This window comes from Pseudopodoces humilis, chromosome 10, assembly GCF_049639895.1.
Source record: "Pseudopodoces humilis isolate 2021_Gansu_Grassland_sample_001 chromosome 10, ASM4963989v1, whole genome shotgun sequence".
Classification (NCBI taxonomy): Eukaryota; Metazoa; Chordata; class Aves; order Passeriformes; family Paridae; genus Pseudopodoces; species Pseudopodoces humilis.
The window spans coordinates 14,707,773-14,996,130 of record NC_142209.1 but is presented as its reverse complement, the minus strand read 5'-3'; the positions used below and the strand labels follow the sequence as shown (position 1 = coordinate 14,996,130).

The window sequence follows — 288,358 nt, the reverse complement described above, 5'->3', positions numbered from 1 at the left end:
ATTAAAACATCCATTATGGAATAACAATTAAAACATGTTTTCTGGGGTCTGAAGCAATATGTGGATGCAGCAGTGCTGGATTCTTTTTCACTTCAGTGTTATTAGGAACTGTACTACCAGTAAAACTGATCTGAGTGACTTTGTGTAGAGGTTTATTCCTTTTGTTATGTACACCACTATTACACAGCTTGACCTAGTGTACTTGGGGCCTATTAAACTCTAAAGTTTAGATTTTTGGAGCTTGTATACAGGGTTATTTATATAATAATGTGACATTACTCAATAGTGACAAAACTACTTAAGGTAGTTTTTTGGGTTTGGGGTTTTTGAGGGGTTTGATGGGATTGGGGTAGGTTTTTTTTTTCTTTTTTTTTTTTTTTAAGTTTTTAAAATCTAGTGCTTTTTTATTTTGGAGAAAACTTGGTGATCGTTGTGGGTCCCTTCCAACCCAGAATATTCTGTGGTTCTGTAATTCTGTGAAGAGGAAGAAATGTGATCTGTGTATTTTCTGGTTAAGGGCCTGTGGTCTGCCTGGCTAACAGCCTTGGAGGTCAGTAATAACACTTCCTGGTAAAAGACTTAATGTTCTTTTCACACTACTGTTTGTTTTTCTGAATCCAGGATTTGCTTCCTTATGGAGGCAGGTTGCTTTCAAGAGGGATAGTGCAACTTGTATGAGGGTTATTAAACATAGGAAAAAGCATTTGTACTTGCACAGCTTATAAATCACTTATTCTAAAATTCTGAACGTGAGTTGTCTTAAAGAATCAGACATTTTCCAGTAATTTTTTAATCTTTTTTTGTGCACATGTTGATTTCCTAAATGTTAAATGCTTTGTTTAAAAATAGTGTTCTCTGTTGAGAATATTTTCATGGAATAAAAAAATCTTTTCATGGTCTAAGTATTTAGCTTCCCCATTTGTCTTCTGTTAAAATTAACAGGCAGACTTTCAGGATGAGGTCTGTAAACTCTTGTTCTGGTGGTAAAAACCTCTGCTGTGACTGTAGACAGGAGGAACAGATTGTGGTGTTGGTTTGTTGTCATCCTACTCCAATATTTTCAGTGCTCTAAGAACATCTCACTCCAGAAATGGGTGTACTGACAACAAGCACATGCAGCTCTGACTGTCATTCTTAAATATTTGTACCACATCTGAGGATAACCTTTAGTCACCAATTCTGTATATGACGAAGTGGGATTTGCTGCTAAGACTCTTTGTATAATAAACCGTTCACACTGATTTCCTATAAAAAGTGCTAACACCTTAGGCTTTGCCTTCATCCAAGGAAAAAGTACTTACCAAAGTGATTCATCTCAGTAACTGAAGCAAGTTTAATAGATACACCCACGTTTACTCATGTCTGAAAGCATTTTAATTATCTGGATTTTTTGTTCTGGCCATTTTACCATTCAGTCGTGGCAGTGTAGCTTTTGTGCAGGCTCCAGCAAAAGCTGAAATACTACAGATGCTGTCTTAAAAAATGGGGAAGTTGTCTCAACACATACCCAGACTAATTTTGTAGTTTCACAGGCACAGTGATGTTTGAGCCTTCTGGTTACAGATAAAGGATCATTTCTGCAATTTACAGTGTTTCTGTGATTTCTAAATATGCAAATTATTGTGCATAAAGATACACTTCACAATTCTATCTACAGTGTTTTCTACATTCATTAAAGGAATATTATACAACAAATTTTCTGCCATGTCAGGTAATTAATCTGTCATTTTATTTACACTATTTGCTTCATCTTAGTAAGATGCCAGTGCCCTTACTCCTTGGCATCATTTAAAACATTGCAACTTTTGGGGAAATAAAGGGATAACCTAAACTCTTTAAAGGGATCAGTAAATGACTTGGTGCCACAGTAAATAAATAATTTGTTAAGAAATCAGTAGTTTTAAAACAAGTGTGCATTGTGCAGTTAAAAGTTCTAAACACCTTGTGAAATGCAGGAAGTTTGTGCAGTATCAAATTACCAGAAGAATGCTAAGGTTATTTCAAGTATATCACTTAAATAGTGTTTCCAGAGTCTTATATACTTAATTGTTCCACCAGCTTCACTGGAGGAGGTTCCAGTTTTCGTGAAAGTGCAGTTAAGATCCGGCTGAATTTCTCGTATCTTTCACTTTGATTAACTTGTGCTCCTTTGCTGCCCCAGAGCAATCTCATTTGAAATTCTGTCTTGAAGATTTCACTCAGCTCTTCATCTGGCTGGAAACCTAGCAAGCAAAAAGAATCCCACAGTATCAGCACCAGGCAAATTATTTCATTCTGTAGAAATGGCTTTTAAACTGTCTTCTCTCCAAATAAGCTGTAGCGCACTGGGTTCTATTTGCACAATGATTTTAACAAGCTCTTGGAACAATGAAAATCCTTTCTGGCTTTGACATTGTAGTAATGGCTGATGGCTATGGCTCTAAGGACACTGGGATAGGCTAGCCTTGCTCAGTTCTAATGTCTAGAATTGTCATTATAGTCCGACCTTAAATATAATTACTAATGTATATATGCTGCCTGCAGAAATTACTGTATTTCTGCCCACTCCCTTAACTTTTCCACTGCAAGTTTATAAAAGTCACATTGTGTTAGCATGTTGCTGCTTTCTGGCCACATGTGGTCACAGTCTCAGTGCTGCAACTTGCACTGTTGTGAAGAATCTCAGGGTGGTATTTTAGTTGTAATAATCAGAGTAGGAATTCTGTAATGTACAGAAGACAGGAAGTTATCCTCAGTCTGTACTGTACTTCTGTTCAGTTGCCAGAAGGGTCAGCGTATTGAGTCATGAAGACTTTGAGTATTTTTAACAAAAATGCTTGCTGGAGAGCTGTAGTGATGAGTAATTTACTGTCTGCTTTTAAACAATATTAATGTTGTCCTCAGACTGAGTTTCCTGCAGGACATTTGCTACTCTCTCAGCTCCTCCCAAAGAGGAGAATGTCTCTCTCTGACACCTGGGGGCATTTGGGCAGGCACACAGCTGGTGTGGCAGTGCAGCAGTCTCTCCTACCTTGCAGCAGCCGCTCTGCTGTCAGGCGAAACGTCTCGGCGTGCTGGGTGAGCAGGCGAGCTGTGCCCAAGTGCCTGAGCATTATTTCACCGCTCTGGTCACTGCTTTCCCACAGCTCCATGCCTTCAAAAACAACAGCCTGGCGCTCCATCAAGGTAACAAGAGGCATCAGCAGTGGCACTGTTATGTTGTTCTGTGGAGCACTGATGGTTTCTGGAATAGAGTAACAATCATGTTACATTCAGACATTATTATTAACTATTAATTATTTTTTATAATTATTTAATTATTATTTAATTATTAATTATAATTAACTATTATTAATTATTATTATCATCAGACATTATTGTTAACTGAAGGTATTGTAACTGCAATGTTCTTTTTTAAGTTGGAAACTACTATGTGTCTTCAATCTTTCAAACGGAGCCTTCAAAAACCTTACCTTAAATATACCTGTCCTACCAGTTTCCCGTGGACTGGCAGGGGAAGAAGACCAACACAAATTGGTGTTGGAAAGCTGCGTTTGTTGCAGGGGAAACCTCTGCTGAATTACTAGACAGTGGCACAGAGATTTTAAACACATTTTTTTAAATACAGACCTTTTAAACATTTTCAAAATTGGTCATTCCAATAAAAATATCCATGATGCTAAAAAGTTTTCATTGTCTACCTGTTCTCTTGGAGAGATGTTCTGAGAAATTTTCTCTGCCTTCCATCCCTTTAGAAACTAGAGCTGCAGTCAATCTGGCACAGGGGCACCTAATGTGACCAGAATTACCTAACTCATTCTTTTTATTTGAGGATTCATCCTCTGATCTAATGGACAAAGCAAATAAGAAGCAAAATTTGCCTGAATTAATTCTGCTGTGAGGAGAGAGATTTTTTTTTTCTGTTTTTGTGGCAAGATGATGCAAATGTGTCAGTTTCTGCTCAACACAGAGGAAGCAGGGATATTGGAAGAATGTTATGTTCTGCAGGGATACAGGCATACAAACACATACTGATGTTTGGCTGGCAGACTTTGCTTCTATTCATAATCATATGGCATTATACAAGTTTACAGAAGCATTTTAACATACAATGTACAGCTATGGAAAGAGCAGCTGCCTCATCTCCCCACACAGGAAATCAGTAGGGGGAGGGTTAAAATGCCAAATAGAAACCAGTGTCACTCATACTCACTAGTCCACTCATCTTGTCCTTCATGCAAAGCTTTGCAAGATGGTTTCAGCTGTTTTTCATACATAATGGCAGTCTGGGTATAACAATGTCTTAGAGCCGTCCAGGTTTGTTCTAACCTACTGACCTGTTCATGCAAAATAGAGAATACCCATTATTGACTCCACAGCAGGAAAAGTACACTGTTAGTCACAGTCCTAGAATAGTCACGAAGACGAGTCTGATATTCTCTCTAGTCTTGAAGGAATTTCTCAAATTAAATTAAATAAGCCATCAAACAACTCCACATTTTGGAACATAAAGAGAAACAGATTCTACCTGTGGCATTTCCAGTGCTTTCATTATGGCAGAAAATCCATATAAATCCCCTAGTGTCTCCTTCAACTCCACAGCAACTTGGATGATCCTGTTTAATGTTGCTGCTCGATCTTCTACACTTCCTGTGCAACCCAAGATGTCAACAGCTATTCCTATTGCCATGGTATTGTGCCTGTAAGTGAAACAATTCATGTGACGAGTTGCAATTACTGAATTTACATGTGTTCAAAAATTAGTTCAGAGGTGTATTTTTATCTTGGCATGCCCAGCAAACTTAGTCTTACCAACGTCTGCACCAAAACCAATAATGACATATGGAATAAATACACACAAACTTCAAATTCTTTAATAAATTCTCCTGAGATACTGCTAACTATACAAAATTCTGTTCAAGCAGTGAATGAACCAACACTTCTGGAGAAATTGCCCCAATTCCCTTTGTCAACAGAATTCAACAGAATGACTAGGAAAAGACCTCCAAGATCATTGAATCCAACCCATGCCTTAACACCAAAAACTAGTCCTCCAAAGTCAAATCCTGTGACCCCCCCCCGCCTATATCTCAGCAATCAAACTATTGAAGTATGAGGAAGAAAATGAAGATCAGAACACCCTAAGTGTTCCCCTTACCTTGTGCAGAAGTTTTCAGAAAACTTTGTTGATAATTTTTTTGCTTCATTAGATCCTTTAGCCTCTTGCCACATGCAGAAGGGCACTACCATTCAGTCTCCTCCACACACACATGCTCAGATTATAGGTCCCTGAATTTTAGTTTCCTTGAACTTGTAAAGGAGAGCTGATGGCATTCAGCTGTTCTGAGGACCCTGCTTTCAACACCTTTCCCCTTTCCCTGCACTACAGGTGCCTTACGACCTTAAGGAATACTTTTCTAGTCAAAACGGATTTTGCATCTCAGTAAATCATCTGTACATGTGAATTCAGGAAACATGCAGGAGAGTATTGGAGGAAATGAGAACAGTGCAGCCATGCTTTGAGATTCTGGCCATCGGCCCTGGCAGTGAGGAACAGGAACATTTACCTCTCAATCAGGTCAAGGCGCAGCTGATGTCCATAAGGCAAGGTGATCAATTCAAGACCAGAGTTCCCTCCCATATTCCTCCTCATCTCTTCAGAAACTTCTATTATCCTTGCCACCTGTCAAGCACAAAAAACTCTGCATGAATTTTGAAACTAACATTTTTCAAAAAAACAAACCCCTCTAGCCACGGAGAAATCTTCCAGGTAAGTGCATGGCATACAGAGCTAGGTGAACAGCATGCAACATTATAATACAGGCGTCAAAGAAAAACGTCAACCTATGCATGTTCAGTGCCCTACACAAAAAAGCTAAGGAGATTTTTTTAAAATGATAGAGCCACCAGAAAACATAAAAGGTGTGACCAAAATGCTTTATCAAATTCCATCCTCTGCTTCCAGAAAGGGATTACTATGCAGGTTCCAGGAAATGTAGTGTGCTCTCAACCTGATCCTTGTCAGAGAGGAACTGCTCTTTGCCTTAAGGACATACACACTTGCTTTGCCTTTTTCCTTTCTAAAATAAAACTACTGCTCAGAACGTTTTTGGCTGCACCACAGGGCCCTAAACATGAATTAGGTTCATAAAAGTTCGTAAAGATGAATTGGGAAAAGGAAATTAAAGAAAAAGGACTAAGGAGGACACAATGTTGACTGCCTAATGAAGTCAGTGTGTGAAAGTTGACAACCTTACCAATTTGTCTTTGCTTTTTAAACAGATTGTATTAGCTACTGGTTATCTCAAAAACAATTATAATTGCTAATAATAAGCAAACCCACATTAATACAATGGTGTAAGATTATCTGCTGGTTTAAGGCCTGTATGTTGACATATTTACAAACCAATCTGCCTGCAATTTTCTGATACACCCATCAGCAGGCTTTTTTGGCTATGAAACTTTGAAAGCAATGTGGGCTGTACAACAAGCCACACCAGTACAAAACAGCACTGTAGAAAAACCTGTTTCACTTCTAGGGAAGCAGGAGTGATATGCATCCCCTGGAGACACTGATTGCTATTCCATCACAGGTATGCAAGTGGCAGACACCTCATCACCTACTACATGGGTGATTCTTTATTTGAAATGTCATTATTTAAGAGACAAAAGGAACTACTACTGATGACACAGAGGACATGTGAACCTTAGCCTGGGATCTCAGTACAAAGCATTCATTCTGGCCCAATTGACAGGCCAATCTCATTGCATCATGCAGTTCTTATCGGTGCAGTCTATGCAACAAGTTGCTAGTAAATGACAGGCACTGACTGGCTCAGCACTTGGAGGTGAACATCAAACAGACTGTTCTACCTGTCCCAGCTAGTTTCTGTTCCTGCTCCAAAATCCAAAAATCTGTTTCTGCAAAGCCCTCAAATGACTCTTAATTAATTCTAACAGGCTACTTGGTGCCTTAGCTCCATTGCAAAGTTTACAGTATTTAAAATAAGGAGTCTAATAATGAGATAATTGAATATTATATACATACATACATATATATAAACTCACTACTTCTCTAAGTCATGCATATCCTATGCCTTCAAGCAACATACTCTTTAACAATATATTAAAAATAATTTAGTTATTAAGTTGAAGGAAGGAAGGAAAAAGTGAATTTTGGAACTAAAATGTTGGTGAATGATGTTAATACTCTTGGAACCATAGTAAAGAAACCTCGATCTACCACTTCTGAGAAGAGTGAGCAGTTGTGGAGCCAAGTTCCTCTGAGTCACCTTGTCTGCATGAAGCCTCACTTAGCAGCAGCCAACAGTGCTACTGAGGAAAGAAAAAGCTGTGTTTGCTGTTGGCAGGCCCCCAGAGCCTGTCAGGACTCCTACTCCGCTGCTCCAGGGAACTGCCCCCTCCTCAGACCTTGAGTGTCTGTCAGTGCAGCAGCAGCAGCAGCAGAGTGCTTCTGCTGTGCTGCTTCTGGAGCATAACCACTTCCCTTCCTGTCTGCAATGGAGTTGCCCAGTAAGTAGCCATGTGTTTTGCTTCTCAAACTCTTCTTAAAAAGACTAAAACCAAAGCCCAACAAAGCTTGGGGGGGGGTTAGATACCCACCATACCATTTGGTTCCTGTAGCTGCTCTGCAGCAGGTACAGCACTCAGGCCAGGAAAGTCATGCAGATTTAAATGCAGTTACATTTCTTTCATTACACAAAGTCATCATCTCATTAGATGAGTCTCCTGTCTTTCTGATCCATTAGCTGATCTCCAAGCCCTGGCAGCTGACCAGAGTCTACAATGTGAAAAATAGTTCTTCGTGTATTTTACATCCTTTTAAGCAATTCCACTAGCACAGTTCTCTCACAGGAGAGAAAAGCACTGATAGCTATTTTCACACAGCACCTATCCAGCTGTAAGAGAGGAACTCAAAGATTAGAAGAGCAGCTGGTTTAAGTAGCTTAAATATATTTTGCTCCATTGAACATTGTATATAATGGCCATGTGGCAACCAGGTAGTGTCTGCCTGCACTTTGCCCTTAACGAGCTATTTCCTGTTGTGAGCAGTTTTCTCCACAGTGCTTTAGAGCATAGAGAGCTCTTCCTCCAATCCAAGAGAAAGGCTGAATCACAGGTATGCAGCAACTGATAGGACATTTAAAAGACATATGGAACTTTGAGAATTTGAGTCTAAAGTCAAGCATGATGAGAGACCTTTAGTCCAGAGTTTGTGAACATTCTTATTCTTCAAATGAAAAACAAACACCCTAAAAATTCCTGCAAGCAATACAAACATGCAAATCTACCCATTATCAAATCAGTTCTTTAAAAAGTCTGAACTGGTACAATATAAAATAAAACGTATTATCTTTTTTTTACCTTGCAGTCCATTCTAAGAATATGCTGTGCAATAATCTTTGGGTTATTGTTGGTGAAAAGCTCCTTAACTCTTCTTAACATGGTTGTTTCCAATGGCTTGTTTTCAGGAGGAAGTAGTTTGGATTCAAAATCGTTTGGTTTAAAACTAGACACTGTCTCATAAACAGGTGCAGAAAAGATGCTGTCTTCTTCAGCCATCTGAGTTGAAGCTTCTAAAGGATCTGCAGGGCTCATTGTAGGATCTTCATCAAGGATCAAATAGCTTGTTTCAGAGTTCCTGAATATTGCCCTCTCCTTTCGCATCAGATGTTCCACATAGCTGTTTTTCTGACACAAGTGTTGTTTTGCTGCTGTAGGATGTCTGTCAGGGTTTAGTTCACAATAGTGTCCTTCAGAGCTGTGGGAAGCCGAAGGAGAATCTGGGGGCTTCATCAGCGGTGCTTTGCTGGGTTTAGGTGGAGGCTTTGGACAGAGCTGACTGTCTGATCCTCTCAGAGCTTCCCCTAGCTGTGACTCTGAGGTGACTTTCTGAATAACTGTGGGGCTTAGAGATGGTTCACTGCCTGTTCTAAATGCAGGTGAGCTGGGACAGGAGTTTGCATCTGCTTCAGGTAATCGAGATGGATGTCTTGAACCTGCAGGGGAAAACAGTGTTTTAGAAGGCCAAAATTGCATACAATTCCTGGTGCCTGTGCCAGGGTTCATCTCCTAATGCTATTTCCTAAGGATAATGTCAGATCATGTCAATTATTTGCTGGCAAAATTGTATATTTTGAGGAATGACCTAGCCAGCAAATTCCATTCATTTGCTGATCCACCCAAAATCCCAAATACATGGAACAGCTGCACCATAGTATTATTCTGCGGTAATGCTGACAATAATTCCAGTCTCTCCTGCATACATAGGCTATCCTGTCAGAGCTGGATGGCCTCCATGGCTTGGAATAGGAGGTTTTTTTGTAACCTGATCTAGGCTATAAAAACAGTGACTTCCAGCTGCATCACATAAAAAGATGAGTCATTTCTGAGAAGGACAAGTTTGAGATGAAAGCAAAACTTCCCAAAGTCATGCCTAAACCTGAACTAAGGTATGGAAGGAATGAACTTCAGAAATGCGAATCTTTTTGTGAAACAGAGCTAGTTTGAAGAGCTGGGTCCATATACTTCTGTGTATTTATGCTTCATCCTGTACTCATTGCATATGCAAACCTTGGCATCTGATATGGGATTGTCCTGTGTCAGACATTCCCAATCTGCAATTCTCAGCACATTTGCTGTTATCTACAGCAAAGTGGCCAGTTGCATCGTACGGGTATTACTGCTCGATTACAGATATAAAATAAAAACTCCAAATTACAGGCAGTATGATAACAGGACTTGCTCAAAGGATCCTATGACAAAATGCACAGCAGAACTCTTCAGGCTGTTGTAGTACCAAAACAAAAGTATCTACAGGCCATTGATTGGAATAATCAATTCAACTACAGAGGGAGAGAAACATGCCTTATAAATGTCTGTACATTCCACGGTTAAAACACAGGAGCGCACTCTATCAAAATAGTCTCACTGTACAAGTACTTAATATTCTCTTTGTCATGAGAATTCTTCCTACACCAGATATGAAGAATTTTAACAGTATCGTATTCAAAATGAGCAGCCTTGGAAGTCAATACTAGTTTGTCTGCATGGGAAGTGATGCATTATTGCAAGCTTCCATATACAGGTGTGTTAGTATATGGAAACAATTGCTTAAACCTTCGAAGAATCTGAGAAATAAAATTCCCCAATCAGCAACTGTTCTGTGTTGTCACAACCTGGATCCCTTGCTTAGGATGATAGTGGCCATGGAACCAGACAGCAGAAAAAGGAACAAAAAGCAAAAGGGATGGAGGGTACAGAGATTGGGGGAGACTGAAGAACAGAACTGTGTACAAAAGCCATGGTAGTGTTTTTCTCCTAGTGAGGAACATTACCTCATCTGCATAGTTTACCCTGAGAAAAAGCAGTTACCCAAATTTCCATGAAACACCCCTTCTACTTAATATTTTGTCAGAAAGACATGAAAAGAACAGGTCTGTTCTTGTCAAGTACAATTGAGGAAAGGTATTACTATCAAAAAAGGTATTAATGCAAACCATAGCTGCCATTTTTTTGGTGTGTAAGCCTGCGGAGTTGTGTGCTAAGGTTCTCAATTAGCTGGTGCATTGTAAATAAAAATCCTGTTCCAGTGACTTTAAGAGAAGCAGTATGTTAACACAGCTTACAGTGGCCATTAAATTTAATGTATTTACAGTACTCAGAACATTCAGCAGTCTCACTTTGGTCTGAAGAGCAACAGACCACCTGGACACACACCAATTCTAAGCATGAAACTTCTAATTACAAAACATACCTATCAGCAGATAGCTCTCTGACTGGTGAGCCTTTAAAGGGAATCTTTTCTCCAGAACATGATCCAAACTAGATGGCTGGCTACCACTTTTTTCTTTGTTTCTAGGGTAGACAAAAATGCAAACAAAAACATATCAATATATGCAGCACTTAAAATATATATCTAACTGCCAGAATATATCATAACCAGTGCAAGGATCATTAGCTTTCCACTTGGGCAGCTTATGATAATAAAAGGTACTTCATTCATTCATAAACTGCTGTTGTAGTGGTAGTGAAATGGGCTATACCCAATGTCACCCTGCAGCATTTATGAAGGTATTTCCTTTCTAATGGAACATTTGATTTGGACACTGAAATTAGGATCCATTATCCCACACTCGGGAGTTTTTATTTCAGAAGTCAACTATGGAAAAACAGACTTCTCTGGAGCAGCAGCAAGATGTTATTTTAATCCTTTGTCTTACATGGCTCAAGATTTGCCAAGTCACTGCAGTGCTGTTGTGCTTCCAGAGTCCACATTTGCTCTCACTTTGTATATTTGCTGATCCTTTGCAAAAATCAGCAAATCCTCATGCCTAGTCTTCCATCTCAAATCAGAGTGACACCTCACATCACCTCCACTAGGATCTGATACACTTACTCCATTTCCTTCCATAAGGACAGCAAAATTAAGGTACCTCAAAAGATTTCCTCTGGGTATGCTCTGCTCCGGGGATTGCATGCCGGATATACCAAGACTCAGCCTTTTTGCAGTTTCCACTTTTCCTTCAGGGGTGTTTGGCTCTTTTTGCTGGACTGAAATTACACCATATTTTTCTTCTAGACACCTGAGAGGCACAGTCCTGTTGATAGGCTGAAAAATAATTGCTCCACTCTGCTTTGATATTGGTGTGCGATTCCCAACATAGTACCTAACTAAACCAGGGATAGTGTCAAAACTTTCCAGTTCAAACTGATACTGAACACGATAGTAGGCTTCATTGAGTCTTAGAACTGTTTTGTTGATTTTAAAATGCTGAGGGGTATTTTTCCACTGACTTGTAAGAACGAAGTTCCCAGGACTGGAGAGAGAATCCCTAATCAGAAAATCTCCATCTCTCTGAACTAGGCCTTCTGCCACCTTTGAGGAAAAAGAATTATACAAAAAATTACTTTCAGAATCAGAAAACAATACATTACAACAAAATATTCTTAAACACAGGAATTAATTTGGCTACTCTGGGAGGATACACAAAGCCACAAATACAAAGAAAAGCGTGAAGTGCGGTAGAAGAATGATGTCTGCTATTCTTAATTAAAAGCTCATCCCACAGCAAAGATCTGAAAGGGTTTCTTGGAAGGAACCAGCAGCCAGAAGCTGACCCACTTTTGCACGTGTGTTTCCTCTAGTTTGCCAATAGAAAATAAGGCATGAAGGGAAAGTAGTGACCCAGGAATTTAAGTTTAAAGTACCTGAATATAGAGTCACAATGAAGTTCAGAAGCCATTAACACAAGATCCTGGATTCTGCCCTTTCATTGTTGCCTTACATGACAGAAGCTTTCATTTTTTTTATTCTTTGTGAACGCTGCATGCAAATACTAGTGACTAGGAAAAGTCAGAGACACCTAGTTTTTTTGTTTTGAGTTAGTAGTTTCATATGACAAAAAGGACGCCAAGAGCAAAGTGCGGGGCAGCTGAGCCGGCCCTGCCCTGGGGCTGAGGGAGGCCCGCAGGGGGAGCTCCAGCGGCTCTGGAAGCTCCGATCCAACCTCAGCCTTACCGTGTTTGTAACTGCGTTTGATCGGATCTAAATTAAAGTGATTGAATTGATTTTGTTGCGTTTCTTTCCCCCCTCTCCCCCAAGTTCCAAGCACAAGAGAGAAAGTAAACAACATTTTAACTTTCGTTAAGAATACTGAACCAAATTAATGTCAGTGTTCTCTAAACAATACGTGATCACAGTATTCTTATACAAAGTTTAAATTCCATATCCAGATTTATACAGTGCACAAAAATCCTGAAATGTATCTATTTTCCACCAGGATCTGCCCTGAGTCCTTCCTTGGCCTCATTTTATGCCAAGCTGTGATATATACCACAGCTTTCATACAAATAGGCATTATGCTCCTACTAAATTAATCCAAATATCAGAGATGTGTGCAGCAGATCAGTGAAATTCTACTCCAAGCAGAAAAATAAGCAGAAAAGCTACAAGCACACTTGGCAATGCCAAGGCCACCTACCTGCCGAGGAATACGTCCGTGGTACCAGGCATGGCTACGCAAGTCTTCACTACTCAGCTGCAGTTCTTCCTCTAACTCCTTCTTCAGTTTTTCTGGGCTGTTGTCCATAACCTGCCTCTCCCTAGAAAACTGCAATAAAAGATTAAAAGCTTCAACTGTGCCAAGTTTAGTGATTAACATTTTACCTGGGTTATAACTTCCATCATATGACCTGCACTGGAATGCAGGTGCTGCTTTCAGCAGGCTGGCTTGGCTTTGCTCTCTAGATTGTATTTGCAAACCCCAGCATTCTGTGAGATAACATGTGATTGTTCTACACCGCATTGAATGGAGCAAAGTGTTCTGCCTGTACACCAAACTAATAATGACACACCTACAAAGTCACTTCTCTTACTTCCTCTTTCCAGTAAGAATTCTAGCTATATCCAAAAAAATGGAGCTGGACCCAAATGCCCTGCTCCAATATCCTTCCTCCTATTTAAAACTTATATTTTAAATTCAGATTCTTTCCCAGCAGTCCCCTTTGAACCCATCTAGCTAGGAACATTCCAAAAGTATCAAGACAGGCTAAGCTGGACATACTTAGTTGTTCAATATTTCTGTTGCCAAAGAACCAATTTGCCAAAGGAAAATTTCAGTCTTAAAGTGCTTACTCCTAATGGTCATGAAATCTGCTCATCCAAGATGTTCCTTTTCTAAAGGACAAAAGTTCTTGTTGCCCCTTAGCACAAATGGCATGAGTTTTGCTTGAAGATATCTCCATCATCACTATACAACTACTGTAAGATTTTCTGGAAAATTTCTTGTCTTCATCTCGTCTTGGAGAACAGCTTTCATGCTGGCCCACTCTGGCTCGCTAGTCCTTATGAATGCAGTGCTGCTCAGAGTGAGGTGCAGGATCTTCTCTGGAGTAGCCACGTTCTCTTTCACAAGCACTCAGAGGAGGGAAATACTTTGGACTTCCTTTCATTCTCCCAAGGGCTGGGACTCCAGCCCATCTTTGTTGTGCTGAAAGGTTTCAAAAGCCTGAGAACATGTTCTACACTGATCAAAGAATCAGAGTATAACCTCTCTTCAGAGAAAGACCATTAAAAAAAAAAAAAAAAAAAAAAGGATAAGGAGAGAGAGAGAGAGAGAGAGAGAGAGAGAGAGAGAGAGAGAGAGAGAGAGAGAGAGAGAGAGAGAGAGAGAGAGAGAGAGAGAGAGAGAGGGCCTCCAGTAAAATGCAGCATTTTCCTCCCATGTGTTATGGATTTTTTTCTTAGGTCTGGACATGAGACAAAGCTCACAGGTTCCTTTAATTGACACACTGATGAAAATAAGGAACACATGCATTATTTAAAAAATAACTGGGAAGGCTTGCCCACCAATTCCTGTTCTTTCCATAAACACTGCTCTCTCTAGCTTTTTCTTCTTCACAGTGAATACTCACAGCACTGAACCGTGGGAGCAGGTGGCACACATTTAACACTGCTTTTAACGAACCTCCCTGCAATTTCAGGCAGACTGAATTACAACACATTACCAGACAGCAGATTTTTGGTGGAATAATGCCAGAGGAGGCATCCTGCTGCCAAGGTAATTTAAACATGCTGGGAACCCAAAGAAATTCTGAGATAAATTCTCCTCTTCTCTCTGCTTTTCTCAGAGAAAACTAAGGCTTCTCTTAGACAAACACTAATAGCCAACATAGAAAGGCAGAGAATAAAAACAACCTGGTAAAGAATCACTTTTCACCTTAGTTTCCCTTCTGTGAACCAGAATAGGGTGTTATTTATCCATACAAGTCTGGTTCAAAATGGACAAGCACTTTCATCAAGGAGCAAATTCTTTGTGCTTTTGTACATTAAGGTTTTGCATCAACTCCTTCCAAGCTTTATAGAAGACTGCAGAAAGAAACCATGCCATAAAAAAAAAACCAAACCTTTACTGAATGTACAAGAAGTGACAGAAGAGGCTTGTTGACAACTGAAGTCCAAAAGCATATTGAAGTGTCAAAACATAAAGAAGGCCAAAAATGCCCCCTCCACGCCAAACCCTTGTGACCTATCAGATCAGCACAGGTGAAGGGCCTCTGGCACATGCCTACCACTTGTTATTTCCCAACTTAAATGGCTGGGAACCCATTTAAAGCTCACTGGCAACGATTCTAAAATTAACAGCCCTTTCACTGCCACGTCTTAGAGAATGATAGCAAGTATTATAGCACCTACACAAGCTGAAGGTAAAGAGCACACAAATTGAGCTGAGGCTTTTCAAAAGCACCTTTTCCCCTGACTGCACAAGGAAGTGGCTGGAGAACTTTTAAAATACTTCCTCCAGGGTAAACAAAAACATCCAGCTGCAATGGCGTAACAAGATCTTAAAGTCATAGCTGTGTGTTTTGCTGATCTTCTGAGAGGAACTACTACTTTAATGTGAATTTTATTTAGGGTTTCAAAAGAAGCTTTTGACTGAAAAGAGGTCTTAAAGGACCCAAAGCTGCTGCAGAAATTGTTACCATCTTTCCAAAAGCATCTCACTGTATCTCAGTGGTAGGCAGAGCTATTGAAAACAGAACAGACTATAGGATTCAAAGGCAGTAACTGAATTTGCTTAGGAGAGTTATACATTTATCCAACAAAAAGAACTATAGGTCTCTACCAAAGACCTATATAGGATGAAATGGACTAGTTTCATCCATGGTACTGAAATTAATTATCTTAAAAATACCAGGATGATCCACTTAGAGATACACATTAATTACAAATACAGCATAGAAACCTAGAATGTCTTCTGGTGGTTGAATGGATTTTTTATTACTCAAATGAAGTTAATGAGACACAAATTGAACTTGAACCACATCTTACAACACAGAAAAAAAAAAAAACAACAACATTTAAGGAATCCAAACCAATTAAATAGTGAACTTTCATAATTATTGGTTTGTTAAAAATCCTCTCTACCATGGTCTACCACATGGAATACATTCTCCGACTGCCAGAGAGGTCAGACATCTCCTGAGATGAAGCAAACATGCTTAAATAACCTTCATGCAACTCAGAACTTAGTGAAAGAGCTCCAGTGGCTAGCACAAATCCCAGGATACATAAGGGGAAAAATGCCTAGGTAAGCAAGTTTAGTAATAGCATGTCTTCCTGGACAGTTTTTTGTTCACTGAGACTGATTTCTTATAGAACCTACTAAAGGAGAATTATGACTGAGAATACAGACTGATGAACTGTCTGTAATCTCACCAGTCAATACCTTTCTATGCTAAACACTACACCCAAGGTCTCTGCTCTGCAAGAATCTCTGCATACACTGAACTTCACATCATGAAAGGCTCAAGAATCACTCCAGGCACAGCCAGTGCAAGCATGTGAGCCTGGAAATAAAGAAGAGGGTAGGCTTACAACACTATCAGCTATGCCAATAGGCCTTCTCTCAAAAGAAAGGTGACATTCCACATAGCATGATGCAGATGCTTCAGCCTCATTTCCCAGTGGCATCCAAAAGTTAATGGGCAACAATGGTAGGCTGCAAATTTGCGCTAACTTCATCCTGACAGATCTTCATTTAGCAGTATCTCCTTGTTTTATTTCTTTGCCTAAGACACTTTGTTGGCTCCTACTCAATGGCTGAATTTACATTTACAGCTAGATAGTGAAGTGGATGGTAAAAAGGAATTTTAAAATAATATAAGGAAAAATGAAAGACTTCCATGTATTTTGCAACAAAACATGGTTGAAGCAACACAGGGAAGCTTCCAGTTATACATGATGAGATCTTCAATAGTAACAACCCTGTCAGATATCCCTGGAATAAAAAGCAAATCAAGTCAGCAGAACTGTTTTCTAATACAAATGCTTTTCCTGGCCTACAAAGAACTCCCCATGTGTGCTTTCCAGAACTGTTTGTTCACATTTCACTTGCATTGTTTCCAGTCCTGGTGCTATTTTAAGATATTACTGCCATGCTGAGTTTTTGTGAACAGGTCCTTAAAATAAAAATACATAACTACCTAGCAATACAATATTGTTAGCCTCCATCAAAACCTCTCAATTCTACTTACATACATGATGGAAAACCTAGAGAGCCAAGACTTTGGAAGGAGGAAAAAAAATCAGTCAATAGTTATAAACTAAGAAACCCCTGGCAGTTTATTATATTTCACAAAGGATTTCCACTTCAGGACTATTAATCTAATAGCAAATTATGCTTACAGATGTAACAAGCTATCCTTAATGTTACATATTACTTTATTTTTTTTTCCAGGCAAATGTTAATCTAGTCTACAAAAACCTGGAAAATACCAAAGTTTAAAGAAATAAAACATCAAACTATGATCTCATTTAGGGCAAATTTGAAGAGGACTTGACCTACCTACCACAATATGCTGTGCCTCTGAAATTTCTGAATGTATTTTAATGGGACTTTCTCACAATAATCTGCTGCTTAAGCATCCATGAGGTTACTTTCATGTGAGTGTTTGGCACTGTCCAAAGGCAACTTGCTTTAGCAAACTTGTGTTAACCATTCTAGCGGAATTTATCACATTAGATTGTGCTGAATAATCTACTGTATGAGGTTGGTAGTAAACAAGAGAGAAGTCCCACAGTTATTTCTGTATTGTTATTAATTCATTCCTCTCTAATGTGATGATATGTTTGGTTTATGGTTTTGGCATTTTTGTTCAGTTGTGGGGTTTTTAATTTTTTTTTTTTTTTCCCTAAAACAATTTGAATTATGAGAGAAAGGCTTTTAATTTTAGACACTGGAAGTGGTCCAAAATCTGTCATGCTAGATCCCCTCATTTGGTTCAGGATAAAGCCAAAATTCACATAATCTCTGTATCCTTCTGGTAAAGAAAGTATTATTTATGCAAAGCACAGCCAAGGCCTGTTACAGGTACCAGACTAAAGGGGGCCACATTCCCATCCAATCTCAATTACTTCCTGGTGCTTTGCACAGCTCTGCCAGGTAACAGTTAAATGAGCCCAACAGGCAGCCTTGGACATACCTGATTTCCTGTTGCCTTGAAGGTTTCAGGAAAAAGAGAAAAAGAGAAGAGATGGTTATTAGGGATAAATGAGAACAGCTTTGTGAAAACTGAAGTGTGATCTAAGGAAGAAAGCCAAGTCCATACCTTTCCCAAAATTTTAGTACTTTGTTTAAAGTTTTAATAAATGTACTGAATCCATCTCAACCAAAGCTATTTAAGATTTCTCACAAATCCATCTTTTCTGCAACACTGGAGGCCTGCTATGTTTGCTTAAGTACACTATGAATGCTGAACTGTGACTGTCTGACTGGGTAAAATCACTAGGTCCTACAGAGCCTTCAAACAAATGAGGAGATGGGACATTTGTGATTAATGAAAAACTTAAATTTTGTGAGATTTACATAGCTTTTAGCCAAGGGGATAATTTAACAGAAAGACAATCAACAGAAAATAGAAGGGGATGCTGAGGCAAGAACAGGAAATACCAAGGGGGAAAACGAAGATATGAAACAAGAAAGAAGGGAGAACACAGACACCAAACATCAAAAACATCTGGAAAATTGAAGAAGAATGAAACTCCTCTAATTCCAAGCCGCTAGAGAGCAATCAATTTGTTCATACAGAAAATGAACATTTTAATCATGGATTCAAAGTTCCATTTCTGGATCAATATATAATTCACAGGCTGCAGAGATTCTTTCAGTCTTTAATCCTGTGCCCTCGTGATCCTAACCAGACTGCTTATCTGGCACTATGAATACAAGCACTTAAAAATATACAATTACATGAATTTATAAGATGCTTTAATGAATACAGTGTATATAATTTTACTTATAACTCTACTAACTGGCCACCAAACACAACATACTTGCACTGAGCATTTACATGCAGAACCAAATGTTCCAATATTGTTCTGAAACATTTTTGTCTTATTTTCTCCTGTACAGAAAAGCAGCATCATTGGTCAAGGCCTTACAAAACAAAAACACAGACAGTGATTTCTGAATTTTTATTTTTATTTTTTTGAGAAAGAATTAACAGGAAAAAGGGAATTCTAAACACAGGAATCCATTTTCTGATTAACTTGGAAACTGAACATAGCTGGTGCAATGTTCTTCACAGAGACAGCTTTCTCTAACCTACCAGAGGGCACAAAGTTCACACAGGACTATAGCAAGTGCTGTGTTAAGTAAGAGGAGGTACAGAATAGGTAATTTACTCAGAGAGATTAATACAGGAGAATGGCAATTTTGAAGCCACAAGATTTCTGCGTGCACTGGTGACAACTTTTGAGGTTAATGATGAAAAGATAACAAATTATCATGAAAACTTTCCCCATGACTGCAATGTCTCTTTAAAATCAGATGAACTCCAACATGTGCATGTTCTCACTCTGCTACTATGAACAACAAAAGTTGCCTGGCAGTCACAGAAAAGTGGCCAATTTTTTTCTGGTTTTGGCTGTCATAGAGTTAATTTCCTCTCAGTAGCTGGTACAGTGCAATGTTTTGGATTCAATGTTGATAATACTCTGATGTTTTGGTTGTTGCTAAGTCATGTTTATCCTAAGTTAAAGACTCTTTTTGTGTCTCATGCTGTGCCAGTGAGGAAGTGCACAAAAAGCTGTGAGGGAGCACAGCCATGACAGGTGACCTGAATTGGCCAAAGAGATATTCCACACCACAGAACATCATGCCCAGTATACACAATGGGGAATTACCTTGAAGCAGGGCTGATAGGAGTTCAGGGACAGGGTCTGACATCAGTCAGTGCGTGGTGAACAACTGTATTGTGCATCACTTGTGCTTTTTTCCTCTTTGTTACCATTATTCTTATTTACTAGTGTGATTACATTTTACTTCATTTCAATTAATAAACTGTTCTTCCATCAACCTAGAAGTTTTAGTTTTGATTCTCCTCTCTGTTCTCCCAGGGGCTGGGATGGGGTGGGTGAGTGGCTGCATGGTGTGTAGCTGCCAGATGGGCTCAAATCACGACAACTAATAAGCAAGATGCTTATTTAGAATGAGGGTACTAAAAAAAGTCTTTTAGCACAAAGACCAGTTTAATGTTAAGTGAAGGTAAAGGGAAAACTTTATTCTAGCGGATTCAATAACCATTTTCCACTACACCTCCACACTTAAAACAAATCCTTACATTTCTACGTAACCACATTCAGAGCTAGGAGAGTTTTGTTTCTGGAATACAGATCCTGAGAAATCCTGAGCTGAGTGTTAGTCAAATCATAATCAACCACTCAGTGACCCCAGGGATTTGCATTTCCAAATGTAAATGATGTTAGCAGTCACGTAGGGCTTTTTATTTAATTGGAGACATACCTAAAAAATAGATACTACAAAAAAGTTAAATGCATAAATACCTACTGAAGAATATTCACATTCCCATCAAAAAGAAGTCACTTACTGAGAACCAGTGGACCCTGTGCTATCTACATATTTATGACAGAAGATAATCAAACTTTTGCTGCAGTGTAACTATAAAATTACCATGGGAAACTGAAAAAAATTTTTGACTCATCCAAAAAAATTTTGACTCATCAAAACTCAAACTCAGCAACAAGCCAATGGGAAATCAAAGTTCGGGGAGTGAAAAAAAACTTCACATAATTTTGAGCAGTCAGTATTTTCACATCTTTTCCTCTCCAACAATAACAAATCTAACATTGAAAAGGCAGACTGATAATGCTGAGGGGTGATTACATGTAACTCACGTGTTATCAAATCCAACTGCCTCCATATATATGCTGAAACTGGATATATGAAGCCTGAGGATGCCAGTGAACAGATTTAGATCATCACACACTGAAGAAATATTAAGATCTACTATCTATAAAAAGTGTTTGCAATTCACCCAAGATAAGAGATGGCACTTGCAGTAAGTAGCTGCTTATAAAAGGCTTACACACATCACATTCACGGCATTAGTACATTACTCACTAATGTGCTACATCAATGTGCTGGAAGTTACAGACCTTGGCAGTCCTGATAACTGGAGTGGCTTTCCCCTTTTGCACAGCTTCAGCTGAGGGTGAATCATAGCAGAGAATTAAGAATGAAAATACTTGAACTTCAAGGCCCTTCCCTATCTGATCATGGCAACTATACTGACTAGTACTAAAAAACCCCTGTGTTGTGGCCAAGTGGATTTCATTCATTTAGACCTCTACAATTAAGGTACTCTTTATCACTGATTCAGTCTTAAATTCTTCTCTTCCAAAAAATGCAAATTTAAAGAAAAATATTTTGGCTTGTAAGTGGCACAAGTCACAATTTAGTATTTCATCTTCACTTATTTTTAAAACACAAACAGGAGCCCCTTTGCCTTGAAGTTTCTCTATTTCCCTCAATGTAAAAGCTGACCTTGGCAGTAAACAGCTATAAAAACCAAATAGGATCATTAAAGGTACTGACACATCATGACTGAATAATGAGTTGATCCAAGTTCAGATGTTCTGCACTGAGCATTACATTTTCTATTAATACATGGGAAAAAAACCCAAATATCTGGAGTTGAGACCTCAGTTTCACACACTGAAATTAACTGCCACAAAATAGGAGTGCTCAAGTGCTGTACTGCTTCCTGTGCTTTGGTGGGACACAACAAGGCATCTCTGAGCTTGGCCACATACTGCTTTCAATTCAGCTGGATAACATAAGGAATTCATCTCAATGCAGAAAAACATCTGAATCTCTCAGGGGTGGTTGAGAACCTAGCATGTTTATTTATGGATCAGTCTGGTATTGCATTACACTTTAAATTACTACTAAAACCAAGAATTAACTTCATCTAATTACACAAACTGATTTTGCTTTATTATTTTAAAAATTAAATAATAATAACAAAAAATAAAAACCCAATGACTTAATTTCATACGATCTTATTGTTCACACCATCCTTGGCCCTTTAGCATTTCACAGAATCCATACTATTGGGCCCCAAGGTTCAAGACATTACTTGATTTGACCACCAGCTATTTCTATACCTACAGCCACTTTCTCTTCAGCAAATGCACCCCAGTTCCCTACCACCCAAACTTCTTCAAATAGCAGTTAATCAGATTTAACTATTGCTAAATCTGCATACTGGAACACATGCATTCAAATCTATTTTAAATGCTGCAAATCTCTTTAAATAGAACATTATTTTTGAAAGACCCCCAACTGTAATTTGTTTCTACATAAAAGGTTTTATTTTTTACTCTCCATACAGCAAACACTATTAATGTTTCAGCTTCTCTAGAGACTTTATGGATTAGGCTAAATGGAAAGTTGCTATGACAACACCACCATTATTTTAGGTATTAGAAATTCATGCCAAGTTAAACAAAGGGCATATACATGGTCAAGAACATGTTTTCTCACTCTTCTGACAGCCAACAATAAACCCCCAATGTCATTTAAAAAGTTCTAGAACTGGAGAATTAAGCCTTGAAACTAGAATGAAAATCAATTACAACACAATAGAGCATATTTAGCTCTCTATTTTGTGATGATAATTGCTGACATCTGTCCCAGTCAGAAGAAGTCTATCTGATCAGAATCTCTTTTTCAGAGTGCCCAAAAGACTGAGCCCCACACCCCACTTTGAGAAATGGACAGTTATAAGGCTAAATCACTGAAGGTGAGAGAAGGGGATTGCTGTCCCCAGCTTTTAAGTGCCTCCACCAAAGTTTGAAAGCCATGGCCAGAAGGTAGCAATCTTCACATCCTTCCCTCACTTAAGTCCTCCATGGTATTAAAGAACAATTCACATGTTAAATAAAAAGATTTAAAAGTTTAAGTGTAACTCAGATTGTCAAAAGTAGTTACATGCCCCACATGACTACAATTCCAAAGTCACTTGGACACTTCTGTAAGTGTAACTCAAAATGATCATGAAGGCTTTTCCTGTACTTACATTGTATATGGTGCATTTTTGCATAAAGTAAATTATGTCCCTGCCCATGGCACGGGGCTTGAACAAGATGACCTTTAAAGATTCCTTCCAACCCAAACCTTCCTAGCAGTATATGACTTTTTGCATGTTACAATTAAAAAACATCTAAAATATAAGGACAAATCTAAAATGGTCTGAAGCATTTAAAAAACAGCTATGCTCCTGAGCACAATTGTCTGTGTTTTCCTTAAATAGGTGAAAAACATTAGGGAACCAAATGGTCTGATCAGTTAAATTCTGAAAACTTGAAAATTTGCTAAAATCCTCCTCACTAAGTCCCAAATCATAAAGTAAGTCCCTAAACATAAAGACAGCCAGCTTCAGGCTCATGAAACTGCAAGTTGCTTAAGCTCGTCTCTGAGACAATAGTGAATTGTAAAGGTGTTCTTTAAAAGAGAAACACTCTGTACTCAACCATGGTATGAAAACAAACACTTCTAAACAAAAACTGAAACCATTACTGACTAGCACACTATAGTTGAAAAAGAGAACCTACCTTGAATCTGATAATAGACTTACGATGATAAAAGCAGCAAAGTGCTGCAATCAGCATTTGAAAAACATTATAATCCTTCGGCATTTTCAGTTCTGCTGTCTGTGGTTCCTCAAGCCTGAAGATAAACAGTCACTACTAGCAGTGTTCTGAGGTTCAGCAAGCTCTTCAGTGTCACCACTGCCTACCAGTGCTGCTACACCCCCCTACTCACGTATCAGTCTGGGACACTTTCCACAGCTGAAGCTGATACCATCAATTCAGTGACCGCTGGCACACTGGCTTCCAGCATGCCATACAGAGAGTGCCAGAATCCTCATGTGATCTGTTTCACTCACCAGTGAAATCCTAGCTCCTCTATCTTGGTATCCCCTGGCTCAGAGATGCGTTTAAGGCATCAGCACAAGCCAAACTTCTCTTCTTGCTGAGTTACAATGCCTGTCTCCCAGTGCTAGTAAAGGCTTAATCAGTTGCTCCAGCTCAATCTTGCAACATCTCTGCCTGCATCATCAATTATACACACATAAAAGAAAAAAAAAAACAAGAAGAAAAACAGTGATTACTGTTTGACAACTGTAAGAACAAAGCTTCAGTAACCAAGCAAAATGAAAAATCTGTTTATTTTTAATTAGGAAGCTCAGGACACAGACAGTCCTTGGAAAAAAATAGCAAGAAACCACCCCTATAAACATTGTCATTGTCAGGTAACCAAGGTACCTTCCGCGTTTCAAACGCTCAGTGGACAGCTTTATCTTGGTGATAGTCCCATGGGATTGTGCAAACTGCTTGAGAAAGAAAGAACTGAATTAATGAACATGTCTGATTTAGCAAAGTAAAAGTAAGCATTCCAACAAAATAAAAAGCACCAATTTTATTTATGCCTGTGATTCCATTCTCTTCGACAGCACAGTCCCTAGCTTACTGACCAGTCAGGAAACTGTTCATCAGCAAAGAATCTCCCTGACACACCTCAAGGCTCTCAAGAACCAGGGCAAAAAAGAGGCAAACAACTTGGGTAATTATGCTAACTGTGAGAGACAAGACATCACCTCCATAGCAGCCTAATTAACAGAGTTGGTGAGAGGAAACCAAATGGACTGGATTGAGGGGTACAAGACAACCTGTAACACTTAAGAATGAGAAACTTTGAAGAGATCAATCAATTATTACTTGGGTGGTACAAAAAATACAGAAGTCACAGATATTCCAGATCTTGGTTTAGGAATAAATCAGTCACAATGAGTGGTTAAAATGAATCATTACTTGTCTTTCTCATTAGCAACAAGTATATTACATTAGCAGCACTGAGAAAAGACATAAAATGAGCACTGCCTTTCAAGGAAAATGGGAGGGAGTGCCTATCCGAAAAGAAGAGGAAGCCTCAGTGTTGGTAACACGGAAGTGTGGTGTGTAAAGTTCTCTTACCTATCTGACCACGGAAGGTTTGCAGGTACCCACCACCAGCTTATGCACCAAACCCACAATGCTCATAAAGACAGCCAGACTCCTTGGCCATGTGTAGATGATGTTATGCCAGAGACTCTGAGAAAAGGTAAACGATGTAGGAATAAAAGAACAGAATATTAAATGGACTGTAAAGTAATAAAGCTGGCAAGAAAAAAGATGTAAGATTGGCCAGAAAAGAAGCTGAAAATACTTTGAAGATGAAGTCCTGCTGAAGAGTACTTTATGACAAACTCAAACAACGAATGAGTAGATAATATAATAGGAATGTGAAAGTACCCTCCTTTTCTTTTTGCACTGTGTTACAGTGTATTTTAATTTACTTTGAGTTATTTTTCCACTTTGAGGAACTCCACAGGATTGCTTTAGCAGGTGGTGAGAGAAGAGAAGATTAGAAGATATCCTGCTAAACTTCAAACACAAAACCCTCAACTGTGATGCTTGTTTCTTGACTAAAATTTTCTTGTACTGTGGCAGGACATCTCATTAAGTACCATATTTTAAAAGAATATTAATCAAAAGTTCACATAATAACACCCTAATCCAATTTTAAAACTGGAGGGGCAGGAGGGAGGGATGATAAAAAGGGAAATGATATTGAAGACTGCACACATCAGGGTGGTTTTGCTTTACAATGCTGGCAAGACAATATCAGTATCACACACTTAAGGTTCCACTTGCAATACCATGAACAGAAACTATCAAGACAAGCAACGCAAACTACAATAGGTGACAAGAAGGGCTGTTAGGATGACTTAGCTATTTTGGCAGCAGAAGCAACTGATTTAGCCGTACAAAATAAGGTGACCACTTCTGTTCTGAAAAGAATTAGAAGTTCCAAATAGGAATCCTTTATGGGGCTGGAAAAAAAAAAAGACAGGAATACTATGACCTATCAATGTGTTAACCTACACTGAAATTTAAACAAAGGTTCCCATCCATCATCAAGAATAAAACCCCCCAGCTTTTCAAAAAAAGGAGGATTGGAGTGGCAAGTCTAATACAAATGGTAACTGCCAGATCCTTATTTCCTGTAATGAAGTAAAGAATCAAAGATTACGTTTGTTGAGAGAATGGCAGAAATAATGAACCTTAAAAACTAATACTTAAAACCAATACTGTACAATTTCATATAGCAGCTGCAGATGCTTTCTATCAACAGTATAACTGATAGGAAAGAGGATGCTTTATATAAATAGAAAACTTTAAATGTTTTAAAAATTAAACTAATGGGATTTTTCTTTTTATTAAGGTTAGTATGACTTCTGCCTAGATAGCTCAATGAATGGATAACAACCTTTGCAAGACACTGTTACAGCAATATGACAATTAGTATTACTGGAAGGAATCTCAAAGAGATGTGAGAAATCTCTGTGTGATAGTATGGTATGTCCTGATGGCTATCATGATTGAGGACAACCCTCAGGCTGCTCCAATTATGCTTCATACATAGGTAAGATTTACATTTTTAAATATTGACTCAGAGAAACAAAGGATTGCTTAGGCACGTTTTCACTCTTCTGGCCTTCAATTTTTTACTGGTACTTTGGGTTCTTGGATTCTGCACATGAGAAACAAACCTGTTTATTGTATCTCAGAAACATCAAATACAATCCTTCAGCTAAGTCATCTATTGATGTATTTTAAATGTTCTCCAGCACCAAAAGGTCAACCATCAGCTTTATTTCTTTGTTTTCAAAGATTCTTCCTAGAATCTTAAATTATCTGATAATCCCTTCATCTGTCTCTGTGGATGGCTGGCTAGATTATTTTTTATAACCAAGCTTAGTAAGAAAGGATTTTTACGTTCATCAGAATTGATGGCCACATGAGTTCAAGGACACTTGGAACATACATTCTGTGTTGAGCTCCTAATAGCCCATTAGGAAGAGAAATTAAGGAGTCTCTACTAACCTCATTGTTATTACAAAGCTTCTGAAGTGATACAGGATATTTTCATGGTCTAGTTTAAATTACCCAGTGTTCCCTGGACACACCTAAACTGTGCCCAGCCCACTCACAGCACATTGCATATGCAAGAGTTTGAGGTGTTCACACAGGATAGTGTGAACCTGCTCACAGGGAATCTTCTTAGGCTGTTTTAATTGTACAGGTCAAACAAGAAAAAAACAGGGATAATTTCTTTAGTAGAGGTCACTTTCTTTTTCTCTCATCACAAACAAAAAAGGCTTCAAGATTTTAAGTGGCTCAAGTAAAGCAACCACACTCCTTGAAAATATAAATGCTTGAACACTCACAAGCAGTCTGAAGTTTCCAAAATAGTCTCCTGAGCTACAAGAGGTTATTTTGAACCAAATACCAGTCACTGTCATGGAAATGCTCAGAATTCATACACAGAATTATTATGATTTGTGATTTCATATTAAAGAAAGAGAAACAATTTCAGACTAAATTAGATGGGGGAATTGTTGGCTTGCCACTTTGCTTTTCACTGCTCTACTCATTTAAGCATTCAAATCAGCCTAACAATATTCAGTGAAACACATGTAATGCTTTACATTTCACTGCACTAAATGGAAGTAAACAATGCAGGCAGGAAGCCAGCTGTAAATGAAAGCAGGCACGGTGCACTGTACAAGGGTCAAGAGCACAAATCTGATTAGATCCAGCCCCAAGCACTGCTGCTGAGTAAGTGACATCACATGGATATGTCCCCATTACATAGGGCATGACCTAACTATGGTCTGAGTGCCTATGGCTACAAAATGGCAACTCTGGGGTTGTAGTAAAGAACAATAGGAATATAATTTGAAAGAAAAAACCCAAATAAAATCAAGTAACTTACATCTTCATTTGAAACATTTTTCATTTAATACGTAAGAGTTTTTGCCATAACTAGTTATTTGCTATTTTTAATGAAATAAAAAGCAAGGAAACGTGACAACTGAGAAATAATTTGTCCATGCAAACATCTTGACAATGCCTACTCCAGTTAGTTTTAGCAGTAAGTCCTGCAGATATGGCACATCACCTCTAACAAAGCTCTAGGGGAAGATACCTCCAAATACAGGTAGTGCCCAACTTTACAGCTGAACACCTGTTAAAGTGTAGAATAAGCAGAAGAAAGGGGATAACACTGTTAGAAGGCTTACTTTTATCTGTTCCTAACTCAAATGTCTACAGGCACGTGAAGCCCTATCTCATGTCCTACTATTCCTGTCTCAATTCTTAACAGAACTGACTCTTCCATGTTCTCTCAGATAACCTCACTTCCTGCATGCTGTTGTTGGCACAGCTTCTGATCATAAACCAACAGACAGAGCTGCAGTTGTAATTACCCTTGTTTGCTTTGCAAGGTGTGGTGTGGGAGAGGTCAGAATAATTTCTTCCTCCTTTCTATCGTGGTTCCCTGAGGCAGACTCAGAAATATGCTTCAGTTGTACAGGAATAGTGAGAAAACAGAATTTGCATCTATTTAGTTTATACTGCTGCTTGAATAAATCTCCTTGAAAATCTGCCTCATATAAGAACCCAGGTCAGCAGGTACAAGAAATAAATGCCCAACCTGCTTATGAGCTTCCTACTAGGTCCTAATTTGCACTTTAAAACATCCAAATACCTGTGAGATTTATATGTTTTAGTTAAAAAAAAATCAAATTTTTTCAAAGTCATCTGGCTAGTAGGTCTGGCTTTCCTACTAGACACCTTCCTATTATGAATCCACCAGTAGGTTTAATTGATCCTACCAAAAACTAGCATGTTCTTGAGCTCCACCTACTGTCTGCCAATCCATGTAAAAACATGAAATAATTCTGTAATGTCCCACCTATTTTTCTTTCAATTTGTTCCTTGGATTGGGGGGAGGGAAATTATGAAAAGGCAAGAATTTCCTTTTTTTCCAAAATTAGTTCACAGTTTATGGGTAATACAATCTCCTCTTTGCTGCTGACGTAGCTGTCATTAGTCTAACTAGCTTTGCTGGTCAGCATACCAGAGTTGTCTTGCGTATAAAAACAAGGCATTAAGACAATTGTTAACTTTAGACTTCTGTTTTTGAAAGTCTCCCCAGTCCTGTCAGAGTAAAGGGTTTGTTTGTGTGAGATTTATACCAATTCTAAATATAATGGAAAGATGAAAAAATGTGTTACCTCTCCAGGGTAAACAGCCGCGTTTAAAATATCAGCTAATTATCTGATGAAACTCATGAATATCCTAAAATACTTCCCTGCAAAGGATGTATATTTTGGAGGTGCAGCACTCAAAAAGAAAACTTACAAGTCACTTGGTTCTGTCAGAGCTTGCCTTTTCAAGTCTTTCAATATTTTACTAACAAAAGGATTTGAGGACATGGAGGCAAATGACCTCTAGGTATTCTAGATAGCCAATGTAACATTATGCTCCATTATTTGTGTAGATGCTTATTTTCTATAAATAGCCAACATACAAAAATATCAGACCAACCTGCTCCTTTGACAGCACACATCAGTAGATGACATCCCAACTGAAATGTCCCAATGCTCTTCTGCTGCTCTCCCTGCAGGCTAAACTGTATCTCAGTGTGTCTCCAAAAAGAGGCAAGACAGACACTCACAATGTACCAGTCTTATTCTAATTATTATCTGTAAACACAAGTCTGAGAGATTAGGAGCTTTACCTTTCTAGGCTTTATCAGTAAGAGGACCCAAAATGCTTAAAAAAAAATTATCATCATCTGCTCTCCACACATTATATACACACTCCCCCTTGTGGCTCATGAGCTTATATACAGTGAAAGATCAACAGTAAGGTGTTGCATGGAGTTAAATAAAAATATTTTCATGTCCCTGACAGCTTTTGCTATTAGTCCATCTTCAAAACTATGAAAACTAAAAAACAGCCCCCGTTTTTCCCCCCTCTTTCTTTGAAAAGTAAATGCACATCACCATGTACCCATATTTGCTTTCTCTGACATTTTGACTTGGGTGTATTATCAAAAGGCCAGGTTGGATGGGGCCTTAAAAAACCTGGTCTAATGAAAAGTGCCCCTGCACAAGGCAGGGGAGTGTAACTAGGTATCTTTGAGGTCCCTGCCAACCCAAACCATTCTGTGGGAAGTGTCAGCATTTGAGAGCCACTGGGATTAGTATTTTGGAGAAAACAGGCCATTGTTTAAATCCAAGTTTCACAAGATCACCAAAGATAAAATAATACCCTGTTTTTTTTACCACAGGACTTCTATGCCATATTTTAGATTCAGACCTTTCCAGCTTATGTTTCTCATTTGTAAATAAGACCTGACAGTAGTTACTGATCCTCTAACAAAGGTATTGCTAAGACCAACTAAGCAGCTACTGCCACTAGTATTACTATTGGTGCAATTTCTAAGGAAATTTGAGCGAAGTAATTTTATAGTCAACTCAAAAATCAGTGCATGTAGTAGGTTTTGAGGACTCTAGACCAGACATTACTTGAGAGTTAATGAGTAATAACAGAAATAGAATACAAACATTAACTGGGTCAAACCCGTGGTAGGATAACATGTAAGATTAACCATTAACATGTGGAGAGAGGATGCTTGCTGCTCTAAGAATTATCAGCATTTTATATTTACTAAAGCACCCTCAGCATTACAGAAGATGCTCCCATAAGCAAAACACCCTAAACTCCATTTCAGCATCAGGAAAGGGGAAGGCACTCCTAAAAGACTTCATAATGAAGGCCAGAATAATCAGAAAACCACTATCCACTTGACTCAATTTACATAAGGATTATCATTCACAAAGAAAAAAATATTCCTCCTCACAGTACACTAACTCCCCTCACCCCTAACCCACAAAACCCCAAACCCTCAACCAACCAAAAGAACCCACAAACCCAACCAACTACAGAAAAACTCAGTTAACCAGGCCAGTCAGGGCCTGGGGGCTGGGAAAGAGCAAATAGCTCCTAACAGGAACAGGCTAAGGAAATATTCTAGGGAAGCATGAACTAGGACAGTAGACTGAAAGTGCATTGCCTTACAGAGCTGTAGAATCATACTTCATGCATAATTTATTGCAAACACCAGCTTACACTTTATTCATCACTTTGCAGCCAATACACTACAGAGCTGCTGACTCAACCTTATTTTGAGAGACCAGCCTGTTGGTCAAATGAAATTCAACATGAGAAAATACTGAAACTTGTGTGTTACATTCCACCACCAATTATGAATAACTGCATTATATCAAGTAAGATAAATTTTCTTTAACTCCAAATGAGCAAGGCAAGATTCTTACCATCATTTCAGGGAAATTAAATATTTGAGAACTGCTGAATTTCACCAATATATGTAACTCCTTCAGTATTTTTTTATTTTTTTCCTGGGCTGATGAAAACTTTTAGGAACAATTATCAAACATATTTAAAGAAATTGTTGACCCTTTTAAGTAGAGAAAAGGCAGACATTGTAAGAAATAAGCTAGTATAAGGCTGAAAAAAAAATTCTACTACTGGAAATTTTACTCTCACCAGAACAGGACTAAAAGACAAGATGCTTTGTCCAACTTATTGCAACAGCAGAAACTTATCCCACTGGAAAATCAAATATAGGTTATGAATAGAAGACAGAGGGATGAAACCAACCAAAAAACCCCACCAACAAAAACCCCTCTACATGCAAAATATCACGATTTAGGAAAACTTTTCCCACAATAACAATTAAAAGATCATTTGACTAATCTAGTTGGGGAGGTGGAGCAGATTGTTTTGGGATCATAAGGAATCTCTTTTGTTGGAAGTTTTGGAGAAATCAGAACGTTTTTTCTAACAATCTCGGGGACACCCTGACAAAAGAAAGTTCTCAAGTTCCCTCTCAAGGACCTACTTCTATAACTTAATGACAGGGAGGAGGGGAAAAATCTCCACCCCCTTCTGTGCCTCTTGAGAAAAAGCAACCAACTTCCAACAGTTAGGCTCCTATGAGAATTACAAAAAAATTATTATGAAACGTGATTTGAATAACCGTGACTCGATTAAAAATATCAAGTCAAGCGTTTCTTTTCCAGCAGAGGGCAGTGCACAACCAGCAACCATCCATCGAGAATCGAACCGAAGGTTTCATTGAGACCGAAAATTATGTGCATTTAATATTAGATAGGCTCTAACAAAAAATGTCTCAATTTCACAGCTTACATACAAGAGGCAACTGCTGTGGAATGATGTTTGTGAAGCTTCTGTTGCTGCTAAGCAGAGAAACATAAGAGGAAATGTCTCTGTCTCTAGCCTTACTGACATCACTGATGATCTTTGAGTTGGATGAGAAATCCGTAGTGACAGAGATGTGTAAAGTCCAAGCTGGCCACACGGGCATACTGCTTCTCTCCTCAGAAAAGCACATTACATCTGATAACTGCACCTTCTGTGATACTGTTATTCTTGCTGCAGTTGCAAAATGCGTGGAAAAGAAGTCCTTAAACCACCCTACAGATTCAAAGAGAACTTCCTGATCATGTGGTGCCTTAGTGTCAGGCATTCCTCCCAGCTCTGCTACTTAATGCTGTCAGACAACGCAGAAACCCAACAACCTTTCTGCTCACAAGCCCCAGCTCGCATCTCAACAGGCAAGTCTCTGCAGGAGTGTGATACACAGCATGAACCATGAACTGGAATACACTGGACTTGGCAAATTTTCCAGTGAGGTGGGGATTTCTCTAATATATTTCCATGTCTAAAAAAGGCAGCTCACAAGGAAATTTCATTGTCATCAGGAAAAATTGTTTTCCAAACTTGTCACACTGACACAGATTTTTTTCTAAATTCTCCTAAACTTACATACATACATATAAACTTTGCTATTGATCACACTCTTACCATAATATCTTCAGCCAGTAGAATGGTGAGAGTCAAAACACCCACACCTATATACTGGATTGGCAACCACAACATTACGAATCTGTGCAATTAACTATACAAACTGCATCAATAAATCTCATAACCTGAACTAAGTTCCCTGAAGTTGAATTAAACCCACAAAATATTGTCCTATCTTGCGAAGCTATAGATAATGATCAACACTCTGGAATGTCATCAGAATTTTATTTTCAGTCGCACCAACCAAGTCCATGATGAATGACAGTAATTTCTACGACACTTTGCTTTCTAACAAAATCAAAGAAGAGTAAAAATAGGGAGAAAAATTAACAGTGTGGGGCTGAGACAAACAAGAATCCTTCAGTAGAACTTCACAAGAAACTCTTTTTGTGCAGCTGTAACTTCCTTAAACAAGAAACAGTTTTTTCAAGTCTGAATCTAAATATAAACTTCCCTCATGACCATGCTGAGTGACAGTCATAAATTTTGAAATCTTTCCACTATTGGAATAAAATACAACTCCAAAATTTCAGGCCACAGTAATATTTATTAAGTCACTGCTGATATGTATTTTTATAATTATTAAGCACTATTTCCACAGGAAATGCTTGAAATGTTTACCTGAAAGGAGAAAACTTTTTTTTCTTTTCACCCTGATATAGATTCAATGATTACAGCACGGATTTCTATAAAAAAATCCTAAAGTATTTATAGTGAATAGGAATGGGACTAAAAGCTATCTTTAGTTCACATGAATTTGATCAAAATGACTCACAAAAAGTTCTCTGACACACTCTAATCTGCCAGCACTTGATTGTTTCTCCCTTGCTGCAGGAATCTATTCTGTGGATGGGCAGACTAAGGGTGTGGGAAGAACCTGCAGAGGCTACCAATGGATCTATTATTTGGTTCATAAAACTTGTAAAAATCTCACAGAATGTACAACGTGCTATTGTGTCCCTCAATCGCTTTCATGACTTGGGTAGCAGCCTGACTCAAAGCAGTCTGGCCTGTTTTCACTTCTACCATAAAAGGTTTTTTTTGAAAGAGCCATTTAACTGTGACCATGGTTTCAGCAGCACTGTGAATACAAAGGAAGAGTTGAAGCCATATGGACACTTCAGTATACTCAGGCTTCCAACAAATCAGTACATTTTTTTCTCCCTTACAACTTGCTTTTGTATAATTAGCTCTTTATATACTGATTGAACTAATGCATCAATATTCAAGATGTAGTGAACTACAACTTGTGAGCAATTTAAATAATTAGAAACCACAGTTCATCTATACAGAACATTCTCTCAAAAAAATTCTATAATCAGTATTTTCTGCCTTGTATCTTGAACAGAATAAAACAGCAGAAAACACCAATTTATTTTGCATTTCCTCTATTCAGAGTATTTCTGAATACAAGGATTTATTTATATTACTTTAAGTCATCATATTTCAGCAAGCAAAGGTTTGTTAAAAAGCAAAGTGCTACACTCAGCTTCAAAGTTTACCATCAGTCTATGTGCTTGTAGTTACTATAGCCACAAGAGACATGATGATGTTCTTCTCACTGTTAGCCAGCACACAACTAAAACCAGCACAATGAACCAGCACACTTCTCTGTGCCCAGGTCTTTTTGTAAAACTGCTTTTTAAACCTATCTTGTCTTAAAGGAGAGTAGGTATGACTGTGCAGCCTGATAAAGTGCATCAGTTATGAGAATAGCATCTATTTGAATCCATCAAAATAGCTACCTCCAACCAGCGTGTCAGGGACAACAGGACTGGGGCTGCTCCCTGGGGGACAGCAAGCCGAGAGCACAGGGTGGGCGATGTGCTCACAACAAGGCACAGTCCCACAGCACCCAGACCCAACCAAGGTGAGCAGGATGATGAGACCAACAGGTCCTATCACATTCCAGAGAGCCTCAGACAAGAGAGGTAACAGGCCAGGTATAAAGTCTGTCCTGGGCTTCCCACACAGCACTTGGAAGCAGGACCAGGGGCAGAAACACCCTCTGAACAACTGAGGCAGGGTCTGAAGGTGCAGCCTGATGCAGCCCTCACCCAGGGGGTGCGGGTGACGTGCGGCTGGCCAGGACATCTGAGAACAATTGGTTCCTTCCTGGCCCTGACACAGTACAAATTGCTTGGGCTGTTAACTCCTGGGTAGAACTGCCAGCAGCCAAACTGCCCTAACACAACTTAAATTTGTGCCACGTATTACTTCAAGATAACACAATTCTTTCAAGGCAAATTAATCCAAAGTCTCTCTTCTCTTTACAGCCTGAATAGCAATATGAGAGAAACAAGAATCAGTATCAAGACTTTTTACAATTAAAATGTACAATTAGCTCCAGTGTGAGTCTTATGTGTGAGTGATACCTCACACATGATTCATAATCAAGTTTATATGTGTTTTCAGTCAGTAAATCAACACTTCTCTGTTGAGAGACAATATTAACTATATTTTCCTGTGCACTAGAAATATAAAAGTACTACTCAGAACTTGCATATCCTGAATCAGCAAAATATGATTCCCAAAAGTGCTCTTGTTGTTTTTTCCCCTCTTCTCTTACTATCTCTTTTTCATTTTAAGGTATTTTTTAATCACTTAAGCAACATCTGTCAAAGCCTTCCTGCTAGCTCAAACTACGTACCCGTTATATACCAAAGAGACTTGTTGTCCTGGGGTGACTTTATGATACTGGTATCCCCAATCGTCTGGTTTATGTTATATATTAAGTTCTGCACCTTTAAGACTGGCTTTGGGAGCAAGAGAGGGGGAAGAAGAAGCGCGCAGTTTGTGTTAAGGAAAAACATCACTCCCACACATCCCGCTCCTGGACTGTGGTGTCTGCAGCACGGACAGACAGCGGGACAGAGCTTCTCTCTGGCTTTTAGTTAGTTTTAGCTAGCTGAGGCAGAGGAGTTCCCTGGACCTTTGTTTGGTTTTTTTTCCCAATTTTCTTGGATCTGTGCAAGCCTGCTCTGGACTGAACACCCAGCCAAACCCCGGGAGCTCACGCCTGTGGCCCACCGGGGCCTGGGCCTCGGCACTTTCCAGCGCCGGAGGGACTGATAAGAACCTGAGCAAGCCGAGCTACACCACATGAAAAGGACTTTTCTTCCTAGACTTGCCATCCCATCGAACAGCAAGAGGTTTTATTATTTAATATTACTCAATTTCTGTTAAATAAACAGCTTTTTCCACTTCTCTCTAAGGAATTTTTTTTCTTTTCCCGGACCAGTTAGTGGGGAGGGGCATTTCCCTGGGGAAATCCCCATTTGGAGTTTTCCTTCCTAATTTGCCCTAAACTAAGACACTTGTGCAAATGGCAATGGTGGTATTAAACATGCTGCAGAAATCTATTTTTTCAGCTTGAGAAAGTTAGTGTTTGGCAGTTTATACCTGCCACCATAATGTATTTGAGGATCTGGAAAATTTATCAACATTAATATAAAAAGTTACAGAAGACAATGAACACATACTTGCTCAAACTGAAGCCAACAAAGGGAGTCCAAGATCCTGTTGGTATGAATTCACTCACAACTTTTACAGTTAGAGTTAACTGATAAACAAAATACTGGTGAGAGACCTCTTTTATTTATGACTGATTGATTTCTGTGCAAGAACACATTTCTGGAATCAGTTTTATTAGCAATGCAGACTTTGACACACAAAAAATGTTTTGGGGAGTTATATTAATTAGAAAGCAATTTCTTCATATTTTTCAAAGTTGTAGTTTGAGATGTCTTGTCTAGAATGCCTGCTTTAACACCACTGAACTAGGATCCAAACTTGCAATTCACTAAAGGTAGGGATATAGACAGGAAAAACTGGAAAAGGAAGGGGAAGAGAAGGGACTGGTAACCCTTGTACTCTCCCTCATATGTTTCTTTTCCCCAGGCTTTCCTCCTCAACATCAAAGTTTTAATAACTAAGCTTAGCACCACTGCTACTGACAAGAGTCCAAGACAAGCTTCTACTAGAAAAGTTGAAAAAACCAGAAACCACATTTATAATTCAGAACTTGTTGCAACAAGACAAGACACACATATTGATGAATTGGCACATGATACCTCTGCCTTCTACTTAGTCACATTATTAAAACTCTAACAGCATACTCAGTACAGCACAGTGAGAGATACACAGTAAATTAAATACAGCAATTAACATGCCCACCACTTTGTTGCCTCTGGCATCCCCTCTTCCACAGTGCTCTTGAGAAGGATTTTGACCTTCTCTACCATATCCCAACTTCAGGCTGGGATTGAGGCCAGGGATCTCACAACACTGAACTACCTGTTCGGAGCAGAAATCCAGCAGCTGCTCTGAGAGTCTCCTCTGGCAGCCACTTTTCCAGCCATGTTTTGGACCAGAAGTTAATTTTTACCTGTAATTTTAGTAAGTATATGCTAGAACTGTAAACCTAATTTTGACATTTTTATTATATTTTCAGATGTGTTTCTTTACTTCCCCAGAAATCTATAAGCAAAAAATACAGCTTCTTTTAATCTGCTAACCAAAGCAAGAATTTAAGCAGTCACCACGTAACTGTAAAGAAGCCCCATATAAAAATGCAACCTACACCCAAAGTACAATGTCCACAAGTATTTCACTGAAGCTTTAAGAAACAATCTGATACGTAAGTTTAGTTGTACTAAAAGATAGACAGTTGCATTATTTACCTACAAATGACTGGAAATGCTCTGTCAGTGCTGGGTATAAACCAAATAAAATATTCTGAGGGTAAGAAACAGTACCTTACCTTAACGTATTCCAACGCAGGATCCAGAATATTCTGATCTCTGTAAGAAAATGGTACCAGACGAGAAGGACAGGTGGAAAAAAACAAATAAAAAAATGGTAAGTCCAAATATAACCTCATACTGAAGAGATGTGTTCATAGGAGCAATATGCTACTAGGTCACACTATAATTCTTGTTAAAAGTTGTGTGTTTGAGATAGATAGCCTATGCTATCTTATTTTAACAAATGTATAAACCACTGATTTCCTCTAGGACAGGTAGTAGAGCCAATAGTACTTAATTTAAGAAATAAAGTTGATGATACCATTTCAAGCAAATAAAAAAATCTTGACATTTCAACAGGTAGCTGAAATAATTACTTGCCACCTAAAATATTTGAAATAAATTTAAAAGAGAGCTCTCCCAATGGCTTTTGAATTTATTTCTTCACTTTTATATTTTCCCATTTAAGCTACTGCCTCTGATATCACTGGGAGAGCACTGCTTACAGGAAATAGAAAGTGCTACATTCACTTTATATATATACACAGAAGTTCTCAAAATAATCGTAATTTCAGCATCACAATTATTTGAACACCAGATAATCAAGTCATTGCCCTAATCTAAAAATAAAAATCTCATCATAGGTTTTCTAGGCAGACAGATGGCAAAGGGCACGGAAGCCTGAAGAGCCTTGCACTGTTACAACTCTTTCCATAAAATATATGTTTATTTTTATTTCAAAGCATTTTGTATATTTGTTTTTATTTGAGAACTATCAGGTTAACAGAGTTTGCAGTACATTATTGGATGTTTTCTACAGAACCTGGGATGACACACATGGTACTGCCCTCAACTATAAACATGTAACAGCACAATGAAAACCATGCAAACTTAAGAGAGGAAGCTGGCACTTGTTACAGCAATCAAGTTTGCCACATGGACAATAGATCTCTATAAATTTAGAAACAGGATCCTTTTTGGTGGAAGCGGTTGCAAAGATGTAACACTAGAAACCTAATAAGCAGCTTCAGAAATGCAGAATTTGGGTTACACTGGAATCAATCAATCCAGAAAACAGTCTCTGGATTCCCTGTGTTGTTTTGAATGTACCTGCATATCACCTGAAACTATGTTATTATTTTATACTCAATTTTTAATCCAGAATATACTCATGTTTTAATCCAGAATATCAGAATACTGAGCCTTCCCCATAGAACAATGATGCTCAACTGTTCAGGCTGTATCACGTGTTGCTGTTTCACATTATCTCAGTATTTATCAAGGGCCAAATTACATTCTCAACTGATGTTTAAAAGAATAAAAATCTGGAAAATTCAATGGAAATAGAATTTGGACCATTTGAAACTTTCTCCTATGCAATATACAAAGAAGGGTCAGTTTGATAATTGTATGAACATAAAGCATGTACAAGCATAGCAGAGAACACAGGGGTGAAGCACATAGGAAAAAAGAAAACAAAGCTTCTAAATAGATGTTTTTCTTCTCAACACTTTGCAATTTGACTGGGAAAAAAAAATCCCATTTTTAATCAGTTCAGCAAAGTCATTAAGCATGCCTGAATTCTTCTCACATTCAAATGATCTGTGGGAAGTTGTTCCAGTACCAAATGCTCCTAAAAAACTTTGCAGTTTAGTTTTTCATTTGCCTGTGGAATCTCTCAGGACAAAGGGTCTACCAGCACTGCATATGCAACACACTGTGAAAGAACAAACCTGCTTACTCTGTCAGCGAGCATGTCTTGTTATGGTCTGCACATACAACCTGCACTCCTGCAGGCCAGCCTTCCTACAGACTCCACTGTTCCCACCTTCTGCTACAAGGCAAATGATCTTTAGGACAGATCAAGCCAAAGCAAAATGAAAGAGGTAGAAAAGCTTTAAGACAAAACAGTAAAGCAGGACCTTCAGAAGAGAGCAGAGAAGTGACCTGCATTCCTTTCAGAATCCACATGACAAAAGTGCTTTAAAAATGTTTGGATTTGAGAAATGGATGGTGTAACAAGTATCTTCACAAGTACTGTAGTATTTTATCTGGTAAATTGACCCACAACAAAATAGACAACATAATCCTGCAATTCACCCTGAGTCATATAGAAAGATGTTTATGTTGGAGCGCTATTCATCTCAGATACCCGTCTCCAAGCTCTCCCCATCTTCCCTTGTTATCTAAGCCTTCATATTCATGCAAATTTTTTGAAGTTATTTTCAAGGAATGGTAACTTTTATTGATGTGTAGTAACTAATAGTAAAGATTAACTACTGCATTTTCCTGTCATTTGATTCCACCACAATACTATCACATTACATGCAGAAAACCAAATTAAGCAGTTAGCCCAAATAACTAAAAGGCAACCTAATAAAACTAACTCCTCAATCTCGACTCTCTGTTAGCAATGGTGATGTTTCTTTAGGCCATGTGCTCCTGGTGAAGAAAATCTGTATTGTCATGAAGTTCAGAAAAATATGGTATGTTTTTTTCTTTCCATTTTCCCTCTCAAAGAATCTAAATAAAAAATGATGAATCCACATTCTCATTTACTATATTAGAAGATCAGTAGAAAAAATATTAATACTTTCAAATGACTAACAGATCAGATGAAAGATAGCAGCAAGTTCTGCCATCTCTCAGAATCAGTTTAACTGAAGGCCTGTTTCATTAATACTAAATTCTTATAATTCATCAGATTTTATTAACTTTCAAATAATGCTAATGTTTGTCTTGATAAAAAGCTTGACTTTACAGCTGTATTCATTTGCACCTGTTTACCTACAACATTAATGTATTAGAGTCTGCACGTAAGTCATCCAGTCCTGTGTAAACTGAGGCGCACAGGTTGGATTTTATTATGCATTTTGGTTTCCTGATAATCATATAAGACCTGCTTCCAGTCCAAAAAAAAGCATATTTAATACAGAATGATGTCCCTGGAACAAAGAAGTTTTCAGAAGACCTCGTGCTGAGCTAAGTATGCACTAAGACACACTGTATTGGCTTCATGTTCTTTCCATATCCATTCTGCCACAGGCAGGAATTTACAAGGGGGATGCAAGCAGACTCCCACAACTGTTTTGGGTACTGCAATTGCTGCCACACCTCTTGCTATCACCTCACTTTGTGACAAAATCCCTTTCCAGCATGTTTTTACTCACAGGAACAAAAAAGAAGAAAAAAAAGCACCTGACTTGTTACATGTAATTAAGCCATTCTCCTGTGTAGTGTAAATCCTTTGTTGCCTCCTCCACACGCTCAAGGTCTGTGTGGAAATTGTGGAAGCATAAACACTCCTCCAGTAATTTTTGACCACTAAAAGAGAGCATTACAACCTTAGCCATCATGATTCTGACGCTTTTCCTAGCCAGAAACACATTCTCTCTAGAGACTGACATCTGACAACCCCTCTTTCAACGTTGGCTGATCTTGCAGACATACAACCATTTAATCTCTCCCTAGCAGTCCTTGGAAATTATCTCAATTTCTTCTCAATCCAGTTTCAAGATTTTTATCAAGATTCTTATGTGCTTTTTTTTTTCATGTATGGGTTTCTTGCTGATATGGCCAAGAAAATACACAGAGCTTGCAAACAAGCATGGAGCTTCAGCAACCCCAGAAAAAGATGAAGGCAAGAAAACAAAAAATGTGAAGTTGTTCTTTTGCTTCCCTCTTCTCCCTATAGCAACATTTGTTGCAAGAATGAAGGGTTTGGTGTCATACTGGTTGGCACTGACTGTCTATGAGCAAGCAGCGATACATTTGACCACTATGAGAAACAACACAGCTTCTCAGGAAATAGGAATTATCATGGTATGAGGACCCCTTTGAACTATAACTAGAGCTGAATGATATGAGAAAAAGGGATGGAATACAGCTGTTATTGGATGCTAGTTCTCCACTTCCCAATACCTCTAAACAGTAGTCAAACATGCGGGGAGTGTTAAAAGATTTTTAAAAAAAAATGCCCTTTTGAAGTTGTCACCATGAACAGTCACTGGCTAAAATGAAGGGGAAAAAAAAAAATCACTATAAGCAACCTGAATCATACTTCTGGTATGACAAACTAAATACTGTCATACTGCCAGTTTCAAATCCTGCATGGATTTGAAGACAATGAGCAACCAAACATGAAAACTGGGTAAAGGAAACTTTAATATCCTGGTAACTAGTCACTTCAAAAATATTTGATAAAATTCTTACATACTCACAATCAATGCTGGAATTGAAAAGCCAAATCCTGGCATTCAATCCCAACATCCATTATTCAGTAACTCAGATATCATCTGTTTTTCAGACTCTGAGGTTTGTCCAGTAGTCCTCTATAGGACTGCTTCAATAAAAAATCTTTAAGGCAGAGATGCTGTAACCTTTAGCTGTTTGATTCTATGAAAACTTCCACCTTTCTAACTTTGTACATTACCTCCTCTCATCACTGGTGCTATAAAATTTGTGCAGACCTTTACACACTAAGCCATATGAAGCATCTGCATTTTCCAGGCCCTTAGCATCCTCACAGAACCATCAGCTACAATTATATATTAGTTGTGATAACTTTAACAAAATTTAAGTGCAGACACAACAGTATTATCAAGTTGCTCAAATCCTTGCTATCATTCAACTCTCATATAAACACTCCTTCAGTGGTGGAAACTGCTGAGTGGCCCTGAGTCAGCTGTGTGCTACTTCACACTTTTATAACTGTGCCTGTGGGAAAAATATTGGGACACATTGCCAGTACTTGATGTATGAAAATACATTTGTCTCTTTATTTTAAAGTGACTTTTCCTGGGGATGTTTTGAAAAGCATCTCCTTTCTACCCCATTGAAAGAGAAATCATGCGAACTATCTTCTCAGTAGTTCCAACACCAATGGCGCCAATGCCAAATCTGAGTAAAGACGACAGAGGCTCAAAGGGAGCCCGAGACCCTCAAAATGTACCAAGCTGTTGCATGGCTGCTGACAGAACTGCTGTAAAACAACCAGATGGGATCTCATACCTTCTTCAGTTTGTGTCTTTGAAATCTCTCCATCTCTGTAGATTTTTTAAATACACACTACTTAAGTATGAAGGTACAAGTTGGAGCATGCTGGACATGGCATGTTTTAGTATATGTAACACAGACTGATTTTATTTGTACTGTGAACTAGAGTAAAAGATCCACTGATTTTACCCCCCAGCAGCTTCTGCTTCACACACGCACTTCTGCTACATTCCTAAGGGCATTCCACCCTTCTGCCTACAGCTGCACAGCACCATGGACATGACTCATTCAAACACCAGTGGAAAGAAGTGCTAACTGCTATGACTAACTGTGTGATGACCTGCAGTGCACACAAGAACAGCAGGGACTCCAGTAATTAAAACTCAAGAAGAGATGCAATGTACTTTTCCTTGAATTAAATAAACTCTCAACTTCTATTTGTTCAGAATGCCCCAGCAGTGATAATGTTTCAGCAATTTACTTTTACCACTTCAACCTTCATGCCTCCAACTTGCTCCAGTTTACCTATTGCAGCAGAAAAACCAACACAATTTTTTCTATTTTTTCCAGAAGAATTTCTTTTTCTGCACCACACACAGTACCAATCTCCACAACTTGTTCAAAATCTCAGACCAGACACCTCCATTCTTTTTCCTCTATTTTCCTTAACATTTAGGCCTACCAAAGCCAAAACTGTCCCTCAAAGCCCGTCTTAAATCTTCTATCCCAAGACCTATTCTATCGAAGTAGTGGTTGGGCAGCAAGATTATTGCTTATCCAAAACAGGCACTGTTAGTACATTCCCTGTTTATATATGTCCTGTTGCCTGTTGACTTGTATCTTCAGCTGGCAACTCTTTACAGTGAGTGTTTTAGTTGCTGCACAGTTATCCTGAATCCAGTGCCACAGAATTCTAAGTGTTCAAAATCAATATAACCTTACAAAATAAATATGCATATTCAAAAAAACATATTGACAAATGTTCAGTAGAATGACAATCTCCATTAATTAATCTGAAATGCATTTAATTCTAGGTACAATTTACTCACAAAGTATGTTTTTCACCTGGCTAATAAGTCTTTCAGGAATGTATATTTGGACTGAAGCATAGGAATGGTAATACATGGCTTTAATACTGAAGATGACAGTGGAAGTACAGTCCTCCCTGTCTATTCCCTTAGGCCACTTTAAAAAGCTCATCACATCAGATGCCTCTCTGCACTGGATATCACAAGTAAGCACTAGGAATACACTCCCCTACCTAACATTTAACTACTATTTAGAGCATAAAAGGGACAGAAAGGAAAACAAATGCTCGCCTGTGAACAGGAGGCAGGATAAGGCAGCAATTTAGCATTGGTACAACTGAATAGAGGACATAACACTTATGAAAGAGACCAGAAAACAGCAGAGCCAGGGAAGGGGCTTTGAGTGTGATGGAAGGAGTAATTCAAGAAACTTCCCACTACACATACAGTGCCCTCTGCTCAAAGAAGAAAGAGTCAGAAAAAGCAGAACTTTTCAGGAAGTTTTTGAAAAATAACACTGACCAATTTTCCTAGGGGCTTTCAGGGATTTGGGCTCGAGTTTACCTAGCAAGTTCTACATTAACAACAAGGTCATGATCCCACATTTAATTTCAAACAATAATACAACTGTGTTCATCCCATAAGTAACTTCAGTTCCTCTGCTCAGAAGCTGAAGGACTGTGGTTAATTCATCTCTAATTCTGGAGACATGGTCTCTCTTCTTGAGACATTTTGTCCTGTTTTCCTCATTTCCCTCTCTGAAGATTCCACATGGGAAGATTTCCAAAATCCCCATAAAAATCAAGAACTGAAGCATTGGTTCTGCAGGTCTATGTCCACCAAGCAAAGAAAGAGGATGTGAGCATCAAATGGGAACAAAGGGGTGAAGCAGAACTTCACAACAGAAGAATCTGAACCCAACAATGGACAGAGGGGCTAAAAAGAAAAGGTAGACTAGGCAAAACAAAAAACCCCGAGAGTTAAAGGATAAGAGGATTTGATACTGAACATAAGCAGATAACATTGGCTATTCTCTGCTTATCCAACACAGCATTCCTTCTACCACAAACAACTACCAGCTTTAGTGGGTAGCTCTGCTTCACCTCTGAGACAGCAGAGGTGTGCAGGTACACAAGTGAACAGGATACATCAAGAGAAAGAGTGGGAAAATCTGTGACAAAAAACATGAAGTGTTGGCAACATCCAAGCAATTCTTCCATTTGAAAAACCTGTGCATGGAAGAAGTCAATGAGATATTCACTAACCCCAGATTCAACACACTTGTGTTACTCTTAATTAAGAAATACAACCACATGAACAGTTTGGTTCAGGTTTTTTAAAAACAAAACTCATACTAAGAAGTAGTTTCAGACATTACACCAAAACCATAACTATTTTCACTTTCAAAATTTTATGCATTTATAAAACTTTCTCCCCACTTAATCCTAAAATTTAAAAGGCAACCATGGTATTGGTCTTCTTCCTGGTAATCTTGCAAATATTTCCATACTTGAAGAACTACACTGCATTTTATAAACCAAAAAAAAACCCAGTATTACTCACTTGACTCCCCACTGGAAACATATAAAATACTTATTTTACTTGATATATTAAAATCTTGATTAAAAATTATTTTTAATTTTTGAAGTGCACTTAATCATTAATATACACAGTATTAATATAAAAAAGTAGCAGAAATTAAAATTATCCAACAAATCATGTTTCAAAAATCACTAGTCAGAAAAAAATAAATGCTGTCTAAATACCTGATCCACCCCATTCTCCAAATCCAAAGAAGAGCAGAATTTGCAGCATCTGGAGAAGCAAAACAGGCTGCAAATTCTTACAGGGATAAAGAAAATCCCTGAATAGTGTTCTCCTCACCAAGTACAGCCTTGCCAACTCTTTTCCTTCGTAATTCAATTGTCAATTCAAGGACCTCAGCAGGTCTGATCTATTGTGGTAATACCACTAATAGAACAGGAAAAGTTTTGGGAACCCAGAATTCAGTCATTAATAGCTGTATACTTCAAGACTAACACCTTGCCAACTTCCAAACGTTCTGCCCTGCAAGGACAAGGGCAAGCACTGAAGTGAACAGTGAGCTTGCTCAGCTGATGGAGTTACTCTGTAAATGTCAGTGGTATTAGTCAAGGTTAAAATTGAACATGTTTTTATTTTTTCCTGGACAGTTATATGAGACAAGTATGTGAGGATCATCCAGCCAAACATGCAGAGCCTTGAAGATCAGAAATTCAGAAGAGAACATCCTAAACAAGCAGATAAACTAATCTACTCTACTCTCTGCTACAGCAGTACAAAGTCCAGTGCTAGATGAGAGCTCTTCATCTGAAACAGCTGACATAGAAAAACAAGAGGAAAAATAAGTCTGCTGACCAGTACTCGAAACAAGAGACTGAAGTCTGAGTATGTAGTCACACACACCATACTTTCAGAACTACAGAAAATAAGTGTATTCTTTGCTCCTCTATGTAGATAATTAGGGCCAGTCTATAAAATACACTTTAGTTTACAGGCTATCAAAAGATCACATTTTGACCTTTTGCAATAAGGTTCAATGAGCCCTTGAAGACATTAAGAGTTAACTGGTCTGCCCATTTCCTTAATGAAAGAATCAAGCAATTAAAAATATTTTCTTCCATGGCTCCCCACACCTTCCAGATTGAATTTTTCTAACTTGCTTGAAACCATGTCAAAAAACTACTGTATATGGACAGTTCACACCTGAGACCTTGGCAGTGTAAAAAAAAAGCTGCTATGCCTTGTCTACCTACAAAAATGTATTGTTTGTAGCCACACCAATGAAAAAAGTAGTGTTTTAAGTATCATCACAATCAGGACTTACAGCATAGCCAGGAATTTACTGGGCTTGAGAATAAAAAATTAAAACAGAAGCAAAGAAGAAAAGATTAAAATTTTAGTTCTGTAGTTACTACTCTACATTTCAAATTCATACACAGTTAAAACTAAAGCTTCAAAAACAGAGAAAAAAGAAAATCAAATTCTGACCAGCTGGTAGGTCAGAACCTCTCATGAATAGTGATAAAACAAAGCACCCAGCATACATTATTTAGAGAAATGCACAAAGTATTTTGATTCCAAGCCAATTTGAACAATACAACTCTACTGTTTATCAGTGACTCAATTTTTCAAATGTCTTTATAGAGTAAGAATGGAATTTGAACAAAAATTCAAAACAAAAACTTGCCTTTGCAAGTCCAAGCCAATAAAATAGCTACTGCAAAGAGAGATACTAAACAGAAATTAAACCAGCAGCTACTCACAAGCATCCTGTATAATGTGAAGCAGCCAGCGTAAATTAATGTCAACTTTGTTTTAAGGCTTTAATTAGCATGAAAACTTAGAGCGATCATTTCTGGCAGATGGTGTGCTTCAACACTTCCTAGGGTAGGCTCAGCAGAGGAAAGATAGTGAATAAATGCAAATGTGCCACCACACAGTATCTCCCAGAATATCCAAAGCTCTATTCTGCAGAATCCCATACTACACATACAGGGCAAAGGCAAAATGAACTCATTTTTCTTTCTTTCAAATACTGAATTTATCATACATGTATTTTTAGCAGTTAAGTAACTTTTCCAAAAAGTCTTAAGTGGACACTAAGGCTTTTGAAACACTAAGAGCTTTAAAAAAGGCATGTAACTCTACAAACTGCACAAAAAATTAATAAACTTATTTCTAAGAACTTTGTGTCTAGCTTTGATTTTATTGCTGTGCTAGACTGTCCATCCTAAAATTGACATTAAATTCTTTCAAAGCATCTTGCCCACCAACAGCATAAACTTTGTGGAAATCTAAATCCTATTTCTGATCTCTTAACAATTTCACACTGGAGCTGTTATTAAACTGAATTTCACTTAATTTTTGTCACACACCCTGTTTATTCCAACAGGAATACAGGCTATTTGCAGGCAATAGAGAAATTACCACTACTGAGAAATTAGTATCTTTTCTCTCCTTCACTGCTTTTTAACCGATTGTGAAGATCACATCTTTATTAGCCTGATTCACTGACAACACAATGTTGAACCCATCATACCACTTGCATTACATCTCTCCCTACAAAATAACCTTGGAACCTGTTTGACAGTGAGGTATCAAAGATACATTTCTTTCTCACAGTATTCTGTGATTCTTGCATCTTGCAACAGTATTAATTTCAACTCAAACCTCAAATGGAAAAAAAATCTTCAGAATATGCCTCATGCTCCTCTCTCTTTTTCTTTCCCTGGTGTGTGGTTTGGCTTACCAATAAAGCAACAACTGTTAGCACGAGAGGACAAGAGGAGATGGCCTCAAGTTGCACCAAGGGAGCTTTAGAATATTAGGAATACATTTATCAGGATTTTTTTCCCACCAAAAGGGTAGTAAAGCATTTTAAGAGAATGTCCAGAGAAGTGGTGGAGTTACCATCCCTGAAAGTGTTCAAAAAATGTTTGGATATGGCACCTGAGGACATAATTTAGTGGTGAATGTGGCAGTGATGAGTTTAGGAGCAGAAAACACTAGACCTGTCAGCTGACAGTTGAAGAAGCAAATGCTCTGCTCTCTTGCAATCACACTGCCTCAGAAACAGAGAGCATGGTATCAAAACTGGAATCTAGTTTTGCTTTGGGACATTTGCAAAAGTCTCCGTTCTATTCCATGTTTTTAACAACATCTCAGAAATTCCTTGCATCTCTACAATGAGATAATATGCAAGTATGTTTATATCAGTACCAGGCCCACAGAGATAACAACTGTATTAACCCAAGACTACCTGAGTACTGTTGACATCCAGCTGAAATGGTATAGATTGTCAAAACAGGCATTTGAAGCTGTTCGTATCACCACACTTAAACTCACTGTGGTAGTGATAATTCTGCATTGCTTTTAGGTCCTGTTTATATGAGGGACATTTGGCTGCATGAATAAAAAAGCACAAAAATGCCACAAGTCTACTAAACTGTAATGTCACTCACTAAGGACCATAATCATCCAAGTGCAGTGGAAATTCTGGGTGTACTGATGGCAGCCACAAGACACAGGCCAAAAAGGAAAAGCCACTGGTTCTAGCAAAAGATGAGAATTTGAACGATTTTCCTTTAAATAAAGGTATCATACTACAAGGCAGAGCTAAATAAATAAAGATAACCCATGGACCAGGTCAAAGAGAAATTACAATTAAGCTTTATTTACGTTTAATTATCAATGTCAGATAATAAAGAACATTACACACAAGCAGCTTTAGTTTTACATGCTAAAATGAGAATTCTCTTTTAAAAGTGAAGTTCTTCACGTTCAAGAGTGAATTATTTTTTAGCTAATAAAACTACCTTCCAAGGTAGTACCTTCCTCTAACTCTGGCCATTTAATTATTCCCAAGAGATTCTAAAACTCAGGTGTCAGCTTCCTCAAGAAAGAAAATCTTTTTTTTCCCCTGGAACTAACTAACTAGCAGAGATGTACATTTGCAAATCATGAAGAGAACACATTCTTATTGCATTGAAAACTGACAATATAATTTCTCCACATTACCAGAAAAATTTTAGAATCAGAAGAATTCCATTAGGGAATGACACAGTTCATTATGGTTTTCCTATTCTCACCACTTTGGCTTATTTTTTGTTTCACAAGGTAACACGATGCATATTTATATATTTAAAAGAGTATTGCTCACTTTGACTTGCTGAAATGCTATCATAGTTATGTTTTTTAAGTTAGAATTAATCAAATAATGACACAACTGAGCCACAGTTCAAAATACTCTTATCCATTTGCATATGAACATTGCAATCCTTATGACTATTAGCTCTGGCCCACTGGCATCAAACACAGCACTTGGTTTGAATAGTGCATCATGAAAATGTTTCATTAAAATGTATACTCACATGTTCAGTTTTTGTAAACAGCATTGTAGCAATGAAAGACTGATATACTCCTGAAGACAGAGTAATGTTACACTATTTCACAAATGCCTACACTGAAGTAAAAGGGCTTTTTAAAATAAACACTAATAAGGAAACATTGACTCCCCTATACTATTAGGCCCAGATAATTTCAATGTGAGTGTTAGCATTAGAATGCATACCTTAGCACATATGGAAAACTGTTTACCACAGGAAAATCAGACTTTCTCAATTTTCCTTTAAAGTAAACTAATGAAAAGTACAGCGTCATTGCAAGGAGATTCAAGAACTGATATATTTGATGACTGCCAAGTTGGTATTGTCTTCTGCTCTAACACAATTGTGCAGTCAGGTCATGCAGCAGAACATATTCATTGTAAAAATTAAAGAAACCAATTGTTAGAAGTTGTTACCATAGCGTTCAGAGTGTGTTTTAGCAAAGTAATTGAAAGATCAAACAGGAACAGCATTTGGTGCTGTGACTCAATAGACACAAATTCTATTCACAGGCTGCACTAACATCCTTTGAATCTCTTTATTAATTCAAAAGCATTATGTTTTCATTCTGACCAGGCAAACCTTCCTGACATTTTCCTCTCAAGCATTCTATTTTTCACACTAACTGGTTGTGCGCCAAAGTGTTCTTTGTAAGACAAGGTTATATTCATGAAACAAATTATTAGTAGGATTTGGTCTCTCAAGAAAATCATGTTTAGTAACTGCTCTTGAAAATTAAGATATAAAATACAACTTTAGTGTGTATCACCATATTCTTTTTACAGCAACACCCCAGGCTGCTGGCATTCTCTAAAAATATATAAATAAAAGAAGCAAATGATGTTTAAAAGCCAGTTCATGTAAACCGGTACATCTCAGAGATCAGTGACAGAGGAGTACTAAACCTACTCAGGTCCTTTCTTCTTTTAAAATGAATGGGGTATAGAGAAGAAAATCTTTTTGGGTGAGAAGAAAGCTTGATCCCATAAAGCACAAGAAAACCACTCTACACACACAATCTTACCTAACTAGAACTCTTCTTCACTCTCAAGACTTGAAAACCAAGAAATTGTAGTGGTGGACACAGAATGGTTGTAAATCCTAACTCAGAACTTATAATGTGGATATCTTTTCTCAGCCTTTAACTCCATCAGTCAAGCAAGCAAACATTCTCTCATTTCCATGTCTTTAACTGATCTACTGCTGTACACTGAATTTTTCTTGTGTTAGCTGTTCTTTTTTCCCCATTTTATAGAACTCAGTATCAAAACAAAAAAAAAGGACATTTACAAAATTGATTACTTTTTGGAAGAAATGAAATATCAATGCTGATAATACGTTCCAAAAAGAAAGGCTAGCTGTAAGAGTATAGGTCTTTCTCAAGAGTTATGCATATGTTAGCCACAAAGTCAGGCAGGAATAACAAATAGGGATAATTTGTCATTAGTTCAGTGTACATTGGGTTCCACTAAGTTTGCATGAAGAAGGCTTACATGTAGCTTGAGATTTGAGGGAACACCATTCCCCTTTTCCTCAGCCCCCCAGACATACTGCATTGACTACAAATCAAAACCAAGTTTGAACAGTTATGATGTCTTGTATAATACTGCTCTGTTACAACAATGCAAAGGCTCGTATCAAAGCAATTGATAACTTAAAGTAACTTAAAAAATTTTCCTCCATGGGACTAGTACACACAATATTATACCTTTTAAACATGCAGAGGCAAGACACAGTCATTAAAAATTATTTAGGTCTTCCATAGTAAACCTATGTAACCTATATATAACCTATAGTTATATAACCTCAGTTAGAGTAAACAGCTGTACATATGACTGGGCCTTTAGAGGCCTAGAAGAATATGTAATAATCCCTATGCAACTAACGTATGTAATTAAGGTTTTACAACATACCTGGCATGGAGTTTGCTGCTCTTTCCATTTTCTGGAGGGTACTCTTCTATAACATCCTGTACAAAAGGTGGCTGCTGCCGTGCTCTGGCGTAAGGCAACGTACCCACGTGGCTGAACATATCACAAGACCTAGAGGGAACTGTCCCCTTCTTCTTCCTGGGGAGAGTGCCATGGATAGAGATGCCTTGGAAAGAGTTTGAGCGATGCTCAACTGGTGAAGGTTTTGTGGTCAAAAGGTCCATGGAAGAAGCTAATGAAAACTGGTGGTTCACTGGGCCGTTTCTGGAAAGACTTGAAAATTTTCCAGCAGCTATCATTTTTGGTTCTGGAAAAACAAAAACAAGATTTCTTTATTTTTATTTTATTATTCTTTTAACAAAAACAAGATTCTGTATATCAATCATCAAAGTCCTTAAAGGAAATTAAGTAGTATGACTAACAAAGATACCTGAAACTGAACTTTTGCTTTGCATTGAGGCAGTCAGATATCTCAAGACCCAGTCACTCTGCTCCCAATGCACATCAAACACACATGTATATAACTTTATACATGTTAAAAGTCACAACAAAAAACAACCAGTTTGGACAAACATGCAAGAGCAGGCCCTGAACACTTCTCCATTTTTATCAACAAAGTTCCTCTTTTTTGCTTTTTCACATCCTCTGTAGACCCAGACGTCAATTTCGAATCACTGACAATACGCAAAGTTTTAAGAACATTTTGTCAAAAAATTAAGGACAGTACAGCGTGGTTTGGAAGAACTGTTTTTAAACCCAGTAGCTGGCACAGTATGAAGAAAAACCTGTTGCTAAGGAGTCTTGCTCAAGTAATAAATCTAGCAGATAACTGGTCACATATTTTTAACAGGCTGTAAACTAAACGGCTCTACCCAAGAGATAAGGGCAGGAACAGATTACTGGAATTCTCTCCTTCAGCATGCCCAGCCTGGTGGCTCAAATCGCTGTTGACACAGAGATTTGCATAGCTGTCAGTCTCTGGTACAATCAATTGCAGTCTGCTGTACAGTACAGGTTTTTCTGTTAGCATGAGCAAAAAGCTTTGCAAGAAAACACTTCAGGCTCATTAACAAATTACATTTCTGTTCCTCAAAAAATGCTGCCCTGTGCTCAGTTTATAGTGTTTATAGGGTTGTATTACAGAAGACATGCAGCCTTATCCTATGCGGATTGTGTTAGCCTGCAAAAGCCACTCTATGGAACATATCACCAGACCTAAAGGGCAAACAGTCCTGTATTATTTAACCTAGGTGTTAGTCAGGTGCTTCCCATAGAAACTGGAACAGCCACAGATGCTGCACAGATTGATATGAACTCAGAAAGCAGAAGCGCTTTTGGAAATAACAGTTATGGACACGGGGAATCTGTTCTGACCTCAGTCAAGTTCCATGCTGAAAAATAAGATGAGCACCCTGAAGGCCCAGCAGCCTGGAAATCAGCTGCTTACAGCTGTACAAGAATTACTCCTGTTTTGGGGAATGCACAGGTGTTGCAAGGAAAACAGAAGCGCCTCTCTAGTCCCACTCCCTTCTCCAGCCTTAGCATCATAGCTACAATCAAAATGTCCCTGCACTGAAGCTACTGTTACTTCTACTCAGAGGTTACCGTAACAGTCTTACTTGTACAGTAATGCTAAAGGTCATCTCAGAGTATGTAAAAATTCTGCTTTTTCCTGTCAGCTGCACTGCAGAGATTCACCAGCTGCATAAGGTTTTCAGACTTCAACAAAAAATTCCTTCCCAATTCTCCTGTATTGAAAGTCCTACCATAAATACTCAGTAATTTTTTTTTTTTTTTTTTACTCTTCAATTTGCCAAGCCTCTGTCAAGCACAGGTACTATGCACTATAGTAGAAAAGTCTCTGGAAATACCACTTCTACCTAGGGAGAATCTGTTCAACTCTGGTCACATCTCTCAATGAAAAGAGTAGAAAAGATTTGAGGTGTTAGCAAAGAACTGGAATTTTTTTGTCACTCAGATCCAAATAAAATACAAAATCCTAAAGAAACCAAAATACATTTTCACAAAAATTCTGCTCTAAATTATCACACTGATGTACAATACTAAATCATCTCTCCAGTTATAATGTGGTTAAAGGACACAGTTTTTGCTAGTTTTGGCAAGTATTAAAAATATCTCATAATTATTTTCACAATAATTGCTGTAAAGTCAGTTTTGCATTACAGTTGTTCTAAGTGAAAGAACTGGTCCACAGATAGGAAGATCAAAAATGCAAATAGTTACTATAAACCTGCAACCTCGTCTAGCTAAAGCAAACTGAGTGAGCTTGTTTCTTGTAAATTCAGCTTCTTTATTAGAACAGAATGACATAAATCACCTCCAACAACTGAAGGAAAAAATGGCTTCTTATAATTCACACAATCATTTGAAACTCAACTTTGTGTATTCGCTGTAGAAAAGCAAGAAACACCAATTGTGGAGTCTGAAAAACTGGAAGCTAGCTGGTTCATACTGTACAAATCTTGTTCTCCTTTCAAGGCCTGCTGAGAGTCTGTACTCAATTATTGTACTATCTCATTTGTTTATCTAAAATCCACCCCCTAACCTCTGAATTCCAACTGTTTTAGTTCAGGTTATCCAGTTAGAGAATTTTCCTTAGCCTTTCCTGCAAGGCTCCCATAGTTATGCTGAAATGGAACACAGGACATTACCTGCAAGCAGGTATCAAACTCAAGCCGTTATAAATGTAACCGTAGAAAGCTTTGGTTTAATACCTGATGAGTCCACAATAGGCTTACTGTGAGGAGAAATTGTCAACCACTTCATGTTTGAGAATCCACAAAGAAAGCTAAGAATTCCCTCTGCTAACCCAATCACTAGGTAATTCTTACAGCAACCCAGTAGGTTTTCAATACAACAGTCTGAGTTTTCAACAAATTAATGACTCCCTGATGCACAGCATTTTCCATTTCACCCCTACACCTAAGAAGCCCTTAAGAATCAAAACCAAACTCCCAGAGTTGACCTAATCATTGCTTCTTTTAAGTAGAACTCATATGACTTACAAATTTAATCTCTCACCCTCAAATTCATACCCAAGTACTGTTTTGACGAATCAAGGTAGAGTTCCACAGTTACTACAAAAACACCTACATTCAAGAACTTGCAATACACTTAGCCACAAGTATGTGTACAACTTTGATAATATTTCTAACAATCCTCCCTGCAAAATCTCTTTAAAAAAAACCCTCAGAAAATCCCAAACAAACAAAAAACCTCACAAAACAAAACCCAAACAAATAAAAAACCCAACCCAAACAAAAAACCCAAACATAACTGAGAACAACAGGTCTGCTAGCTTCCACCACACATTTATCTGCTTGTCCATGTGCTGCTGTACTATGAACTCTTCATAAATATTAACAGATAACTACAACAATCAGCTTGGTAACCAAAGTCCTGCCAAATTATCTATACAGTTTTCTTGTATTGAATGTAAACACTGGAAAGTGGGAGCCTCTTCAGCTGAAGATGCTGGAATGCCTCAAATACTTCAGTATATGATTCAAAGAATGTTTGACTTTACTAGATACAGAAATCCTGAAAATTTTACTCCCTAAGAGACAGTGTGCTTTGAGCATTGGCCATTATACAATCAACAATAGAAAAAGTAGAAATTGTAACAGAACAGTGGCTCAAAAAGAACTGAAATTTAACTGTACACATTCCTATTTGTCAAAATGCAGCAACTAACAAAATAACACTTTGGTAGTCATGCAAATTTCTCCTAACTAGGGGCAAACAAGATGGACTTGTGCCAATACAATGTTAAAAATGGCAAATGAATTTGTATTTATACATAGTGTGACACTTCTCTTTCTTCAGTTTTAAATTTAGAAGAATAGATGGGAACAGAATTGTCAGGAGTCACAGTATGAATTCAGAGAAATAGAAAGAATGAAAGGTTTCCAGGTAACTTCTGACATGTTCCATTTTTTTTTATGAAGGTGAGCAAATTCAAATGAAGAGGCCTCTAAAATCAACATGGCATTTAGGGTAACAGTATCAGATTGGACATAAAATGAAATATGTATCTGGTGGGTAAGTCCAAACAGCTGGGGTTTGGTCTCTTCATATCATTGATCAAAACAAAATAAACCACGAACAATGAAACAAATAACTTTCAGTTCCCTAAAACAACATACTAAATATTCTTCTGCTTGTTCCATCTTTGGGATGCAAATCCAAATTTTCTGGCTCAGCTTGTCCTCATGAAATCTTTCTGATGTTTACACAGTCTGAGGAAGTGTTCTAGTGCTTCATTCAAAATGGCACAGGTACAGGATTAAGTGTACACCACAACAAAACCAATGGCAGTGGCTTTTACTTTGTTGTTTCAATATATTGGAGGAAGAGAAGTGAGGGAAAGGGAAGTCTTCAGTTCAGCCCCAGAGATGCATGAACGGCATAGCAAACAGTCCAAGGCTGTATATGCTCATGCTAGTGGAAACCTCTTGAAACAGAAAAACAATTAAAGAATTCCAAATCAAACTCTCAAGCTATTTCAAAACTCAGAGTTATATCTGGGTATTAAAAGACCCACATTTCTCTCACTTATTGATCTGGCATTTGGGTGATTCTCATTCTCTTTCTTAGATCAAAATCCCTAGAGTTTATACCTGGTGTTGTACCACCAATCTTCAGTATTATATATGCTATGAAGCCAAGAGGGCTTGAATGTGGTTTAAGATATTCAGCTCAGTGTTCTCAGGTCTTTAAAAGACTGAGTCAACTTTTGTGAAAATTCTACTTACTATTGCCACATCCAATCTCCTCACAAATTCCTCCCACCCATCTCCCCTCCCTCCCTTGAAATCAGCAACAATTAATTTCAACAAGTGGAAGATCCATTATTCTCTTCTCCCTGACACTGGAATATTTGCAAGCACTATGCAGATATGCACAGAAAAAAAAAAAAAGTGAACATCCTTAATGGTGAAGAAAGTCAAGGTCAGAACAAAAAGGCAGATGAATTTCCCCAGATTTTTTAAAATTTTGTTTTGTATGTGTAATAAGAGAATAAGGGAAAAAGATAAAGCATGACTTTAAAAGCCTCTAAAGTTAATTTGTATCATAGGAATAAATACAATAAAAACTGTAGACATAAATTCAACGTGGATTTAATATTGACTCCCTAGAAGCAGTGTAGTATTCTTCATTATTTTAACAAAAAAAAAAAAAAAGACTTCTGCTCCCCAAAATGACTTAGAAGCAGCTTTCTGCAACCTCTATTTTCTGCTTCTGTTATGAGAAAGAAGCTACTGTATCAGTTTCTCTATAGCAAACAGGACTTTGAGAAGACTATTAAGGTTCAAGAACCTACAGCCTGTTATGACACAGAGACATAGACTGAGAAAGCATATGCAGTAGTTCAAAGGCTTTAAGCTACTATCAGAAAAAAACATGAGTCTGTCAAACATCAAACATCCCCACAAGATTAGTCAGGTCAGTGCTTCCAAAGGGTCCTGATGTGCTATCACAATGTTCATGCTCTCCTCTCATTTCATACATGCCACACAATTTCCACCCTCCCCCCATACATCCTTGTGCTGTAATCAGTCAGCTTATTTAAATTGTTATTTTTAGCTATTATTCTCATGCAACAAAAAACACAGAGACTGGGATAAATGATCTTTGAAATGCCTTTTTTTTTCAAGATGAGAGAAACAGATAAACCCATACTTCTCTTTGTTTATTTTCACATGTAGGATGCCTTCATATCTATAAAAAATGCCAAGAAAAAGTGATCATTGAAGATGATTCAATAATAAATACAGCTTTCTTCATTTGGCCATGAAATTATCTCTGAAATGTAAGTGCCCAATCTGTTAGCTCAGTAATCGTGAACAATATGAAGCCTTGACTTGAAATAAACCTTCTCTCCCCATTTTGCTGGCAGAAACAGAGAACTTTACCAAGGTTACAGTCAAATCTAAGTGTTTTTTAGCCAATGCTTCAAAAATATAACCTTTTGTTCCTTCTCTTGGTAAAGGAAGCAATTTATTTTGACTGCTCCTCTGTTCCCCCCCAAAAAAGATCAACCCATTTTAACTAAAAAACCTTTTCAGCATTACTATTTCGAACTAACTGCCTTTCAGAAATCACAAATTCGGACAGTAAGAAGTGCTTTTGCATACTTTCCTCTTCAAAAGACAAAGAGAAAAAAAGGACACAGCGTTTCTTTTCTCTCTAGTAGAGAAGTATCTCGGTATCTCGAATACACACCAGTGTTTTATACTTATTTAACCGATTTCCATGGGATCAATTCCCACAGAACCAAAGCACTTGGATCCAACGTCTCGGTGGTCACTGTCACAGCTATGGCATTTCTGTCAGCCCGCAGGCCAGCCCGGACCGGGGCAGGGCTCGCCAGGCTCCGGCGCCCCCTGCCCGAACGCGCTGTGGGGACACAGGGTCACCCGCACACACTCACACACAAAGCCAACTCTGCATTCTCTGCCCGAGAGGTTAGCGCTGTCCCCGCAGTTACCGGCTCTGATCACTGCTGCTTCTCTCCAGGCTTTCTGCGGATCGGCTGGAGCGTCTGTCCTGCCGAACTGATCTCCCGGCAGCGAGTCCCGCCCGTGCCCCTCTCTCGGGGCCGCGGAGCTGGAGCGGGCAGCCGGGCACTGGGAGCGCTGGCCGGAGGCCGGACCCGCAACAACAGCGGTCCGGAGCGCTGCCAGCAAATGAACCGGGACGTTCTCGGGAGAGCCCAAGGTCTGGCCGTGCCGCGGTAGGAGCCGGCGCGCAGCCAGCACCAGCCCGCCCCAAAGAAGCGCAATTCGCGATTACTTAAGGGTGACTCAACCGGAGCCTTCCACGAGCTCCTTATCGCTCGCTGCCCGCTCCGCCACAGCCCGGCCCCGCTTCCGTGCTCTCCCGGCCGCCACACGAGCCCCTGGCGGGCGCCCCTCACCTGGGGCGAGAGGCGGCTCCGGGCCCTGGGCAGCCCCCGGGCCCTGAGGCGGCTCCGGCCACACCCTCCGGGCCGCTCCGGCTGAGTCTCGCCGAGCCCCCGGCGCACCAGTCCCCCGCAGGCCGTGACCTCCCGATGCCCTTTTCCATAGGTTTAACAATTTGGCCTCCGTAATTTCGTCTCTCAAATTAGCACTACGGCAAAAGTTAGTAGTTTGCTAAACCCACCCTGTTCACGGACGATTCAGAGCCTGTCACGTACTTTACACGCACAGTTTACTTGCGTTGGTAGACGCCCCCCTCATCCTACCAAGTCGCGCGAAGTTATTTTTTCAACAGGTTGGTGGGATAAAACGCATTTTCTACAACAAAGGGTTAAATAGCTGTACAGAATCGGGAGCTACTAATAGAACAGATGGTCACTTACCCTTCTTTTGTAAAGTATACCTTCAAAACAATGAAATAATTATAGATGCAACCTTCATTTTCAACTAATTACCTCAAGCACCTTCAGCTGTAGCACTGACGTAGCCACAGGGCTTTTGCTTTAATACAAATCAAGGCACACTCAGTTGACTTTTAAAGCACTGGATCAGTTTAACAGTATTTGTCTCTTTCCCATTGGTTCAGTCTTTCTGGCTGCCCGGACAACATTTCTCTGATTTTTACACAGTTATTCCAGTGTTTTCAATTTCAATTTCCACTGTATCAGAATTCATAAGATTTAATTTTTCAAATCATTTTGCTGTTACTCTATTTGCATTAGCTTTCCAGAGGCAAATGCTTTTCTGCCTAACCAAATTTTTAGTTGATTCTGACATTAAATATTTGATTCCTACTAGTTGTATGGTGGTTCTATTTTGGGAGATCCTCTTCATGCAGTATTCTCTTTTCACTATAACATTCAATCCTTTCATTCTCCATTTTTACCCAGATTAGCTTTAATAAATTGCTTCTGGTATATCTACTTCAGAGCCTGACTACATAATAGCTGTGGTCCTAAGATATCTAAATGATAAATGCAATTAAGGATCAGATTATTTATGTTCCAGGACCTCTGCATATTATCAAACCAATAATCAAAAGTAAATGAAATTCTGGTGTTCTCACACTAAACAAATTAAACATCCAATAGTGACAGAAGCAGGATTAAAATTCCACATCATATCTTACCACAGTGACATCTCTGGGTACTGGATAGAATTAGGATATCTACCTCTCTACAGTTTGGCGTTTTATGCATTGTCCATTAAACTGAATTTTGCAATCTCAGCTATCTGAAATATCTCACAGCAACTGATTTTTTTTTTTTAATGAAGCAATTCAAAGTAGGAAAAACCACTGGGCCTTTATTTGAAGCGTAGTTAGAGTTTAATAAACATTTAGTTGATCAAGACAAGATCCTTTAGCCACCACGTAAGTTGCTGAAGTAGGTATTGCGAGATGAAAATTCTTGGGAAAGTCTAGGAATTTTCATAGATATGAGTAGAATCTTCACATAAGAAAGCTCAAGTAAGATGAAGTTTAGTGTAAAATAAGAGAGAAGAAAATAAAGGCAGAGAGTAGTGCTCCAATATTAAGTAAGGGACAGAGACAGAAGATTAGAAAATTGAATTTATCAAGTACACTAAGGTAAAGGAAGCTCACTGTAGCATTTCTCATAGCAACACTAGTTCCTTAGGGCAGGCATGAGCTGTAGGGAAGCATTATGAGTGTTGGTGTTGCCCTACACATTTTACAACAACTTCCAAAACAGAAAAGTTGAGGTAAATGTGAAAGACAACAGCTTTTGAAAAGATCCATTCACTGGTGCTGGAACATAAATCACTCTGTGGCATACTGACAGACAGACTTCTATATTTTTCTCTCCACAAATTACAAAAAATTATAGCATCCTATTGTCACTGAACAGAGCCTTGAATTTAAGATCTAAATTCAAACTAATTTCACATAAAACAAGACTTAAATGCACACCAAAACCTCACTCTGTTCTTTTGTCAGTTGTTTTTCCCTGAATGCGCTGTCATTTGAGCTACTGATAAACTAGGAAAACTACCAAATCCTGACTAGCTGATGGCACTCTTCATCTGTCTTGCTGGTTGTGAAAAGTATTGGGGATAGAGAAATGTTTCAGACCTAGTGACAGATTCCAGAACTTCACTGGCACAAGTAACAATCTGTGGAGATTTCCCATAGAAAATTCTACTCATAATCTTTCTTGAAAATACTTGAGAGAGGGAGGGAAGGGGAAAGGAACTGAAGAACACCAGGCTGTGATCTTATGTTGAACACCAAAATGCCTCACCAATATGTCCGGTGCAAGAAAAATGGCATTAGGGTGAGAATACAGAAAAAGGAGTTGAGATACTTGGGTTCCACATTCAGTTGTAGTATTCTGAGCCACCTACTTCCTGTATGACATAAACTAACATTTTTGTAGCATACATCACAGTGGTAGTTACTTTCCACAGGGAAGACTGTGTAGTACTCTATCAGCTTATCAGCTGGAAGATGCTACAGAAGTGCAAGCTATCATTTTCCTCATTGCATAAAGGAATACGTCTTGCTTCTCTATCTAAACTGCACATTCCACAGTTCAGATAAAAGACATTTCAAACTATGCCAAAAACTCTGATCTGTTAGCACGTAAGATGGTCTCTACTGGCTGATTCTAATCACTCGGAAAATTTTTGGGCACTGTAGTTACATAGGAAGTAGTGTCATGCTTGTCGTTTTTATATGACTAAGAACCAGAAGAGGGGCAGTAACTTCCTTAGTAGCATGCCTACGTGCTAAGTAAGGGGATTGTAGCTGGGCAGCCCTGCCTAAACTATGATTACTCTTACTTACATGAGTCATTACATTGTTTTCTTAAAGTTTTTTTTTGTCTTCAGGTGAAATTGAAAATTGGTCTTTGTCTTCATGTTTGATATTTTACACAACCCATCCTTGCACATATTTGATGCAAAGCTATTAAACACAATTTGTCTATAGGATGCAAGAAGGAAAATTCACAGGACTGCCTACAGTAGCTCCACTGGTTGTGAGTTACTCCAGATTAAATTAGATTAGATTCCTCATTGCAAAGCTTTTCTTGTTTTCATACTTTCTATCTACTTTGGAAATGAGTTCATGGAGCTGTGGGATAAAGTCTGGAAGCATTAATGTCCTGAAAGGAGCACAGCACCTCTGTCAAGTCCATGTAACAGCATTCCATGTTAAGCCGCCATACCCCTGAGCCATCTGTTTATCTATGTGGCGTCATCCTGCCTGTGTATCACCTTGCCACAGACAGCAGCACTGGAGCATTGTCCTTTGTGACACCAACCTGGGGAGGCTGAGAAAGCAACAGTGTGCTGGCCATTGCTGGCTACACATCACACATTGCTGGGGCCTTCCATGGCCACCCTTGACTTCTGCTTTCTGAAGGAGGGGAGTGTGTACAGGTGCATCTTTTCACTGAAAGAGACACCCAAAAAAGCAGCTAACTGAACAGATATGGGAGGAAGAACACAACTGGGACAGAGGTTCCAAGACCTGTGCTGCTATAGTTTGCATGCCTTAATTATGCCAAGAGTTGGCCTAAGAGTACTTGCCAGTTCTTGACATCACTTTCAAATGTGCTTGGCTTACAGAAACAGAGAAAACAATGGGACACGAAGTGGATTAATTGGAATTCTTCAATTTGTCCTTAAATGTCAGAATTCCAGTCTTCCTCAAATAACCAGGAGAAAACACATTTACCCCTAAAGCAGTGCTCTGCAGCTGCGGGGATAAAATGCAGGAGTAACTACACACAATGAGGACATGGCATGTGTGGATTGCTCACACGGCAGTTCTTGTAGATTCCCTGATAAACAAAAGTCAAAGCATGTTACTACTATAGACCAGTCTTAGAAGAAAAAGGACCCAAACAAACAAAATGCTACACTCGAGCCTCAGTTCCCACAGATGCCGTATAGAAAAAGAAACAATCATCGCTGTTGGCTAGGAGATTAAGTTTATTTGCTGGTAATTTTCAAGTTAGTCAAAGACATCAGGGCAAATAAAAATAACAATATGAATTGAAAAATGCTCCAGCACTTAGAATCTGACAATACTTAGTTTGAAAACTATGAGCTATGGCAACTCTGCTTTCTAATGTCCTCTCTGGCTGCCAACTGAAACTGGTAAGTTTAGTCAGCACATATCCAGACCGCCATAATAAAACTACCAACATGATCTCTTGCCATTTGATCTGTCTTAGGTCTGGAGACACAAAGTCCTTCAGAAACTGCCAAAGAGCTATCTGTTATGAGTTAGTGTTCAGAAACCTCTCAATCCCCAGCCTCAGAAGATATGTCTTGCAAGCAGACAAGTCCCATAGCTGATCATTCTGCAAACAATGTTGTAGCACAGCAAGAGATTTTGAAGAGCTATATAAACTTAGTCATTGTCAGGTATAATACAAGAAAACTATCATCTTGAACAAAAATATAATTAGTAATTAAAAAAATTATTAAAATAAATCACACAGATTCTGTGGCAGTAATACATTATGCCCCTTTCCACCTCTTTCAATGTGGAGCAATTTGTGCTGGCATTGCTTAGACAGACCTGTTTTAAAAGTTCAAAATACACTGGTAAAATGGCATTAAATTCAGTTTTCTTTTATTGAATAGTTTTGGTAGACTGGAAAGAAGCAGGGCAAGGTCTTATGTGTCTTATGGACGCTTTTTACCAGGGGGTCTATTTTCCTCTCTTTGCTTTTAGCAGTGGTAGAACTGTTATTAAGGATTTACGACTTCTTGGAAGTTTCTGTTTCTCCATGTTTCTGTAAAAAGTCTCAAATACAGAGGAATTACCAGCCTCTCTTTGCCTGTGACAGATGTTTTTCATTTTGAACATAACTGATGTAGAGGAAAGGATAAACAGAGGGCCAGAAAGCACCAGTAAGCAAATTTGGAACTTTCAGTCAATGAAATGGTACTGTCAGAGATGTTTGTTAACAACTCTGTAACAGCATTTACATTGCTGACTTTCTCAAACAGAGAAAGCAAAAAACTCCAAATCCTTGTGTCTCAGTGAGAGCAAAACAGACCACACAGGTAGCAATGCCACCTGTCATGCTGATCAAAGTGTTCAAAGCAGCTTCCTCTCCCTCTGTTGGCAAAGCTATGAGGATACTTTAGTATGAGGTTGGAATCTGACAGGTTGACACTACATACCACTGCCCCAAAGCACTCTGGCTGCATTTGCAATGTTTCTAAGAGCAGAAGCACCAGAATGTGTAGAAGGACTTTATCTGAGAGTTACAAAGGCAAGATATTTGTGGCTGACAATGCCAAAGCTGGTCATGGCTTTATGCTAACTATAATGGTCATCTAATAAAAACACAGACAGAATGCCTCAGTTATTTTACACCTTTTCTGAAGATGGACTTCTCTATTTATATTATCCAAAGCACTTCAGGCTCTGTAGTGCTTGCTCAGGTTTCTTCTTAATACCACACAACTTAGGCCTTCCATAAGATGACAAGAAATCACTTCATATTTAACTTCATACTACTGCAGCATGGCAAGAAATACCACATAGACAGAAACGGTTGTCTAAGCATTTAAATGCAAAATCTAAAAGCAGAATGTTATGGAATATTAATTTCATTCCATCTAATTTAGGTTTTGTGTATTATTTTATGTTTACCTACAATAAATTATGTCAATGCATATATTTTATTTAAATGCAGTAAGGCTGGCCTTCTTTGTATGATAAAAAAAATCATAATAGATCTAAACCTATATCCTATTAAAACTCTCTGCATAAGAAAATCTGTACAAGATAAAAAGAAAATATTCTTTATACCTTTTGTCTCTCAGAGTAAAACACTCCAAGATGTTAATGAAATCACACGAGGCCATAAAATGCTATTATTTGGAATTCATCTCAGTAAAAGAACTGGAAAAATTAAGTTCTAGCTCTTATGACACCTCCTTAAAAAATACTTAGCACTTAGCTTTCTCTATTTCTTTCCACTCATAACCAGTGATGTATAGATACATCACGAAGGCATGCAAATGTATGCAAATATTTTAACAGTCAAATGATACTAAGTTTTCAAATATAATGCTGTATTTAAATTCATGTCCGTAAAGGGAAAAAGGAAATATCTTCCATGTCTGGCAATACCCAAGGCCTTTTTTTTCATTGTCTCAAGACAGACATTTTCATTCATGTGGTTACATTTCCCTCTCCTTAGGTACCATTTCTACTGGACTGCTCACATCATGGTAGGTTTCCTCAACACATATGAAGCATGATTTATTCATTTACTATAGGTCATAAGAAATCATAATACAATCACAATCCTACAGACTGTAGCACACTATGAGATTAAATACGACAAACATAAACCAAAATTATTAAACAACACTGGTCCAATCCCATACAGCATGAACTCTGTATTTAGTTGTATTAGAGGATACTGAGAAAACCCCGATTCCTTCCAGAAGCACTACCCTACAAGTACTGGGATGTGGCTTTCAGGATGCGTCTTGAACTGATGATTGTTGCAGTACACAGTGCAATATGCCTCATGCTCAGGGAAAGAAGACCTGTTGAGTAATACAGGAGTCAAACTATACCTGATTTGTCACCAATTTTTGTCATACCACAAGAAGCTTCTTCTGGAGGAGGATATGTAATTTCCTGGCTTTTCTAAGATGCCACGCAAGTATTTCAAAAAGGTGCTGGATAGCCACTGAGAACATTCCTGAAAGCATAGCCCAGATTTTTTGCTTTTCTTAGAAGCGCTAGGACCCAATTTTTGGATGCATCTTGAGTCCACACTATGACAAGCCCAGGCATGTTGCAGGCCTCACCCTTACAATTTCCCTGGAAGAGAAAACAAAAGGTACATCCCAAAGGAGTCACAGCACATGATGAGTATGTGCTGGTGTAGATGGCAGGACATCAAGATCCAGAATATGCTATAGTGCATCTACTACATCTAAAGGCAAGCCAAGATATAGGCAAAAAGACTGTGGAATGAATATTTATGTCTCTTCACATTCATACCTTTTGAAATGTTTTGTTAGATTAAATCCTTAGAGGCTGAGAAAGTATTCTAGGAAAGCATCACTATGGATTGCTGTGCTCTTTCATGTTTTCACTCAAGAGCTACTTTGCCACTAGCTGATACTGGAGAAACTATTTGTTAGACTCTACATGGCCAGATGATCTTCTGTTCATAGAACAGGGGTAGGAAGTATGTTTAGAACTGGTAACGATTTTGCACTAAGGAAGAAAATCTTCAAAAACTGTAAACACGTTTCCACTTGTATACTTTGATTTGCAAGGAAATGAAAAGTAGTGATAAATAAATAATGATAAATAAATAAGCAAATACTGAAGATCATCAATATCTAGAGAAAGAAACAAATGCTTTCTTGAAATTTGTAGGGCTGCACACAAAAGAAGAGATTAAATATTCCACAACAACCATAGTTTTAGCTTTTAGACTTAAATTAATTCCACCAGCTGTCAGTGTTTGCTAAGAGATCTGTCAGGAAGTCAGCCATCCTGGTATAACTCTACAGTCAACAAAAAATATAGACACCTACAAAAAGTAGTGAACTGAATTATATGCTGAATTCATCTGTCTCTCCAATAGTAGAGGGAGCAGAGTCAGTTGCCTCCCACTTAACACCTTCAGCTGTGGTTTCAGTTTGGCAGTAGGGCTGTTTCAGCCACCAGGGCTCAGCTGTGCTGTGTCTTCCATGGCCATTCAGGCTCTTGGGAACATTTGTGCAGCTGAAGAGTGAATTGGCTTGGACACTTGATGTGGACGGAGAGAGGAGGAAAAAAAGGTTGTTTTTCATCTGGACATATTATTTCCCAATGGGTTCACCATGCAGCTGCAGGATAGTTTTACAGACAACTAAAGGAATGATAGAGAGATGGGGAAAAACAGCTAAGGAAAGATGAAAAGGATACAGGCTGCTTAGGGTGGCATTTTTGGAAACTCAGCTTCAATTAAAGTCAAGAGTCTATAGTACAGCAGCCTTTAAGTCTTCTGGTACAGATCAAAAATATCAGAGCCCCATTATTCAAATCAGTGATCCACGATTAAATTTATTCTGCTGGGCTGAAGAGGTGTAACAATTTTGAATATTTATTTTCCTACTGATTAGCTAATGCCACTCAAAAATCAGTTGTCCTACTCACTTCCCTATCACCGGCTACCATAAAGATGGCATAAAGGTATCAAGCCAGTGAACTTCGTATTGTGTACTCTTCCTAATTCAACAGATACGTGATCATGTGCACATGTTTCATCCAGCTCTAATGCGTTGCTGGGCATTATGTCAATGCACAGATCTTGGTATTAATTACTGTGGAAACACAGCCCAAGTAGCTAAACAGGATGAATCCAAATCTAATCCAAATGCACTAGACATGTCCTGTTCAAAGTAGTTTCAGAATCAAGAAAATGTTTTCACAAATATTCCCAAAATTTAATGTCACTTTCAACTCTGTGCAAATACTTACTTATTAAAGTGATTTATCACTTGAAGCACTCTGGAAACTGTTGAACCAGCACCAAATACAATGCTGTTGTTTAAAGCTCAAAATAACAGCAAACAGAGTAAGACAGCCTTTTCTCTGATACAGTAAGTACATTAGTAGGACATTAGCATTTATTTAATAGAATAGAGAATTTTAGTAGTTTTCTCTAAAGTCTGACTACAGTAAAGTTCAGTGCTGGAAAAGAAGCATTTCAGTGTAACTGATTAGCCGCTTTGCTCCTAGACACAGCATTCTATCAAAGACACAAAACAAATCCGTGTCATAACAGCCTGGAGACCAGATAACAACCATTAGTCCCCACTATGAAAACAAACCAGTCTGCACTCATGTATGACTGACTGAACTGATCTGTTTTCAGCCTTCCCAGAAATCCTTATTACAATAGGCAAAGCTAATGAGGATGCAAATATCCTGGTGTAAACAGAACTTGGAGATCAATGTGTCAGTATTTTTTTCAAGCTCATAATTAAATTATACATTTAATTGTCATTAGCCAAAATCCAACACTGAATGGAAACATTGCTCAAGATAAATGCCCATAAAAATATGAACCAGCACTAATTTTACTAGAGTTTAGCTTAAAGAGTTCTAGCAATTAACTGCCAAAAAAAAAAAAATAAAAAAAAAAAAATATATATATATATATATATATACATACACACACACACCATTTTAGAAATATTTTTTTTTAACTCAAATTCATATTCACTGAAGTCATCAGCAGTACATCAAGATTTGATGTTGGCTCAACATAACTGAAGCTGAGCAAACATGAGCCGGAACATTCTGGTGAGTTGAATGAAATGTTGCATAACCATCTACAAATCAATTTACCATGTCAATGACAGTTTGAAAAGTGTAGTTTTCCTCAGAAAAACAGTGCTACATTGATAACTGTAATACATTCCGCACTTCAGTACCTGAAAAGATTATGAAACACAGTCCTAATGTACATGAAAACAGATACCAGTTGAAACACATCCAGTTTCACTGCAATCATCAACTGAAATAATTTCCTAATCTTTTTACAGTAGCAGTTACAAAAATGTCATATTTACATCCATATTTTAAGACAGTTGAACCCATGAGCCATAGAAGTTGTGAAATTTTTAAATCAATATTGAACTTGTTGGAAAACATTGAGGAAATACAGTGACCTACTTGTATACCATCAGTTCTAGTTTCTTCTGAAAACTTCAGTAGCTAAACACGTTCTATGAATAATCAATTTCTACACATGGTGCAAAAGTCTTATCTTGACCAAGAGAATGTAGAAGCAGGACTGTTAGCCAAGTAACTAACTTAACTTGACATTAAACTTGTAAAAGCCTTTGGCAGTGATCTGAAGAATTACTGGACAGCATGCATAATACTTGTATCTCATTATCTTGTGAACGATTCTCAAAACACCCAGTACAAGAAGTCATAGTTGAATAACTTCTCACTATATCCTTCCACTCAGACTAGAATGTCTTACAGGGCTTGTTTCAACTCTCATGAATTTGAGTTGAATTTTGATACTGAGCTGATAAAAACAATGAATGATGCAGTGATTCACACCAAAGTCCCTAATGGAAAAGAAGGGTCAGAACTGTGCAAGTACGCATCTTCTCCTCAGTAGGGATGAGGTGGATGTACAGAAATTAGCTTGGTTTAGACCTTCTGATATGATCTTTCCAAATGAGGAAGATCTTAGTGACACAGACTTCCATCAATTATGATATGTTGACATTACTGTGTTTTGTTAAGATGAAGACTGTGAGAGCAATAGCAGCTGAAATAAAACTGAAAACTTTTCTGAATGACAACTTTTATAAAAGATTATTTTGTAAATCCATGCCAAAATATGAATGTTTGATTTTTGTTAAACCAATGTTTAAGAATTCCTCTTATTGTCTGTATAAAGTCCCCCAGTGATCTGCATTCAGACAAATATCCCAGGCTGAATCAGGGTATTTGTTTACCATCCTTTGTGACAGAGAAGCTTGGGTTGCCTTAGTTCATTCCTTAGTCTTTAGGAGACAACATAGAAATCTTACCTCTCTTTTGTTTTACCTCCTGAAGCAGCAGGATATTGGAAATGAGGTGTGTTCGGTGGCCTTGATTTTCAATTCCCAGTTTTCTAAGATCAACTTCTGTAAGATGGAATAAATCCTGTAGCAAATGCCAGAGTAAGGAAAAAATTATGCTATTAATACAGGAGAATCCAAGTGTCTTCCAAATATGTTTACTGTTTCTGGTACCGTAAATTACATAATACCAAATGATCATATTCAACAGCATATTCACATTTTATATGAAGCCCCTTTGTCATGATAAGGTATGTCATTGAAGGAACAAGGTATTTTTATTTAAAAATATTAATTCCTTGTCTCTCAATTTTTTTCCTCAAAATAAATCTGGTCAGCTTTGCTGGAGAATTTCTAATCCCCTTTGATTAAACAACTCCTTTGAGTAAAAATCCCTAAAAGTGCTATTATGCCAATTGCACTTAGTGAAGTAAGATAATCTCAGCATGAACTGATAGGAATAATGATTTTAGAAAGGAAGGTTTTGTATAATGAAGAGGATATTCACTGTAATAATAGACAACATGAGTTGTGACGCTGTTTTGAAGAACAAGAATTTCTATATCGTACATTTGAGTAATCAAACCTGAACTGTTTTCTCCTAATCCACTTTCTCCCTGAAAACTCATTACTATTTTACTTTCAAAATAAGCTGCTGAATAGCTCCAGATATTATTTATAAGGCAGTACAGAATTTCAATTTGATGTTGATTTATAAGGAGGTACAAAATTTCATTTGATGATGAAAACTTTCAGAGCAAATAGAAGACATATCCAAATATATTTCTTTATATTTTACTGTCCTTTACTGTATTTTCACTGTAAATAAGATAAAGAGAGGTACATAGAATGTACAGTATTTTATTACTAGCAAGTTATGTTACTGAAAGTGGCTTTTCTGTAATGGAGATTTGCAATTCAGACCCCAGAGCACAAAATGAGATTGATTCACTGTGTAAATAATAAGACCGCTGACACAGAAATTCTAGTGTGAACCACTGTTTCTGAAACTGTAATTTTAAAATCTTTCTTTCAAACAAAAACCACTTCAAAAGCCTGACATTATTTGCTTTAGACTAGTGCTCAAACTACAGAAAGCCTCAATTTCTTAAGTCGCTAGCTAACACTGCTTTAAAAGAAAAAAATGTTCTCACTGTTGGAGAATTTCAGTCATGCCTGAGAATATAATATTCGTTCTCAAATGATAACTCATATGTAACTAATGACATGAAAGTAGAGAGTTGTATAATTCTTACTTCTAATTTATTCCTTTCTAGGTTTGCCCAAATGCAAAAGTTGGTACTAATGTTGAATTCGCATTTCAGTAGAAAGGATTTTTCAGCTTTGGCAACAGTGACAGAGAGTCCCACTGCTTTTCTCAAAGACCCAACACACTTCTCCCAAATCCCAAAATCATCCTCCAAGAAAAACCAAAAAAGGAGTACAAATGCAATATGCCTGCTCTTCAAACTTCAGCAAAAAGTTTGTAAGAAGGAACACAACTAAGATTGCTGTTAATTCCAGTACCAAACAGCAGATGCTTCGGGTAACACAATGGAAACTTTTATAGACACATTTTGATTGGATTTTTTTAGTAGCTTGAAAGATCTTACTTAACATTTTCTCAAGAATTTTATTGAAAAAGGACAATTCTCACCTCTATACCATCATATTGTTGAAAGAGCGTGCAATATTCTGCAAGACCAAGCTGGGTCAGCCAGTTAGAAATGGGTAGATACTTCATTATCTACTCTTTCCCAATGCCTATGACTCTGAAAAACAAAACCAAATTACAAATAACATTGTTTAGGAATGGTAAACTGAACTCAGAAAACACTTCATAAATGCAAGTTTCACTATTATGGCCAAAGAGATTAACACTTTTTTTGGCTGCACAGTAAGAGCTAGTTATCTGTGCATTAAAATTTTTACCTTAAATTCACTGTTTCCTTGTAATCCTCATACAAGCAGGGAATGTTGATATAACAAACAAGCAAAACTGTATTTTGTCTAGCTCTTGCAGCTGAATTAATCTTTCAGAAGATGAATCAACAGAGTCACTTGGTACTGTAGTATCAATTAAAATATATTCAGTCTTTGTATTCCAAGAATGTTTGTCAATACCTCATTCAGTGATAATGTAATTCTTTTTATATGTGTGACACATGAAAAACGCATTAAATGAAGAGGAACAGAAAAAGGGGTTTGTTTTCTGTAAGAATATGAAGGGTGTGAATGAAACTGCATTCTCTGTAAGACAGTCAAAATGACTAAGATTCTGTGGTGAGTGTTTGTCCAAGGTGGGAGCATAGATAAAGTCAACCTGTTACAGAATATTTCTAAGGAAAAAAGCAACTGAAAGATTTTTATAGTTTGTTCTCATCATGTCATCTGAATTTGAGTTATCTGTAAAGTAAGATATTTTTCATTACTTTTTCTCCCAGTTGCTAAGATGAAATAAAAGATAGACATTAAGATGGACATATGATGGATATCAGAAGACAAAAGACATAAAATACTCTCCCGCTTCACTGTTCCATGTAAGCAGTTATGCAAGATCTGCACAGACAAATACTTAAGCTTCCAAGAATTGCGGCATTTATGAAGACATGTCTATGTGCAAGTTTGAGCATAGCCTAAATCAATTCAAGGATGCCCAATTCTAAATCTGTAACTTGTGATCTGAACATCTTTTTGTCAGAACACTGATGCGAGAAGCAGGAAATGCTCATGTTCAGACACCTAGTGCATGTAATCATATCTTTTTTGTTATTTTATTTTTAGTTTGAGATCTTTCTCTCATCTATACTTCAGAAGAAGTAGCTGCTCATTAGCTCTGGATAAACCAACTCTAATTATGACTTTTCAGCTACAAACCACATGTTCTAATACATCTGCCTACCCTGAACACACAAGAAGCTGCCCCAAAGATTTTTGTCCCAGAAGCTGTCCCAGATTTTTGGGATAGAACCACTAAGGCTACATGACTTGCTTCTATTTATTCAATCAGCAAAGAGTCGGTGTTGCTTTCTGTGAGATGGGGAAAGCAATTTAGTATTTTCATAATTCTTGGAACAGTAGAAAAGCTTTTATGTCTTTTTTTGTTTGTTTGTTTGTTTTAAATAAAAATTGTGAACCTAAAAATACTATTCTGCAGAAAGGTAAGCCACGGTAGCAGTATTATTTGTGTCAATGGACAAAACATTCCTAGAAATTTTTTAACAGTATTTCAGTTAGAACTGTAACTGTTAGTAATATACAAAATGTTTTGGACCAGACATTATGTTGGAAGCCTCTGTGAATTTTACCTCTGTGCTCAGCCTTGGAAAAAAGACAAAATGGTTGCACTTCAGAGACACATACACAGATACACCGCGGAAGTTTTAATTCTGGAACTTGTCACCTCATAGTATGTTAAAGAACAAACCTGCTTTTGCAAGATTTTTCAAATTTTCAAGTCATATCATGAAATCCCTCTATTTTCCATTGGAATACTGTATTATATTATTTGCTTTATTGCAGATTTTTTTTTATTGTGAAAATATTGCAGGCTATGGATGATAAGTATACATCTAAAGAACTGTGGCATTCCAGTAACTAAGAGTAACATTGACCAGAAAATCTCCACATTTAATTGACACACCACTAAAGAATTTCCTTGAGGAATGTTAAAGCCACAGAGAACATTCTTATGTGAGGCGAGGACAAGCTCAGCCACTGACATCCTTCATTTATGGCTCGTTTTAAACAGGTACTTTCAGATTTCAAGATGGTCAGCATGAAGGGCATATGATTCTCAGAGAGATAAAAGGAAAAAACACAACTAGTTGGCTAAAACAAATCAAACCATGGACAAATACCTCTTTTCTGGTTCATACATTTTAGAGACTTCATATTTGTTGTCATAAAGGGGCTTGTTTTCAAGTTTTCAAGTTTGTTTTCAAACTGTTTAACAACTTCACTAAGAATATATTTTTTAAGACTACAAATGTTATATTTAATTGTGAATACTTAGGATTCCATATTAGTGCATGACAATTAAAAACACCTACAGTAAACTCTAGAAAGTCATCACACTTATCATCCCAGAACAAAGAGAAATTCTGTACTAAACATGAAAGGAATCCCAGAATTTCCACAGAGCAACATTCTCTTTGACAACACAGTGATAAACAGTGGCTATCTAATCTTACTTGGCCAGCTGCATTTGCTCTGTTATTAATTTATACCAAAAAACCCGAAACCAACAAAGAAATGCAAACCAAAGTACCAATACCCCCTGTCACCCAAACCCCCATACTAAACAAAGTTCAAGCAGAGAATGTTGGTACCCTTGTATGACAAGATACTAAGAAATACAAGATGCAATGCTTTCAAATATACTGCAATTACACCTTTGAATGGGATTATTTATGGCACACTTTTACATGCTATTAAGTCTTTGCTAACACCTTGGTAAACTTATCCTTTTTGTTTTAATGAAAAATTTGTTCCTATAGCTGAAGGAGAAAAAAAATGTCCTTTCTCTCACAAGGTAACTAATTGCCTTTCTGATCTTTCTGCTAATGGTAATTCTGATGAATAAACCCAAATAACTCTTATTTAACCAATATTACACTGTTCATTGGATGCAGAGTACAGCCTAGTCGTCAAGCCTCAAGATATAGTCGTAGCCTGATCAAAGTTAAGAGTAAAATGAAATTGCAAAACAAATTGTAAAACCCACCAAATATATAATTATGAGATGTGGTTGTAGGCAGGGGGAGTTTCCTGTTATTCTACTTTTACACTATTTATTTTTATCTTTGAAAACAGGATGAACTTTTCCTTAAAGCAGGTAATGCCAACATTTTTTAAGATGTAAAATATGATTATGAACACACTGGCAAAGTGTATGGCAGATTTTGGGCAGATATTTTTTCCCTACTAGGGAAAGAAATGGGAGAAAAATAAAAATGACAGCATGTATTTCAGAGAGATACAAAAACTCTGTTATACTTATCTGTTCTAAACCCTGTCAGTTTCTGTACATCTAAGGACCTGAAAAAAGACATCATCATAGGTTTAGTCTGGTCACCAGATTTTTGGGATAGAACCACTAAGGCTACATGACTTGCTTCTATTTATTCAGTTAGACTTCTCTTATTACTTAATGAGCTCAAGAGTGAAGTTACTCTGGACTCCTTACATGGAAGGTCTTGCAGAACTATCCACATAATTTATACCATTTCAGGGGTTTTCACACAAAAATAAACAATTTAAATACCACCTAGCTTTGTATCATTCTATTTCTGAACATCACCTGTTCAGAGGTTTTTATGAAATCAAGTTAGTGCTAAAAAGTTACAAAATGAGTAATAATGGGAGACTCCTAGCATGGCTCTCTGATCTTCTGAGCTGAACTTTTACTTTCAGAGTGCTTTCCTGCATTCTCTCTTACAGTTGCAGTCATGCATATTTGGGCACACGTGATGCAAATGTACAAAGTAAGGTGTTTTATACATAGCTTTAAAATCCAATTGTTCACACTACAGTGCTTTACTAGATGGACAAGTCATTGCTTCTTTCCTCTATTACAGCATCCCAGAACCATTAAAAGGTGCTGTTGCTGATGTTGGCTTGTTATGCTGCAAACATAAGGTAAGTAATGTGCAATATCGGATTATTACTTCAGTTATGTCAAATTAGCATCACTGTCATTTTTGAAAAGTGTTTATGACAAAGGCACCATGATTGAATAACTACAAATCACTGTGGGATTATAGTAAATATTCCAGGCACAGTAATTCATGCTCCTTTTTCTGTCTCCCTTTGGGACTCAGTCAGTAATACGACAAGGATCAAGCTACATATCATAGTATAATCCTATCCCCAACAAAACTGCTCATGTGAGTCAGCAGAGCCAGCAATTTCATCTCATCTGGGAAGTCATTTCCCGTATTGTGCCTTTTCTACTTCAGCAAAATTGACTTGGATTGTACTTCCAAATTAAAACTAGCCTCCTGCTGGGACAAATAATTTATTAGTATAAATTATGGGATTTAAATTTATTAGTATAAATTAAATTATTATAACTTGTCCAAATAAGTTTTCTTCAGGTTTTTAATCACTTGAACTTGGCATGCTTTCCTGACTTGAATGAAAGGCCCATGAGTTTTATTTTCAGATTGATTCTGATGTACTGCCACTTCAGATGTACCTTTATCTTTTTCTGTCATCAACAAAATCAACAAACCCTCTAAATTTCAGCCTCAATAAACCTGACCTTCCCATGCAACATCACGTACACCTCAGGTCCTGTGTTGTGGCACTGAGTAATCACACTGACCAAAGGTCTGTCCCCTTTGCTGATCACAACTATTTGTGCTTAACTACGCAATTAATTCAGGAATGTTGTATTGAAATGCACTCAATGTTTGAGTGGTAGAAAGTTTCTGCCATTTGAGTGCTAGTTTCTGAATGCCGTAGAATGAACAACTAAAAAAACTGGAAGTGGTCATGAAGCTTGTGACATCACAGCTAAGGGATCTTACCACCATAATACAAAAAAACCTACCTCTTCTTTTGCAGAGCAGATCAAAATTCTGCTTCTCCTCTCTCTTCTCTAAACAATTTGCCAAGTGTAAGACCTGTTGTAAGTAGTACAGTTAATTTTTGAAAATACACAGATATACAATTTAAGACAGTAAATCTGTATATCAAAAAACAAATGTTTTGTAAAAGGAATACTAAAGGCAGAGTGGGAAATCCAGAAGGTATCAGGCAATGACCCCAAAGCTTGCTTCATCTCCACAGAAGTATTAAAATTTTAGTGAGAAAAGTAATCTCTGAGATTTATTTCTATGGTAATGGTAATCTGCCATAATTTCTATGACACTTGTTCTCGCTTACTGCCTTAAATAAATTTTGCAGTTAAGAAGTGGACACAGTTCTCCTAACCTAATAAAGGTATTGCACTTACAAAAGTCTCTTATAAAGCCAAGTCCATCTTTTCCCCTAGCAAAACGGGAAAGGCACCTGCAAGATGGGACAAGAGACAGAAGCATCAGAAATATCTGAAAAGCAATCCACCAGCAGAATCAAAGTGTCAGACACTGATCAAACAAATACTGACTGGTACTGCGCACTGGTTGCCAGAGAAAGCACTTATTGGGCCAAGGACTGTGGCTAAAAGGAGTTGGAAGCTAGGACCAAAAATTCCTTCTCCTCTTTATTCACAGGAACAGAGGTTGGTACACTGCACGTCAACTGGATGACATCACAAGTAAATGATCTCCATTCTTTTTTAAGATAGGAACAGTATGTAAAACCTTGAAATTTTTGTTAACTCTGCATGAAAAGCAATAAGAAGTGACAATTACTCATTGTGTAATAATTAGTACAATCAGATTCCAACTCTAGACTTACACGAAAAAACATCTTACAAGGGAAGAACTACCTAAGTAAGAAAGTTTCATAGATGGGAATGTCACCTATGTAGAAACCTCATGCACAGGGCATCAAGGGTGAAGAGGGAAAATGAAAGCATAAGAACATAATGTAAAAAAAGCCTTATGTTCTTACAGTGATAATGGTTTAACAAAATGAAACAAAGAAATAAAGTTATCATATTACCTCTGATAAATCCCTGTTATAACATGTCAAAAATACACAAGAAAAACACAAAAAAAGATGTGAGAGAGACCTGACCTGGTAGAGAAAATAACCCAGAAGAAGGGACTCTTATTTCAAGTGAACTTGGGTGTCTTCTTTCCTTCACTGTACATCTACAAAAACACTTGTACTGCTACAAAGCAGACAATAACAATGATCTGCTTATACAGCAAAAGTGAAAATCTGAGACATTAAGCGTCCAGTCAAATCCTGCTACAGATTATGGACTCCTCTGCCATCCAGAACAGAGTCTGCATGCAAACATAAACAAGTTAACGTATCCCAAACTGCAAAATAAAGCAAGTGATGCACAGATTTCCTTACTTTGGCCAACTGTGTTCTGGGAACAACTACAGTAAAAAGATTTGGTAATTCTCTAGGGAGTGCAGCACTCTAAGTCACTGTAGCTTTTTGATTCAGTGCAAAAATCAGCACCCTTGAACAGGAGAAATTATGAAGCTGCATGGAAAATTTCAGTCCTGGTTTGTAATACCCAAGAGGTTTAAAATCTGGGTTTTTTTGCTTTAGAACAATCTGAAAGTCTTTTAAGCATACTAAGTTGATGCATTCTCAATCAATCCCCTTCTCTCTTAATGAAATGACAGGCTTGATTAAGATCTCTATCTCTTTATTCCATGGGAGTCTATGCAGAAGCTGTATCACTGAGAAGTGACCGAAACACACATTTTACAAGAATCATATTTCAGGATTTGTTGAAAAGAGATGAGTACAGGAAAACAGTAGCAAAAACAAAGCAAAACTGTACCACCAAATATACCACTATCTTGCAACACTTCATTCACAAACAGATCAAAACAAGCACTTAAATTCAAGCACTGACTGTATTACATTGAATTTAAAATACAAATGAAAGACTGGCCTACCAAAACTTCTAAACCACTGTATTTTAAAGTCATAAACAGTATTTGCAATATAAGTGTTAACAAATAAATATATTTTAAAAAATCCTAAGACTGTGTACATATGAGATTTAACTTTTACTTTTCTTTCCTCTTTCTTGGAACTTCTAGGCAATTAATTTCAAGCTTTTCTCTGAACTGTGACTATTAAAGCATAGTTTAAAACTCTGAAAAACTAAAACACAGTTCTATGGAAAATTTGAAATTGAAAATGAATTGTAATGTCTAAGAAATAAATTTAATTTTTGCCATAAAGCAAATGACAAACTAGTTTGCTTGTAGGATACCATAAGCTGCAAGCTTTTCATACTTATATTGCTACCAATTAGCAATATTATTTATTAATACTATTAGTTTGTGTGCTACAAGCTAGGTAGACATAGGTGAACTTCATAGGTTGTTTATAGTTACATTGTGAACTATCACATTTTCATCAAATGAGTTAAATTAAAGCACAAGTCTGATAATCTTATAGGATAAGGATATGGTGACAACTCCTCCTAGTGGAAGCACATCTGACACCATAAAATTCAGAAACACAGATTTCCTAGGTATCATGCTCCGTTTTTACTGGTACTAGCTAGCTCTGCACTTTTTCTACCCTTTACTGAATTAAACTAGTCTCATCCAACTTCTCAGTACTATAGAAAAACATCTATGAACTTTTAAGGAAGGTGAAAATAATTTCACTTTAAAGCTTGATATAATACTATACATTAGTATAACATGGTTTCTACACATTGCTGAGAATTAGGTTTCAAATTAATCGAAAGCACTCTTTTACTGTAGGACTATGTGTCACCACCATCTCTTAAAACTGTGGGTGAGACTGATGTGATGCAAAGTAACTTACATTTATCGTGAACAATGAAGCTCTGCTGATTTACTGGTGCTGGGAATGCAGCTCGCAGTGTCTCCTTTTTGCTTCCTCTTTCACTCATACTTTGTTTCAACTGTGCCAGGAATGATTTCCATGTGAATGAATCCCCTACGCTAATCTGAATAGACTACTCTGTTCACCCAATTCCATCTCCAAGGCTCCGACTGTCACAGACATTACACATGCTGTTCAAGCCTCAACCTAGAGGAGTGGTTTTACCAGAATAGCTCAGAGCAGACAGAGCTACTTAGGAATATGCAGCATCACGTAACATGCTGAACAGACTATCAATACTCTTAATTCATTTATTTTAGTCCCTGATTTGCTTCATGTTTCCTTGTTCAAACTGTTTTAAGTCTGAAATATTCTGGGTGAAATTTTGAGAAATTGTGAAGGATGTAAGGGTACTGGATTCTTTGAAAAGAAACTATTAGCATAAATGTTGGAAGTCTAGACGCTGAAGGGGTACTTCTAACATGGATTTTTATATAATTTCAACATTTAGCAAATCTGTTGCACACTACAGAGAAACAAATACAAAACATTACTCAACTTGCATATGCTGTTCTGGCCAATGTTTATGTAAAGGTAAGTAGTCTACAAAGTACCAATCGGGAGTTAAATACATACTGACTCAGCAACTCAGCAACCACACAGCAGATTTTCATGCCAGACATCTCACAAAAAATACTACAGACATTAAGCTACTTTATGTCAGACTTCAAATCAAGTATTTTCAGTTGATGGGATGTCAGTACTTATCAACAGTAGCTTACAAGAAACAACTGAGACAGTGGTTCAAATTCTTTATGTACTGCTTATAGAAGGCATAGACTAACCACCCTTCATTTATTCTCCTTACATACAGGAGTCTAACTTTCTCCGTTTCATAACATCAACATATTTTTAATTATTGAGCCAAAGCTCTAAAACAGAAGCAGAGTTTTTCACACAATCTTATTCAAAGGGGAACATAATGTCACTCATGTCCTGCGTAGAAAATGGATAAATGAGTTTAAAAGATGGTCTATGCAGATAAAACAACAAATAAAATATTATTTAAAACAAAGACAGACACAACCAGGATTTCTGAAAGCTCTTACAGGATGAATTACTAAAAGCTGTGGTGGCATGCTGGGGTAGTAAATATACCTGTATACTTATGTTCTTACAACACATGTAAGAGCAAAAGTTTGTCTTAGGAAGAAATTTTTGGCCAATTCATGCAAATGTTCTTGCATTGCATGTGGAATGCAGATGTGGCACGAAGCTGCTCCACTAGTAAAAATTAGTTCAAAGAATTCTGAAAGTATCACTTTGCTCTTGCAAATCTTAACAATACTTGACCCAGTGGATGGGCAATTCCCTAATTCTGTCTCTACAACCAAATTAGTCATTGTACATTCTCCTGCCACTGGTCTAAAGTTAAAATGAATGTACCTTGTATGTTTTTTGATTCCCAAAAATGGCAAATGTTTGTGCTTAATGCAAGTGATATGACAGCAATCAGGTGACCAAGTATTAATGAACCTAGCACATCACCAGAAAAGACTAGTACAAATCTCCAAATACAAGCAACTTAGCAGATCTTTTGAAGGCTACAGCTAATTGTAACACTATTTATGTGATCAGACTCAAATGAATAAATACAACTAAGATAACCCAACACTTAAACAGAAAGTGCTGGTCACTACAGTGTAGTAAATCTTTCCTCTTTCTGTATGTGTGTGTGGTCTTCTGTAGCTATATGGGAGCTCATCCTACCTGCACCAGCAGCATGTTAGTTCAGTGCTGAAATTGAGCCAGTATTCAATGTTGAAAAGACTCCACAGCTGCTTCTCAGCTTGAACAGCCAGAGCCTATAATGCATCCAACAGTAACAGACTCTAAATACATATGCCATATAAACAGAAATCTGATTAAAGCTAGCATGCTAGGCTCTCTGTGGGGAGAGAGGATGAAGAAAAAAGGAGTTTACATCTGTGATTCTATGCTGAAATTTTACTGTGGACTGATCCAACTTCAACATTCTAATCCTGCTCCTTTCAATTCCTCAGCGAAATTGATCCAGAAGTTCCTCACTGCCATTGCATAAAGTCTACCATTTGTGTGGTCAGATGCTAAACTGGATACATGAAATGATCCTGTTTTGCTGAAAACATAAAATTGTGCCCATGCACCAGTGTGTATTTTTTTAAAAATGTGCAGATCCAGGACCACGGCCTGTCTCAAGTTCTATAACTACTAGTTACTGCAATGGGTTTCTGAATGTTTTATCATTTAATACAATTCCTCTTTAGCTCTTCTGCCCTTCAGAATAGGAAGGAAATAGTAGGAATGCCATATTTTTTTTAATAAGGCTGCTCACAGAACTTCTGAAAAAGCTCCACAATTTTTATTTTTTTTTTTAATATTCTTTTCATTTGACTTCTGGTCTTTGAAACTTTATGGTTAACTTGGATCTTTCAAGAAATTATACAAATGTGTGTTCTAGAAATAACACAGGTTTCTTTTGTAAAAGGCTGAGATATTTGCATGGCTAATTAAGTCTGGGATTTGAGTGCTGTCTAATCTACCAAAATTGACTTGTGATAAGAATCAAGCTGGCAGCAGAAATAACAACGAAATACATCACAGGTGCGTTTGCTAAATCATGACCAACAGAAAAATGCACTCTCAAGTTGTGCTTCATTCTGCACCCACATGGCAGTTTTTGCTACGTAACAAAAGGAAGGACTACGGTGGCACTTCTCACATATCCCAGTGCTAAATCAATCTTAGCTTAAGACACTAAATGTGTTTTGAGCAAGCCAAGCTGAATTTGCATTGAAATGGATTAGAACAAAAAGTTAATTTATCTAACTTTATTTAATTGGTTTCTTCTTTTCTGCAAGAGCTTAGTAGTCCTGAGTCTTTTCACTCTGCAATCTACCTTTGCTCTTGTGTATGTGTTCTTAGTGCTTGGCTGCTCTAAACTCTTGATCTGTGTAGTTAACAGATTAACAGGATTTGTCTTCTCCTTCCTACTCTTTACTGCAAGCCACAAAGTCATGCCTACATTTTCCTATCTACTTACGCACTCATTTTTGTTGACTTTTATTTTACAACAGAGTGAAAAGAACTGTTTAGGGGTTAGGAGCAGAACATAACATGCTAGTTGCTACCTCCAGATTGAAAAAACTGCATGATAAGCAATAACAAAAATTTAACTTTAGTTGTCAATTCGACACCTTCAGAAAGTAAAATCAGTTGCTGAATTTGTTTCTTTTTAATCAACTCATAATGAAAAAGGAAAAGAAAAATAGTGCATTTCCTGAAGATGATCAATAATCATAGAATCATTTGGTTGGAAAATACCTTTAAGATAGTCAAGATCAAATAAACAGGTTTATTAAAATAAACTGTTGTATTCAATGAGTATGATTCTGTAAGGCACTGGGCACAAAGCTGGAAAAAATGAGGTTTAATATAAATTCTGTTTTAATTTCAGATTGATGTTTTCTCTGTTTTCTAAATGGAATGTCCTTGTATACTTGGCAGTTAGGGCTAGAACTCACAATACTACGTAACTTGCACTGAGACAACTAGCAATAAAAAAAAGTATCACTAAAAGTTGGGCTAAAAATTGTAACATATAGGAAGCTGCTTTATGGAGAGCTCAGTCATAAAGGGCAAGATGGGTCATAACCTCACCAACTTTCTTAATAGGTCAATCTGTCTGTAAGAGTCAGACAGATCCTTTACTTACAAGTGATTCTATATGCAAAAAGCAGTAACTTGGTTTGTAGCATACCTTTGGACCCAAACAGCTAACAAGTTTAAATGTTAAAATACTTGGGTTCCAGTTGGAGAAAACACTAGTAGCAAGTCAGGAATATCTTTGAATCATCTGAGCTTACATGCAAAAATACTACCAGTCATATTTTTGTAAATGCAGGGCAAGTCTCATAAACAAAGAACTACTTCCTTTCCCTTTGAAGATACGGTATAGGCAGTGCCAGGAGTACTAGAGACAGATAAAAAGCACCACAGGTAGATAAAACAAAATGCTGAGCCAGTTTAAACTTGCAATGCCAATTCAAATATGTTCAGAATATTTTTGATTAATTTTGTGGTAGCAAGCTTAATTCCTTACCAAATCTGTCTACATACCAGTTTTATTGGTATTTCTGCAGATAGTGCAAAGGATTTCTTTCCAGTCCCTTCCTGTTTCCCTCCTGCTCTGTGAGGCAGTGTTACTGCATTCAAGCCATGAACCATCCTTAAATGGAGGCTGGATTCTACTGATTTCTCAGTCATCACCACTGAGCTTTCCTTACCTGCCGACTTCTGTTCTGCAGCATTTCTCATGACAAACTGGTACTGACACTGTGCTGTGCACTGACCCTCTTCCTCAGAAGCTGTCCAGCCTTGCCTCACCATATTCTGTAGCAATCTGCTCCAGTAACAGCACGAGTGCAGAGGTTGGATGATCCATACTGCTGCAGTGTAGGACACCTTCCAGTAGAACTTTGGCTCTCACTAACTTAGAGGATCTCAGCTGAGGTTCAGAGCAAAGCTGATTGCTTCAGCCAAGCCCTTAATTTGCAGCAGTATCTGAACACCTATTCAGTGTATAAGTGTATCTTAGTTTGGGTTAAAGTCCTAATACACTGCAGGTGAAGCACTGGGCTTCTACCTGTAGTATTTTGACTTTGGTTGTGTTGGCTGTAATCCTGCAATTACCAGATAAACTCATGACAAGTTTTAGAGTGTATCATGTGCAAACTGAAAGGAGAGCTTCAGTGCTTTTAAGCATTGGAGTTTAACTTACTAAACATTTCCTCTGACATCTGTCTGAAGCTCTATGTATTTGCATTAGATGAACAAAAGACAGGTCAGTTACAACTCTCTGCAGTGGTAACAGCAGCTCTGCCTTGAAATATTTCCCTTCATTTAATACCCCACCTATGTCAAAGACATTCTAAGTATTTACAGTACAAAAGTATATCTGCATGCAAGAGTAACACTGACTTGTACATCAGCAGTAGTATTCCCCATAATGGAACTAAGCCAGAACCAGTTCATCTCCTGTCCTGGAGGGCTTGCTCTATAGAAGGCTCTCCAAGTGAGGCTGCATTAGGCTTGCTGCAGGAAGAGGATCTGATCTCTCTTGGAACAGGAAGGTAAGCGATTTTCAAGACTGACAGCATTGTACTGTAAATCCTGCAGTTTATTAGCATAAGTACCTGTGTTAATTTTAAAAGCCTGATAAGCACTGATAAATCTAGAAATTTCATGAAGTGTACCAATCTGTAAAACAGTAGTCATTGTGCTAAAGTGTATAGTTCAGAGAGCTATATTAAAGTCTCACAAGTACTTTAAGCTACAATATAAAGGAATATTTCCATATGATACTTAACATTATATGGAAATTTCCGCTCTCAGTTCTAATGACAGGGCTGGGCATGGATGTACAGAACTTGTACCTGGAAAACAGTGGAACACCTGTCAAGAACACTAATTGATGGTCCCCAAACTTCATAAGTAAAGTAATATGATTAGTTTCCTAGACCATTTTTGCTAATTCTGATATTTTAAAATTTTATTGCAGTTTTTTTGAAGTCATTCTCTCTCTTGGTATAACTAAACTACTCTATTTTATCCTGCTCCTCAAGCTATCTTGTCTTTTATCTTTTCACTTTTCCTCTTACAATTTCATGTACTCCACTTCCAGAGAATCGTTCTAATAATATTTTCAAAAAGTAGGAAATAAGCGTGGTATTAATAAGAAAGACACAGACAGATAAATGTGAGACGCATTAAAGAGGAAGAAAAGAAGTAGCTAAAACCAGTCAGATGAAAAGACATCAAGAAAACTTTAAGCTGAAGTAGGTAGGGAGAGTAAAGAGAATAGAGAGCAGGAGTCTAACATAGACCAAAATAAATAGCTGAAAGTCTGCAGTAAAACATGATCAGAGAAAAAGCTGACACGTGAGAATGACTAACATTTTCCTTGTTTGTTTTTTTTCCCTACTGTTACATGAGCAATAATGCAATTTCACTAGTGGAAGAGTCTGTAAACATGCTAATAGCTCTAGAAGTAGATCAAGAGTTGCCTAGATAATAGGTTTCTATTTTCTAAATACATAATTTTTCTCCCCATTAATAAGAAGAATTCCATAGTTGAATTACATCAGTTGGTATGTTGTCTTCTGACTGAATTCCTGTAAAGTGATGCCGTCCTCAAGGCATTTTTTTTAATAGCTTTATTTTGGCAAGTCTTAAGGGAAAGTTAACAGCAGAGGTATGCAATTTGAAAAAAATTGTTAATATTCTGAGAAGTTGTGTGTAGGGTAAGAAAAAACCACTAATATTGGGGAATTGTAATTAAAAATCAAAAATTACCTTATAGTAAGTAATAATTTCCTTAACTTGGATATCAAGACAGATATATTAAATAATAGTATTTTTCTTTGTAAATGGTATCTGTCTGCATACAAAGTGAGTATTTTTTTTTGTAAAAAAAACCCTAAACAACAAATTCCCCTGCCTGAGTAAACCCAACCAAAACAATCCACAGTGCTTTTCAGTCTACTACACCAAACTGAAAAAAGAAAGTGTATGGAGGAAGTGAAATAAAATTACTCAAAATAGAGGTATTTTTTCTCATTCTAAGATATGTTTATGATGGAGAGCTTCAAAAGCACAAGGATATAATATCCTGTAAATCTTAGCTACTCTTCAAAACCATCACTAGGCTCTATAGCTGAGAAAATAGTTATGCAACAGGGAACTGCTACAGCAAGCTTAATGATGGGCGGATTAGAGTTGAAAGTGAGAGCACTAGACATCCTTTTCTAGCAAAATAGTTCAAATCCCAAATGAGACAGTAGGATAAATGAGCCGGAGGGCCTCCATTCATTCTCCAGCAAACAACACACTACAAAAGGTCCATACATTATGCCAGGAAAATACTCAGCAAGAATGAGAAGCCTTGGAAACAGAAATTCTTGACTAAGAGTCTGGCTGAAGGTCACTGCTCTAACACTGCACAGTTCATGTATTTGCATTTGATTTATTGATATGTAAAGGAATTTCTGAGTTGTTTATGCTCTTTTAGCTCTTGCAAATGATCCAATGATAGAGACAAATACTAATCTTTTCAAGTTTATAGGCTGATGGAAGGGGACTAAAAGAAATGTTTCACATAATTGAAGGAGCTACTAAAACTATATAGATAGTTTTGTAATTTCTATATAAAGGAAAACAGAATTAAAGTTTTCAGTTTCCACACTAGAACCTCGCTATAAATTAATAAGCCTACATCCAATTTGTTTGTTAAGATCTTGTTTAATGGTTTCAGAAAATTCCTGTTAGCTAATTAAACACTGTGAACTTTTACTGATTTGCTAACCCCCTCGTTGACTTTAAAAGAAACCTATGCTACATTGATTTTTTTAATTTTCATTATTCCATGATGCTTAAATCAAATGAGATTAGACACAGTTAAGAAAGCAGCACTAATCTGAAGACACTACTTCACCAAATAAAGTGTCAGGCCTTTCATTAAAAATATACAGAAAAGGCTCCAACAGTGACTAATTTTTTTTTTTTTTTCAGAAACCCTTTTATATGACAAAAAGAGTACTTATCCTGGCATCTAATTATAATTCAAATCATATAATCCACTGCAAAGGATTATGCAATCCTTGCACAATTTGTGTGTGCCATTTACTGCAGGAACCAATAATGCACTGAGATGTGGAACTTCAGTGCAACGAATCAAACACATGGGTGTTCTAACACTGGCACTGGTGATTGCAATCAGCTGCTGAGACACACTGAAAAAGCTATAGACATGAAATTAATGTCTGCTTTCAAGACGTTTAGACTTAGCAGTTTGCTGTTTGAACTCAGTGTACTACTGTGTGTGACCAAAGAGGAAGACACAAAGAAGCACTTGCTCTTTTATGAGCACTTGACTGAATGCATATCCACACAGCAGACATTCATTAATCTGATTCACCGTTACAATGATTGTAAACTGCTGAACGATTTTCCTGGACTCCAACCTGATAAATACTGTCTGAGAGTATTCTTTAGCCAGACACATGTATCTTTCTCTAGCTGGTGTACCCAACTCTAGAAATACAGTGTGGTGATTCAGCAGTAGGGACTGTAAGGTATGTCATGCTTCATCTTTTGAAAGCAAAACCCACCTACAAATATGTAATTCAGAGTATCTTATAATTCTGCCATCCAAGCAACAAAGGCACGACATCTCATCTCTTGAAATCAAATTTCTAAGCCCATAAAGTGCAACTGCCTCTATCAATAGTACCTGCACTTTGGCTCTTCTTGTGTTGCAGCACACTGGCTGCAAGACTTTGAGGAAATGAGCTTGAAGAGCAGGACACACATGGATCCTTAAAGCTTCAGCCCAGGCAAAACCATCACATAAAAAAGGGAACGGTTAAATTAATTGCATCATGAGGGTCTTGCCCATGGATGATTAATGCATTTCAAAGTTCTTCCTTAGCTGATAGCATGGCACATAGAAATAGAAACCAGACTCTGGCTCCTGCACATAGAACTAAAGCCATCACAAGCAAGTCAAGAACATGACATAAATTACATAAATTGCTGTTGTAGCTAAGTTTATTTGCATAGTGAAAAATCTTTCTTTGATGGTGCCAGCTGCTGGTGAGAAGAATGTGTTTGGTGTCATTGTAAGAACAGCTAGAAAGAGTAGTATTCTGATATTACAGTTATCACAGAGGTGAATGTGCAAACAAGAAATGGTTGGGAGAGATCAAAACAACCATGTTTAGAAATAGTATGTTATATATATAACACTATTTTTACCAGCATTTCGGCACCCTCTTGTGTTGACTGGTGCTCAGAGTTAAAATTCTGAGAAAAAATCCACTCTAACCTTACAAACTGTGAAGACATGCCTCATATAGATAAACAAAGAATCTTCCTATTCTAAAGCACAAAACTGTAAAGCACAAAGTCTTTTAAAACCAAGAAAAATTCTGAAGAACTATAACCCAATCCATGTAATTCAATAGCAAGAAACTTCTGTCCGAATATCAACAAAACCCTTGTGGTTTTGATAGTTTGGTGAAAGAGTTACTTCTTAAATGTCTCTTTAAATAATTTATTCTTAAAAGGTTCTTTGTTTTCAGTTATGTATTATCCTAACATTAATTTTTTTACTAAAGCAATGTTAAAATGAAACTCTCCTTTTGCTATGTATCATCCCTCACAAAGAAGTTGGTGCTTGTGCCATGACTGCAACATTTTTCCAAGAGCCAAAACAAGTACAGTCATGTGCACTGAGCTCTGAGCAGCGCTGCTGTGAAGGAGGAGAGCAGACATTACACTGCTGGGTATTACAGCTGCCGTTTTCCTAAGCCTTTTCTGCCATCCTCCAACAGCATTAGCTCACAGACATTTACATGCAAACTTGTCTATGTAGCACATTTCAAATCTTTTCAATACCTGTGATTGCATCTTTTTAATTGGTAGTAAAGCCAACATAAACCTATCAATTACAAAGCACAAATGTTTCTAATATATCCCTGTATTTTTCCTCAAGATTCTGCCTTATTTTTTTCAAAGTCAACTGAAAAGATATATGAAAATCAGACTAATTTTATCTTCCAAATAATTTAGATTGATAAATTCACAAAAAAATATAAAGCCAATTCATAACTCTGAAAAAATAAAATTGCCCTCAGCACAATGCAACATGAGAAGAAAGTTTCCTTGTATTAACTAACTTGCAAATGGTTGACATATAAAATTTTTGTAAAAAATATAGACCATCTAAATTCTTATAAACATTTCTCTCTCAAAGTATTACAACATTACAAAAAATATTTCAATCTAATTATCTTTGGATTTGACAATACACCTTCCTATTATATATTCACAGTTATTTTAATTCAGAATTTTTAAAATCACTACTAGCATACTGAGCAATAGCTGTCACAATTGAGATCCAAAATTAAAATCTTTCCAGATTTTAAACCCACAAAAACTTGATTTGGAAACATCTGCTGACACATGTAATTATTTGTTACTAACCACCAAGCACTGTTTCTAACAATAAGACTGTACAGGTTAATAAATAGATATACAACAGTTCTTACCATAGCAGGAGGCTATCACGGTCTACTGTGTGCTCTTAAAATGCAAGAGCTTCTTGACAAAAGACACACCTTGAGAAGTTCGGTGCCCAATCAGCAGTCAGACCTGCCCAGGAGACAGCAGCTGCTGAATCACAGTGACGATAATTGAGCAGTGAGGTTGGATCTTTTCCTCCCTAAATCAAGGAGAAATTGAATACCGTGTTGAGTAAACTTTTTCACACTTTAATTTTAATTATTATTTTTACTTTTCTACCAGGTGAAAAATGTACTATTTGCCAATGAGCCATTGTGAAATACAAAAATTCCTACTTTCAGCTGCCAGTTTTGCAGGCTTCTTCTTAAAAAAATATTTCTAATTAAAAATTATTTTTAAAAAGTTTACTTATAAACTGGAAGAAAGAAGAAAATCTAAATATCACCACTCCCCCCACCCTCAACAAAATTATTTAATTCATGTCAATGTAAAACTATGCATGTGCTTGAAACACGCTCCATCAGTCCCGAGTTCAACAGACTAACAGAGAGAGGTAAACTTATCTATTCCTGGCATCACATTATATTTTGTAATGCATTATTATTAGTAGTATTAGTATTGATAATAGTATAAGTATTTATTAGTTAGTATTGATAATACTATTAGTATTTATTAGTATCATTTAGTTATTATTGATATAGTATTAGTATTTATTATTAGAATTGATAACAGTGATGATGGTGATGATATGGAAGTTACTCAAAAGTGCCAGTTAGGATCACTCCCCATCCACCCAGGCTGTATATCTGCCCTGCAAACATTGGTGCTCTCAAAACCTAGGTGTCCAAGTGCATCACTTTGCAGCACTTTATCCAAGGACTGTTTCCTCCCGGGTACTGATGCTGGGCAGAAGATCCCGGTACTGAGGAATCAGTGATGGCCATAAGAGGCCCAGGCCAGTGCTGTGCTGATGCAGAGCCTGGCGGTCAGGCCGTGCTGTGTGACACATCTCCTGTGGCTGTAGGACACAGCCCGCAGGGAGCTCTCACTCCATACCGCTCATTATACTGACTGTGTGTCCTTGTCTTCATCTAAAAGTGCAGCAAACAGTTCTTAAGTGAACTGACTTTCTGTTTGTAGACATGAGAATTAGAATTGTTTTAAGAAAATCCTGTAAGAGTTCAAAAAACCAGAATGTCAGATGTCCCTTCCCTGGACAGGATCTGCCCAGTGTACTGAGCTCTGATTTGAGACCTGTTCAATACTACACAACTCAGCACTTGGAAGGAAACAAAACAACCAACATTACCCTTTTCCTTTACAATGTTAGCCACAACAAATGGTATTTTAAGCAATACTTTATAGTCTGTCTTCCTTACTGAGACCACAACAAACCCATATTTCATGATGCAAATCAACAGGTCACTAATTTGCTTTTAGATATAACCCAAAGGAAGTTAACATCAGGAGTGTTAAAATTCATAAGCTGAAAACTAATGATTCTGCTTTTATATAAGGATGTTAAACTGCATTGGTCTTGCAGGTGTAAATTCCCATGTCAGATGTATGTCACACAAGCTTTGCCAACACAGAGATAGCAAAACAATCTGAATTTCTGATTTTATTAAGGAGGAAATTAATACAGCCTGGGAAACTGATTTCATCATGTTCTACCATATTTTACCTGCACACTCACTCTAAACCCATTCTGCACTGCAGAAGTGAAGACCCTGAAAAAACAATCTCTACCCAAGACCAACCCCTTAAGTTTTATTAGCACCATCAACACTACTCTCATTCTCCATAATCCAGGTCTTTATGCTTCACCTTTTCACCTTCTTTTTTTTCACTTACACTCTCATATTTTCTAAGGATTCTAAAGTAACTTCTCTAGCAGAGTCCATTACTCCATTTTAACCCAGTGTAAAAGTTACTTGCTCAGCCTCCCTAGAGATCCAATTTCTCACGCTTTCACCAAATGCTATTTCACTCTCATTCTTATTAGTGACATAAAATACACTACTATCTCTATTAGATAACTGCTTTGCCATCAAACAAGATGCAAATCTTTCAGTCAAAAAGTACAAGGCCTCTATGTAACAAACACCAATTACACAGAAATTAATACCAAATACAAAAAGGGCCAATTTCCCTTCCAAATTACCTGGAAATAAGATTAGTCTTTGAAGGTAAATTAAGAAGACATCTTCCCCTTTTTAGACACACAAAGGAATATCTTGTCATCACAGCACTAAGAAAAGCAAGTGATAATTTTGTATCAAGTTAATGGAAAAATTGAAACCTGATTGAAATATCCCTGACCCTCTCTCTGGTATAAATGTCTACCCTAATCTCTGTAATTTTGGATGGGAGTTGTGATGGTATTTTTTTTGGCTCTTTATACTTTCCTAGATTCCAAACCTTAGTGATTGCAAACGTGGGTATTTACAAAATTAACTACAGTCATATATTACAATAACAACAACAAACAACAACAACAACAATACATTATCTCCATGGAGGGTGTGGCAAAAAAAAAGGGGTCTTGTTAGCAGATTCCTATGATTTCCAGATTTCCTGCTTGTTTCACTTCACTGCAGGAATGAGTGGTACCTATTAATAATTTGAATAAACCAAGATACACTTCTATAAAAGTATATTGCAATTCTGAACACAGGAAATTAATTTTTTGTGTTGTTAAGTCAATGCACTGCCTGCCAGCAGTTTGGAAATGAAAGTATACTCCCTACAAGAACAAAGGACATTCTTTTACTTCAATGCTAGAGTTGAAGAAAATTCACTGCTGATTTAGAGTGGCAGAGCTAACTCTGCACATTCATCACAAAGAAGCCTTTTGTCTGCTCTGTCTGCACAGAAGACTCTTTGATGTGCAGCTTTTTGTTTCTTCATACTGTAACTTCTGCTAGGCGATAAGTTGCATTAACTTCACTGACTGGTTTTATGAGACAAAAATTGGAAGGAGAATATGGAGCAAAGACTATGGAAGGATTAGCTATAAAAATCACATGCTAGTTCAATGTGCTTCCACTATGGCTGTTAAAAGAAATAAAAAGTTGTACTGATAGATTTCAAAATTGCAGAGTGCAAGCTCAGTGTTCTGCTTTTGGGCTTAGTGCGAGATTGTAACATGGCATTCACTTACACAGTATCTAAATGACTAACAAAACAAATTTACTGTGCTTACAGATACAAAGTTTCGGGTTTTTTTCACATTTGTCAGTCTTGAAACACTGATCAAACTAATATTCTGTATTAGAGCATACCAGTATAAGATGGAGCTGCCTAATTACACAGTAATTTTAACAAAGATTCTCAAGAACAAATTTTAATATACTTGGTGTATGAACTAACTTTGTTGTTTTCACTTTCATATATCTATTATCTTTAACACATGGTAAATTAAGTCTTCCAGCTGTAATATGAATTAACCAGACTTTTATTTGGCCAGTACAAGATGGTAAATCTGGGTCAAGTAATGACCAAATTAGTAGTCTAACTACATTACATAATCACACTCATTATACAATTTTATGGATGGAAAATAAGAAAAATAAGATTGGAGTAGAACTCCAGATAGTTAAATCAGAGCTGAGCTGGCTCTGCTAGGGACTGGCAGACATATTTGACCAAGTCACTAAACCATGAGTCAGTCTACCTACAACTGGAATTCTGCAATTGACCTTCTTTTATAAAACCATTTGACACCATCAAATTGAATTTTAGGTTAGAAATTACTAAGAAAGTAATAACCAAAGCATATATTTCAAGTAACTGCTATTCTGTTTCTAATGACATCTTAGTTTTCCAACTGTGCACAAACTTCAAAGTACTTCTGCTTTTTTCCATACTGCAATCAATTATGTACTGGCACTTAGGATAGGCCCCCATCTCCACTGCTTTCACAGAGGAAGAGTGAGATCCTCCCCTATCTTAAGGACACCATTCACCCTGTATCATTACTTCACTTTAGATTACAATAACCCTACCTCAGGCTGTCTTCTTTCCTATCCCAGCCTCTTCTGTTCACTGAAAGGATCTGGGCCCTTGTAACCTTCACCCTCAGCCCCACAGCTTCACTGTCCCTCCTGATACGTCCTTGGTGCCCACGCAGACTCAGCAAGGAGCAAAAGTCTAAGGACCAGACAAGCCTTGACAGTCTCTCTGCAGTATCCTGGATCCTGGCACTCAGCAAGCATCCCAAAACATCACATCAGCTTAGCAGATGAATGTTTCCATTCCCTACAGATGGGAATTTCCAGTACCTATCAGCTGTCTTTTACTCTTCTTGTTGATGTTTGGCAGAGGTTCAGCTGGCTCCAATGCCTCCCCCAACTGTCCTTGTTCATCCTCATCTTTTCCCAGGGCACTACATTTGTTCTGTAGATTGCACTTCTGCAGGCAGAGAAGGAGCCTTCTCTTCTTCTGCCAAAAGTAACAATGCTCTCAATCTGATTTCTGTTGATCTCTCCTTTTTTTCCCCAATGGTACAAAGCCTGCTGACCTCCTGTCATAGCTCCTTTTCCTCAGTTAACTGCTTAGCTCCAGTGCATCCCTGATCTACACCCTAGTAGCAATTATATCTGAAGAAAGCCCTGAGGTCTTATCTTTCTATAAAAATAAATTCAGACTTCTACCTATGTACAGGAGAATGCTCATTTTCACAAGAAGTCATTCTGATCTTTCTGTAACTTGTGAAATTGGAAGATGTTTCTTTCCCTTTTGGCAGATGGCATGCAGGGATACAAGAGGCCTAAGACAGCAGTGATGTCCTTTTAGTGACATCCTTTTGTTCAAAGGAGACAGAGAATTCACAGGTAACTCCTTTGTACTAGAGGTGCTTGATGATCTTCCTTGTCCACTGTGTGTATGAGCCAAGAGCTGCTGAACATCTTCTCTGCACAACTGTGCCTGTGCAGGCTCTGGTGCTCAGTCACACTTCCTTCACACTTGGAGTAAAAGAAAAGGAGTCAGAAAGGTGAAGAATGTGCTCAAACAGTTAAAAGGCTGTGGATACTAATTGAAGAGTTGTCAATTCCATAGAAATACCATGGAGCTAAAATTTTGCAGCTGGATATCACCCTACAAGAAAATGTGAATGGCTTGCCTCACCACGCTTCAGGACCAAGACAAAGCCAGAGTTAGAACTTGGGAATTCTGCCATCCAGTCCATTACTGCATGTTGCAGAATTACCTTAGCTACAAAAATCAAACTCATAAATTCTGATCCAGTTAAAGTGAATATTCAAGCAGATATAGCAAATTTACAATTAAACCATTAAAATACAATCCACATTTACTGTTTTGAAAATCCACAGAGGGGTAATTCTGCTGAAAATTTCCAGTATGGTAAAATTAGCATACATTTGAATAGATTTAGTAAAAAACTTGTTTGGGTCAGGAGAAGAGTGTATTTATAATTTGGGGGTAGATTTTCAGCCTCTTCAATATTTATAATTGCAATAGTGACAAAAGGGCACGATTTTGAAATAGAATTGTTTCTGTGATTACATCAGTCAGTATTACAGGGAATACTGAGTCAGTCACTCATAGTCATAACTGGGTGAAAAGCAAAATGTAATTAAGAATGAAAGCTTTTCATCCCATTAGAACATGCTTGGCAAGATCCTTCTAGAAAAGGCACTGACTACATACATCCAACCTTTGGGACACATCTAGCACCCAGTGATGATCCAAGCAGTGACAGGACTCTGTGACCCTACAATAACTTTTAGCTGTCAAGAAAAATAGTCCCCACAGTACTAATGCCACACTCTGAGAAATTTAAAGAGCAGCGAATCCCGTGATACTAACATCCCTCATCAAAGAGAAAAGAGTCTGCAACCTTTCTCTTTCTATCCCTAATCAGAAAAGGTATCATTCAATAGAGATGAAAAGCTTTTTTTCCTCTGAAAGAAAGGTAATAACAACACTTAAGGCCTGGATTTATTAACCAGGGATATCTTCAAAAGAAAGGTCAGCAAATGTTACCAGTTTTCTCTGTTAATGTGAGCATTGTGCCAACTCTAATGAACAATATGCTGTGCTGCAGAGGCAGAACAAATCAATGTTTCAAGATAATTTGGACAATACAACTGCTTCGTTCTTACAAAACAAAGAACCAAGCAACTGAGCTGAGGAAGCAACTGAGTAAGCAGGGGACAGAAGTCTGTCACCCAAGAGTGTTTAGTAACCCCATTCACAGGAGAAGGGAAAATGAGCTAAGTCAGCTGTGTAGGTTCTGTTACCTTTTGTCATTCACTTTTGAAAGATGTGATGTTACAAACAAAATACATAATAATAAAGAATTTCCAGAGGAAGTTTAATCTCAATTTTTTAATGTTACCTTGCAGATGACTGGCTTCCACAGCACCATAAAAAAGCATCTGCTGTCCATATTTTATAGAAAGGAAAAAGCATCAGGCTGCCCACAGTCACACAGCACAGTAGTTTCACAGCTGGAATAAAATTCCAGGTGTTTAGGATTAAATAACTAGGCCACAGATACACTTTGTCTCCTGAATGGCATAAGAGCAGCTGAGTTACAGTGCAGCAGTAAGCTGCAAAGGAACAACTGGACTGTAAATATTCAGTGGCTTAGTGTTAATTAAAAAAAAAAGCCTCAATGGTTACACCTAGACTTCAAAATGTAAGACAAGAACAAAATTTTGCACAGTCAACTTTGTCTTTGATAATTATTAACTCAAGGGTGTAGTCTTTAAGTCTGCTTTGGCTCTTAAGTAAAATGATAAACATTATTTAAAAAAAAAAACAAAAAAGGGGGCCTTTTTAAGAATAGAATTTTAAAATATAGTGGAAGACATCACTTTGGATATTTTTGAAGGGTGTTTGACACTAATCTTACGCATTTCTGAAAAAAAAAAAAAAAAGGATTAAAAAACCAGATCAAATTAACAACAGAAAACATTGAAACTGTCTTGAAACAGACTCCCAACTCTCTGTAAATCAGATGTACTCCACTTTTGGCCAGAGGCACTAGCTGGGACTTTTCCAAATGTTCTGTTGCAGTGCTCTGAGAGATGCCATATGACTGCTCAGGTTTGGCTATTTGACTACTAGGGAGCACTCCTGAAGTAAACGGCCTTGAAACACCTGATCTGTTAATAGTCCTACACAGAATTAACATTATAATCCCCTGTAGTGATGATTTGGCATAACAGATCATGTGTCCCCAATTCTTCAAAGGCACTACTCTTGGGAATTTCTCCTATCTACCCAAACAGATTTGAGAGGACAGAACATGCATTAGTCCAACAACAACCATAAGTAAGAGAATTGGAAGAGTTTCTTAACATCTTCCTGCTGGCAGCCTGACAAACAAATTCTCCAATACCCTGATAGTCACACGGCAATTACAGCCTTCACTGAGGAAAAGACAGAGATGCAGAACTATATACAATACAGAGAATTTATCTTCATGTTAAGAAAATAAATTAAAACAAAATGAAAATTATAAATTATCAAAAGAAGCCCTCCCTGAAAGAGTTCTTCCCGGTATCCTTAGACCTTGTGCATCCCAGCATTTTTTCCTGCCACTTTGAAGAATGTTTTCTCTTTCTGCACTACACAGGTGAATCATTAGAGCAGTAGGGTTGTAATAATCCTCCCACTGTAAATCCTACATTGTAAATGTACAGATGGTGCAAGGGTCCCATTTAGGTAATCTATGCATGAGAGCCTTCTCTAACTTCTTTCAACAAGAGTATTAATTACACTTGTTCTTAGAGAAAGGTGGTGGTACTCCCAACAAACCTCTGTAGAAGCCCTGCAAATTTGGAAACTGCTGTTTTAATTCATTTTAAAGCTCAAATCCTACCAAAAGTAATTGGATATATAGTACACACCACTACAGTACATCAATAGCAGTTCATGTTGAAACCCATGTTGTAAAACATCTCTCAAAGATCAATTTAATAAATAACATGTAGATGTTATAACATCTGTTTATATTTATAACATAAATAACATCTATTTTAATCAATAGAATACTCCTATATGATAATTTTTTTTGCCTGCCATTGATGCACTTCCTGACTTGTGTCAAGGTATTCCTACCTCAGTTTCTCCTCCCATTAAAAATTAGCAAAATGGCACATGGTTGAGCTCAGTAAAATTTCTTTGAGTGCCAGTAACTAAACTCAGCACAACTCTATTCCAAGTAACTTCTGCTCCGTGAAAAAAAAAACATAAAGTTGAAGAGAAGCTGAAATGAAAGCCAGCTTGCAACAGAAGTGGACTTCAGACAGTCCCAGAAGAGAGAAAGTCCAAAGGACTGATCTGGGTCCAGGCGCCAGCAGAGGTTAATCAGGTCGCTCGTTTTTGCCTATGACCACAGTTCCCGAGTTCATGACCCGTGAGCGGCCCTGCTTCTCATGCAGTAGCTCCATCTGCTGTCCAAATGCAACTGTGGACTTTGCATAGGGACTGCATTCACACAATAAAAATGCAAAACGACTTGAATATTTTGAAACATCTCTGGAAAAATTCCAAACGTTTTCCTAGTCAGTCATCCTGCATGAATGGAACCAGCCCTTTTTTAACTTTATAAACCAACTATCCACAACGAAAACATAAGAGGAAGTAACAATCATGTGAGTGTCAAATCTTCACTCTTACCGTCTCAGAACCAGGCTTGTGACAGAAAAGAATGGTTCTTCTCTGGTTCTTTACCATCTGCAGCTACTTAGTGCCATGCTGTCCAAAGGCGCCACACTACCAGATCACTTGGATGAGGCACCAACCCTCACTGCACCCCACAATGAGCGTGCCCAGGTGTCCACAAACTACAGGATGTTTACAGTGATTCTTAGTTACTGACAAGAGGTTTATTTGAATTGCACAAACATAAATTTAAGCTTATTATTCTGAAGATCAACTCAGTTCTTAAAAACAAGACTTCTGCTTCTTTTCTGCACTACAGGGCTTTGAGGAGTCAAATTTTCCAGACTTTGCATTCCTTTACCAGGAGCACTATGAAGAATTCTATCCATAGCAGAACAATTGTGGTAAGACCCAGAGCTTAGAAATTTGACCAGACCTGCTCTGAATCTTGTACAGCTTAGTGAATTTTGGTTTGTTTACAAATGTTCTGGCTCAACAACAGTCTGTTAGCTTGGGGGTTGTACCTCCAATTTGGTACTTGCTGTGCCTGCTGAATGCTTCCAGCAACCTCCTTTTCTGGGCAGCATTGCAGGAGCTATTCAGTCGTCAGGCAGCACAAGAGCTCTGGCTCACTGCTGGCCACAGGTGCAGCAGCTGGCTTGCCGGGAAACACAGGACACACTGCTGGAGTGCCTGAGTCACCTCGGTTATTCATTGCACTCGGTATCTCAGTCCTGGATGCAATACCTCGGGGATTGTGTCTCCAAGTTGTTTTACATGTGTGTGTGATTAGCTTCCTTGATCCTCAGATTTTAGGGTGTGCTTATTTACGTGCTATCCTCCACTCTTATGGATACCTGTAGTTTTAAATTATGATAAAGTGTAGCACGAAGTTTTATTGCACAGTCCTCACTGTCCAGAGCCCTGCGTGCCCTCCCTGAGCAGAAGGCCACACTCCACTTGCTCCACTTGCAATATACTGGAGGGCAAGGTTAAAGAAAGAATAACTGCATACTCCTGTCTCTAGGATTTCTATCCTAGTTTCTATTATGCCTATTTATGGTTTTAAAAAATAGTATTTCAGACTTTTTTCAGACTAGAATTACAACTTTTATGGAAAAATTCCCCTTTCTGAATCCACTGGGGAGGGCGGTGCTACTGAACATTTACAGACTTCTGGAGGAAGAGTTCCTCAATACAAGGCAATTGTGGATTATAATTATATCCCTCGAGCATAAGGATCAATACTGGAAACGTCAGAGTGGGATAACAACATTTTATACTGATCACCGATGAAGTCGGTCTTCCGTGAGAAACGAGGACGCAGGCCCGTGGCGAGCGCTGCACAGGAAGCTGTGGACTCCACCCGGGCCGTAGGCAGCGCCCAGGCAGCACACAGGGGCTGCCGCGAGGCTCGTTTGCGCATCCCGGTGTACGACTAGCCCTATTCATGCTGGATAAGAAAAATGAAACTGAAAAAAGGAGAAAAAAAAAGCCGAAGCATTCGCGGGTAACGCGTGACGGCATGCGCAGGCTCTATGGACGGTGGGCGAAGACTCCAACAGGTGGCTCCGTGGCGCAATGGATAGCGCATTGGACTTCTAGAGGGTTTGAAGGGATTCAAAGGTTCCGGGTTCGAGTCCCGGCGGAGTCGTGTGTTCTCTTTTCCTTTTTTTTTTTTTTTTTTTTTTTTTTTAGTTTTTATAAATTTCCCCGCCCCCTACTCCTTTTGGGCGGAAAGCTTTCCCCCGCGCTCTCCCGTCCCTTACCTCACCGCCGCAGGTATCCGGCCTGGCCCTTCTCCCGTCAGCGAGGCTCTCCGGGACCGCCTCCCGCAGTGCCTGGCGGTCTGGGGAGCGCTGGAAGCGTGCGGCACCAGCCGCCATCGACCGAACCTGCCGTGTCCGCTCGGCCCGGCGACACGAGGCTTCCTCACCGCCAGCGAGAAGGCAGAGCACGAGAAGGGCTCGGCTCTTCTTCTCCTCTGGGCCCCGCCGCCCTCAGGCAGCGGGAGAAAGGCTCAGTTCTCCTTTGCCCGGCCCCGACGCCCTCAGGAAGCGGGAGAAGGGCTCAGTTCTCCTTTGCCCGGCCCCGACGCCCTCAGGAAGCGGGAGAAGGGCTCAGTTCTCCTTTGCCCGGTCCCGCCGCCCTCAGGCAGCGGGAGAAGGGCTCTGCTCCCCTTTACCCGGCCCGAGCTCCGTCAGAGCGGTCAGAACCGACAGCCAGCCCCGTGGGGCCGCTACGCTTCCAGGACAGTCTGCAGAAAGTAATTTTACTTGAAAAACCAGGACTTTTTCTTTCCTGGAGGCACTTCAGTTAAGATGGGTCACCGTGATAAATTTCTGGTTACTTTTTAGTAATGAAACAAGCCCACAAACTGCAGCCGACAAAACACCGGAATCGACATCATCTTTTCTAACTTACCGACAGATTGAAGATGAAGAACCGTTTTAATTACAGCAATCAAATTAGGTGGTAAAACAAAACAACAGCAGCAATAAACAAACCAACTTGATTTTGCTCAGAATAGGATAAATTAATTCATTACTCCTGAATTATTAATTTGTGGAGTTTTCTTGATAAATTATTTTTAATTCTGCAGGTATAATTTCCAACTGTAATAACGCTTATTTAAAAGCAATAAAGGAAAATCTGAAAATGAAACACACCATCAGGCACATTTACCATCACAGTCAGTAAAGGCAGAATTACAAATTAGCACAAATATTTCTGCCATAAAAAGGAAATGCTACTTGTAATTGACAGGCAAAGCTTCACAGAAGTTTTTATGTGTTTTCAGAGAAATCTAATAACCACAGGCATTTGCATGGTGCATTTGGGTTTTAATCTCTCCAGCACCTTAAACTTTACGTCGATTTCAAAGCCCGTCTGTCAGTGCTTTAGTGTAAACTGGTGGCGAAGGAAAGGTGCTCTGTCCAGTGACTGTCTCCCAGAGGCTGAGGCACAGGCTCAGGCAAGGGTGACTGGCACAGCCGGCCAGCACAACCTGCAAGTGCCACCTGCAGCCCTGGGAACGGCCAGCACACCTTGGCCCGTCTGCACAGAACACTCGCTGGGCACAGTGTGGGACAAAACTGAAGGGATTAGAAGAATAAAAGGAAGGGAAAGGATATAGAACACAAACCAAATCCCTTTCTAGCTATGCTGCACATGAAGTAACTTCTGTAGCTATTGAGCAGCCTGAGCAACAGGCACGGAGATGCTGTTTGATGTGTAACACCACAGCCTGCATTTCTCTTTTGAAGGCTTTCAGGCTTGCATGCTGCTTCTCCAAAGCTGCACCTGAACACCTCAGGATGCAACAGGATGAAAACTACTGTGGTGCCTGGTTTTCTTCTCCATGTTCAGTATTAACTTTTTTGTGCTTCCATGTCTCAGCCTGCGAACATGACACCATAGTTGTTTTTACTGGCTTTTTTATAATTTACTGGAAATTGAGATACTAGCACAAGTATCATTGCATTAAAATAGCCTGTGCATACTAACTGAGACCTGGGGATAGGTGGTTCTACTTGTACTTGTTAAATATTTCCCAATGAATTCACTTTGACACCATTCATCTCCTGACAGTGAAGACTTTTGAAGGACTCTAGATTCCTGTCTGTTTTCGGTAGTAAAACATTATGGCCAACTACGGAATGATTAAAAAAAAAAAAAATCCCAAAGGATCTGAGGAAAAGTTATTTCAAGCTTCAGTTGGTGGTCAGTATCTACCACAATGCTCATTTCAGCACAACTAACTAATCCTTAAAAAATCTACTTCTCAGTAGAAAACTTGATGGTTAAACATTAGTCAAGAACATCATTTTAAGCAATTCTTGCTTAAGATTTGCAACCTTTAAAATTCAGAGCTCTTGTGGTAAGAAACCAATCAACCACTGCTCCTCTGATAGTGACTTCTACATCCTAATCCCCCAAGCCACCTAAGACAATGTAGTGCCAGTTTAATTTCTTCTATTATCCATCTTTTCTGCCACCTCAGAGCAGTAACTAAATTACACTAATTGTAACAGCAATAAAATGACCAGGTCATTGAAAACCAACCAAACACCACAGCAGTTCTGACAACCACAAACGGTCTTGACCTGTCACTGAGGGGGAACTGAGCTGATGACATCTCTGGCTCTACAGTGGCAGCAGGGACCTTCCAGACTCATTCCATTTGTTCACCTTGTTCCAGGTCAGCTAACAGACACAATCTGCACACCACACCCTAGATAATCGATGCCAATGTCATTTTCAAAATATCATTAGACAATTATCAAATGGTAGAAGTTAATAAAAGCAAAACATGACTGTTAAAATTTTACATATAAATATTACTTATATTATTTATTAAATAATATGCAGTTTGTATCTTAGAAATAATATATATATTATAATATATGCACACATAAATATGAAAGTATATGTGTAAGCACTAAATTCCAGGACATTCTCTATATTATTATGATCAGTGTTGAAATAAATCCTTCACAACCAAATGATTTTTCAATGCCTTCCATTACTTTTGGCCAGCAGGACCTCTGACTAGTCAGGGAAAATATATTCTGGCACACAATATGTGACAAGATGAATTACACAAAAAACTTTAAACTGAATTTACTAATTAATTGATGTGAAGTCTGAAACCTGAGAAGACCCCAATCTGTGAAACTGAATTTTGCACTCAAATGTAACAATATGCTTTCATATCATTATCTCTTTACATAAATATTAATTAAAATAAAAAGTAATTGAAAAATCTAAATTAATTTAAATTGAGATACCTGATAATTTTCTAAAGCTTCCTTGCAAATTCCTGTGGCAAGAATTTCCCTAAACCTCAATTTGTACGTGACCTGCAATCTTAAAAAAAAACAAACAAAACACCACAACCAAAGCATTCTGTAAGAAAGTTTTATAACAAGTAAGTTGTTCCAGCTTGGTATTTTTCTTCAATTCTTAATTGTGAAATTTCTTCTTCTTCCGATTCCTCTTCCCTGCTGCAAAAGCTGCTTTTTCACTCATGATCTCCTGATACTTCTTTTTATTATATCTGAACAAAATAGATAATTTACTTTTAAGCATGGCAAACCAAAGTTCAGGAAAAGATAACGTGGACAGTACTCTATGCACATTATTTGCCAAACTGAGTTTTCTCATGTTTTCTGAATCAGATTCTTTGATTTATACATTTATGTGTAAGTAAAGGAGAATCAACAGTTGGATCAATAATAAATGCAGGTAAATTTGCTTTGGAAGTAAATTCTATTGAATTTTGTAATTAATTTTGGTTTGGGTCTTCACTGCATATGCAGTCACATTTTGGACAGTCTGCTGAAACACCACTACTGCTCTTAAGGGGAAGACTCAACCATTTCAACAATACCATGAAGAAATTACACCTGCTTTTATAGTGCCTTCTCACCACACTCAAGATAATAAACCTTACTCTACTCCAGACAGAAAGCTAAGGTGAATACTAAACAGTGAGCAGGGTAATTACTGAATGTGAGCTGCTAGCTCCTCTAACACAGACTATTATGAACCTACACTGATGAGTATGACAGACACTGCACACTGAGCAGTGCTGAGGCTTTAAATGCAACAACAAAATCTGACAAATACCTGCACTAATGCTGAAGTATATTATTAAATCCCTTAATTAGCCACAACATAAATCAACTGATCAAATTTCAAATATATAGATTTTTAAAACTACTTTCTAATAAATACCTAATTTATCAGTCAAACCAGAAAACTACTTAAGAAACAGATGCAGCAACTTGCCTTCCCAACATTACAGTTAAGGTTACAAGTCTAACAAAATTAACTCTGTAATGCCAAATCACGCACTACTTCAAAGAAAAAAATTCATTATGTGAAAAGAGACATGCAGATTAACATCATGTAATAACCAATACCAAAATGGACCAACTAAATGATCTACTCCGAGAACTGCAAGCTATGCAGACATTAATTAATCCAATCATAATCTTACATAACTCTTCTAGCAGAGTTTTGACTCCCATGACAGGTGGCAGACTGATGTATTTATAAAATTAAATAATATCAACATTCACAGAATTACAGGCTGCTCTTTTTTATCCATTATGCCAAGAAAAAATAATCAGTCTTTAAGAGTGGCTGCCAACAGTGATGACCAAAGCTGGATAAAACCCTTTAAGGAAGACGAAATATACCTTATCTCAGTCTAATTATCCCCTTAGATAAAGGTTCCTTAGGCCTTCTAAATGGCAGTACTATGGAAGTGCTAACCACCCTACAAGCTGAATAAAACCAAAAAAGGCTACGGAGTTAAAAATACTCCTTTTTTTACACAGGATATTAAAATTACAAAACTACTTTAAAATACCTTCTGAACTCTGAATCTGCAAGCAGCTCTTCCACAATTGTTCTCTTCCTCTGTTTCTTAGGGATTCGACTGTGGTAAAAGTCTATGGGAGAATCAACTACAGTTCCAACCTAGGAAAGAAAAATGAAAATTCTTACTGTACATGAGCAACAAGATGTTGATTATTATGCCTTTTTTTTTTTTAAATCGCATCAATAAGTGCGAAGACACCTACACATGATCATGACAGCTGCTTAATAAAAGTGCAAAATACCAGAATCAGTAAGTCATGTTTTGTATGCAGAATCCCTTTTGGTCTCTTTGGGGAGTGCAGAGAAGAAAGCCTGAGCTTTAAGACTGTACAGTTTTCAATGCTGGACTGCTGTATCAATACTAATTCATAAATGAAATCCAGTTCTTAACTTTTAAACATTTTAAACATAAGGGAAAAGAAACGTTTATGACCACCTTAAACCTATTCCTGTCTCTCATTCTGGTGGTTTTGCTAGATGACTACACAGCAGCTAATTTAATACAAGGGCTTCATCCTGAAAATTATCACATTTTTTCAAACCAGCATGTCAGTCAGCTCTCATAGCTCAGGTTAGCAGTAAAGATATACACACAGTACATGTTTCATGCAGTGAAAATAAACTTGCATGGATCTAATTTTGTGTAACACTTCAGTCTATGTTTCTCTGATTTTAAAAACATACAACACCCTCCACCCTTCAGAGTCAAGTGGCATCGTTTTGAGAAATGAAAGCATTTCCTCAAGCATGCTAAATAGTCAAAGTTTCTGGAGGTCTATTTCTATAGCTTCTGTAGTAATTTATTGATGCAAACCATTTCAAAGCTGAGAGATACAAGCAGAAAAAATTTCAGCTTATAAGAAAGGTAGCTCTCTCCATTTAAACTATATCAGCTAGTAAAAAAATAAAAGCCTATTATTGTCTAAACACTTGCTTAAAAAGACCTGTACTCCAAAAAAGCAGCAAAAATCTAGTCATCCGAGGGTTCAAATATGGATTCAGTAAGATATTTGTTCACTTCTATGAGATCGGCCAAGGCTAAAAAAGTCAACAGCATATACACCTATGTAACACAAAGTTAAATAGTTGCAAACTCCAGCCAAGTAATCAAAACACTTTAATAATAAAGATAGGAAATTAAATAAACATAGAAGCTACCTACAAAATAGACATTATAAGGTATCCTTAAACAGCTGTTCAAAACTTCAGCAGTACAATGCCACCTTCTGCTGCTTCCTTACCTGGAAGTACTTGGGGAGACCATCTCTATCGTTCTTCTTATAGAAATGCTTAGGGTCCAAAGACGCTCTCATTTTCAGAACTTTAAGATCATTTTTCAGTTCACTTGTGATTTCTGGTGCTTTCATACCAAACCAGCCATCACCTGTTGTTTTCTCTCGCTCTGCCTAGGATGCAATACCATGAACAATGAATTTGCATTCAGTAACTAGGATGGGACAGAAGAGGGAACTCCTCCCTATACAAAAGACTAATAAAGCATTTAGAATGCAAATATCTACCCTTAAAATACGTATTTTATGACCACTGTTATAAAGGAGGTTACCAGCACTGCATCAATGACAGATTTGTACTGAACATATAACCATTCACTTCACTGGGCTACTGACTGAAAGGATAACTTTTCACAGGACAGCTCAAAGAAGACACTAAATTGGAATTCATCACTCCATTTCCAGTGAGGCCTGGATATGCACAGAGTCCCAGCATGCAGCTTTCTACCACAGCTTATTTTGTTATTTGAGGCATTACCAGCTCTTCACTTACCCTGCGCTGCTTCTTTAGCTGGTGAAGTGACTCCTTGTAGGGTGGGACACATTCCTTTCTTTCAAAGTCTGGAGTTATTACACTCTTCTGCAAGAGCTGTAAGAATTTTTTTGAACATCAGAGAACAACCTCACTGATACAAATTTTACTGCTTAACTGTATTTACAAAACCTACTGAAGGAATCATGCAAAATCTAAGCAAGCATTCCAATGCAATATACAAGCAATAAGGATCTTCAAAATAGAACACTGGACAACAGAAAGCAACTGACTTGTTCCAGAGGAAGCGAGACAGCAAATCCTCCGGAGTAAAGAGGACTATCATGGATGAGCCAAAAAAAAGAGTCAATAAAAATAACATATTCCCTTTACTTCAAAGGATGCTTTTGAAAAGAAACCTGCTAAGCCCATAATAGGGTATAGACTTATTTACTGAAATTCATTCCGGCTATGGACTAAATATCTTGTCAGCGGACCTTAAGCTTGTGTATCATTAGGCAAAACTCCAGTATAATAAAATCTGGTTTATTTTACAAGATGCTAGAATTTGCACTAGTTTTCAGTTTCTGAAAAGTCAGGTATATTTAAACTTTCACTATTAAAACTAAATATAAAACCACACTTTGGTCAAAAAAGAATGTAAGTTCTCAATGAGCCATGAAAAGGGTACTTCTTTAAAATCAAACAACCTTCTCCATTTAACAGCTTCATGTTACTGTAGTCACAGATAACTGAATAATTGTAAACACATTACCTGGTCCTTCTTCTCCTTCAGTGGTTTAATCACACTCAATCTAGACTTCTGATTTTTTGCATCAAAACTGATATATAAACCTCCAAGCTTCTTGATATTCAGACCAGGGTCTATGCTACTGGAAAGATGCAAACTAAAGGAGAAATAATTAATTATTAAAACATTGTAACATGCGCAGCCTAAACCTACTGTACTCTGAGGAAGATTAAAGAAAAAATATTTTTCTTATTCTTCACAATTAGATTCTGCAATGATTTTAAGTCTTGTTATCTAGATTATGTAATTTTGAAATGACAGGTGTGGGGAGATTCATGCCATTAAATGAAATAAGACTTATTATTAAAAAATTCCCGTGGAATCACTTCCACAAATCTTCCGTATTAACTCGAATGCTGGACTCTCAGATACTATTAGCTTCTGTATAATTGAATCCGTCAATTTTCTTAACCTTGCCAGAAGAACTCATGACCAGCATCCTTTTATACAAGCTTGCTAGCTAAAGAGAAAAAACATATCGGTGGTAAAAATACTGTAACTCTTAATAAGCAGTATGAAGAAAGTAGAATTCATTGAGGGAATGTTTAAGTCCCTGTCTGTATAACCATACTAGGAACAAAGTCATTAAACTTGGGTAAGAAAGTGATTGGATGATTGCACCCAGAGAGCCCCGATGGTTCTATCAAATTTCAGAGTTAGTCTTTCACAGCCAAAGGGATGTATCCACAAACAATGACAATGGCTGTTTTTGATGACAAGAATGTTTAAAAGCTCTAAAGTACAATGGAGAAAAGATGATAATATCTAAGGAGATACAACAGGTATTTACTGTAGCTTGAATGCTTATTAATACAAACTTCTAACAACTTTCTATCAAACTGTGACTGATATTGTACAATGCCTTCACACTGACTGCTTGGTTAAGTCTTCTTAGCTAAGACTTCTGGTCTACCAGAAGGTTTTAACTAGATTAAGATTTATCTATCCAACCTAAACAACTATTATACTTTAAACATAAGAAGGGATTTTAGCAGCAGCTGGAGTACAAGAATTCAAGAAGTATCACCCCACCTAAATTATTCTGATTCCATGCTAGGTTTCACCTGAAGTATCACCATCCACAGCACAGCAAGAACTGACACATAAAATTATATGCAACTTTAAAAAAAAAAAAAATTTAATCAGGCAATGTGTAAGGAATTTACTGGATCTTTTGTTATCTACATTCCAACTGGAAAAAAAAAAAAATAAAATGGTGACCTGAATAATCAATTCAGTCAGCCAGACCAGTTTAAAACAGTTTCACATAATTTTTTAAGCTGAACATGTACAAGGCCTCCAGATGCCAAAAAAAAAATTTCAGAGTTCTGTTACTAGTATATTTAAAACGGAAAAAAATCCCAAAACCTACATTTATGGACCTTATTCATATTTTATAATATGTGCAACACCATTTTCTGCAGCAACATGACATATGTGATGCGACTAGTCCCTTATTATTCTGCACTTAATGTGCATATTCTAATGTACATATGCTTAAATGAAATGCAGATTCTTTAGCTATTCCTAGCAAGATACTTACATGTCAACCTTACTTTTCAACATATCATCATCTTCATCTTTTTCATCTTCATCTATCAATTCCTCTTCATCCTCTTCCAAGTCTAATTCTTTATCTTTTTCATCTCCTTCATGCTTACTTTCATCACCACTGTCTTGGTCTACATCATCCAGATAATACTTTTGGCTGGAACTCATGCCAGGCTCAGTATCAATTACAAAAAGACCTTCAACATGCAGCGAACTGCTTTTTAAAGATTTTTTGAAGGAGGGAGTTCTCTCATCTGACTTTTTATAGCACAGATTCTTATTAACTGTATCTATGTCTGCCACATCACTATTTTCAGAGTCATCACTTTCACTCAGAAACAATGCAACAGAGTCATTATCACTACTTGGTTTTTTACTGCTGTGGGATACTACATATTCTTTTGTTTGGTTGTCACCACTGTCTGCACCAATTTCGCACATCCTGCTTTTATCAATGCTTTTAGTTGTGTGTGTAACAGCCATGTCCTTTGATGGGCTGCTCACTGCACTGGTTTGCTTACTGCTCCTTAATTTCTCATCACATGATGAAGACTGCTGTGCATCTGCCTCAGCGTCTGCTCTTTCACATTCTGCAATTTTTTTACTTTCATTTGGTGTTTCTTGTCCTTGGGATTCTAGAAATTTTTTGGGACTCATGCAGTCAGTCAAAGAAACAGCCACACGCTCTAACTTCCCCTCCCTCGCAAGTATTTTACTGTGATCTGCTTGTATTTGGCTACATATTGCTTCTGAATGGTCTGTCTCAACAGACTGTGTATTTTTTTTTTGTTTTTTCACAGGTGACTTAGCATTGCTTTGTTTTGTTTTTGTAAGACTGGATGTCACATCATTTAAAATCTCTTCTTTCATGTCTTCACTCTGGGGTGCATTAGCACATTTGGAAGCACATCTGCTTTTAGGTGGACTGGGTTCTGTGTTACTGTCAGTGAGGGTGGAAGCATCTTCTGTGTCACTGACAAGTTCTGCAGTAGGTCCAGAATCAGAAATTGTGGGCTCAGATTCAACAGTGTCCTCAAATAAATTCTCATCTTCTGAAACAAATCTATTTTTTTTCTCACTCTGCTTAGTATTTTCTGCATGTGACTTAATTTGCATGCTCCTAGTAATACGTTTGGTAGTGACAGATGGTTCCACATGAGAACTTAGACAACATGATACTGCATCAGAAGTATCTTCACTCTGGGCTTCACAAACGCTCTGTGGCTGCAATTTCTTTTTACTTTGTCCGCTCCTTGTACTTGTGGGAACATTAGGCATCTGGACACCAGAAACAGCAGAGGAACAAGACTCGGCTTCAGAGACATCATCTTCATCCAGAATCCTACTTAACTTATTTACAAAAGCTGTATTGTCTTTTTTCTTGTCAGCAGACTCTGGTTGATAAGGAATTACAATTTGTCGCCTTCGGGTTATTCTTACAAGTAAAGGTGTCTGGAGACCACACACAGAAGAGCAGTTTGATTCTGCTTCTGACACATCACCATCAACTTGTGGTTCAGCAACTGATTGTGCTGACTGAACAGCTCTGCTTTCATTCCCAGTGATCTGCATCTCTGAACTATCACTAACATCTGATTTAATTTCTGCATGTTCCAACTCTTCAAACTGAGATTCCTGAATCACCTCTGGCTTACGAACTGATTTAGTTCTTCTAGTCATCCTCCTAGTCACAGGAGTACTAATTTCAGCAGACCTCACCTAGAAAAGGAATAAAAAAAAGGTAAAAAGAATGCTCTAATATATAATATATCATGCTAAAACATATAATGCTATAAAAAATGCTCTAAAATATATATAATATATAATGCTAAAATATATAATGCTATAAAAATCACTGAGAATATTTTTAAACAAATCTACTCAAACTAACATCATATTACATGTCAATGTGTAGCCCTATCTATGTGGGACAAGTCTTAATAAACCATCACTTGCTTATCTCTCTACTGTATCTTGGTCAGGGCAGGAGAAGAAACACATACATCCTGTAAGAAATATAAACAAATATCTTCTAATTCTAAAAAGTTATGTGAAGTTGTCAGGAAAAGCAAATCCAGAAAAAATGTTCAGAAATACTAAAAATCTTCTATAGTCTTTGAACTTCATATATATATATATACATATATATATAGAGAGAGAGAGAGACATTTGAATCTATATATAAGACAACTATAAACCACTAAATACTATCAACTGTCAAAATATGCCCCAAAATGGTGTCCAAAATCAATTTTAGGTCTACGAACAAACTGCCCTCTCAGCAATCGCAAAACTAGGTATGATTATTTTAAGTGACAGAGAAATGCTGAAAGATCTGTCACGCAAAGAAAAATAAGCCTACCTTTAACCCCCAGCGCTAAATGGCCCAATGACCTCCGGCGGCTGCTCCATCCCGGAGGGCCGGCTGCGGCAGTGGCACGGCGAGCGGGCGCACAGACACCGCCCCTCCGGGCTCCGCGGCCGCGCTCCGACCCCGCGCTCCGTGCGGAGGCTGCCCCGCCCGCCCCGCTCCCGGCCCCGCTCACCTCCGCACCGCCATCGGGATCGCCATCGGGACCGCCGAGGCTGCTGCCGCCGCCTGCCCGGGCCCCCTGCTCCCGGCGCCGCGCCGCCCCCCGCCTGGTGTTCACCATGTTGCCGCCGCGCCGCAGCTTCCTCCCTGCCCGCCTTCCTTCCGGCCGCCCGCCCTTCCGGGCCCCGCGGAGGGAACGAGGTTCCGGGGCGGCCCCGCCCGCTCTGCCCGGCCCGGCCCGGCCCCGCGGGGCAGCGCGGTGCGTGCCAGGACGCGGAGGAATCGCCGGGTGCAGGCACTTGGGAAAGTGTAAAATGTGTGACAGTGTAAAATGCTGCACTAAAAAGCTTACGGTAATTTCAAATTTTAGTTAAACTTTCAAGTTTTTCATGGACGGAAATCCCCTCTCGCTCACCATGACGCAAACCAAACGAATGAGATAATGGCAACTTGATAAAGTGTTATGCTATTGGTGACTCTAGAAATACCAGGTAAGGTATTAAAAGGTAGTTTTCTACAGCAGGCAAACTATTAGCAGTTTACAGAAAGGAAATAAATCGTTGTTCCCATTAAGAGCAGCTTTTACATTGGTTTAGTACAGTTCCTGTTTTGTAGCATTTCAGTATAAAAAAATGAGCACACACACAAGTCTAATACCATACAGGATCAGCCAAATACAGAGAGAGCTTACAGGTAGAGGTTAAACCATAAGCACACAACACAGAGCTAGTAGGGAAGTTTAAAATTAAACCCATGTTACTTTGAACTCTGATATACACTGGTCCCACATTAAAAAGAAAACACTACATTTTTATTATGAGAAAAAAATCCAAACTTTTATTGATGCATTATTAGTTGCAATTCCCTGTGTCTCTCATTTATCAAAAGAACTGAAGAAGCCAAGAAAATTTCCAGCTATTTGCCACTACAAATATATTTGAGGACTAAGGTACCTTGAAAAACCTTCATTCAATTTAGTGGAATGGATTATAGGAAGCTGACACTCCAGACACTACCTACAAGCATTCAGATTCCACTTGCTGCCTACATAAAGAATTTGAAAGATGTCGGTGAAAATTCATTCCCTTACAATCCAAATCTCAAAAGTATGTACAACAAAGTTAATGACTACTACCAGTATGAGGCCATGCCCCTGTCTGAAATTGAAACGTAATTTACTATTTTAGAGACTCGGTATCAAAGTTCCTGCTAACTACAAGCTGAACTTTAGCTATCTACTTTGATTTAAAGGCCAAGGAAAGGAAAAGGCCTTTTTGATAGAAAGACTACATTAAACCAAAAGCCTTGCCTTAGCTGCAGCAATAACTCTGGGATTAAAAAACCAGTGCACTAAGCTGCTGTCAATCAGAAAGATATCTAACTTAAAGCTAAGCCTTGCTTCATTTTTCCTGAATGGCACTCAAGCAACAGGTTTTCTGAGCAACCACAAAATTAATTTTAGTGAAGAGCATCACCATTTACTGTCTATTCTACTTGGCTAATTGCTTGTGTAATTCACAAGTATCAAAGAAACAAGCCACAGTTGAGAAGGAGACAGGCACAATTCAGTTTTTGATTAACAGATTTCTTCATCGCTTGTTTTCAAATCTTATTTTAAATATTCACCATTAATAAATTTTCTATTTCAAACAGTAAAAATGCCATCACATTTGTGCGAACACTAAATGAAGCGTATTGAGGCACAAAGAAGCCAGAAGGAATTCAAGTAACAGTCAGAAAGTAATTTGGAAGATGCATTTTCTTCTAAATCATAGGGGTCCTTTCCACTCTATTATTTCCCCACAACTTAAACAGCTGACTTGCCTATATATACATATCAAGTAATAAGATACCAGCTTAATTTTTTGGGGGTATCGTATCATAAAAGATGACAATTTTCTATAAAAGCTAGTCCTTGAATGCTTGAAATGTGTACCCACCAGCTAAGTATGATTTAAGAGAAATTTGTTTTTTAAAAAACCAAAAATATATGTTTCTCCATAGTACCTAATGGCAGCTAAAATATAAGGATAATTTTTACAGTGAACTGGTCATAAAAAGAAAATTATTTCAAACTGTTACTCTATAGATAACTTTAATAAAAAAAGCCCCAAAATATTTGATATTTTGAATGAACCTATCAATAGTGAAGAAAGAAAAATAGTGTTAGAACACTACAGACACTCCTACTGACATCACACTGAATAATTACAACTTTTGGTAGTTCATTATAAATGCCGTAAAAATCTTTCTATGAAAAATGCAATGTTCCCCCATCCCAAAGAAATTTAAACAGCCTTTACAAAAAAAAAAAAAAAAAAGTGTTTTAAGATGAATTTCTTTTAGCTTGTACGATATAGCCTTTGGACTTGATAATTCCTCTGCTTTTAACAATGACTGAATACCGCAGAAGCCATAAAGGAATCCACTTGTTTGCTTTCACGTTCTGGATGCTTTCCTGGAGAACTTCTTGGAAACTTGCTTCACAAAGTAATTCTGAAGTTAAAAAGGGATATTTGTGCTTAAAACAATATAATGCAAACAGCTGCAAAAAACAACACTTAGTAAGAGAAGCCTCTTCCTACAGTCAAGATCTTAAATGGTACCACATGCACTTCACATCCACTCTTCCAGAAAGCATTTAGGGTAAAAGCAGCCAATATTACAAAGCAAGTCTCCAGGACTCTTTTTTGCAACACTGAGTGTGTCCCACAAAACTGAGACTCTGGAATATCAGATGGAGTTGATCAGCAGAGTCATTAGTGGGAGAAAATGAAATTTGAGAAGCTAGCTAGACAAACCAGAGGTGACTAAAGCATAGGGGTGAAATCAGCAAAGTACTGAGCATCCAGTTACCTCACCTCTGCAGTCACTGGAAACCCAACATTTATAGTATCTCCCATAACTGGCCTCATAATAACAATAAGCCCATAACTGGCCTCATAATAACAATAAGCCCAGAAAGCATTAAGAAAAATGGGCTTAAATACCACAAAGCAGAGAAAGAAGGCAAGTACAAATCCTCCTAGTTTCCGCTGGAATTTTCAACAAGGGAACAAGGTCTTTGGTAAGGAATGCTAACAAAAAATAGTCTCGATACTCTTCAGCTGACCATTACAGAAAAGTTAGGCTGAGCAAACAACATATAAAGGAATCACAACTTGTGCGGTTTTCTATCAAATCCTCTTCTCCTTAATTTCATGACTTTCAATGGATACTATTTATGAAAATGCAAGTTGCATTTGGAATTCAGAGGACATGGAAATTGTCAGATTGAATGGAGGTTCATCTTGCATGCGGCCACAGCAGTGATAAATCCTGCTCAGGCACTGACAAAATTTATTAGTTGTAACAGTGGTACTATGAAGTATATACTTGTAAGAAATGCTTCACATACTTTTTTCTCAGGGGTCAAGTGGAAAGAAAGGAGAAGGAAGGAAAAGTATCATCATTAACAACTTGTCATAAACAAGAATGTAGGGAAGGAATTAACTAAGTATTGTTTAAGACTTTATTATTCCAACAAGGTGTTAAGATGTCCAACACTCTTAAGGTGTTCTTAAGAGTGATGAAGATTGATGATGTTTGAGAGAAATGAATGTTATATCCCAATATATTGTAGAGAACTGGCAACTCAGTTCTACAGCTCAATGGAAAACCTCCAATTTTTTCATTCATTTAGCAAATGAATCACTGCATTAAAAAAGCAAAGAATTCGAAACTCTTTTTGTAATAATGTTATTTTAAAAGTCAAGACTGGAAGAATCCTACTTAAAGCATAGTAATTTTACAGATCTAATATTACCAAACTGTTCAAAAATCAACTGGCCATCAACATTTCTACCTATCTCACAAGTTCCAGGCAAGTACACTTTCATTTGTCATTTACTGGCCTTCAGCAAGACATTTAATTCCATATTTTGTAGAAATAAACATAGTACAAATTTCTCAGTAGGTTGTTCTTCTATTTACTTTATTTTCTCTGATTAGAAGTATTTCAAGAAATTATCCAAGGCTGCAAGATTGTTTCAAGAAGGGATGGGGGTAAGAGGAGGAAGCAACAGCAAAAGCTTAACAGAAATATTTTATAAAGGAGAGACTTTTAGAGTCCTTGGTTCAGGCTTCAAATATAACAAACTCTGAAGTTCAGGAAAAGATTATTCTTGATCTACTGAATAAATGCATTTAGAAGTCTTCTGTTAACTTAATTGGCAAAGTCTTACCTTTGGGGTCATTGTGAGTTAACAGCTGTATGTCACATTCTTTTGCAAATGCTGTAAGATCAGGTGGCATCACACAACAAGAAGCTAGGTTCACCTGATTACTACTTGGTTTCACCTGAGATTAACAAAATACTTTTATAAGAAAAAAAATACAAATGTACTTATATTAGCTGTTTCCTTCATGCCTTCTATTACAACAGAAATTTTGCTTTGAACAATTTGCCTTTGAGCATTGTTTTGAAGTCTTAGCAAGGCTAATTAATTCAGCATGATTAATTAATGTAGGCAGCTGCAACATCTGCAACTCCCTGCAGCACACAGCCCAAAACAGGATCTAACTTCAGGTGTTGCCGTAGCAAGATGAGTGCCAACCCACTACACTCTGGCTTTCTGTCTGCTGTGCTCCTGAAACAGCAGCAGCTTTATTCCCCCATCTCTAGTAAAAGCATTATGGGGATGTCAGGTTGAAAAAGACTTCCAATTTTAAAAAATCAAAAACTATTTTTTTTAGGGATATATTAATTTGAAATCTTCCGTGTCTTCTATCAAGTGCTTGAATCAGACCAAGTGCTTGAATCAGATCAAATGAAAAGGAATGCTCTTCCACTGATTTTCTCTCTTCTCACAAACTGCATTCATGATCACCATGCACGTGGTCGTTAAATCCTGCAATTGCCCTCTCTCAGTGTACATAAAACACAGAGTGTCACAAAGATGATCAGGTAACTGGAGCACATCTCCTATGGGAATCGGCTGAGAGAGTTGGGATTGTTCTGCCTGAAGAAAAGAAGGCTCCAGAGAGACCTAAAGAGTCCCTTCTGGTACCTTAAAGGGGCTACAAAAGAGCTGGAGAGGGATTTTTTGCAAGGGCATATGGTGTTAAGGGGAATCATTTTAGACTTACAAGGCAGGCTTAGTTTAGATATTAGGAAGAAATTCTTCACTGTGAGGGTGCTGAGACAAAGAAAAGTGCTGGATGGCTGCCCCATCCCTAGAAGTGTTCAAGGCCAGATTGGATAGGGCTTTCAGCAATGTGGTCCAGTGGAAAGCGTTCCTGCCCATCATGACAAGAGGCTTGGAATGAAATGACCTTCCAACCCATTTTATGGTGCTATGAATTAGTCACTCTGGACAACAAAGTATTGTGCCATTTCATTCAGAGCCTGTCTTGCTCTTTACATTTAAGCTTACCATTAAAACATAATTTTTCCAAGGGGAAATGCCTTTCTTTGTAACACAGCTTAAAGTAAAAACAGCTACATTTTTAGGGCCACTGGAATAAATCTGAAGGTTTAAGTGTACTGTTTGTACTCCTTAAACATAAAAGAATACAAAACTCAAACCTTCAGTACTTCAAAAAACCTGCTACTGAACAGACCTGTGTTTTCCAGCTGTCACTGGTCAGTACAAAAGAACACTGAACAAGCAACAGTCATATTTGAGCCCCCCCACCTTGAACATTATGACCATGCAGAAAATGTTGAAAATAACAGGGCTAATTAATATTTTGTATATAAACCCATTTATAACGAAGTTTGCAATAATGTGTCAGCCAACAAAGCAAGCAGTTACTCTGTCCTAAGAAAGGCTATGAGTAGGAAGTTGGTTCTCACCTGTGCCCACAGATACAGCTGCTCTAACAGCGTTTTATCTAGGTCAGAGGTACCTATGGCAACAATCTTTTTATTTTGAACTAGATTTTCAAGTTCTTTCCAATAAGGTTGCAAATATTCCAAGGACAGGTTAGTTCCATCTTCAACAGGAGGTGGGGCAATAATGACTGAGTCTAACTGAGCGACTCCGAGGGCAGAACACGCTGAGGAAAAAGAACAGAGACTGCAAAATCTTTTGTCAGACATGAACATAAACAGCATGACTCTTCAAATTTAGCAAAAGCCACACCTCCTGCTTCACTCTGCTCTCCATTCACCATTTGAAACTGAGTGTATATGCAGTCAAGAATAATAACACAGCCTTTTTAGCAAAGGTTCAAGCATACAGCTAAAAATTCTAGGTCTTAGGAAAGAAAACAGCAAAAACCAAAACCAACAGAAAATGAACAAAAGCATTAATCCTTTTCCTCCTTTTTAATGTTAGAAGGGTATTTTTCTCTGAAGACACTGATGACAAACTATTCTCTATCCCTTCACTCTGAATTTCTTTTAAAATTTGTAGCTTTCACTCTGAACTATAACTCAAGTATAGGACATGGATTAGGAAAAGTATTTGATATGTGTGAAGAGTTTGACTTAAAGCACACCAAATACAGAGACTTAATTTGTCAGAGAAAAGTGTAAGTCTTGGAGTCTCACTGAACTTTAGGAAAAATGCAAGTCATGAAGCCTCTTCAGCACAGCAAACGGAATAGAACTACCTAGCTAAATTAATTATTTTCTTCAAGAGGAGGAGTCTATTATTTGTATGTTTGACAAATGGTAGTAAAAATGAAAATAAACAAGCTATTAACTGGGCTATCAGTATAAAATAATGATATCTGAGCCTTTCTTCTTTGGTCACCCCTTAAGCCAAACAATCTTGCAAAACACTTAAGTTCATGGTTGCTCACAATTACTGCTACTTAAGGACAACACAACTTATATAGAGACATTGAATGACATTTTCAGTAAAACTTAGCTATTTCCTCAGCTACTTGCAGCATTTTTTAATTTCCTAAATAATCTCTGAAAGACTATGCAGTTAGTACCAAAGTTCATGATGTTAAATGCAACTAACAAGAACTGGCAAGCTGTTTCACTGCTATTAAAACATCACATGCTATTTACTTTTTAACAAGTTTTGTGTGAAAGAATAAAACTTGCTCCTGCTTGTAGCAAGGAATGAGATTTCACTATGTGGATCCAAGGTCATGGTGATCCAGTTAGTAAGTTTACTGACTGAATTATTGTTCAAATAGACTTGATTAACTAAGTCTCCCTTAATAGGAAAACAGGATATACTTGTGACAGTGACTAAATACACCTCTTAGAAATAATGTTAGAACTTTTTCCATCTAAGTTCTAGAGTAAAAAAGAAATTTTAACTTGAGTTTAAGTTCCAAACTTACCCAGGTCAACTGCATCTCTGATCGATGAAGAGTTTGATCCAACGACGAAAAGCTTTGCTAGTTTCAAACAAATTGGAATCAATAACTGAACAAGTTATTACTAATATACAGCCAGGTATTACTAATATACAGCCATTTACTTTTGCTATACACACTATTAATGGGTTTTTGGGTAAAATATTTTTAGAATATACACCAATTACCTAAAAAAATGCCCAACTTTTTGAAAGGTGACTGCCCAATAAAGACCCCATTCTCTTAAATTTCAATGTTGTTGTGCAGTCTCAGAATAAGAAATCATCCAGTCAGATGATGTAATAAGCTGTAAAGCATCAAGACACGAAGCAACAACAGTGACAACCTGTATAAAAACCCCAAATGTAATAGTACAAACAGACTTCTTCACAACTTACTGAGACTCAAAATGTACTAGTGTTAGTTTGGACTGCCTCCTTCAAGTTCATCATATTCAACCTGGAAAAATTATGCAAATAAATGTGCTTCCAATGCTATTTCTTAATTCCAGTATTATCTGTAATATTTTGCTTCAAAAATGTCAAAGATTCACAGAATACATTTAAAATATTTTCAGGTGATATAAGTTAAACTAGAAAAATGCCGAGCTGCTTTAAAATCTGAAATACTAATTCAAGACTTTCTTAGCCAATGTTTAGGAACAAGTGTGCAATAGTGTAATTTGATTCTGCAATTATAAAAGAAAGAAAAAAAAACCCATACATGAATATCCTATTAATGACTGCATTTGAAACCTTTCCATGCCACTGGATTTTTGACTATGTTCTTACCTGATACTTTCAACTCATCCCTTTCTTCAGGATTTATTTTTTCTATAGCTTGAGCTACAGTACATTCCAGAACCTCCAGTGTTTCCTGTAGTAAGTACATGAGACTTAGGAGCAACTCATCAAGAGGAGACAGTAAGCTCCTGAAGAATGTTTTTAAGTAATTAAAAAAAAGGAAAAAAAAGAAGAAAAAAGGAAAAAAAGAAAGGAAAAAAAAAAGAAAAAACTTACAGCAGTCAGAAACAAAAATAGTAGAAAAATGCAAAGACAGAAAGAAAGTAACCCAAGGCTTCTTGATCACCGAGGGGACGTCAAAATAATGAAGATATATGAAAGGCCCTATATGACCCTAATACAGAAAGTAAAAATTACTGATTAGAATTATGGGAACAAAATTCAGTAGTTCTAGTAGTTCTGATTTTACAACGTAGAAAGACTGCTGTGCCAATTCAAAGGATTTTGTTTTAAAAAAGCCTTGTGACCAGCTGAAAAGAACCCCATGAGAATTAGGAGGTTTGAGTGTTGGATGGGAACATCTTTGCATAAAAGTATTTTGTAATTTCAGTGAATCTTATGAAAAACCTACAGTGAAAATGCTGTAAAATACTGATTTAAGACAGTAATTATTTCGCCCCCTGACCTCATTAAGGATTAGGCTGACATCTCATGTCAGCTGGCACAAGGTGAATTCCTTAGTATTTACCTACATCAGACAGTATTATAGGCACACTCAACACTCTAAACACACAAAAATGCTTTGCTAATTTTTGCTGCACTACCAAAGGATTCTCAAGTTGGCCTTTGAGTTACTCCATACAGTCAGCATTTTAAACAAAACTTAATTTTTTAAAAAAATTATTAGATATCAATATAATTCATGAGACAATTTGGAATTACACAAGGTAACATGTTCTTTCAGTAAAACCTAGCTTACACTAAATAATCTACTTTAAATGGATAACTACACCAGACAGAGACAGGTGTTTTTGTTGTCTTCTTGAGCAATCATTAGTTCCTCCACAAATCATTCAGCAATAACTGCCTCACACACTTCAGTCTGGAATGTAGCAATGTGCAGCTGATGTCCCCATTATACAAGAACTGGGAAAAAACCTGAAGAAACTATCATATTTTAGGTTTATTGTTATTGTTTTGATTTTGGGTACCTTTTTTTTTTTTCCTGAAACATGCTACTATTTCACAGAGCAAATAATAAATTTAGTGGGGACCTATTACTGTTTAGCTGAATTTCAGAAGCAAAAGTGGAAGAGAAGCAGGCAAATGCACCAAGATCTTCATGTCAGATGTTCATGTATGTGGCTTTAAGACTTATGTGTAAGTCTTTAGCTCTTAAGGGAAAAAGCAATGCCACTTCTGCATTTTCAGAAATATTTCTGAGACAAAGATGCTTCAGAGCTCCCCTCCAAATGGGCTGGTCTTCAGCCATCTGTGATCTCCCTAGTTCAGAGAATTCTCCACTGAGTTTTAACAAGCACGTTAGCAAACTTCTATGGTACACAGATTTTATTTATTTTTTACTTGCCCCTATAATTAATTTAAAATTTTACAGACCACTGCTTTTATTTTCAGTAAGTGTCTTATCTGCCATTAACAGGAGTCTCTCTTTACATTGATATTTCTTAACCTCTCTGAAGTTACTAAACATTAATGAAAGAAGGGGAGTTAAGAAATATTCCTTCATGGTATCTGGAGCTGCAGATACTTTTACAGCAATTTAATAGTTACTGTAAATTTTAGAAGTGGAACCAACTACCTATTTCTCTGGTTTCACATGCAAGATGGATAAGATGCAAAACATCTCTCCTACCTGATTTTGGTCTTGGCCGATCTTTGAGCTCCACTCAGTCAGTGTTTTCTGGATGCAGTCCCGCACCTACAAAACATTTTATCACCTTGAAGTGTGGGTATGTTCCAGCCACACACAAACACAGAGATGTGTAGGAGAGACTGCACAGCTGAACTAACGACACCATCCCACGGAAGATTCTTCCTTCATAGCTTCTATCTGAAACTTGCTCAAGCTAGTTTATTTACATATTTTTCTCTCCTTTTTCATAGAGTTTTAGCAGTAATATAAGTACTGTACTTAAGTTATTTCTCAGACCAATGCCATCTTTAAAGGAAAACACAATGCTAAGCAAGCAAGAACCAGGACATCGGTTGTTTGGGGTTTTTGGGTTTGGGTTTTTTTGTGCAGAAATTCCTAAGTTACAAGGTAGTCAGACAAGAGCAGAAGTGCTGTGACACTGTAGAAATGAGACTCTACAATCTACAATCTAAATACTCATTCAATTAATTACTTCTCTTTTCAAGATGCATATAACCCTTCCCATTTACTGCCTACCTACTCCATTATGTCAAACCACTAATGCTTTTAAGTCCTTCATAACTGTAGGGGGAACCTACAGATCCTACCCCACACTTGCACTTTTCCTTCATCCACAGATGCAAAATAAACTTGACTAAGATTCTGATCATGGATTTTCTTGAACATAGTAAGACATAACTATTAAATCAGCTAACTAATTTTATACAGTGCTGCAGCTGTAGCAGTGCTGTAGCTTCCCTCTGATGTATCTCATGAGTTACATACAGGTACTGTCTGACTGCCACCTGTAGGAGCACTTCCACCAGCTGCTGCTTTACTTCACTTTCCACAGTGTATTTTATAACTGTGTACATGCCTACTTTGTGTACCATTAAACAACCATTTCCTATGACTCCCAACTCAGGGAGCTCTAATACCATGCACAAACTAGAATTCAACATCCTTGCCTGATATCAGACACAATACAGGAACAATTCTTTGTCAACACAAATACTATACATTCCTTCCATCTTTTAAAACAGCATAAAAACCCCCGACCCAAAAGGCAAGAATTGACACCTCCCCCAGTAAATAGCTAAGCATAATAATCCTTTAATAAAATAACTCTTTATCCTATTTTGATTCAATTTATGTCATTATGTTTTCCTTTCTGAGGACAGTACTAAATTTTTATATGTTTCTGCCTTGCAATTGTCACAGGACATATCTCCATTGCACTTCCTATGCACAGGCCTCTGACTCCAAAGCACACCACTCCCTTGCCCTCAGGCCATGTGGATACAGCAGTGTATTCCACTGCTTTGATCAGCTTTTCCAAACACAGCTGCATCCCCTAACACTGGGGCTCACAGTTTGCAAAATTTTAGCTTATATTCTGCTGCTGAGAACTGACTACACCAAATAGAGGAGTTAAAAGCTGATTGCAAATAATACCAATTATTTGCTTTTGGAAGTCCAGCAACTCAGGAAAGCCAGCAGATTCCTCTGTAAACAAGCAAATTTCAATACCTTAACTATTAGTTATACACATTGGGCACTCTTAACAGCCCTCCAGGAACTACCCACACAAGGGCACCCATCATGACACAGCGATGCCTTTGTTACAGAATCCAGCCCTATTTCACATAGATCACAGAATGTTTAATAAGCAACCAGACCAAATAAAACGTTATGACCACATGACAGCTAAACAACAGTATGATGAATTTTTTCTTCTTGTTACATCATCCCCCCGACAACTTTCTTCCACTTGTGCATGATTAATATGCAACCAACCAACTTCTAGGTTATCACTGGTGTCCCTACATAGCAATAATCAGCCAAACTCATAGCTTTTCTAATTATTAAGTGATCATTCTGAGATCACTGTGTCATGATGAAACAGCAAATACAGTGTTCTAAAGTTCAGTGCCATAGGATATCCAGACATTTTATGAGAACTGTTTTAAGTATTGACACATACCGCTAAGGGTAATACTTTTGAAGTGGTGGTTAAAAAGTTCTTTTTAACTTCTTAACAAAGAATGACAGCTCTACACTTCAAAGAAGACAACGGCTACTTTCCCCAAGACCTGTCACTACCAAGAAATTAAATTAACTTCACGTTAGAGAATTTTCATAATCTGTAATGCAAGCTCATACATATGCGTATTTTTATCTTACTAGAGAAGTATAAGGGATCCCTTTGCTATTACAGACAGCACTTAAATTTGTGTTTTAATCCTTCATTCCCGAGATCAGAAGGCTGGGATCGCTCCTTCTCAGGGCAAAGTGCTTCCGGGGACACGGGGGGCCCGACCTCCCACCACGGCAGAACACAAGAAACGGACGAAAACAAACAAGCACAACTCTGTTCTGCCATTCCCATCTCGGGCCTCCCGAGGGCACCGGCAAGCGGATCGCTGGGGAGCCAAAGCCCCTCCTCGCCGTGACGGGCACGGCGCCACTCCGTGCCCCGCCGGAACGAGTCCCGCTCCGGACGCCGCAGGGACCGCCCGGGAAGCGGTCCCCGGCGCTCTCTCAGCCAGCGCCCCGCCCGCGGCCCGGGCCAGGCCCCTCGGCCCGGGGCAAGTCTCCGCCGAGCTGCCCCGAAGAGAAGCCCGGGCCCGCCCCTCACCTCCTCGCCGGGGGTGGCCGGGCACTTCTTGCGCAGGCAGCCCCAGTTGAGCAGGTTGCCGGTCTGCAGGGTGAGCCTGCCGGCGCCCTCCAGCAGGGCGCGGGCGCCCTCCGTCCCCATGGCGCTGCTCAGGCAGTGGCCAGCAGGCTTTCCACGGCACCTACGGCCCCGGGCAGCACCGAGCGGGCCGTGACTCAGCACCGGCACCGGGGCGAGGGGCGGCGCGGGGCCAATGGGCGGCGGGGCGGGCCCGGCGCGGAGCGGAGCGCGCCCCGCCTCGCGCCGCCTCAGGGCGCTGAGCCGCAGCGGGCAAGCGCCCCCTGGCGGCCGCCGGGCTGCAGCACGCTGGGCGGGGCCGGGCTGAGGGGCGGGGCCGGGCTGGGGCGGGGCCTGGGGGAGGGGCGGGGCCGGGCTCCCGCTGCCGCCGAGCTCGGGGCGCGTCCCGCCGGGGCAGGGCCGGGTCCGTGTGTCTGTCCCGCCCCGAGGGGCGGTGGCCGCGGGACCCGGACCCGGCGTCGCTCCCAAAGAAGTACCCGAGGCACAGGTGGCGCTGCCCGGTGGTCGCGGCCGCGGTTCGGTAGCACCCTCCGAGCCGCGGCCGCTGTGCAGGCTCAGATAATGAGTGGGACCATCTGAATTGTGCTCATGACCCGTTCCATTAACAGGTAGCCGTTGACAGACAGCGAGCTAAAAGGCCCAGAAGAAGCATCCAAATGCTTATCCTTTCTGGCTGTGTTTGCACTTGGGTAACACAATGTCAGGGCAGCACTCCCGTTGTAAAATCACCTGGTTCCAGTGAAGACACTCCGGGTAAATCTTGAAGGGTTGTGGTTTGGGGATATTTTCTTTTTTAAGATGAGGCGGCTCCTGGAACACCACACTCTGACCACAATCCTTCTGTACTGAAGAGTTGGGGGGGGGGGGGTAGTTTTTTTTTTCCCCTGTAACTCCAGTTAAAGGGAACAGTGAGCCACAAATCCTAATTTTGCTGTCAGCTTGGGAATTTGAATTGTGTTTCTAACAGATTTTTCTTCCTCAAGCTGCATGTTGTGCTAATAGAGGGAACCAATTTGCATAACTTCTGTCAGTCTGAAGCACTGCCTGATTGCTTTCTGGTACAGAAGGTTAGTTTAAATGTTCTTTATATTTGTGATCTGATTAACTTTTCATGATGGGAAATGTTTTCATGATTCTATATGGTTACAGAGCATGTAGACATGAAATATACTGAAAGAAATGCCAGCCTATTTGGAAAAGCAGTAATTTTGTTTCCTTTTTCTTTAGCATAAAAATCCAGAATGTCTAACTTGGCCCAAATGTTAATTCTCCAGTCTTAGGGTTAGCTTGGGAAGCAGTGTATGCCTCCGTATTTGCCCATATTTGCACAAATAATGAATAATTTACTATTGGGGCTTTCTGATCAGATTTTCAGCTTTCCAGTAGAAAATCCAATAGAGGCCTTTTCTTTTGGTGAAATTTATTATTTGATATTTCATTTAAGTAGCCTTGATGGTTATAGATCTGTGCAAAAAGGTTAAACTTGGAGATAGCAGAAGGCTTTCAAACAGTACATAGTTTTATAGTACATAAATCTTTGTGTCTAATGGAAATTTATGGCAATGAAAAGGCAATGTTCCTTCGTAGCCTGGTAGATTTTGCTGATACTTAATTACCTTAGCTCTCAAAAAAAGATATCACGTAGTGAAGGCGGGGTGGAGGAAAAAAAGTGTCAGCTCTGTACTGCTTTATGCCATGCATGTGATCCTCAGCAGTGGCAGGAACACATCACAGACGAAGGGATCTCAGCAGAGTTCTGTTGTCAGTCCAGTCACCCCTGAAACACCAGGTAAACTATCAGAGCAAGAAAGGAGGATGTTTTCTAGTTCACGATCAGTTGCATTTTTGCAAGTTATCTCATTAAGACACTTCAGCTCTTAAAAAAAAAAATATTAATTTCCGGCAGTAATTCTCAAAGCGAAATAAATCACCCTTCCGAATGAAATGTCACTCCCAGCGGCTGGTGCATATTGCTCTTCTCTCGCAGTTTTTGAACACCGGGAGCTGCAGAACTTGGCGTGCGCGAGGTGCCGGCGGTCGGTCCCGCACTGCTGCGGCTGCCCGGGGCGCAGCAGCCGGCTCGGGGGGCAGCTCTGCCAGCAGCCGCCCACCGGCACGGCCGGGCAGCGGCCCCGGCCCCGGGCGGGGCGGGGGGTCCGGGCGCCGCCTGATTGGCCGCAGCGCGGGGCCCCGCGGAAGGTGCCGCGGGCGGCGGCGGGGGCGGCGCGGCGGGTGCCCGCAGGATGGGCGGCAGAGCCGGCTTCTTCGAGGTGGGTGCGGGCGGCAACGGGGGCGGGGGGCGTCCAAGGCGAGGAGAGCCCGGGCCAGGTCCCCAGCATCCTGCCGCCGGTGAACGGGGCTGCCCGGGATCCCGGCGGGCTCCTCTCTCTTCCCCCTCCATCTGCATTGAAGCACCGGGGAGCCGGAGCCATCCGCTCCCGAGTCGGCCGAGGGAAGTGACCGCCGCCGGAGCAGAGCAGAGGGGCCCGGGAGGGCACGCTGCTCCCCGGGGGTTTCCTTGGGGCGAGGGGGAAAAAGAGGATGCCGCCCGCCCCGTCCTCTCCTTTCCCGGGCACGTTCCCGTCGCCGTTCCGGATCCTCGCGTCCCCGGTGTTCCTCGGACGTGTTCCCGGAGAGCGGGGCCGGGGGAATCCCCGGGCTTCCCGGCGCGCTCTCGGCGGTCCGCGGGAGCGCCGGATCAATGCTCTGGGCTTCTTCTTCAGCCCTACAGAGAGAGCGAGAGCGAGGAATTTTCCCGGCACCTTCTGTCCCCAACTTCTCGGAAAACCCCGTCGCCAGGCGCTGCGCACTTCGCCGGCAGCCGTCCCGAGCAGCCTTCCGGCCCGCTGCAGGCGTGGCCGCGGGCGGCAGCATCCTTGGGTCGGCCCGGCCCGGCTCGGTTCGGCTGGGCTGGGCGGCAGGAGCCGGCGGGGCAGTTGGTGCCCTGGGCGAGAGGACGGCTCCCGGCGCGGCGCTCGCTGCCCGGCGGCTACGGGCGAGGGGCCTCCGCTAGTCCGGAGCGCCCGATCTCGAGCGGGGAACGAAAACCAGCCGGGCGGAGTTTAGTACAGTCAGCTCCTTGTGCTTACAGAAAGCGCAGAGTAACGTGCACCTGGGGAGCTTCAAGGGTAACATCGCATCCACTTACATAAACAGCCACACAGACTCTTGGCTAGAATTAGTTAGGCTGGGTAATACAAAAAATCTTAAGAGCGGCTTATATTTCAGAAACAGGTCTGTGCAAGCTGAATGACAGCAATCCTGAATGTGTTTCTGCAGGCTTATACTTTGGTTTCTCAATCACGATTTACCTAAAAAAAATGCACAGGCGGAGGAATGTCCCTCCCACCGTGCAAATTACAAAGCAGTTGTTATAACACAAATAGAATCCAAAGCCATCTGAAAACCATCTACTCCTTTAGGATTTTACCATGACCTAAAAGTTCAGATTTTACTTTTCAAAGCTATAAAAATGATCCAGATGTCACAATTCAGCAAAATAAACTGCTTATAGCTCTTTTGGGTGTGAGGTAGGCACCTGCACCATGCTTTTTCCTTAGCAGTGTTGACTTCCTAAAATTTTTTTGGGAAGAACAACCAGACTTGTACTGCCTCATGGATTTCTGCCAGTGAGGTAGAACTCAAACTGTTGTGAGATCCAAATACGGGAACAAGCACATGTGTAATACCATCCTGATTGCCTTCAGTCACTTCAGATTTGCTCTTCTGCCTCAGACTTATTTGAGCTCCTAAGGAGCACTAGCTAGTAGAAGATCTCACAAGCATGGACATCATTATTGTCACCTGATTTTGCAGATGGGGAAACACATGAAAGTTGAACGACCTGCTCAGTCTCACTAGGCAGGACAGTAGCAGGAGATCCGGGTCTTTTGAGTCCTAGATCAAGACCCTGTGTTTAAGCAACACTAATGCAAATTCAGCATGATTCATGAATTTACATGTCAATCTTGTATATCTTAGCCCTTTTCTTTTTATAGCAGATAATGGATGGAAACAGATTTGCCCAGCTCATCTAATATGTGAGCTGTCTCAGGGATAGGATGTGGACAAAGACTGCCTAAGTAGCACTAGCAGTGCAGTTGCCTATTGCTTTCTGCACTGTTCTCCCTGATTTCTGTTACAAATTCATTGACTTTGAATCCTGAATTGCATTTCCCCGCCTCACATTCAAAGCTGAGCTATGTAAAGAGGGAAGGTGAGAGTCCTTCTTGTCTCAGTAGTTCCTGGGGAGGGTGGGCAGAATCTCTACTGTTGTTATAAAATTTAGTGTTCCCTCCTTGAGGAACTGTATAAATTTGTACTTTCCCCTATACATTTATAAACCATTTACCCTTTACTGTTCTTCTATTGTGCTTCCTGATAAGAATCACAAATCACAATCACCAAACTGTCATGTTTACTTCAGGTGTTGGTATGTTTCTACTTTCACCTCATTTTTCTTATCACTAATAGCTCAGAAGAAGCTTCTCAAGGACAACTATAAATAAGTATGCATATACTTGAAAATACTGCACCTGATAATTTGAGGAGCTTCAACTCCAAGGGCTGAGATGTACGATAGAGACTTGTATCTAGATTAATTCTTTTAAGAGTGCTCATTTCTCTAAGTTGCATAGAGAACAACTCTTCTGACCTATTTGAGATTTGTTTCCATGATTATGATACTGTTTATCCAGTGTCTGTTTTCCTCCTTTCCATAGGAGGGATGCCTACGTGACACACTCAGATGTAAAAGTCTCCAGTAGAGCTCTGAAGTTAGGCTAATGAACTGCATCATTTCTTTTTACTTGACAGGTTTAGGTCTTCAAAAGCATTTCTTATAAAGAAAATAGTATGGTGTTCTGACTTCCTAGAGGAAAGATCCTTGAACAAATATATTCATACTGTATAAAATTAGTGTCAGAAGACCCACAGTTGTACTTTTGCTTCCTTAACTGGTTTGGATGGTAAGTGCATTTTGTGAGCAGTGATACCCAAAAATGTTTTGGAATCTTCACCCCGTGATGATTGATTGAACTGACATGTGCAGTACAGTCTAAAAGCAATAATGTACTGGCCCCCCTTGTTGGCATTTAAAGTTCCCTCCCTCTTCTGTCTGTGATGAAAACCCTCTGAGTGTAAGGGGGGTGGTGGCGTCTGGCTGGCTGGCAGGGCTGAGATGTCACAGCTCCTGTTACAAAGGCTTCTCCCTCTCAGAGCTGTGCTGTCTAAAGCCTTGTCAAGTAAGAGCACTGAGAGCAAGTGCTAAAATCATGACTGCAGAACATTTCAAGATGCTGTATCCTCCAAGAATTGCCGTAAGACAAGGCCACATATGAGATATTTGAACAGTCATTTAAAAGGACAACTGAAAATTGCCCTGCTGTTTGAAGACATCTGCTCTGTTTTCACAAGTAACACAAGATTATTATCACAGAAAGAGATGAGATGTCAGGACAAACATTATCCCTTACTCTTCTCTCACCACTTTTCCCCTCACTTCCCAACACTTCAACACTCAGTTGAAGTGCTTTACTTAGAGCAATTTGTCTTTTTTATCTGTGAAGCTTGAGAGAGAAACTTAATTTTGTGTAGGAGAAGATGATAGTAAAACATTAATTGGCAGGAAGTACCTGGAGCTACTCAAAATTTGAAGGCTACATTTGAAATGAAAAGTCTTACATTAGGAAAAAAAATGAGCTTCTTGAAGTATATTTTTTAAAAAATAATACCAGTTTTGTAAGTTCACCTGTCTGTACGAGGTCTCTAAAATTCCCAGGGTTTCCAGTCTTCCTGCCCTATCAAAAGACAGCAGACCCATCCTTGATGCTGCTAGGTAAAAAACAAAGAAAAAAACCAAAAAACCTCTTCAATTCCATGTCAAAAGCATACACTGTATGTACATTTTGACATCCCCACACCAAATTATGCACAGAGTAGTAATGAAACTAGAAATACTGAACTTTGATAATGCAAATCACAGTGCTGATACAAAGATATGACTGTGATTTAACAAAGAATTTGTATAACTCTTTGTCTACCTGAATATTGCTGTTGTAGAACATAACCACCATAAACTAAAACCCCAAAGCAGTGAATATTCTCTTGCACAAGGAAAAGTCTATGCAGTGGTGTTGAAAAACCTGGATGTCTACTTAGTGTTGAGTCAAAGCTGGCTCAGGTTCTCAGACGGAGGCACTCCAATGTGCTTCATAGTGACTGTGATACTCAGTGAATGATGTGACTTCTCAGTATGCCTGGGAAATTGGCAACATGCAGCTCTGTGTTAGCCAGCAAAAGCACTGAGTCAGTATTAACTGCTGGAGGTTCCTTTCCATCTTGTGTATCCTCCTGAAAGATCCCATAGTAGTAAAAGCTGGAAAGTTTTTGTAGATTTTCAAGAGCCAGAATTCAATGTGAAAGCCTTAACGACTTTTCCTTTCTTGAAAAAGAAATCAGCCTCCCACCCCAAATGAATAGACTTTCCTTTTCCTTCCTGACTGTTCTTATGCTGACTCATTTAATCTCTGTCAATTATATAAATGGATTTGTCTTTCTGAAGGATGAGCATTTGTAGCTCTACCTGTTATCATCCTTAGGCCCAGGTCCACAAAGCAACTTGGGCTTTGCAATGTGTTTGGGTTAGGCACTCAGCTCCAAGATCAGATAGGACAATTTGGTCAGGGTATCCAAGTTTGCTTCAACTCTTATCTCTTTACTGTGTGCTATCCCAAAAGGCATCTGCTGTAGTGAAATAATGAACAGAATTACAGTAGAAGGGAGCAGTGATAAAAGGAGCCCAGAGAGACAGAAATTCAGACTTTCTATTTGGTAGGAGCCCTTTTCACTGAAGCCCCCTCCTGCCTTTTCCTGCCTGTGGGAGAAATGGCAAATGACAAAAGACATTCCAAAGCAATTTTCCCATTTCCTGGCAGTGTGTCTAACTATTACATGTAAAGCATGAAGAACTAGATCATCTCCTTTGCTGACAGTTCAGTTTCATTCAGAAAGAATCTAAATGCTGTGTATTGTGCTGACCTTGGGATAAAGATGCTTACTGGATCAATATCCTCAGGGATTTAGATGAGAGCATGTCTAACTAGCAAATCAGAAACAGGTGGAAGAAATAAAAATGCAGTATGAGTATCAGCACAGGTCAAACACTGGTGCTCACTGGCTTGCAGAAGAGCAGAACTTAGGAAGCTGATGAATAAATACCTAGTGTATCTCTTGTGAACCTGTAAATGTTAGACATCTAAATTCTACAGAAGTGAAAATTCATTTTAGAAAACCCTTTGAGTATGGGCATCACTGTATCTCTTTATACACAGTGAAATAATGCAATATGGTTCTAGTCTCATGAAATGTGAGCCATTGCTTCAGAAGTAAGGATTTATTTAGCTGGACTGCTTAGAAAATAAGGTTCAGCACTCCACAGGTAAGAGGATGAAATTTTGCTTTGTGGTTGAACATTTGCCTTGGTTCTGGTTTGGAAATTTCTCATATAGCTTGTGACTAAGCTGTGAGACTCCCTGCCTCAAGACTGTTTACACAGGTTTAAAAGGCAAATGGATAAACTAGTTGAGGAAAGAAATCCATTAAAAGTTATTAAATACATCGGCAAGACTTCTGGTGCAGGAGAATCAAAATCACTGTGTCTGTCTCTTCCCTTTCCCTCAGTCACTACATTCTTGCCGTTTTATTATTTTTTCTGAGTTACCTGCTGTTTCAGAAAGAGCCAGTTCTAGATGGATCCTTAGGCCCATCCTCTGCAACAATTTGTACCTTAAGTGCAAGAGAAGCTTCAGAGTGAGAGTCAATTGTAAAGCAGCAGCACAAACAGAATTTTCAGTGTGAGTACACATACAGCAATCTCTCTTTGGCTTAAGTCAACTTGAAGAAAACTATTCTTGATATGCCCTAGTGTGAGATCACACTAAGGCATACTTCCTCCCCTCAGGAACAACACAGTCTACCAGAAAAGTCAAAGGAGGTAGAGAAAATGAATAATTCTATAGGAAAAATGCTTAGAAAGATTTAGTTAGGACTGTGGCAACCATTGGATTGGTTTTTTAGAGTTAAATTCAAATAAACTGATTTATGTAAGCATTCTAACAGCTCAGGGAGAATTCATTCTGCATTGCTCTTTCTCAGACTGGTTGGTTCCTATACTATGAAATAAACTTTTTTTTTTTTTTTTAACTGAATAATTTCAAAAGAAATCAATACAATATATGCTTACGTCAGGGCATATAAAATGTCACTCAAGTTTACTCAATCTGCTGATTATAAGTGGTTCCAAATTAAACTTCTAAGATGCACAGACATGATAAATGTGTCAGTATTACCATAATAATTATCACATCATTTTTTGAGATCTATTGATCCTTCAGCACTTCAGCTATGGCTTTAAACTTCAGGAATTCAAGCGACTATATTTTTGTAATCCTATTACAGAGACACTGCATCTTAAAAATTCTTTCTAAATACTTTGTTCAGCTGTTTTTCCTTTATGAAAACTTTCCTCTCTTTTATTTTACCTTTTTATTTTCTGAATAAAAATTTAACAGCTGAATGTACTTTTTTATGCTTATATTGTGTATTGATTATTCTTTGCCCTCAACCTGTTTGTGTTCTAAACATTAATAATCAAGATTTTTTTCTTTTACTAATGATTCTATCCATCTTTAATCCTTATGCAATAGAACCAATTTATCTTCTAAGCAAAGATACATATTTGTAGTCTTATGAAGGAGTTTTTAACATCCTGCACAAATCTGCCTATTGATTAAGTTCTACTCTAAGTAGTCTCAGAGAAGCTGTAGTTGAAAATGTCTTTAAAAATTCACCAAATAAGTGGACTGTAAGTCTTACTGCACTAATGCAGGCCAACAGTTGATGTCCTATTGTGCTAAATGCTTTGAAAACACAATGAAATTAAAGTTCTCTGAGCCAAACAATTTATGTTTAAAAGAGATGATACCTATCAGTAAGTGTTCCAAGAACAGATTGCTGGGTATCTAAAATCTGTTGCCAACCAATGCATTAACTGCCTTGGTTCTGTGCCTCAGGGCTGGAAACACTGTGTTCAGTGCTACAGTGCTTCATGAGATTGGCCAGGATGTTCAGGAACAACCATTTCTTGCTTTGGATCGGGCTTTTCTGTTCCTTGTGCAGGGAACATCTACACTGGAGGATGTTCTGATAAGTGTGAGAGGAGTGATAGAGGAAACAGTCACCTTACTTTCACTCTGTTGCTGCACAATTTGCTATGGACTGGAGTGGAATCTAAAGCTGTGTTCTGGCATCCATCTTTCTGAAAAGGGAAAGAATGTTTGATATTTGCTTAGATCTTGAAAGTAATTGAAAGTAAATTAAATGTTTGAAGTGGGAAAAAAAAAACCAACAAAAAAAAACATTGAGCAATTTAGGTTGCAGGAGCTGTGTGGAAATCATGCAGTCCAACTCCTGCTCAAAGCAGATACAGCCAGATCAGATGGCAATGGGTCTTGTGCATTCCAGTTTTAACTGTCTCCAAGAATAGAGATTCCACATCCTCTCTAAGCAACTTCTAATATTTGGCCTAGCTCATGGTGAAAAAAAATTTCCTTGTGTCTGGATTTTCTCCTATTGCATCCAGACACACATTCCCTCTGACCATTATCTCCATGCACCTCCGAGAAGAGTCTGGATCCATCATCTCTATAGGCTTCCTTTAGGTATTTGCATGGACCAGTATAGGCAAGTATGACAGTTTGAAAGAATTGTGCTGGAACAGAACCAAATAACAGTAAGTAACATCTTGGATGATTTATTTTTTTTGTTTTCTGCACAGATTCTAAAGGTTTACAGAGATTTCTGTACAGCCACTCCTATGAAAACCACAGACCAAAAGAAAAACTCTAAGTTTCAGTCTGGTCTTGTGCATAACAAGACCAGAAAAAGCCCAACTGAAATACCATAGGTGTCAGAAAGATATTTAAACTACTGTCATTGACCTGAAGAACATCTCTCTAATACAACCACTGAAGGCTATAGATTAAAACTTCCCCTGGAGGATTCTGACAAAAAATACAGATATTTGGGTTGGGTATGGAATGGGAAGGACACTACTGAAAGTGTAGGCACTGCTGCAGTCTGCAGAGCAGCCCAATCATATTATTGACAAAAAATCTTTGAGATACACCAAAGGTTTCAATAGTCCTTGTAGCAACTTGGCATCAGAAGGGACAAAAAGTGGTGTACAGCCCCCTCTCTGCCCTGTACTTGTTCTGTGGACTGCAAGTGTCAGAATGATTCACTGATTTCAATGACTCAGACTGATTGTCAGAATGATTTCAGTGGCTGACAATGATGTCAGTATTTCAAGAATAGTCTTCTGGGAAAGGAATCCACTTCATTTGCTTTCCCATAGAGATTTCACACAGACATTAAACCCGGAAATGTGTGTTATTTCAAGTATAAAAATCAAGGGAAAACATATGCGAACAATCCATCACATATGTGTTACATATCAGAAGAGAGGAGCAGTGCTTATCTTCCCCAGTGTCCCAGTTAGAGCTTACAATGCACAGGCAGAAAATATCATGGCATTAGTGTTCCTTGTGGAGATCAGATTTGATAGGTGTGACTGGAGCTGAAGCGCTCCATCTCTGCGCCAAAAGAAAAAGAGCCCTTTGAGACAAGTGAAGCAAGGAAATAAGATACTCCAACCAAATGATCTCTTCAAAGCAACCCTCTGAGAAAGATACTGGACCATGACTCCTATTTTTAGTGAGGAATCATATTGAAAGTCCAATGTTAATCTATTCTCTTGACCAGTTAATACCAAACATAATTAATGCTAGATGTTTATATAAAAACCCCAACAGCTGCAATGAGGTTTAGGGAGCTGCTGCAACTGGGCTTTGAAATGTCTGGGGACTTTTCTGCTTGGCTATTGATCAAAATCATAACATTTTGCCAAACTGCCTTTTGATCATGGAAATAAACTGTTCTTTCCTTTCCAGAGCTGTATCTAAACCACTGCTTGGAACATAAAATGCTAATATGTAGTTAATAAAACAGGTGATCTAAGAGGCAAGAGTAACACTAACTATTCCTATAACAAATGCTTAAGTGTTTGTGAAGCCCAGATATTTAGCAGCATTTGTTCATTATGTCCACCAATATTTTCCACCCTCCTTGCAATTAAAATATTCTGGGAACAATACACAATAATCTTCAAGCTTTCTGTACTAAGAATATTTGCTTATATATATATATATATATATATATATATATACATTTTTTTTTCTCAAACTCTTTCTGATTTTATGAATCATAGAAGTACTATTCCTTAGTGATTCTTGTGAAAATTCTCTACCTCTTACTTATTCCTCTTGTTCTAACAAGAAAATATCCAAGATCACTTTTTTGGTCAAAAACTTAGCTACTTCTGCTACTGAATATATCCAAGAAGACAATTCATTTGGCATTTTTTTCCAAGTTAAGTGCTTTTGGAACCTGGTGATTGAAGCTATCTCTTGAGAACATCAAGAAGTTTTTAAACTCAATTCACAGATCAGAGAAAAATGATGTCTCACTCTGAGAGTTATAATGATTATGAATTTGAGAATCAACTAAGATTTTACACATTATTGAGCCAATAATGATTAATTATCATTTTGTGTCCTTTCAGGTGGAAATCCTTGACTGGGAGACAAAGAAACAGCTATGCTTCCTAGATAAGGTAAAACAAAAATCTGCTTAAAATGCTAGGTGGCTTTGTTAGAAATTACTAACTTTTCTTAAGTAAATTTGGTGTTTATGAAGGATATTCCATCTCCTGGTAGCCTTTCCTTGCCCACTTGCAATGATTATGCAAACTTTATACTGACTACAGTGTCTTTTAACCCTTTTCCAGATGGAGGTTTTGAGCAAAAAGGAGAACTTCAGTTGCTTTACTAAGAGGGTGCCAGTTGTGTGGTACTCAGAAGCCATAAAATTGTCGCTGCTGTAGTACTTGGTCACTGCTAGAGAAGCTGCCTCTGAAACAGGCATCAAAAATTGTCCTGCCTTTTCCCTGTCAGTTCTCTGAATCCTTCATGCCAAGGCTAGACATCTGTAAGAAATAGTTACATTGTAGTCTTACACCTAGTAGTTGTCTTTCAAAATATGCATCTTATATGTACAATATTTTTGTTGCCTAGGTGGAACCAAATGCTACAATTAGAGAGATCAGATTGATGTTCCATAAATTATGTGAGTATAACTTCAGCAGCAGCAGCTATCACATCAGAATATCCAGTAAATAAATAGGAAAAATTACATAATTTGAAACACTGTATACACACACGTAATGCTGATAATCTCCACAAGAATGTGATCACAGTGAGATTTCGGTAAAATTATTTTATTCTGTCCTGATACAACTTTGTATTTTTTTCTGCTGCATAAATTATCACCTATATTAGTGTTAAATAAATGTTTATAAAAACCTGTAAATGAAGCTCATCTTGTTGTATTGTGTTCATTATAGTAGTGGATGATCTGAACTGAACATTGTGTATCACACAATTCTCTATGGTCTTACAGATCCCCGGTGGTACCCAGCAAGGCAGTCAATAAAACTTGATCCAAGTAAGTACTTGTGAGGTCTGCAGTAACAACTCTGAGCAGGGCCCTGGCATGAAAGGTGTACTTCAGGGTGTCAGCACTTAAGAATCTGTTTCCAGCTATGTTAATTAGCACTGTGAAGGCTGAAGAGAATCCAGAACAAATACAATTCTTTGGAAGTTCCACCCTGGTGCTTGGCAATTAACTCAGGAGTTTGCACATTGCTCCAATGCACTTTCTAACTACTGAGCACTGTTGCTTTCCAGAGAGACAGCACAGGTTCTAGATATTCACTGCCCTGAGCTGCAGTGAAATGATCTCCATCATGATGCTCAGCTGAGAGTATCAAAAAGGGCTGTAAGTTTGAGCTATCAATTCATATAATCCTCTGTTCTCAGGCAGGAATTGCAGTTCTTTAGAGGGAAGCTAATGCAGAACACATTGCTGTGCACATAGCAACTGCTGACAAAGCTGGTGACAGCTGGCTGACTTCATTAATACACTTGTAGGAATTGCTACTGGAAGCCTCTTACATGGCCTGAGTCCACAAAAGAAAAGTCTAGTTGCCAAACTGTGTTAATTCATCTTAGCTAAAATATAACACTTTCTTCCTTTGCTTTCATTAAGGATAGTTTTATTTAAACCTTAAAGTATGCTGGTGAAGATTTGCTCATTGTGTAAAATCTATCCATGGAAAACAGATGTATGTTTATCTTGTTTCCTTCTTTGAAGGTCTCCCTTGTCAGATTCCTCTATGAATTTATGTAGTGAGACTTGGCATGAGAAAATGCTGGCCTTCTGGAGATTCCTCCAAATCTAGGCATTGAAAGCTCAAGTACTGTGGGATGGTGCTAGCTAGGAATCACCTCCTAGCTAGTTGTTTGGGAAAAGAAAAGCAGTGAAAATTTCTGTAGGAGAGTTTTCCAAACACAGCTTATCCTATCTTCTGTTTGTCTGATGATGAGCAATGAGAAGAGCAGAAGAGAGGAGAGAGAGAGAGGTGCAGCTGACTAGGAGGTCAGTGAACTCTGATAAAGAGCACTGCTCCATCAACAAATTCTGCTGTTAGCAGTGATGAAAAAAGTCTGCTAGACTAGGCAGGACATAGAATTGAGAATTCTCTTGACTGTTTTGGTGTGAATAGAGGATCCAGGCTTATATGTGATTACAGGCATAAATAAAAATTAAGTGTAAATATTCTTGATCTGTTTAATGAGATTTCAATAAACCCACATCACATCAAGGAGTCTCATAGATAAAGCACCAAATAAAGCTAGTATGCTACCAAAGTGGACTTGAATGTCGCTAAGATGTAATTACTTCTTTCCTTCTCAGAAGGAAAGTCCCTGAGGGATGAAGAAATCCTGCAGCACCTCCCTGTTGGCACAACTGCTACCTTATACTTTAAAGATTTAGGGCCACAGATAGGATGGACTACGGTGAGCTCTGCTTCAAGTCTGAGCCATTTTAATGGCTAGTTTTCCATAGTTAATCCTTACATCACTTTTTGTTTCTCTCCAATATTTCTGCATGATGTCTGCTCTGATATGGGTGCAGGCAATGAATCCTCATTGCTTCAGTTCATTTAATCAGGGAAAGCAGTAACAGATTGAATGCCTATTTAGTTCCCTGGGAGAGCAGCAGTGGAAAACCTGCTGCAGGGTAGGTTGCCTCTACAGAACTAAAATGCAGGTTGTCAAATGGATGTCTATTGTAAAACCATTAGAAACTAAGTATGTAAATGCTTTTGGCAATCTGCTCTGCAGGACTGGTGTAACTCCTGACAAAAGATTATACTCCTATCAGTTTGTCCTGCAAAGAGGCATGGGAACAACTTCACATGTCATTACTTGAAGTGACTTCAGCAAGAAAATGTATAAAAGTACAATTAATTGCTGTCTGCACGTGACTGTGTCCCAGGAGGCCAGTGACAGGCTAATGACAGCTGATAATTTCTGCACTATTAGCAGCCATCCTCAAAGACCTTGCATATTTACTGTCTTAGCTCAAATGCAAATTTTATCACAACTCACTTGGCAGGCAACACAACACTGCTGTTTATGCAGCGAGGTGACCAAGGACCCTTCTAGCTCTCTAGAAGGTCCTTGCTGCACAGTATTACACCAGTTCTAATAAACAGCATGATGTCAAGTACCTCGTAATTTAAAGGCATATTTACCATTTATTAGCTATGAGACATTAATAAAACCTTGTGTTGATTACAAATAGCAAAGACAATGTTAATAGGAGGTAAAATAAAAAAGTCAAATATGTTCTGCAAGACTGAATGTTTACTTTGGATGCAATGTGGATAAATCAAGCAGCTATTACTCAATCCAAAAAACCAGGAAGACAGACAAAAACTTCTAATGCCAGTGTAGACTTCAAGACACATGTGCATTAATATACACCAAAATATCACAGTGCAGAGTAACACCAGGCTTCTACCATTTCACAAACATTTGCATTCTGCTCTCCCTGCCCTTCAAGCTACTTCATTCAAATATAAGCCAATAAATATTTAAGTATTATCAAATAGAAAAGATGAGCTTCTCATCTACAATCAAACCTGATCTTTGCATAGAGAAAATGCTGATCATAACAGAAGTCAATATCCCAACTTTTTTGAGTTATCAAAATAACTCTAAACACATTAGAGAACTGGGATTGTTTGGGTTTCTTTTTTTGTTTGCTTTCTTTTGTTGTTGGGTTTTTGTTTGTTTGTTTGTGACAGAAGTACAATCAATTTCCCTTCTTTCTCTGTAAGTGAGGTATGGACCTACCTTCCTCACTTATAGATGGGTAGAAAATTCAGCTGTTAATATTTGGTCCAAAGTTAAGTTCAATTTAAAGTGATGTTCCTAAGAAATACACAACTATCTGAAATGAAATGAAGTTAGATAATAGGTTCTCTGGTTTCCTCTCTTTTTTTTTCTTTCTTTTAATTTCCTTCTAGTATTCCAATTAAAGCTTGTTTGAACATAGAATGAAATTATTGTTTCCCAGGACAACTGCTGTGCTAACTGTTCACACAGATGGGGTCACTGTGAATACTTACGAGCTGTGTTTCCAGTTTAAACAAAATTCATTCAGTAGAAGCAGAACTCCTATTTCTCAAGATAAATTCTTCACCAAATTTCATTTTAAACCAAAATAAAGCAACAGCTTTTGAGTGCAAGAGAAGGGTGAGAGCTGCATAAATGTAACATGCATGCATATTTGTCATGATCTCTGGGCTTCCATTATTATCTTTTCATGCCCTTACTGTGTCTGCTGCACTGGTAATGGCTGTTTGAATGCAACTGAGGCAAATCATTGCAAAATATTTATGTGCATGGCTACCAGTTTCCTAGCCTGAGCCCAAACCTTCTATTCCCTCCCTACCTCTCTTAATGCCATCCTGGATGCGTGGAGGTTTTTATCCCACTGCATTAGTTATCACAAAGAAACCAAAGCAAAACCATCATCTAATTCAGCTGTCTAATTATTTTCTCTCTTTTTACAGGTATTTTTGATAGAATATACAGGTCCATTGTTCATCTATTTTCTGTTTTATTTCCGCATGACTTTTGTCTATGGACTGGATGAGAGGTTTACATCAAGTCCACACCCAGTAGTTAAGTAAGTCTGTTTGCAGGCTTGAGCAGTGTTTCTTGTAGTCTTATTCCAAATGTCTTGACACACTTGGTTTTTTAAGCACTCTTAAATACTTTTGTCTTGCTGTTTCTAGCTTGGCATGTATCTGCCATTCTTTCCACTACATCAAAAGGTTGATTGAAACAATATTTGTTCATCGGTTCTCCCGTGGGACTATGCCACTGAGGAATATTGTGAAGGTAAATTGTGTCAGAATCTATCCATAGCTGCCCTTACAAATCCAGCCTAGCCAGCCTAAGCTCTGCCTCTGCAACCACAGACATTTTGTGTGGCTTTTGTAGCAAATCTCACCCATAAAGCTGCAGTTCTTTCAGAAGATTTCTTAATGTCACTGTTGTATAACCCACATGCTGCCATACTGTTACTAATATTACAGAAGTGTCATTACTTTTTAGAATTTTAAACCTTCGGCATACCCTTCCTTTTCACTCAGCTAGGTCCTTGGGTGTGAATGTTTTACTAACGAGTTAACTTTCAAGGTAGTACAGGCAGGCACAATGGTGGGAGAACAACTTTTAAAAAAATAAATAAAAAAAACAATTTTTGTAACAGTCATTTTATATCTACTTTGTCCCTAAAATTCTCTTTGCTGTTAAGGAACTGTAAATTTACCTTTGATCCAGTGCAAAGCAGCTTAGTTGTTCTGCATTTTCTTCTCCACAGGAGCATTCCTAATGTCATCAGTGCTGCTGTGGCACAGAGCAGCTCTTGGGGTGCAGATTCTGTTTTCAGGGTGTCTGAGAAGTAGTACAGCTTATGCATGGTTATGCATAAGCAGTAGTTATTTTACAAATATTTGCAACAGAGAACACATTAGTAGTCAAAAGTACACCTTATTCTAATGAAGACAAGAGATTACCTACTGGAAAAGCATTTGGGAATTCTAACATTTGGGATTTAGAAGGTTCCTTGTAATTTGCACTGTGGCAGTGAGACTTGTAGCAACTGAAGCTTAGCTTTGTGGCTAACTCCTTACAGCTGTCCAGTGGCTCTGGTCTTTCAGGTGATAGCTTCATGCTTTCAGGAAAGGAGGGTCTATAGTGGAGCAGTGGCCCTCCAAAAGAATCCTCTCTAGAAATTTATTGTGCTTCCTGCAGCAAGAGTAGTTAAAAGGTTTGCAGATCTCATTCTTGACACAACAGATCTTGCAGATCTCTTGTTCTTGACACAACAGTAGCTATTGCATGCTAAACAGCAGATAAATGAGCAACTTTACCTTGAAAAAACAAGTGTGATCATTTTTTTTCTCACTGCCATCTAGGACAATTACTTGTTCCTTTCAGACCATACAAGCTGTTGCTGTTAAAATTTACATTTATACCAGTCATTCTGATCACTTCCTCTTTTTCATCTTCTCAAGTTGGTGGCACTTGCTTTCACCTGTAAAGCTGCTCACAGTTCTTATTCTACCTGCTTAGCAATGCTTGGTTTAATTTGCTTTTATAATTTCATTTGCCTTGGTGGTGTTACTCCAAAATTGTGCCAGTGCAAAAAAACATCACAACATCTTTTTTCTGTTTTTCCATCACATACAAGTGGTAGAAAAAACTTCTTGCTTTCAGGGTTTGATCACATACACAGCAGATGTAGATAGCTTATTTTCTAAGTGCAGTGGAATGCTATGTGTGCAGGAGACTTCAGTCTCAATAAGCAGAAATCTGAGATGGGAATTGATGAGAGATGTGATTTTCAACCTTTTCTCCCAAATGGAACTAGGAATAAATTATGCCCTACGATGCAGCCGCTTCACCAAGAGCAGAGCATACTAACACAGTATAATTTTTCTAAGATATGTGATTTTTCTAGGTATTGGAAAGGTAGAATACCTGATTTATCTGAACCTAGTGAACAACTCCTTAGGGTGAATAAGATAGGGATTAATACAAAAATTGTGTGCTGAGAAAGGAACTAACTGAAAGAAAGATAATTATGGTAGTACCAAAAAAGAAACAGTCAGTCCTTTAATAATAGGGAAGTATCAGTAGAATTCTTCAAATATTAGTCTCATGATTGGTCTTACATGGTCTTTCTTTACCCATGAACATTTTTGTGAGTAAAAAGAAGGGATATCATAAATTTTTAGAAAAAAATCTGGAGGAAAGAGAACATTAGATCTAAATAAATACTATTTAAACCAGAAGACAGTATAAGAAGAAAAACAGAAGGGTAGATTCTGGCAATGACAGAATTAATTAATAATAAACAGAGGCAAGATATGAAGAACTATGCATTGTCAACTGCAGTAGAGAAGACAAACGTACTCACCATAAGTTTGGAAACTTAGGAATAATTTATTTATGGGATCCCTGCAGTATCTGAATTTGACCCACAGCATTCTAAGAGATTGTTGTAAAGCTTTATTATTCAAGATTCACAGAAACTCTTTCTTCCTTCCAACTGAGTTTATAAAGTCTGTATGTTCCTATCTAGATTTCACTGGAGATGTTTGTATGAGCAATAAGGATTCAAGTGGCAGCTGGACATTTAAAAGTGTAACTGTTAAGGTGCTTAGCAGTGGTAGACCCCACTCATCCTAAAGCTCCTTTTCTTAAAACTGAGAAATACTCTTGCAGTAAATCATGTTCTTTGGCTGAATAGCATTTGTTCAGTTTAATTACAGCATGTATTGTTGGGGACTGAGCCATGATAATTAATTTAATTTTACTTCACTGAAATCCATTGCAATATGTTCCATTCTGTGCCAAGTCTTGAAGCTAGGAAAAGGTTTTTTTCTGAAGACGCCATTCCAAGATTACAAGAAACTGTTTCCACCTAAGTTTGTACAGCAGTCAGTAAATTGTAAGTGCCTGTTGAAGAAGCTAGTGTTAGGGAGAAAGCAGTAGTTTATGGATAGGACACTACCCATATTATCCCTCACTGGAATAATTTTTTTGGTTCTGCTGCATTTCCTGGGGGAAAATAAAGTCATCACAGGGAAGCTATTTATTTTTTCTGCTCATTCATCCCACCTGATTTGTAATTACTGGTTAATAGTTTACTCTTATCAGTTATCTCTTATACAATCTCAGAGCAAGGACATACTAAGTGCTCACAATTCAGCAAGCCCAAAAGGGTGTCTGAGGTCTCTGGGCACTGTTGTGTTCAATTAACCCTAAGAAGAAAGTGGAAATGCAACAGAATGTTTGGTACAGCTGCTTGCAGCAGATGAAGGGACACCAGCATTTTCAGAAAAATGCACCATCAGACACTGCAGTCAGCTAGTGCAGGTTGGAGACGCTGAGGTAATCACTTTTCCAGGGTATTATTGCTAGAAATGCAGTTCTGGTATATATAGGGGGAAAAGACTGCAAAATTCAAAGCAAAACAGAAAAGTTAAACCAGTCAGGACAGCAAAAAAATGCAGCCTTGGATGGGATTTTTGCCTGTGTGAGCAGGAAAGGAAATGGTGAAAGAGAAAGCAAAAACACCTAGAAATGTCTAAGGTATAGGAACCTATCTGGAAGTCCAAGAAAAAGAAAGGACCAGACAAAGAGGACCTTTACTAGAAAGAGTAAGAGGATCGAAGTTTTACTCAAAATTGAAAATAGGAAGGAAGGAAAGATAAGGCAAAGAAAAGAACAGAAGAAGTGGTGAAAGAAAAAGAGCTCAGTTGTGGTCTTGCTGAAGTCCAGGTGATGAACAAACATAGCCTGATACATCAAAAACTGAGGCACTAGGTTGGGTGAAAGAAGACTCAACTGATGAGAGGCAAATGTATGAATTGTTGATGAGGGTTAAAGTGTCCGCAAGGGAACAGCACCTAGAGGTTAGAGCACAGAGCAAGAAGAGGAAGGGACCAAGAAAGGGCCTCCCTCCCACCTATATATATATAAGGAGGGAGACAATAACATGTCACCAAAGCAGTAATGAGTGTCAGAAAAAACCCACAGGAGGCAGAGCCAAGGAGGCAAAATAAGAGGTAAAGATTGTCATTGTAAGTAGTTTTTTCATGGATGAAGCCTATGAACAAGCACCGAGATTGGTCAGGAATGAGTCAGTACGGCCATTAGTGACAGCTGTGTTATCAGAGCTTAGAGAGGGGAAACTGCATCGCAGAAACACAAGGACAGCAGAAAAAGGGACAAACTGGAGAAATAACAGTGAAAGTACATCAGGAAAGCACCAGGCAGGAAAAGTTAAAGCATGGGAAAGAAAAAAACTGATGGGGTGAAGGAGAAGAGGACAGGAGATTGGGCAAAATAATAAGCAGACAAGAGAGGACAGTACCCAAATCTGGTTTTACAGTCTCAGGGCTCAGCAAAACAAGTTTCTCTTTAACATACAGTCTGTATGCACTTCAACTTTGCCCAGTGGCTTGCCAGACAAGATAATTTTGTTTTAAGTCATATGATCATACTTTCTAAAACTGTTTATAAATTTAACAGCTCGAAGATATTTTAGAGGTAATCTTAACTCTACCAGCACCATTTCCTTTCTTATTTCCTGTTACCTGCTCCCACCTGCCACACTTAGTACTGCCATTTGTTGTTGTATTATCAGCAAGCTGAAGGATCCCAATTAATTGTTATCAACAGTCCTTGCAGTGAATATTGGCCTAAAATACTGTAGTAAAACAAAGAATAATTACTTATTTTTCAGAACTGCTTATATTACTGGGGATTTGCAGCTTGGCTTGCATATTACATCAATCATCCTCTTTACACTCCTCCTTGTAAGTAACAAAACAACCCTCAATGATGTAAGTATTTATGTATGTACTTGTGTACTAATGACATGCAAACTTTCTTTTTCTAATAGCTTATGGGAAAAAACAGATAAATTTTGCTGTGATCATGTTTCTGGTAGGTTTCTTGCTTTTTCTATAAAATGCTAAAATATCTTGCTTTATTTCTTCTGTCATGTAAGTGGAGGAGTGAGTAGGATAAGCAGATACTTAGAACTTGGACATTTGGGATGTACTACTAAAGCTGACCACTTGCATGCAAAACAGATAAATCCATCAGTTTGTAATGTGATTTTGTACACAAATTAATAGCTTGGTTTAGTGTCCATTCCAAGACTAGGATATTTATCTGCTGGGGTGATCTTCCATAATCTTTGTTTAAATCTGTGTTTAAAAGCCAGTAAGTTTGTTGTGTGAACTGTTTATTGAGTGCTGAGAATCACAACAGACCATAAATCTCAGAGAACTATCCAACTAAGGGAATATGTTGCTGATAATTTCCAGTGATAAAGTTTCATTTTGCTGAGCTTCAAAACCTGCTTACAGCTTTCTTTATGATTCAAAATTCTTCAGTCACTGTTCATTCTGACAATTCATTCTGAGATTTCATACATGCAGAAGCAAAGTCAGTGTAGCCAATAAATATGTACCATACAAAGACTTTTCCTATGAATGTGTAACTTACTTAGAACATCAGATGTTCACTTGCTTTGACAAACTAATTATCAGTGACTGCAGGATCCCAAAGCAGCTTCCCAGGATGAAATTCTGTGAGGTCATAATCTATTCATATTTTATAAAGAAACTCCACAACTGAAAGCACAGAGCTGGGAATAAAACTCAGGAGCTCTGACCACTAGTCATTTGCTGTAACAGATATGCACTGCAGACGCTGGAGACTGTCCATAATCATATAAATGGGTCATTTCAATACACTCTCTTCATTAGTGATTGGGGGAAGCTGTCTTTAAAACCAGTGAAGGAAGCTGGGTCAATTATATTCCATGATTCCTATCAATTATACTCTAGAGAAGAAAACTTACTTAGAGACCAAACTGTATCTTCCTTGGGATTTCAATAGCTTTTGAGAAACCAGGACTATGCAAATAATTTTGTGGATGTTTTTAAAGCCGTAAGAATGATCAAAAGATAAAGCAAGTAATTCCCAAGTTCACTTCTATCCCCTGTGGTTTATTTTGATTTCAAGGGGATTATGTAAGTAATAAATTTGATCTTTTGGACATGAAGTCCACATTTTCTGGAAAATATAAATATATAACAGAATATAATATGGTCTCATGTTTGATTTGTTTCATCCTTCTGTCAGCAGTCTTAGTTAAGGATATTTATTATGTTTATAATTATTTTCCTTTTCGTAAATATTTTAAAGAACCCCAGGAAATAACAAAAGGAAGAAAAACAAATAGAAGGGAAGAACACTTTTAACTTTGTCATACTTTTTCTTGCAGCTGTGTGAAGCTGGAAATTTTTCCATTCATGTTGCACTCAGTGACCTCCGGAGGAATGGTAAAAACTGCATGATCATTTTTCAGTTTTGTATGGCCGTTCAGTTCTCCTTCAGTTACTCTGCTTCAGGAAAGACCTGATCCTGGGGGGTGTTGATACTTGTCAGCTGACTGCTGTGGGAGCACAGGTTGCTCAGCACTGTAAAGATTGGATTCTAAGGGAAATGAGGCATTGCAAGGATTCTGATATCAGACTGTTGAAACACACATCCTATTTTTATCTTTATTGTTTCGGGCTGGGTTGTGCTGGGGGAGCAGTTACATTGGTTGTACTGCCAGTGCAAAAGGAAACAGTGCTGCTATAAGCTATGTTTGGTGAGCAAGGGAAAGTTCCCTCACAGGTATCCTCTTCCTCTTGTGAGTCCAGAGGACATCCTGTCTTCCCACATTCTGTTTGTCCCTCTGACAGTCATGAGACACAGAAGTAGACAGAGCTGGGTTGTCTTTACAGGAAACAATATATTTAGGAGTGTGAATATTTTGTGATTTGTTTTCTAATCTATAGGATCCAAAACCTGTAAGATCCCATATCCAACAAAGAATCCTTTCACATGGCTGTTTTTCTTTGTATCTTGCCCTAACTATACATATGAGGTATGTATTTTCAAACAAGATGTTCAGATTTCAGTTTCTCTGAATCTATTTTTGTTTCTTTTAGAATGTTTTACATGTAAGAAACCTCTGAAACTGTTCAGCTCAATACATTTCCCTTCCTTCCCTAAACCCCATGAAATCAGGTTGTGGACAAGAATTTGTCTGCTCTTCCTCCCCTCCCTTGGGTCAGTAGTGGTGTGAGTAACCTTGCACAGACAGCCCTAACCCTGGGCCAGTGCTCCCGTGTGGCTGTCAGACATGACATACACTGTAAAGCAGAGCAAATTCTGCAGCCAGGAACAGGAAAATTACCACTGAAAATGTGTTGCAATGAAGGGATGGAGGTGTCTGGTGGATTTATAACATAAGAGCCTAGAAATATCACTGCAGGCAGGAAGATAGTGGTCAGACAAATAAAATATATTGTGATAGAGAAAATAAGACAAAGTCTTCCCCGTTTTCTTAAGGTACACAATCACTTGTGGTGGTGGTGACTGCTTTAGAGATTTTAATCAGTTTATCATTTTATGCCCCTTAATCAGGAGCTAAACTTCTGACTGAGTTCAAAAGCAGATGAAGTCAGTGCAACTCAGTGTAACATTCATTCTTGCACAGAAGGACAGTGTCAGGTTTGAAATTCAGTGGAGATCAACAGATGTTAATGAGAACAGCATTGGGCCTTGGACATAGAAAGTTACTATTCCTAACGGTGATGGAGGTCTGATGAATACAAATTAGGCAGAGAAAGAGGAAGGACACTGTTTTAATGCTTAAAATTTTGTCATTGTAATAGCTGTGGAAGGAAATATGAAGGTTTTGTTTGTGATAATAAGGTACTGTTCACCTTTTTGGCTAAAGGTTATTAACAGGAGAAATTGATCTGGCTGACCTTGATTTTTTTATTTACCTATACTAGGACAAGGTTATTTTGATCAATAGAGAGATAAATGCAAATGCTGTCACCAGAAATATTTTAAATTTCCTTGGCCAAAACAGGTGGGGACCTGGATCAGTTTCACTATCATGACTCAGTGTGTTCCAGGTGAGTAATGTTTTGGTACTTCAATCTGAAGTGATGTCAGCAGCAAGAGTATGTTTTTAATCTGATTATGAAATGTATCTTTTTTCCCTTCCTTCCTTCCAGTGGGACTGTTCACCTTGCTTTGCTTCATTCAGATGACAATCTGGGCAAAGGATAAACATTGCACCTACTTACGAGAATTCAAGGATTATCCAAGTCATAGAATGCCAATTATTCCCTTTTTGTTGTAAGAAAAGAAGGCTCAATTTGAATATTGCACAGAACTTAAAGAAGAAAAACCTCATAAATGTCCTCCCAAATAAATGAATTAATTAAAAGGATTTTGGTGCATGTTGAATCTCCACTACTAAGGGAAATTGTATGCACTTGAAAGCTAGACTTCCTTACGTTCAAGAATTCTCAACTCAGAAGCACCTTAAAAAATAAGGCTTCATTGCACAGCTGCAAAAAAAGCCCCTGCAGTTCACTGTAACCTGCCTTAGATTTTTCTGTACTAGTCTGTTTAGGTTGATGGATCAGAGATCCTGAGAAGTCTGTGCTGAAAAGCAGCTCTAAATTTAGCAGTGGCATTCTGCAAGACAGAAGTACATTGGAACGAGGACACACCAGCTAGCTACAGAGCTCGGTTCAGCCAGCACGGCCAGCTGGCCTCAGGACAGTTGCATGATCTGCCTTCTTTGACTTGAAGAGAGTGTGCTGCCTGGAGGCAGGTGCTTTGTAACTGATAACATTACCAAAGAATATGAGTGGTTTCTGGAATAAAGAAATAGGCAATATCTCAAAAACCTGATCTGGGTCTAACCCCTAATTTGCCAAAAGAATCTGAAGTAAGAAGTACTTGTAGTATTTGTGAATGTAATATCCTGTGCTGGGTTTTTTTATTTGTTTTTGGTCTTCTTCATTAGTAAGTTGCATACTAGTAAATAAGATTCAGAAGCAATCTAACCTATGCCATATCTTTGATATCTGGTCTGTTTTGATATAATATCTCCTTATGATACTAATTGACCTTTAACCCAGAATTTTACATCAGGCTTATCTAAGTAGTTTTTAATACACTTTGTAAATACATGAAGTGACTGCTAGTCCTCAGAATGCTCTTCCTATTTTCAGAGCCAGGGAGAAAAATGAGCTTCATTTTGGACTTCCTGTGTTTTCTTTGTCACTGGATGTTCTGGACTTAGTTGGGTTTTTTGTAAATCTAGTTAAAAAAGGCTATTGAAATCTATCTGAATGACATTTTAAAGAAGCTATTTTAGAATATAAAGAGAATGCATAGATACTGTTTTGTTTCATAATTTATTTATCTATAATAGATGTATAGAAAGATTTTTGCAGCTATTTGTAAGGGTGAAATATGCAATAAATTCTATTTGAAAACCAGTTGAAATAATTATGGCAAAAAGAGAAGGCTACAGCTGATTGCTGAAGTTTCACAATATTTTGTACAGTACAAAGCAAGAGTGTCCTTATAAAAAAAAACAAACTACATCAATTGAAGAAAAATATCTTTCAAAGCAAAAATACATGACCCAGATTTTAATTCTGTATAACATATCTTAGAGAAGATTTCTTGGAAATTATTAGATCTGATAGATAACTGAAGCAATACATCATTATGAATTTGTTTTCAGTATTGTTTTTCCACTAGTTAAACTGTGAACCAGAAAAAAAGGGCTAAATGTCAAATGATTTCCCACTGAGTGCAGTGTGGAGTACAAGCAGGTTGAAATTTTCCTTCTGAGGAGGTAGAAAGTACATTCCCTATTCACACTTTACACCCACTTAATGTCCAGTCACAGGAAAGAAGAAAAATTTGGGCTTGTTTAGTAACAAAAAGATCTTTCCATGTCTCTACAAGAACACAAAACTTTTGGCAGATTTGAACATACTCTCTTTCTTTTTAATCTCCATTTTGACATTTGGCCTCTATTTGAGGCAACTTGAAGATGAGTATGAGATCATTTTAATTAATTTATTTTTAAAAGCAAGTTTCTTGTCTGGGTCTGAGCTCTGAATTAATTCTTTTCATTCTTGCTGAGACAACCGTCTGTTGACACTGGCAGCCTGGTGAGACAGTGAAGCAATCCCCCAGGCCCAGCCCCATCAGCCAGCACTGTTCTGACCTTGATAGTCCCGTGCACTCGGCATGACAGGAATGTGCTTCTAAGCTGGGCAATGCTCTCAGCCTTGGGACCTGTCTGCTGACTTGTAGCAGTGGACATAAGGGTTAAACAAGAAAAACCCGCCAGCCTGAAAGTACCAGAAAGAGAGTCCATCTTTGATGTTATTTATATGTCAACAAGGAGGAATGAGATTTCTTGTATCTTATAATGGACTTTATGTTAGAGGAAGATTTCATTCTATAGCAAGGACCTGCCTTTCCTTTGACAGTGTTAGCATGTAGTGTTACTGGTAGAGCAGTAGAAGTTGGCTGTTGCTAGGGCTGTTGTTGAGAGCACAGTGCTCAGAAAGGTGCAAAACAATCAGCGTAATACTGAGTGTGCGAACCTTTGTTTTACCCTTGCTCTGCTCTGGTATGGCACCTGTTTGCACCGTGCAAACACGAAGCCTGGAGGCTGCAGGAGCAGTCTATGCGACTGCAACTGGGGACACCCTGGCTTCTCGGCTGGCTCCAGCTGCACGCGGATGCAAAGGCATTTCCTCATCCTCCATCTGCTGTTTAGCAAAGTTCACAAAAACCTGTGTGAGGAAAGCAGAAAATGTCACCGTGTCTCCAACTGAGATGAGTTAGTGCTCTGCAGGAAGCAGACAGAAAGGGGAATCCACAGACATCAACTGAACTGAGACACTGCATTATCAGCTGGGATCATGAGTTCCTCCTTTATTTTGATAAACTTCCTCGTGACTTCCTTCCTTGCAACTTCCTTCCTTTGGATGTACTTGCTTGCAAGTAAAATCCTACTTTTTCTTAAGGAGGATATGGCTTCAGCCAGGTTTGCATGGTTTGCAGAGCATGAGTTTGGTTGTGATAGGAAAGAGGAGACAGAATATTTTAGTAGGAAGCTGAAAGGCAGCCAGGAATGCCTCTCTAGCAATCTCACCAAAAACAGCTTTGCACATGTGGACCCTTTGTTACTTAGGAAAGCAGACACAAGGGGCCAATACCCTCAAGCAAGTGGGTGTTTTCAAAACTCCCACTGGACTTCCCAGGTTTTGTGTGTCTAATTGCTTCTTGCAGTATCTTTGACACAACACAGTCCAAACCTCTTATTTAAAATAAAGTGCTATTCTCAGCTCAGTCTCATTCCAAATTGCTGACCTTGCTCAGACTGCTGCTCCTGAAGGAACGGGTTGTGTGAATTCTGTAATGTGGGAAACACTGTCTTACCAGCTTTCACATGGCACCTATTTACACAGGGAATAAGTTACTGGTTCATACTGATACACCTTCCTTGATGAGAGGACTGGGAATCTTGCCTCAGAAAGAGGTGTGAGATAATTCTCTAAACAATTTGGTCCTTTGCTTGTTTGGATACATCCCCATTATGCTGCCTAATTCTCACCAGACAGACTTTCTCATGGATGTTTTATTTTACTCACCTGATCTAATGTTGTTTGAGACACAGAATATTCTTCAATATGCAAATTTTCCTTATTGGAGATTATTAATCGAAAAATCTTAGCCAGAGAGGAAGAACAAATCTGATACTGCAGCATGTTGTAGTGTTTCTCTCGCTGTAAACTCCCTGGGAAGTTGATGCGTATGAATTTCTCAGCAGGAGCAGGATCTGGAGGCAGCCCAGACTTTGGAGCTTTGATTTTCAGAGTGACAATGTAGCCATCTCCAAACCTGGGCAAAGGACATGTGGATTTAGGAATTGGGTGAAGAGGTTGTTTCATCATTCAGGAAGGAAATTACTTTTTTTAAGCTATGAAAACAATAACAGTATCTGAAAGATATTGCACAAGATCCAGCTTTTTAGGAAGACCTGCATTTGCCCTGCAGAAGTGGTATGCAGCATAATAGAGTTGAAATGAGATCTGGTCAGACAGTCTAATATACAACACAGCTGCACCCAGAAATAGGTCTGGTTAAACGTTGAATTGCTTGTATTAAGAATAGTACATGTCACATACATGAAATTTTCCCATTAAAAACCACCATAAAAATATTCTACCTACTTGTATTTCAGCTCCTGAATTGTGCCTAGGCATTTGAAGGTACCTTGTACCATGATGGCTAAACGAGTACAGAGGGCTTCACATTCTTCCATGCTTTCAAAACAGAGAACAGATATTTGAGATAAAAGCTAACAGATGTACTTCAGCTGCTTTCAGATTCTGAGTTCTAACTGTTTTTACCTGTGTGAGGTTAGAACCACCGCTCGCCCATCTCTGAGCACACCAACGATAGAGTCCCACAGGAGGCGCCGGGACTGAGGGTCCATCCCAGTAGTCGGTTCATCCTATAAGGGGAATGTTAAGGCAATAAAATAGGTATAATTTATTTAGAACCAGGTCATTTTTTGGGCCACAGCATGTAATTGCTTCTTTACAGTAATCTGTGCCTTGAGAAAGCACATAGACCTTGAGAAGCATAGGAGTGAGTGGGTGCCAATGGAGTTCTTGGCACAAAGCAGTAAGGAAACAAGTGCATGGACTGTGGGTAAGAATACAGTGCTGCCTGCGTAGGGCACAGCTACAGGGAAGGGGGTGCCTTTTCTGGGCAAAAAGGAGCTCTCGCCAGGTCATCTTACTTGCATAAACATATAGGACATTGTTCAATCCAAGAAACCAGTGAAGTCACTCTGATTTATACCACCTAAGGATTTGATCCTACATAAACCAGCTAACCCAGCAAGTAAATAATAATAATAAATAAATAATAATAAACATATAAAATAAATAATAAAATAAAAAGATAATAAACAATAAAATAAAAAGAATAAATAAAATTCTGATAGAAAAAATTTCATTGAACATTGGGTCTTAAGAAATTATGAGAAAACATTTTATCTGACTGTTTACTACAGGCAGAATATATGTAAAGGCATATTAAATGGTACAAGGAACCAGCTACTAGAATGTATTAAAACACTTCTTCATAGGCTTTTGTAAAGTAAAAATGACTGTGTCTGAAACTCATAGACATACAAATTAAGGTAGTGAAATATAGTCTAAATAAAGAATTGCTGTAGTAATTTAATATAGAATTTCCTTTTAGATATGCAATTATCTGATCACTTCTTTTATCTGACAAGAACTACATTTCAGCATTTGTATAGTTTAGTATAAATTTGTATAATTTATTCCAAAGATATTAATGGCTGGAAAAGGTAGAGGGTATCTTCCTCTGTTTTGCTGGCTAAAGCAGCCAGGTGTATATGTTGGAAGATCATCTTTCACATCAGTGGCTACACTCTGACAAGAAAAGGCAGACTGAAACTAAACTACAGTTTAAATTCAGATTTTTCTGGATTATAGATTTCATCTCAACATATTCTGTTTTGAAGATCTTTCTTTTGTAACCACTTGGGGTCTGCTGGAAACATAGTTATGCATCCCAGACGATGCCTGAAATTAAGTCAAAATTACACTGAAATAGCTCTAAGTTGAGGGCAGAAAAGAGCTTGCAAAGATTTTGTAGCTCTTTAGCATGTAGTGCTATGAGATGTTGTATTGAACCACCCAGGGCTGCGTTTCCATGACACTTACCAGCAAGATGAGTGGTGGGCAGCCTATCAAGGCAATGGCAGTGGAGAGCTTGCGCTTGTTGCCACCACTGTAGGTCCCTGCCAGGTGGTCTGCGTACATAGGAAGTCCCAGCTTCTGGATGCCCCATTCAGCAACCTGTGAGAAAGACCATCTGTTTCACACAGCAGCTAATGCAGAACAGACAGGATTGCTGATGCACTTCTCTTCTGGTAGAACATGATGGTCCCCTGGGTTTTAGAACATTCATTTTAGAATTGGGCCAGGGAAGTACAAAATGTTTATGATGATGATGAGGGGCATTCTAATTACGTGAGAGAAAGCCATAAAGCAGCCTCAGCTGTAGACTTCTATCTGTGCAAGAATTCAATTTTCTTTTTTTTTCTGGAATCTTCTTCATGTTTTCTTTCCTATACATATACAACTTAAAAGGCAAAAGCAAAACAGCAAGCATTGCCATTCTGAGACACAGAAATCACATCTTTAGCCTTCCATTGTTTTTGCCACAATTTGCAAAGTACCATTTATGCCTGAGAACCTGCATTTGATAGTGTGGTCTTGTTACTCAACTGTCCAAATGAGAGGAAGCACTCCCAGGACTTCAATACACAGAATTAGAAGTCCCCTTTGGAAATTCCGGCCCTTGGCATGTTAAGAGCACAGTTAATTATCACAAATATCGCTGTAACTATCAAAAGCAAGACTACTTTACCCTCTTGATTTCTTCTGCTGGAACCCCCCGCAAGCGTGCATACAAATAGAGGTGTTCTCGTCCCGTGAGCAGGTCATCAATGGCATCAAACTGAGGGCAGTATCCCATGTTTTGATGGACATTAGAAATGTGGGTCAATATACTGGAGAAACAAAGAAAAGAGTTGTAGTTCTGTAACACTAGCTCTAAAACAGAGAAGAACAGTTTGAATAAAATCCTTATTTTCTGAGGCAACAACTTTTGTAAGATGAGAATTAATTCTTCCTGATGAAACATGCTATGATGATATCTGTCTGTACATAAGAGCAAGGAGTATATTGTTGTCTTAAGTCAGCTCAGTCCTGGTTAAGAGTGTAAGCCCATTTCCCCTCACCCATTTTCTTGTTGAAGTATAGACTAACTTGAGAGAATTTCTTTAAACAGCCAGTTGGGTTTATTATTTTTTGAAAACAGTGTTTATATCTAGAAGAAAAGAAGCTCAGAATATGGTCAGTAGCAGCAGACAGGCAGGACACAAGGCTAACACTTCAATGGTAGTAGGAAAAGTACAAAATCACAGAATGGGTGTGGTTGGAAGGTGGCTCTGGAGGTTATCTTGTCCACTGACCCTGCTTGGGCAGAGTCACCTGGAACAGGGTGCCCAGGACCATGCCCTGACAACAAAAAGTTATTGTTCAAATCACATCAATGGACAAAGAATTAAATCCAACTACACTTAACAAGCCAAGGCACACAATCTGGAAGTAAACCAACATAAGTGCATACCAGACCACACTGTAATAACTTATGACATTATGCCAGCACTGTGTAAACAAAGATGCTAAAAACAACCAGAGAAAGGTCCCAAAGCTCAGATCAAAATACCCTGTTGGATGGGTTATGTTATGTTTGGGAGCTCTTGCCACTGGGTATGATTGCCTCGTCCCACTGTTGGCACTACTACAACTTATCCACAGATTTTGCAAGTGTTAAAGGTATCAAATGCAATTGTGTGTTAGCTGTGATCTCAGCGCCATAGAGCTGCTGGATCATTGAGACTGTGATCTGGACAGTTCTATGCTGGTAAATGGACTGCCACAGAGGTTTTTGTAAGGCAGCTTGCTAACTTTTTAAAGTTACTTACCTATTGCCAGCCACTACAGCATCTCCAGATGTCACATCAGTATCTCCAGTCAGCATTTTGAATGTTGTTGTTTTGCCAGCGCCATTCACTCCCAAAAGGCCAAAGCACTAAATTGAAAAAATTATCATATTCTTTAATATTTCCAACTTGCAAATCAGTGGGGGCATAAAATCTGAACCGATCCATGGAATGTAATCCAGTGTTATTGAACAACCTACCTCTCCGGGACGGATGCCAACACAGAGTCTGTCCACTGCAGGCTTGTGTCGACCTGCATAAATCTATATTGATGGGGAGAGAAAAAAAAAAGTAAAATTCCTATTTCAAGACATCTACAGAAATGAAAATCATCTGAATTTTTGGTTTAGTTTAATGTTATTGGGATGAAGCAACTTTAGAACTGAGACAGGACTAAATATTTTTTTCATTCTTCCAAAATATTACCTTGGTCAGTTCTTGTAATTGTAAGATATCTGTTTTGTTTCCTCCATTCATAATTCTTTTTCTTTCTTCTGCAACATCTTCATCTTCATTAATAATAGGTGACATGTCAGTCTCAGCAAACCTGGAAAAGCCCAAGATACTGACTGAGTTGCCCTGGGTTCAGTCAGAATAACAGTGTGGAACAATGGCTATTCTGCTGCCAAAAATGTGACTGGTGGAAGCAGTGGGGTTGAAACTTCACAATGTGACATTGGCTGGAGTATTCCTGCTGTTGGGAGAAACCCTGACCTTTGAAGTTAATCTCTAGTTACTAAAAAGGGAGGAAATGGCTTGCTCAAAAGAACATGCTTTGTTGTGAAATGTCACTGATATGATAATAACCTGCCCCCTTTAGCCACAGCTTTCACTATTTGGCTACTCTTAGTTCCTAATAATGGTCTTTAGAAGTAAAAGTTTTGAGTAGATCTCTCTGCAAGACAGTATTTTTATAATTGCATCAATTAGTACTCTTGTCAATCTTGAATGACCCACTCACAGGTGGTAGGTAGCTGTTTTCATCAAGGGAGAGGCACATTTGTAAAGCAGAGAGGGGAAGTTTACACAATGTCCTGATTACAGCTGCCTGTGCCACAGACTAGAATTGCTATCCTGGGATGTCAGGCTAGTACCTCATGGTAGTAGCTAGTACCTAGCCTGACTGGTACTGAGTACACTACAGACTTTCCAGGTAATTTTATGATCTCACTATTACATTGTCTTAAAACTAAAAAAATTACATTAAAATCTAAATTCAAGAAAATGAATTCTTTAATAAAATATTCTTAAATCCTCTTAAGATAATGCAGATTTGTAAATGCTTTCTTGAATCAGGATATCAATAAGATAAGATCAGGTAAGTAAATAGAAAACAAAAAAAAGCTATAAATTTAGAGAAAAAATAAGAACAAGAAGATAAGGACATAGAGAATAACAAAGATAGTAATCCTTTTAATAAAGGAACATTAATAGAACTTTTAGACATACCATCTTGTGGAGCACAAACGGTGCTGCATAAAGAGATTCAGAAAGAAGAACACAACTCCTTGAAGAGCCATGGCAACTAGGTTCTTTCCAACGAAGTTCCACTGAAAGGGATCAGAAACATGCTCCTCACCTTTGGAGAAAGAGCACCAGAAAGAAAGATGAAATACCACTGAAAAAACCCACTACTCCTCAGAACAAAAAGCATAATCATAATGAATTACTGGACTTTATTTGCTCATGATCAGGCAATGGTTTTAATTTTCCAATCTTATAAAAATTCTTAACAAAATGCCTTCCAAGTTCAGCTGCTGCATGGGAGTAAAAATAATCTCTCTGAATATGCACTAATTCGGATATCATTATACAAAACTTGCATGGATAATGTGAAAAGACACATTTTCTGAATAAAAACAGATGGTTCTGCTGTATGATTATTCTTTTAATAAGTTGTCTGATACCAGAGACAGCCATATCCCAAGAGAATGCATTTGAAGAACAGTCACTTTAAATGTTAACTGAGGTATTCAAATGCAACAAAAATATAAATCTTCCTGTAATGATTTAAGGTCTTCCAAACAAATGATAAAAAGGCACCAGAGTCTGACACTGAACAAATGGGTTCATTTCCAATGCAGACTGCTGGTTAGGCTGCAGAGCTCTGGCAGCACGACCAGAAGCTGTGATTCCTTCAGAAAGGGTGAACTTTCATAGTCCTCATCCATCTGATGATGGAAGAGGTGAGAATTCCAGAAACATCTACTACTTCTCTGAGTTAATTCTTCTGAATATCTCATCCAAGGTCAGGACATGTGATGCTGCCATAACTTGTTTCTTATTGGCTTTACCTACCAAACCTCGCATATACTTCAGTCACAGCTTGGTTCATGGCCAAGTCGATGAGTCCACGGCCTAAGCAAAAATGTGGCAGGACAAGCAGCACATTTTTCAATGTTTTATTAAATTTCAGCAAAGACTGTAAGAAACAGAAACATAAGCTGTTTAAACCAGATCTGTTCAAGAAAACATAGCAACATAAATGAAAAGTTCATTGTGATATCAGAGAAACTGGATGTTCTGTGTTCTTAAAACAGAGAAAACAGAGTATTTATCAAGTTACACTCAAGCAATATAAAACAGAAACAGCAGAATCCTGGCATACACTGCATCAGATAAGGTGCTTGTGAAAAACTAGCAACAGGGAGAAAAATTAGTTTTTGTAATGAAGCATTTCCCTATGTAGCAGAGGTCATGTAATTCTGGTGGTAACATGTAAAGCTGCTATGGGGCTGTTTTGGATTTGCACTGAAAACAGGGTTGATAACACAACAGGGATATTTTAGCTATTTCTGAGCAGTACTTGCAGAGACAATGCCTTTTCTGTGCCTTACCTTACCCCCCTAGCAAGGAGCTGGGGGTGCACAAGGAATTGGGGAGGGACACAGCTGGGATGGATGGCCCCAGCTGACCCAAGGGACATCCCAGACCATATGGAGTCATGCTCAGCACATAAAGCTGGGAGAAGAAGCAAGAGGGGAATGTTCATAGTTACAGCACTTGTATTCCCAAGTCACCATTACGTGTGATGGAGCCCTGCTTTCCTGGAGATGGCTGAACACCTGCCTGCCTGTGGGAAGTGGTGAATGAATTCCTTGTGCATGCAGCTTTTGCTTTACCTATTAAAATGTCTTTATCTCAACCTATGAGTTTTCTCACTTTTAGTCTTCTGATTCTCTACCCCATTCCATGAGGTGGGGGAGTGGGGTCAGAGTGAGTGAGTGGCTGTGTGGTGCTTGGTTGACACAGAATTAAGCTATGACCATAGTCAGGGCTGCCACAATACTGAAAAGTGCTGGTGGCTGGGCATAATTACAGTGGATGTTGGTGCAATGTAGAGATGCCTGAAACAGTGTAAGTGCCAGCAGCAGTTGAACTGCACCAGCACCGAATCCAGAAAAGGGCCATCTTCCCTCTGGACATAGCATCTGCAACAGAGACGTGTTTTCAAAGGTAACCATGCTGTCCTGATGTCTCATAGACTGAATGGCACTAGACTGAACTCTGTGCTATCAAGAACCATAGCTGTGAATGCAGGAATAGCAGGGACAGAAAATATTGTCAAGTTGGCCCTTGAAAACATGAATTTAACGAAGATCTGTTTCTCCTTTGCAGCAAATAACAATGCTTGATCAGCACAGAGTACTTGAAAATGCCTCATAAGTAATGACAGCTAATTGGACTGCTATGAGATGGAGTGCCAAATGTAGTGGCCAGAGCTTCAACAACTGTGGAGGTGATAGCAGTAGTGCACACAAACCAATAGCATTTTGCAAAGTGATCTCTTAGCCTTCCTTAGAACTATTTTTGGTACTTGCTGTATTCCATCATCTTTCTGATGGTGTTAAATCATTTTCAGGCAATTCTCAAAATGCTGCTATAAGCAGAACACCTCCTCTAACACAATAACCGCCAGGAATAAGTTCCCACCAACTACATCTTCCCATAAAACACAAGCTGCAGAAGCAAGCACAAAGAGCCATGTCTAGACCTCCCCAGCTGTGAAAGTATGCAGAAGCTTGCTCCTAGGTCAGTGAAGAAGGGGCAGGAGGTGCTCCAGGCGCTGGAGCTGAGATTCCTCTGCAGTCCCTGGTACAGACCACGGTGAGGCAGCTGTGCCCCTGCAGCCCTTGGAGGTCCACAGGGATGCAGAGATCCACCTGCAACCCATGGAAGAGACCCATGCCAGAACAAGTGGATGCCTGAAAGGAGGCTGTGACCCCATGGGAAGTCCATGGAGAGAGGAGTCCATGCTGGAGCAGCCTATTCTTGAGGGATTGCACCCTGTGGAAGAGTGACCCATGCTGTAGCAATCTGGGGAGGACTGTTGCCTGTGGGATAGACTCATACTGCAGCAGTTTGCAGAGAACTGTGGCTCATGAGATGGCCTCGTGTTGGAGAAGTTCAAGGAGAGCTGTTAAAGGGACCCCACAGCGGAGGAGGGGAAGGGCTCCTCTCCCTAAGCAGTGGGAGAAACAACGAGTAATGAACTGACCATAATCCCCATTCTCTGTCTTCCTGACCGCTAGGGGAGGAGGTAGAACTGGGAAGGAGGAAAGGCTGGGGAGGTGTTTTTTTCAGTTTTTGTTTTATTTCTCATTATCCTGCTTTGATTTTTAAATAATAAATTCAAGTAATATCTCTAATATTTGCCCATGATGGTATTTGGTGACTGATCTCTCTCAGTCCCTAACTCATGAAGCCTTCATTATATTTTTCTCCCCTGTCCAGCTGTGGAGAGGAGTGAGAGAGAGGCTCTGAAGGATGCCTGGCATCCTGCAAAATTACAAAACATTACTTACCGGATTATTTTCAAATAATTCCAGGATGAATGTAATGGCACTGCTGTTGATTCCCACAAAGAGATTAATACAAGACAACGCAACATAAGCAGTGCTGGGGACACTGAAGAAAGAAGAAGCAGGGTACATCATGGGAATTACTGCCCATCTGCATGCAAGAAATAGAAAAACTTTGATAACTTCTCAGTATTCTCATGTTAGTTGGCCTAAAGAAAATGCAAAGTTAAGCTTTTTTCCCATCCCAAGTATAACAAAATAGTGTAACCAACCAGTAACCCACCACAGTATTTTCTCCCTGGTTACTACATAAGATTTTTTTCTGCTTATTCTTTTTTTTTCCAATGAAAATGCACTGCTAAAATTGAGAAAAATTAATGCTAGCAAGGTTGCTATCACCCCAGGTATCTTCGCACATTTCAGTGAGTTGCACAGCAAGAGGAAGAAACAAAGAAATGTTGAATGCTGAAAGATGCTTTAGTATTGACTGAATGTGGGAAATGAACAACCACTAAATTCCTACACAATGTGCAAGGAAGAAATCAGCAAACTGAACAAATATATTTTCCTGTACTGGTCACACTTAATGCTTGAAAGTGCAAGATAGGCAGTGACCAAAGAATCTCTTTTGTAGCATGTAGCCAGAGTACGTAAATATCCCACAGAAGAATCTTAACCTGTTTTGGACCCACCCAGGTCTATTCTTCAAAGCCCACTAAGTACGAAGCTCAGTGACATTAAACCACTTCCATGTGAAATACAGGGCCCACCTGCAGCAATAACCTTGAACACTCACCCATACAGGAGCAGCAAGGCAACGAGCACAGGGAGATTGTTGGGGGAGGCGTATGCTTTCTTGTTGAATCCAACAAAAATAGCCACAACCATCCCAGCACTCAGTGCATAATTCACCTGCCACAGCACAGGGGGAAGATCAATGTGTAAGACCTCAGAAGGGCTACAAACATATCCAGATCCTACACATCATTCCAAAAGGAATTTACATTGAGGAACATCAGAATTTGAGTTAAACTAGTCACACTGAATTTTTTTGATCAACAGGTCCCTAGCAATGCTCAACGTTTTTCTACCACATCTTTTATCAGACTGTTCATCAAAAATACAATATAGATTGTTGTTTCCTAGATTATGGTTTGTGAATCCATTATTTCATAGTCTGGCTTCCAGGCTTCCCACAAAAAGTGGCCATGGGTCTGCAAGGGAAGTGCAGCTTCTGGTGATGCAAACAAAGGCTGTGTAGGATGGAAGAGCTAGTCACCCCAGCCACACTCCTGGGAAGAGGCTAAAGTGAGTACGCTTGGCCACTGCTCAGTTTCTCTGTTCAGTACTAGTAGCACTACTCTACTGCAATGCACAGAATTCCCCACGCAGAATGGAAGGTAGCATTTCATGGAACTGCTAACACCACTTAATGCCTCGGCATTGTGCTGTCAAGGGCAATGGCCAAGCAGAATTCCTGTCGAGGAAGCTGCTGTGAACAGCAGGGAATGAGAACTCTGGGACTTGCTTCTTTTCCCTCATTTACTAAAATAATGCTTTGCTTTGTCTTCTCCTGAGAGAACACCTTCCAAATCCTGAAGAGTTTTTGGCTTTTCAAATATTGATTTTCTTTTCTTTTTAATTTTTTCAATTCCATGTTCGTACTTTTCCTATTGCATAATTCCTTGGCCACTTTTTCAGTTGTGAAGGCTTCACCAGAGAACCAGCCCTTGCTGTGCCTCAGCCAGACAAAGAATTTTCTCTTTTATGACAAGGTGGCTGGAGGGAAGCTGAGCCCTGTCTAAGAAAGTCTGCACCTGTGGTATAAATCTTTTTGGAAAAACAGTGACCATGATACAGTGACCTAAATGAATACGTCATTTTAGACACCCTGGAGTATTTTGTCAGGCTTAGATACTGCTCCAGCAGGCTGTGAATCTTCTCCACTTAGGTTTCTTGAATATCTTGAAATATATCTTGGGTCTTCTAGAGAGCAGGAGTGACTAGCACCAGGCAATGAGGCTTCCCCCTGCTGTGCTAAGTTGTACTTCATGATATATTTAGTTGTAAGGGCTAGAAATCCTAAGACTATAAAAAATACAGGTTCATTAGTTGACTGAGTTGTGCACCTGAATTAATTTCTATATCTGTAATTAGTTCAGAGACCAGATCCTTAACATCTCTGTCTCTGAGAAACATTTAAGAGAAATGAACGCTTTGCAATGCTTAGAATCATCTTCACTTGATTCACTGATTTGCCCTCAGTTCATGCACACCCAGGATAATCAGAGGCTGTCAATCAGACCAGCAGTTACTTACTATGTCCCACATGAAGTTAGTTAGCCAATAGGTAACAGGGCTCACACCACTGACAAACTGGAGATGTTTGGCTTTTGTTACACGTTCTTGGATCAGGTATAAAACAAAACTGGCTGGGATAAAGGACATGGCAAAAATCACACAGATGGCAACAACAGCATCCACTGAAGTGGTCAGTCTACAACAGAGCACAAGAAGGGACTGTGAGCAAGGGAAAGGATGCAATGCAACACTCTATTAGCATTTGGGGACTCTGGAGGGTGTTTTAAGATCTACAAGTATCAAGGCTGTTTTTAAGTAGGAGACTTCTCCAGTTTCAAAATGTGCTAGTGTATTATTCCAAGTTGTTTTGAGGACTGTAGCTAACAAATATGGCACCATTCTCTGATCTTTTACTTGCTTTATATATCTCAGTTTGACTGCCTTTCCTGTGTACAACATCTCAAACTAGACATTTAGGCACAATAGCCAAAGTGCTCTGGAAACAGGGAAAAGAGAAACTTAAAAAAGCAAGTTGGAGACAGTGAGATGAAGCACAGATTTTGCATCTGTGCTATAATGCAAAGTTTTCAGTTTAATTGAATTATGAAATTAATAGGAGAGTAGAAAATACTGTCTTTTTAGGGATGTCTTTTTCAAGAAATTATGACTTTCAGATTTGGGAATACACCAACCCTACAACATGCCACTGAAAATCTACCTGTATGCTGTCCTTAGCACCAAGAGAGCAGGCTGTCAACTACTTGAGCTGTAGTCAATTATGGGCAAATTCTCATTCCATTTTTTATTATGTGTTTTATTTCAGAAGTTAATGTGTTGGACTTGGAGCATGAACCAAAGTTTCAGAATCTTCATGCTTGGCAATCAACAGAAACATGCAATAACATATATCCAACAGTTATAGTTCCTTTGTGGGATGGGAATGAGCTCTCATGGGAATGTAACGAGACATAAATAGATTCTTGTTTAGAATAAAACTTCAGGGAAGGGCCCCCATATTCTGTCAGTTGAACTCTTTCTCCTCAGAGTGTGAGCATGCTGGAAGTTGCAAGTTGCCTGAAGAGGAGGGGGTAAAAGCCAGAAGCAGAGCACAAGCAGACTTACACAGTGACTTCAGAGAGTTGCTCCTTGGTGAGGTTCAGAGGATGGTTTATAGCAGTGATCCCATGTTCCTCAGGGTCTTGGCCAGTCCTCAGATTAGCTCTGAGGATTGCATTATTGGCTACATTGAGGAAACTAACCATAGCATGCCAGCCTTTATTGTTAAACCACACCTAAAAGAGTCAGAAACCACAGATTAAGTTGTCAGTTACTGTCTTCACTGAGCTACAGGAGACAATTTGGCTGCCTTTTATCTATTTTGGTGGGCATTGTCAGTAGGGGTGAATCCAGCACCAGGAATTCATAGTTCCTAGGCACAGTCCTGCAGGAGGAGCTCACATACTATGCTTTTAAAAGCATTGAAAAACTACTCTCAGGGGATTTTATAGAAGCATATTTTAAGATTCAGTGTACTACTCAAAGTATTTAGAAGAGCAAGTAGTACTAAGAACATGATTTAAAAAATCTCACATTTGAAATACTATGAAGAAGGATTACCTATAGTATGGGATACAGTGTTAACACCAAGTCATTTCTAAATTAGTGTTTCAGCTCTTCTTGCATCTGGGAATACCACCAGCAATATTCTCATAATTTGAAGGCTGTGTCAAGAAAGACTGGATTAGCAGACTAATTCCAGCAAATACCTTAATATTATCTTCAGTTTCCATGTATTTAAGGAAATCAGGGATTTCTTTAGCAGCAGCCAGTGAAGCTTGTCCCTAAAACAAAAAAGAAAAAGCTGAAGATCAGCGCTCTATGTGAAATCTAATGCTGCAGTAACCATGCTTTAATAAGGGGTCAAAAACAAGCAAACAAAATTAAAAATCTTGCTTACTCCTGTCACATTCATCATTCGGCCAAGATCACTGAAAAAATTGACAATTTGATCTCCAGAAACATGAAGGACTGGAAGCCTTCCTCCTATAGAAATTCCTCCATATCTAGGAAAAAGAAAAAGATAATCAATAACTCATACCAAACACCCATAACTGCAAATTAGTGGAAATACTAAAAACCCACTTAATGCAAGTTTAATTTCTATACATCAAATATTTCATATATAACCATTTCTACTCTTTTTCTAACAAGTAGTATTAGGACTTTTCAGGGCTTACAAATAATAGAAGGTTTATCTGTTTCTGAAAGGTTTATGCCAGGATCCTGAGAAAATTACTTAGAGAGAAGATTTGGAGAAAACAGTGATTTCTACAGAACAAAATCTTTAAATCAAGATAATAACCATATAATTATAATCCTCCATGTTTAGACAGCTCCTCCATGTTTAGACAGCATGGAGGACTAAGGACAGCATAGACCTCAGTAAAAATTTCGCATGCTTAGAGAGGAGCAGGTATTCACCAATGTCAGTACCAGCCAGTGGTGCATAATGATAAATTATTAATTAATAAATGTGATATAATGATTAAATATTGCACAAGATGAACTGAAGCCTAATCCTATAGGAAGCAATGCTTGCACATGAACAAGAAGATATTCCCTGAAGTAAGGCAGTCATCTGCTATCTTTGAAATAAACTCCTGCTGCTGGTGAGAAATGAAATGAGTATGTGCTTCAGGCTAACCAGTCATCTTGCTAAGCTTTTAGTAACTGCAGTGTAGACATCACACACTGGTGTTAGCTGCTGTCTCTAGCTAAAGGAGAGAACTACTGCAATCTGGTTAATAACTACTGCACATGTACAGAGCAGGCATGAGGAATTGTTGTTGTTACTTCTGTGTTTGATAGGCTGGTGTCTAGGTTTCATCCCACTCCGGTCCTTTTTTTGGAGAGTTTATATTTTTCTGCAGCACTGAAAGAGTTGTGCCACAGCAGTATTACAATACACTGTACTATTGCGTCAAACATTTTCACCACACACAGTTCCCACTGGCTTGACTCCTATAGGTAATAAAGCTCTGATAGCTCCATTGTGAGCCTCTTGCCTTCATCTCCTGCAGGGAGTTCAAACGAATATAATCCCTTGCCTTTATAAGATCCTTCCTGATCCCCAGCCTATTTCCCACTGAAGCCATCTCTTTGTTCTACACTGCCTGCCACAATTCCCCTTGTCCATTTGCAGAAACATTGTGAGGCTCCCTGGTTAAACAGAAATACATTGTTCCTTTATTTACTACCTTAATCTGTGAATTGGTTTCTTACCTCTGCTCATTGACCCAGTATTTACTCTTCAAGCTGAAAGAGACAAAGAGAATCCCCTCTCAATGCACAGAACCAAAGTCAAAGGTACATCAGGATTAAATAAAAATTAAAGTTCAATTCCTATACTTTGTAGACCTCCAGTCTGCTGGTTATTACTTTGAGTTCTGGGGTTGGTAGGACTTTTGACATTCCTTGCAGTGTGTTTTTGGCTTTTTGTTTTCTGACACGATTCATCTCCAATTCATACAGAGATAAGCAAGATTCCTAAAGTGATACATACTTGGCTATTCTAATCCATAATTAATTTATTTTAAAAGATGTATCTAGGGGGGATCAGTCAAAGGCAGTCTATATAGCATCTTGCTAATATAAAGGGAATTTCAAGAACTCTGCTGGGAACTGGAAAGGTAGCAAGGCCTGAATCAGAGATAATAGGCCATGGACACTGCACAGCTAATTACCACACTCAACACACAGGCCAGCTGAGGAGCTATCAGTAGGATGGATGTATCTGTGTAACATTGTCCTTTGGCTGCTCTTTAGCACTTCTGGGAAGCAAGTGAAAATTAACTCAGGCAGAAGGTCACGTTAGCATGGCTGCAGTCCTTCAGAGAGACAAAGTAGTAGCTCTGCAGGGCAGTTCACCCTCACTGTGCACAGGCACCATTTTTGTCACCATTAACACGACATTCCATCAGCACAGAAGCTTAGTTCTGCCTATAAAGGAGTACCTGATTATACAAATAGTTATAATTGAAAATATTTAACTCCTCTGAAACCACCCTCTTCTGGTCTTATATCAGAAATATGGACATGGTGCTCAATTCTACAAAATATTGTGGCAAGTCGGGTGTTACATCATTACTAAATAAGAATTTCATCAGCAGGTACAAAATAACCATGTGAAAAAGATATAGAGATTCATCCCTACCTTCCTTTTATCAAAGTGGGATATGTTTTCACCAGAAAATCTGAAATGTTTCTGTGGGTCAGGTCTTGAAGAATTTCTGTGCTGCGTTGCACTCTCTGGAAAGAAACAAAAAAAAAAATAATCACAATAAAGTTTAGCATGTCTTAAGCTATTAAGTGTTTGTCAGGAAAAGAGGAAAAGAAGTTTTGATTCAGAGAAAATTCTCAGGTTCATAGTATCACTGAAAGAGAGTGGGTCAATCGCTCGAGCATCATTTGTAGCCTAAACATCCTTACTTTACTAAGACTTTAGAAGAAATCAATACATTTGTGATGCATGACACAAAACAGTTGCATGTCACTCTGAAAAAGGTATTTGCAACAAAAGTCAGGGGTACACAAGGCTTTTTCTTCAACCTGAAAGTAGGAAACTTTTCAAATAAACTGAGGCCCCAACAAAAAAAAAACAAACCAAAAACCAAACAAAGAAAGGTAGTTTCCTATAATTTTGCAATTTTAGGTAAAAATTATAAAAAAATTCACCTTCACTAACATATTAGATAGTTTGAATGAAAATTACTTTTTTTAAAAAAATATGAAAATGATGCCATATGATGAAGTTTTAGAGCCTTTTACAAATGCAGGATTGCTGTGAAATGCAAGACGTCATACTCGGAGTTTTTCCCAAGGTAGAATACACTTTAAGAGCTTCCTGGGCAGCTTCAGATGGCAAAGCTTGCAACCTGAAATCATCTGATAATGACCCAGAGAGTAAATCTAATGAATTTTCCAGAAGTTCCTGCATTTGTCCACAGAGAGTATGACACAGAAGACACATCAGAGACATCCAGCTGATTCTAGACAGGAAGATTGGTAACATCCCCATAGTGCCTTCATTAATTGAGTAAACATAATTATATTGCCAATTATTTATGCACTGTGGCTTTCCTGGAGACTCAAGTGAACTGTTTCTTTATGACAAGTTATAGAAAACTATAACATCCTGCAAAATTATTAGGATAATATTATAATAAACATTTTGTTTAGAGGACTAGAATCCCCACAAAAAAATAAAAAAAAATGCATCTTACTTGGAATTGGAGTTTTAGACTAAAGGTCTCTGAAATACATTAGCAGGCAATCAGCAAAATGCAACTTTGTCTCTTAGACAGGGATTACTAAGAAATGAGAAATAACTTGGGATGCTGTAAGGTATATAAACTATATCAATTTTTTTTTCTTTATAAACAGGAATCCTATTGATATTTAAAACAACTTTCTTTTGTGAACAGTGATAGAGAAATAAAGCAAGCTGAATCAGAGTCTTCAAGAGAATGTGTCATGGAAAGTCACTATCTCTGGAGTGTTCAAAAGTGTCAAGATGTGGCACATGGGGATGGAGTTGAGTGGTGAAGATGGCAGTGCTGGTTTAACAGCTGAACTCAATCTTAGAGGTGTTTTTTAACATAATGATTGTATGAAAATTAGAAATATATTTTAGTCATTTTGCTAGTGCGTTCAGCCTGGCAAATAGGAATATGAAAGCTGAACAGTGTGCAAGATGCAACATTAAATTAGTGAGCTAATAGTCTAAGAGTGGCTGGAATTCTGTTTAACTTCTTAGAAAAACATTTATTAAATGCAAACACTGACAGGCTGTAATTTTCCTTTGCTCTTCAAAAGAGCAAACACATTTTATGAAGGACATTGCTAAGATCATTCATTGATAGGAGAGGAGGCAATGTAGCCCTGTTTTCCTCTATACAGCATCAGTGGTTATTAAACTAATCATTTTCATGCACATGCATACAAATATTCATTTTTATAGCTTAGAACATTTCTGATAGAAATGGAACTGAAAGACATGTAAAAAATAATAATTTGGGGTTCACTGGATATTAATTTTTCCAGTTAAATGAGAGGACTACACTCCATGTTTTTAAAATTATGACTTTTTTCTTTTTTTCTTTCCTCTTTCTCCCTCCTGCCCTTCCCTTCTTTAAAGAAAGGCAATTTTCTAAATAGAATTGTTCTTTGAGGCAAAATAATTTTTTTTAAATTATGTGATAAATTGTTAAAATTTTTGTAATTTTCTTCTACACAAAAGATGTGCAATTTGGATGAAAACAGTAATCAAAATTTATTTAAATGTGCAAGCTTTTCAAATACCTCTGAAACTGAATTTCAGATTTCATCAAGTCTTGCTCTGTTAGAAAAGAATGTATTCAACTCCTTCCATGTATATTAGCATGGCAAGGTACTTAGACACTGATCCCTTTTTCCAGCACTTGCCATGAAACTTTTCTACAAAGACTTATGTCACAAGGACACAACCTGTGGTGGTGGGAGGCCTCCTGCACCAGCAGGGCAATCTGGCAGCATAGTGAGTTTCTTGTGAGTGCTGCACTTGCAGGAAGGTGATGGATTCTCAGGGCTCCACTCCTGGCTCCCCAGGAGGCTGCTTAGGTTAGGATGAACAGCAGGAGTGTTCCAGGCAGTTGGCATATGATTGCATGGGAAGCTCCTGTGGAGAGGAACAGAGCTTTCAGCTGTGCAGAGGTAACGGTCCATGAGAACTCACAAATTCACAAAATCACAATGCTCTAAGCAGATATTCCCCCCTCAGCCCTCATCCTGTGAGTTTTGAATAAGAATAACATTTTAGAGTATTTGGTACATAAATAAACACAGTCTCCCCCCACATCTCTGCCAAGTTTGCTGCCTTCAGCTCACAGATAGGACACCGAAGGGGCAAGGGGACTGTGTTCCATCCATTAGTACTGGAAATCTGCAATGGACATATCTTTGTGAAAAAAACTATAATTTTCCTTTCTCATGCAGTATCTTTTCCTTTTTAAAAGTTTCCTCTTTGCTTCTGCTATACCAGGTAGAGGAGAGGAACGGGAGAAGAGAAGACAACCAGAAGGATCAAAATGCTGGATATCATGGCTAGGGAAGAGTCAGGAGAAAGGGGACAAAAGTCAAAGCACAGCAAGACAGTGACAAATGGCTCCAAAGCAGGACTCACAGGCAGAGTAAGCAGTTAGGACAGCAAAAGCTGCAGCTCTGCTAATGTTGCCTTCTCTTCAGAATGAGAGTAGCTTCAAATGATGGACACAGTTGTATTGCTACTTCACAATCTGAGCAATTGCTGAAGTTATTGCTTCCAAACACATAAGTGGGAACTGGAGGAACCTGAAGGGACTCAGATATGGAAAGTACCAGGAAAGCTGGGATTTGGGCCTGAGGTCACTGACCTACTGACATAAATTTAGAGGTTTCTCAACCCTATTGTCAAGCTATTCAGGCTGGTTTCCAGTCAGTCATATTGAGCACTGTGAATCATTTCTAATCCAGTGCCAGTGTGATCTTGCTGTTTGTTTGTTTGTAACTTCTGACCCAATATTAGCCAACAATACATGTGAAGCACTGGCTCTTGTGAAGAGTCAAGCCAATTCAATCCTGTTTCACTACTCAAGTTCCCCTAGAAGTACCCTGCTAGGATCTCATTCAAGAGAAATGAGGTAGCAACTTACAAAAGAGGCTGATTCTTCATGCAGCGAATTCCAAATCCTGGTTTATTCAAGAAAGCATGAGTAAGGGAGACCATATGCTCATTGCCAGGACGTTCATTGCTAAGGGAATAAAATAGGAATTTCTCTCTAAAATATTTTTTCAAACTATTGTACTGTACAGTAATACACTTGGCAACTAGAGAAGGACAGCCATACGACAGTACCAACTGCCCCCCTTCAAATGCTGATAATTCAATTGTTTTATTTATTTATGTAAAAACCCAGAATGTTCCAAGGTGGTTGACAGGCAATGGTTCTTATCTCCTGATACTAAAGTTAACTTCTGACAAAGTCCAATAGCAGCATTCTCCAAAAAAGGCTGGATTCCTCATTGCTAGTCTCTCAGCACTGTCACAGTCAGAAATCAGAAGATGAAAAACATATTCTGCATTTTCATTTGTGGAGGCCTGGATCTCCTGTTTGACAGGATATGTAACTTTTTAAGTGTTGAGGTCCTGAATTCAGGTGGGAAGAGGAGAATACCAAAGTTAGGAAGATATTTGAAAGAATATTTGTTAGATTTACCACTGGCTGTATTCTCCATGTGCACCAACTGCAAGCTATTTTAAATCTGCTGATTCTAGTGAAGTGAATCTTTTCTTACATCACATAGAGTGAGAAAAAAGCAGTGAGACAGAGCCCCATGATGTTAAACTCTAGGGAGAAAAAGGTAAATGTGTGACAAATGTACTTTAAGTGATTCCTCTTACCTGAAGAAAGTAAACTGTTGTCCATAGATCCAAGGATGTAATGTTAAGGCAGGATATTCTCCAAATGGAGGAATAATGACTGTAAGTACTAGAGACAGCAACACAAAACTAGCAGGAAGAACAACCTGTGGGGAACATGAAAACTTCACATTAGGTTATTATATCAAGGTTGCAGAGTGACACTGTGTACACCCCATAATATATGTAAACAAAGGAAGGACAGCAGGAGCTGTCCAGTCTAGACAGATCAGTCTAGTTTAGCTCCTGAACACCAACAATTTAATTTCCAGCACTTCTGCTTAAAATTCTGGTTGTCACAGAACTGTATTATGTTAAAAATAAAACACTGGGCTAGTAGTGATAAAATGACATACGTGGTAGACTCCAGAGAGAAAGAAATAAAAGAAGAGGCAGAAGAGTTGGAATCTTAATTGCACTGTTACCCATTTGCAGCACCCCTATTGCTTTCCATGATTTCTGGAAAGACAGTGTTGAGACTGTTGTGGCAAAGAGTCAAGAACAGCACAAATCAGTCAATACCTGTGCTAGGAAGTCCTTGTAGCTGCGGGAGGCGTGGTGGAAGCGTTTGATGAGCAGTGCTTTGATCTGCTGATGTACAAGCTGAAAGCCTTTATACTGTCGGGACCCTTTGCCTTCATTTTGATCTCCTGCTCTGCCTACTGGCATTCGAGAAATGTCATTAGTTTTCAGGGTGGTTTGTTCAGCTGGTTTGTTCTCAATAGGAGTTTTGTCAAGAGCAGAACCATTTTCTTGAGTATCTCCTAAGTTAAGATGAGAAGCATCAGAGAAGACACTTTATCTTCCATATATAAAGCAACACAGACATTTTTATGAGGTCCAGATTTTACCAACCATATATATCATATTTCCAGATTGTTTTAAGTACAACTGTTGCCCTGTGGTTGTATTTAGTGACATCATATAGGTTAATTCTCCTCTTATTCATCAGGATGGACAATTTCATCATCTATTATGGACTAATAGTCAGCAAAGTAATTTTTATACAACTACTAAAACCGTTGACATCTAGGTGCTCGACACTCCACTTTTATTTGCACAGTTAAGAACCTCGTCCAATCTAAATACAAGTCTTTCTGCTGACTTAATCTTTTTTTTTTTTCAGGTATCATGTCAGGCCCTAAAAACAGATATTTGGTGACCAAATTTATTTTGTTAAGAACACATAAAAGACTGAAAGTTCTGAAACTCCTCTTTACAGAGTGTTCAGAATAAAAAGCAGTCCCAAGAACAGTTAATTAAATATGGATTTGTGAATCTATACCTGTTTTTTGCATTTCAGGGTCAGCTTCTGCTGTGACCTTTAGGAAAACCTGCCATAGAGAAACACATTTTCTGGTTAGGAAAAGTTACATTAACCTGACTTCAAGAACACATACAATATCCTTCAATAGAAAAGAAGAAAATTTTGATACCTTTTCAGTACTTCATATTATTACACAATCCGAGATCTCTTATGAAATACCTCAGAAAATAAATGAATGAACAAAGATAGGAAAAAAAAAAAAAAAAAAGAAGAAAAGATGCACTTCAGGCTAATGGGTCAGGCTCCACAAAGCTATAATGAATTAAGGGTTGGATTCTTTCTCTAAGCCCTTCTCAAAGATTTTCTGTGTGCCACAGCATATAGGACTAGATTTTGAAGGACATATTAGGAATTAGGAATTAAATATTTAAGAAGAGGAGTAGTCTCAGTAAACATTTTGGTTGCTTATGGTGAGGTCAGCAAGTATTTTAATCTGTCTGTTACCTCTTCAAGTGGAGTGTCTGAAACTCCAAAACTGCTGAGTCCCAAGTCATCCAATGTTTCCTCCAGTTCTCTGAAGAGACTGGCATAAGATCGCTGTTTAAAGTTTTTATTGGGCAAAAGATAAATGAGTTCCTGACCAATGCTTTCAATCAATTTTGCTTCTGGGATATGATGGTGGATTACTTCTGCTAGCTCATTTAGATCTCCTGTGAAAAGTCAAAACAGTGTTTATAGAATGAATATTTAACCATATTAAGCATGACTTCAAAAGCTGTTGTTTGCACTAAAAGGGTACTGCTCTATTTCATAACCCACAGATATCTCAGTTAATTTTGCACTAGACTGGGCTATGCTTCTAGTTATGCTTTGGAACTATGTAGCAGGAAACTATTTCAGGTTTGTTAATAAAGCACAACAAAATCTTCAGGAATATCTACTTAAATTATTCTCTTATGCAGAAAAGCCAAAATTCCTTTTTTTTTTTCTGAGCAAGTCTATTTCCTTGCTCTAGATATGCTTCTTATTTCATTAACAAATGACACAAAACTCTATGCCATACTTGTAAAGCACACAAACTTCCAGTTCATCATCTATACCTGAGACATATACACAAAAATGGGTCAATGGTAAGCAAAACCACAAAGAACCCTTATTAAATTCACATTACAATACAATACAAATGTTAGACACACGGACCAAAGAAGTGGGCCTTGGCAGCATTGATCTGTAAGACAAGATTGCAGCATAATAGGAGACATAGCTATGTGCTGGAATGCTGAACCATCCTGCTTCTTACCATCCAGTTCCAGCTCTGGAGCTCCTTCTTCACCCCTGTGCACACAGCTGGAGCAGGAGCAGGAGCACTGAGATCCACAGCTACAAAATGACTAGCATGGACAAGCAAGAGATAGAAAGATTAATGTGCTTCTGACACACTCAAAACAGGATGTAAACATTGGCAATATGTGAACAGCTTGAGTCAATGAAAAATATGTCATATCCAGAGCATCTTGAACATATTATACTGAAAATCATCTGAAGACTGGATTAAGCAATGCAGAAAACATAAATCCATCTGCATAAATCAGTTCTAAACTGCATACAAAATAGTTGGGGGAATACAATCAGCAGGGGCCATGAGTGTACAGACTGTGTTGCTACTAGGACTGGAAGCACTATTACAACCCAGAACCCTACTTTTCAAGCTGTGAGAGGCTGGTTTCTCTATGAATAAATGTAAACTTTCCTGGTGTCTGAGCTACTTACCAGACTACCTATTGTTTAAAAGCAGTGTACTGCAAAAGCAAGAATCATATTGTTATATATTCTGTATATGGACAAAGGCAACTTGAGAGTTGAGGTTGTTCAGCCTGAGAAGGGAAGGCTCCAGGAAGACCTTGGAGACCCTCCAGCACCTAAAGAGGGCTACAAGTGAACTGGATAGGGACTTTTACAAGCATGTAGCAATACGACAAGGGGGAATGGCTTTAAACTGACAAGGGGTAGGTTTAGTTTAGATGTTAGGAGGAAATTCTTTACTGTGAGGGTGGTGAGGCACTGGAACAGGTTGCCCAGAGACACTGTGGATGGCCCACCCCTGGAAGTGTTCAAGGCCAAAATGACTGGATGGGGTTTGAGCAACCTGGCATAGTGGAAAATGTCCCTGCCCACAGCATGGGGGTTGGAACTAGATGATCCTTCCAAGCTAAACAATGCTAATATGATATTCGTAATTATATAATGATATGATTAACTGCAGTTTTGTACGAAGTGTCAAGCAGTACTTAAGTGACTTTACCTTGGCGCAATGCAAGCATTATTCAGATTACATGTGCAGGGGGTGAGATTCATACTTACTGTAGCCCTTCCCATTTTTGTAGTTCTCATCTTGCGAACAAGGGTGAGATAAAAGCCAGAGCCAAAACAGTTCTTTAGGAATACAGGAGAGCCCGAGCAGAAGAGTTTCCCTTGGGATATGATGGCTACTCTGTCTCCAAGGATGTCTGCCTCATCCATATGATGGGTTGATAGGATAATAGTTCTGCCTAGAAGGAACAAGGAATAATGTTCAAGGCATGAACTCTCTCTGGAACTCAAAACTGTGTTTAGCTTTTTGGCAATTATTTCTCTGCAGGAAAGCCAGTCCCAGGTTTGCCACAACAGTAAGTATCTGTTCAAAGAATCTTGTTTGCTTGTGTTCATATCCCACTACACATGACAGTTTACACAGCAGGTATATATTGCATCTATGATAAGTTTAAAAAATCCCACCAAAAAATCAGTTTCTACTCTCAAATCTCTTACCTGGGCGATATTTCAGCAGAAGATCCCAGATAGATCGCCTGGAATATGGATCAACTCCAGAAGTGGGTTCATCCAAGACTACCACTTTTGCTTCACCCACAAAAGCAATGGCAACAGACAGTTTCCTTTGCATTCCACCTACCGGAGGACAAACGCATCCAGGAGTGTAAGATACACTATATAAGTGGCAGGGATGCAATTAACATTGCTTTTTTGGTGTGTGGACAAACTGCTACAAATAAAATGAAACCCATCCTCAGACCCATACCTGCAAAGATAAATTAATATTTTTTCTTCTGAAATTCAAAACAGGTTGTTCAAACTTTTTTTTGGAAAAATATATATTTTCCATCTACACATTGCATTTTCTGCTCCTTGCCAGAAGCAAAAGCAGGAAGATATGAGATTTTCATGTTCTTTCATGAATCTAACCAAAAATCAGGTCAAAGTAGTATAAGAGCAGCTGTTTATGCAAATCAGCCTTTGAATCTGAAAGTGAGAGTTGTTCAAATATACTATGTGCATTTGTACTGTCAGAATGGAAGAAACTACTCCTACCAAATAATGCAGTATTATGGAGCACTGATCTATACAGTGGGGCAGCATGACAGTATAGTATTTAATTTGTCTTGAAATAACAGAAGGTTTTATTTTTATTTGTTTCTTATACTAACCAATTATATATATATATATATATATAAAAAATAGTATATAATGGTATATATATAATAATATATATATGATTCTTGTATAGTCACATTTACTCCTTGAGAAGAAAGCATCCCCCTAGTGCATGCTGGTGTGTCAGAATACAGGCTCAAATAAGTAACTCAACCAATAATAGCCCAAAGGCCAGGTAAGATGGGGCTGTGAGCAACCTAGTCTAGCAGGGGGTGTTCCTGGCCATGACAGGGGGTTGGAACTTCATAATCTTTAACATGTGTCTATGAGAGACAAAGAAAATGACAAAACATCTTAGAAAATTCCTGTGGGCACCTGACAAATTCTGAGCTTCTTCATTTCTTTTATGGGTGAGACCCATGTCTTCCAGCATTGTTTCCAGCTCTTGCTCAGCTTCTTCCCTGGATCTTCCTTTCAGTTGAGAATAAAACAAGATGTGCTCTGCTACAGTAAGGCTGTGACATCAGACAGAAAGGCAAGAAGGCACGTTAAATGAATAAGCTGATTTTTTTCCCAAGCAGCAATAAATTCATTCTAGCTTTATCTTGCCAAAGGAAGAGAGGTTGCTTTACCCTACAAGATCTTTGGGATCAACACACTTCACTTGGAGTCATAGTCTCTTTCTTTGCCTTTTGAAAGCAGAACCTGCTACTAAAGAAACAGGTATAGCAGGCATCAAACCATCCATTTATGGGAATAAAATGGGAGAGAGTCTGCTGTTGAGATGAAGACAAACTAGTGGAAGTGAAGCTGGTAATCACCAGAGAAGGCAATAAGTAGTTGAGTGGTAGTAAGAAATGGGCATAAAAATACCCTGCTACTGCACTGTCAGCTCGAATTTTTTTGCTTTAGTGGCCCTAAATTATAGTGCATGAACCTCCAGGATAACTCCTGCTGACCTACATTACAACAGAAAACACTAGGGGCACTGCTATTTTCCTAAGAAATTATGATCCCAGTGAAATGATGCAGGAGTTTTCCACTGCAGGATATGATGTTAAGAGAGGGAGAAGTTCATCTGAAATACATCTGCTGCTAGCACAGCAAGAGAAAAAACACAGACTTTGGGGATTCTCACACATGCAGACTGGGATGCTTCTACTTGAAGCCAGTATGGAGTGATACTTACTGATTGAATAAGATGTTGTGCTGAGGGCACATCCCTAATCTGTGCCGAATGGAGTCCATGTGAGTTTGGATGTCCAGGCCACCAACCAGCACAGTTCCAGATGTGGGTGGGAAGAGGCCTGTCAGTATCGACCTGAGAAAACAAAATGAGGAAATTCCCCCTCTCCTACCTCTCTGTGCTAGATAAGGAAGCTACATGACATGATTCCACTAGATGGAGCATGATGACTTCTTACTATAGGCCTTGATGAAGCAACTCCAACAGAAAGCACATATGTAAGTACTGGTCTGCTACAGAGAATCCGATGGATCTGCTCACGACATTTTTGATACAACTGTCTATATGGTTCTGGCTTCCATTAAGAAACTGTTTTAGCTCAGGGTGTTATATCACCCCTACATATAAATGGGTCTAAAATGAAGCTCAGTAGGAAAAAAAAAAAATGGTTTGAGGTCTCTGGTCATGCTGAGTCATGCCCTAAATCTTTATTTTCTGTAAAGTAGAAGACCAAATGTTATTTTGCAAATGGGTGGCATCTCTTAATAGATTTGGGTGATTAGTGGATTTTTCAGTTTAAAAAAGTTCAAAGCAATAAAAAAAAATTATTTTCATCAGAAGAATAAATCCCCTCAAATTTGCAAAATATTTCAGCAGATTAGGATGCTTTTATTTTGGGTTGAACATATTCCTTGTGAAACAATTAAAAAAATTAGAAGGTAATTTATAGTACCTTTGAAATAAAAGTGCTTTAATTGAAAAACCCTAAAGTATTCGCTGAGAAAAGTCATAATGAAACACATTTAATTCTTTCAACATTTGGTGAACTTGTAACAGATTTATAAAAGGTTTTGATCACAAATTAATCCTATTTTGCCAAATAAGGTTCTGTATAAGAAAATTACACATCTTAAAGTTCAGGTTCCTGGGTTGCTAGGTTTCTAGGACTAGAGGAACATTTTAATCTGGACATGGATCTTTCATGAGTGTAGCAATTTTATTTAAAGAAGGCCTGTATTTTATACTCCTTTGCACACAGACCAATAGACGTGAATGACCTAGAGCCAGTTAGAGAAACCAAGAGCATGTGGAATGTAGTGGCTTGCAAATTTTCAGCTCTTCCAAACAGGAGATCCTTCTCTTTCTTCACCTGTGGTAATTTAGCCATAGGAAATGAATTCTGGGGGAGAGAACTGCTTCCTGCTCTCTGGATTTTCACTTGTTTGTGTCATGCATTACTTCCCTCCCAGGGCATTAGCTAATCCAGAACATCTTCTTTATGCCTAGGGGCAGAGTTTCCCTGTCTGGAAAAGGCCTAATGTTGTGTTTCAAGCCAGCTGCAGGGTGGGTAGAGAGACAAGGGAAGAATAAAAAGACTGCTCCAGCAATAGAGCACTGCCCTGGAGAGACTTACATGGTAGTTGTCTTTCCTGCTCCATTGTGACCAAGGAAGGCTGTGATCTGACCTTCATAAAAAGTAATATTTATCCCATCTACTGCTGGTTTGGGCCTGTTCACAAAAATCTTCACCAGGTTCTGAATGCATACTCCTGGAATCAGTCCCGTTGGCTCAGGCTCAAAGAAGGTATTTACTTGAAAGGCAAGAAATCAAAAATTAAAAGAGAATAAAAGCACCTGTTTTAATCCTAGTTCTGATATGACAATGCATCAGTAAGTGCAGAAGCAATAGCACATACCCAGCATAATACAGCATCATGTTCCAGGGTCAGATTGTCCGAGCCACACCAGTATAAAACTAAGGCCAGATTTCTAACTGCAGTGCCATTTATTTAGATTCACTCTCATATCTATGACACAAGAAGCAGAGCCCAGAATTATGGTGTTCTGTGGAGACTTAACTCATTGGGCCAGGGGAAGCTGAATATGCTTTCTGTTCTCATTGTGCAGCAGAAAGATTATTTGGAATTGTTTTCTGGAAATACTTAGATAGGCAGAGAGATTACATTAAACAAGCAGCAGGTTGCCTTTCTAGCTGGGCTGAAATCTGCCATTCAAATAATCTGCCCAGCTGTGCATTCTTTGACCATGATGCTTAAAAAACCTCCCCCAAACACAAACGAAAGACAACAACAAAAAAAATTTGCCTTTAATTCTGGTAGGTGAAATTTGCCCCATTGCTGAGACCAGGTCAAGATTTAGATAGTACCTAACATGTGCACTACATGAGATGGCTTTCTCTCAGGATTAAAAATGCATTATTGCAAATAGCACCATCAGGATATTTTATTGCACCAGCTTCTAGACAAAACAAACTTCCTTTGAAGTAAATTAAGCCCTTGGGCAATGTGAATTATGGGAGTTGAGAAACTGAAACTAAAGACCCTGTCCACTTTTGTTTACACAGAATGCTTTAGGCTTTGTAGGAAGGCTTATTTTGCAATTGCAGTTTACTTAAATTGTTCAGTACCCAGCAGGCCTGTGTGGAGAGCAGCCAAAGCGATCTGGGTGTAACCAGCCCCACATCCATCAGCGGCTTGTGTGACTGTCATTACTGTCACCGACAGCACTCGGGAAAAAAGTTCCAAACTTGTTGTACATGAGAGAGCTGTGTATATTACAGAGCAGCTGCAATAATAAATATAGAAAGGGTAGCACTATTTTAGATAAAATTATGTTTGTTAATTACTTTTCTTTTGACTTGTGAAAGGAATCTGTGTTTTCATTTACCTTGCTGAGACAAATGCGAACCTCTCTGTATTCACAAAAGTTCACATGGAGTCTGGCTAGATAGTTATGCATATACTGGCAATTGAGGCACCTTCCTTGGTTTTATCTGCATCGTAAGCTTAGATGATGTCCCACAGTATCTGCTTTGCATCCCCTGAAGGACCCTGGTGGGGGGGTTGAGCTCCCTTTTTTTGTGATTCGTATTTCTCTAATTTGATCCTATATCCTCATTGTCATTGAACTGTACTAGGTCTGCTCTTGGCTTCTCTTCATGCCTCCCAGCTCCTGGGTGGCTGAAAGGGAAGACAGGCTTTTTTTTGTGCAGCGGCAGGCAGAAAGCCCTTCCTTTGTGGCCATGGAGCAGCTGGAACCTGGGAACTAGGGAGTAAAGCACCAAAAAGATAAGGCAGTACTAGGAGAAGATTGGCTGAAATAACCTTTAACCTCTGCCTGACTTTTCCCTTTGAAGTCCTGTCCTGTTTCCATTCACCCTGAATGCATGTTTTCAGTGCCTACGTGAGGAGCTCTGATGACCCCACTGTTATCTCTTGTTTTTCAAGAGAGTCAGAAAGGGCTCTGAGCTGCCTGTAGCAGTTACTTGTGCTACAGAATCCACATGCATTCCTCTGAGCATCTCATACAGAAAACTCCTCTGGTTCACCACAAAAGAAGACATTGGGGCTTGAAAACAAGACAGGTCATTCAGGAATTCTTAGGTGGTGGCTAATGTCAGCATCAGAAAAGGCTGCAGACAGACACACAGAGCACTTCAGACAAATCCCTTTGAAATCAGCCTTTTCCTACTGATGCAAAACACACTAAAGATAGGCAAAAAAAAAAAAAAGAGGGGTGGGACTAAGAGGAAATAACATTCCCCTCAGCATATTTTTATTGAAGTCTGTTTAATTTTAAAAAGTCAATGTATGTGTCTCTGGGGCTTCCCTCAGCATGAAAACTAGCATGCCAAAGAAAGAGCCTGCATTTGCATGATAAAAAAACAAGTTAAGGAGCTCTTCTGGAAGGCAGCTGTCTTATGTGTAGTGGCTAAAATATTCTAAGGCATGATGAATGTAGAGGAATAAATAAGAGTTGGTGTCTCTCTTGTGCTTAGCTCTGGCAGTTACATGCTGTCACCTACTGGGCTCCTACTGGCTCTTGGAGCTTGGCTACAACCACTCCTATGTCTAATTTGCTATGAAGTACAATGAGTATAGTATCTCAGAAGTACTCAGGTTGCTCTCTCTCCTTACTATTAATTTCATCTTTGTCCTGGACATCTGTCTTAGGCTTCCCCTGCTCGCCGGGTTCTTTTTCTCTTTTGTGTTTACATTGTTTGTTTTTACCATCCTTCTTCCCCTGGCTGTCACTCTTTTCTTCTGCTTTTTCAGGTTCTTCAGATTTATTTGTGTTGCTTTCATTTTTTTCCCTTTCCATGGTCTTCTGATCCACACAACCGTCTGACTCTGGACTTTTTTCTATATAAACCAAAAGTAATCAAGATTTAATTAACAAAAATTTAATATCCTTTTATCTCTAGAGGTATTTTGAGGAAAAAAACATAGTTCTAAGTCTTGAGTTTTCCAAGGGCATTAACTATCAGTGTTTTACTCAGGTTAGGAATACAGCATTCAAAACCATCTAGCTTAAAATCTGCTTCATGGTGTCAAGATCAGATATTTAAGAAAAATAGCTGACAATATTACAATTATAGACTCAGAGTCTGAGTCTGACTCAGGATCAGTAAGATCCTGACTAGTATTAGGCACATGTTTTACATTTTATCCATGCAGCTCTAGACAAAGTTCTCAGCACATGAGGAGAAACACCATACAAATATTTCCCAGATGTACAGAGAGTGAGAGGAATTAAAAGAAAATTAAAACGTTAAATGAAACGCAAATTGCTAAACTGCTACTTAGATTAAGAGCACCAGGCCAAAATGAACGAGTTGGTATTAACTTCTAAATAAGAATTTCTGGCTCTCCAGTTACTAGCTCTCTAGCTACCATGAAGGAAAACAGTCACATTGGGTCAGGCTTGAAGCAGGAAGAAGCAGAAGCCTCTGAAAAGACTGTTTACATAACACAAATTCAAGCTGGCAATCTGGAGTGAAACTAGCACAATTGTAATTTATCAGATGTCCTAGGACTTATTTTTGTTCTGAAACTTCACCATTATTTTCTGCTATAAGGAGTTTTAGCCCACAAAACTATATACAATTACCTGCTGCACAAATAGCAACATGAGCAAGTTCACTGCATCACCTAAAATGTTCAAGGGGGAGAGGGATACAAGAGTGTACTGAGAGAAGAAATTTTTGAAAGTACCAAGATCAGCTTGGTACCAGTTCAGCTTCATTTTCAGACATGAATTTATATGATCTGACATTTCTTATCCATTTTTCCTCCCAGTACATTAACCAGCTATGATAAATTAACAAAAAGCTCAGTATTATCCTTGAAGAAAAGATAGGAATTGTGAAAAGTTCCTCAGTTGTTCAAGTAAGCTGAGCCACTGAAGAGTGGTAAGAATCACAGTCTCCTAGCAAGGAGTTAATCAGAGATGACCTTTCCCACTGTCCTTGCTTGAGAAAACCCAGGGTAATGCATTGTAGAAGAGAGCATGAAATAAGGATGAACACAATCAGGATACTTGAGATAATAATAGAATAATTTAGATTATTCTATTTAGAAATTACTTCCAAAGACTTCCAGTTCAATCCTCAAAAAATATGACCAATTCAGATCATGACAACTATCTCCAAAGATGGAGATTTCACAACCTTTCTGAAAAACCTGTTCCAGTGTTCTAACCACCTTCATAATAAATACATTCCTTATATTGAACCTGAATTCCTGTTTTCCAGCTTATATCCATTGTCTCTCATCCTTCCCCTAGACACATCTGAGAAGTCTAGCTCTTTTGAGCTTTCTCTCTTCAGGCTGAGCAGACCCAGCTCTCTCAGCACCTCATATGTTACATTCTCCAGCTCCTAATCAGCTTGCTGGCTCTTTACTGAGCTTATTCAAGTTGGTACAAGGGTGGCATAGATTGTGATATTGCTTAGAAAGTAAACAGACTTCAATTAGTGTCAAACTGGATAGAAAAGAATCAGGTTTAGAAAAGTAGGGAACCTCAGTGTAAGATTAACATTTCATGGATGTTGTGCTGAGCAATAAGAACTCCTTGAATGTCTCAAAAGGTGTTGGTTACAGAGTGGGGATTTGATGCTGCTTGTTAAACCAGACTTTAAAGGCTCTCAGATGGAACAGTGACTAATCTCTAATGACTCTAATGACAGCACGCCACTCCAAGTTCAAAGGCACTTGCCAAGACTCCCAGTGTACGGCAGTCTCTCACCTTTGCAGCAGCCCAGATAATGGAAATATTGTGCAGTCGCCTTTATGCAGATCAGTGAAGTTATTTCTAAAAAACAAACTTTTAAAAGAACTCACCATCAGCAGTTGCTGTTTTCTCAGCTTCTGGGCTTCTGGAGCCAAGCCAATAGGATTCCAGCACAGGGAAATACCAAGGCTGTGGTAACCCATAGTCCCCTAAAACAAAAATAAATAGGCAAAGTGCACTTCATAATTCCATTCTGCAGTAGGCATAAATTCATCTAAGCACTTGCAGTCCTAGTGTTACATACCAGAAGGTCAAACCATGTACCGAGTACCTGACAGAACAGATTTTGTTCACAGATGATATTTTTCTTTTGGACAGCAGTAAAATATTCAGAAAATAAATGGCCTTACCTTACCTTGTCCTAAGTAGAAAGTGGTTTGATTGCAGAATGAAGCTATTGCCTGAATCCTTACCAACCAGGCAGCAGCTCAGTGCCTAAGATGGGATCCTAGACTCACTCAGGGACTTTCTTTCAATGCCCATTTAACACTTGAGGGCTGACATGACTGAAAAGCTTTTTAAATTTACACTTACTACCCTGGGGCTAAATTTACAACTGGTAATGAGAAAAGACACACTGCTATTTTAGCACATAGCCTTTCAGGAAAAGTGACAACAGTGTATTCCTCTTCTTAAACAAAAGTGGGCTTTTTTAGTTACAGGTTAATTCAGTTTCGATAAGAGACAGCACAATAACATTAACAGTTCTTGGTAGATCAGATCAGAGTTACTGGAAGTCAACACTGCTTTCCTGGATCATATTGATTTATAGAATGCAGGAATTTAAGTTTCTATGATTAAAACTGGCTTTGTGAACCCAGATGTTATTGGACTTGTGCTACCTATTCAAAATAGGCAGGGGGGAGCTGTGATACTCACTGAAAGATGGTCGGTTTTGTTAATTGAAAACCACTACTTATGAAAGTGTCTGCTTACTTCTGAACGAACAGAAATAACCTGTGTTTCAGCCAACCACTTGTACTCCTACTCATGTACAGAAACGCTCTGTCTGCATTCACAGTTTGCCTTGCTGTGGACAAAGTATTCCTCTCTAAAACTGGTGGCTAAAACAACAGCTTCTCACTCAGGATGAATGCAAAACCCAGATGAAATTTGTTATGGAGCAGAATGCTCAAATAGCCAATGGGCCATTGAGCCAATGGGTGGTTGGTTTCAGAGCAGACTCGAGCAGGACTAGAACCAGAGGGTTCAAAGAATTATCCAGTGAATTCCTGCAGTAACCTACAGCATTGATTTGGCAGGGCTGCATATATGTGTAAACAGAGAAATGCTGTGAGAAATTCTACAGAAACAGAGCAGCAGAAAGACAAGACAGAGCAAATATTGGGAGGAAGTGAAGCTACTTAACTAGAAGCCCTGATAGAGGCTACTTTTGTGTAAAGTCCTGACAGAAAAAAATGAAATTGTATCTATGAATGAAGAAATTTCTATTGTTTAATTCCTGTTGTGTTCATGCAAATAGTCCATTATCCACACAAATAGTCCACTCTTCTTTAAACAAACAGAGTTGCAAAAAAGAAAAAAGAAAAAAGAAAAAAGAAAAAAGAAAAAAGAAAAAAGAAAAAAGAAAAAAGAAAAAAGAAAAAAGAAAAAAGAAAAAAGAAAAAAGAAAAAAGAAAAAAGAAAAAAAAAAAAAGAAAAAAGAAAAAGAGAAAAAAGAAAAAAGAAAAAAGAAAAAAGAAAAAGGAAAAAAGAAAAAAGAAAAAAGAAAAAAGAAAAAAGAAAAAAGAAAAAAGAAAAAAGAAAAAAGAAAAAAGAGGAAAAGGAAAAGGAAAAGGAAAAGGAAAAGGAAAAGGAAAAGGAAAAGGAAAAGGAAAAGGAAAAGGAAAAGGAAAAGGAAAAGGAAAAGGAAAAGGAAAAGGAAAAGGAAAAGGAAAAGGAAAAGGAAAAGGAAAAGGAAAAGGAAAAGGAAAAGGAAAAGGAAAAGGAAAAGGAAAAGGAAAAGGAAAAGTCATCTGCCAAGAGCCAAGAACACCTTCTGCAGTTCACATGCAGGAGTAATAAATTAATGAAAAGAAAGCTCACTTGCCTGTACAGCATAAGAGTTTGCATTTATTATATTGTAACAGTATTCAATATGAAGCAAGATAACCATTTAAGTTAGAAGGACAAATCATTTTTTTCACACAGAAGGTTCCAGAATTTTTGTAATTGATAACAAAGAAAATCCTTTTGTGACTTCATACTAGAATCATGATTTCCATTTAGAAGTAAAATAAATCCACATAGGAACTATTACAACTGCCAATGACACAGCATGTGTCTTAGGAAACAGTACAATCCTTTAAGAAACAGCTTGCATAATGTGGCAAGGTATATATGTGAATTAGAATGGTCAAATCCATATTTTTAAAAATTTAAAGAAATCTCACTAGAAATGGTTGAAACTTATCAAAAGAAAAGTATGTACACAAACTGGATTTTAACAGATGATGTTTTTGTGGTTTATTTTCCATTTAAATTATAAAACAGGAAGAGAAATCACATCCTCCTTTTTACTTTCTTCCTTTTTCATTCTTTTCAGGAATAACACAGGAGAGAGAAAAAAGAAAGAGAGAACAGTGGAAGTTCTTAATAAACCAGTAGTGCTAAACTGGATAAGATTCATAGTTTACAAGGTCAAACACCCTGTTTCTGCCAGTGAAATACACAGAGACTGATTAGACTAACACAGTTAACTGCAGCTACCACTACATTGCATGAATAAGAAACTGACGTACCTGGAAAAACATTATCGAGATACCAGGCAAGTATTCCATAGAGAAAAGCATCAAAAAGCATCATGTTAATGGAAAAAAGGAAACTATATTCATCTCCTTCCAAGGGACTGGTTCTGATGTTACCCCACTGTAGGCCAAGACCTTGTTCTTCATAGCGTGACAAGTATTCTGTACCAAACCCAAAGGCTACTTGAGAAAGAAAACTCTGGAATAAAGGAAAAAATGACATTCAGCCTGACAGGGGGACACTTTGTAAAAAACCCCCAAAACAAATAAGCAAACAAAAAATCACCATAGCCACAAAACAAAAAAACCCAAAACAACCTCACCCCACCCCAACTCTTAGGGACTGGACTTTAAAACTTGCCTAGCAAATGACCTGAGAAAAGTTGTTTCACTTTTATATTGGCTTATAATGTTTAATTTTCTGTAATTCTAAGCAGTATTTAGCTGTAATAGACTGAACTCAACCTTGCCTGTACTCTCTTTAACTACTAGGCAAGCTTCACAGATTAGTTTTTTTCTTCATTAATGTCTGTTTTGAAAATACTATAGGTGCACCTAGAAGTTTGCAGTGTACACCCCTGACTATCTAGGTGAAACAAAGTATTTTCTGAGTGTATGAGGCAGGGCCACTATGAGTGACATGACAGAGAATACACCAGATGATCAGGATATGGAAAACCACAACTGCTTCCCCTGTCATGTCCGCTAGCTGATTCTAACACAACAAACTAATAAACCAGTAATTTACACTTAGTTTATAACTTTATACACTTATTTACAACTTTGGAAGCATTTTGATTTCTTTTTCCTTTTTCCTTATATTTCCTAGTGCAAGAAGAGAAGACATTTCTTTACCTATGCTGTTAGAATGCTTGGTAAAAATGGGGAGTCTGAACTCAAACACCCGCTCCCCTTCCTGACTCATTGGGCAACATAAAATCATTCTGAATAATTTTGTAAGATCATGGTTCCATCTCAAAAAACAGCAAGAAGTTTCCAGCTCCTCTGACTTGTTAAGTATCTTACCTAAAATGGAAAAGAACCAACAAGGAAGCACTGCATGTAGAATATCTACAACTTGTTATATGAAAGGTATTTCTCAGAGCTTTGGCACTGGGGTTCAATTGCTAACTTTTTGGTTCAGGTAAATAAGGAATGTGAACCTGAGGTTTTCTCATCCTTAGACATAGGGTGCTAACTAGGTTATAGTACATAAGAAAGATAACTGTCCCCATTTTGTGAATTGCCTTTATATTTATTAAACATACCAGAAGTTAGATTTTAGTATGCTAATTTCCTGGAGTTCAGAACAAAATAAATTTTATTGAATTTTCTAAAAGCTAGGAAGATATCTCTTGCACTAGGCCTGCTAAAGGCTTCCACATTTGCAACCCTTAATTATTTAAGAGGATTAAGAAGTCTCCCTCTCTGAGTCAAAAAAGCCAAGAGGAAGAGGTGTGTTGTGATTCACATATGCGCTGTGAGAGGGGGAGCAGAGATGCCATAGAACCAGTGAAAGGCTTACTGCTAGGATCTTCAGATTAATAGTCAGACGGTCTTGCCAGACAAAGCAGATGATGTGGGGCAGGTACAAGGTGAAGTAGATGACTCCACTGCAGGCAGCTGCCAGATTTGCTTTGGAAAAGAAGGTGCTGAACAAGAAACACTGCATTATGGTGGCTGTGGTGAATGTCAGTAGGAATAGAAAGAAGAGAAGTGGATTGCTATAATGCAGCACTTGTCCATACTGTAAGCAAAAGGAAAAGAGAAAATTTAAAAGCTGCTTTAAAATTTTAAAAATTTAATTGCTGCTTTCTGCTAGCAGGAAGATCAGAATTGCTATTGACATGTAATAGGCAAAGAGTAATAAGCCAGTCTTTCTTAAATAATATGACTTCTAACTCTCCCAGGTATTAGTTTCAACCACTGAGGTCATTACAATAACAAATCCTTCATCTAACTTTATCCCTGCTCTTGGATTGTGACTTTGGGTTAGTACAACAGAATGAACAAAAATCAAAACTGATTGAAAACAGATATTCTGTCCCTGTCTTAATAAGTAAATGATTTCAAGCAAGATCTGCCTCCTTGAAAACTCATGCAGTTTAAAATTCTTTGGAATATTACAATAAACTTTCATTTATCTCTTTGCACCATCCCCTCAATCCACTTGCTTGATGTGCGGAAAAGACAAGGTAAGGAAGTGTTACAAAACACATTTTAAAAAAAACCCACAATAAAACCACAGGAAAATTATAAAGTTTCTGCACCTGATGTTATTCAAACAGAAGCATATCACATCTGAGGAATCCAGGTGCAGTTTCTCAGAGATCCTTGTGTATTAACTGACACATTGGGTGAACTTTTATTGACCTTTCTTCATTAGAGCTTTTGTGGATTAAATGCTCTCTCTTGAGAAGAGCAGGAACTGCTGCCAATTATCTATGTAGTCTTTAAAACCAACGTTGAGACCTATTTATTAGGTCAATTTATATAATGCTCAAATAAATCTTTAAGGCTATAAATAGGTCTCAGCATTGTTGCAACATCCCGCTGGGCCTTAGAGACTGACTTCTTTACCAACAGGGATGCAATGTCTCCTAAGGATGTATTTACAAAGGTGCCTCACACTGGCATAGTGATATATGGGAAAGAAAGTTAATTACAGGTATGAGCACATTCCTCCCCGATATGAATTACCCCCTGATTTTTAATTAAACCAGTGTGGCAAATAAAGTGAGTTTTCTGTATCCACCCAAGCTGCAATTGAAACACCAGGAACTACAACTCATCAGGACATGCTGGTAAGACAGAGCAGCTTGAACCCTAAGTATGTATTTATACCAATACCAGTTCCCCACAACAGAAAAGATGCAAGGGCATTCTTCCTTATCAAAATGCTACACATTTATATGATAAAATTTAGCAGCAAGCTCTCAATATAGAGCTTGGTTCTCAGGTAGAGGATAATAGGTAGTCCACAGAGACAACATCTTAACTGTCCTGAAAAGTTATAAAAATTACAGGAATTCTGAATCACTGGAGCAAATGGTGGATTCTTTTTAAGGTTTTCCTGAAAGTTCTGTTCTTACAGTCTCTTTTTCTATTGAAAAAATTGCAGTTTCTAAGCAGACAAGCACTGGATATTAAAAATTAATCACATACTGTGAATTACAAGACAAAAATTCTGCAAATTATTATCTCTTTGATTTAAAGCAAACTATTATTTATTGGGAGACCTGCATCTGCCTACAGAAAATACAATATACAGAGTAACCAACCTGATGTATTTTCTATGAGGAATCTCACAATTAATCTTTACTAGTGAATTTATTGTTCTGTCTCTGCCAGGTGCTGATGCTGTTGTATCTGCTTAGAAGAATGTGCATGCTGTGATCAGAACAGGCCTCCACCCTTCCCATCTCCCTATCAATGGCTACTGTTGTTTCCCAACAGCAAACTGGTGTCAGGAGTGCAAACACAAGAGTGAGTTTGAGAGTAGCAATCTTTACCATAATCAGAGCTGTGAGGAGGCATGTGCTCACAGCCATCATGGAAAAGCTGTCTAGGAACCAAGTGCACCAAATCACGCCGTTGGTCATGCCCCTGTTCTTCATAGCCTCTTTCAGGCGCATTTCCTTCTCCAGCACTATACTCTTCACAGTCATGGAGACTGAATATATCCAAGCTAGCACCATGAAGATGGGAAAGGCGCGGTTTAACGTGATCATGAAGCTACCAAAGCAAGAAGGAATAAATTAAATTGAGGTAAAACAGAGAAATATTAGATGAAAAGCAATAACTAAAAGGAAAAGGAGTGGGAAAGAGTGCATTAATTAAATATGGAACTGTAAATTCTCAGTCCAAACATCAATAGCATGTCACTTGTAAACCTCACAAGCATCCTAAATATTAATAAACTAATGGTTTCTGCATTCCCATGAGACAGATGAATGTTATTTCTATTTTACAAAGAGTTTCTAAGGGTTATTGAAGGCTACAAAATATTTGGTGCCTCATGAAAATACATCTCTCTTCACAGCAAATTTCCATAATGCTTTTACCATGATCTACAAAGAATATTTTAAGACATATGTCAATGTTAACAATCTGGAAGTGTCACTGTTTTTCTGCTCCTAAGAGTCACTGACAAGAGAATTAACCAAAATAATTATTAAAAGCATCATATGTTGCCAGCAAGGCTGATGAAATTCGTACAAACCATGAGTCAGGGTATTGGATCTAGCTGAGATAGAGTTAATTTTCCCCATGGCAGCCCTCAGAGTGCCAGACTTTGCACGGGTAGCTAGAAAGGTGTTGATAATACACCAGTGCTTTGTCTGGGCAGTGTTGGCACAGCACCAGAGCTGTCTCTCCAACATTCCCACCTCACCAGCAGGTAGGGGGTGGGCAGAATATTAGGAGCTGACACAAACTGACCAAAGGGATATTCCATATTGTGTCTGCTCAGATATAAAATACAAGAAAAAGGAGGAGAAAGTGGGAGGTATTTGATATTTACAACATTTGTCTTCCAAAGCAACTGCTATGCATGCTGAACCCCTGCTTCCCAGTAAGCAGCTGGACATTGCTGGATGGGAAATAGTGAATAAATCTTTGGGTTACTTTTTTTTTAGCTTTAGTAAAGAGCCTTATCTTGACCTACGAGTTGTATTCCACCTTAATTTCTTCTCCTTTCTTGCTGAGGAAGAGGGTGATAGAGAGGCTTGGTGGGCACCTGGCCACCAAGGTCAGGTGAGGCCAACTCACTGCAGCCCTTGGCACCCAACACAGGCTGAGTCAGAGGCAGTTTTCTATTAAGCATGTTATAGTTACAGGAGTTATTAAGCAAGGTCCTGTTCAGGACAGTTTGTCAGCTGCACTGTTTACCTCTTTATTTTGCTTAGTCTGGGAACACGTTAACATAAAAAATGTCTCCCAGGCATGGATGGCCTTGCTGTGCCGGGGAGTTATCTTGAGAAGAAGATGAAGGAATACATCTCCCTCTCCCTAGTTAGGATTGATGTGGATGGTCTTATTATTCAGGCTCCCAGAGTACTTGTTCATCCTTACGTGAGCTGTTCAATAATACTGATCAACACTGCTATGTATTACGGGGTTTGTGGAATCCAGTGTTGATTGCTTAAAGGCCAAAAGCTCATAGCTGCTAAAAACAAGGAGCAAAAGGTCTTCAGCTTCCTAAGTGTGAGCCCTATAGAACCACCTTTTTCCCATGTTATCAAAGCTACTTCAGTGTCAGAACAAAGGGGAAATCTTCAATTTTTCTCCAAAAATTCCTGAAAAGTGATCTGGTCTGGAGAAACAAAGCCATGCTTTTGTGATATGGCCTAGGGCACACTGAGTTTTGCCTGTGGTGGGCATATGTAACATGCACAGCACAGAGTTACTGTGAGGGTGCACTTGCCTCACTTAAGCAGGGTCTCTTAGAGGCCGTCACTGAGTTTGGGTACCAGCCCTGAGCTGTATGTGGCTACTGCAGGCTTCAGAGAACTTTTGCGCAGATGGGGTTTCTGCCTCTGCACTGTTCTCAGTGGGGAAGAAACAGACAGCAGGCTTGCCAGGGTGATGTTTTGTCTGACCAACACATAATGACTGATGGGAATGACTGGTCAATCTATGTGTATGCCATTTTTTTTTACCAGAAGTAGTATAATTTTCCTGCACAGAGCACACTGACAGAACTATGAAAAGATTTCTCTAATGCCTTTTTTTGAGTGATACTCCAGGACAGCTGGAGTATCAGACTGCAGCATTGGAGCAGGCACACTGTGAACAGGGAAGAAAATTGGAATAAACCTGCTGCTTTTAAGGGCCTAAGGTATTGAGTTCATTTTAAGCCTGGACACTGGATGCAACAAAGGCCAGGAGTGGGATTAGGGGTAGAATCTTGGCAAAGGTGGCTTGTGGAGTCTGGTTATGACAGGATAAGGAAAAAACCAAATTAATCCAGACACGTCTCAGTTATCACTCTTGCATTTATACCCTAGGACATTCATAACTTAAGGTTAATTCTGGTGCTTGAGAATTTCAAGAATATTCAACAATCCAAGTATTCAATACAATTAAGACAAACTGCTTTTACTCACACATCATCCACAAAACATGGATATGGCATTTGTTGCAGATAAATTCCCAATGGAACTTCAGCGCTGGTCTGGGTCTTTATAATCCCATGCTCAATCATGTCCTGGAGATATGCAAAGCCTCCCCAGATATAACGTAAATCATCCACAGGATCAGCTCTTGGACCAGGATCCCAGTACCTCAAAAGAAAATTCACATGGAAACCATTTGGGTAAGCAGTGACTTTAGGGAAGGGTTGTGGGGAAAATAAATAAATAAATGAATTAATAAATTAAATAATATTAGCAACTGAAATTGTAGGGGCACTGCCTGAAGTTGTCTTTTCTAGACTTTGGTCTATCAGACCATATTGCTTAAGAAAGTGGAAGGCTTCATTTTTTCCTTTCATTTTCTCTGCATTGACTTGGAATAACAATTTTGGCCAAAAATGTACATACATTAGTCATGCAGCAGAGTAACTGCTCTAGAATAGAAATAACTGTATTTAGAATATGGTATCCTTGGAGATTAAACGGGAACAACTGGATTGCAACTACCAGATACCATTATATTATTCTGTAGACAATCCTGGGAAATTATATCCCTTTAAGTGAGTCTATTTGGTGGGGACTTGAGGAGGAACAGCAGAGAAACTCTGCTGTCCAGGTGGAGGACATCTGAGTCACAATCCATGTGGGACTTCCTTGTCTGTCTTTCCCAATGATGGGACCATCTGAAAACTGAAGCAGGTTACTGAACAGATTCTGAGCAGAGTCATCCCTTTGCCTTGTAGTCCTGCACGTACCCATTGTGTGGCTTGTCACTAGAGTGATGCCACTCCTGTTAGTACCTGGTTACTGGAGATGGATTCTGTGCTGCACTACAGAGTAACTATTAACAAATACAGTTGGATTTCATGGATGTATCCAACACAGGTTCTAACACCCTTATGTCTCTCATGTTGTGTCAGGGAAGAACTGAGAACTGTCAGGCAAGTACCTGTCTTTGATTTTGTTTGTTTTCTCCACTGAGTCTATGTCCATTCGGATCTTGTATGTCACGTGTGGTGGGAGATTGCTGGCTGTAGGTTCTAAGTCTGGAAAAACCACAGCAGCCCATAATTTGTTTTCCTCCAGAAGATAAAGGGCTTGACGAGTCAGTTGAGTTTCATCATGATAACCTTCGAATTTATCCAAGGTCAAACACTACAAATAATTAAAAAGAGAAAAATTACATGGGAATAAAATAGGAGGAGGTATACATTAAAGCAAACATCAGTGGTTGAAAACAGAAAAGGAAAGTAGGTTCAACTGAAACTGTTGTTATTTTCAGCTTTATGATGAAACTATTAAAAGTTGACTCTCTTCTCCCTTCTTCAGCCTAGAAAGTGCCTGAGTGAAAACTGCAGAGCTAAAGGATGACTGATCTGTAAGAAAAGAACACTGGCTGTGGACTTCAGATGAAAAGCACTTTGTCAAGTGAAGCACTGGGAAAAGTCAGAGCATACATTTAAATTTTAATGTCTCTTAGGTATTTCAACATTTACTCCTCTATAAACCAGACAAGTTATTTTTTTATCTAACTGGTCATCTTTTGTCCCTGCTGAATTCTGACATGATTTACCTGCTGACTTAAGTTAACATGTAATTTTTATTGTCTATCTCACCAAAATAATGTCTTCTTTCTTAGTCTCTGTCATTACTACAAACTGTGTTCTTATCAATGCACATACAAGACAAAGACTCATCAAAACCGAAGTTTGTTCTGTTCCTCCATTTAAGTCCTACTTAGCAGGCATTATAAAACAAAAATTGTGAATGCTATAAATTCTAGCATTAGTTCTCTGCAAAATTACAGATTTATGTTTGCATATTTAGCTTCTGCCCTTCAGAATTGGAAAAATATTAACAGAGAGTAGAAGTATTTAACCCCTGATGGACTGGAAAGATACTTATAGAATTCCTTTGCTTCATAAAATTCCAACAGGCTAACTTCGTTTGATCTTATCTTCTTGATCATTTCTTGCAAGCCAGTAACTAAAAATTAGTTCACATCAAAGGGCTCACACTGGTAACTTGTTATTTAAACTTAAAGACTCCTTTACTTAACCTTTCCCTGTGAGAAATCATGCTCTGTTTCCTTTAAAACTTATACTATCACAGCTTAATAGGATCTCCATGGAAAATATATTTTTTTTACTCACAGCAGAACATTGGTTAAATTGATAACACTATTTTGTGGCTCTATTCTTCCTGGTTTTTGTAGGTGTTCATTTTCCTTTTTGCTTCAGAAAAACAAAATATGTAGAATTTCATATCAGAAAGCAAAATAAGGAAGAAAACTTTGCATGCCAGAAGGGAAATAAAATCAGATTCATGGCTCAGGTTGCATTAATTTTTTTGGGATACATTTATCCCACATGGTGTTAACTGAGTTTAGGAATTCAGTTTAGCTCTTGCGAAGGTGGCAGTGTGTGCATAACAAACCCCTACTGTGGAACTGTGTCTTTTCAGGGTCTGGAGGATTACTTGCTGTTTCTTTATCAGGAGGAATTATTTTCAAGAGACTTATTTCAGCTGCAGAAGAGCTCAGACAATTCTCCAGTGGAATCTGTGAGAATGATACTAGCAAAGTACTGACAGCAACTGAACTTGTCTAGATTCTCAGTGCAGAGCAGACAGTGCCTGGAGTGGGCTGAGGAGCAGCCTAGGCTCTTATCCAGGGGTCAAGTAAAGGAAGCTGTATGTGTTCAAAACAGAAAACACAAATGATTATAGATCTTCTCAATGAGTAGAGTGAAACCAAAGCTTGCGTAAGAATATAGGCCAAGACAGGAGTGGTGCAGTAATTCACACAGTTTGAAAGTGAAGACACATTTCATACAGTAATCTATGAGCCAAAAGCTAGGATTTATTTGTTTTAACATGAATTGCATTCAAAACAAAAGCTGTATGCTCTACCTGGGTTTTTCTTTCTCCCCAGTGAATTGAACTCAGTTTGAGTCTTCATAAACCTCACTGTATCAAAATTAATCTATCAACTGATTGGGGAAATTTATTTCAAATCTCCTCCCAGTCATTATTTAACAATTTTAAATGGTCCAATGAAAATGGGAAAATCAAAACCAAAATAGTAAGACCAGGTTTGGAAGACAAAACCAGACAGTAATAAACATAAAGAGGTGACTGTGCAGCTCTGACTAAGAGTGTAGCTGTTCTGTGGCCTAAGGTAATCAAAGGGAAGAACAGGAAATTCTTAGGGTGATGAGGAGAAGCAATTTGTGGGATTCTCAGCTGCATCACAGTTTGCAGTAGAGAGTTGGAGTCACCAAAGATCAGTGCTAGCAACACACCTGTCCATATTGCATGCTATGGTGGTAAGGAGCAGGCTATTCCCCAAAGGGAGTATTTGTTACCATTGTGTCTGGTACAGTGGGATAACATTCCCAAGCGCTTACAACTTGTGTAAACAGCAGACTTTAAAGAATAAGGTCATTACAAAGAACATTAAGACACAAAGATCTGTTACCAGGTAGAGTAACTGTTCTGATCTTATTGATGTTCCAGCACTGACCTGCTGCACACAATATATTTCACTCACTTTGTATCACAATAACATGATAGAAAAAGATCATTAAATGAATCAGCAGAGCTTTGTGCAAAGCCTTTATTGCTCCTTCTTGTACTAGCTGTAGGAAGGCAGATAATCTTTCAGTTCCTGCTTTCTTGCAGGGGACAAGTGGTTTTTTAAACTGAACTGGATTTAAATTAGGAGTTAGATTTAGTCTTGTTGCCTATACCTAGTACAAATTTTCTCTTGAAAATCCTCAGAAGGCACCACTTGCTAAAGAGAGGTACAGAGTGCAGGAAAGAGACAAACTTTTTGTCAGAGGTGACCACAGAACAAGTGGAAACTCCCTTATTTATTTCAATGGAATTTTGATCAGGTGCTTAGAAACCTGCAAGGGGACTTACCAAAGAACTGTTAGTTTCTCTGCTCCTGACCTTGCTGAAATTAGTGGCCTGTTGGTTATTAATACTTATGAAATAACATTTCTTTGAGGTTTTGCATTCACTTTCTGCCTCTCAGCATTGAAATGTGTTCAGACATTCAACCAACATTTTGAATAAAGCATTTGAAGATCATAAAATTGAACTTCTTTTAATAATAAGTATTCACGTACTTGCACCACTATATTATTCTAAACACATGCATTTAATAATGAAATTCAACTTGAAACAAACAAAGATTTTATGATTTTAACTTTCTTGTCTGTTACCACAGACCAAAGTACCACCTAACTGGTTTTAAGATATCCTCTACAACTATTCTCTGAAGAGGCAGAGCCAAATTTACCTCCAAATACTGACTGAGCAAATGCAGAACTTGGTCTACAGCACTGAAGATGTTCCGCCAGTCAAAGTCCACCATTCCCTTCTCCCGGTTCCTTGAAGATCCATTATGGAGAAAGTTGATTATATGTTCCGCGGTGAAGCCTTCCGCACCCATCTGGCTGTTCAGGAAGTCCCTCACTGTCGGGTGCTTCAGAGAGTCCTGAAGAAACACATCATGATAGTTTTGTCACAATGATTGTCTTTCCCTGTTTAGCTAGAAAGGTTTCCACTTCCATAACTCCTTCAACATATGAATAAGGGCAAAAGGGTATGCTAAGGAATCAATTTTACAAGTGGATAATTGCATAACTGGATGTGTGATCTGAAAAATGGATGAAAAGAAATTTTTCCTTGACTGTTTATTACATTCTTTCCTTATAAGCAAGAGGATGAATGTTATAAATGCCTAATACAATATAGAAAAACTGCCTTCTTTGCCTATATGGAATTCACGAAAATCAAGTTGTCTGCTTTTGAAAGACATTTTGGGGAGGCAAGGAAGTAGCAATTTCTGCCTTTATTAAGAAGTCATTAGCCAGATTCTTGACTGCCTAGATCTGAGGTTTTGCCACTGAGATGCTGTAATGCATCTATGACTTGCCTTCAAACCAAGCCCAGCAGCCAACAGCCTTAAAGGCCACAGCTTCCTTGCTGCAAAGGCTGTGCTTCTGGCCAAACCTTTCAAATTAATTGTTTCCTCTATTAATAAAAATAAAAGATGGTGAAAGGCTGCTCTTACTGAGGATCTTTGAAAAATTATAACGTACACGGATCATATTCATTTGCAGGCTGTTTTGAAAGAAGTACCACAGCTGAGGTCCTACTTCCTCCCAAGCTTTGGTCAACAGTTGGAGGCGTTCAAGTTCCTCAAAAGTGGAGTTTGCCTGATGAAAAAACCAGCAGAAAAGAGTGTTAGAAACCTAAGGAGACAGACAGAATTTATCATTCATCCAGGATTTGGTGACAGGGGAATCCCTAACTTAGACAGCTGTAGTTTTTACCTTTTAAACTTAACCAACTTGTTCAAAGAGCAGAAATTTTAATAACCATCAGAAAAAGAATCTGTAAAATCAGCCAGAATCCAAGTCATTTAGGACAAAATTCTGTGATATATGTAATGGAAAAAACAATTGTACATTAAGACTAGTTAACTTCAATTCCTTTGAATAATCAGATTTTAGGTAGAATTATTTAGAATTTTTCCCCTTGATTATTTCTCTCCACTAAGAAAGATGATGACGTGAGTAGATGAATGAATGGAAGGCAGCTGGAAAAGACAGATACTCCCATAGCTATGATATTAAGACCTGAAATGCTGAGCTACTTTAAATCTGATGTTTTTCTGTGTGAATTCCGAGCAGCAGTTCTGTGCCTTGTACAGATCTCTAGAGTATTGAATTGCTGGTTATGAGGTGGCCAAAACCTTGGTCATATGCAACCTTGATTTAACTGTTCAGATTCATTTCACCCAACTTCAAGCATTTTGCTGAAGAGTCCAGGCTTTATCCTATTTTAATGAAGTGAAAATTCTTTATGATTTCAAAAGATAAAATAATTAACCATGATGTTGCTATTGGTTTGCAATTCTCAGTGTTAGTTCTCAATACGCTTATCCAAGCCTCACAGTTGCCCCATTTAAATATTTACTGGCAGAGAGCTGCTCATGTTCCTGCCTCTGTAAAATAAATATTGCTTACTATGTTCATTAGTGTGAATATGGAATCATGTCAACAATAAGCTGCTTGGGCAAGCTGGAAAAGCCATGCAGAGTGGACCAAGATGGGATGAATCAGTCAAGACCTGTCTCCCATTTTTTAGACAGAGTATCTGTCCTTCCTCTGAGGACCATGAGAACAAATGGAGTTTTGAGAAGAAAATTTGATTAGGCTGAGGTAATTGGGCGACTGTTTTTCAAAAGATGTTTCTTGGTACACAATTTTTTAGAAATATACATTTGTGCATTTCAGAACTTCTTACATTTTTTATGATTTCCCGTACAGAAGGTGAATCAGGAGCAAAAAGGATTTTTCCCATCAGCAGGGGCTTCACAGCAGTCCAGGCTATTTTGGTTAAAGGGTTTGATTCCAAGTTCTGGATCAATGCATTACAAAATGGTGCTACAGACAGAAAGAAAGAAAGACAGTCTTTATGTAACCCTACTGAAATCCTATCACACGTAACATCCTGGTGGGCTTTTCACTAGCAGTACAGACAGTTTGAATCTGAATGAGTAAAAACACATTCTGCAATGCAGAAGTACAATGACTGAATGGATAAAAAAGACTATTAAGTAGATACTGGAGTTGTAAAATATGCTATGGAAATTGGAAAAGCAAACATAAATAACTATTTGAAAGTTGCTGTTATTTATATGTGTTTCAAATGGAAGGAAACAACAGTTCTGAGACAACTCAGAACTCACTGAGCAGTTTGAGCTTTATTTGCTTTACTCCTAATGACTTAGCTCCTTTGTATTGTAGCTGTTACTGGTACAAAGCTGATCCTGTGGGCTTAGATGTTGAACTCCAGAACAGTTCAGAACTGGCTGGATCTTACAATAATTTAAAATGAAACATTTTAATGCAAATATCTTTACCTTACTCCTGCACTATGAAGTAATTAGTTTACTTGGCTAGCATTCAATTAATTTGTTTCCTGGCTGAAGAGATGGAGTGCTGGGCCTTTTAGAGGTCTTTGGAAATCTCAGACATAAGTAGAACCAAGTGTCAACACAAATAGTGGGAGGTAGGAGTCTCTGTAAGCAAAGTGCTCATCTGTACTTTGTAACCATGCAACCATATCTATCATAGCAGAAGGGACACAGAACTACCAGCTATAACATGAGTGGTAGTACAGAAAAAAACTGCTGGTGAGCTCAGTGTAGAGAAAAACTAAATGACAAACAGAAGGGGACATAATAGAAAGACAAAATAACAAACAGTAAAAAACTGGTACTTCTTTGCATTATATCCTTTTACAGTAGGAGGAAATAAATAGTGAGGAAATAAAAGCAGCAGAAATTGGTAAATTGTAATATTTTCTATGTAAAATGTAATCATGCTGTAGAACATACTACAAAATAGATGTACTTTTACACAGGAAGATAACAGTGACCATGTGTCAAATTGACTATTATTTGAAAAGAGAGATTTTTAAATTCCTGTGCCCCAGGCTATCAAACAAGTTACGAGAAAAAATAAAGTTTAAAAAAATAAAGAAAAATATTTTGGCAAAAAGTAATTCCAGAATGCCACACCATCTTTTCCTGAACCCTCTTCAGGGTCATCTTGTTCTTCCTGATATCAGTAACATATAATGGAAGATAAAACAGAGGGACTGTCTTAATTATGATCATGCCTATGTTTTTGCCTCCATATTAAAAGCAAGTGTATTCCTGTCAGTTCTCAATTCCTGAGCTTCTCTGCTTCCAGCTATGAAGTAAGTGTGAAGTAAATCCATTTCAACAGAATTCAACAACAGAATTCAACAACAGAATTCAACAGAACGACTAGGTTGGAAGAGACCTCTAGATCATCAAGTCCAACCCATACCCTAACACCACAACTAGACCATGGCACCATTTCACCTGAATCAACTGCTTCAAAATGTTATTTATAGAAGCAGCATTCTATGCTAGTACTTGAACATAAGGTGCACCTGTTGAGAGTATCTTAAGGGTTTGGTGGAAAAACTTACTGGTTGCATTATCATAAAGATAACCAGATTTCTTCCTTGTTGAGTCAATCCCCAGGAAAGCTTTGTAGTTGTTATCTTCATACCAGTTGAAGGAAAGCACTCTGGATCCACCTCCTTCTGGGTAGCCACAGAAAAGATCCGACAGGGAACTCACCAAGTGGCCTAAGGATTCTGGCATTCCATCTTGTACAAATGGTTGCAGAACCCTCAAAAGGTCCTGAACGCTTGGCTTCCTGGCCAGCTGCAGTAAGACAAGACTTGATTAATTGCAGCCCTCAAAGCAGGTAAGTATCTGGCAAGGTTGCAGTTGTGCCCAGATGGTAAAGTGTGAATGCAGTCAGAACCTCATCCTTTCATCTCCTCTGCCCTGGTCACAGGCACCATTTTCAGTTCTTGTTTTTGATATCTTTTCTGAAGAAAAGAATACACTTCAGAATTGCCAATGAGTATGTCCACATTTATTTGGTAATGAGAGAAGAATGAATTTTTAAGGAATCAGCTCTTCCCCTACAAGTCTATTTTCTTTCTGGTAAGGCAGGTAACTGGAACATAAAAACAACAAAGGAAAACAAGGACTATGAGCTATGGAGAAAAGCTATGTAATTTATTATTAGGCCACTTACCTTTTGCACTGCTTGGGAGACATTAGACAGCACCCTCCCCCAGGCCTTCAGGTCAGCACCTGGTGAGTTTCTGTCCAACACAGTGGGAAGCTGTGGGTACATAAAAAATAGAGATGAAGTTCTACTTGACAACAGTTATAACAATGAGAAGAAAATCCAAACGGCAACTGTAGCTCAAATTCTTTGAGTTCTTTGGAACAATATCTTATAAGCCTCTCTTATGGGGCCAGAAATCCAGTTCCCAGACACACAGTAGTCTGTGTAAATGCTCTTTCTAATACAAGGCTGAAACAAACACAGGCCACTTAAAATATATATTGGGATTTGTTCTTCTCATCTAAATTCACCATGACAAAAGGTGCAAAAATGGAGGAGGAATGCAGGAACTGGGACATTTGAGAAGCTGCTTCTCACAGAGGTTATTCTTCCAGTGAGATATACAGACTCTTGGTAACTTCCAAATTTAGGTAAGGTTGATACAGAAGCCCCCATTTGCCACAGAGGTAAATAATTTGTAGAACTTTATATTTCAGAGATTTCATGATTTTGGATAGTCTGGTCCTCACTGTCTGTCAAACCTGAGAGAAACCATTACTTTCCCAGGCTCCTGCAGACTGACCAAATTTCCTTTTCAGTAGAAGGTAATATTTTATTTATCAATGACTTAAACAAGTGACACCATGGTGTGCTGTCACATACCACTTTGTTTGCATCAGTGCATCCTTTTTTGTCAGCTGTCTAAAGAATCACAGATGCACTTGGAGCTGGCACTCTTGAGGCTCTCTCAGGCATTTTTTCTGCTATTACAATAAAATATAAAGCTGGACTGGTAGATAGCTAGACTGTGATATTTATGGGACAAGCCCCTAAAAAGCCTTCCCCAAAAATGCCTATACACCCTGCTGATTGCTTGCCATTCCCTTCAGTCAGTAGGTGGTTAAGAAAGCAGAAGTCAGCTGCACTGTGTATGTACCTGGCAGGGAGTCACAAAGCTGAGATCTTTTATGGAAAGCTCATGCTAGTGTGTTCTGATCTGTCACTTGACATTCAGGCAGGAAGAATTCATGCAGGGCTTCAAAATACACTCTTCCTTGTCCCGAAAGGGGAACCAGTCTGTGCAAAGATTATACAGGGTTCTTGGAGCACCTGCCTTAACCTGGTCTTTTTAAAACTCTGAGGAACAGGAATCGTAACCTGTAGAAAAGCTGGGCAGTACATCGTGAATATTCACATTAAGTCCTCAAATACTGAAAATCTATCTTAGAAATACTGTAGTATTAATTCTCTGCAAGCATAAGATATATGAAACATAAGACAATATATTTTTAGGAATGGAAAACAGCGGCTCTCAGAAGCTGACCACAAATCCTTATCAGGGTTGGTAAAATCACATGGGCACAATGACTGACTACAATAATCAAACTGTGTTTTGCTGGTATGGCAAATTACAGCTCCTGGCATCTTCTGTCCCCAGTTCTGGGCAACTCAGAACTGAACAAAATCCATGTTAAATTAATCATAGTGCTACACTTCTGTGGCAGCAGAGTCCAATCAATACTTCCTATGCAACTTGATGGTTTTTTCATATATCCTGCCTACTTCTATAAAGCCAACTGACAAGGTGATGGTTTCATGACATTACATTACAAGGTGAAAAACAGCAAATTAAATTCAGTGTTGAAAAATGCAAAGTATGATCATAGGGAAAACAAACATGAAAGACATATACACAGTGATGGACACTTAAGTTTGCTATCATGAGGAAAGAGGCCTTAGAGCCTTTATTAACAGTTCTCTGAAAGCACCACCTCAGTGTGCAGAATATAAATTAAATACTAGAAAAATATGCCATATTTATTTATTTGATATAATTTGTATTTTATTATATATTTAAAGTAATAATATTAATTTATGTTTACATATATAGCTAAAGTGGCATAATAACTCCATACTAAACCAAGGCTGCAGAAGTACGTAATTTATAGCAAGGTCACAGTAAAAACAGGAACACAAAGAAAGGCAAAGAAAATGAACAGAGGTAAGGAAAAGCTTCTGCAGAAAGAGTGATGAAAGCCAGCACAACTTCCTAGTTTGGTTGGTTTGGGTCTTATAAAAGTGGCTCACCAACTGTGAGTGGCTATGCCAACTCAAGCTACATTATGACTTTGACTATAGCATAAAATTCTGTCATGCTGGATGGAGCAAAGACAGAATGGGATGTATCAGGTATTTTTAGAATCCTCAGGAAGGTCCCTGTAGATTTTTCCACACACTGTTTTGCTACGCAGACTGGAAAGACCAGATAATATTTCAACACAAACTTAGATTTAAAAACTGCATTTGAATCTCTTAGTTCTGCTGTACTGTGAATTTAATCTGTTTCATCCCAAAACAAACTCTGAACTATCTGGTGTCCTGCTGCTGGTAGGTTAACAATTACCATCCATAACCTTACATTTGCAGAGGTAAATAAACAAAGACCACTTGGAACACTGGTGATGTATTACAAAAAATTCTTGAAGGCCAATGAAATATAAGAAAAAAAAAAAGACAAAAAAAAAAGACATCACAAAGCAGGATTAATTTTGTGTTAATACTTACCAGCCGAAATAGCTTAAAGAAATCAACATTTGCATACAAGGCATCTTCTACTCTTTGCAGACTGTCCTGGGACAGGGCACACATGGCCTTGTGTACAGAAGGGAGACCTCTTCGGCTGCTGAAGATAATAAAGCGGTCCAGGAGCATCTCACTGCAAGCAATGTCCTTCAGAGTCAAGCTAGGAACACCATAGGCAAACTGCAACCAAAACCAACATTTCACTTACTATTATGAAACTTGCACACTGCTCAGGAACAATTAAACATTTATCAAAAGGGGACAGTTTGATACCAGCCCCTGCTAATATTTTAATGAATGGCAGAGCGATGTGGTCAGCTAAAGCATCAACCCTTGAATCACCTTCACTTGATGTTATGCTAGATCACCTTGCCTTCAGACACATTTTTCGTCTTCTCATTGGCGAGTTTTCCTTTCATTGCAAAAGCCCCTGTCAGTCATCTTCCCTTCCTCACTAGGCACACCTGAAGATGTGCCACCCATCCTTGTGGCTAAGGAGGGACAGTTGCAATTTGCTTGAAATTATTTTACCAGGACCAAATGATATTACTGCATCACTCTACCTTTTGTGTTCAGGTTAGTTATATTTTTGCTGTTACTTTCTCTAAGAAAAAACAAAAAAAGGCCCAATACCTCTGATTCTCAAGCTTGGTTTACCTCAGCATTCTATTTCACTATTGGCTATTTCACTACAATGCTTCCCACAGCCATTATTCACTGTCACTCTGCACAGGTATATAGCCAGGGTTTACAAAGCCATTTTACATTAAATCACACCCATTTACTGTTTACCACTTGTAATATAAACATGGAACAGAAAAAGCCCAAATTTTTATCTTCAGTGTTCACTAATGAGAATGCATTAGTTTATAGTTAAACCAATGTAAATGCAGAATAACTCTGTAGAAATCAGATTTACATGAGATTTACATTGTTGTTATGGAATGCTCTTTGTAGTCTATGAATAAATTCAACTTACTTTACAATATACAGCATATATGGCCATATAATAAAAAGTAGCTCTGGAAATTGCTTATAAGCTAGTGTTCCCATCCTTTGTCCATCTCCTTCCACAGTGCAAATTTAACAGAACACTATGGTGACTGTAAATGCCTACTGTGTTTGAGATGAACACAGGCTTTCAGACAAGCAAGAACTATGCACTGTCACAATATCATTAGACTAATTGAATTTTATAAGCTGCACAAGAAAGAAACTGTAAAAATCTACCCAGAAAATAATTTTTTTAGAAAAATAATCTGCTGAGCATTCCAGTCTCTAAGACATACGGATTAAAAAAACACACCACACCTATACCAGGTCAGACAGGTGCATATTTATTTCTTATCTAAGCAAATTAGGAAATTCATCATTATCGAGATTTTATATGTGTAAATCTCTTATAGTTAGCAGCTAAGACTTGTTTGGTGGTGCCTGTAAAGAGAATATTTAAAAACACTGAGGAATGAGAAAAAAAATAATTTAATTGCTTTGGAGAGTGGATCAAAGTAGACTGAGGAGTTATTCATTAAGTGCTTCATCTGTCAGAAGCTATCAACCAAAGTGCAAGTGCGGCTCTGGAAAGCATCCAGAATATGAAAGGTAGAGGCAGAGAGGTCTAGGATAATGTTGTATTTTATCTGCCATGACTGCCCTGAATTTCAGCTTATGGAGCTGCAGTTGACAAAAAAAGAAAGGACTCTGAATTACACACAGATTGTATTTTGGAATTATGATGCAAAAAAGAGATGTGAATTTCTATAAGTATCTGAGAGACATTATCATCACTGCAGCTGTGCTGATATAAAGGCATTGTAAACACAAGTTAGACAGTGTGGAGAGAGGCAGAACGCAAAAGAATGAATTCAACAGACAGATCCAGTCTATCTTGCAAAAAACCTCCAAAACCACACACCCCTGCCCTCCTTCAAACTGGAACATTTGAATTGGAATTAAGTTAGTTTGTGTCAGTAAAATAATTTGCATATTTGCTCAGTCGCTTATGTCCTGGGGATGTGTGTGGTAAGAACAGCATTTTTTAACCACACATGCCTCATTTGGCATGGTCCTCATCAGCCAGTGTCAGCTGCAATGAAACTGGGCTGCACAGGGAGGCAGCCTGGGAGCCTTGATCTGTGAAATGAGGAGACAGTGACATTAACATCACTGAGAAGGATAAACACAGAAAAAAAAAAAAAAAAAAGAGTTGTTATTTACAAACTCTAACTGCATTTCAATAATATTCATGAACAGATGGGATTAGAAAAACATAAAACCTCCACCCTTCCAATTTTTCTGGTAGGCTGTGCTGCTGCCAATCTTTCCTGAACTTCTCATTGTGTTTTAACATCAGTTTCTTATCTTTATCTTAGAATGACTCAAAAAAGCAGGCCCTCAGAGGGAAACTTCAATACCTTTTTTTTTTTTTAATCAATGTGTCACTGTTTAGCCAAAGCTGGCAAGATGAAGTCCAAATTATTTTTTCAGCTAGTTGGCTGTTTGATCAGGTTTAGCTTTCAGCTCTGTGTGTCATTTCCTGACTCCCAGGCGGCTCAGACCTAGATCTCCAGCCAGCTGTTGGCAACAGCCAGGCTTTTGTAAACAAGTTGCTTTCAGGTTGATCAGCTCTGTGCCATCAGCAGCAGGGGGAAGGGGTGCACAGAAATATGCAGGCAAACAGAGGGCACAGCAGCATGAAGAACTGGAGATCAATTATCAGTTGAGGATTAAGACAACCATAGATCTAGGGTCTAGTCATGGCTCTGAAACTTCCACCTCAACCATGCATAAGTTCAGCCCAAAAACTCACTTATCAAGAAGGGCTATTGGAATGAAGCAAATTATCCCCCACAGAAAATGCAATGTTCAATTCCTATGGAAAAGAATTCTCTCATTGTGTCTTCAAAATTATGTGTTTGTTTTTTCTGAATCATTTTCACCTGAAGGAAATATTCACAGCACTTTCCTTCCTCATAGCCATAAATCAGCTCTGGTGAGATGATCTTGTATCCCTGTAATTACTGCTAACAAGGAAACTGTATAGAGGGCAGCAAAAGTGGCATTTAACACCGGATCTCCTCCAGCTTCCTCTAACCAATGCTCAATTTCTTTAATTTCCAGCATAAAGAGAAGTACATCTCTTTCTACATCAGCATAGAAAATACAGCAGAAAGACACCACATTCCAGCAGGTTTCAATCATTTTTTTTTTGGTGATGGTGTCGAAAACTTCAGTTCTGCATACACTGGCAAGAATAATTTTTAGCAGTAGATGAATAAATGCCACTGGGGAGTTAGAGTCTAACACAGCAGCACTCAGTTCTGACGCAGCAGACCTCTAGTGTAGAAGAGGTTAGGAATGAATAGGGAAAGAGAAATCCAGCAGCATATCTGTATATATTCTCCTTGCCACAGCAGCAAGAAAGCAAATTTTCAACATCTCAGCTGACACAGAAGTGTGAAAATATGTAGGATTGTCACCCTGAGAATCAGGCCTTTCAATATTGTTTTCATAATTTCTAGCCACATTCCCAGGAAAGTAACAATAAACATAGGTGTTTATACATTCCATTAAAGATTTGCCTTTTGATGGACATCTCTCATAGCCAGTGAGGTTGGGAAGGTGGTGACCTGACTACCCAATCCCTGGTCATTTTCAAAAACCTATAAATATGGAAAGAACAAATAAACTTTCATCTTCTTTCATCACACTTCGAGCTGCATCTGTGTGAATAATTTCATGTCTGATAGTGACATAGGATGTATCAATTGACACTGGCTTTGGTATGATCTTGTGGTATTTGATTTGTGATAAAGTGAGGAGAGGGGAGGGCTTCCCCAAGTACCAATCAACAATACAGCAGATAAGTAATTTGGCTACTGGTCACACCAGCTAAAACCTGTGATGCACAAAAGGAACTGCATGAAAGGTCATGAATACCCTCCCTCTTTCTGCCCACAAACAGTTTCAGTATTTGCATTTTATGTGGCAGTGAAACAGAGGAATTGTGTCTTTGAGCCTCAGTTATTCACTTGCTTCCGCCCACACTAATGCAGTGTAGAAATTATTCCAGAATTCCAATTCAGCAACATTCATTCATTAACATAGCATTCCTCACAGAGCTCCCAGTCACCATGCAGAAGCAAATACAGCATGTACATGCAGAAGCAGAGACAGCCTGGACTTAACTTGAAGCTTAACTGCTTCAGGAGGGATTTGACCCGCACTTTTCATTCTGACTTTTCTGAGCAGATTTATTATTCAATCAGAATCTAAGAAAGTGGCTCTGCTTCTCCACTTCCACCTATTCATGTGAGACAATACCAAAAAGCCACCATGCTGACATTAGGGCAGAGAATTTAAACTATAAACTAAGAACCTCCAATAGTTCTTCTCTCATCAGGACTATTATCTCAAAATCATGCACAGCTTCATTATGCTCTTGAGTCAAGTCTTCAGTCATGGGGATGGATGCAGAACTTGGCAGTACTATTTCTTGATGCTTATTATTTGGGTGCAACAAAAGGATTTTGCTGTTTATTTAATATTTTATTAACATTTAATACATACTCAAAATGTTTTTTAAAGACAAAGCAAACCGCTCTTCCTTTAGATTCACAAAAAAAAGGGGAGAAATTTTACAAACAACCCATAAGACATCAGTTATTCTGAGCCCAAGGCCTTCACTGAGGCTACTTTGTACATACTACTAGGAAATTCTTTCCTCACAGATAAGGACTTGGTAACTGTTAAACTCTACCCACCTGTTCAGGGCGCACTTGAGCATTAATAAGTTGGTAAACAACAAAATCTGTGAGGCCAACATTTTCTAGCAAGAAGGAAGTGAGGGTCTCCCCATCTTTCAAAATGTCTAGAATTCGTATTCCTCTTCCTGGATGAAAAAGAAATGCACAGATCAGTGAGATACCAAACAAAGGAAGTTGAAGAACAACTCATATCCTGGCTTAAATCTGCAAAAAGAATGTGCTTTAGGTTTTATACCTAGTTGTAACTAACTGGGGCTAAAATTATTTTTGCAATTCAAAACCATTTTAATCCTTTGTTGGGAAATGATAATCAGAAAATGCTGAGTGATCTGGCTCTGTGTATCTGATCTCCCAAAGATGTTTCGACTAGGGCTACAGCAATAGGCACATAGAAAGCAGCCCTGACTGCATTTGACAGCGTCTGATTTTTTATAACATAATGTTTTATTTGAAATGTTCAGATTCAAGTATGCTACTGTTCTTGGTGTCCTTTCTTCTGAGCCTTGTGTAAATAACTTTAGTCAACCCTTTACATTTACACTAATTTATCACTTGCTGTCAATCAATTTTTGTTAGCTAACCTTATTCTCTAGCATTTCAAAAGTGACCCTTAAAAATCTTCCATGAGAAAAAACTCAATTTCTTTGGAGAAGCATAAAGTGTAGCTCATGCTTCATATTAAACAAGATTAACAACTACTCTTCAGGCAAACCAGTGAGACCACCCATTGTTAAATTAGTCACATGTAAGAGGCCACCAAATTTCCCTGATACTGTCTGGAATAATACTCAAAATACTGCTGCTCCTAAAGTTGAACAGCTCCAATCTTTTAAAACTTGTCTTTGTTACAAATCTTATCAGTGAGAACTCTGCCTCAATATGGTGCAAGACAAAAGCTTGGAATCTTAATGTTGCTCATGTTCATCAAATGTTTATTATAACTTTATTAAATTATACCTTTATTAAAGGTACCTTACACAGCATCCACAGACTTTGGTAAAGAATGCTTGAACAGCTTTAATTCTTCTAGTCTTTAGAACAGTCAATTGAAACTGACAGGAACAGTGTGTATTCTACTGACATATGGAATGTTCTAATAAACATGCACTCCATTCTGCGAGCAGAGTCTTATCAGAGTTTGCCAACTAACTTCCACAATTCCATCTGCACTAAGCATATTCTGGCCTGAGGCTACACGGCCTGAGAACTTCTTCAATTGTTTCTCCACATATTTATTCAAGCAGTAAACACTGAAAACAATAGCAGGGGTCTGTCCCTCATATTCTTACTGATGCCTTTCCTGGCATCCAGGCAGTGGGGAGGAAAAAGCACACCACAAGAGCACATCAAAAGTGTCAGTGCAAAGGGAGACTGGGACCAGGAATGAGGACTCAAAAGGTAGGTCTGATTTCAGGCATCAGTAGAAGGGGCAATCCCAACTCTGACATGTGTGAACTTTTCCTTGCTCAACTTTGCAGCTGTTCTATTAAGATTGTTACTCGAAAGAAATACTAGTAAGCTATAAACACAGAGAAATTAAATAGCCAATCTTTCAGTAACTTTTTCTGTATGAAGAAAGATGGCGATTAGTATTTTATTAGTTAAGCTTCAGAACTGACTTTTTATTATGTTTTATATAATAGGAAATCCCAAACTTCTATATTTATTTTTTTTAAATAAAACACATTTTAAACCCCCACAGATTCGGAAGGAGCATTAGCATTGTATGTCACAGGATTGGTGGGAATGTACTCTATATTTCATGAGTAAAGTTGATATGGGATGCAAAGGCAACTTCCTAAACCATGGGGTGTGGTCCCTTAGCAATAAATAGCAAACCCATGGCATGTCATGCTTTTCCTTGCCTCTAAATAGTCAGGTTTGATTTCTATGGCTGGGTACAAACAACAGCTCAGATTATACTCAAGCTCTTGTTTATATTCTGGGGCATTTGGTTGTCTCACTCTTATTTACAAGGACATAATCCCTTTTTTACTTCCAATTATAAACCTCTGATAGGATAGTGGACCATGTGTATCAGATGGCTTATATACACCCTGTTAAAAATATATGGAGAGTGACTAATTTTAATCAGAATGCTATTCCTGTGACAAAGGATTTGAAAATGGGACAGATCAATTCAAAAAGCCAGACCATTTCTGTATCTTTAGTTTTAGGAATACCTTTTCAAATTCTGCACTTCATGTCCAAAAAATGTACAATCATACCATTCCCTATTTTCCCCAGGACTGTGTTTTGAGTTTGGCAAGTTGCTTTAAATAAAAGCTAATGCAAAGAATTTGTGATTTGCAATTCTGCTTATGAGTTCAATGCTTTATCTTTCTAAACATATTGTGAAGGGTTTCCTTCTTCACTGTTTCAAACCTGTTTTAGCTAAGACTGTGACAAAGTACCTCTAAGCACTTCTCTGAGTTATGCTCCTGCATATATTCAGGCATGTTCCTAACTTTCCATTCCTCTGCATCTTCCAGTGATACTTTCTCAGTGCTTCTGCTTTTACTGTAATAATAATTTCTTCATTATTATGAAGAATTATTCTTCATTACTGTAATAATGACATTTCTTCAGCCACATTTTACTTTGTGTGGGGAGATATCCATGCTTTTCGAGTTTTGTCTACTGTTATTTAAGGAAGATGGTTGTAGAATGGAGCTGACTGCCTCGCTCCTTTCCCTCAAATGACACGTGTTTGTCACTGAACAGATTTTAACTTACCCTAACAGTAAGCAGAGACACAGTAACATGTGAAATATAATGTTGCCAGCCTCTACAGTAACTACTATCCAGCTCTCAGAAGGAAAAATTAAATAGTCTAAAGGATATAGACACAATTACCTGCAATTCTTTCAGGATTAGTTCTCATTGTTTCCATAAACTGAGTCATAATGATCAGTTCTTCCCAGATTCTTCCAAGGTCATGGATTTCAGGGGCTTCCAGTAAAAGCTCCTGAGCATCTTTATATACCCTTGCAAGGCTGAAAGGGGAAATAATGAAGAAAGAATAAGAGTGATGACTTTTGAGAACCTTTCAAGTAAAAACAAAACCAAACAAACATGCTGGTCTTTCTTTAGCCATGCTACCTTCCCCAGACATCTTGTATCTCACAGTTACAGTGCAAATCCGCCCTGGTTCTAGCCCAGGGCCAGCTCCAGCAGTTGTAATGGGGCACTCTGGGCACATGCTTAGCCTAGCAAGTGATGTGTAATCAGTCACAAAGAGAAACATCCTTCCCCTCACACATCAGTTCCCTCCAATTTGTTTGGCTCCTTCAGAATATTTCTCCTAGGAGAAGCAGGAAAACACAAGTAACAAATAATCACAGCTGTTCAACTACTGGTTCTGAGTTAGAACATACAGATCAAGCAAGTATGCACCAAGATCCTGTATTTATGAACAAGCATAAAAAATTCTTACTATCAGGTAAGGCCATTACTTCTTTAACAGTATTATGTTTTTCCATGCATGCAATAGTATATGTCAGTCCACATGACTCGTTTCAGCTTACAGGAAACAACAAACAGGAAGGACCAAATTCCTTCAGAAAACACAATGAATTTACTTCTGCTGTAGTACACTGAATTTACTGTAACTGACAAAGTAACAGTTTGCTCTGTAACAAGCAACTTAGAAAAGCTAGAATGTACAGAAAACAGAGCTTTCTAGCTTCACTGTGTGCTTGATTGTACCCCACCAAAAATGTTCCACTGACTATTTTAAATCCTGTACAGTAGGAACAAAAGTGAAAATGGTAAATTAAGTCCACGTTACAAACTCTCAAATGACAGGGGCTTCAATGGTCTTCACGTTATTAGGTCATGAATTTTAATCATTGGATGATCCAAAGTGGACTTTGCAACAGGGAGATTTGGAGCATTTTTTATATTCAGGCTGATGGGTTTTTTCACTCTAAGGGTTCTTGTCCGCTATACTTTCTTTCATGACTCAGCTGTAACAAACAACGCAATAAAACACTCCCACAGCCCCCTTTTCAGTAATAGTCTGGAAATCTCCCACTCTCCTGTTTTGCAAACAAGCTTAGTATCTCAAGGTTATGTCTGATTAAAGTCTCACAAGTATCTAGTCAAAACCAGTGCTACATGAGAAGTGGCAGTGAAGGTTATTTGCTGCTACTTCATCAGAGATCTCATTCAGAAGGGACAACTCTGATGATGAGAAAAGAAAGCTTAGGGATTCCATGCTCTTTTATCAAAAAGGTTAGTCCTAAGACATTTAGTGAGCAGGTTCTTACAGATTTTATTACGTGAACAAGTGTTCCCTAGAGACTTGCACTGAAGTGTCTCTCTAAAAGGCCCAAACCTACCATTGTGAGCTCTGTTGCAACTTTGCTGACCATTGTTAGCATGAAACCAAAGTGTTAGAACTGAAAATTTTTGCCTTCCACTGTTTGCACACCAGTATTATTACCTTCCCTTTTAATTCATATCACAGAACAATTCTTTAAAATTCTTTAAATTAAATTTAAAATTTAATATTCCTTGGTGTGGTGAGAGACCTTTCTAAGCAAGGTGAGGATACTCCAGCCTTTCTCCCTGCATCATTCATGCCCATGAACACCCAACAGGTGCCCAGAGCAGGCTATCAGCAGTTCCCAGCAGGCCTGTATTGCTGCAACCCAGTCTTGCATATACAGCTCTACTTACATGGAATTTTTGTAGTTGGACACTACACCTGGACCCTCTCCATGGGTTGGGCTGCGGAAACAGGGATTGTTCATGTTACAGAAGATGCCATGTAACCATGGCAGTGTTCCTGCTGATGGCATTGCCTTGTTTGGGAAGTGACCTAGAGTATCGAAACATAAAATACAAATTAGGTGTCTTTTCTAAGTTAGGTGTCTTTTCTAATGCAGCCTCTGTGAATATAAATAGCATGATGAGTTGGCTCTCTACAGAAGGAATGTGATAGGAATCATATAGGTTTATCTTTTACTGAGAAAAAAGAAGTCACTAATATAAGCAATATGGCTGTTTTCAATAGAAATTGATTCTGAGTAATGTGAAATGCCTTTAAAATAGGTAGTGAGGTAGTACTTTCTCAGTACCAGTATTATGAAACTCTAAAACTAGATAGCATCTTGAGATCCCAGGTAAGTCTGATCAGAAAGCATCTCACAGGAAAACTAGATGTTTTTTTCATGTCCTCACTGATAATTCTTACACTACATGTCTACAAATAACTAAGATACTCAAAAACTGAAGTCTGTTCTTTCACCTCTGGACAGTAACAGTCTGCAAACAGGCCCAGATACTTTCTTCTTGGAACACTCGGCCATTACCTACAAGTCAGATCATGATAACATCTTGAACATTCTTACATTCATGTTGGCGATACAGTGGATTAGCTTTCCTCAGCCAGACAAGCACAAGAAATAATGACAGAGGCCATACAAGCTCCACCAGAAAACGAAGCTGGAAAAAAAGGAAAAAAGGAAATTAAAAATAAATTTTACAAGTAGACCACCATAGAGTCACTAGGTGGCCAAAGGGATGGGACCTCCTCTCACAGCAGAAAAGCCCAGTGCAGCATGTGCCCATGGCTATCCTTTGCCTGTTTCACCGTTTGAAAAGGACACCCAAAAGAGGATTTCATCAGAATGACATGAAGCATCACCATGAGCTCAGTGCTCAGTGGCTTCTCCACCTCTTCTAAAGAAATATCTAAGTATGCTGACTGGGGTAAAAAGAGGCAACGGGTAGTGCATGACTCTGCAACAAGGATTAGATACAAGAGACGAAAGGATTTTTTTAATCCACACTTTGACACTGCTGGGCTCATTAGCAGGCTGTCAGTACATTGTGCTTACCCAAAGGTAAAAGACTTCAGTGTAAGCTTTACATACTTTGACCTTTACTTTTTCTATTTTCTGTCATCATTAATTTCAATGTTATTAATTTCCTAATACCTGTAGAAATGTATGCATTAAGATCAAACACCTTATTCAACAACAGAAGACCCCATCAAAGGCCACTTTTTTGCCCAGACCTTTCAATACACTTACAACAGTCACTGCCTCCCGTGTCATGTCAGAAAATCAAGGGCACTGCTTTACCACAGAGCAACATCCTGCCTGGTTTTCAGTCTGCTTCCTCCACCCCTGTGTTTCAGTTTGTTTTACTGCCTCTGTGTGTTTTGGCACAGGTTTGAAACTACAGTCCTTTGATCCTGTAACACAGGCCTTGGGCTCTGAGGAACAGCAATGGGATTTTTGTGTCCAGACACATGGCACGTTTTTTCTCCTCCCTGCAACAGCCAGGACAAAATATCTTCAGAACCAGGACTGTAGTATATGCACAGGAAAGCCCTCCTTGTTTCTTTACCTTTGCTCCCTCCTCCCCAACCAGGTACCAAATACGTAATAATAATGCACGTAGCAGCAGAGCCAAAGACAAGATGGGTTACATGTGAATGTTGTTTCGGGCAAAAGGCACTCCACAGCATAATTAAGAACAGTTTCTTTGGAGCTGCTCTGTTTTTCCACTAGAATTTTGTCTAACAGCTTTAGCAAAACACAACATATTCTTAGAGCAAAAGGGTAGAAAGCTTTACATCAGGCAACAATTTACTATTTCATATTTTTCCTCTTAAGGGTTTCCTTTCTAAAACAGAACAGTAACAATAAAACCACCCACCACCACCAAGGAAGTTATGCATGCCTGATCTTTTTTAAAAGCAGACAAAATCTTACCAGCAGCAAAAGGCAAATGACACAGTTATTAGAGAGGGAAACCTGACATAACTGACAAACCTGTGCATAGCTCAGAACACAGTGTTACAGACCCTTCCCAGCAGGGTCCACAAGGTCTGAGCAAGATCCATTGCCATCCATTTGGTAAACCATTTGGGACAAACACTAAACACTGAAACTCAGAGGGGCAAGAACTGGTGAGACTCCTTGGTCCACCTTTGCTGCAGAGTTAGTCTGTGTTAATGCTCAGATTATTTCAGTTGATTCTTTCTTCATCCCCAGGAAACACAAAATCCTCAGACTTGAATTTGGTAGCGCCTTTCTGTCTGAGTTAACTAGCTTGGAAAAGATTGAAGTCTGAAGCCCAGGGGAAGCTTTATTTTAACCTGGTACACAATGTGTTGTGTGATAAGGACAGACCAGTGCTGTCAGGCCTCTGATTCTTTCCTGTAGACCTTACGCAGAGGATACAAAGGTGTCTCAGAATTCACTAGAAGTATCAGAAAGCAGCCCATAAGCCTGCAGAACCACATGATAAATAGCCAGGAATCCCAGCAACATGCACAGAGAAATGTAATATCCAGAGAGAATTGTAATGGAACAAGCACAGTGGTAAGACCATATAAATGTGAGAAGCTTAAATTAGTTGTGGATCACCTGTTGACTGTGCAATGAAGTCATGCTGTAAGATGAAATATCGTAAGATCTAAGAGGATTTGAAAGTACTTAAAATACTTCTGGCTTTTGCTTTACTTATGTCATTCAGCCATACTAAAAAAGACACAATCTCTCTGAACTGTAAGGTCCTAACTTGAATCACATCTAAGAGCAGCTGAGTGTGAAGAGCCAATCTAAAATTAGGAATCAAACCTTCCTGAGCTGAATGGTGCTCATGATGTTTTCTAACAACAGATCTTTTTATGTGAAAATATATAAATATTACTACCCACAACTCTTCTGGTACACAATATTATTTGTCAAAGCAAATACCAACACAGCTATTCTATGTTTGGTGTGTAAAGAGCAGCTTTGCAAACTGCACCAGACAAGATGCCAGACAACAGGCCCCTACAAAAATCACATGTGATTCTTTGAGGGACTTGAGAGTTTTACATGCTGATAAATGTACTCCACTTAATCCAGTGCATAGTTCAAACCTGTAATCCAAGGACCAATATTTTACCTTTTGTCTTCTCCGAAGGACCCAATTCTTCCAGAGGAGAAGTCTGACTTGCCTAAAGAAGTTCATTCTTCTGCATCAATACTTCTGGTTAACCTGTGGAAAAGGATGCATTGCCATTTCTCAGCTGACAGCAGAAATGAACCTTAGAGCAAAATAACAGCTTTCTGTTCTTATTTTAAGATCATGTTATCACAGAGATCGGTTCCTTTCATTGTCTGCACCATTTAATTTTGCACTTGATACACTACCATGCATGAAAAATTGTGAGTTTCCTTTGTTTGGAGGCTACTTCCTGTGACACATTTATCAGCACCAAAAAGCAGTAGAGAGGAAAAACATCCCTTTTGAATAAGAAATGTCATGAACATTGAATTTGGCTATTAACTTGGACTTGTGTGTAATGAAGGCAGTTAATTGTTGCATCATTTATCACAATAAATCTGTGGTTTTAAACTAATTTTTTTCTAAGAAAAGATGGATTTACTACTAGACATTAGTTTATATAAAACTGTTTCATTATTATGATCCAATTAGGTTTATCATTCAGACATGATAAATGTATATTGATTAACTGAGTGTGAAATGGAGTTTATAAAAGCAAATACATTCTGTTGCCATTTCCTTAAAAAAAAATACAGGATTTCCTATTTTTATGTTTTTAAATTCAGCAACTCTTGTTACATTTTAGTAGATATACCACAGAATTTAAACCATTGCATGCTCTGTTTTTCAGGTTAATGACTCTTTATAATCACCAGAAATTTTTACCTTCAAAAGAAAAAAGGAAATTTTACATATAAATCCAAATACCAGATAAATGTTAAAAAATAAACAAATCATTTAAATTTGCTACCTGCATCAAGTTCCTACTTTATTGCTCCTTTATGGGATTTAAATGATTGAAGAGTATTTTCTATATTTTCTTTCTTTATGAATGATAAGTAACTGGGAGCATGTTGAAAAGGAAATTTCAACGATTTTATGGGAATCTCCACTGTAGATTACTGAAACTTCTACAAAAACTTACACAGGTAAAACCACTCATGGAATAGATAATTTTTTTAAGTCTCACTTTTCACTATTCTTCTAGAATTTTGTTTCTAGGAATTACATTAATTGAAGGAGATTTTATCTGATTTTAACAGACAAGGTTTGGAAAACAAGTCAGGACATTCTGGCCTAATGTGTCAACAAAGCAGTAGTGAAAAACACCAGATAAGAGATTTGATTATTCCAGAAAATCATCTCAGGTCCACATTTTATGAACTGCAAAGGAATTTTAACTTCAAGGGAAGAGATGGCCAGCACTAGGGAAGGGTTGGCATCAGCCGTGACTGACCCTGGTAGAAAGAGACCCTAAAGAATGTGCAATCTCTTCTGATATACCAGGCATGAAAGTGATAGAAGCAGGATATTTAGGATCAAACAGTAAGAATTGGCTGTGCTGCTTACTGGGGATCAAATAATAAAGCAACTATTCTGCAGAAAGAACATCCATACTAAACCAAACTTGGAACATTTTCCATATTTTGGAGATCAACAGTTTCCTGCAATTTTCCACATCCCTCTATCAACTCTAACTGCTTAAGTTACAGAGCAAGAAGAATTAAGACTAGCTATAAAAAGCTGCTGCTGCTGTGAAGAGTAAATGGACTAAGATCTGATGGTTTGAAAAAATACACTTTGGGGTATGACAGCCTCACACTTTGAGTTGCCAACAATAGGGAGTCAGACAGCTTCCTGACCCTTTTATATAGCCCAGGGCTCTTGAATCTGTTGCTACTCTGAAAAAATGAACCCTACTGCTGAACAAATGAGGAAGAGATAGTTTTCCACTCCAACTTCTCTTGCCTTCCTCTAAACCCCAGATGGATGCTGCAACCTTTCTGCAACAGCTGTGAAAGGAAATTCAAACTTTCATATCAACGCCATAAAATCTGTAGTCTGCCAATGGTCTTCTTTTCCTCCTGATGGTTCTTTACTGAGCCACTGTCTTGGTTTGAGACAAAACCAGGACAGCCACCCATCACTAAGAGTTTTTCTCTCAGTAAGAGATTCCACAGTACTACAGAGAGTCCTAGCTAGTGTTTCTAAGTATTGTGCTATGTGTGACAAACCTGCATCTCTCTTGAACCAGTAGCAGTACTACTAGTAGTACTACTAGTAGCTAGAAAATTTGTCATGCAGGGCCATAAATGAGATGATGACTGCCAGATAAAATGGCTGCTAGCATTTGCTTTGAACAGTCTAACTATTTTTCTGAGACTAAAAATATAAGTAGTAAAGAAGCCAAACAAATAAACCTTGGTGGGAAAAAAGGGCAGAAAGTCAGGTTATACAGATTGTGTTTGCTATGTAATCTTCAAGATGTTTTTTACACTGAATCTTGCTAGTTATATTTGTTGATATTTACAGGGAGCCATTGCTTTTAAGAGAAGTAATTCAATGACATACAACCTAATTTATATGCATAAAGGGACAAAAAATGGTCAAATGCTCTCCAGGAAAGTGCCTACTAGATTGATTACCAAGGTTAACACTGTGCTACGTGAGTCAGAGTTTAAAAGTACTTAACTATTAAAGTTATGGCATTAATGCATGAATTTCAATCAACATACAAAACTTTAAGGAAGTTTCTACATTGCTCATCAAAAAGACACACTTTAGGAACACATGTAATTTCAGGATGAACAATTGTTCTCCTTAGACTGGTTTGTTTAAAAAACCTTCTCTAGGAGCTAAAGGAAAAGAACCTTGCTTTCCTAAATGGAACAGCTTCAGGGACTTGAGTTAACCTTATTTTGCTTTGAAATCGAAATTAGTGAAGATGAGACAAAGAAGGAGGAAAAGAAGAACTTAAATCATGCAGTCAGAAGACACTGGACAGATAAACCTAAAATTTGGTAGCAGCACAGAATAAATAAAGAAAAATTAATTTTCAGTCCTGAAATATCCTTTCCTACACAGGCATTACTCAGACAAACCAACACATTTGTGTGGTTAAGATTCAAGATTTACTACTTTAAGTAGAGCAAAACACTATAATAAAAAAGCACAGTAGAACCATGATAAAGAATAGTACCTAGTAATAATGTGTGGAGAACTCCACTTGGACTGAGGAGGTACATGAACTTCTGGAGTGATTAGTCATGGTGGAGATCTATCTTCACTCTTTACAGGCAGCTTCTCATAAAATCAGTGGTGGCTTGGGACTGCTGCAATCAGAAAGAGAACAGGCACTGAAAGGAATTCAATTTCCAAAAAAGAAGTTCATTTACATGGATAACAACACTCTCCTAAAATCAGAAAAAGACCACTACACTTATGAACTGAGTGAACACTGAATTCCCTATAGATTTTCCTCTGTAAAGGGCATCTGAAACAGCTATGCAGTAAAACCTCCCCCCAGTGTTCATGCTGGGTGATGACTCTGTATGAGCACTATCACAGCTTCCCTTGTGATTGTTCTTCCAAGTAGAAGCTGAACAACAATCCAGCCTTCATTATTAAAAAAAACCTTAAAAAGCATGTGGCAGTGCTTGCCTTTTTCTTTCCCCTTCACAGGGCTTTGGGAACACCTTTGAAAATCCTCCACAAAACTGCTTCACTGAATTTAACTCTCTAGATTTCCCCCAGAGCTCACTGCAGCTCTGACAGTAGAGCACTGCACTCTGCTTCTGTCCCAGCACCATCACAGAGCCTTTGAGCCCCTGCACACAGGTGCCACCTAAACCACTCACTTCAACCTGGCTTCTGGCACAAAGGATAACAGAGCACAGGAGCAGGCCATCCCTATGTGCTGAAAGGTGAGCCAGCAGGGAAGACGACCAGCCTTGGCTGAACAGGGCACTTTCACTGGAAGTCAGGCGAAAATAGAGAGTTTATGACCTTTGGAAGAACGGGCAGTCAACTCAGGAAGAGTGCAAGGACATTGTTAGGTCACGTAGAAAGAAAATTAGAATGACAAAAGCTCAGCTAGAATTCAAAGTGACAACCACTGTGAAAAATAATAAAAAGTGTTTTTATAAATGTATTAACAACAAAAAGAGGGCCAAAGGAAATCTCCATCCTTTACTGCATGCAGAGGGAAACACTGTAACCAAGGATGAGGAAAAGGCCTTGGCATTTAATGCCTTGCTTGCCTCAGTCTTCAACACAAAGATTGGTTATCCTCCGGGCAACTGGTCCCCTGAGCTGGTAGACAGGGATGGGGAGCAGAAAATCTCCCCTGCAATCTATTAGGAGGCACTTAATGACCTGCTGTGTCACTTAGACACTCACAAATCCATGAAGCAGGATGGGATCCACTCAGGAGTACTGATGAAACTGGCAAAAGAGTTTGCCAAGCCTCTCTTCATCATTCATCATGCTTCCTGATAAACCAGGGAGGTCCCAGATGACTGGAGATTGGCCAGTGTGACAAGCATTTGCCAAATGGTCATAACAATCCCAAGCAGTGCTACAGATGGGGGGAAGAGTTTCTGGAAGGCTGCCCAGTGGGATGCTGGTCAGCAGCTGCTGAACATGAGCCAGTGTGTGCCCAGGGGGCCAAGAAGGCCAGTGACATCCTGGCCTGGATCAGGAATGGTGTGGCCAGCAGGAGCAGGGCAGGGATTGTCCCCCTGTACTGAGGCACCACCTCGAGTGCTGTGTCCAGTTGTGGGCCCATCACTTCAGGGAAGACACTGAGGGGCTGGAGCAGGTCTGGAGAAGGGCAGTGGAGCTGGAGAAGGGTCTGGAGGGTGAGTCCTGTGAGGAGTGGCTGAGGGAGCTGGGGTTTAGTCCGGAGAGGAGGAGGCTCAGAAGAGAATTTACCATTCTCTACAGCCACCTGCAAGGAGGATGTAGCAAGATGTAGCAAGGGTGTTGGCATCTTTTCCCAGGCAAACAGTGACAGGACAGGAGGGCATGGCCTCAAGCTGACCCAGGGAAGGTTCAGGCTGGACATCAGGAGGAACTTTTTCACTGAAAGGATTGCTCAGGAAGGTGGTAGAGTCACTCACCCTGGAAGCGTTTAAGAAATAACTGACATGGCACTTTGCACTATGGTTTAGTTGATGTGGAGTTTTTGGTCAAAGGTTGGACTCAATCTTGAACGTCCTTTCTAACCTTAATAACCCTATTCTATGATTCTATGGCAACCTCCTCAAGTGGCTTTGATCTAATTTCTGTTGAGCATATGTTCATATCATAGGTTAGACCCAGCCTGCTTCAATCTAGACAGAGAAACAAAGCTTCACAAAGCCACAGATAGAAGCTAACTCTGACTAATGGCAGTGCAAAGCTCAGAAACCAGCACTGTGCTGCTTCTCAGCTGCAGACTATGTTTAAGCCCTACCACAATGTGTGAGGCAAACAGATAATTTAATTGTTTTATCCAGCAAACAAGAATTTTACCTCTAAAATCCTAAGGCAAGCTATTTTAAGAAAATGGATCTCTTTTTGCTGTCCACATGTTCGCAGAGACAGCTCTAACAGATTAAACTAATCTCTCCTAATTAGATTTTTTACATCACAATTGGATGACAGTAGGGTATATTTTGTTTTCTATGGTCAACTACTGTCCACTGCTCCTGTGACCCATTTCTGCTTTTTAGCTTTACAAAGGGATCCTTAGAAGTAAACAGAGAAAGCTTATGCAGGGCCTATCACTTCACATGGAAGGGTAAAATACAGTTCAGCTTATGGAGCACACTGCACAATTTCACTGTAGTTCTACCCACAGTCATCACTATGACTTAGCTATTTCCTAAAGATCTGTAGTTTGTTGCCAGCAGCAACAAAACATGAGACATTCCACTTATGTATCAGAACATAAAGAAAGCAATAAGTGGAAATAGATGTTTGATGACACTTCTTGCACTGTGCCTACAGTAGATATCTCATATAAAGTTCCCTGTGACATGCTTCATGAGCACCTACATGCAATACATGGGGTCACATGGCATGTGTGTTGTGATATCCCCTTACCTCACACACATATGCCATAGTTTTCACAGCTGTTTTAAATACCAGAATTTTATTTTCTTATTTCCAGGCTTATTCCTGACTTTTGACTAAAAAAACAAGTTTGATTAAATGCTATTTGTCCAGCAAATTATAAAAACATCCCCATTAATCTCCCCAGTACCACAAGCAAATATTTCTGTACGATAAGGAGAATTTAAAAATTACTTGAAAAGATAGCTTTGAAAATATGCACACTTAGGTGTACTGAGTGTCCTCATGGGCCAGCACTTCTGGTGTTCAACAATGTTTTCCAGCACCCAAAACACTTCCTAAGCCGTGAGACATTCTTACGCATGTAGAAGAGCATGCCCCTCGACACAGGCTCACTAGAAAGCTAACACAATTAATGCTAACACAATTTTGCCTAGATTAACTGTGGGAGTGGGTGTGTAAAAATGTATCCTATGTCAGTAAACAGATATATTTATGTGTGTGGAAAGAAAACTACACAAGCATAGGTTGTGACTGAGTTAAGTTTTGCACCCAACTATCTCAAACTACTGGGGAAAACCCAAGCTGAAGTTTTTTAGGTGTTTCCTATGCATTACAGAGGCCTCCCTGTGAAATAAGTAAGGAGTAACCTGAAAGATAAGAATGGGAAGTTCTGTCAAACCAGGATCAAATGATAAAAAATCAGAGAGACTACGAAAAGGCCCCATGGAACTTCTGTTTAAAAGGTGTATTTCTATGAATCAAAGACAATCACAATCAGACTTTTCCATGTCAAATACAGAGAAATGTGGAATCTTAAGCAGATCCCATTCTTATGCAAACCCAGCAGCAGGCTAATCCCCCCAATCTATGGATAAACAAGCACAAAACAATGGAAACACACACGGCATGTTTTCAGCTTCCGGCGTAATTCAGCTTACTTCATATAGACACTGTTCTGTCATCCAGCTGCATAAGGCCTGAGGAACAAGGATATTCCTAGCATTCATCTTCCTCAGACATTTAACATTTTGAAATATTTAGGATAGCTTTTTCTCCTACCTGTGAGTGAAACACTTTCCAAGGGTCCCTTGGACCTCTAAATTAGGAAAAGAATTCCCCTCTTTCTATGAATATAAATGGGAATGCAGATACAACGCTTTATTCAGAAAGGCTTGTCTCCAAAGAATGCTCCTATAAGGCTTATTTCCATGAATATTCTAAATAACACTGTTTGTAAATATCAGACCTTCTCTGTCTCTCCCCATCCCTCCTTCCCCCACCCCTTTACTAATGGGAAGTTGCAACATTGGGTTTTTTTCTATTTTCCCAACACATATGTGCACATTTACGAGAGAGATGGCCCAACAAGAGCAGCTCTATAGTGGAACAGTGGCTACTGAGGACCCAGGACCCATGCTCTATTTGCTTAAGGGTTACCTCAGATGAGCCCCAGGCACATTAGGTGCATTAGTAGCTGCAGCACATCAGGTGCAGAAGCACAGTTTAGTTTCACCCAAAAAGAACTAAGTTTATGTGCTCTGAAATCACTCTGTATGGTGAGCCACAGGGTCACACATAGTGAAGTCACTCAAGAAGTACAAACACACTCTGAGCTAAGTTACCAACGTTACCATACGTGCGCTGCCTTCGCACAGTGTTTCGTGTCAGCTCTCAGATTAGCTCCATTAGGCCTCTGCTACACGGAATCTAGAGTTCATGGATTTGCAAGCAAAACACAGACTTCTTACATAGAAGCAACAAAAACCTTGAAAACTTACCACAAAAGCTTACCTCATGTGTGAGTACTGCTGAAAGAGAAAGGTTTCTGAAGGAATGTTCAGCTTGGCCGCAAAGAAACACATATCTTAGATGCAGTTAGAACTCACAGAATAACACTGCTCAGTTGTAAGGAGATTGTTTTAATCCCCTGCTTGATACAGAACAGCTCAATCTGCGAGTTTAAGGTCTCATGAATAAAAATCCTCCCAAATATCCAATATGACCTACCCAAGCACAATCAAGCCTGTACTAGGATGTTGATATTTCTGTATTTCTTCAGACCTGAACAAACCCCGTATTTGAGAAGATGGTTTCAGAAGGGCAGTTCTGGTAGCATCAGGGGCCCTACTAAACAAACAGCTGTCATGACTAATTAGGTCAGCGACTTACAGAAGTCAGTACTCTGCCAAAGCTTTAAGAGGGATGAGGCGGTGCATTACGACTTCAGAAAATGCAATTACCAAACAAATCTGACAGCAAAAGGTTTCCTCCCCAGAGTTCAAGCTGCAGGGTTCTGGCGTAATCCACAGCCCGTCACCTGGGACAGGTGGGTAGGATTGCTGCAGTTCCATTGGAGTGAAGCCGTTTCAAAGCAAGACCGAGGAAAATCTGCATCTGAACCAAAAGAAACAGCAGGGGCTAGGCAAAACATTTCCAGTTCCAAAGGAAAACGAAGTCTTTTCCACTGGGCTTAAGGCTCCTCTGCCGCGGCCGCCGGCCCCGCTCCCTCACAGGGTGGGCGGGCCCGCAACCTACGGGCCCGAACACAACGCGGCCGTGACGCCACCGTGCAAATGTTCGCGAAAATGGACAAGTTAAGAAGCCACAGCGTGGCCCTGAAGCCGCCGCCCCCCAGGGCCCCCGCAGGTCCCGCTGCCCCCGGGCTAGCGGAGGGCTCGGGAGGAAGCCCCGGGCCCGGCCCGCAGCCGCTCCTGCGCTGCCGCCACGCCGGGCAGCGGGGCCACAACTCCTACACAGGCTCCACAGGTTTCTATTCCCAAAGTCGTGCCCTTGCTACTTCGCTTGTGTTACATTAAAACAGCTGAAGGCATTATAAAGCTGGGATACGTAAACCATCTTTTTAAATGTCCCAGCATCTGGGACTTTCAGCTTTTCTGTAGTAAGAGGCAGCTCCATAAAGAAATGACCCCGAGCATGGCCAGAACCATCCAGTGACATGGTGGCCTTTGCCAAGAATGCAAATCCTGCTTCTTTGGAAATCTGACAAGGAACCAAAGTCCAGCATTGTGAGTTCTGGAAATAAAAATCAGATGATGTCCACCAGAGTGTGGGATTTTCTCAGTGGTGTTTTGGGAAGACTGGCAAAGGTAATGATGTGTTGAAGTCCAGTGTATTTCCTGTTGCAAAAGCAGAAAAATGATTCTTCATCTTTGCTGCCCTTTGAGAGTCATCTTGGTGCTTACATCAGTAGAAAGTACCGTGCTAAAACAACGGTACTCTATCGTATGCAAGAAAGGGTCATGCTAATTGCAATCCCATAAAGAAAAGTGTGCCACCCCCTACTCCCAGAAGACAGATTCAGAAGAGTACTACACTATTGCAAAGACCAAACATCTGTATTTTAATAAGTTAGAAGAAATCCAGATATAGAAGCCATAGAGTCACTGAAATGTTAACACGTTAATATATTTTAAAGCAAATATAACACAGTGTACACATAAAAACCATTTAATACAAAGTGAAAACCATTAGATGCACCTACTAATGCTGATTTTTGGTTATTTTTAGGTGTTTCACAGAAACTTGGAAACAAAGCTCTTAATTTCAGTTACACCAGGTTAAGTGGTGAAACTGATCTATAGCAAGCAAATCACTGCCTTTTCATTCACCTGGGAAAGACAGCACCACAGCAACTGAGTGTGTCCAAAAGGGCACCCAAGGGAAATAGGCTGTGCACATTTGCCCCACTCTGCTAAGCTATACAAGAAACCAGATGTGAATTGATTGCTGCTTCTGAATAGCAAAGCTCAGTAAGTGCATCCCTGCTGTACAAAAAAAAAATAAAAAAATTAAAGTGACAACAAATAGAAAACTGGCAACAGATAACCATGACTGCCTAAAATATACACATATGATACATAATTATGGCCATGCTGGCTATGTAAGTATGCCAGTATGTAAGCCTGTTCAAGAGCAAAGCTTTAATTGCACAGATTAGAAAAATGAACAAATGCTTTTACAGAGCAAAGCACAAGCTTTGGTTTATGCTTAGACAGTGAACATTAAACCTTCCATTTTTATTATAACATCTATTAAGAAAAAATAGCTGTTTCTCTATGAATAAGCACTCCATTCCACACAATGGAATGAAGCTCAGTGTCTTATTCAATGAACCCATTAACTGTATCTAGACTGGGAATGTATTACATCTTTATTGAAAGCCACTGAACTACAAAACGTTTGACTTACTCAATTCACAGTTCCCCAGGTCTCCCCCGATCTTTAAAATGCTGCATATATAAAAATAACTCCAATATGGCACAAAAGTGTGATTCTCAAGGGAAGGCAAAGGATAAAGGGGCAAAGGGAAGCCTCCACTGGCACCATTAACAAATTGCATATAGCCCAAGAGGAATTTGCACCCTATACAAAATGAGCTTCCCTGTGTTCCAGTTCCTGGATCCTTTTTGGTCTCAGTCTGTGGTAAGAGGGCTTCAGATCTGTGGGGTGAATATCCTCTGAGCCTGATTTCTGTTCATTTGTGTTTTGTTCAGCATCACCTGATGGAAGTGCAGAGCTCCTAGCCATTTTCACAGTATTATCCTGGGGGAGAACAGAGCTAGCACTGGTTGGTGCACAAGCTTTAGCAGAAGAACTATCTCCATTTTCTTTTGATTTGTTAGAGGGTGGTTTATAAAATGTCCCTGGAGGTGGTTGCAATGTTCTTGGTGCCCTAAAGGCAGCAAGAGGATTAACATCAGGACCATTCTCTTCTGCTGCTGTCCTTCCTGACCCAACAACAGAATATGGCTTATTAGGAAGAATGGCATTAGATGAATTGTTACCAAGGCTGCATGAGGATGATAAAGCACCTGCAGTTCCACTCTCGAGTGCTCGGATCTCCTGGGGCACGTTAGTCATGATCATTGCTGTCCTTGCTGTGATATCATACTGTTTGTACTGCTTGTCCCAAGTTTTTCGCAGCATCTGGGTGTCATAACAAGGAAGCCTGCAGCAGGTATCAACAGCAGGGAGTGCCTTCACCTCTGAGACTTCTTCAATGGTAGGGCTTCTGCCCAGCTTCTCTGAACTTACTGACCCTGTATTTCGTGAATTTCTTTCATTCAAAACACATGGAGGAAGTATTCGGTCTACAGGCAGGCTGACAGGGCGAGATGCCAGTTTTGTCCTTGGAGCCCGCAACGGAACTTTGGCAATCTGACGGTTGGGTTTCACAGGAAGTAAGTTCATTTTACAGGGGTCTTCACCTAGAGAAATTAATGGATCATTGTCTTTCTCTGCAGCTGGGCTCACAGCATCACCTAGAAACACACAAATAGATGTGACTGGATCTTTGCTCCCCTTGACAGTTAGTATTTTAACAGGATAACAGTTTTTAGGGATAGCTTGTATACATACTAGCAATAGCCTACTCTAACTAAATGTTAGCATTTCACTAGCAGTAAAACACATATTGTACAGCTGGAACCAAAGAGAAAACACAGACAAAGAGACACTTCACTTTTTGGCTGGTGCTTTGCCATTTCTGAGTATCTTCAGTTTTAGTATGTTTCAGGATGTCACACTGTTGATGTATGGGACATGACTGAACTGGTAACATCAGATGAAAATCAGTACAATAAAAAAGGATTATGTGCAGTTACTACTAAGGGAAATACGTGAAATTATACCTACATTAAAACAAACCCCTGTAGTAGCATCAGCAGATAAACAGGAAAAAAAATTGAGTTAGAATTAGGTTAGCAAACCTGGGGTTTTTAAAGCAGAAATACTGATATTCAAAATGCTCTGATGATTCTGTAAGACAATTACTCTTTCCAAAACCTTCTGGTTTAGTTCCAGTGAGTGGCAATGATATACATTTTGGGGGCAAGAGTTGCCAAAATACATCAAGTGCTGAGTTTTGCAGCACTGTAGTGGATATCAGAAATCCGCAGTCACAGCATTATTATGGCTTTGTTTTGTTTGATTTTTTTCTTTTTGAAAAAAGGGAAAAACCAAACTACTGTTATATTCTCTTACCAAGTACTTCAAGCTCTGACTCCATAAACAGATCTCTTAAAAGCCTTTAGAAAGATTTGATTCTCTGTTCTTACAAAAATAAACAGTATATCGAGCAGTGATAAACAGGTTGTATCACTTGCTTCTGTCTATATTGCAGAGCTACACACACTATAATCTAATGCATCCAGAGCTCCTTATTCACCACCAGAGTTAACAGCATACTAACCAGTTACAGATGTATCTGCTTCTTCTTTTGTATTCTGGCTATTCTTCGACTCCAAAAAGAGTGCAGCTGTTTCTGAAGCTCTTTGACTTGGAACTATTTGAACACCCTGCTAACAAAAGTCAGAGCAGAAGTAAATGAGAATTCAACAGAAAAGGCACACCTTATCAAAAAACCCCACAAAGATGTATTAGAAATGTGCTCTGGAATGCTCCAATTTAACAAAGAAGTTAATATGGCATAGGTAACATTGTGGCAACAAAAGAGTCACTCACTTCCTTTACAGCAACAAACGAGTTCCTCTGCTGCTGTGCCTCCCTCTCATCTGCTGATAAAGCAACTCTGACTGTAACAGCTGTTTCTTCAGAATGAGAAGCACTCAGAAGTGGTTTCAATGAGACATCAAATATCTTTTCATAGTATGTTATGAGCAGCTCCACTACCCGGGCCTGATAAGGGTAGTCCACAAGTGACGACAAAGAAACTGTAGCATCAGTTTGACGTGGTCTGATCAGAGTTGGGCCAAATATTATGCCAAGGTTGCTGGCTGACATTTTATTTTCATCACATTGTTCTGTAACTCTGCACAGAGGAAAAAAAAAAAAAACAAACCAAAAGAAACCCCCAAGAGTTAGAGGGTTTTACTACTTCAGAAATACTTTTGATATTAAAATAAATAAAATTAATATTAAAATATAAAGAGGATAAGAAACAATAAAAAACTGTAAGTGGGTTTGATAGGCAGGGAGAATCTTCAGTGGAGACCATATTTAACAGTGGCTTGAACTTCCCACACAGTGTTTTTATGTTCTATTTGTAAAAATTATTTGTGGCTATTTGGCATTTATGAGGTTGGGGAAAAGAATGCCTCTCATTCTAAGTAATAACATAGCTATAAGCCCAATATTACCCATTTTTATAGGTAATCATCAGTTTGGTACATCATCGTACAAACCACCATTTGAAGGATAAGGAAATGAAATGTGACTGAAGAATGGTTATTAATATACATGATACAAGTTTCAATTTTCTCTTAGTAGCCTACAAATCACTGCCCTATCTTTGTTACATCACAATTTAAATCATATTTAGATCCCCGCATGTGACACTAATTACTACTGACCCCACTGCTAGCAGAGAATCAAAAATAATGGAGGGCAATGCTTTCCCTGCTTTATTTCCCTTTCATAGTCTTTTCTCACTTGGGAATTCATTACATGGAAAAAAACTCCAGCAACAGAACAGGGTCTTCAAAGGTATATGTGACTTCTTCCCCAACAGTCACCAAAAAGGTACAGGAGATTCCTAGCATGCAGCATTTAGAAGTTAAGTTTTCAACCTCAGTTTGCATTTAAAGTATTTTCTTACCTGTGAAGGTGTCCAATAAGGTACTGAAGAGTGTTATAGTTTGGTACAGGCAGTTGTTTCAGAAGATCTTTAATTTTAATGATGATCCTGCTCAGTTCAATACAGAGTGACTGTCTTGTCTTTGCTTTGGGACTAGCTTGTTTAGCATCCAACTCCTCATTAGTGTTCTGGCTTTCTTTTGCAAGTCCAATGAACTCATTGTAAAGCCGAAACAAAATCAAGGGCTCTGGAAGCTGAAGAAATATGAAGATTTCAGAAACATACTTAAACCTGAATTTTAACTTCTTCCTTCCTGTTTTTCTTCAATTTTTTCTGGTCCAGCATCTGTTCTTAGAGGATGATATTGTTTAATCCTTGTTCATTAGCTCAACCCCCAATTTTTTCAAACCCAATCCCATCTAGCAAAAAATGTTCTTCCTACACCTTTTTCCAGAAATCATTTGCTAAGCCTTTCCTAATATAGCTCCAGGATTGAGCATTTATCACAACTTACTGAAATAAGAAATAAAAGATCTTTTTCAAAATCACTTAATGGTGATGATCATAGGATTGGAATGCTCATCTCTGACAGCCAGCATGAGGAAGAGGACAGGACCATGCAGCTAAAGATTCCTTTCAGAGTTAACAAGCCTTCAGAGTGACTGAATAATTTCACTGAGCAACATCCCAGCTTCATTTTTTCACATACATATTGAAATGTTTTAGTAAATTTAATCATGAAGCTTTAAAGCTCTGTTTTAGAAGAAAAAGATGGATAATCCCTCCATAATAAGCACATAATAACCACTGTGAGTGTTTCATGCGATTTTTGTTAGCAGGTATTAACAGCAATATATCAGCATCTGTCTGCATGAAGAGGCAAGAACATGGGAAACTTTTAAACTCCACATAAGACAGGCAAATTCACTAATCAGAAAAGTTTTAGAAATTTGCTATAATTAAATAAACAAAAGCTTGTTTTGCATATGGTACTAAAAAAAGCCATAATATCCATGTGCAATACATATTGTTTTCTCAGCCCTTGTCACAGGCTCCACATGTAAATAAAGAAGTCACTGCAGTTATACAAGGCACTTCTTTAATCTGCTGCTGTAGGACTGCTGAAAAAGGCTGGTTGTTTTGTACTGTACCAAAGAAATACACTTCACTTTGGTTTTCCATCTGACCTCTCAATTCCATACCTGGCGGAGATACAGCTTGAGAACATTGCTGATATCATGTGCATAGAGTTCTGAGAGCTCAACCAAATCCTTTCCATTTTCAAAAGCTTGACAAAGCTTTTCAACTCTTGATTTGGCTCCATTCACACGATAGATGCCCTAAAATTAAAAGGCCAGCACAATTCTATTTCATTTTGAATGGAAGTTGTAAAACACATATGATACTGACAGCATTAAAATCTCAAGAGAATTTTTTTTTAAGATTGTGTCAAACTTAAGCACGAACAAACTTGAGCATACCTTGACATTCAGTGCTCTGCTTTCAATTTCTGACGTACACTTTTTGATGATGAAAGGAATGCCATCAGGAACATTTTTAGCAGCTTGGGCAAATTCCACTCCAAATAAGTGAAGCCTTCCATGAAGTTTTTTGTGACCACACTGAATAGCTAAAGTCTCTAAACATTTTTTATGGCATGCAAGTGAACACTACAGGGGAAGAAACAAAAAAGCACATGGCTTGATACAATCTGACACCATAAGAAATATTTCTGCTGTTTGTCACCCCATATGTGAACAAAACAACAAATCTAGTTAGTATGGTGTTCCTCTGCTTTAAGTTCATGGTGATTATAGGAGCACAAACTCCAGTTTTTATATAAAAATGTAATTCAAGTTTCCAAAACTCCCAATTTTACATAAATCCCAAGCAGCAATTAAAACTAAATTTCAACTTACCTCCTCACATTCAGCTCCATGAAACACCACTAAGCTGTCACATTCTCTGCATTTAGATGGTGCTCTCAGCTTCCGTAGTTTGTGTGTTTGTGCTGCTTTGGACATATTAGCATTTCTAAAAGGTCCTGGAGAATTTGCAGTTTCAGATGTGAGATCATTTAAACCTGAAGAGAATTTCCCTGTTATAGTCATTTTAATATCTGCTATTGGGGTGGTATTTACTCTGATTTTTAGAACTGTGCTGCAGAACACAAGTCTGTAAGTAATGGCAACTACCAAAATAATCAACAACATTTCAATCACAAGGAGGTAAAACTATGTTGCAGTTCACATAACAGCGACATTAACTATCAATATTGTGTAAAAGCAGAATCAAACAATCATTTTTGCATTTTTAAGTATTCCATTTTCTCCTGTATTGTGGCCATGTGAAAATATTAGGACATTTAATTCCAACTGCCCTGCATCTCAGGCAACAATTAATGGAAGTTTAATTTTATACATTTTGAAATCCTGTACTAGAGGATGAAAGATGACATGTTTTGGCCTGTAGTGTTTCTGAAATACTTTTTAAAAAATATTTTGCAGCAAGGAAGAATTAGCACACACTCTGGGCAGAAGTCACATAAAATAAAATAAAAATAAATTTTAAAAAAATCACTGATTCTCAATTTCCTCTAACAACATCCAAATATTTTCTAGAGGATTTTAAAACTAAAAAGAATAGCAACTGGTCCTTTTTGTGTCCAAATTTTTTCAGGCAATTTATTTAAAAAGCTATCAATAACTCTGTGAACCAAACTCCTTTGTTTTACAGATAACTTAAAATTCGCACATTCATGCTAATGACAAAATTAGCACATGCCCAGAAAGCTTCTTAAATGCTCAAGCATTGATTAAAGAATCCCACTCCAAGTGAAAGCTTCCATTCATTAACACATTGCCATGCTTTAAGTCTAGATCTGAACTAATATTGTTTACCACAGGTTCGTTCCTAGAAGGCAAAGTATACGTTTAGGAAATAAGGACTAAGTAAAGAATTTCCTAAGGGCTTTACTGAGCAAATGCCACAAATATTTCAAAATTAGTTTTTAAGTACTGTAGACATACCATAAAACTATTTCTGATAATCCAGTTATTCAGGTTTTATGTTGCCTGTGGCAACATAGTCATTATACAGTTAAAATTCACTTGAAAATAGAAATGGCCTGGTCAAATCTGGGACTGACATTACTGAACTCATTTATCTTAGCTGAAAAGGGTAAAATCTCAGTTATTACCCTAAACATTTGGATCCACTTTTTCCCTATTTGCCACTTATCAACTCTATGTATTTGTGCATTTCATGTTTGTGTAAAGTTGAGAAGTGATCTTACATAACTCAGTGCCATGCAGCTAAATTTAAATGCAAATGTCTGGAGGGAATCTGGATCATTTGCTTTACCTCAAGAGGATGAAGACACTAGAAATGTTCTAACTATGGTTGCCCATACAGTAACCTAAACATATAAAGACAATTCTGCACCACTTCATTAAAATGATTTGAACATTATTCTTCATCTCTCAAGCTCAAGTGGATGCATATTGTATCGAAAAACAAAGCTGTTGGCAATCACACCTTGTTAAAGTACTTTTCTTAAGAATGTTAAAAAGAAAAGCCACACACTGTAACAAAAAGCACCTTCTGGGGACTTCAGGTACAGAAACAACATTACCACAGTCTGAAGGAGATGGTGGCTCTCTTTCATCAAGATCATCCGCAGATGACATAGTCCCAGTGGAAGGAGTTCGGGGAAGTCGTCTTTTAAAATCCCCTAGCAGATAAGAAAAATTTTCAGGAAGCTGTAAGTATCAGTCCCACCCAACTGTTCATTTTTCATTACATGCTCTGCTCAATACTTGCTAATTCAACAATGATGTCTTCACTAATGTGCAACAGTGCAGGAAAAAGACTTGAGTATAGCAGTGAGGGTAGCTGTACCTGGGCTGGCAGATGGAGAATCCATGGATCGGGACTCACTGCTTCCCCCAGCACTCTCAGAGTCACTGCACATTCCTCCACTCTGGTTGCCAACTGACCATGATCTGAATGGTGGTGGCCCTCGCACTGCTTTTGAAAAGAAAGTCCACTAATTCCAAATGTCAAAGACAAAATTTATTATTTTTTAATTGAAAACTATCTGTGAGTATATTCAAAATAGGAAAATTTGCACAAGTGACAAGAACATGCAATATAGTGAAAAAAACCCAGGACATATAATCCTGTAAAAGCTTCAGGAGCTAAGAAAATTCATTTCAGAAGACCTGCAATCAACATGGAATTTACAAAACCAATGGAGTTTCAATTGCTAGAGCTAATTTAAAGAGTTTAGTCCACTGAGTTTGACAGTACTTGCTGTCTGAATTGTATCTCACCTTTCTTGTCAAAGGATCTAGGTATGCATACAGGCAGTTTTCCATTTGTCCTTATTTTGCTCAAATACATAATGTTTTATAGGTTTTGAACTTCATAATACATTTATAACCCTTCAGTATTACATTTCAGACTGAGACACTAATCATTTTGTAATTTTTAAAAAATTATTATTTACTTATTTATTTAGAGACTGAGGTCCAAAATAAATATAGAGGAACTACCTTGAATATCTGTGTTGCTGGAAGATCTCTTCTCTCTAACCTTTTGTGAATGATGATAAACCGGGCTTCCCACATCATCTAATGTCTGAGCAGGAAAATCTCCTGAACACTGAGATAAGTTACCATGGGATGTATGGACGCTGTTTGTTGATTGCGTATTAAAAACCCTTCAGAAAGAAAAAAGTAATTTGAAGAATGAATAAGACAGAATTTAGTGAAAAGTAATGTATTTTTTTTAAACCCTGGGCACTAAAAATGCTACATTTATTTACTATTCAAGAACATACATTTCTGACATGTCATTCTCATAATTAAATTTAATCCCAAAATTAAAAAATAAAAATATTAAAAGAAGATTCATTTTCAATTAAGTATGTCAGATTTCAATTAAGTATGTGTTTTCTCTCCACCCACAGCAGCTTTTCCACATGTCTTAATGTATTATAAATATTATCTTACAGACTTTGGAAAAACAGCCTATCTGTTCATCTGAAGGTAAGAACAATCAGAAGCCATTATATTCTATAATTATGCTTTCCCCCCCAAAAGATTCTCTGACCAACCATCAGGATCATCCACCTATAAAAAAATAGGTGTTCACATACTCTGCTTTTTAAATGCACAGAAAATGTGCTGGAGCTGTCAGAGTGTCAATTCATTTTGAAAATCCACTCTCACTGTAAGAACAGAATAATGTTAACAGTAATTAATGTAAAATGCTGAAGCACCCTGGGGACAAAATGGCCTGCTGGCCAAGTGCAGCAGTCAGGAAGCTGTTCCTTAATCAGTTCTACCCTATCAAGCTTAAGGGAAACAGAGACTGAAAAACATTCAAATTTGCATTTGTTCAAGGAACAGTCCCTTAAATTAATGCAGACTCAAACAATAAAAATGATCAAGTACATTAAGAATCACAAGGTTATGACAAAGAAAACAAAAGTTGGGGAGAGAGGAGGAGAAAAAGCATGCTCCTATAAATGTCAAGCAGTAAATAGCTGGGAGAGCACACAAAGTGTTGGAAATTTCATGCTCATCAGTTTCTCAGGGAGCTATATAGTTAAATCCCCTGAAGTCAAAGTTTATGAGTATAGCCTAAATCAGTCTTAAAAGGCAGGAAATTTACAGACAAGAATTAAGAATCTCAGCTTTAACTTTGAATTTCCTGCCTTTTGTTGGTAGAAGTCTGACTCAAGCATTTGGGTTTTTTGTATTTAGTTTCCTTTTGAAAAACGATGACAACGCTTTCCTGTAGAACTGTGAAACACACAGATTGAAATGGATATTCTGGTGCTTTAGTGCCAAGATGTCTCTTTTACAGCAAATTAAAGGGGGAAAAGCATTTGGCATGCTGACACAAGGAGCTGTCTTTGTCTTGAAATCTTTACTTCCACATTAGCTGATCTTCCATATTTTAACAATAAAAACTTCTATTTCATACAGGTTGGAAAAAAAAATAGGTTATAAGACGTCCCTAGAAGTGGGCTCTCAGTTTTTTTTAGGCACATAGCATGAGACAGACATCGAGAAACATTTCCTGCCAAAAAGTTGCCAAGCGTAAACAGTATGAAAGAAGCTACTTTATGTAGCAGCAAGGCCTGTGAAAGAGGAAAACTATTTCTTCAGACTTTCTAAACTGATTATCAAGTTACTACTTTAATGCAGATACTGGTTAATATTAATTAAAATTTTGGACTTGGTAGCGTTGTGGCAGCAATACAAGTCTTGCACAACAACTGTCAATGTTTTAGCAAGTATTATTGCATGCAATGACATTCTGCCTTAGAATTCAGAGGAAGATTATAGTGTCAACATTACATATAATCTACCATCTAAAAGATGAGACTAAAAGAATAGTAAAGCATGGTAAAACACCAGGATTCCTTCAGTTCCTCCAAAAATATTGTTTTATTGTTAAACACATGTTGCATTCTAAACCAAGCAGTTGCCACCTGTACTTTGGCACTTACCCATCAGCCTGGGAACTCTGGGTTTCAAAACAACCTGATTCAACAGGAACACCATCCTTTGGCAAACTTTTCACAAACTCTGAATACTGCTGACCAGGGTCATAGAGTTTGGCACTCTCACAGAGGGACTGGCAGTTAACTGGCAGAGATACAACCTGAGCATGCTGCAGCTGGAACAGGTTAACTGTTGCCTATTGGGAGAAAAAAATTTTATTATTTGTAGATTGTTTATTAAACATTTCACTTACACTTTGCTCAACCCAAATTAATACCCTAACAGAAGACTATCTGAACAATAAGACTAGAAAACTTCTAGAAAATAGGAACATGTTACTTTTTACAGTCAACTTTGAGGAGATTTGCACAAGCTTCATCTGTAACAGAGACACAAGTATTTCTCTCCTCTCTGGCTTATTGAATCCTCCCACTAGCAAAGACAATTCCAATTGCTTCTCAGTTTGGGTTGATCAAGATAAACACCAAGGGCTTTTGCTATCAAAAAGGCTTTTTTCATGCTCTGGAATGAATATTAGTCATCACTACAATGATGAAGCAGTTGGAATTCCAAACCCAGGTGAGCCCTGTATCGTCTTGAGACATGAAATGGACAAAACTGTGTCCCAGCAGAAACTGACAACTGAACACTTTCTTCATTAAATTACCTAACACTAAATCTAAAAGATTTTATCACATGCCAGAGACCAGAAAAGGGGACATTGCATAACTGCTTCATCAGCTTTTGGGTTGAAAAGTAGTCTGCAATTTAAATAGATTTGAACTGACAAGTCTGTCTGTACTTTCTACTGTTCTTATGGGCTGGTTTTAGGGTTGCTCGTGGAGCAGGGTTAAGTCTGATGTTTTATTTTCCTTCTCTACCCCAGCATTAAATTTTCATTGTCTCATCTAAACAGAGAAACAAAAAAAACCCCAAAAAACTAAAAACCCCAAGCATCTCTTGGCATAATGAGTCTTACATACTTTAAGCTTTTTTTTAAAAACTGTGCATGTTATATGCAGTTTTGACCATCGTTTCCCTATTACACCAATGAATTAGTACATTCCACTAGTCACAATGGATCCTGCAGTAACTGAAACTGACATCAAGGCTGAAGTGTGTTAATATCCATTCTGGGTTTGATCCAAATGCCTTTGCTAATGCACTAATCAAAGCAAAGAAAGCTCTACTCTTAAGCAACAGAGGAACACTACTGCCATCAAAATTTTGAAAATGTGCTTTTATAAGGATTGTGTAGTCAGAGTGCTTGCAAAGCAACAGCTCATGAAACACCCAGAAATGTTCAAGACCCACCCCACCCCTTTTTTTTTAAATTCCTACCAGAAAGAGAACACAAATAGACTAGAAGTTTTTCTCCCTTTTCTTGATACCTGTCCTTTAAAAGCTTTCAACTTAAAATGGGGCTTATGAGGGCTTCTCTTAATTTTAACAATATATAAATATCTGTGCAAAAGGTATTTTAAAAACCATGCTTACAGCTTTAAGAGTAAGATCACACTGATAAATAAGCTCCCGAAGCTGTGTTAAAACATCACTTTTAACGTTTTCCAAATAATTTCTTTTTTCTTCAGCCTCTGCCATGCTTGCTTTATAGTGTTCATTGGCTTCTTCGGCCTAAAGAAAACACAAGTATAAAGAGTTGATGGACTACAGGCTGTGATACTAGAAGCAAGAAAAAACTCCACTCAATATGCTTGTATTTGAGATTCCCTTTTGAGATAAAAACCCAAAGGAGCACAGTATATTTAAATTAAAAATGTGAACTCAGGTTACTCTCCTTGGGAAAGCATGAATAAAACCAGTATAGACTTAACTTTAAAAGCAAGGAACAAAACCTCTTTACCTTTTGAAGAGCTTCCTCTTCTAGCCTTCGTTTTTTTTCCAGTTGCTTGCTGAAATCTTTCACAAAGCTTCCACCTGAGCTAAGATGTTCCTCCTCAGCACGAGCAGTACAGGATTTTGCCTTTTCATACTCATCTTGACGCTGCGTATACAGCAACTTGGCTTTTCTGAGAGCAGCTTCCAGCTCTTGCTACAGAATGCAGCAAAAGAAAAAGAATAAACATTAATTTTTCAGTTATTTAACGTGACGCTTAATGAGATTTATGCACAAGTCTGCATGCTGCAGTACCAAGTACATATTCATTGAAAGATAACCTCCTACAAATGTCAGATTGCCATGAAATGGACAGTTACATCTACTTTCATTAAGCCCTACAGACTATGTATGAATTCAAGTGCATAACAGTCTAGTTTGGAAATTTCATCCTTTTGAAGAATTCTAGACTGAACTGCTAGATATGAAAGAATTACCAACCATTTTTTTCTGTTCTCGCTGCCAAAGTTCCTTGATATCCTTTCTTTGTCTATCCAACTCATTCTTCCTTCCAAGAAGAGGCTAGATAGGAAACATTAATGGAGTACATTAAAGGCATATAGGCTGGAAGTCTGTTCTTTTAAATATTCTATAAAATTATATATGCTTTTGTCTTTTTCTTTAAGCATACCTGCACAAATTTGTTCGACTGGAGAGCAGCAGCTGTTTGTTGCCAAAGTTGACTGTTCTCGATATCATTTTGAAAAGCATTAATGAATATCGACTGGAATGGCATAAAGTCCTAAAATTACACAAAACACATTGTTCTAGGTTAGTCAGGTATAACGCCATTCAAATGTCTGTATAAGTGAAGTAGATTTTCAATTAAATGTAGTAAATTATTTACTACGATAGGTACGAATGTAGAAAACTAATTTCTCATCAGTGATTCATTTTACTAGGAAAACACTCTGCAAGTCCAAAGCACAAAGCACACAAGATATTAGTCAGCAAAAAGAATATAATGGATCTGCATATTCAACAAAAATAATATTATATATATAAACTTCTGTAACAAATGGAAAGATGTAAAATGTGGATCTTTTAACCACTGCTTTATCGTGTAAATCAATTCTCTATCAGCTTAAAAATCCATTCTTCAACATCAGAGTTGTATCCTGGGCAAGCCATCCAATAAAGATTTAAGACTATGATAAAGCCCCTAAGGTATACTCACCTGGTGTCCAACAACAGCTTTAGCAGTTTCAGCCATTTTTGCTAAGTTTTTAGCACACTCCATTTCTGTTAAAAAAAATTCACAGTTACTGTTTACATTATAACACAACAACGGTTATAACACATTCTAAATGCTTTTTACAGTCTTCCTTTAACAAACAGACTACAGAGGGGACGGACCACCTTCGCTTTGTTACAGGCCTTTAATTATAGGAAATGTGTGATAGCTCTGTCCACTTCAGCCGAACAGCTATTAATTTAGAAATCACATTATTGACAGTCTGCAGCACAGAGACCTGACAACAGATTTAATTTCATCATGACAAAGCTGATTAAATGCCAGAAAGAGCCACTCACCCAAGCTAAGCTTTTTTTCTACCCATGCGACTACATCCTTGGTATATTTTGACCATGCTTTAGCATAGGACAGAGCCGACTCAATTCCACTGTCATTTCTTAGGAGCATGCTATCAACCTCCTCTGCTCGAAGATGTCCTGCAAATAAAGCATCCAACACAAAGAAGTGATTTTTAGACATGACCACACACTGAGAGGAAAGCCAGTATTAGCCAACTGTGAATGCTTAAGCAGCTCTGATCTTGAGTTGGTCTTTAATGCTAGTTGACTCTAAACAGGACTGACAGAGGCTTTAGAACAAATTAAAGGGTCATAGTATTTTATCTGGAGTAGTCATATGGTCAGCATAACTTTCTTCAAGAAAGTGACCCAACAAAACACCAATTGTATGACAACACACAGAAGGTGCTTCCTGAATCACAGAAGTTCTGCCCTGCCCCGCCCCCCCAAAAAAAACCAATGTGGGTACCTGGGTTGGGTTATTTTCAGGAGAATGAAACCTTTGCAATAACTTTTTTTTTTCCACAGTGAAGTTGTAAAGGCAGCATAGGCATAAAAAAGTGACCAAGCAACTTAGAACATTTTTAGAAGAAAAAACCCCACAGATTACAAATTGGTGTTTATCAATGTTAAATGAATGTCCTACCTTGAATATCATCCCTTTCATGCAGTGAGCCCCCAGACTCCACAGAAAGATTCTCAAAAGACTGGTGTACAAAAAATAAAACAAAGTTAGCAAAGAAAATTTCTCACTGGAATTGAAAGCTAACAACATAAATGGCATTATCTGCCTCTATTTTTTTTCAGATAAAGCAAGCTGCACCATTACTCCCTCTCATCCAAGGTATAACATCTTTTAAACTCCCGATTGCTGTCAAACGAGAAAGAATAAATAGCAAGGAATAATTATACCTTTACATCAACAATCCTGAAGATCTGTGATGAAAGAGTTAAATATCAACCAGATTTGTTAAACAATTAAGTGAGCTCCAGCTTTTCTTAAATCCCTATCTACCTTTTGAAAGCCTTTTCACACACACTTAATGCCAGATATATAAAACAGACCTCATTCTACAAGCCATTACAATCCTGTATTTCTTCCTCAAGGGAATAAAGTTTTTTTGGTGGTGCACTGTAGACACAACAGCTGACTAGTAACACTTTGCTAATGAAGCCCTGACAAACAGTACAACCTGACAGAATGTAATCCAATAATAAAAGGAATTTAGCACATAATGTCATCCCTACCTTTGTCTTCACTGCTCCTCACTGCTACCCCTTTAATTGTCCAAGTTGAATTACTTGAAAACAAGAGTGTACTGTAGACCTGACTGCTCAACAACTTTAAAGGAATAAAAAGTTTGTAACAACTGCCCCCTTAAAAGCCAAACCGAAACAAAGACATCAAACCCTACATAATTTTAAACTGATTAACAACTTTTGAAAACTTTAAAGTACAAAGCAAAGGCTAAGATATAGCTGCAAAGTGTCCTTAAGCTTTGCAAGAAGAGCTTGTTTCCATTTAGATTTGGCTGGTTTATTTTCAGACATTCACTAAAATGGAGTACAGTTATCGATGATAAAAGTAATTTTGGTTTGTAGGTTTTTTTTAATGTAAATGAAAACGGATCATAAATCAACATAAAAATCTCTCAAGAGCCATTGTTTACTTCACAGCAAAAGCAGCTTTTCCATAAACCAAAACATGCAAGGTATTAATCATCAATGACATCAAACAGAATCAAGCTACAGCCTAAAGACCTGCTTCATTCTTAAGAAAGTGAAATACTATTATACTGGCTGTCTAATACAAGAGAGTTTTGACAAAATGGAAGGGCATTTCCAGAACAGGTGGGAAAGCTATCTGAAGCTGTCCCCAACTAAATTGGTAAGAACCCCTAAAATCTGAGCATAGCAATATAGTTGGCTGCAGAGAAAGCTTGAACACTCCTAGATTTAGTTCAGATTTTATATAAAATATTACTGTCTTCAGGTAGATTTAAATGTTGTTAGGGAAAAAAATAATAATTAGAAAACCTCCATACTTTACATTAACTTGATGCACTTTTAAATTCTGGTGCTAAAAATTATTTCACATTTCTCTAAGACCGACATCATTGCAATCCTGAAAACCATTCACTCCTTCCCAGTAAAACAGGCACACTAGTTAAGGAAGCTAATCAAAGGTCACTCATTCTTTCATATTCACCCACTGCAAATATTTAATACCAAATTTTAGAAGCAAGCGAGAACAAATGCTTTTATATATGTCCTGCAACTTATTATCAGAATGTGATCCATACAGCTCACCCCTCTCAAGCAACCAATGACTCAACCCAGTAGTCCTAGCAAAAATTAAAAGCCTGACTTTCGTTTCCAACTTCAACCAGTCTCTTCTTTTTTTCCCCTCATTACCCAAGACTCTAACAGGCAAATCTCTTCACACACTTTGAAAATTTTATACTCCTCCTTTATTATGCTCTCAGATCTGCACAGCATCAAATAGCATTCAAATAGCTTGTTGAGTAATGAAAGGTCAGACACGTCTGTCTGGTCTCTTTCAGTATATTTTAAAGTGCTTTTGTTTTTAATTAAAAAATATCTTTGCTTCCACCTTGTACATCTGGTTGAACTACAAGAGCTGAAATGAGAACAATTACATTTGCTAAGAGGGGGTATACATATCATTTAACTTAAGATTCCAAGTGGAATGCCTTAAGTAAAGAATGTAGACTCCCCTGCAGTCAACAGAAGCAAGATCAGTGCTGCCCACCCCCCTCCTTGGAGCCATCCTCATCAGCTTAATAAGGGAGGTCCCTAACTAAAGAGGCAATTAAAATATTTCTCCTTAATTGACCCTCAAAATATTTACATGTTAAATTCTACCAAAATGTTATGCTCTATTTAAAATACAGCTAGCTAGCTGCTATGATCAACCACTGAACACACACAACTACAGAAAAAAGTTAATACAGCTATTAAATATTTTGCATTTAACTCCTCTTAACACTCAACTCCTAGTTGGCCTCCAAATTGCTCTCTGAATTGTAGATTAAGGCAAAATTATTAACCTGTTAAATGTGTATTTATTTGCCTGAATGAAAATGCACTTAAGATAGATTTCTAAGAAACTGAACTATGTCACTCTACCTGCTCCAAAATTTATAATTGCTCACCTTCACATTAGGAAAAGCATGAGATAGTACAAAAGCAAGTTTTAAATATAAGCTGATGATTTCTGAAGCACCTAGAATGGAATTCCTTCTTCATTTCACTATATTGAAATTCCCCCTAGGCCTTCTCCCCATCCCCATGTTCAGAAGAGTGATCTTAGAGAGAATCAATCATTTACTTCACAACACAACATATAAGACCATCTATTTCCACAGGCATATATTTTTGAAACGCAAAACCATTTCACGATTAAAATGTTGGCAAATTCAGCACCTTCCTTCTGCTGGTGATCCAGTTGGATGAACCAGCACTTTTTCAAATAATGTCATTTATTTTAAATGAGATGCTGGGTTCCATGCTATTTTATTTCATACTTTTTATCAGTGACATAATTCAAAGTTTGCTGGAACCAGTTTTCTGAGTAGACTACTTTTACTCCACACTGTTTATGAAGGTAAGTTTTGTAGCAGCTACAGAAGTAGCATTTGTGTGATACCACACATAGGAGAAAGATAGATTATCGAACATAGTCAAAGTTTGAAAAGACTACTCAGCTGCAGCTGCATGGCTTGCTGCACACAAGCCTGTGTCAAGAAATGCTAAGTTGTAAGTACATTTCAAGTAAAAAAAAATGCACAATCTAATATTTTTAACCTTGTTACAATTTAGCTTGTAATACACATTAATTATCAATTGTATCTTCCTTGCATGTAACTCTTAATTTTATTTGATTTACTGGAATGTCTGCCTCTCAATATACAAAAATTCGAAACAAAATTTGGTACTGAGCATTTTTCAATCATGCCTTCAGTGTGTTTAAAGGGAAGTTTGTGTTTTTCTTTGACTACCTCTAAGTTGACAGTTCTTTTAGTGAATTGCTGCTGAAACAGACCACAAAGTGGGCTCAGAAAGAAGAAAAGGTCATTTTGTCATGAATATGCAACTTTAAAAGCCAAAATGGAGTCATTAACCCTTTGGTTTCCAGATTTAGGAATAGAGGTAATAGAGTCCTAACTACTTCACCAAGCAATCATTCAAGTATCTTACTTTTCCCTATTTATTTTCACTTAACCAATTTAAAAATCTTAAAAACAATGACAGCAGGTAGCCCTGTCAAGTCATCACTATCATTTAGAATTGAGAGAAGACTCAAGTATTTGAAACCTTGAAAACACATTTTTCCTGGGTTGAATCTTGCTTTAAAACTCAGATGACTCCAAGTGTCCCAGCTCCATGATGCAGAGTTTGAGAGGAACTGAAGTCTCCTTTAACAGATATCATCTTACACTCCAAGAGAACGTGTTTAGCCTACCCGACTTCTCCTAGATACAGGAAGTCCCAATGACGAGCCATTGTCTACATCTCCCATAAGGAAGTCTGAAACACTGCCAGAAAACAAAGAATTGTGTTACTTCATTACTTTATCTCACCAAGCAATTCTGAATCACTGAATTAAAAAATTCAGATAGTGTTATTAAGCCCTTTAAAAGTTCTGCAAACCATTTTTAGTAGTACTCTTATATTCTTTGCAAGTTCTATACCATCCTAGATTTCCTTATTAAGAAAAAAACCCAAACTGACAAAAACCCAAAAGAGTAAAATTGTTCTAGATGTAGCTAATTTAAATTACTTTATCAGAAAATAGTTGTCCAAAAGAAAATTAAAAGCTTTTATTATTACAGCTCCACTAAGTTCTTTAAAAACTCCTTCTGTATTCCAACTTACACGTTTCCAAAGGTGAATGCCAATGTTTCAATGGAAGAAAATACTTCACTGAAGAGTTCTCTCTTGTTTTCTTCATTAACTTCTTTGAAGTTCACCGCTTGCAAAACAAAAGAAAAGAAAGAAAAAAAGAAAACCAAAGGGTGAGCGGTGGGGCCAATTAAGCAAGTTTACCAGGCCTAGAGACAAATTTTATACACAAAGTCTCCTACAGAACATACAACATTATGTTTTTCTGAATAATTGAAAAAACATAGTTTTAAAGAAGATTAGTAAGAAAGTAAACACTAAAGGAAAAAAATTAACACAATCCAGATGCTTTCCACAATGAAATCAGATTACTCTTGCACTTCCTGTATCTTCCCACTAAGGAGCAGCTTTGTGTGAAAATGTTGGTAATGCATGGACAACAAAAACAGTCATTTACCAACTAGAGACAAATCACACAGCAGCACCACCAGCACAAAGCAGCTCACAAATGCAGTCAGATATTGGAAAAGCTGTTTCTTTTCTGAGCAGAAATTTCAGAATTCCAAACAGAAGCAGTAGGGGTGCCTCCTCAACTGAATGCAATCCAGAACACAGCATTTCTGGCTTGAGTACAGGCAAGCAGAAAGCTATCAAAAGGTGGTGTCTGCTGCAAAACCCTTCCATTTATTAGCTTCATAGTCTGGCAAAAGCCCCTCGGTTTTTCTTGTTTGGGGGAGAAACTCACCATAACTATTGGTGGTCCCAAATAGGAAGGAGTGTTCCTGAACAAACTAGATGGTTTAAAGTGGTGATCAAGTACTTAACCACTCAACACAGCCTTTAGCACACTTCCATGGCAAGCTAAAATAATGAGACAAGAATGATTCATCCAGAGTTTCTATTAACAACTACTAAACAAGAAGAGGGAGGGAGAAAGGACAAGACAAAAAGCACGACCATTTTTGTCTGTTTTCAACTTAACTCCATAATCACCGGTGACTGGGAGATTTTTTGTAGAAAAGCTGCATACATTCCTTTGAGCTGAAGCTGTATCCTCTGGAGGGAAGTTTTTCCCAGAGTTACATTGTGAGAAATGACAACTTCACATTAGTATTTTATTTTAAGTTTACTTTTTAATTTTTTTTAAGCAATGCAATATTCTTAATTCTCTAGATGTGTAAGTCACATATGCTCACACCTATTTCAGAGATACTGCAATGACACACGTGCAGGAACTCAACCCACATCACAGATTTTGCAAAATCTAACATGGTTAATTTGTCTTCCTTACATTTCAAATACAAATAGAATACAATGACTTGTAGAAGTAGCAAAAATAAAGTAATGTTAAAACGTGGCCCATTCTATACAAATTTTCTCAGCAAATTAACAGGCTTTAATCTTTAAAAGTATTCAAACTTCCTGCCAGGTGCCTAAATACTAATGGGTAACAAACAAAGAAAGTACAGTAATCTGCTCCCCCATTAGACTTCCTTTGTGAAAGGAAAAGTTTTTAACCAGTCAAGTAACATAGTTAAATCCATTCCTTTTTACACAGTATGTCAAGAGACTTGATAAACATTTCAAAACAACTATTTTCTAGACAAAGCCATTACAGAAAATACATATTTTTCTCATGGGCTATTTTTACAATAACTTGCAGATAAAAAAGTAATGTTGTAATAAGCCTACAGCAAAAAAACAATTATCACATATTACAATAACATTACCAGTCTCTGTTGACACAACTCACTACTAAATTACAGCTTCTCCTACCTCTTCGTTTTGCTACACTTTGTAATTACACAAAAAAAATGCCTCTGGCACCTTTATTTGAAATGAGATTTGATAAAGCTCCACAGATGGCTTCTTTTTAAATAACTTTGTAAATAGCAGTGGGTTTCTTTTTTTTTTTAATTCAGATTAGTTGAAACCCTCAACTTTCCAGAAATAATGCTGTGTATAACTAAACTTTGCATTCCAAATCATCAAGCAAAAACAGCCACAATGAGACCTATTGATTACCAGCTCCTAATGACTGGAAAAATCATTTAACAGCCGGCACTAAATGCAAACTGCTTCAAAATTAGAAGGAATTAGCACAAATTGTCTTTGCATTCAAAGCACTTACCATGGAAACATTCGCATAGCTGCAGTGTCTTTGGAGAGAGAACACTTCTTCCACTTAGTTAACAAGACATTAATATAGAGAACCTTTCCCTAAAGAAATGCCGTCTGTTTTACTCTGCCTTCCTGTTCCAGGAAGAGTTTTGTTAAGCTTTACACTTTATATGCCAAAGAAATCCTTTCTTTTCAGGATCCATTGCAGAAGGAATAACAAGTCTCAAATTTTTCAGATTTACTTCTTTTCTCCTGAAACAGGTTAGTCTAATCTCTTAGTAATTCAGTAGAATACCACCAGCTTTTTTCTAGCTTACCACCACTGGAATGCTGATGTACTTAACGTCAACTTTAAACCACGCACTCTCTTTCCCCAGGACATCCTGACTGCACACAATAGCTACTGACAACAATGAACTATAGTAATCTTGCCATGTCTGGAAATGACAGCTATCTATCTATCTATAGTTCTACAGATTTCAAAGTATACAACTAGACAACTCTTAAGCAAGATTTCAGGTGACACATAATGAACTTCAAAACACCATATGACAAGAGATACATTAAAATCCAAATCCAGTACCAGAAATGCAAGCTTGTAGTGGATCTCTACTTCCAAAGCTGTCTTCAAACTGAGGTGGGTTTGGCAATCTCATCAAAATGCTGCAGTAGGCTGCAGTTTCAGCTCTTGGGTCATGCCACCAAAACTTTTTTCAATTTCAATTTCTGGTTCCCCAGACCAGGCTGGGGAACCCAAAACAGCCATGAAGGTTTTGGAAGTGAGAATCCCAGAAGCTGAAGCATTGCCTGAGGACATTTGAGCGATGCTTCTAAAATGATGAAGAAAAAGCTGACAGCTGTTAAGACTGAAGGGCAACCAGGGCCTTTAAAAGGTGATGGATAGTTCAGTGAGCTTGCAGGCACACAGCCACGGGACACAGCCATGCTGGAGTCTACACGAGTTTGCTCACTGCCTCAATCCTGCTGTCCACACACACATGCAGGACTGACAGCAGCAAAGCTGCCTTGCAGAGCCTGGACAAGCTTGCAGAATATGCTTTTAACAGGTCAGTTTTCTCATACATGATAGATATATATGGTAACATCACCATGTATTTTTTTTAGACAGGAATACATTCTCAATCCATGCTTTAAGCTGACTTATAAGAAGTAGGCAACTGGCTTGACTTCTTGGAATTGAGTACCTTTGCAACCAATTTTATCTTTAAACTCACAACAATGCTTTCAAAAACCTTTCAGAACTATTTCAAAAACAAAACAACCACCCAAGCAAACAAAAAACTCAACAAAGACCAAAAGACCACTCCCTCTCTGAAAACAAAGACTTGTAATACTTCTTGTTGTTACGTCTCATCTTCAAAAACATGTAAAATAAATGGGGAGAGGAACATAAGTAAAGAGCTATAGTATGGAAATTGGAAAGAGGCAGAAGAATATTCCTGTATCCTAGAGAGGATCACCAGGCTGTCTAAGCCCCACTGTTCTACTTTTAGTTCTTACTACCACATAATTCCACCAGCCTGTACTTACTACCAGGTTTGGCAGCCTCCTCAACTCGAGCTGGATATCAAAAAGACAATTTCAAAGAACTGTTTCCTACTCCTTCCATAATCAATTTTGTTCAGAATGTACATCACAAATACACCAACAAAACTGGCTACTTCATCTTGTTTGAGTTATTTCTTTCTGATGCAGAGCTACAACAAAAAAGCCTATGCCTAAATAGGAATTTTCTACAAGACAAGTGTAATTTTCAGCTTTACCAGGGATCAGTCTTCATTCTAGTGATTAAGCCAAAGGGTGTAATTAAGAGCAGAAGAAGAGTACAAACTTGAATTCAGCATGGGATCAGAACCATGTACTCTGGAGCCATCAACTATTTAAAGGCACTGAGTGGAAAAATAACAACTATGAATATGATGCTGTGCCAGAATGGGAAGTGACTTACAGAAATGGGAGTCTAAACAGGTTCCAAGCAAGAATCTTCAGTAAGTTTCAATTCTTTCCGGTCAAGTGAGGTGTCATTTTAAAGACATTTTTCATTAAGCACTCAAGCAAGCATATATAAGTAGTAGAGTCCAAAGAGGCCCAGTGAGGCGTGTTATGTCCAAGTTATAACAAGAGAAATCAAATGTATCATGTCCCACTCTTCTCACCACTATTTTCCCTCAACCTCAGTCCAAAATAGTACAAAAGTCTGACAAGTCTATACTGCCAAGCATGATTCTCTGTAGCAAGATTTAGATAATATGTTACAGCTAGTTTTTCCTTCAATCTGCCTAAAAGGAAAAACATTTGGATATCCAAAGCAGAACCAGGAGCACCTTTGTATCATTCCCATTGTGGCCCTGAAGAATGGCCACAAAGCTTGAAAAAGGGTCACAAGTGCTCTAATTTTTGTTAGCCTTCAAAATATTCACATTTGCAGTAATCTAAAGGGGGGCAGTCTATCATTGCACTGGACATTATGAATAAAGCACGGTGCAACTTGTCATAGTTATCAGAACACCTAACAAGATACTAAGACTTCACATGTCACTAAGGTTGCAAAGTTATTGTAACTGATTTAATGAAGAGCAAAAGGCATTTGTTATAATAGCAGTATATCCCTAGATGAAGTTCTAAAGAAAAACTGGATTTGAAACTGTGACATTATTCAAAGACTTAAAAACCAGGAGGTGGAATCACATGTAAATCCCAGCTTGTTTCTACTTCTTCCTCTCCTAAATAAGCATCAGAATTTTTCCACGCCAGGTTAATTTTCTTCCTAGTCATAAATCCAATTACAGAGTGCTTCCATATCTTTTTATAGTTCTGTCCTCCAATGACAAGAAACAGATGAGTCACATGAACTTTTCATAATGTCACATTAACAAAGACAGGGAAGCTAAAGGAAAAAGGATACTGGATATGTTCTACCAGCTCCTCACATTCTTGTAGCTTCCTGTTTATTCAAAAGCTGCATTACCTCTGGTGAAGTAACCACAGAGAAAACCTGTGAACGCATGTGTTACACACAGGTCAAAGAAAGCAAATCTGAGGTCTGATATGTTTACAGTCACCACAGTGTGCTGTATTTTTATTTCTGCTTTCTCAGTACCAGCTGTCATACACTTCAGTTTGAATATAAACTTGGAGCAGTATGATCCTCAGAAAAAGAACAGCTGTAAAAATCAAACAGGTGCTAAAGGCAAACTGCCTTCACATTTACCACAGATTATGTTGGGGGAAGGTAGTTTGTTTTCATACAGCAAAGGCTTCACTGTTCACAGAGAGGGAGGACTGAAGAACTAGTCAGAAAGAGACCTGAAGTCTTGAATCTCCCCATTTCCATCTCTAGAGGTGTGACAAATACAGCACTGTGTCTGAGCAAACACAAAATCTTTGCATCAAAGTACCTGTTTGCAGCAATGGCTACAAATATGGAGGCAGTACTGACTGAGACCATCTTTAATGTGATCTGAAGTTCCCCTTCCTTGCATTTGTGTGACCAGATCACATAGTCTGGATCACAGGAAAGACTATTTGCCACAGAGCGAGTTTGTATTTACTTTAGCCAAAGGCCCATAGAATGGTTTGGGTTGGAAGAGACTAAAGCTCATGTAATTTGACCCCCCTGCAATGGGCAGGGACAGCTTCCACTAGACGAGGTTGTTCAAAGCCCAATCAAATCTGGCCTTGAACACTGCCAGGCATAAGGCATCCACAGCTTCTCTGGGCAACCTGTCCCAGTGTCTCACCACCCATACAACAAAGAATTTCTTCTGTGTATCTAAGATAAACATGCCCACTTTCAGTTAAAGTCTTCCCCTCTTGTACTATCACTGCATGTCTTTGCCAAAAGTCCCTCTCCAACTCTCTTGTAATCTCTTCAGGTACTGGAAGGGCCTCTAAGGTCTCCCCAGTCTTCTTTTCCAAGCTGAACAGCCCCAAATTTCAACCTGGCTCCACAGGAGAACTCTCTGATCATCTTTGTAACCCTCCTCTAAACTTGCTCCAATGGGTCCACATCCTTCTTATTCTGGGGGCTCCAGATGCAGTAGTCCAGGTAGGGGGTCACAACTGGGGAGTAAAGGGGGAGAATACACTGCTGGCCACACTGCTTTGAATGCAGCCCAAGATAGGGTTGGCTTTCTGGGCTGCAAGAATATATTGCTGGGTCATGGTAAACTTCTCATCAACCCATACCCCCAAGTTCTCCTCAGGGCCGCTCTCAAGCCATTCTCTGCCCAGCCCATGCTTGTTTGGGATTGCCCCAACCCAGGAGCAGGACCTTGCTCCTGGCCTTGTTGAACTAGACGAGGTTCACACGGACCCACCTCTCCAGCCTGTCAGTGTCCCTCTGGATGGCATCCCTTGCCTCCAGCACGTCACCACACCACACAGCTCGGTGTCATCAGTGATCTGGCTGATCCCACTGTTCTTGTCACTGACAAGGATGTTCAGCAGCATCAGTCCCAATACCAACCCCCAAGGGTGCATTATGGCACTTCGGATCCTATAGCAGGAGTCTTACAGCTAGATTTTCAAGTAATTTCAAACCATTGCCAATGAGAAAATTATTCACAGAGTAATACAACTAAGAGGAGAAAAAGCCAAAACTTGAACTTAGCTCCAGCTCAAGAACAAAGACTGTAACCAGAACATCAACTCCTTTCATGCCTTTTTCCTTTAAGAAATGTCTTATCATACAATATCATACATAAGATAGTTCAAGTGAGTTATGGCTGAGCACAAGCTTTTCTTGTGCACCTGAAGTACAGCCTTAGAACTTGACTACCTTGGACACATTTGACAGAAAACTGGAAGACATAACTATGCTGCTTCTGTTTAAAGCATCCTTCTTAAAACAATAAAGGATGGTGCTACTTTCAAAATTCTGTAATTATGCAATATCCACTGTGCTTTCCTAAGAGTAGTTTTTCTTTCCATAAATAATGCAATCCCCCCATGACTGTAGCTCCTTTTAAACTCAATATATTAACGGAGAGTAAAGTCCACAATACAAGTCTTTCTCGCATATTTCAAGTGTAAACAACTAGATTTGTTCAGGGAAGAAAAAAGTATTTGTGAATATCTGCATTGCCAAAAAAAAAAAAAAAGGAAAAAGCTTTGTACTAAAATTATTTCTTCTTTTCACAATCAAGGTAAATGAATGAACTAAAAAAAAACCAACCAACTCATTCAAGTAACAGCTACTCATAAAAACAGGGAGATACAAAAATATATAAGAAAAACTACAGAATACAAATGCATCTGCCAAGGGTTCAACCAATCTATTGTATGACAGAACACTACACATCAAGAAGAGAAAAAGTTGGCATCAAATTCAGAAGGCTGCAAGTACTCTGCAGGAATAGATTATGTAATTCAACAAAGTGCTTAATTCTCCACTTCTGAAGTAAAAGCATAGGAGAGAGAACAGATGAATCTAGATCTGGAAAACTAGCTCAGTACTAGAACTACACATAGTGACCTTGGAGTAATCGTGGACTTTTAAGGTATACATAAAAAACTGACAAAAAGCCAACAAAATTATGGACTCAAAAGCCTGAAAAGCAAGACAAAGAAAATTATTCTACTACCTTACCTTGTGAACTTTGACAGCAGACTGATTAATATGGGGCATTTCACATCAAGAACAATACTAATAAACTATGTAGTCCAGGGAGAATAGATGATATTGCAATGGTTTTTGAAAACGTAATTCAGCAAATGCTGATGAGATACAATTTACTTGCATAACTTAAGTCACTTTTCCTCAGCATTTCTTAAATTGTCCTGTGTCCACTGAAACTAGGGCGGAGTAGAGGACAGTTATATCACCAGAGCAGTTAAGCATGGAAACACCTTGACTAAGGTAGAAGAATTATGTTCACTAAACAATTAACATGTTCACTAAACACTGACTACCACTATGTACTTAACTCTCCCCATGACCAACAAGGAAACAGCGCCACAAGGGATATTCTCTGTGTTTCTCCTGTAGTGTACAAACCTCTAAAGCAAGTCCAGAAGTTACAGTCCTGTCCCATGATCATTTGAAATACCAGGTACAGAACTATAAAAACTCTATGTGTAACAGGAAGAAAATGTGAAGTCGTCTCCTAGTACCTGCCAAGATCAAACAAACTGGCAAAGCTTCCTATCAATAGGAATAATCCATAAGAAGCTTGGAAGAATACAACATTTAGGAATCAGGAAGCTAAACACATGAGCATTTTAACTGATATTCCCACTTTACTGAATCAACAATACATTTCAGATACACCAAGATAAATAGGAAACAAGAGGGAAAGGCTTAAACAAAGAAGAAAAACTAAACTCTGTGTCTCTGAAGGAAGATATCTTACATGATTTAACACTGAAAAGTGGTAGAGATTTAACCCTAATCAAAGCTGGTTCCACAGTAATATACCAGACTCTAGAGTAGGAAGAGCTGAAGTCAAAGGTTACACAGAGAAGGAGCAGGTTTCTGGGGCTGGAGAATTTGAGTGCTTCACTATTTGCATTTGTCTGGCATGCCAAGAACTGCAGTAGCAAAGATCAACAATAGAAAGTACCAACACGTCTGCAATACTTTTTCTTGTTGCTGTTGATACCTTTATTGACACATAGCTATGATCCACTTATGAAATTTTTAAGTGTTCAACTATCCAGATTTGGATTGCTCAGAGATTTCTTCACCTGATATAAATATTATCCCCACAGATTCACAGAATTAGGCAAAGATTCTTGGCAAATTTCAAAGTGGATAAATGCCAGGTTTATTACTCTGTGATATTGTTCTGTGATACTCAGATAAAGGAAGCTTAAAATAAAAGGCTCCTGCTTTTAAAATTCTATGTGGGTTTGCAGTTAGCGTCCTATAAGCAGAATTTTATCACATCAATGAGAGAACAAGTTACTTAATATTACTCTTCACTTAGGGAAGGCACTTTTTAAACAAGTATTAAAGCAATACTCTTAAAAAAACCCAGTTTCTTCTATATATGTAGAATTCTATCTATAACCACAAGCCAGAGTCAATCAAGTCACTAATTACAATTTTCCATCAATATCAAAGGTAGTAATTCCTTACCTTTTACTTTTGCAATAACTGTTCCTGCAGCACTAAGAATATCAACTGAATTCAGAGTCTGATGTTTATTTATCACTGCTTTTAAAACACGTAGCAACTCCCCCAGGCGTTCATGTACTACTTGATGTAGACCATCATGATTTTCTGAAAAAAGTAAAGGAGAAACTACGTTAAAACAGTGAATTAACACCCAATCACATTAAAAACCACTTTGATGGTATTCAGTTGCATGGAATTCTAGGCCATATTGAAGCTCAACCTACTTAGAATAAAGAAATTGTTAAAAATATAGTTATAATTGCAGCTGCCAATAGCAAACTTGCAATATTGTACATCATTTACACAAATTTATTTCTCACAAAAAGTCAAGCAAGTATACTTTAAAAATAAAGTGGGAATTTTACACCAATACCCTTAGGTTTCTAAATTAAGCCATTATCTTTTTCTCATGTAAATTAATCAACCACCATTTTGATAATTACATATATGAAAGTATCAACAAAATCAGATTCTGATTTTTCATTAAGTAATTCTTCACCTAATACAAATTCAACACCATTTTTGTATGCTTGTAAATTAAAATTTCTGGCAAATGTTGGCTAGTTTTAATCAGCAAAATCTTAAACATCTTTAGTATACAAGGCTAGATCTAAAAAGGTCTGTCTTTAAGCATGTCAGTCCTGATAAGCTGAACACCTAAATTAGGCCAAATCAGAAAAATACTCAAACACACACTCCAAGATGGTAATGCTTTCTATAGCACATGCCTCTTGCTATGTGCCTCTAAATCCCAACCCCATCTTAGATTTTTAAAAAATACTTCTTGTTGCATCCATAGCACAGGTTAAACCACAATCTGTTCTGTCACAGAAGAGGTGCTGGTGCATGGAATTAAAGTTTCTCATGTGCTAGAGTGCTGCGTTGCAAGTTGTGGTAAAAAGCTTTCAAATTCAGGGAAGTCTAGCTTATGAAAAAGAAAAAGAGGATCTAATACAAGCTGACTCACTTCCCCACTGAGCAGAGCAATTCTGTGTTGTCTGTGGCCATGATAACAAACAGGTCAATACAGACAATTACAGTACAGTGCAAATTGATCTAGTGTTGCTCAGAGAATAGTTTCAACTCAGAGCCATTTTTTCTGATGACAAGACATTACATTTAGGCTACAGGCACCCAAATTTTTCTGAGGAATCCATAGTACAACATGACAAATCAGTACAGTAGATCACTGCTGTCAGGTGTGCAGGGCCTACACATGAATTTTATATGTTTGTACGAGGTACAATAGCAAGCCTCCTAAGGACTGCTGTGCTTCAAGCTTTATTCCTCTACATGCCACATATAAGGAGATTTTTTTTTTTCAATTCACACTGGCTTATACACCGTCAAAGGAAAAAGCCTTGACTCAGGAAGTACACTAAGGTAAAACCATCTACTATTCACCGGCACTTTTCCTGTGGGACAAGGAAGCTCTATCTGTAACAGGACATACAAAAGTCTAGGAAAATCCATCTTGCACAGCAGTAAATTAGCAAAGTTCTAAGTAACTTGTTTAAGAAACCAAGAACAGTTGTGGCTTTAGCTTCATAACTACTATACTTCACACCTACATATAATGATTTTAACTGACTCAAGCACAGCTAAAGCAAAAAGAATGTCAAAAGCCTGGTAGTCAACATGGCCATGATTCTGTGCATCCACATTAGCAGAAGCTAATGCAGCGGCAGAGGCTGTTGATGACAAACACACATTAATATAAAGGCATACCTATATAGCTCTGAGTTTGGAACTTAATGGGGAAAGAAATCCTGGCTTGGAGCAATTTCCATGAAAGCAACAATAGTGGAAGCTGTAATCTTGGATAAGAAACGATTTATAGGGGATATGAAAGAAGACTAGAAAATTTAAAAAGGCATGAAAATACCAGGTAGAATCAATTCCTTCTCCATGTCTTTCAATTCTATGTAACACACCTCAGATGATTAAAGTGAGCAAGCAGGAGTTTAAAAACAGAAAAGGGTGATTCCTCATGTAAGAGACCTGTGGACTTTCTTGCCAAAACACAGCATCGACACAAGAAGTTTACATGGAAACAAGGAGACGCTGGACACGTTAAGTTTCCCTGTGAGTTACTGATGAGTCAATAAATGCCCTGGTAGGTCTGGTTGGGAGTTCTGTACCTTGCACAGCTGTGGATGCTGCTGCTCAGAGCCTAGACCAGACTGGCTGCTTTCAGCAGTCCAGTTCCCCAGCACCCACGACTGCTGCACCACAGCTGTTCCTACACACGAAACATAACTGCTGCGTCTGAATTAATTTAATTCATTTTGAATCTGTCTTCACAACTTTTCATTCAACTACTCCACACTTTATTCTGCTGAACTACCAAGCACTGTACTAAACCAATTTAACTTGCAACAGCTCAAGAATTCTACTAAGCAAAAACAGTTCAGAGTATATGGCCAGCCTCATTTTTACTCTTCTCTAGCTATTCAATTTTGGCAATCATCAGAGCTCAGATGACGGGTTAGACACAGCTTTAGCCTAAGCCAGTATGGCCATTGCCATCTTCTCACAGACAGAAAAATTTTATAGCTGTCAAAATGAAAACAAGTAATTTTAATGGTACCTTCAGGCTTTAATCCATCATTTGTACTCCATCAATGCAAAAATATATGCTGTTGGGAGTACCAGGCAGTAAAGGCAGTAATGAAAATGACAAACAGCATAGCTGTACTGATGCCCACAAACTCGAAGTGGATCAGACAACACAGAAAATATATCTTAAAATCACAGTAACATGTTATCTTCAAGAATTATGATATTAATACTTAGAGGTAATTCAAATTATTTCATTAAAAAATGTCTAGTGCAGACTTAAGTTTTGAAATTTTATGAAGGTAGTCTTTGGAGTTTGTATCTTATCTACTTTTACAGACTTCCAGAGGTAGCCAAATACTTCACAATCTTTCATCAGAACTAATTCTTTTTATTGGCAAGGTTGGGATGGATAGGGTTTTATGAAGGTATTTGAAGACTATATGCCACAAACCATTCCCATCAGCTGTCTCTGTCTAACCAGGATACATGCAGCCCTCACATGAAGGGCATGAACACTGTGGTCAATGGACTAGAGATGGTCAGCACAAGGGCACCTTTTGACCAGAACTGCATCTCTTGCCTAGTCAAGATGATGATGGTGTCCCTGCTTTCTGCCAGACAGATGCTCACTTGTGTCTGTCGCTTCTGAGAGAAGAGATCCTAATCTGTGATCAGAACACCCATACCCTTCAGCCAGATCCTTTTGGCAACATGGTGGGTAGATATCTGGAACCCTAACACACAAGGGAGGGGAAATAAGGCCATAAAGCAGCCAAACCAATCCACAGATTATTGTCAGTTTGAGAGTGCTCAGGAAGGAGTCTAAGACAGACATACATTAAGCAGCATGATTCATTCTTGGGACTTCAGTGTGACTCACAACTACAGACTTGTCATTTGAAGTCAAAAAGGTCTCTTAGGGTTCCTTATATGTTAGGTGAAAACAGAAAACACCACCCCTCCAAGACTAATTAAAGCAAAATTGATCCCAAAATGCAGTTTCTTACTATTAAAATTTGGTAATATATCTTGCCAGAACAATAGAGCTGGGGGAAAGGCAAAGTAAGTGAGAAGGGGAATAACAAAGGAAAAATCTTGAAGTGGACACAAGCCTCTTCAAATCTGAAACAGAAGTAACAAGCTTCAAAGGGAAATGCTAGTGGAAAGCAACCACTGAGTTGAATTAAGTGTTTATAATATCATCCAGGAGAACACTATCACTAAAATAATGCACTCAAGAAGGAGATTACTTATTTGTACTCTCAAAAGCAAAGATCTGGCTACACCCAACTGAGATTTCTTTGTATTCCATCACTGTATCATTTGTTTACAAAATATCTGAAACATTGTTTCTGTGCCTCCAGAAGACAAAAGGTCTGTAACAAGTGGTGCTTGGGGAGAGGTGGGGGCAGAAGTCATCAGGAACCACAGCTACACTGCATTCACAATAACTGAGACCAAACAGACACTAAACCAGAGATTTCCTGTTCAGGACAGATTTAGAAACCTCAGGTAGCAAAACAGTCTAAATATGCCAAATCAACAGAAACACAGTTTTAACGGTAAGAAGTCTGAAAATGGCTGAGACCAAAACAACGGTAGAGCAAATACAGTGAAAGGAATGTACGAGGAAATGCGTCTCCAATGAGTTCCTGCAGCAATTCAATCTAACTGAAGTACTCAAAAACTATTTACTTTCAGTTTTTCTTCTGTCCTTTGTATTGCTGTACACATTCATTGAGGCACATGAAGTTAGCATGAAATTCTCCACCAATGGATGCAACATTGTTTTAAAACCCCCCTCAAGCTTAATAGCATAAAATGCAAAATCCACAGAAGTCTAAAGCCATGACTGCCAGTGATCCTGCAACACTTAGAGGCCCTCTCTGGGCACTTGAGTTCAGCTGTTCTCTCACGTGACTACTTTCCTGCAGTCTCCTGGAGGAATGAGTTAGCCCCCTACCTCTCAAAAAGAGTAAACCAGCTCTTAAAACTGAAAAGGGGAGGGGGGGGGGGGGGGCAGGGAAGGCTTGGATAGAGTTTAGTAGGCTATCTAAAAATCTTTCACTAGGGGTTGAACTGTCATTTACAAGAGCTGAAAACAAGCTCTTCCCAAACAGAAGTATGGTCTGTAGCAGTGGAGAGACAACAGGGTTAAAAAGCATGTATTCAAAGCTGACAAGTCTAATATACAAGAATGACAGTACAGAGCAGCTGGAAAGTCTGCCTGTTTGCCAAGCCAGTAGCACACTATCGTCACTGGCATCCCACTCCCCAGTAGTTTTGGTCATCACATTTTATAACTGCTCATGCTTCTTTAATGTAAAAGCATATCTACCTATTTTCTAGTTTTACATATTTCTCAAAGGGAAGCGTTTGTTTAGTAAGTTACTAAGCAATAATGTCCTTACAGCTATGGATTTTATTCACAAAACAAAATCAAATTTGCTCATCAAGCTTGTAAGCACCAGTCACCCTCCCTGCCAAGGCAGGGCTGGTCACAATACACGCAGTCAGGAAAGGCACTGTGTCAGTTGGCTGGCATTCTTTTGTCTGACCTGATTTATTACTGGCCCAAACATTTCTGAAGTTCTTTATGTCAACAAATGTTTGTCAGGATAAGTTTAAATATAGACTAACAGTCTTTTCCCCACTACACTGCTATTCAGACCCATACAGGAGATGTACATGCAATTCTACTTGCTGCTTGTCCACCTGGAATATTTAGGTCTTTGAACAACAGCAGACTCTCTCTCTCTACTACCCAATTTCCACCAGTCCCAAAAGAAGGGAAACCACTAATACAACTATTGTTTTGCTGTGGCTAAAAGTTTGTTTAGAACGGAAGTTGGTCTCACTAACAAAAGAGTAGCAGCCTAGATAAAACAACTGAAAAATAACACATCCCTGCAAAAGTTTTTGAGTCAGAATGCATGTGAGACTGTCAAAGCAGATATTCTAGTTCACAACACGTAATAAGGTCTAGCTTTCCACTAGGAGCTTTTGACAATTAGAAAATGTGATCAGGTATGTCATGCATTCAAATACTTTTCAAGAATATAACAGAGTGTGAACAACTTATCATGCTTACTCTCTACAGCCACAGGTTTATATGCCCAGACTAATCTCTTTCAACTGGAGGAAAATCTACATAAAATCACCTCACTTGTCAAAATGTTACTATAAACAAGGTAATTTGGATTTTTGCACAAATACTTTCTCCATCTAGCTCCATAAACACACTATGCTTTCACTATAATCAGCATCTACAGAGAACTCACTCTGGACATTTCCAGTAGAATAAATGCAACTGATGAGAACCTCTAAATGCCCATTGTAGCCATCATCCTCACTAGGTCTAGTCCTCATTTTATGAACTCCCTTTGTAAATCTGTTCTCCTGGGATCGGACGAAGTGTGTGTCCTTCACCTCCCCTTTGAATGAAATATAATAATCTGAATTCCAATTTTAAGCACCATTTCACATCTTCTCCATAAATCCTAACCTCTTTCAGGACAAACGGGTCAAAATATTCTTGAAGGATGGTGGGGAGAACAAGCACACAAACTGGAAAGCAATTTCCCCCATACTGAATCCAGAAAGTTTCACCTTATAGAATGCAGTCAGCTTCTCATTACTTGCCATCTTGGAAGGATTCAGAAGAAAGAGGCCTGAGTAACCAGCATTTCAATATGCAAGACCAATATCCTGGCTAAGAGACCATTCACTCTTATTTACTAAAAAATTCATTTTGACTTTTAGGTAAATTATATCCTGCTTCTATTACATTATATAGAAGGATTATGTGGTATCACTCATTATGCCACCTAGAGCAGGGAAAAAATAATTTGCATTGGAATGAAACTGATCCACAGTAAAACAGATTTAATCTAAAATCACATTATTATCGTCTTCATCTATGTCCATATTGCATACTAGGACACTGTCAGCACTCAGGCCTGAACCTGATCCAGACTATGAGACTTCCCAGTGAGCATCACAGAGTAGGCAAAACAACCACACAACAGTGAACTGTGTGGAAATCACCTAATTCCTACATCTGCAGTTTGGCAAACAGTCCCAGATTAATTCATCATTTTCTTTTTGTCCTTCTCTCTGTCAGCCCAATTCTAACATGATTAACAGCCTGGCATATTTGCCTGATTTAACAGAGTTCACTGCCACATTCAAAAGACCACAAGACTTAATCAAACACACTGAACACATGCTTTACATTGATTGTGGTTTGACCATAGCAAAGTTATCTATGCCCCTGCTGTCTGGTCTACTGTCAAAGCAGCTTTTTTTTTTAGGCAGTAAACATATGAGTTGGACATGATTTTCATTGATTGGATGGATATAAAATGAACAAAACTTTTTCTTTTAATGGTGGTAGAGATAGTTATTTGTGGTCATAGCTCAGGAGTGATGGGAAAGCAACAGCCTTAGCTATCATATTTCTTCCTTTATTTGGCTACATGCTGCAGATGTAAGGAAAGAAACATTTTAAATCACTGAAAAACTCAGATAATTTCTGGAAGAATTTATTCCTGCAAAATTTCTAGCAAGGCTGGAAGCTGCAAAAAGGTCTGGTGAAGTCATCACCTTTCTACCCTGTGCACAATGCAGAATAAGAAGCTACCTATCCATCCCTCTGTCAAGAAACATAGTACTTGAAGCTTCCAAATTAGCAAGATAGCCAGTCCTGGCCTTTTTGTTCATCAGTATCATGGCAACCCGTGTTGTCATGGCATCATTAAAACAAACCACACTAAATTAATAGTCTTTAGTAACATGTACTTCAACCAATGTTCTAACTACATCGTATCACAGCGTAAAATCACTCTGAAGAATAATCAGTTAAGCAATTATTTTGATGAGAAAAATCTAGGGACATGTGAAGTTTGATTAGGAATGAGGAAAATAAAGCAATAAAGATAGTAACTCTAACCCCTATATTTGAAATAAAAACCTTAGTTTTGTAAGGTTTTTTATGAGAAGAGCAATATATTGACCCAGTTCAGTGGGAATGCATTGAGACTTCCTGCAAACAGCTCACTGAATACACTATAAAAAGTAGCACTGTTTCATTTCAGTTATTCCACACCAATGATGCTTTTGCAATACAAGAAAGCATTTAACATTTGGAAAGTCAATTGTCTACCTACTGTTAAACTACTAAATTTGTTCTTAAAGTCAGGTTGCACAAATTTAGGTTAAAATAAAAAAAAGCACCTGGTACTTAGCTGCTTTTTTTTTTTTAATTTTAACGGTAAAAGTTCTGTCTTTACTTTCTGAAATAAGCACTATGAATATGCAAGCTTACAGTTTTTGCAGAAACAATATCCCTGGATAGAACACAAAACTATCCCAAATCCTTCCAGGTTAAGTTTTCTAGCACAATGACTTCTTATTATGTACTACAAATGCCCAAACAACCCTTTCAGATTTGTCATTTGCTATCAGGGATAGTCCAAAACACAGTAATCTATCCATTTATATTCAACCACTAACCATGCTGATTAGCCTCTGATGTGACCTTGAGCTGTGGTGGTTTTTATTTTTTATTAAACTGGGCTAAAATTCCTACCCCATTTTAGTTATGGACGAATTCTGTACTTGTAAAGTCAAGATGTTTGTAAGAAGTCCTTCTTGACTACATATATAGAGCAAACACAGACTAAATTAATTCTCATAAATTGAAGGTACAAAAATAAAGATGTCTTAAAACAATCTTTTCAAAAAGTCAATAAAGTAAGTATATATGCAAAATACATCAGAATAATCAAAATCTTATAATTTTGCCTACACTGAAAGCAGTTACATATTTTCCTTTTGTTGGTTTGCCATCAAGCAGAAAAGTTGTTACTTCACATTCATCTCACATTTAAATTCATAGATGAAGTCCCCATTTGTTAAAGTGGGGAAGTCTCTCAGAAAAAAAACAAACTACCACAATGCAGCTTTTAATCTATTTCAATATGTTGTACACTACATGCCTTTAACTTTTTTGTTTACTAGCCTTGAGACTCCAGTCAACTAACCCACATGTATTCAGCCACACAGTTTAATCTTTAGAATATTTTAAACTTCTATTAAACCAAAATTTAGAGACCAGAAACCAGTAACAAAAATTGCTAGTGTTTCCTTACTTACCTGTTTCTGACAAATGAGAATAAAAAGCACTACATGGCTGTTTTAGTCACTGTTCATTTCCCTGAATCTTCCCAGAGATTAAGAATTAAGCTAGGTGAGGATAATGCTTCAGCAGTTTGAGAACACATTTTAAGTTAGAATTGCAAATGGTCAAGTGGACATAAGGCTATATTCTTTACTATGAATACATTAGCAATAAATCTGATCAGTCACAGTTAACAAAGAATCATACCCATTGGGAAAGGCAGCCATACCACTAGTAGTGACTAGTTACTTATTTCTTATTCAAGGATATTTCACAAAAACTTAGTCAAACAGTCACTAGACTGAACAGCTGCCAATGGAAGATACTGTTAAAATAAAATAAGAACTCTCATGCTCTAAGCAACTATTATTTCTTGCATACTGGTTCAAGTTCTGCGAGTACATGAAGCAATGTTCACTCAACATTTACAGCACAAATTTTCTGAAAAAAAGAACAAATCACAAAATGAAACAATCTCCAGCAAGCTGATCATACCATATCAAACTGGCACACAGAAAGGACAGTATGAAAGTTACGGTTTTTTTTAGAATTAATAAACAAATTCAACTTTTGGTAACCAACATTGAGAGATTATCAAACACTACTTAACTCACGTTAATTTCAGTCTAAAATGCTGTTTGTTCTACATGCCTGCTTCTTCTACTTTTAGCATAAGCCACTGACTGAGTGAAGTATTTTACTGCTGCCTGCCCACCTATTTTTCAAAGGCCACACAAAGCCAGGATTAGGAGATAATATGGTATTAAACAAGGGGTATGTTACTACATGCATTTATTTTAAATGATCTTTTAAACAGTACTATGGACTACTGTAGGATGTGATAGTAGTCCATTTCTGGTTTGTTGATTTAAAGAAAAAAGTTACACTTAAAAATCAACTTAAAGTGGTATTCAAATCTGTAAAGCAGCAGCTAGTAACATTAGTTGCCTAGAAAATTGGTGAACATAAAGGATTACAGATTATGTGAAGTTCCTTCACTGATGTCCTGCTGAAACAACCACCCAAGACAGTAAAGCCTGACTGTATAACTCACAGGTGACAGAGCCACTTGAATGGTCCAAAGGATATACTTTAAAAATCTTCCCACTTACTAGACTTGGGAACATTAAATCTCCACTGCAATATAAAGTTTTGATATCAGTTAATTCACACCAAACATTTTTGAAGATTTTGTATAAAGAGAAAACAGAGTAACACTATCATTAAGGCAGCAACTGATGCCATGGTGGCACTTGCACTTAAGACAACAGTAATTCACTGTACACCTCACCATGAATTTTCAACAGAGTAGTATTTCTCCATAAATACCTTGCAATAGAAAGGTGAGAAACACCAGAATCCATTTGCTTTTGTAGTTCTGGATTTACCCAGCTGTTTCTCCCTAGTATCACTCAAGTTGTCATTCCAGGTAGTCAATTCTAGATCAAAAATTCATGTGCTGCAGACCTATTGCTTTCTTTCCTAATTAAGTTCTCAGACACCTTCTCTAAAATCTCATGTCTAGTCATCATCTGAAGCCAACTACAGTTAGAAGGAGTTCTCCATTGCTTGCTGAATTTGTTTGCTTGTCCTTAACACAAGGACTTAAACATGAATACCAGAAAGCATTTAATCTGACCATTCTGCAGTCTGAAGTTTACTGCTAGTTTCCCCTTCTTCACCACTGGCATAAGCTATTTATCACAGTCACTTTTTCAAAGCCCTTCACAAACTGTCTTCACTCAACTATCACAATTCACGTGTGCTGCTAAGCTTTCAGATAAACAATTTGCAGCTTACTCAACACAGAACAAAGCACATAGAACTAGTCCTCAGAAAAGCTGCCTCCTTCAACTGCTCTTCTGTCAGGAATAGATAACCTACTTGTGAGTTGAGACCACAGCCCATTTTGGCTACCAGTCTTCACTGCTCTGCACCTCCACTTTAGTAATTCCAGTAAACACTTTTTGTCCCACTTGTCAGCACTGGACAACTTTTGGACAAATCCTTCAGTTCCACAGTTGCAGTAGAAGAAAATAACTTGCGTACCCTGTACATAATGAATGAAATAAAAAGTCCACAGGAGAAACAAATAAAAAACCCCACAGTAAAGCATTCTACTAAAGAACCCATTCATACCACTATCAACACTAAAACAGCAAGATGAATTTGTGAACACTGAGCAGTCTTTAAGTTAATGCTTCAGGAATACCATGTCCTTAACTATTTCAGTGACATCTGATCTTAAAAAAAAGTAAAGCTAAGAACACAGTTGCAGTCCGAAAGTAGAACATTAACTGAGATACTACCTTCCCTCACAATACAGAGCCCTAAAACAATCACACCTGCATAAAATAGGAAAATTTAAATACAGTACTTAGAGAAGAACTTGGAAATGCTAAGTACAATGCCAAGTCCTAAAGATGTCAAAGCCTCTTTTAGAAAAGGTATGAAAGTGCTTTAATTCCACCATACAAAAATAGTCCCTGCAACTTACTGATCTACAATCCTACAATTGACATTTTCCATTATTTTTTCATTTTCATTTTTTAATGCATCTTTGCTGAAATTTCTTTACTAGGTCTTTCTCATCTTGCAGATTTCTAAAACCAGGAAAGGATTGAGATATTACAAGAGTTAGAAGAACACCTTACTCCTTCCAAAACAAGAACCTCCCCTTCCCTTTAGCATGTATGTGTAGCAAGATCCACAAGCCCATGTGTGCCTTCTGTGTCTCATAGCTAGGTAGCACTAACAGAACTTGTACTGACATCATGAACTGCTGCAACACCCACCTGGTAGGCCCTGAACCAAAGTTATACACAGCAGAGAAAACATATTTCAAAAAGGGAATGTGTTATATACTAAAATAGCTTAAATACCTGAAGCGGTTCAGTCATGACAAAGAAAACAAGACTGAAGAGGTAGATTTTGTTAACTTAAGATTAAAACTGGTTTATCAACTAAAAATAACTAATTAACAAGTAAGAATCACTACATACTTTTAAAAATTAGTCCAAGAAATTATTCAAGAAAAAGATGGTGAAAAGGAAAAATCTTTTGTTCAGCTAAATCACAGCCTCTACAAAAGAAAATTCCTCAAGTCCTAGGTTTCGCAGTTACACTCTTCTGTAACCAACGTCATTAAGACGAAAGTTTAACTCAAACATAAGTATTTTCTACAGTATTACATGAGTCACCTTCCATAAAAAGAGGCATTTTAGGCAGACAAAGGAATAAGTCCCCATAAAATCCCTATTTTCCTGAGAAAAGGGAAACAGCTCCATACAAAAATCAAGGTCCAAGTTCTGTATCCAATCTCCTACCCTGCCATGCTGTTCTAACTCTAATCCATTACCAAGACATTAGCGCTAACAATCAAATCACTAAAACTGTCAGATTAGATGAACATTTACTCAGAATTAAGAAACACGTCAGCTTCTGTGACCTAGCTACATAAATAGGAACAACAACCACTACCAACAAAACTGGTGGAAAAGCAGTGGTTTAGTCTATGAAACCTTAATGAAGTCAAGCTCATTTAAGATGACAATTACAACTGCTAACTCTATGCTGTCAGGCACACAAAAATTATTTGTATTGATGTTCTTCTTTTATGCTGAAACTTTGATAAATTGATGCTTGAGCAAAATGAGAAAATTGAGTATTTTTGAGGAACCACTATAATACATTTCACCAAGAGTGGGAAACACATTTATGGCAAGCATTTTTTGTTTTGTTTTTAAACATGAAAGCCCCTACATGTATATGGGAATTGCTGTTTAGAACACAAGATTTAGACTGGATATGGGTCAAATCTTATCTTTCAGTCATTACAACAGAGTTCTTTGAGAGATCCAAGTTGTTTATTGGTTCAAGTGTTCCTGTTCCTTAAGCTTTAAACTATATTAGAAGAATTTTTGTTGCTGAAAGCCTAGCTTTACTTTCAATAATGAAAATACGACTATTCACCCTCTTCCTCACTAGTGACCTTTCATCTTGCTGATCTTGCAATTTCAGTTCCATTAGTCTAGTTGCTGTGATGGAAAGTGAAGCTAATTCTAATTAACACTCCAGCTAAGGCTCTAAGTGTTTTGAGCTCCTTTTATACATCAGAAATGCAAAAAGGAGGAAGAATGAAGTTTTTCCTTCTATTACATTTTTTTTCACTTCAAAAGCAACATAAAAATGAAAAATGGCTGTGCTCTCTTATAAATAGCTCTGTTTTCCTAAAGAAATATATGCTAATTATTTAAGTCAACAAAAATATCTGACTGCACATAAGGGTTGATTTTACATGTTAAACACTCAGGAGCCTTCAAGACACCCCCCTCCTGACTGCTGATCTTAGACACTATAGCAACAAGTGAACATTTGTTCAGAAGGAATGTGGAGTATGCAACTGGGGGAGGGGTAATACTATCAGCCACAAACTTATCTCCTGGTCCACTAAGTTATTATTTAACTTCGATCTTCCCTGAAACTGAAGAAACAGCATTTACTATCCAACATTAGCAACCAGCATTTAACAGGCAGCTTACACTTTGACTATGAAGAACACAGATTTGCTTGAATTCAACTTTAAGAGGAGGTTGGTTTTTTCCTCTTGTTCAGAATAGTGGAAACAGAAGAATTATTCCATGACTGCAGATGAATTAAGCAGCGCACTATCATTGCAAACTTGCAAAACCAAACAAAATACCCAGCTCCTCTGGCTCTGGCCACAGCATCTGAAAGTCCAAAACTCCCTGACAAAAGCCTGCAGACAGCAGACTTGGAAAACAGGAGGCTTGGGCAAAACAGTATGGGATGATCTGGAGTGAAATGAAAAAAAGGTGGGAAATTCACTCTCCCAGATTAAGGGCAACATTCCTGGGGACACCTATGGTTCATAGCTATGCCTGCCTCCCATTAACTTTTTTAACCTCTTTTTGCACTGCTGTGGTTTTACTTCTAATCAGGCTGTACATCACCATTTCACTGCAAAACTTCTCAAGTCTGAGGAAACTGGACAGGAACATGACTCAGGGCCAGAGATCTCAGCGCTTTCCGTCCAAGAGAGGTACCAGAAAAGAACGGTGTGAAAGTGAAGGAAGCATGGGAAAATGACCAGGGGGTCTCTGGCTTGTTGTGGTCCTACAGCTACACTAAGAGAAGCAGCCTGTCTCATTTTTTTCCTCTGAGTTTTCCCATTAAAAACCCATGAGAAGCTCTTAAAAAAAAAGTCGCTATTATTACATTTCAATTCTTAGCAATTTTACTTTTAGCTTGAAAGACCATTTTAGATTTGTGAAAGGAAAATTTCAGCTTCAGATTGACTGAACTTTTGCTTAGCAGTGACTACTACTTGGAGATATGTCAAAGGGTGTACTAAGGAATTTCCAGACTGGAAGCAGATACCACTTCGCATGTAAGAAGCAGGTTTCAGAAAGGTAAGTTTAAAAGATGACTGTCGAATTCAAGTGTGCCAAAAGCTTAGTGCTAAGGTGATATGGGTAATTTGCCATCTACAAAGGGCGTTCTCTGCTTGCTGTTCTCCCCACCACCACCTCAGCTTTCATATATCCATGTCAAACTTAGCATTCAATAAAGGAGACAATGGAATTGACACAAGTTTTAGACTGGATGGCCACACCAACGATGCCTAGAGTCTCGCAGTCTTGCTCCATTTTAAACCTCTGGCAACTTGTTCCTTTGCCAGCCACCTTCTCCCTCTTTGCTGGTACTCAGTACAACCTTACAGCCAGCAAACAGAACTGATCTGGCTAAAAACTAGATCCTTTCTTCCTAGGACTAGTCTTCAGGTAGATCTGCCCCCAAAACATGGCTTGCTGTGCAGTCACCAGAGAACTACCACCAGTGTTAGGAAAAAACAGTGAGATCCCAGCAGCTCATGTAGCAGTTCCTTTGTGGAAAAGAAACTGCTGTGGAAATAGACTATCGATATGTTTAAAACAAAGCCCCAAATATAACAAGTCTTATAACAAGAAACTTATAACAAGTCTTATATAAGAAAAGAACCATTTTAGATGCACCTTGAGGATTTTAAACAGTTACAGAACTGTATCAACAATTAAGCTGCTGATGGAGAGGGGAAAATAAAGGCAATTTCAGCAGCAGCACGTCAGAACTTACTCCTTGCAGCTGCCCCAGCCTCATTTAGTCCTGGCCTCCCTGCTACTGCAGCTCACAAGGACACCTCTGCTAACTGCCATGGGAACAAAAACATCCAAAGCAGCAAATACAAGTTGTCAGAATTCACCTTTTAACCTAATTTGGTTCGAGCAAGAGGATGAACAATCTGATTACAGGCAAATGCAATTTAAACATGCAGTTATAGTTCCTTCTGGATCAAGTTCGAATAGAGCTACAAAGTACAAAAAAATTATATTTTAATAATAAATCACAGAATTATTCTTCAGATACTATAAGCATATTACACTTTGACAGATTTTGGAAGTGATAAACATTAAAATTCCACTTTAGACTATTTGTCAGCATCTTCAAGTATTTTTAATTCTGTAATATTAGTTATTAGCTTGTTTTCCTTCTTTTTTTGTGGTACATGAAATAAGAGAAACAATGTGCTACAAATTACATGGATTCCTCTACCCTTTTCTAGCACTTCTCAAAGGTCATTTAATAATTCATAAGCAGGTTGCTTACACATTTGATAATCACTATGTATTCACAGTTCCCAAAAGTTAGCTACCCTGAAAGCATTTTACTTTCCCTTTTCTCATAAAAGTTTTTTATTTATCACACAAAATACTACCCAACAGAAAACCAGCACCATCTTCCATGAAAAGTCCAAAGACATTGTCGCCCTGAAAATTAAAGCCTTCTGATAACGTTTTCATAGTTTCAGTTACTTTCCCATGAAATGTCTATAACCATAAGTTGTTTAGCACATTCCTTCTAAGAAAAGTCTTTTGATGGACGTTTCTCATGACCAGTGTGGGAAGTGTTGGGAAGGTGGTAACTTAATTATCCAATCCCTGTCATTGTCGAAAATCTATAAATACTGGAGTCAGAGAATAAAGGTTCTTCTTTTCTGTTCTGACATTGAGAGGCGTTCATGTGAATGATTTTGTATACTTCAGCAACAAGACATTAGTCCAAATGTCCTCAAATCAAAATAAATATAGAAAACTCCCCCAAATGTTACTTCCAGAAACTGTTGCAAAGAAAAATACTTTATCAGATCCTTGATTAGAGTGGTTTGCCCACCTACCAAGCATTCATAGTATGAGGTGTCATTAGACAGGTAAATACATTCAGTTTAAGGAGTATCAAAGACAGCACCTTTCATTGAGAAACATCAAAACTGGAATAAAGAACAAACAGCAAAATTACACCTAGTATTAAAAAATTATCATAAATTCAATCTGCAATCTTCACTGCAATAACTAATGACTTCAGGTTTTCCCTAGCAAAACAGGACTAATCTACTTTCAAGAACATTGCCTCAGTAAAAGACATTATTATTTAAGGCTATAAGAAAATAGGGAAATAAAAAATGAAATGCCAGAAATACTGCAGTGTCTTAATCGTACTAAAAATACAGACAATATACATTATCAAGCCAGGAAGGACTGAAGAGAAATCATTCATCTTTGAGCCTCAGGCACCATATTCAGTAAATGGCTTCTCATTTTTAGTGTAGCACATGATTAACACCAATCTCCATGGTGCTATAAGAAGATTTTGAAGTCATTAGAGATTACAAGTCACTCATTTTGAGGAAACTACTTACCTTGAGACACCTTTAGAATTGTCCCACTGAGGTGAGTGGGTGTCAAAAATAACAACCTGATAGGTTTCAAGTCAGGTAGCATTCCTGATACTTTTGAAAGTATTGGTGCTATTATAAAGAGAATGCAAACATTCCTGACCAGGCCATCCAGCTTCAGCAGTACTTTCGCCTCTGCTTCAGTTAAAAAAAACCAACAAAACCCCACCAAACAAAACAAACAAAAAAAACCCCAGCAAAAACAAACCCCGAATCAAAAAATCTATCTAAAAAATCAGACACATTCTGACCCTCAGAGAAATCTGTGATGGAAGATAATAGCGTTATCTTCCTACTCTGGTTCTAAGATACCTGGGGGAAAAGAGTATACTAACATTTTAGAATGAACGACAATTTACATTTGTTGAAGATAGGATGAAATTGAAGAAAAAGCTTTGCTCATTAAAAGGATGCAGAATTAGCCACATGAAGGACACAATATCACACTTTGAAGATTACTTCAAAGTTTGTGATAAAGTAAGCAAAACTTCCACAATGTATTCTTGAAGTACAGTCAAGAAGACTACATATTAAAATGTAATTACTGCACTTTTAAACCACATGCAAATTTTACCCTTAGAGGTATTCATAATGAAATACAGTATTTCCCACAGTCTCAAGGGCAGACCTTACAGTATATATTATATTCCTAAAAAAAAAAATGTAGCAGATGTCGCAAAACAAGTAGCTAAGTACCTTCAGAGTAGGGAAACAGGAATGCTTTCTCCCTCTCAAATGTAATACAAACAAAAGCTGCTATACACTGCTTAAAGATTAAATACTTTGCAAAAGCTGCTATACACTGCTTAAAGATTAAATACTTTCAGTTCATAATTAGAAGATATTTTACTGTGTCCTAAATATTCTTTTGAGTGGTCTTTTTAAACCTGAGAAAATGAATTTCATCTGAGCAAAGACCACACAGTAACATCATTTACTTAAAGCAACAATTATATGCAGCTTGGACTGTAGTCACCAACCTCATACATAAATACCTATTCAACAGATTCTCAACTTTGCATATCAATACAGTAAGCAATGTTTTTTTTAACTGGTAGATTCTCTAATAGAAGTTTGTAAGAATTAGGTCCTGTATCTCTGGGACAAGAACTAACCTCTGCAAGTTACAGGATTTACCTTAATTATACCTCACACACTTAAAATCTTTAATATTTTCAATACTGTGGTCAGGTTGTTAAGCCCTCAGCAGGTCTCCATGGCAAGCAAACAACAATTCAGTTCCTAAAACTGCTTTTACCATAGGAAGTTACTTCTTGAGTGCCACTACTCTCAAATCCACAGACTGTCTCCAGCCTGTAGATTGCACTTCCCTGTGTGTCCTAAGAGGGGTGTAAGTTGAAGGCAACAATAAGTTCTCACACTCTCAGCCGATAGCTGAAATGCTACTGTTGGAACTCAAAGCACAAAGAAAACTCACCAGCTTTCAAGCCATTATGTACTTGGGATGTACATTAAAACAGAAAGAAGTAAACCTGGGGCACATCAGGAAAACAGTGCCATCCATAAAACTGAACAGTCAAATGAACAGCAATAATAACAGCACAAATTATAGGAAATTATCTGAGTCTTCTAGGTATTAATTCAACATACACTCTCAAGTCTGACCTTCCAGGCAGGGATTGCTAGGGAACTGTTTTCATTTTCTTCTTATCAGAAAAGGAAGATTGACTTATTATGAGACTTTTCAATAAATTTAAATTATCTTTCACTTCATAAAGTACAAATGCTGCAACTGAAGACAACCTTTCAGTTCAAGCGCAAAAACACAATGACAACAACTGTCCTTACTAGTACTAGCCACATGACAATCTTGCTCATCTGGAAATTTAGCTGAAGACTGGACCAAGAGACTGATGCACCAATTGCATCAGTGTTTCAGTCTGTCATCAATCAGAATTACGTACAAAATTTGAGAAACAGCACTGGATTCATTGACATAGGTTCAAAAATTTCCCAGAGCTCTCCTTTAATGAAGACAATGGTAAAATATCTTGATCTTATGCCTTAGATTAGATTACTAATAACAGAATGTTACATCCAGTGAGTGCAACGCCTAAAGGACAGCAAGAACTGAAGGAACCCATGGTATTTCACTCAACACAAGAGACAACTGCAGCTCCCTCATGTCCAAACAGCTGTCAAACTTTTCAACTCTACAGTTACATTTGGAGTGTTTTGTTTGCTGGTTTGGGGTGCTTTGGTTAGTTGGTTGTTGGTTTAGGTTTCCCTTTGTTGAAGGGTATCAAAAATGTATTCAGCATTATAACAATGAGAGTACTGTTAGAAATTAAATCATATTAGCATAAGGAATGCAAAGAGAAGTAGCCTTGAAATCTATAGAACATTTAATTTATCTAATACTCCCCTCAAGAGATTTCAACTTATTCTTCATGTAACAAATCAACTTGCATTGGTACCATAACAAAACACAGTTCAAGTCTGCAATCCCAAGGCACTTACATTCTAGTTTAGACACAAACACATGTTATAACCCAAAATCTCTTAGATGTGTCATCCAAGATTGGATCACTACATCAGAGGAATGCTAAGTGAACCATGGGTGAGTAACTTCTGGGCTCTTCCATGGTAGCTCAGGTATCACAAACAGGGAATACAAGCATTGATCAGTATGACACTAAAGGCCACACACCCATGGCAATCAGCTGGTAACCACTGCAGGACCCCAGCAGCAGAATGAGGACAACTGGGAGCTACATGGCCAAGCCTGAGGCTACTGTGCATCAGGAGTTTGGACAAATCTGCCAGAGAGGCAACACAGCAACTAAGAGTTGATGCAAAAGCTGGGGGAACAGTGGTTAGAAGCTGTAAGACCTACAGAAGTCTCTAGATATGCTTACCAAGCAAATATAAACACTCACTGATGCAACCCTTCCAAAAAGGAAGAATAATAATTTCCTATCCCTGCAACTGATTCCTTCTTCAAATAATCAATGTAACTAATTTCAGGATAGTGGTACGGTGCAAGCATTACAAACCAGAATGTTATGTGCAAGAAGTCTGTTCAACCATCTTAGTAAGTTTTTGTTAGGTTTTGGACAGACAATTTTGAACATTTGCCAAATATTAGAAAATGCAAACCAAAGTGTGCAGCTTCCAGGAGGTTGTCTCCAGCCAGCGGTAAGCAAGGCCAGCATTACAGAGCTCACTATATAATGGGGACAAAGGTCAAAAAGAACACTCCCAACTATGGAAGAGAAACATCTTTCCTTTATAAATGATAAATCTTTTAAATGGACAACACTGCTTCACAAATTAATTCTATACTATATTATAAAATGACAACTCCTGCTTTCCATGTTAGTTTTTTCTGGATCTTTTGAGCTCAAAATTTTAAACTGACAAGTAATTAACTACTGATGCATGACAATGGGAACACTTCAGTGCTTTGATAGGCCTTTCCTACAGGATGCCCATTTCATTCTCAGCAAGCACCAGACACCCAACGTCACAAATAACTCTGCTCATCCTCATTGCTTGTGTACTCAGCAAAAACTATGAGGACACAAAGCGATCACTAGTGTCAAATTATTGGTCTTTTAAGAATTGTTCACACACATTTTAGCAGCAGTATTTCAGCTGTGTGCACACACAGAGGTGGCTGCAAATGTTCAGCACTCAGGACATCTTATAAAAAACTGCTCTGGCTGTCATTTACGTTATTAATCCCACAAAATTTAGATAAAAGTTTTCCTCCTGATGACCAAAACTGGACTAATGGTATTTCCCAAAAGGAACAGGAATACAATAACGCACACCTCTCGCAAGCAAGAAAATTTGCAGTTTCCACCTGCTGGCAGAAGATGGTAAATACTTGCAAAGGAAGACAGTGTAGTTACACTCTACCTTAAAACTCAAACTACTACTGTGGAAGACTTTCAAAAACCAAATCAGCCTCAAAAACTGAAACATAACCAAAATACTAATAGAATTGTTTGGAATTACAAAAAACATTCAAGTGGTTAAAAAACTAATCAGCCGATGGTCTCACCAATTTAAGCATCAGCCTAGACAGCCTGCTAAGAGCTTATTTTCCCTTGTTCTGATTATGAAACAGATTGCACTGTTCTGGTGAGGAAATGCAGAACCCAAACTAAAACCCATCACTTCCTGTAATCATCATGCTGGGGGTGGGGAGGATAAATGGTGAAGGTAAAGGGCAGGGGAAACAACCACAGCAAACACTAGTTAAAACATACAAATAGAGTTGTTAAGAGTTTCAGAAAATCTAAGAATTAAGAACAACTGACACACCTTCTGAAAGAAAGGCTTCCTTCAAATAAAGTAGCACATCTGCAAATTTTCTGACATCATTCACCAGTTGCATGATATATTCTGGATCCACAACAGGATTATCATAGCAGTCAGAGTTGGAGCTAATGCTGCTCAGAGAGCTGCTCTTGGTGCTGCGCCCCATTCCCCAGTTTCCTGCACTCGAGATGGTGAAGAAGTTGGAGGTAGACAGTCGGGCTAATCCCAAACCACGCTTGTTACTTCCACCGTTCTGTCGCAACATCCCAGCAGCCGCTGTGCTTGTAGAGCTCCCGCAGTCAACATTCACAGTCACTTGATGTCCATTGGACAAGCCAAAGGTGAAACCCTTAAAAATTGGGGAGGGGGAAGGAGGTGGAAGAGAAGGAAAAATGCTGATCAGTATAGAAATATATGCGAAGCAATACTTTTGTACCGAAAAGATGCAAAACTTTTTTCAAGACGACACTGCTTTACATAAAAATGCTAAACTGAGCACCATAAAGGCTTTGACTATTTGAAGTTACTTAAATTTGTACAGCAGGTAGATTGTTGCATAGAAAAAAAAAAAATCAATGGCATGCCAAAATTATTTTAAAAGCTAATCATGATTCATGCTTATTCCATGAGAAAAGTTTCTTCCATGAATATTTAGAAATCACGTGCTCTACATTTACCAAGACCTATTCTTTACTATTAAATGTTACTTCAACTGAATAAAATCACAAAAACACTTGATATGATACAGACTATGGTCAACATCCCCTCTTGCATGAACCACCAAGCTGTACTCAGCATCCTGTCTCTTAATACACATTGTCTTAATACACAGCCTTGATGTCAAAGGATGAATTTTCTTTGTGCAGTGTGCCAAGCAAGAAACCATTGCCTATCACACTGTGTCTCAGAAAGGAAAACATGCTCAAAGAAGTTACGTGGGCTCTTCAGCTTATCTACCAATATGAAAGGCAATCAAAAAAAAGACTCAGAAAAATGAAGAGAATGAAAAAATATTTTAGTATCGAAGTTTATCTGCAAGTCTCAGTGCAGTTATCTTGAACAATGTTGCTATGCCCTGAAAGTTCCACCAAAAAAATGCACAAATTTGGGGGAGTATAAACCAGGAGACTACTTGCATTCCTTTCCTTTAGGAAAAGAAAACGAACCAGAAAGCTACTGAAAATTTTGCCATGTCAGGTTAAGCAATTGATTTCAAAGCAAACTGCAGGTGGCAGAGTCAGGTACGCTTCCAGCAGCTCCCACAGCGCCTGCTGTTGTTCTCTCAACACCAGGAGAAATTCTCAGTGTTTACACCATAGTGTAAACACCATATGGGAAAAAAAGAAAAAACCAAAATCCAAACTGGAACACAACAGTTAAAAAGCAAACATGGGTTACAGACACATCTACAGCAAACCTTTAAATTCAATACTTTACCTAAAAATAGAAGTTATTATGAACTAAAAAATACAGGTTAAAACGGGCTCTCCTGCATATGTTTGCACTTGGTTACACCAACTGAAGAAGTAGCACCTTTACCACTTTGAACACTCCCACTAAGAATTTCAACAGGCATTACTCTAATACACTTCAATTATTTTTCCATTATTTCTGTTTGCAGTTTAAAAATATCAGAGGAAACGTGGTCAAAGCAGTTGTTTTTGTAATTAATGTGCAGGCCTTCCAGGGAGTGTGTGCTGGGGGAGAGGGAAAAAAACTTCAGAATTTAACACAAATTAACTGCTCTAATTTCTGTTTACTGCTTAAAGTCAGTACATACAAGAGCACTCATGACACTATACAAATAATGCAGATAATTAAGCAATTCCAAACACCTCAAGTAGATTGAAGTGAGGTTTACATTAAACAGTGTTTAAGCAAGTTTCTTCTGTTCCCATATATAATTCTCATGGCTACAAAGCTACTTTGCAATTCTACCTTGCAATTAAGGCAAAACGAGACATATAACCTTCTCTCCTCCTAACAAGTGTGATATCTATTTATATCGAGAAAGATTTTCATATTATTTAAAAGACATGCCTCTTAAGTCTGGCCAGGTTCAGAGTCAACTTTTCAAGTAGCATGATGTGTTAGACCTGCTCTGGTGGCAAGTCCATGCTTTTAAAGCTGTGTTATTTTAGAAGTACTGCCTTTTTTTGTACAAGCAGTACAGTAATGCCACCACTTTGAAAATTATAAAAGTGATGACAAGTGTTTCTAAGCGGGAAAAACTTGTGAAAACCAAAACTGAGCAGCTTAGCATAGGAGGCACCTTTTCCTCGTAAATATTAGCCCTTACGTCTGTTCCTCCTGTGTTACAAGGCACATGGGGAACGTTTCCCTCCCAGAGCACATGCCTTTCATTACTGAGAAGTGTTTCATATTTCTTCAGGGGTCTCTGGCTTTGAAAACGAAAAGCATCCACCAGCTTTGCTATAAACGCCTCCAGACTCCTTTGCCTCACAGCGAGCCACTGCCCGTCCAGACGGAAAAAAAAAAAAAGATAAAGAAACTAAAGCGCCAGATATTTCAAAAATTTGCTCTCCCAGCACAATCTCCCCGGTAGGGAGGGGAAGAAAGGGAAGGGGAAAAAAAAAAAAAAAAAAAAAAAAGGAAAAAAAGGGGCCACGTCGCTGGCGGGCTGAGGGCAGGGCCGCTCCCGGTGCCCCGGGCGGGGGTCGGCGCTCGGCCCTGCCCCCGCCGCGCATTCCCGGCGCCCCGCGGCGGGCACTCCCCGCAGCGCCCCCGCGCAGCGCCAGCCCCGGGCCCGCGGCAGGTCCCGGCCAGGGGCCGCCAGAGGTGCGGGGCAAGGTGGAGGTGGGTGCGCGGGGAGGCGCCCGGCACCGCTCCGGGGAACCGCAGGGCGGGGCGGTGGGAGTCGCTGGGGCCAAACACGCACCGGGAGGGGGACGCCGGGCCCCCTTCAGCCGTCCCCGTCCCCACAGCGGCTCACCGGCGCCGTGTCCCACGCCCGCCCACGGCTCCTCCCGGCGGCGACAGGCGACGCCCCCCCCTCCTCCCGCCGCGGCGTTCCCGTAGCCCGCGGCTGGCGCTTACCGGAGAGCGGCGGCCGAGCGCAGGCAGCAGCCGGGCCGCCGCGGGCCTCTCGCACGGCCGCCCCGCTGCCCATGGAGCGCCCTCCCCTCAGCGAGCCCCGCGCCACCGCCGCCGCCCCCGGGGTCGCCACCACCCCCGGCCCCGCCCGCCCGCCGCCATTGGAGGGGGGCTCCCGGGGCGGGGCTCCCGCGGGACACGCCCCCCGCGCCGGTGCGCGGACCCGGGCGGGAGCGGGGCCGGCGGGCGGAGCGCGGGCCCGGGCGGAGCGCGGCAGGTGCGGCACGCGAGCCGAGCCGAGCCGAGCCGAACCGAACCGAACCGAACCGAACCGAACCGAACCGCACTACGCTTGCGCCCGCAGGGCACAGAAAGCAGCCCGCCGAGCGCGGGGAAAGGAGCCGCACAGCAGCAACTGCTGTACACACGAGCTTCAAAAGGGAGCAAAAGTCCAAATTCAGGCTGCGTGGTATTTAGCAACCAGACTTTGCTTTTAAGTGATTTGGCCATTAAGAGACACGACACCGTGGCAAAGCACAGAACAAATTCTCATGCTCAAATTTCCCATGATTTGTATTCTGGATCCAGTTCATCATTAATTGTACAGCTTCCATTATTGTTATGAGTGATTAATGTGTGAGTGCACATACACACACACTTTCTACTATACTCAGCCCATTTTTATTCCTGGATGAGCTCTGTTGGCTGCTTAATGAACATGAAAGCAGTAACAAAATTAACATATAACGTCAGACTATAGCCCCAGCATGGGAGTGATTAAGCTACCCAGACAGCCCAAATTTTGGCATAATTTAGCTTCTGAATTAGGTTGCATGTGCAGATATATGCACTTTCTCCGGCTAAGTGGAAAGAGAAGTTGGAAAAGCAGAAATTTGCATCAGCTTACAGAAACTCAGTTCATAGCAACACCATGACTTTTAGACCAGAGTATAGACTTCTGTTACATCATCTCACAGTGATTGATAGTAGCAGTAGTTTTTCCATCTTCTAGAGGCAGAACTACAAAACCACACTTTATTTGTCAATAATACAAGGCCATTTAAATTCAGCTATCTTAGATCCAATGCCCAAGCTCTGGAATGGCATTTACTTTCAATAATGAATCAAAGCCCTTAGCATCTAATTCCTAGCCCGGTTCCTCAATGCTAGCAGTTTCAGGCTTTACATGTTCAATTTCCCCATCCTTGCTCCAGTATCCTTCCTCAGCCACTCCCATACAAGATTTTGTGTTAGAGCAACAACCTTCTCCTTGGTTCATCCTTCCTCTCCATATTTGTCATTATTTATTCTACTGGAAGAATTATATTCAATTTCTTTTGGAATTCATAAAGCCTGAAATGACACAGCTAAACTAAAACAAGCTGTGACATTTCTTATCTCTAGTGTCAATGTCAAGCACTGTTCAATAACTTCCCCTTGAAAAATTCTAAATAAAATGTGATGCAAATTTAGAAATCCAGTTTTATAAGTGTTATAAATTCATCAAGTCTTCTAAGCATGGGAAAAAAAAAGTAAAAAAGAAAACAATACTCTAACCTTCAAAAGGATTTTGATCATTCAGGTAATCGATACTGCAAGTGTCAAAATCAGGCCAGAGTAAACAATTGTAAACTAATTTAATGTGCAAGCAAGGAAGTATGGTAGGGAATGTGGGTTAAATAGTACAATCAACAATCACATCATCAGAAAAAGAAAGGTTTATTGTGGGAAAAGTCATTGAAACCATTAGATAAGTGTTCAATAGCAATAAAAAAGGTAAACAAGAAATTCCACCTATACTTATCAATAGATAGAATACAAAGCAATGGGTACTATTTGGTGAGCCAAACCTTTGTTCAAAAGAAAAGCCCATAGCTACGGCAAAGTCTCTCTTCCTTACAGACACTCTTTTTGAAAACAGAAGTGACTTTATCTTGGCATAACTACACCATTCCCAGACACATTTTAGAAAATGCTAGGAGTAACAAACTCAGCTGTTCCAAGTATGTATATACTCTGCTGAAGTAGACATACACTTCATTATACTCCAACCCCTCCACAGTCTTGTTATTCTTATGTCAGTTCCCACATAAGCTAACCTGGGTCCATACCTGGGTTCAGCAAAATTATTGGTGAATTGCTTATTTGGAAAAAAAAAAAAAATCTGTTCTAGAGGTCAAATTGAAAGTGACAAAGAAATAGAAATACTAGGATTACATGTTTTTATGCTTTTGAAATATTTTTTTCAGTTACTTTTGATTTAAAACATAAAAGTGTTCTACATTGTGGGAGGTCTAGCTTCAAACATCTTTCGAAAATAGTATTTGAGCCCACATGCTGCATTATGGGTATGTTAAGTGAAGTTTTGGGTTTCTCTCAAAGTAAAACAACAAACAATTGTAATTTTGCATTTTCATTGTTCAGGGCTTTTTTTTCCTCCCTATTTTCAGTTTGGCTGCCAAATTGAATACAGATCATTTGTACTTCCCCTGAATCAAATCTAGCACAAAACAGCTGCAACCATCTCTCAAACTGTACACTGCTGATTACCTTCTAAACTGCCTTGGAAAATACTACATGAAAGAGGAATGGAAATAATAGATCTACCTTCAAGAAATTATGTCTTGCATAAAAGGCCAGATGTACATCACAGCTTGCAACTTTTGCTGCAGCAGATAAACTGGAAAGAGGATTAAGGGTCTGACAGCTGCTGTATGTTGGTCACCCTTTACTAGTCCACAGAGTAAATGCCCCTCTCTAGTGAAGTATAGTCTACAGCATCACTAATGCAGGCTTCAGGGAGGTAACAGAACATGATCAAGTGAGAGGTTGCTTAAAGTAATTTTTTTTTTCTGCACTTTATCCAACTATCATAGTTCAGTGGGAACAAACTATTAGGAAAATTATTAGGCAAATAGTGAAGACTGGGGCAATAAGAGGCCAGTGTCTCAACAATGTAGTCCCAAAAAAGAGACACAAAAATTGAATTTGTTTTCATTAAAAAGGCTGAATTTTCATGAGAGCAGCCACTGAAGTGTCCAACTCTGTAAGAGCCAGTGGTTTTTAATATAGTTTTGGTTTTTTTTCCTGATAGAGCATGTGTACACAGTGAATTAAAAACTATAGCATATCTCTGTTATAATTAAAAAAGACAAACCAACAAAAACCCAAAACTCCAAGTCCCCATTTCTTCCTTCTTAATTTGCTCACACAAAAGTCCCTTTGAAATCCAAAGAAATACCTGCCTGAAGAAAGCTGCTCTAAATTGCAGCCTCCAATCACTGTTTAGACAAGAAACATTTCTAGATAGCAGCATTAATGAAACTAGAACTGAGAGAGTAACTTCTGTTAAGAAATCGGTTTCAAAATACTGTCTCTATTCTATCTATGTGCAGAAGTGCCAGATATTCTAGACTGGTTGGAAGACAAATTATGAGCAGATAGCTTACTGTAAGCAATAAGCATTCAGTACAGAGCTGGGTATTTGCTGCTATTGTTACCTGCCACATCTCCAAGGGGAGCAACAGCAAAAAACCCAACTCTGGCCCCATGCTGAGGATCTCTTTAAATAATTTTTAACTAATTACTTAGAGAGGTAACTTGGTAGAAGTTTCTATCTTCTGCTTGCCCGCCAACAAGCAAAATTCTGCCCTCAAAAAGTATTTCCATTAACCATTTCTTTTCAAGAATTTGTATTCAGGCTCCGGCAAAAGGCCAGCATAATCTGCATATCAGAAAAACATTCAAGTCTCAGCTTCTGTTAAAGGAAATAATGTGATATTTTTAGTAAATAAAACCTGCCCACTGCTATATTTTAAGTGAACTGTTACTGAAGAACAGCTTGAACTCAAACCTGAAAATTATTTGTTTAAAGTCTTAGAAAACGCAGAAAATTGTTCCCCCAGCTCTACTGCACCTACTGATGGTTTATAAAATAATTTATTTTTTTCTCTCACAAGATCTTTTTGGTTGTAATAAATACCACCCACCTACCTGAGAACCCATCAAGATATAAGATTCATGCATGCTTCCTAGAACACCCGACATTTCAGTCAGTGCAGCAGATGCCCTTAGGGGAGCTATGTGGGTGAAACTACAGCAGCCACTATGGACTGGTATGAACCTGCAGAGCCAACTGATAGAGAACAGGAGCACCCCATCTCCTGCAGACATGCCACTCACACAGGGATCAGCCATCTCTCTCTTCTCAGTACTAGCCTTCAAGGCAGACCACAAAGACGAGCGAGGGAAATGGAATTCATAGCTTTACCATGTATTAAATAATGACATTTTTATTTAATGGCTCATTGTAATTCACCCCCAAGATGATACTTCCATGCTTTTTGATGTGATGAATGAGGTTTCTCTCTATGGGAGATATTCACTCAATCACCTCTCCCCCCTTAATAGCTCTCTTCTCCACTAATCTCTCCTCTATTTCACAATTATTATCTGTTTTTTCTCTCAGATGATCTAGCTGCTTTTTAGCTTAATGCAGAGCAGTTATTATCAGACCTGATGCCCCAAACTTTTGACTTTTTCTTTTCGGTTATATCAACTGACCTAACTTAAAACTTGTTCCCTGGCCTTCCCTCTTTTATATGGCATCCTGTCCTGCTCAGGATGAGCTACATAACATCCTAAACAGTTCCTCAAAAATTACACAAAGCTGGAAGCACAACGAGAAAAATGCAGCTGGACACAGAACAACTCCATTTGCTAATCCTGCAGGGAAAAGGATTGCCACTGGCATATACAGCACCCCATTTCCAAATTCTTAACAAGCAGTTTCTTAAGAAACTTCCACCTTAACTAGCAATTGCCAAGGAGAACAGTGGGTGGTGAGGAATGAAAGGAAAGACTGCAAGAAGGGAACAACTTCCAGAACGTTCACAGCTTGCCAAACACAGTATTAACCAACAGTAATTACGGCACAGAGACCTGCTGCTGTGGGAGCCAGGAGGCCTGGAGCTACCACCCTGGCTCAGTTAGCCCCACCTGCCCTACCGGTACCAGCAGGATTTAAGGCAGAGAAAGCCCAACAATTAAGGGTTAGCAGAGAAACAGCCTGTTTCTACAGGGAACAGGAGGTTTGGCTGGGAACTCCTTGTAGGTGGTATCTTGCCAAAGGCTGTCAGCCGGGCAGCTCCTGGTCTGATGTGCTCTGGGCTGCAGCTGCCAGCTGAGAGGCAGCGAGCAAAGCTGTCAGTGCTGGATTTGCCTCGCAGGAGAAAGGGCTTGTGATGCAGCTTCTGTGGGCTTTGCCATTTGAATGAAGGGTTGGAAGTCGATTACAGTATACAAGACGGTGTTACCCAGTTTCTGGAAGCCCTCAGGACAACAGGCCTACAGGGTGCTGAAGGGATTCCTGCTGTCACTGGGTTTCTGTCTCACTGCTCTGGAGCACACAAAGTCCTTCCGCAAGCGCTGGCTATTGCTGTGCTCATCCTCAAAGCAAAAATTCATTTGTATGTTCTTAACAGTATTTACTACTTGAAGAATTTGATAAATCAGGTAAAAAGAAGGTGTGGCTAGAAACTTTTCCTTCCCCCAAATTTGACTAATTATTAACACAACAGTAAGTCAATTCAAATGTAGTAAATAAATCCCTTAATCCTCAGTAGTTCCAGAACTATTTTTAACATGCATTCCATTTTTCCTCTAACAATAGTTCTCTGCCAGGGAGAACAGTGTATTTCAGGTTGGGAGAGCACATAAGGTCCTCGAGTAGCAATCAAATGCACTACATGTGATTAAGTGGTTTCTACTTCCAGATCTATGCTTTTGCCTCTTCCTTCCTTCTCCTGCCTCTGATGTTGTGTCATGATTGTTTAAATCCAGCCCTGACAAAATGATCTAGGTTAAAAGAACCCTTATGGTTAAAGGTCTTGCAGTTCACTCAGACCATTTTGCCAAGAGAGCAAGTACAGCCTGCCTTGAAGGTGGCAAACCCAAGTGTACTAGCTTGTGATGGGGTGGGGAGCTGTAACCTCACAACCTGCTTAAGGGGAAGCTGGAATGGTTTTTCTCATTGTGGCTCAGGGTTTTCTGTGCTAGTCTGACGGACTCTGCTTGGCTTCCATAAATAGTTTTGTTGCCAGAGATCATATTTTTGTGTTGGAGCCTAGACAAATAAAAGAGAGATTCAGCTAAAGATCAGCACTGCTGATACCTTGGCTTTTAGGCAGTTTGTTTAGGAAGAGACTGTTTCAGATTCAGTTTTTATGACAATATATGTGTTTGAGATACAGTGATGTATGTTTGCTGTGAACAAGTGAACACTGTTTAATGATCGTAGTTAAAGCATAAAGCTGACCAATATTGGCTGGTGAGGACAACTGCGCTAATTATGGTGAAATTGAACTGCTGTGCCTGTGTGTTGTTGCAAGTTTATCCACAGCTAGAGCAGAGTGCTTGGACACAGTGAAGGTGATGAACTGCATTCTCCTGTACATTACTAATGGGCGCTATTTGGTATTTCAGGACTCAAAAGGACCGGGAAATAAAGGTTATTCTCATTGCTACAGAGCAAGATATACTTTACCTTTGACTAAAGCTCATAATGAAGCTCTATGTTAAAGTAGAGCTGCGTGATGACTCTTCTTTCTAACTATAAAAGCAGCATCTGACCATAATACTAGCAAGGCTAGGAAAACATAATCCAGCTACAATGGCCGGATCTCAAGCTTTACTGAATTTCCTATGCTGGTCACATTACCTGAGGAAGTATTTTTTGTACAAGGAGCTCATTCAGTAAGTTTCCTGGACTTTGTAACCTGAATATCTCAGTCAAGTTATTTCTAACATCTTCTTACCAAATTAAGTATTACAGTCTGTTTGTGACACAGTAGTTTTAATCACCTGAATTAAGGGAAGTCTTTAAAATGACGTTACCCTTTATTGAACACTGGTGTGTGTATAGATGCTAGAGGGTATAATATTGTTCAATGAAGTTGCTAAAGTGATTATGATGAGTTCACAGGTTCTGAAAGTACAGCGCTATTGCCAGTGTCTTCTGTGTCACTGAATGCAGATCAGTCTCCTGTGGCAATATTGTCATGAGAATTCTGTGGCATGTCTCTAGACTAGCATTAGAAGAGGGCTCTACTCCTAGTCCTTCATAACAATTTGCTTAATTTGCGGGTGGTATTTCTCAGCTACAAAAATCTGGTCATCTCCATCAATGACAATTATGAATGCTTCTTGATCATGAATGTGAGTTTCAGACAGAGCTTCTGGGAGAAGACTTTCTACTCCAGTTGACCTTTTCCACCCATCAGTATTTCCTTTTTTTCAAAATACTGGATCTTCACTCAAGTGATGTAATTACAAACAGAGGAAAGAAACATCTGCCATGCAGTTGTGAGACTTGTCCGTGTGAACAGATCTCATCTAAGTAAAGAGAAATATAGAAAAGATACAGGCATGGGCCCTTTAAAGACAAGGTACTAAATGCTTCTGACATATCTCTGAGTTTGCTGATCCCTGAACTACTGTACAAAAGCTTCAGTGAAAATAGTGAACTCTCTGCAGTTTCTGATGGAACAATTGTAGATGCCTGGTCCCAAGGGGCAATTTCTGAGTAGCTCTCAGCCCTGGTGCAGCACCTGAATTCCTGAAGGGGATTTCCTGCTGACCTTAACTGCTCTTTGCCCAGGGCACAGGTTGTTCAGCTGTCCTATAATGATGTTCCTTAAATCTTCCTGTTCACAATACAGGGAGTGTAGATGCCTAATGCAGAATTACCTGTAGGCCATGGGCTGGGACACCAAATGCTGTAGTTCATCAGTCTATCACTGGACTCGTCCCAAAAATTCCTAGTCCAACACCAACAGTGGTCTGTCTGTTTTGTTTTGTTTCCTGTTTTTGCTTTAAATAGTAACGATGAATCTGATTAGCTGCAAGACAGCAGATGCTATGGCAATATAATATTTGAATAACAGATGTGAGAACAGACTCTGGACTTGTTTTATACAACATGTTCTTTAATATTGTTTAACATTTTCTTATGCAATGGAAGCCATGCTTTCTGCTCTTTCAGAAACTCTCTACTGAATAATACACACAAAATCAGGACCATTATTATTTAATGTATATATGTATAAAAACCTGAGAAAATAACATTGTACCTAAAAGAGCAGTGTATCTTTTGAAATAGGATACTAATCACAGAAATATTAAAGTAATAGGACAGATCTATTTCTGTCATCTTGCCTAGATAAAATAATCCAACATGATACTTACAGATACAGGCTACCAAAATGTATAAAGATCTGCTATTTTTTATTAGGTATATGGCATAAAAATATAGAATATAATTCACTGCATTTTATTTAAACATACATTATACATATACATTTTAAAATAATGTTTCATTCTGAGAAAAACCATAAATGGCTTGCATTTACTGATAGGTATTCAAAAGGAGTTTGTTTTTAGAAAATATCATTTACAAATCTGTAGTTTTAATGAGAAATCCAAGGTATATATAACTAGAAGTCTGCAGTGTCAAGTACAAATAATTAACCCTGCTTGTTTGTGTCCAAGTTATGACTGGTTCATTGGCATGTCAGCAGCATGGTGCTGTGTTTGATAACAGCAGGAATGAGAAATTCAAGTTGGTAGGTTTGCAAATCAAGTGAATCGAAAGGCTGCTGATACTGCCTGAGCTATGGCAGAATGCACTCCCACTGGAGACCCTCCTCAACTTCCTCCTGAATAAATTGTCTTGGTAGGAACATGTGGGGATGCCCTGTGAGTTTCCCCACTTTCCCCATGAGTCACAAAGATGGGATCCCACTCAAGACAGGATGCCTCAGTGATGAGACTTAGCCTTGTGTCAGGGCAGGATGACTGCAGGTGGAATACTTTCAATCTGGCAGACACCACTGACAGCTGCTCTTGGAAGAGCAGTCCCAGTAGGTAAAAGCCTACAGAGATGAAAATTACATTCTTCTAGAACCTGAGGACCTTACCAAAGATGGGCCACAAACCTGGGCTGGTTCTTTTCTTGTCACCCTGACCCTGCTCTGTGGAACAGCTTTGGAGGCTATCCTCTTCAGACAGAGAGCCTCCAGTGCCAGATGCAGCCATGAAGCAGCATATAATCAACAAAGCCACACTGGCAATCTTCTTTAGAGTAGGAATGTGACTCCAGTGTTGCTGGAGCATTTGCCATCTAATTTCAGTAACTTCTCCCAAACAACAGAAAAATCCCCGAGACAGGCTTGGCTGCCAAACATTACAGGCTTTGAAGTCTGATGGCAGGTAAAAGCTGTATGTCAGTGACCTACTAAAACATCAAAAGGTATGTCAGAGAATGGTCTTGCAGGGCTCAAGCTGAAAGCTAAAAGAAAATCCTCAGAGATAATATTAAGGACTTCAAAGGTAGGAGATATGCAGAAGTTCAACAAGACTGGTCAAAATCAGACGGAGAAAAATTTTCTCTGATGAGTAGAAGTTGGAAAGGAAATAAAAGGCAGAAATATGTACTGCTTTTTATGGTCATATGGTACAGGTACTGTACAAGACACAGCTGTCTTGTCTTCAAAGTGTATGTATCACTATGCTCAGAATATAGACATTCACAGTTAATGCCTCAAAAGGAGACTAATAACATCAATATTTTTCTTTTAAACTCGTGTATCTAAAGGTACTGTAGAAGTCTTTTTTAATAACATTATTTATCACAGTGTATCAAGTATGTAACGGTGAAAGACACAAACATTCAAATACACAGTGTAGCAAGTATGTAACAGTGAAAGACACAAACATTCTTGATCTTGATCTTGAAGAGACTCCAACGTGTGGGACCTAACATACTCAAAAGTGAAGGCATTAATGTAAGAAATATATTAAGCTATGGATTCATCTCAATACTATAAGAGATTTTTAATAATCTCTGGTACTTATCTCTCATGCAAGGATTTTTCAGCAGTAAAAACCTGAGAACATAGAATTTATGTGGGCAAGGCTTCAAAATAAGAATGACCAAGCTGGGTAAGACCAAGAGTCCAGTAGAACCAGTGTCCTGCTTCTTATAACAGCCATGAATGGATGCTTAAGAAAAATATGAAACACTGGACAGGAATATTTTCCTGAGGTTCCAGCCTTTTGAAGCTGAGAAACTTCCTGAGCCAAGCATGACTTCTGTATCTAGTAATTCTCAGTGAATTCCTCTCCCATGAACTTCTGTAACACTCTCCTGAAACTTAATTTTTAGCACATTCTGTAGCAAGGGGTGTTCCCAGCTTTACAAACAGACACTACAAAGAATTACTTTTTTTTTCTTTTTCTTTTCCTCTACTAGTTTTGATATCTGAGAGTCAAATCTACTGTGCTGAGATTCAGTCTGCATTCCTGGCAGGAAACCTGTTCTGGGAAGACAGGCTCTATCAGAACAAGCTGCAGGAACAGATTTTCCATCAATGCCACTGTGCAACAACTGAAATAAATTGGAAAAGAGAAGGAAAGAGCAGCATCATATGATCTTGAACATCAAAATGACCACAGGAAGACATGTCCAAAATGCATTAGAGCACACTTGTGTGTGCTTTTTGTGGTTTACCATGGTGCCAGTGTGCACAGGACTGTAGTTAAAATTCCACTGATTTTTTTTTTTTCCCTTCCTTGTGAAGTTCTGTTTTCAATTTTCAGTGTGCAGCAGCAGTGTTACCAAATATGGGAGAATCTGTGACCGCTCTGGACCTATATCTCTGCACCAGGAATGCATAACATAAATGCATTTCTTTTAAAATTACTTTTTTCTTGTTTTTCCAGTGGTAAAGTACTGATTTCCTGTAGCCTCCAACATGGACAGAGAAGTTTATAGGCAAATGACAAGGTAGATCAGATTGTTCCTGCTTTTCATCCACACAATTAAAACAAAGAAACTGTGAAAAGGAATGTTGTTGAATATATATGATACAGTAAGTGGATGAAGCTGTTCAGATCACCTGCTTCACGTGCAACATAATTTATTTTTTTTTAACCCCTTCAGGAGGAAAAGAAACAGTTCCCTTATCCCCAGGGTGGTAGCAAGTCCTAACAAGGAAAAGCAGGACACATTCCTTTCTTTCTTTCTAGCCAATCACTGAATTGCTCCCAACACATTCCAGATCTGGTAGGATAGCTTAATTGTCTTCACCTGGAGGCCACTGCCTGAATTCCTGTCAGTTAATATAGCACCTATGGAGTGAGGCACTGTGATTTCTTTCTGATGAAAGTGGGTTAAGCACACAGCCCCATGGTCATAAGCAGTTTCATAGGTTCATTTGCACATGAAGATTTATGAGTTTCTTGGGTGTAACTGTGCCTATAGAAGTTTGAGTCCATAAGTGTCATCAAACAAAATTCCTTCCTAAAGACTTAGAACAGATATGAGAAAGATGAGGAACTGTTTATTGTAATAATTTGTGGTTATGAGTGAAATCTTTAATTGCTTCCTTGCAATGAAAAGTCTCCATGGAGAAGGGAATGTTGCTGGTTCACTTTCACTGGTGGTGAAACAGGGAAATTTCTGTAATAATTCATGATCACGTGTGCAGTGTAATTCCATATGGCAGCTGACATTTTGAAAAGTTATTCAGACAGTAATTCTTGTCACAAAATGTTGTCAACCAGTACTCTGGATCATCATTTCTCATTCTCACAGTTACCATTCACACAGAATGTCAAGAGGAGTCTCAAGTTTCAAATCAGTACTACTAAGTCAGTAGTAAAACAAGTTTCTGCATTTTCCCAAATGAGTAGCTAGACAATTAGACTAGAAAAATAAAAATATTTAAGTGTATGGACTCAAACCACAGCTTGCCATTGTTATGGACTTGTTCTATTTCTACCATATTTTATGAAGTATTTTGTAATAAACTTTAAAACCTCACTTGTGTTGTCTGATTCTGTTCCAAATGGAGTGAAATATTATCATTAATTCTGGAATAGAATTGAAAACAGTGTTTTAACTGACAACATTTTGACAATTTGATGAAATACCAGGGAGTTTGATATATCTTATCACAATATTGCCTAGATAGAATAAATTTCAACAGACTGTAATAAAAGTCAGAATAGCTCAGTGATAGCTCATCATTCATATGCCCACTGCAGAAATGAAAATAGGATAAG

At 38.5% G+C, this 288,358-nt stretch overlaps 7 protein-coding genes and 1 non-coding gene across 28 annotated transcripts in view; 3 read left to right on the top strand and 5 right to left on the bottom strand.

The window, feature by feature from the left end:
- FNBP1L (formin binding protein 1 like) overlaps positions 1-905 on the top strand; it is a 57,970-nt gene extending 57,065 nt beyond the window's left edge. For all 4 annotated transcript variants that reach the window (XM_014250690.2, XM_014250685.2, XM_014250684.2 and 1 more), the window contains one exon: positions 1-905. This exon is cut by the window's left edge. The gene's annotated coding sequence lies outside the window, so the exon portion shown is untranslated.
- A 446-nt stretch (positions 906-1,351) lies between these two features.
- BCAR3 (BCAR3 adaptor protein, NSP family member) lies at positions 1,352-70,642 on the bottom strand. Of its 9 annotated transcripts, XM_088060266.1 has the most exons (13): positions 70,528-70,642; positions 68,841-68,955; positions 51,280-51,604; positions 37,434-37,473; positions 12,984-13,112; positions 11,436-11,878; positions 10,757-10,857; positions 8,365-8,999; positions 5,547-5,662; positions 4,508-4,679; positions 4,193-4,316; positions 3,011-3,223; positions 1,352-2,222 (listed from the first exon to the last, which is right to left on the bottom strand). In XM_088060266.1, the coding sequence occupies exons 1-13, from the start codon at positions 70,612-70,614 to the stop codon at positions 2,035-2,037; spliced, it is 2,688 nt and encodes an 895-aa protein (XP_087916392.1). In that variant the 5' UTR covers positions 70,615-70,642; the 3' UTR covers positions 1,352-2,034. The 9 variants fall into 9 exon arrangements, with proteins under 9 accessions (XP_087916392.1, XP_014106153.1, XP_014106154.1 ...); XM_014250678.2 differs by lacking the exons at positions 68,841-68,955; positions 70,528-70,642 and adding an exon at positions 58,664-58,778; XM_014250679.2 differs by lacking the exons at positions 68,841-68,955; positions 70,528-70,642 and adding an exon at positions 58,736-58,764.
- A 28,004-nt stretch (positions 70,643-98,646) lies between these two features.
- On the top strand, positions 98,647-98,733 carry TRNAR-UCU (transfer RNA arginine (anticodon UCU)). Its single transcript is given in 2 exon segments — positions 98,647-98,683; positions 98,698-98,733. It is a non-coding gene; the product is annotated as a tRNA-Arg (tRNA).
- Positions 98,734-101,985: 3,252 nt separating this feature from the next.
- On the bottom strand, positions 101,986-110,266 carry DNTTIP2 (deoxynucleotidyltransferase terminal interacting protein 2). The gene is made up of 7 exons (XM_005521263.3): positions 110,142-110,266; positions 107,588-109,314; positions 106,009-106,141; positions 105,255-105,350; positions 104,711-104,875; positions 103,459-103,568; positions 101,986-102,138 (listed from the first exon to the last, which is right to left on the bottom strand). Exons 1-7 carry the CDS (start codon positions 110,247-110,249, stop codon positions 102,045-102,047), a joined length of 2,433 nt encoding a protein of 810 aa, XP_005521320.2. The 5' UTR covers positions 110,250-110,266; the 3' UTR covers positions 101,986-102,044.
- Positions 110,267-110,936: 670 nt separating this feature from the next.
- On the bottom strand, positions 110,937-122,925 carry GCLM (glutamate-cysteine ligase modifier subunit). Its single transcript, XM_005520967.3, has 7 exons — positions 122,685-122,925; positions 120,047-120,112; positions 118,222-118,306; positions 117,416-117,472; positions 115,965-116,167; positions 114,352-114,466; positions 110,937-112,624 (listed from the first exon to the last, which is right to left on the bottom strand). The coding sequence occupies exons 1-7, from the start codon at positions 122,802-122,804 to the stop codon at positions 112,455-112,457; spliced, it is 816 nt and encodes a 271-aa protein (XP_005521024.1). The 5' UTR covers positions 122,805-122,925; the 3' UTR covers positions 110,937-112,454.
- Positions 122,926-124,970: 2,045 nt separating this feature from the next.
- TECR (trans-2,3-enoyl-CoA reductase) lies at positions 124,971-147,161 on the top strand. The gene is made up of 13 exons (XM_014250870.2): positions 124,971-125,011; positions 134,422-134,472; positions 134,933-134,984; positions 135,318-135,362; positions 136,674-136,777; positions 138,844-138,959; positions 139,069-139,174; positions 143,595-143,667; positions 143,754-143,797; positions 145,149-145,206; positions 145,711-145,799; positions 146,796-146,841; positions 146,944-147,161. Exons 1-13 carry the CDS (start codon positions 124,985-124,987, stop codon positions 147,069-147,071), a joined length of 939 nt encoding a protein of 312 aa, XP_014106345.1. The 5' UTR covers positions 124,971-124,984; the 3' UTR covers positions 147,072-147,161.
- Positions 147,162-148,181: 1,020 nt separating this feature from the next.
- On the bottom strand, positions 148,182-222,947 carry ABCA4 (ATP binding cassette subfamily A member 4). Of its 2 annotated transcripts, XM_088060092.1 has the most exons (51): positions 222,517-222,947; positions 217,865-217,997; positions 214,783-214,875; positions 212,229-212,322; positions 211,555-211,696; positions 209,728-209,867; positions 206,869-206,996; positions 202,088-202,285; positions 199,487-199,576; positions 198,864-199,104; positions 197,145-197,284; positions 195,935-196,051; positions 195,130-195,327; positions 191,773-191,978; positions 190,797-190,973; positions 188,202-188,424; positions 186,215-186,436; positions 184,684-184,888; positions 181,993-182,091; positions 179,788-180,012; positions 177,264-177,441; positions 175,853-175,984; positions 175,039-175,178; positions 174,043-174,180; positions 173,596-173,783; positions 172,535-172,625; positions 171,739-171,944; positions 171,253-171,301; positions 170,490-170,731; positions 169,950-170,074; positions 169,201-169,299; positions 167,999-168,188; positions 165,687-165,781; positions 164,756-164,788; positions 163,431-163,536; positions 163,240-163,314; positions 162,596-162,765; positions 161,492-161,669; positions 159,969-160,084; positions 159,176-159,323; positions 156,669-156,792; positions 155,820-155,949; positions 154,797-154,917; positions 154,571-154,633; positions 154,353-154,459; positions 153,230-153,371; positions 152,521-152,655; positions 151,168-151,271; positions 150,988-151,080; positions 150,406-150,655; positions 148,182-149,544 (listed from the first exon to the last, which is right to left on the bottom strand). In XM_088060092.1, the coding sequence occupies exons 3-51, from the start codon at positions 214,846-214,848 to the stop codon at positions 149,434-149,436; spliced, it is 6,990 nt and encodes a 2,329-aa protein (XP_087916218.1). In that variant the 5' UTR covers positions 214,849-214,875; positions 217,865-217,997; positions 222,517-222,947; the 3' UTR covers positions 148,182-149,433. The 2 variants fall into 2 exon arrangements, with proteins under 2 accessions (XP_087916218.1, XP_087916217.1); XM_088060091.1 differs by lacking the exons at positions 199,487-199,576; positions 202,088-202,285; positions 206,869-206,996; ... (4 more) ...; positions 217,865-217,997; positions 222,517-222,947 and having other exon boundaries at positions 179,881-180,012; positions 198,864-199,075.
- Positions 222,948-224,062: 1,115 nt separating this feature from the next.
- ARHGAP29 (Rho GTPase activating protein 29) lies at positions 224,063-276,340 on the bottom strand. 9 transcript variants are annotated; one of them, XM_014250891.2, is made up of 23 exons: positions 276,239-276,340; positions 273,185-273,530; positions 252,318-252,461; positions 243,128-243,224; positions 242,715-242,787; positions 238,875-238,935; positions 238,229-238,366; positions 237,873-237,937; positions 237,327-237,437; positions 237,137-237,217; positions 236,663-236,851; positions 236,296-236,433; positions 234,804-234,994; positions 232,837-233,003; positions 232,181-232,309; positions 231,915-232,013; positions 230,200-230,363; positions 229,762-229,950; positions 229,483-229,620; positions 228,302-228,534; positions 227,209-227,515; positions 226,937-227,045; positions 224,063-226,007 (listed from the first exon to the last, which is right to left on the bottom strand). In XM_014250891.2, the coding sequence occupies exons 2-23, from the start codon at positions 273,444-273,446 to the stop codon at positions 225,109-225,111; spliced, it is 3,984 nt and encodes a 1,327-aa protein (XP_014106366.1). In that variant the 5' UTR covers positions 273,447-273,530; positions 276,239-276,340; the 3' UTR covers positions 224,063-225,108. The 9 variants fall into 9 exon arrangements, with proteins under 9 accessions (XP_014106366.1, XP_087916573.1, XP_014106367.1 ...); XM_088060447.1 differs by having other exon boundaries at positions 224,063-225,953; XM_014250892.2 differs by having other exon boundaries at positions 226,937-227,042.
- Positions 276,341-288,358: the final 12,018 nt, after the last annotated feature.

Bases quoted from the DNA above. Each gene is read 5' to 3' on its own strand.
- BCAR3 (XM_088060266.1), bottom strand. From the start codon at position 70,614: ATGAAGTATCTACCCATTTCTAACTGGCTGACCCAGCTTGGTCTTGCA. The intron at 68,956-70,527 runs GTGAGAATTGTC...CATTTGCTACAG, and splicing joins AACAATATGATGGTATAGAG to GATTTATTCCATCTTACAGA. The intron at 3,224-4,192 runs GTGAGTATGAGT...ACTCTATTCCAG, and splicing joins AGGACAAGATGAGTGGACTA to AAACCATCAGTGCTCCACAG.
- DNTTIP2 (XM_005521263.3), bottom strand. From the start codon at position 110,249: ATGGTGAACACCAGGCGGGGGGCGGCGCGGCGCCGGGAGCAGGGGGCC. The intron at 106,142-107,587 runs GTAAGTATCTTG...TTTCTCCTTTAG, and splicing joins TTGAAAAGTAAGGTTGACAT to TTTGCATCTTTCCAGTAGCA. The intron at 105,351-106,008 runs GTAATGTGTTTA...AAATTCTTACAG, and splicing joins TGAAGGAGAAGAAGGACCAG to CTCTTGCAGAAGAGTGTAAT.
- GCLM (XM_005520967.3), bottom strand. From the start codon at position 122,804: ATGGGGACGGAGGGCGCCCGCGCCCTGCTGGAGGGCGCCGGCAGGCTC. The intron at 117,473-118,221 runs GTAAGAACATAG...GTTTGAAACTAG, and splicing joins GGATGAGTTGAAAGTATCAG to CAAAGCTTTTCGTCGTTGGA. The intron at 112,625-114,351 runs GTAAGACTTTGC...TTTTAACTTCAG, and splicing joins AACTCACAATGACCCCAAAG to AATTACTTTGTGAAGCAAGT.
- TECR (XM_014250870.2), top strand. From the start codon at position 124,985: ATGGGCGGCAGAGCCGGCTTCTTCGAG. The intron at 135,363-136,673 runs GTAAGTACTTGT...TTTCCTTCTCAG, and splicing joins GTCAATAAAACTTGATCCAA to AAGGAAAGTCCCTGAGGGAT. The intron at 138,960-139,068 runs GTAAGTCTGTTT...TGCTGTTTCTAG, and splicing joins AGTCCACACCCAGTAGTTAA to CTTGGCATGTATCTGCCATT.
- ABCA4 (XM_088060092.1), bottom strand. From the start codon at position 214,848: ATGAACTTCTTTAGGCAAGTCAGACTTCTCCTCTGGAAGAATTGGGTC. The intron at 199,577-202,087 runs GTAAGTATTAAC...ATGTACCCACAG, and splicing joins TCTTTAAGCTATTTCGGCTG to CTTCCCACTGTGTTGGACAG. The intron at 175,985-177,263 runs GTAAGTCTCTCC...TTGTTTTCTCAG, and splicing joins GCAGGAAAGACAACTACCAT to GTCGATACTGACAGGCCTCT.
- ARHGAP29 (XM_014250891.2), bottom strand. From the start codon at position 273,446: ATGTTGCGACAGAACGGTGGAAGTAACAAGCGTGGTTTGGGATTAGCC. The intron at 232,014-232,180 runs GTACAGCTACCC...CTTATCTGCTAG, and splicing joins TTCTCCATCTGCCAGCCCAG to GGGATTTTAAAAGACGACTT. The intron at 227,046-227,208 runs GTGAGTGACTCT...GACTTTTGTTAG, and splicing joins CGTTTGTTGCTGTAAAGGAA to CAGGGTGTTCAAATAGTTCC.